Genomic DNA, 284,273 nt, shown 5'->3' on the forward strand with positions numbered 1-284,273 from the left:
CCTCGCTTTCTCTGGATTCCCAGCTCCATTTCCTCAATTCAGGGAGATTGCTGGGCTTTGCCTGAGTTACCCCCCTAGAACTGAAGCCTGGAAACACAATCCAGGAAGTAACATGGGGCAACAAGAGTGCTTACCTTGTTTCCTGTATTCAAGAATCACAGGCCCTGGCCAGGTGGCTCCGTGATAGAGTGTCAGCCTGGCATGTGGATGTCCCAGGTTCGGTTCTCAGTCAAGGCACAAGGAAGAAGCAACCATCTGCTTCTCCACCCCCACCTGTCCCCATCTCTTCCCCCCTCTCTCTCTCCCCACTCCCACAGCCATGGCTCGATTGGTTCAAGAGCATCAGCCCAGGCACTCTGCCCCAGGGGCTAAAAAAATAGCTCAGTGGTGAGCATGGCCACAGATGGGCAGAGAGCATCAAGCCAGAAGGGGGTTGTCATGTGGATCCTGGTTGGGGTGCAAGAGAGAATCTGTCTATCTCCCCTCCTCTCACTTAGAAAAGAAGAAAAAATAAATAAACCACAGTCCTTTAGTACCCGACATGTAATGTCTTAAAAGCCCTTCCTTCTTGCATTTGGTCTGTTTTTACTTTATTTCATGTGGATGCGTAAATCTCGTTTTTGATACCACATCTTGGCTGGGAAGCACAATTTCCCTCACGCTTCCTTTTGAAATGTAATAAAATGAAGAGTTTCTGAGTAAAAGGGAGAGAACCTTTCCAACGAAAGGTGTGCTAGTGGAGAGCTGTCTGGCTTTCGGTTGCAGGCTGAGTTCAGATGCTAAGGCCAAACACGAGAAGAGACGGAGAGACGCACTCCTGCCCTGAGCGCTGACTGGCTTGCAGCGGATCCGCAAACCTCCAAAATGACGCGAAGACTGTATGTGTAGAATGTGTGTGTTTCTTAGACGCCCGAAGATCACCTTAGAACTCAAAGACTTGGATAACGCAGAAATGATTATTCATCTCTTTGCTAAGAAAACCAAATTTCAAATCATATAGGGATTTAAATTAACATTTCCTTTGGAGTTTATGACTTAGAAAGAAAAAAAAAAAAAGAAAAACATCTATGTTTAGTGCAGTTTGGGGATTGAGCAAAATTTGTTACATGCCATCTGCCATCCTCTCTTGGAAGTTGTGTGCGGATATACGCGTAGCTGCCTCTTTTGTGTCCTTCCTGCTTCAACTTAAATAACTGTCACCTCTTCCGAGAGGCCTTCCCTGCCCACTCAACTGAAATGAGGCTCCCATCGTCATAACACTTATCGCGACGTGGTATTTTCTGATTTGTGGACTTCTGCCCCGATAGAGTGTAAGCTCCATGAGAACAGGGGCCCCTGTCCGTGCGCTGTCTCCAGTTTCTAGAACAGGACCTGGTAAACGGAGGAAGCTCCCTACCTGGGCTCAGAGATAATACTGGGAGTAGCAAACGAGCTTCCATCCCTCTGTGTGATGTACCCCGGGGGGGAAAAAAGAGAGAGAGAGAGAGACTGCCACTCGTCAAGGAGCAGGGCGTAGACAGAAACAAGACAGCCTGTGTGTAAGGCACACGAGTGTGAGCAGGAAGAGCTGTCGCTAAGGGCAGGGGCCAAGCTGCGGGAATCTATCAAGAGCTGTGTTTAAAAACCGCCTCTCCGACTCCGAGTCCAGAGAGGAAAACCCAGGTCATCCTGGGTTTTCGCTGAGTCTCTATGATGAGCTAGCTGGGTTGACGACGCTAAGGGAGACACCCCAGGCAAAGGTGGGCACAAAGAAGGGGGGACAGGGAGAGCAGCTGACACGCTGCTGTCTCGGCCTCTTCTTTATTACCCGAGGAGAGGAGGGCAGAACGGGGAACAGACCCCGGGGAGCTGCGGGGAGCAGGGAACGCAGCGGGAAGCCCCCCGTCTGCCGTGTATCACATCAGGAGTGGAAGCTGCTCCCCCATTTTACGCACCAGGAATCTTTATCATCAGCCAGGGCCGTGTCCGGTGCCGGTTATATCCGCGGAGCTACTGAATATTGTGTGACCTTTATTTTGTTAAGAAAAAGGAAGGGGGCAAGGTGTTTATTGTGACAAATGTAGCTGACACAAACGATGAAAAAGTTATCTTCCTCTCCAGTTAGTGTCATCTTCCAGTTCAGATGATATTTTCCCCTTTTCTTCCATAAAAAAAAAAAAAAAAAAAAAAAAGGTAATATGTTTACATTAGGTCAAAATGCAAAAGTCACAAAGGGGAATGGAGTGAAAGGTGCTCTTGGATCCACGGCTCTTCTCCGCCTCCGAGGTCTCTTTGGAGATGACCAGTGTAAACAGATCCTCCTATCCTTTCAGAAATATTCTCTGGGACACAATGAGATGGAACCGGAAGTACCAGAAGCCCAGGCAGAGAGACCTTTCCTCCAAGTGAGCCAAGGCTGAGGGCTACTCTTCATTTTCACCCGGAGAGAAACAGCAGTAATAGGAACCAGCCAGGATGGGGGAGGGAGGGATCCCCTCTGGGTTCACTGGCAGATCGCTTTGTGGGAGGAGGAAGGGATCGGATGTGGCTTGCCAGGTGTCAGGTCCTTTAATCCTGGACAAAGCTAGTCTAGCTTTAAAGAGCGATGGTTCAAGACACAAGACATACAGCAAAAGAAGTCATGCCTGTCCTGTGTGCTAAAGAATACAGTTTCAAGGCGGCGAATAAAGGCCTTTTCTGAAGAGGTGGTTGTGTGGGTGTAAGTTTGGGAGAAGAAAGCTGTTTTACATACACCTTGCGGGGTGTATGTTTGTGTGTTTATTAACGAAATGTGACCCTCCCAATCAAAGAAAGAACAAAACTAGAGAGCTAGATGGTTCCCAGGTGGCCAGTCAGGAGATGGACAAGAGCATGGGGCCCAGGTCTGGGAATTACGCTAGAAAGGATCTGACTTCTCATTGGGGGTGGGATGGGGGGCCCAATTCTGAAGGTGAAAGACTTCAATGAAGTAGGGGGAAGGAGCTGGCCAATCAGAAAGCTCCCCCAAACAGAAGATCCAGATGAACCTATTTGGCAAGGGGGCAGTCTCCAAATAGAATCTGGGAGAGGCGGAAGGGAAGCGGCTCAGTCCCGGTTGCAACACTTAGCAGGGTGACCCTGGGCAAGTGAAACTTGTGCTGGTGAGTCCGTTTCCTGATAGACATCATAATAATCTCTCATGGGGTGCTGTGTGATCAACTGAGTCCCTCTTCAAAGAGGGTTTAGAACAATGCCTGGCACCCAGCTAACACAATGCTTTTCAGCCATTACTACTTGTCATCAAGGCCTGTTCAGGCCTGTCTGGCTGGCACAGGAGGACTTGGTGATGAATCTGGAAAAGCAGAATCATAGACGGATGTCAGGTAGGGGTGGGGTAGGTGGGGGGAGGGAGTGAACAATAGCACAGCAAGAACACACCAGGAAGGACGAGGGAAAGGGTTCAGGGTGGGGCGATTTCAGGGAAAATAGCCTCCTCGCTGGTCTACCTGTTCAAAAAGCTAGACCGTGTAAGGGAAAGACTCTCAGAAAGTAAATGAGGAAAGTTTAATTTCAGTTAAAGAAGCATTTGTGTGTGCGTGTGCGCGCGCCCATTTAGAGCTCAAATTATATTGCTAAGGAGGGTGGCTAGGCTACATCGAAGGAACCAAGTTGGGAGAGTTGGGTTCTAGTCCTAGCTTTGCCCTAAGTAGCTGATGCCATGTTGAGCCAAGTCAATGAACAACTGTCCTTTTAAAAAGACGGGGCCAGAACTAGTTCCTAGGCCCTCCGATTATTCAATATCCTTTGATTCTAACAAAGGCGCAAGGTCTCAAGAGAAGCCATTTCACCTGTCTCAAGACCCCCACCCCTTTAAGAAAAAAATCTGTTCAAGAGGGTTCCTTTCCTTTTCCCCAGGTCCCCTGCCAAATGGAGCAAAGATTTCCAACACGCTGGCAATCGGAGAGGGCCACCTCTTTCTCTTTTCCTGCTCAATTCAGGAAAGCTTAGCTTTTTCTTCATTCCTGTGGTCTGCCTAGTTGATGCTTCCAGATTCAAGTAAGAAGTAATGCAAAAAAGGGAAATTTGCTTAAAGGACACAAAAGTGTTTTTGCCTGATTCCCTGCGAGGAGATTGGGCAGACTGTGATAGTTCAGGTTCAAACTAGCCTTTTAGCAATTGCTGCCCTAGAGGGTGGAATCGGGCCCAACCACGATGAAGAAAGAGATCCTGATTCATTTAAGGACTGAGGACAGGGGACAGACTGACTGATAGGCTGTTTCGTATCAACGGGAGACAAGAAGCTCACGAACCCTCACAGATGCTTTTGGGTTAAGGGCATGCACTGGTTGTAAAACCACTGGCTCTGACTCGGGGTGTGGATAAGAAAAAAACTTGAACCCTACAGCTGAGAAGATATGGCTGCTCTTCCCTAGGACTGTTAAACCTGCGTCCTGTGTTTGCTCGTCATCCTGTCAGTCACTTTCCTTAAAAAAAAACAAAACACAAAACCCCCCAAAAACCTGCAAAGGACCTGAATTCAGAAGCACCACATCCCGAGTTTTTTCCAGAGGCGAGGCCCTTATCTGGAGGGTACTATATTAGTCATTCCGGCCTGGACGCTAGGCTAGGACCCCCTCGATGAGCCCCGAGGAGTCCGCACTGCGGGGCGCAAAGCCACAGCTTCAAACCAAAGGTTTCATCACCAGCCAATCGCTGGCCTGGGCCCCTCAGGATAAACCAGAAACCTCTACGGGAAGTGAATGACACTAAGACAAGCCTATTGGCGCTGAGAAGATGAGAACGAACCAATTGTATCGAAGAAGTTGTTGTTAGGAGGAAAGGAGACGCCAGCGAGCGTGCGTGGGGCCGCTCCGGGGAGGGCGTGGCAGGAAGCATTCCGAGCCAATGGCCGCCGTGGGCGGGTGGCGGCGCGCGTGCGCGCTGGGACCTGGGGCTGCGGGCGGGAGGCGGGAGGGTGGAGGAGGGGATCGGGCAGGGACGCGGCGGAGCTGTTGCCGCCGCCGCAGCCGCCGCCGCAGCGAAGAGGCCATGTTGTGTGGTGTGTGGGGCGGGGGGGAGGAGGAGGAGGGAGTAGAGCGGAGAGAGGAGACGGGAGAGAGACACCACACACACACGGCACAAGATGGCCGGAGAGGCAGCAGCAGCCCGAGCTGTCAGGCGCTCCGCCGCGGTCGCGGGGCCCCGCGGGCTGCTGAGGAGCTGCGCCCGGGCGGCCCGCCGGCCCGCGGGAGCGAAGCGGTCGCGGCCGAGACGAGATCGGCCGCGCGCCGGGGTTGGATCCCGCGGCAGAGGAGCCCGGGAGCGGCCCGGCCCGCGACACCGAAAGCGCCGCTGCGGCAGCGGCCGCGGAGGCTCCCTGGGGCCCGGCGGCTCGGCCCGCCCGGCTCGGCGCTGGCGGGCGGGCGGGCGGCCCGGCGCCGGCACAGTGTGCGGGAGCCCTTGGGGGGCCGGCAGCCGCGCTCGGACTCGGTGAGTGGCTCCCCGGCCCCCTTTATTGTCCTTTGTCCTTGGGAGGGAAAGCGGAATGTCCTTGAGGGCGCGAGCAGGAGGGGGTGGCGGCTGGGCCTCGCCGGCCCTGGCTCTGGAACCCCGCCGGCGTCGGGAGCGGGCTGCCTGGGCTGGAGGCGCCGCGGGGCCTCGGGGCCCGGGGCCGGGGACTCCGGGGGACCCTGCGGCGGGCGGGCGGGGGGCGCCTCTCGGCCGGGACAGGGGCGGCGGCGGCGGGGACCGCGCGGCCGGAGCCCCTTGCTGTCCGGGTGAGCTGTTCTGATATTGAAGGTAACAGCAAAGAAAGCCCTTTCGGGGTCACCAGCGGGGAGCTTTGTAGCCTCTTTCCGGTAAGGTGGGAACCCATCGTGATGGTCGTTTGTACAAGAACAATGGAGCCCTGGCTACGTTGAAAGAAAAATAAAACTTGTGTTTCTTTTTTTTTTTTTTTTCCTCCTTCTTTTGGGTGTTGGCTCTTAACTCTTTCAAAGCCGATTTTGCAAAGGGCTGCAGTGTTCACAGAGGAGAAGGGACTTGCAGCTTATTAAAAAACCTTGATGACGTTGAGGTTGTCTTTTAAAATGCAAGTTGGGAGGAGTGCGTCCGGTATTTGAAAAATTAGGAAGAGAAATGAACTCTAATGTCAGGGCCGTCTAATGGGAGTAAATTTTGATTATGGTGCTAGACGATGACGTTTGATTAATATAGGTTATTGCTACCGAGTGTATTTGGCATTCTGGTGTTTGAATAACGATGAGATATACTGTGTTGGTACTTTTTAAAGGGTCATAAGGAGCCGTTATCTGTAACTTACCATACCCGAATGTTAGAACGTACTTGGGTCAGTTCCTAGACTTTTAAAAGTTTAAGTTAATCATTTTGTTATTTTTAAAAATATAATCTGTATTATCAGGAGCCATGATCGACAAAACTTTTAGGTAGGTATATTTTGATACCACATGCCTTTGTGAAGTTACTTTCTCGCAGTGTAAATATTAAAGTAGGATTGCTCTCGGTAATGGACGAAGAAGAGAAGCCATATTTGTTGCATTTGTTGCATACATGAAAATCTAGATATTCTTAAAACGGAATACTGTTTTCATTATATAGATCAGTTTCAAAAAAAAAATCTTCAGAATCCTCTGGGTGAATTTGAAGATTTGTTTGGGAGGGAATTGAATGGTTTGAACAAACCACAAATGCAAAAAAACCTTTGTGTATTTGGTATTTGTCTTCATTCTGCGGTAGCTCCTGTGTTGGAAAGGTGCAGATTTATGTAAAAATAGTGTTGGGCAAATTTACGTAGTAATTATGAGATCAAAGGTACTGCTCTAATTGATCGACCATATTTCTGAGGGTGTTTCTGTCAGTAAAATTGTTTTATTTCTGAATAGCATTCATATAGTGCTACATGTTACATCAGTTGCGCATATCTTGATTTTTCCAGGATCTGTTGTTTAAGTACCACTTTTGTTTTTTCAAATTAACATTTTTGAAATTTTTGAATACTTCAAAGTGGTTTAAAATTAATATTCTGGTTCTGGAATTTCAGAATCCTTTTTGATTAGTGAAATGCAAAATAATTGCTGGCAATTTAACCTACGATCTTTTTTACATGAGTAATGGGGGAAGGGGGAGACTGACGAAAATGTTGAAGACCCTGGTTTGAAATTGAATAAAGGTCATAGATAGATACTGCATGTATTAGACTTGCTTAAAAGACAAAGCTAATATCCCACTTGGTGAGATCAAATAACTTGTAGTTTAAAAATTTAAAGTAACCAGTGGCCATTTTAACTTCACTAATTTCTCCTTGAAGAGTTAATTCTGAATTACTCATTTTAAAAGGTATTTCTAGATGGTAAGGGAAATGTTAAGATTTCAGTCTTTGAAAATGGTAAACTTGATTTATTTTTATGTTATTTGCCGTCAAAAGAAGAAAAATAAAAACAAGGTCATAATCTTAAATCTGTCCAAAGATGTAATCTTACGTATTTTTTTTTTAATTTCAACGCCTTAATCACAAGTGTTGATATATGCAACTAAGTGATGAGAAAACAAAGACTGATAGATGTTAAGATAAGAAATAGCTACAACCTAAAATGTACAGGTAGTGGAGGATGGGTTGTCCCTTAAATTTATCTGTAGATCATGCCTGTGAAATCTATTTTCTTCATTGTTTCATCACACTGAAATTTAGGCAAAGAAATGTTTAAAAAGACATTGATATCATCTTCCTTTTTTTTTTTAAGGTAACTTGCAACATTTAAATTTGGTTGATCATGGTTCTGAACAAATACAGCTCTTTTATTTGAGGTAAGACTGGGTAAATTTTTATTACTTTGATATAAAAATGAGCTTATTAGGTTTAGTTTTCGTTCTTTGGTTATTTATATTTCCAGTAAGTAGTGATTGTGAGCATGAATAAATATTTGAAGTAATTTTACAAAGTCTTTAAACCTTGTCATTGGATGGAGAAAGAATACGTACATAGCCATTGTAACTTACTGTGCCTTTTGGATAGTTTAAAATACTGAAGGTCCTTTATTCCTTTGTTTGAATTTGGGAACAAGACTGATGATATTTTGAAGAAAACCATGAACCTAAGATACACTTTTTCTTTTTTGTTCTCTAATATATTGGGCAAACAGATTTAATCTTCTAAATATGTAAGTAAATAAATTTTTTGGAATATTTGAGCTAGTTAGTATTCCTACTCATAGATTTTAGGAAAGAACATTTTAAAAATCAGGTTTTGTGAGGATAGATTTTAGTTTTTGATTCTTTCATATGATAAAAAGTTTTAAAATACTTAACCCTACTTGCTGTTGGTTGTTTGATCAATAAATTGTTGAGAATATTTTTTTTCCCCCAAAAGAAACCATTTTGAAGACTGAGACCGTGGAGTTTTATCTTTGAGGATAAAGGAAATCTTTGAGAAAGTCTGTATCTTACATAGCAAGTAAGTAAATGTTTTTGTCCCACATCTGAAATTTGATAGCTACCACTATTTGAGTAGGAAAATACCTGTAAACTTTGTCAACATAAACTGTAGACTGTGTATCTGTCTTGAAAAAGGGATGAGAAAAAACCCATCAAATTCCATTTCCTTACATGAAAGCACTTTGTATTAATATTGAAACAGTTCATACATGAAGTTTCTACGAGAACAGTAAGACGTTTAAGTACTTTGCAAGAAAATGGTGCTTCAGGATTATGGTTAAATCAGTAGTTGAGTCATCAAAAGATCTTTATGATCTAAAGTGTACATTCTTTTTGATGATACTGATCACATTAGAAATGACCTAGATTTTGTATTTGCAGATCTTAGGACTCTTAAAAGAACTACATTTCAGAAACTAAATGGACAGTTTTACAGTCTGATTGCTATTTAATGGATTTTAAATAGTTATTTTACTAATTTTTATAAGTTGGTTTTCAAACATATAAAAATAAGTTATTTTATAGGAAACTAGAATAATGCATCCAAAGAGACCTCCATAGCTTAGTAATTATTTTTAAGTCATGAAAAGGAGGAAGTACTATTCAGTATGCATACAATAATTTTACATCTTAAAACTAGATATGTGAGTGAAAAAAGTAGGTTCACTGATAATTTTCAGAAAATATTCTGAGTACTGAATGAAAATTAATGTCAAGCTGATACTAGTAAGGATTTATCAAAGAAAATATATAATAGTATATACATTAAGGAATTGAAGAATAGCCAAGTAACTATTAATTAGTATAAGAGCAAGTTCACCTTTGTTTTTGGGAATTTATATGCAAAATCTTTTATCTGTTAGTGGTTGCTTATTGTATTGATTTAAATAGGTGACACGGGCAATATTTTTGCCTTTGTTTTAGTCTAATATTTCTTATCCAGTCCTTTGCACTTTGATCAGATTTGTTTTTATGGTGTGTGTGCAAAAGAAAACACACGTTAGACCTTTAACTATAGTGTCTTAAAGATATAACACACAAAAAATTCCAAACATCTTTTATCCCAAGCTTCTTAACAATGTCAGTGATAGCATTTCCTCTGTGTTTGGATATGAGATTGTCATTGAGATGTGGTTGGGCACTTACAAAAATTGAGAATTGGGTCTCTAAAGACACAAAGGTATGAGAAGTGTAACGAAAGACTATAAATGGCAGTAATTGATAATGACCTACGAAAGGTGCAGTTTAACCCATAGAATAAAAAAAAGGACAGTTGAAGATTAGAAATGTTAGATGAAGATTTTTATCTATTTTAGTGTCAATAATTACAGAAGAATCTAAATGACGTAACTTCTAAATTCATTCCCAATCTAATGGAACACAACTTCTATCACCAGCAAGATGAAGGATTGTAATAGATTACATTTTAAAAAGGTCTTCATGTACTTTATTTCATGACAGTGCTTTTATTGAGTGTTTTGATGTTTGCTGCTTCCACGCGTGTACAGTGGGCAGTGATAGTTTTGATGGGCATAAGAAATGATGGGCATAAGAAATGAAAGCAAAGATAAATGTAGATACTATTATTTTAAATTACTGTAATTCACAAGAAAAGTAAATTATTTAGTTTACTACTATTTTTCTGCTTCGAGTATCAACGTAGGAAATGCTTTTAAATGTTTACTTTTAATGTAGCATTTTGGACTAATTCTCGAATCATAAGAGTCTCTCAGTTACTTTGGTGATTAGGTTGGATTGCGTTTGTTACGGATAGCTGTTTAAACTACCTGCACTTCTACAGACATGAAAGCCATACTTATACTGAATCACAAGGTTTTCCTGAGCCATGACTTGACACTTAGAGGTTAGATTATGGAAATAGGTACTTTTGAATATAAAATTTTTTTCAAGTTTAGGTTACCGTTATTCAGTGTCTTGATTATTAAAGCGCTGGACAACCAATTATTTACTTTTCTCTCAGATTTAATTCTTTGTTGAGAGGAGTAACGGGAAAAAGGTAATTTGAGGCCATCTCCATCTTCTGCATTAATGAGAGGTAGAGGGGTGTGATGGAAAATATAACTGAGGCCCTGGCCGGTTGGCTCAGTGGTAGAGTGTCGGCCTGGTGTGCAGCAGTCCTGCGTTCGATTCCTGGCCAGGGCACAAGCGCCCATCTGCTTCTCCACCCCTCCCCCTCTCCTTCCTTTCTGTCTCTCTCTTCCCCTCCCGCAGCCAAGGCTCCATTGGAGCAGAGATGGCCCGGGCGCTGAGGATGGCTCTGTGGCCTCTGCTTCCGGAGCTAGAGTGGCTCTGGTTGCAACAGAGCAACGCCCCAGAGGGGCAGAGCATCGCCCCCTGGTGGGCAAGCCGGGTGGATCCCGGTCGGGTGCATGTGGGAGTCTGTCTGACTGCCTCCCCGTTTCCAACTTCAGAAAAATACAAAAAGAAAAGAAAAGAAAAGAAAATATAACTGAATTCCGCAGTCATGGTTTCCAACTTCAGGAAAATACAAAAAAAAAAAAAAGAAAAGAAAAGAAAATATAACTGAATTCCGCAGTCATGAGACCCAATCTCTAATGTAAATTAGCCTTGTGATCTTGACATCTTATTCACTGTATACCTTAGTCTCCTAGTTAGTATGAAGTACTTGGAGTTCCTAATCTCTTAAGATATCTTTTAGTTCTTAAATTCTGATATCTTAAATTCCGTGATAAAAATAATAAAGAGAGCCTAATTCTCTTACAAATCCTGGAGAATAGTTTTTGTAATTTTTGCCTTACAAATCATGTATTTTTTTTGTGGAACTATTTCAAGAATAAGAGACTTGGGCAATAGTGTGCCTGACTTTCCCTTTCTTTTTCTTTTCTTTTCTTTTCTTTTCTTTTTTTTGCAGAGACAGAGTCAGAGAGAGGGACAGACAGGAAGGGAGAGAGATGAGAAACATCAATTTTTCGTTGCGGCTTCTTAGTTGTTCATTGATTGATTTCTCATGTACCTTGACCAGGGGGCTATAGCAGACCGAGTAACCCCTTGCTCGAGCCAGTGACTTTGGGCTCAAGCTGGTGAGCCTTGCTCAAACCAGATGAGTCTGAGCTCAAGCTGGCGTCCTTGGGGTCTCGAACCTGGGTCCTCCACATCCTAATTCGACGCTCTTATCCACTGTGCCACCACCTGGTCAGGTGTACCCAACTCTCTTAATTTTAGGCATTCCAAAGTATTAATAAATACTGTAAATGAAGACATGTTGGGAAATTGATCTTAAAAAGCAGTTAAGACGCTCCTGGCCTGTGGTGGCGCAGTGGATAAAGTGTCGACCTGGAATCCTGAGGTTGCTGGTTCGAATCCCTGGTCTTGCCGGGTCAAGGCACATACAAGAAGTGACCACTGTGGGTGATGCTTCTCGCTCCTCCCTTCTCCATTTCAGTCAGTCTCTCTCTCTCTCTCTCTCTCTCTCTCTATTCCTCCCTCCCTCCCCCCAAAAAATAAAAATTAAAAAAGGCAGTTAAGATGTGAAATTGTCTTGAATCAATTAAGACTTAAAATGATATGAAAGCATTATTTAGAATTTTAATAGTAATTATTTGACAACTGTTTAAAGTTTAGTTTAATGAAGCATTTGCAGCTGACTGTTGGGATTACAAATGAGGATTTATAGTTTATGTGCCTGACATAATCAATCTCCTTTAAGAAATCTCTGTACACGAAAGATACCCTTGTTTTCCCGACTGCCTTTCCGTTGCAGATTGAGTGGCTTAATTCAGACTTAATTTTCAATTTGGCTATTATTTCTAGGTGTGATTAATCATTACAGTTTAAATTCAAGAATATTATCAACTTTTTAAAAAACTGACTTGATTTTTTTATATAGCATTCTTCCTACAGTAATTTGATAGTTTTGATTTAAACATTGTATAAAGCTAGTTTTGTGTTTGGAAAAAAATTTGCTTTTGAAGTTAAATCATTTATTTGAAATAGAATAGTCCCCAAAGAATTACCATATTTCCCCATATATAAGATGCTCCCATGTATAAGACGCTCCTCAATTTTGGGGCCCAAAATTTGAAAAAAAAAATTACATAAAGTTACTGAACTCAAGTTTTATTCATCATAAAATTCATACAACTCATTACTGTCAGAACTCCTGTCCATTAGCTCGTCTTCATCTGTCTGATGACGAATCACTGTGTTTAACAATGAGCGCAGAAACAAACACGAAAAAGTGGGAAATGCAGTTAAAAACCCCCCAACAACCACTGTATAAGACGCACCCAGTACTACTGAGATCCTAAATTTCCAAAAAGTGCGTCTTATACATGGAGAAATATGGTATTACTACATAGTAATCGTAAGTTTAATTTAGATATTATCATAGACATTTCACATAACTTGAATGAATGGTTTGTGAGTTGTGGCAAAGTTGTCTAATGACTTTATTACTACCTTATTTTTGTGGAAGATATTTTTAATTTCATAATGCTCTGCTTTTATTCTTGATTTAAATGTTAAAAATTGTTTTAAGATGATTGAATCAAATACAAGAAAAGCACAAATGGACTCATGATAATATGAAACGACTAAATCTTTGTCTTTCTTTTAAAGAAAGAGAAGGGACAGGAAGTGAGAGAGATGAGAAGCATCAACTTCTGGTTGCAGCACTTTAGTTATTCTTTCATTGCTTCTCATATGTGCCTTGACGAGCTGGCTCCAGCTGAGCCAGTGACCCCTTGCTCAAGCCAGCGACCTTGGATCATGCTGGTGATCTTGGGGTTTAGAACCTGAGACCTCAGCGTTTTAGGGCCACGCTCTATCCACTGCAACAGCATTGGTCAGGCTGTCTTTGCCTTTTATTATAAAAGGCCCAGCAATCAAAATGGTTATTTATATAACACCTATGATTTCATATTAAATGAGAATCTATATATCTGCAAAATATTGAAGATAGGAATATGAGCAAAATAATCAACTCTCTTAGTCTGCACAAGCCAGTCTCGGCTTCCCTCTCTGAAGGAAGGCAAAGGGCTGCGAAGGGTTTGGAAAGGAGCCAGTATGGTAGTGTACCTCGGTGTCAGTGATTTTTGTGGTAGACAGAGTGAGATCCTAGTCTTTTTCTGTTTCTGGTGGAGGGTGGACCCAGAGGTACATACTTATTTTGGAAGGTAACTTTTTTATAAACACATTATCAGAAAAATTGGCTTTTCTTTTACCAATATTCCTTAAATCAGTTCCATTCTTCTCTTAGGGGTTATATCAGTTTGTTTTAGTTGGTTGATTTAGGATTCTTCTTTGTTTAGAAAATCCTCTCTTCCTTATAAGGTCTGATTAAATCAGAAGCTTGAAAATAAATTGCTGTTCCTTGTATATTGCTTTGTTACCTGTTATGTTAGCACTTTGCTCTTAGAGGTAATTTTGAAGCAGGTTTTTGCTGTACTGACTATGATTATACAAGACGACTCGGTATTTAGATTCCGTAAGGCTATCAGGAACTTGCTTTATAACTTAAAAATCTGAAACCTCACCATGGAAAAGCACTTGAATAGCTTAATTTTAATTTAAATCGTAAACTATTCCTTTCTAAAAATTATTCAATTACTAGACTGTAATACTGAACTTTTAAACAGCTTTTTTGGTAGTTCTACATATCATGATTATTATAATCATACTGAGGGCAGGAGTGAGTGAAAGCAGTATAGCCTTACATTCGGAAGGTAGTTGAGATATGGGAAACGAATCTTTCACATTTAGTTTTTGAGGTATTTCAGTCTTAACTAGTAAAAAGTATGACATTTTTGTTATCAAGTACATTTTTCAGAAAGGGTAGTGTTTGAATTGAGTAGGTCAGTATAAAGAGTTTTAAATCCTGCCTAAGGATTTCTTTCTAACTCTTTATTTTAGAAACTAGCACATGATAATGTGATAAGTACATGGTAATGGAACATGCTGTGATAAATATAAAGTGAGCAACATGGCCTTGCAGGTAGGTAGGGAATGGAAGTTTTCCTTTAGAGGTTTTAGTGGCGGATTAGATGACAGACCAGAAGGTAAAATAATTCTGTACTATAAAGGAGTGATGTCTCTGTTAAACATGTAGGTCCTTTGTTGGGAGTTCTTGGGGACTGAGAATTAGAATTATTTATGTGTTTTTATAGTAACTGATTCTACAGACGAGCCTCCTGCACAGACAAATTTAAGAGTCTCTGGGGTAACACTTCTCATCATCTGCTTGGTCTTTATTGTTCCTAACTCCATACATGTCTTGGTCTTCTGGCAAGTGATCCTGACGTTTCTGAATAAATCATGGCATGTTAATGATCTAGTTTTGTTTTTGTTTTTTCTTTGCATAAGATTATATTCTTTGTGTTTTCTGCAGAAATGTGAATCCTGAGACTGAATCTCTAAGGGACCTGTCCAACATAATAGATCTTTGTGGAAGCATTTAGTAAGTTTTATTCAATTTACATGTTTCTTTTCTCTAAATCTTTTAAATTTTAAATGTGACTTTGGAAATTTTGAGTAACGGAGTCAAAATTATAAAAATGTAGAGAGATTTAGTAAAGCTCAAAGCGGCAAAAAATGTAAAACCAATATGGTTAAATGTGTGTGAAGTTTATTGATTAAATTTTTCTTACTAATTTATTTGAACCTATTATTATTTTCTACTTTCTTCACTTAGACAGAGGTACAAGGTACAATGCAGAGAAGCTGACCTTTGAGCATGTTTCTAACATCACCTTCGTTCTGGGTGATGGTAAACTCCCATATTTTTGTATATTAAGTTTTATTGGAATAGCTATACATTGTTGGTCTGGTTTCATACTACAGTACATCTGCAGAGTTGAGAATAGTTGTAGCCAATGGCCACAAACCTTAAATATTTACTGTCTTGTAAGGAAAGGATGGACCTTCTTTTGTCCTAGTTCCATCTCTGTTGACAACCTTACCTACCTATATAGACACACAAGCCCTTGGGTTCTCTTTTGGTAATAGAAGATACTTTTTAGTGGGTTTCAGGGTGGTATTCTAATCAATTAAGTAATTCTGAACTTCTCTTCCCTTAAACTTGAAAGCCCAACAAAAACTTCTCTCACACTGGAGTTGTGCTCTGATATTTGAAGACTTGATTACAAAAAGAAAAATATGACTTGGTCACAGTTACTATTGAATAGTTTTTCTACCTCCCAACCTGAGACATAGTGGGAAAAGAGTTAGTGGTAAGGAATTTGGATGAATTCTCAAAAGGATTTATTTATTTTTGACAAAAAATTTTATGTATGACAATTACCTATTAGCTATTTTGTAAGCATACTTATTTTTGAATCCCATTTTGGGAGTCTAGATTCTAGATAATAATTTTTGCTTCTAATTACTACTTCAAATTCTGTTGTATAAATGGCTATTAAGGCCTGCAAAATAGTAAAGTTTTTATTTTTGGTTTTTGATGGTCCCAGATGAGAACTTTCATTGACCTTGTCTTACCATATCTTAAAGAGATTAATTGCCTGGCATAAAGTAGATGTTCAGTAAGTACTTGTTGATTTATCATGTATAGTTTTTATTACACATTACCAACTAGTGTTTTGGGTCTAATAAAAGTGAAATTCATTATGAAACAAGTTTTTTTTTTAAACATAATTTTTTACTGCTTTAAATATTAATTTTTTGGTATGCCTGAAAGCTAAAACTTTGACTCACTGAAAATTAAAACTGACAAATGTTTTAAGCAGGTATAGTCATGTTTTGAACTAATAGAGGGAATTAATAGTTGGCTGGTCTTTTTCATATCATTTTGTAGTTAGTTTTTATGCTGACTTTATTAGGACCCAGATTTTTTCATATATTGTAATCCTATAGAGGATTTGAGTTCTTTCTGGGTAGTAAGACGAAAGATGTGAATTTTCTACTCAATGTTTTCTTTTCTTTTTTTTTTTTTTTTTTCATTTTTCTGAAGCTGGAAACGGGGAGAGACAGTCAGACAGACTCCCGCATGCGCCCGACCGGGATCCACCCGGCACGCCCACCAGGGGGCGACGCTCTGCCCACCAGGGGGCGATGCTCTGCCCATCCTGGGCGTCGCCATGTTGCGACCAGAGCCACTCTAGCGCCTGAGGCAGAGGCCAAGGAGCCATCCCCAGTGCCCGGGCCATCTTTGCTCCAATGGAGCCTTGGCTGCGGGAGGGGAAGAGAGAGACAGAGAGGAAAGCACGGCGGAGGGGTGGAGAAGCAAATGGGCGCTTCTCCTGTGTGCCCTGGCCGGGAATCGAACCCGGGTCCTCCGCACGCTAGGCCGTCAATGTTTTCAAATTCAAGACCAGTACAAAGAATTTTGAAATCCAAACCATCTGCACCAAGAACCTTACTAACATGATAGGAAGGGTCAATTTCTGCTCCGATTATAATTTTATATCCATCTGTCCCTTTGGTTTTGTAGTAAGTATTCACTGTTTACCATGATTTAATGAATTGTGGCATTATTAGAGCCCCTTGTTTGTAAAATCAAGAATAATTAATCATGTCTTTGTCCTTGTATTTTACCCTGTCCCCCACATTTTTGTTGCTATTAGAAATTGAGGGTTTGTTGGGAAATAGAGGTAAGGAGATTGCTTCTTTTGGGGGAGCAGTTTTTCAGGCCAACCCAGCCGTGAGCCGCGTGCTTGCGTTTCACCTCACCGAGTTTTTATTTTACATTGTCTCTGATTTTGGAAGAAATTTACTTAATTTAGTTAGAATTTAAAGAAAAGAAGTCCTTGCTCAAAAAAATTTGTTTATTTCTAAATATATAACATCTTGTAATTTCAAGAGTTATTTTCTATCTTCTTACCATGGTAGATTTTTTTACCTTAGAATAAGCAATTTTCCATGAAAAGAAGGCATAAACCAGTGAACTTTATAGTGAAGTCTTAACTTTGCATAGTATGAGTTTGAGCTTAGCTTGTGTGTGAAATACACGGCAGATGTGGTTCTGAGGATGGAATTCTACATGAAACCATCCTCCCATCAGTCTGTCTGTAGTACCACACAAGTTACTGGAGAGACATGGAGTCCTAGGGCTTGGGTATCTCAGCCCTATCCCCTACTCAAGTTTTTTTTACTGATGTTATTTCGGTGCAAGACTAAATTCTCTTTATAAGGATAATGTATTTTGTCTTTAAATGATTGACTCCACAATCCAGTGGATTCTTCAGATATTTCATTACTGTTGGAATAAAAATCATTTGAACTTACTGAATATAGTAAGGTTAGTGTGTAGGCCTCTGAGCACTGTGGTTATTGTTATATATTAGAGTAATGGCTCACATTTATTGTGGTCTTTGTGTACCAGGTAATGCAAATGCTATACACGTACTATCTCATTTAAGCCTCACACGAAGTAGGTACTCTGTTTTACAGATGAAGAACTGGATTTTGTTCTTCAAGAATATTTCTAGGATTACAGAACTCAACGTCTGCTCTTTTAAATTTTTTAACATGACTTTGCTTGTTAAACCATTTCAGGTTTTGTAATAATTTGGAATTCCACAAAAATGAATGGCTCACTCCTAAATCCCTCGCTCTCCCTGTAGGTGCTTTGATGCTTGACTGAGCGTTTTTACTTGGTAACAAGATTTCTCACTTTTGGCTTTTGATTGGCTTTGCCGGGAGTGCCGATGGATGATTCTTCTCCTGGCACTCCTTTTTTCCTCCTCCCCTGTTATCATTGTAAATAGGTGACATATGTCATAACATGACCAATATGGTATTTTCTAATCTCTTTTTATTACACAAACTAGTGATTTCATTAATTTTGGAATTAAAAAAAAGAAGAATGGTATTTAAAAGGAAATTTTATGTAAAGCCCTGGATAAATTTTACCTCTTGTTCTGTGGCAAAAGAATGTAGAGCATTATTGACTTATCATTTCATGAACTAAATTGAATAAATTACACCTATAACCACTGAAATGATTGTAACTTGCTATCAATGCTTTAGTTTCATTGTTCATAATATTTTACATCCCCAACTTCATTTAGAGCTCAATTTTGCATCAAAGCAATAGAGATTGGAGGAAAATTGGTTTATAATTGCAAGAGGAATGATGATATTTTTATTTTTACAGTTCTCTATAGAAGTGTATGTCCCTTAATTTAAAGTAATGAACAATTCAAGTGGAAGATATTTTAATGGTGTGGGGAACCAAAGGAGTTATTTAGTTCTCCTTTTCGGTTGGAGAGAAATCGGCAAAATATATTAAGGAGAAATATCTTTTGTTTATTACTGATGTCATGATACTCATTCTCAGTGCTTTATTTGTTTGTTTTGTGGGTGATAGTGTTTCTTGGTTAACCAAATACTAGATTTTTCTATTGTATATAGTAGGCAACGAATCCTAATTATAGTTGAGGATATAAGGTGTTAACTACCTAATAAGCAGGAATGCCCTTATATTTACTAACCGCTTAGTTACTCAGACTATTTCTCTAAATTTAGTTTCAGAGCTGCAAAATCTAATAAGTTTAAATTTATTTTTGTGATTATGATGATCTTGATGAGTCAGGATCAATTAATGGCAATATCTCCTGGTCTCTCACTTGTCCGTTTAATTCAAATTATTTAAATAATGGATTTGTTGTTTTATGAGGAACATTTGCTATTTTGGCAGTGGGACTATTTTGTTATTTAATTTGAAATCTGATGACATTTTATGGCAAATATCAAATAAGCCAGGGCGATATTTTGCCTTTTTTAATCAGTTTTTCTACCGACTACGTATTTCCTGCAATTTTAGCTATACACCTAAAGATGGTGGCATCTTTATTATCTGTGATATCTAAATAAAATTAACATCTATTGGACTGGGAAACTATGCTATGATCCACTGCTTTGTTGTTTTTATTTTATCCTTTAAGATTCTTTTACATAATTAGTTTTAATTGAAGAAGCTTGGAAACTTTTCTGCATTGAGATTTAAAATCTCAATATTGCTGTAATTTAGCTTTCCAGGATTTTCGAATTTGAATTTTTGTCTTCTCCCAGTGTGACAATATCACATTTAACTATAAAAATTTATCTTTTTACTGCTACATGTATCTGTGATAGTAAAAGAACTTTGTTACTATCTACCATAGTCTTTGACAAGTTGTATGTGTAGTACATACAACTTTAAAACAGTTTCATAGTCAAAGCTGTTAACACAATGAAAGCTTTGTGTATTATAAGAGTATCTTCAAGGTGGATGGATGTTCTCTGTTTGAAGGAATAAGATGATTGGTATTCCAACAGCGTTTTTTTCTTTTAATGTTTTCATCAAGCACCCAGTCAGCTTGAAGAGTCTCAAATGGACCCTACCACTGAGAAATCAAGATGGCAGTCCACTATGGGGAATAGAGGAAAATGGATTAATGCAAGAATGCTGTGATAAAGTACAACCAAGACAGGGTTCTTTTAACATGGATTTCATGAAATAAATGAAGACAATAGGTTTCTTATCCAACACAAGTGGACAGTGGATTTGACTTTCTAAAGGCTTTTTGTATCATTTTTGACATTTGAAGATGAAAGATGGCACCTGAACAGAGATGATAGTTTGTATGCCTGAAATTTTTTCAGTTTGATTTGTATGAATATGACCTTGTGGAATGTTAACTTTAATAAAATTTCTAACACTTTAAAATTTCCAAGTTTGGCCTTTTTTTTTCTTCTGAGCTTAAGATTGATTAAATTAAATGTTTGGTTATCGCCGTAAATAACACTTTGGCTTTTACAATTGTCCAACTGTAAAGTGCACAGAATAAAGCTAGTAGAATGGCAGTGGTGTGCTGGGAAGTATTTTACTTGGTTGATTAAGATTTCTCTCCACAACGTTATGGAAATTTATCTGTGCTTTTAGAGATGGTCATTTGGTTGAAATGCTGTTTTATGGTTTGTTAAAAGATCTTGCAAAATAACTGACCAATGGGTAATAATAGACTCTTGACCTTGCCACGTGATTTTAAGGAACTTTGAAAGCAGAATATGTTTTGTCTTAAGATTCTGGAAGATTGATAACAGCATTTTGGAGTTATTTTGTGTTGATAAAATGATCTTTTTAACCTATGCTTCTTGACATGGGAAATAAAACTGTCTTGCAATAGGATATTAGTCTGAACATTTAAATCAAATGGATGCCTCCTATTTCCTTAGTCACTGTTAGGGGAAGAAGTGTTGGATTTATTAGGGAAATATTCTTTAGGGTATTCATAAAAGACCTGAAAATTTGGTGGCAATATTGTCAATAATGTAAATATAAAATATGGGTATTCTGCATTTTTCTTACACTGTAAAATTAGGAATTTAAAATAAATGAATGACACCATATTACAGATTACTTCTATTTGATTTTCAGGTGAATATTGGCATTTTAATTATTGATAATCAACTGATCTCAATTTATAAATGTGTAGTAGGCTTTATTTTGCTAGATCAAATTAGTTGTTGATAATATTTTGCCATTACACAGGAATAGTTTTAGATTGATTGCTTTTTTGATGAGAAAAAGTTAACCATACTTTGGTTTGTGATCATTGTCAAGTGCTATATAGCACACATCAGGACATGTGCAGTATGTGTTCTCATAAACTGATTCGAAGTGGTTGGTTTGTATAAATCAAAATGGAATTTTGTATTTTGATTTTGATACAAAATTATCCTTTGTAGAAAGAATGGGCTTGAAACTGGGTTTTGATTATGGATTTTACAATTACCTAGATGCAACTTGTTGCTTTTGTTGGGTAGTCTTTGAAAATGGATATCCTCAGTGAGGAAAGGACATTATTCTGGAAGATTATAATGTTGAATAGGGGAAGTTTGATTCTTTTTTAGATGTGTTGTTTTCTTGGGTGCTTTCTGAGAGAATGGGTATTGAATAATTTGTTCTTGGCATTAGTATTAATTTTGTTCCATTGCGGTTTTGAAATTTAAGAGAATTTGCCCTGTGACATTACTTTGATAACTTGCTGTCAGATTTTACCCATTGTTATTAACCATTTTTGAAATGTGTATATACTTAATTGATTTGAAATACAAGGGAAGAGTGGGGATATATGTGTTGTCTTGGTTTTGGAGGTGGACTTTCTTGGATTTATTTGAAGGTGACTGTAGTAGTTCCATACTCTTGAATTTAATGACTTTGTTTTGCCTGAATCAATGTGGGAAGTAAATTTATTGTTATGAGAGTTTTTGGGGGGTAAAGTTTGCAAGGTTGAATAATAAGTTGAAGAATTTTGTGGAAGTGCAAAGAAAAATTGAGATTCTCCAATAAAAACTAGTTTTATTAATTTTTGCTCTAATGCAACTGAACACTAGGGAGGCGCTCTTGAGTTGTGCCCTTTTCTTCCAGTTGGGTTGGAAAATTCCCCCTAAAATTTGTCTATATTTAATTTTTATGCTTCATAAAGAAGGCAAAACTTGAACTTAATTTATGAGATTAAGATTTTGCTTTTTAGACACCATTTTACCCAGGGGGGTTTAATTTTTTTAAAAGATTAGTATTAAGATGACCTTATAATTCTCTAAGAATTATCCCTTTTTCAAAATGGCTTTGTAAAACACCACTTCCTGTCCAGAGAGGAAGTTATTTTAGCTCAAGGACTGAAATATTTAGCAGATCTTTAGACAAAAGGAACAAATTACATTTCTCTCTGGCTTAAAAAGGGTGCTTGAGCCAGAGGGGGTTAAGAAACCCTCCCCCCTCCCCTTGATGGGGTGGTCTGGAGGGGCAGGGAGGTGTGGGGGTGGGGGTCCTTAGGCTCCCAGGGATGGAAGATCTTTTTTTTTCTTCTTTTTTTCTTTTTTTTTTTTTTGGTGGAGATGAAGGGGTGGGTCTATGGTACATCACCTGAGTTGTGGGGTAAATGTAGAGAGTGTCAATCAAAGGCAGAGCTCAGAGCTGGGAAGGAGGCTCTAGATGGCGGCTGTGCCTTAGAGAGAGCGCGCTCTGCTCCCTGCCTTCGCCTCACTTTACGCAACTTTCCCTAACTTTCGGGCAGCCTCAGGGGGCCCCCGCAGCCCCCTGCCTTTCCTAGTGACTTACTGGGGTCGATTGGAACCTTTTTTAGGGAGGAAAGCAGCTTTTGGGAGCTTGCTTTTCGTGCCTTGTTGCAAAGAAGCAGCCGTACTGAGAGCTCAGGTCGTTGTTTTCCAGCTTAGAAGCCATGGCGCACCTCCATTTTTGTGCGCTCTCCTAATGAGGTTTTTTCCCTTCCGCACCCGTTTTAATTTTAATTGTTGCTTCATTTTTGGGGACCAGTTAACCTACTGGAGGCTTATTTTATTTATTTTTCGGTTTTTATCGGAAAATTGTTTTTATTTTTAATTATTTGCGATCTGATATTTTTCTACTACTAGATAGGACTCTTGCTTTGGACCTACTACATGGATCAGGTAAGTTCATGATCATTAGTGATAATTTTAAAGATTTATATGTTAAAGTTTGCTTTATTTTCTATAAATACGAGAAATTCCTGGATGACGCAATAAGATTCAGAGATTGTTATTTGTATCCAGGGTGTTACTTTGAGAAACTTTCCTTATTGATAGAGATGATTTCCCCTGTTCGGTTTATCCTGTATCTTTTTTTTTTTTTTAATGGTAAAAATAGAAATACTTTGGTTTTCGGTGCTTACCGCTGTTGTATTACAATAATATCGTTACATGGTCAGGACTTTGTTCCTGATAATAAAGCCATCGATAGAAGCCGGGACCTTACCTTTCTTTCAACTTTTGACAGTAAATACCTGGGCACAGGACTTCAAAGCAAACACAGATTCCCCCTCCCCCTTAATTTTAAGAATTAAAAGATGATGAGAAATAAGGACAAAAGCCAAGAGGACAGTTCGCCACACAGCAATGCATCGAGGTATGAACTATCAACTTTCTTCCTTATTTCTTTTTTTTGGGAAACCTTAGCTTACATTGTTTACCTTGACAGACATGGAGAGCTGTCTGTGTTTTTTTAAGTATTATACTAATTTGGATTCGTTTTTTAAAGCATGACCTTGAGATTGCTAATATGCCACACCCTAATTTTTTGGTAGCAATTTATGAAAGTTGAGTTGACTAAGGCCTCTTACAGCAGTCTAAAGGTAAGGTACCTTTATTCAAGGGGGCCTTTTTGATAAAACTACAGTTTCTCTGTCCATAATTTTTAGTTTTAGGTTTTTGTGCTGTGGGAAAATGACCTTGTCGGTTTAGCCATTGCTGCATTGCACCATTTTACATACAAGGCAGATTTTTTCTTTGAAGAAGCTGGGGTACCCAAACTTGGAACTGAAGGCCATAGAGGAGCCTTGTGGTAGTAAATTATAGTAAATAGACATTTGAGAAAGTTAGATGAATGAAAAAATGTGCATTTTAAAGGGAAGTTGCTAAAAGGACTCTTTGACTGATGCCTCTCACTTTATATTTTTATTTGATTCTCTATTTCTTTTGATACCTTTGACATTTTAAGGAATTTTGATATAATTTATCAAAACCTTTAGTCGATGGTTACAGTTCCTGCATTTAGGAAATTAAATCTGATCCCAGAAATCCTGTCAGTGTACTTTTGCTTTGTGTTTGTTACTGTGATTAAAATTGTATATTTTTTATTTAAAATATTTTGAGGTTACATTTATATACTTTTGTATACTTATATTCAGACAATGCTTTCTGGTTGGTAGATGTAGTATATTATCCTGGCACTTTAGTTGTAGCTGCTTTACACTTATTGATTTATTTCGACAGTGTCTTCTGGAATTTTTTACCTTCTGAAGCTTACAAATGTACTGTTCAAAACAGGATTTGTTTCCTGTTAATTGGAGAACCTTATTAGTGACTAAGTAATAAAGTCTTAGATGTTTTGTTATATGGTCTGCACATTAATTTTTAAAAGCACATGTTATTTCTTGGGTGTTCTTATAAATTGTTATGTTAAGAATTTTTAATCTAGTTAACAAGGATGTGATGTGATATTTTTTTTTTCCTCTTCCCACTTCTGCCTTTATGTTTATAATTTTATATAAATAATATACTTTATTGGGTTAGTAAATATGAAAGTTTTTAACGTGGTTTATTACAGATGTTGAATTTCATTCCTTTCCTCAGACTACAAATATTTTGACTAGATTTCAAAAGTACCTTTCCACATTCTTTTGCTAATTGAGTTGTCACATAGTTTGGTCTGCTGTCCTTTGATCTTACATGCCCTCCTAATCACCTAGGTTAGGTTTAGGACAGAAGACTTCTCTACTAATCCTAAACTGATTACCCTGGAAAGTAACAGTGATTTGAGGAAATAGGAATTCTCACATACCTTTGACAAATTACTAAAGGGTCAGTACCTAAAATTGTTACTCCCTTGAGTATGATTTGCATAGTCTCACCTGGGTTTTGGCTTTCTTATGCAAGGTTGGTGGTTAACTCTGCTTTCTAATTTAAAAATCAAGCAGTGTTGTTGTTCTTTTAATAACTTACTGCACCTGGAAAACTACTTTGAAGTTGTCATGTGTTTGTCTACAGGCACAGTGGGGTTACAGCCTAACAAGAAGCATGCTCTGTACTTTCAGATCATTTTGTCCAGTATATTTTGATTTGTGTACCTGATGAATGTCCAAAAACATTTTGAAGTTTCTTAAATTTTTAATTTAAGTTTTAAATTTCCTTGAATTATGGTTAAATTGAATACCTTAAGCATGTACATAATCATGACATCTCTTCCTTTAAAAATTGTAAAGCTAAAGGATAATGATGTTTCATTGTAGTGATGTTACTTTATTTTTAGGGAGCTAAAATACAAGACTGTCCTGAACTAGTACTGTACTTGGTTCCTTGATCCATCAGACTTTTTCCTTTAAGGACCTGTTTCTGTGTCACAAAGTCCTGTGTTCAGGAAGCATTACAAAAACCACTTTTGCTGGAGAGCAAGGGAGAAGTTTGCAGATCAAGTAAACTTTGGTCTGAGAATTAATTTTAAGATCTGAAGAGATTGAATGCAGGCTTCCTCTGTTTTTGGAAATCATGCAGTATTTACCAGTGATTATGTAAGTTACTCCTGTATTCTTTTGCAGTTAATATTTAAGTATAATGTTACACTTTGCATAGCATCATTTTCGTGGAGTAAAATTTACTTTTAAAAGTAAGATGATAAACTTACTGGATACCTGTAATGTTTCTAAATATTTAAAACAAAGTCTCAGAGATAGACCTGCAAGCGAAATGTATACCACACACTTACCTAACTACTTTACATGTCGGGCTAACTTCAGTAATATCAGAGGGGAACCAGGAGAGAAGGGAACAGGATGGAAGTGTCTGGGCACACGGAGTTCTGTGTTCTAGGGCTAGGACTCCTCCGCCTTTGCAATTTATCCTAAGAACTGAAACTTTTTATTACATTGATTTCCAAATCGTCTGCCTTGGAACCAGATTTATTTTGATAACCTGGGGTGTGGTGAAAATCATCTGCTTCTTAATCAGCTTTTTAGCAGTTATTCCAAAACCCTGGGGGTGTTTAGAAACGGCAAATGCAGTTGCTTGTGGACTCTAAAAGTCAGTTTTTTGTGTGGCAGCCATTTTATGACACTGATAATTCTTACGGATCGGGAGTTTTGAGAAGACTTGAAAATAAAGCTAATCGAAACGTGAAATACCAAAATCTCATCTTCTCCCCCCTGTCCTTTTTGGGTCCTCTGGTGCTTAAAATAAAGGGCACCTCGGTATTTAGCGCTGGAAGCAGCTCTGGGAGCCCCTGGCATCTTGGTGCAGGTCCAGCTCAGTCACAAAATGGCTGTTCCTTTGTGCCGCAGCGCTGACAGACATACTGCATTGCACTGTGTACTCGCCAAACAGCAGGAAGTTGCCGTGCCGAGTTCAAAGGCCGGCCGGCGCCGGCGCCGAGAGCTGATTGGCTGAGCGCACGCCCGGTAACAGCAGGTCAACAGCGTCGGCCCCGCCCCGTGACGTCAGCCGCCTCGCCGTCGAGACGAGTGGACGCAGTGACGTTGCGCTGCGTGCGCAGCTCGGGTGCTTCCTGTTCTCCGCCCAGCCAGCCGTGGCCAGGAAGGGGGGAGGGGAGCGCCAGCTGGGACTTTCCGGTGGGCGGTCGCTTCCCTGAACCAGCTCGCTCCCGGCGGTTCTCCGCCCTGTCGGGCCGTCCACACCCTGCAGCACGAATTCCTTTGCCGAAGTCTGGGGATGGTTTTCTTTTTAGCAGCAGCTGCTGCTTTTTTTTTTTCTTTCCCAATTGTATTTATTTGGTTGACATTGGTTCGCAAAACCATTCGAGTCTCTACTTTTGGAGTAAGTAAAAGACAGTCGTTGGAAACCTTCACATCGAAAACCTGCCAGTTTCTACATTTTTCGCTATCTTTTCTAGCGAACCTTTCTTTTCCTCCCCTTTTCTGTTCAATGTGTTTAGTGAGTTTAATTTTGTTATCCTTGATCCAAGCCATTTCATTGTCAGAGGAGACATTTTTATTTAAATTGAAACGTTTTAGCAGGTGTTAGAGCTGTTGTTATATACATGGCTCATAAACAAAGACTATTATGTGAACTTGTCTGCATTTTTACTTGGTACCACACATTTTCTGAATTGGCGTGTGACGGAGAGAAACAGGTCAGAAGCTCAGGTCAGTATGTGCAAAGTGACCTGCTTTTAATTTTAAGATCAACAGGGATAGTTAAGTAGCAATATCTTAAAGACTTTGTTTAGTAAGTGCAAATATTTGGTTAACCTAAAAGGATAGAATACAGCATTAGACACCCATTTCTATGCAAATTATGTTAGGTAAAAACACTTTTAAAATATTACTAGCATGTGGTAAAGAAAAGTGACTCCCAAAAGTTAGCTGATAGTGGAATCACATGGAAAAATCTTGGAAAACTTCTCAGAGTCCCCATTTTAATTCAGTTCAGATAAACTAGGAAAAATACTATGGTGACATACGTGGTCTACGTTTGGAAACCCTTGCAAGGATTTCTGGTTTAAAAAAAAAATCATAGTTTACCAATGATGACATACAGGTTCAACTAATGAGTTTAAGCATGAAGGCAGGGCTATATTAATGTTTTTCTATTGTACCCAACAAGTTTATTTCTACGTTGTGGAGTATTTTTTTAAGCAGGAACAGAAGTGAAATTTTGGCCATAGGTCAGGCATTTTTTGAGTAAAATAACACTTTGAAAGATGTGACCCTTCTTAGTACAGGTAGAAGTGTTCACCTGAGCATATGTTAAATTTCTGAATAAAGTTTGTATAAAGTAAAATTCATTATAATTGGTTTTTGTAGATTCTCATCATTTTGTTACTTTTCAGATATTTTATGAATACTTCCGGTAAAACTGAATTTTCAGGCGTTTTCTAGACTTTCTCATTAGAGGTTCCGTATGTGATGTTCTTCACAATTTTATGGTCAAATAAATTATAACACATTTAACAGCCTTACAGACAAATACTCTAGAATTTTATCTTTAACCGGTATTTCCACCTCAAAGTGCATGTGAAGCAAGAAGAACAAAGTTTCCTTGTTTATTGAGAGTAGATTACTGTATTGACACTTTTATATTTGCTGAATTCATGCTTGTCATTTTTTAACTCCTAAAGGTGAGATAGAATTAATTAGCATCGTAGTCATGTGCCAGGATCTAAACTGCTCTGCTGAAGATGGTTTACCTAAAATAGAGATCATTAATATTTGAGTTAAAATACATCTGATATCACAGTAATTTATTTGTGAATTGCTGGCATGCCACTTGAGCCAATTACCTTTTTAAAGAACCAGAATTAAGTCCGTTCATTAATTCCATCTCTGTTTTCCTCTGTGTGCACAGTGGAAAAGTGATTAATTTCTTGTCTCTCTTTTGGATTCTTGTTTTGAAAATCAGTTTCCAGTTGATATTTGGCTCTTTGGAGGTTAACATCGTATGTAAAGATTTAAGTCATCACAGGAAGATGTGCAAACTAATAGGGAATTAAAGTTGTAAAAGTTTTAGCAGGTTATTGCTTGAAAGGTGAACCGGGAAGTGTAATTGCATTATACTTCAAGGTATATCTGAAACTCACAATTTTTTTTTTTTTCTTTCATTTTTCTGAAGCTGGAAACAGGGAGAGACAGTCAGACAGACTCCCGCATGCGCCCGACCGGGATCCACCCGGCACGCCCACCAGGGGCGACGCTCTGCCCACCAGGGGGCGATGCTCTGCCCATCCTGGGCGTCGCCATGTTGCGACCAGAGCCACTCTAGCGCCTGAGGCAGAGGCCACAGAGCCATTCCCAGCGCCCGGGCCATCTTTGCTCCAATGGAGCCTCGGCTGCGGGAGGGGAAGAGAGAGACAGAGAGGAAAGTGCGGCGGAGGGGTAGAGAGCAAATGGGCGCTTCTCCTGTGTGCCCTGGCCGGGAATCGAACCCGGGTCCTCCGCACGCTAGGCCGACGCTCTACCGCTGAGCCAACCGGCCAGGGCTGAAACTCACAATTTAACAATTAAGTCTCCCCACCTCCACAGCAATCCCCCGTTTATGCTACATCCTGAGGCCACCTGTGATTTCCAAACTCCAGTTATTTTCCCCATAAAATGTTGTATAGAAAACTTGTTCCTCAGCCTAGCGTGCGGAGGACCCGGGTTCGATTCCCGGCCAGGGCACACAGGAGAGGCGCCCATTTGCTTCTCCACCTCCCGCCCCTCCTTCCTCTCTGTCTCTCTCTTCCCCTCCCGCAGCCAAGGCTCCATTGGAGCAAAGATGGCCCGGGCGCTGGGGATGGCTCCTTGGCTTCTGCCCCAGGCGCTAGAGTGGCTCTGGTTGCAACATGGCGACGCCCAGGATGGGCAGAGCGTCGCCCCCTGGTGGGCGTGCCGGGTGGATCCCGGTCGGGCGCATGTGGGAGTCTGTCTGACTGTCTCTCCCTATTTCCAGCTTCAGAAAAATGAAAAAAAAAAAAAAAAAAAAGAAAACTTGTTCCTGACAAAAATTGACTGCTGGGTGACACAGTAATTTTTACCTTTTTTCTGAAGACCTTAAGAAGTCATTTGGCTTTCTTGATGGGGTGGGGGTCACTTTAGCAAAGTAAAGTGTTATTTCTTTGTTGTTAAATCTCTGGGTTTTATTAACTAGCCACAGGCCACCTAGGTGAGTTAACAGTTTAATTATCTGCGTTATTTAGTTTTATTTTTTAAAAGATTTCATTTATTCATTTTAGAGAGGAGAGAGAGAGAGAGAGAGAGAGAGAGAAGGGAGAGGAGGGAGAGGAGGGAAAAGGGGGAGGAGCAGGAAGCATCAACTCCCATATGTGCCCTGACCAGGCAAGCCCAGGGCTTCTAACCGGTGACCTCAACCTTCCAGGTTGACGCTTTATCCACTGGGCCACCAAGGGCCAGGCTCATCTATGTTATTTTGTATACAAATAAAAATAACGGTTGGCTGACTTTCTCTGGGTGCTTTGTAGAGCTGAGACTGCATCCTAACCTTCCTGGGAATTGAAGTCAAATTTATACTTCTGCAGAGTAACTCTTCAAATGCCAGGGTTGGGACACATTGTTTATGAGTCTCTTAGGACCTTTGCCCCTATTCAGTCTAAACTTGAATTGATAGGGCAAGTGACAGCTCCCCTGCACTGTCTGGAGTGCAGTTTACGTGGTGGGGGACAGACAGGGCATGCCTTTATGAAATAAACCATGGACAACCACAATGTATGGAAGCAGTCCATGCTACATTTCTGAACAGTTCCAGTTTAGCTTTTTATTGTTAACATGTTTGGTTAAGGGTCACCTTTTCTGATATTTCACTGATATTCCTAGATTTTATTTCAAACTGGAAAGTATGAAGTTCTTTTTCCTGGGAAGCCCCCATTGTTGGCACCCTGGAATTCAGGAGTGAATGTTGTAGAAGAACCCCCCGGCTGGTTAAGGCATCATGCTAAGGATAGTTCTGATTTTATACTTTGGATTCAAGTCTAGTGAGTTGTGTTGTACTTGGGATGTGTTGAACTGTTTCTTCTGTGCTGGTAAGAGCTGTGTATGTAATAGGCTAGGCACCAGTGTAGTGCACACTTTAATACTGAAAACTATGCTCCCAATTTAGCCAGTGAGATACTCATCGCTGGACTTGCAGTTGACTCTTTTTAACAGTGTGGATGATAGCGTTTACTAGGTTATGATGATGCAATAACACCCTGCTCTACAGTGCTTAACAAAGAGCTTGGTACTTTGAAAGCACTCCGTAAATGTAAGCTATTAGTAATGTTATTTTATTTTGAATACCTGGTTATCTTACATTCTTACCCTTTTCTTATCCTTTTGCACTTTCTGAGCCTCTTAAGAGCCAGGTTGTCCCTGAGGGCCACGGTTGGTGTCTGGCTCTCCCACAAGTATCTGTCTAGGTTAAGATGATTTTAGGAGGCAACTACCCTTCTAGCTAACTGAAACTTTGCATGTGCTTTGCAGTCAGTCCTCTCCTAGGACTTTTTTCTGTGAACGCCAGCCTTTTGAAGGGAGCCTCTTACTTTTTCTGGACTAGAGCAGCCTTTTTTTTTTTTTTTTTAAGATTTTATTTATTCATTATAGAGAGGGGAGAGAGAGAGAGAGAGAAGGGGGAAGAGCAAGAAACATCAACTCCCATATGTGCCTTGACCAGGCAAGCCCAGGGTTTTGAACCGGCAACCTCAGCGTTTCCAGGGTGACGCTTTATCCACTGCGCCACCACAGGTCAGGCCAAGAGCAGCCTTTTATTTGAGTCCGTCCTGTGGGGTGTAGCTCTGAACAAATGCCCCTCCCCCTCTGGAGCTAGCAGCTCCTGTCCTGCCTTCTCTGCCCATTTCCCCTCTGAGGCTGTGTAGAGCGAGTTGTTGAATGCCAAGGCGCAGTGCTATTCGGTTGTAAATGTAACAGCAATAATATTTACAACCATTCATGTTGGCTGGCCGTAGCATGGTTTTAGGAATCTTGATGTCTTCCCCTTAGCACTGTGCATTTGGTTTCGTGTAATACCTCCAGTCTCTGGTGTATTATGTTAGAACTGGCTAGTCTAGCTATTTGTGTATTTGGTTTCCTGTACTTAATTTCCTTTCCTTTATGGTTAATGCACCAGTTGTGTTTAAAGAAAGAATCAAAAAAAGAAAGAGAGACACACCAGGCCCCAAACAGGGTCACTTGTGTGAAATGTCACACCAGCAAATCAAGACCTAATCTCTAACCGATTACACTTTTTTTTTTTTTTTTTTTGTATTTTTGTATTTTTCTGAAGTTGGAAATGGGGAGGCAGTCGGACAGACTCTGGCATGCGCCCAACCGGGATCCACCCGGCATGCCCACCAGGGGGCGATGCTCTGCCCATCTGGGGCGTCGCTCTGCCGCAATCAGAGCCATTCTAGCGCCTGAGGCAGAGGCCATAGAGCCATCCTCAGCGCCCGGGCCAACTTTGCTGCAGTGGAAGAGAAGGGAAGGGAAGAGAGAGACAGAGAGGAAGGAGAGGGGGAGGGGTGGAGAAGCAGATGGGCGCTTCTCCTGTGTGCCCTGGCTGGGAATCGAACCCAGGACTCCTGCACGCCAGGCCAACGCTATACCACTGAGCCAACCGGCCAGGGCCACACCTTCTTTTTTTTAAAGATTTTTAATTTCTTGACTTTTTAGAGAGAGAGAGAGGGAGAGAGAAAAAGGGGGGGGAGGAGCAGGAAGCATCATCTCCCATATGCGCTTTGACCAGGCAAGCCCAGAGTTTCGAACCGGCAACCTCAGCATTGCAGGTAAATGCTCTATACTGCGCCACCACAGGCCAGATTCTACTTAAACTTTCAAACTTCCCCAGGAATGTGACTTTACACCTACCAACCTGGAATTTCCTGGTCAGCAGGAAGAGACAATCTGCTCATCACTTCCCCTTTGGATGGGGGCCTAACCTGAAACAATGGATTCCCTATTCCTTGCCCCCCTGAGCCTTTAAAAACCTTGCACTTTGTGGAGCCTTTCTGGGCTCCTCTGCACTTGCTAGGATTGATGCCCAATTCCTGAATTGTTCTTTACGTTTTACTTGGTTGAATTTTGACCTCACAATTAAGTTATTTATTTATTTATTTATTTTTTCATTTTTCTGAAGCTGGAAACGGGGAGAGACAGTCAGACAGACTCCCGCATGCGCCCGACCGGGATCCACCCGGCACGCCCAACATGGGGCGACGCTCTGCCCACCAGGGGTGATGCTCTGCCCATCCTGGGCTTCGCCATGTTGCGACCAGAGCCACTCTAGCGCCTGAGGCAGAGGCCACAGAGCCATCCCCAGCGCCCGGGCCATCTTTGCTCCAATGGAGCCTTGGCTGCGGGAGGGGGAAGAGAGAGACAGAGAGGAAAGCGCGGCGGAGGGGTGGAGAAGCAAATGGGCGCTTCTCCTGTGTGCCCTGGCCGGGAATCGAACCCGGGTCCTCCGCACGCTAGGCCGACGCTCTACCGCTGAGCCAACCGGCCAGGGCTATTTATTTTTTAATATCAGACCTTGGAGAGCTTCTAAAAATAACAATGGCCAACTCAACCCCTGGGATTGAGTTAACCTAAAAGCTGTCCCTGTGGTTCAAATTTGCATGTGTTTCCCTATGTGTGCATGTCTCTCCATGTGTCTCAAGACTGCTGACCGAGCACCTCTTGTCCTATTGTTTTCTGACCCTTGGTCTTGCCCCTGCTTCTCCTATTTTCTCAGTTCCCTTTTTAGGGCAGTTTTAACAGCAGCTGGAGTTTGGAATCCGGAACCAAAGGCTAAGGAGTGGGGTGTGTTTCTGTTGGAAGAGGAAGTTTCTGCACCATGTTCTGCATGTCTGTCTGCAGCGTGCCTTTAAATCATGCGTGCTGACAGGCCGCCCTCATCTCAGGTTGATTTAAGTTCTCGTGCTAGCTCTTCCTTTTTAGTTGCCTCCTCAAGCTTGGATTCCAGAATTAGCTTGGGATTCAGTTCCAGTCCTCCTAGAACTCCCTTTCCCTCTAGCTGCTGCAGGTGCAGTCTAAAAGCAGAGACTGTATTGGTGAGTGGCCACCGCTACCCTGAGGAGCAGTTAGAGTGATGTTTGCAAGAGAAGAAGATAAGTAGATGAGCCACAGGGTTGTGCATCTGGCATTATTTCTTTAGACCAGCAGTGCCGGTAATGCCTGTGATCTTTATTTTGGAGGGACAGGAGAATGTGGTGAACAGTTTATAGAAAAATACCAGAGTTAGATTTACATTTTAATGGAGTGCTTGACTATGTCAGGCATGTTTTAAGGGCTTTTTTGATGTCGATTTTATTTAATGTGGGGGTTAGTGTAGCAGAATTGCTTAGCAACCCCTTTAGGCTGGAACCAGCTCTCCCCAATGAACTGTCATTGACGCTCTTCCTCTGTGGGTCTGTGGGTGGTCCCCCCCTTACCCCCACAGAACATCTGCCTGTTCTCTCCCTTCAGGTGACTTAGATACTTCAGAAGAATTTGTAGCTACTTACCACATTTGTTTATGCTGATTGTGCTTGTATTTGTGCATTTCAATGAAATGTCCATCCAACACATGAGATGATGAATGTGAGATTTTTCAGTGAAAACTAAGTTGACTGCTCTGGGAAGAGTTCAGTGGTAGCTGTTACTACAGTACTACTGTGCATGAGCCTGGGGTCCGTTCTGAGCCCTTGATATTTGTTCACTTGACTCATCCTCATAGTCTGTGGGGGATGATCAGTGTTTCTGTTTGTACATGAGAAAACCAAGGCCCGGGGTAGAAGAAATGATAGAATTGGAGTCAGACTTGGCAGTTGGGCTCCACTTAAACATCTTGTCCAAACTTACTGTCAGATCACGAGTAAGGGGAAACTAGAAGGTTGTGCTGCATAGTGAAAGTCTAGAATAGTTCTGTACTCTGCCTGTCTTACCTCTCGTTTTAAAGAAACCAGAAGCTCGGAATCACTGCGTCATAGGTGCGACCAGTGCCAGGAAACTGTTGTTCAAAGGCCATAATTTTACAGCAGATGGTTAAAATGACAATGTAGCTGCTGGCCTGGCCCTCCTGGGTTGCTTGGGAAGCAACATGGGCGTGGCCTGAGAAGTTGGGTGGGCTGGGGAGGTGTCCTAGAGACCTTTGTCCTTGTGCAGTTTGACTTCCCTTTGTGAATATTGGCCTTGGCTTCGGATTTGTTTTTCAGTCCTAAACTTACATAGTTTGTTTGCATGCGAGTCACTTAGAAAAATCGGCCATCACCTGATTATATTTTAATGTTAGCGCTTTAGTAGTTAGGTCAGTCTGAAGCTGTCCAGGTGGGCTTGCTGCTTAGCCAGTGTTGGGATTCAATGTGTCCTCTTAGTTCTTAAATGTATAATATGTGTCAGAGTTAAAGTGATGCTTCGGAAGCAGTGATTTTTGACTAGGGACATCCCCTGTCCTCCTGCCCCCAGCCCTGTGACTTTTGGCAGTGTTGGGAGATATTTGTGGTTGGGGCTGGGGTGCAAATGTCACCTAGTGGGTGAGAGGCCGGGGTGCGGCTAAGCACCCTACAACGCACAGGACAGCCCCACAACAAAGGATTGCCTGGCCCCAAACCCCAGTAACGCTGTGCTTGAGTGTCCGGTCTAAAGCACTCAGTGAATGGCCCGCCACAGCAAAAGTTGGTTGTTACTCCGAAAGTGGTGAACCCTTGCCTCTTCTGTGTCTTGTCTGTGGCATGATCCCGGAAGCCCACTACTTCCTACGACACTGGGGGCCTAGTGCTGCTCACTGCTGTGGAGGTTAGCAGCCACACCTTTGAAATCCCCTTTGAACTTCGCAGTTGCTGTGCTATAAAACCTCTAAAGATTATAGCGTAAGAGTTAATGAAGACAAGACTCAGTGGGCTGAAAGGAGTTCCTGGCCAAACTAGTCCCTCTCCCCTCAGGGTTCTAAGCGGATGTGAATCCACCACTTGAGATCTGGCGGATTAAAGGGAAGACACTCCCCTCAATGCTTTGAAATTGCTTGGTGGGGTGCAGAGTCTTACCTGCCCTTACAGAGGTACCCTGGTTCCCCGAAAAGAAGACGGTGTCTTATATTCATTTTTGCTCCTAAAGACGCGCTAGGTCTTATTTTCAGGGGAGGCCTTATATTTCTAAGCTTGAAAAAAATTGCAGTAGATCTTATTTTCGGGGGATATCTTAATTTGGGGGAAACTGGGCAGAAAGCTTGTCTTGTCCTTTGTATAATCCTTAATGCATTGCCAGGCCTGGACTGGGTGGGTGTTTGTGACATGGTTGTCCAGCTGTACCACATGAAGGCTTTGTCCTGTAATTCATTTTCCCCTAATGATATGTGTGCCTGGGTGCCATCTTTGATGTGCCCTAAATAGCATGATAAATGATGAGGCCCTCTGTCTAGTGCTGGCTGGGAATTTTAGAAACATATTCATTAAAAAGATAGATTCCCCTGCTACCTCCACTTTGTGTTTATTACTGGATTTCTCTATCTTAGAGGTGCTGATGGGGCATGCCCCCCCCCTTTTTTAAATGAGGGGAAGGGAGGCAGAAAGACGGTCTCGTGCGTGCGCCCCAACCAGGATCCACCCGTCAAGCCCCATCTTACTGGGGATGATCTGCCCATCTAGGGTTGTTGCTTGTCAACAGAGCTGTTTTTAGCACCTGAGTTAGAGACGAACTCAATTGGAGTCATCCTCAGTGCCTAGGGCCAACTCTTTTCAACCAATTGAGCCATAACTGTGGTTGGGAGGGAGGGGGGGGGGAGAGAGAGAGAGAGAGAGAGAGAGAGAGAGAGAGAGAGAGAAGAGGAATAAGGGTAGAGAAGCAGATGGTCGCTTCTCCTATGTGCCCAGAACAACAATTGAACTTGGGACATTCACATGCCAAGCCAGTGCTCACTGAGCCAGCTGGCCAGGGCAAGACCTGGCTTTTATCCCTTGAAACTCTAAGCAGCAGTTTTGTTATACATGTGCCTTTTTCTGGAAAGAGGATCCATAGTGTTACTAATGTAAGGGCAACTTCCAGAAGAACTGTCGAATCCTAGGAAATTCTGCTCCTGAATACTGATCAATTCTGTAATGTTAGTCGACTTTTTTTTTGAGAAATTCAGAAAAGTGCCAAGAATACAATTAAACTTTTAAGCAAGTTAGATAAATGTAGTTTACCTCTTTTCCCTTAGGCACTTTCGTGAACTTGGCATATAAAACATTGAAATATACACGGTTTACATAATATATTTTGTGCTTAAGAACAGTAGTTTTAGGCCCTGGCCGGTTGGCTCAGTGGTAGAGCGTCGGCCTGGTGTGCAGGAGTCCCGGGTTCGATTCCAGGCCAGGGCACACAGGAGAAGCGCCCATCTGCTTCTCCACCCCTCACCCTCTCCTTCCTCTCTGTCTCCCTCTTCCCCTCCCGCAGCCGAGGGAGCAAAGATGGCCCGGGCGCTGGGGATGGCTCCTTGGCCTCTGCCCCAGGCACTAAAGTGGCTCTGGTCGCAGAGCGATGCCCTGGAGGGGCAGAGCATCGCCCCCTGGTGGGTGTGCCAGATGGATCCTGGTCGGGCGCATGCAGGAGTCTGTCTGACTGTCTCTCCCCGTTTCTAGCTTCAGAAAAATACAAAAACAAAAAACAAAAAACAAAAAAACCCAGTAGTTTTGAAATTGTCATGTTGCTATTTATAGATACCACCCATCCCTAGTCCGCCATCATACATTACATAGTATGAATAGTTCGTGTTTTACTTTTACTTTTCATACATGGAAGTTGATATTTTCTTTTGTCAAACTTGAGAGCAGAGCGCTGAACAGTTTCATACGTCCCACCTCTGGCATACGTGTGACAGTGGGACAGGAGGTTATATGCTCATAGGGTCAGTTGCACGATTTACGTGGGTGTTTTTTTTTTTTTTTTTCTTTTCTGAAGCTGGAAACGGGGAGAGACAGACAGACTCCCGCATGCGCCCGACCGGGATCCACCCAGCACTCCCACCAGGGGCGATGCTCTGCCCACCAGGGGGCGATGCTCTGCCCCTCTGGGGCGTTGCTCTGCCGCGACCAGAGCCACTCCAGCGCCTGGGGCAGAGGCCAAGGAGCCATCCCCAGCAACCGGGCCATCTTTGCTCCGATGGAGCCTCGGCTGCGGGAGGGGAAGAGAGAGACAGAGAGGAAGGAGGGGGGGGTGGAGAAGCAGATGGGCGCTTCTCCTGTGTGCCGTGGCCGGGAATCGAACCCGGGACCTCTGCACGCCAGGCCGACGCTCCACTGCTGAGCCAACCGGCCAGGGCCTACGTGGGTGTTTTGAGGTTTACTGGGTATGTATGTCACAGTGCTTTCCAAAGTGTCTCCTGAGTGCTTTTTCAATAATGGTACACAAGGACTATTTTTCCTACTGTTTCACCATCATTTGATATTATCAAACTATTCTTCTGCAAGGCAAATGAGTATAAAAGTAATCTGTTGTAATATACACATTCCAAATTACTGGTGAGGTTTATTTTTTGTAAATTTATTGCCATTTTAGGTTTTTTATTATTTTATTTTTTTTAAGTTGAGAGGAGGGGAGATAGACTCCCATATGTACCCCGGCTGTGGTCCTCCTGGTAACCCCCGCATGGGGCTGGTGGCTAGAGAATCACCTGAACTATCTGTCCTTAGCGCCGCCCACCCGGGGCTGATGCTTGAACCAGTCAAGCCACTGGCTGCGGGAGGGCAGGGGTGGAGGGAATGGGAGAGGCAGATGGTCGCTCTCCCGTGGGTGTGCTGGCCCTCTACACTGAGCCGCCAGCGAGGGTCCGTTTCAGTTCTTTTCAGTAGTTGCGTGTCCATTTTCTTTGTCCAGTTTTCTGTTTTTTTCTTTGACATGTAATTCTTCATGGTTTGTATATAATTTTTTTGTTGTGTATACATTGAAATTTCTCTTACCCTTGTCCTTTAACCGTGTTTATAATGCATGTGGCTTAGTCTTCAGAATCCTCAGTTTTGAGCTAGAGGTGGAGGATGGAGGAGGTCCTAAAGATCTTTGATGTTAGTTACTAGAAGGAATTGTTTTACATCAGCTTTGGGTGGCTTAATAATTTTTGAACTAGCAAATGTATGAATGACTTGGTGGGAGCCACTTAGAGGTCAGGTAGTGTGGATTCTGCAATCCATTAAGAGGGTGGGGGTGATGACATCGTACACACACTTGGGCTAAGTGCCTTCTGTAAAAGAGAATATTTATCGTCTTTGTTGTAACGGGTAAAGGAGAACTTTCGCATATGTTTGATACGCTAAGTGCTCCATGAAGCATCCACCGGGTATAATAAAAAAAAAACAAATGTCGGAGACTTACAGAGGTAGGTATAGATGTAACTTTATTGGCCAGTTTCACCTGTGCAGGGGCGAATTCCCTGGTGTCCGGAGACACCCTACTCAAGTAGGAGCTGCAAATGGGAACCGCCCCGGGCGCTTACAGCTAGTTCCTTATATATCCTAAGTAAGCAAGCATAATACAGAAGCAAAAATGGCGATTTCCTATTCGCTAAGGGAGTTGCACATAGCATAGCAACAGGGGCTGGGTCTAACTCATTGGCGAACTTCAAACATAAACTTCTGATAAGGGTCTCTAACCAATGGAATGCAAATGTTTGTCTTCCTTTGTTCCTAGCCCTACAAGGTCCCTATCACTACCTCCCTGTCTCTGCTTCCACACTCTGGCAATCCCAGCACACTTTCCTGAATTTAACAATTTGATCTTTTCTTGATCCTTCCACTCCAAAAATGTTAGCTGTTCTGTCATTGATAAGAACTTAGTCTGGAAGTAAGTTTTATGGAATTCCAATGTAGATTGCTTAGTGTTTCTGCCAGATTTTGGTTTCACCAGCATCACCAGCAACAGACTTGCTCTGCCAAGCTAGCTGTTCAGCCATTTTGTTAAGTTTAGGAAAACAAACACTATCCATGTGCTGAAATGGCAGCTCTGGGGCTGAGAACCCACAGGCCTGTTCTTCTGAGTGAAGTCTTGCTGTGCTGCCCTCTTGTGGCCACATGGGAAATGGCAGTTGAAAATTTAGAAATGGACACAGTAGCTATTACCGGTGCTTGCTTTCAAACTCCATTTGTAAGAAATAATCCTTTTTTTGCAAGCCTAGGAAAGGATTTTGAAAAGATACCAGATTTTTTCCGCCCACATGTGAAACCCATGTTAAACTTTTTTCACAAGCATTCATTTTTCTGTTGGAACCTAAAGTCCCAGTTTTGACTTGTGGCCCTTTCAGTGATGTTTGTGTTGTATTTCTCTGGTGTTGATTGTTCAATCAAAAATTATGAAAATTGTTTCCAGTTTAGATTTTGAGTAATTTTCAGATCCTTGTTTTCTTTTTCTGATTTTGTTTTTCAGGTAACAGTTTACATCCAATATTATTTTATGTTAGTTTCAGGTTCAGATACTTATTTTTTGTGAAGATTCTGTATGCATGCTGGATAATTCCTGAAAGTTCGGTTTTTAATTGCACTGGAAATCAGGTAATTTTACTACTTGATCGTTGAGGGGAAAGCTTAGACGATTTCTCACCAGGTGACTTGGTGGGACCCTTTCTGTCGGAGTCGGATGGACTTTCACATTCACTCGGAATCCCCAGTGAGAACTACCACTTAGCATGGCTGGTATTTGGTATTCTAATTATTTAGGCACTAATAGAACATCTGGATCATATTTCAAGAAATATCCTGCCCTTTGAGGGACTAATTAGATCATCAGTGCCCTAAATGTGGAGATATTTATAGTTTTGTTTTTTTTTTAATATTTTCTGTTCCGAGGTGTGTGAGGAAGAGAGAGGCTTCGGACCCTCAGGGACAAGGCCAGATTGAAACCAGGCGGCCGTCCTCAGGTCCCGGGGTGGCTGCTGGTGAGGCCGAGGTGCGGGGCCGGAGTGCCGTGGGAGCCCCTCCCAGCACCGAGTTTAGGGGTGGAGCGCGGAGGGTGTTTTCCTAGGGAAGGCAGCGCTTGAGACCGGAAGAATCGGAGAGACCTAGCGTGATGCACAAGCGAAGATTGGGGTGAGGAGCGCCAGGGCTTGCTTGCTCTGTGCTCCGCAAGTGGTTCAGTCTGGCTGCAGGGAGGGGAGGGCAGGAAGGCTTAAGTGATGAGTCATGAGACATCAGCTGTTTTTTGTTTGTTTTTAGTGAGGGATAGACAGACAGGAAGGGAGAGAGATGAGAAGCATCAACTTGTAGTTGCGGCTCCTTAGTTGTTCATTGATTGCTCTCTCATGTGTGCCTTAGGGGGAGGGGGCTCCAGCCAAGCCAGTGACCCCTTACTTGAGCCAGTGACCTTGGGTTTCAAGCCAGCAACCTGGGACTCAAGCCAGTGACCTTGGGATCATGTCAGTGATCCCACACTCAAACCAGCGACCTTGGGCTTCAAGCCAGCTAGCTACCTTGGGATCATGTTAGTGATCCCACGCTCAAGCCAGTGACCCCACACTCAAGCTGGTGACCTTGGGGTTTTGAATCTGGGACCCTCAGCGTCCTAGGTTGACGCTCTATTGACTGCCACCACCCATCAGTGAGATCAGCTAGGTTTTATAGGGCGGTCTGAGACCGGATGTTGTCAGTGACCATGCCCAAGGTGGTGGGAGGAAGGGTGGGCCCCACTTTCAGGCCTCTCCAGATCCTCGGCTGTTTGATGATCGGCTACATGCAACACCCCTTTCTAAATCCCTTACGAGGAGATTTCTGGAGCTGCCTCTTTCTATGAGCAGCTGGTGGAAGCCTAACTTTTTTTTTTAAAGACTCAAACTATCAAAGAAAATCTATTTAGACAGTCACAGAAGAAATGGGCTTTAGGAGATAAGCTTCTGAGGCAAAAGGAGAAGGTCCTTGGAGCTTAGATGCCCCTGGAGCGAGGGGGAGGGGCGAGGAAGGGGGAGGCCTGCCTCCGGAGGGAGCCTGCCATGCCCGGCCTTCTGGGACTTCTAGAACATTCCAACCATGCCACAAAGTGTGTGGCGGCGACTCCCCACGGTGCTGGTGGGGAAGAACTTGGTGTCAGAAGGGGACTGAGCTCGGAGGAGAAATTCTAAAGTTCCTAGTGTTTTTGGGTAAGGTTTTGGCACTGATGTTTACATAGTGCTGCTTTTATCGCTGTCGTTTGATGATGCTTGTGACCCTGTAGATCAGTGGTTCTCAACCTTTCTAATGCCATGACCCTGCGATACAGTTCCTCATGTGGCGGTGACCCCAAACCAAAAAATAATTTTGGTGGCTACTTCATAACTGTAATTTTGCTACAGTTATGATTTGGAATGTAAATACCTGATATGCATTATGTGTTTTCCGATGGCTTTAGGCGACCCCGCCAGGGTCTCGACCCACAGGTTGAGAACCGCTGCTGTAGATAATGTCCCAGAGGACGGCACAGGTTAAAAATGGCATAGGTCTAGGATGGGCTGGGACTGAAACCCAAGTCATGGATGCCAGAGTCCTCACTTTCTTAACTGTGCCTGGTGACCACCCCCTCACTGGTCACCTGTGGAGGATGTGTGACTGAAGATGTCGGAGAATGAGTGACGAGTCCGCTTCTGCCGTGTACGGACAGGGCGTCAGGGAGCATTAGGAGGCCATGGCCATGCTGAGGCACCGGTGCATCGGAGATGCTGGACTGGCTTGCCATGGGCATAGGCATAGCAGGGGTACAGCTTACCATATTTCCCCGGGTATAATACGCACATTAATTTTGGGGCCTGAAATTTGAAAAAAAAATTACATAAAGTTAGTTATATTGAAGTCAAATTTTCATAAAATTCATACAACTCAATAGGCACGAAAGTGGGAAATGCAAGTAAAAATATCTACAACCACTGTATAAGATGCACCCAGTTTTTAGACCCCAAATTTTTCAAAAAAGGTGAGTCTTAGACATGGGGAAATACGGTATTTTCTGAGTCCAGAAGGTTTTGTCACCCCTGTAGTAAAACAGAATGTGCTCTTTAGAGCTGGACTTCGGGTGGTCCTTGCTCGACCCCCCACCCCCCCCCACTTTTGAGTTATGTGTTCAACCACGTTACTTAAAACATCTCAGTGTTTTGTTCCTTCATGTGGGGATCATGCCTTACAGGTTTTTTTCTGGGGAATAAACAGAGTAATATATAAAGCACTTGGAGCCTTGCCCAGCACCTGTTAGAACAGGGGTCCCCAAACTTTTTACACAGGGGGCCAGTTCACTGTCCCTCAGACCGTTGGAGGGCCGGACTATAAAAAAACCTATGAACAAATCCCTATGCACACTGCACATATCTTATTTTAAAGTAAAAAATCAAAACGGGAACAAATACAATATTTAAAATAAAAGAACAAGTAAATTTCAGTCAACAAACTGATCAGTATTTCAATGGTAACTATGCTCCTCTCACTGACCACCAAGGAAAGAGGTGCCCCTTCCGGAAGTGCGGCGGGGGCCGGATAAATGGCCTCAGCGGGGCTGTAGTTTGGGGACCCCTGGAGAGGGTCATGCGACCAGTTCTTGGATTTCCTCTTCTCCCTTTCCTGACAGAGGACCCTGTCCCCGTTCCCTGTCCTTGGCTTCCCCTGTGAACAGAGTGGCCCGCACTGTGTAGTGCTTACTGTGGCCACACGGTCTCTGGGTCAGTCCTGGGTGGCCTCCATGCTGACTTTGTGGGGTTGCCTGCACATGTCTTTCATCCCTGGCTGCTAACCTTGAGGGCCTTTCTGGTAATGTTATGCTGCTTCTGTCCCATCTCTGCTCCTTCTCTCCTAAAGAAAAGTTGTGTTTTTTAAAAAATTTATTTGGGGGGGGGGGGAGAGAGAGATTGGGAGGGGGGAGGGAGGGAGGTGAGGAGCAGGAAGCATCAACTCCCATATGTGCTCTGACCAGGCAAGCCCAGCGTTTTGAACTGGTGACCTCAGCATTTCAGGTCGATCTTTATCCAGGTCGCCACCACAGGTCAGGCCGAGAAAAAGTTTCCAAGCAGCCGAGTTAAGGGGGCTGCCCTCTCTCTCTGTCGAGGCTGTCACCTTTCCATCCTCCCTAAAGTGCACCTCTGCCAGCGTGCGTCTCCCCTGGTCGTCCGGCCACCACCAGCTGGAGAGCTGGGGAGGGTGTGTTGCCTTCTGCACCTCCAGGCTGAGTGTTGTCCTAGGCCTTCTGTGCTGTGCGGAGGCTTCTCCTTCAGCCGCCTGCCGTCGCCTCCCGATGTTTGGACAGGGAAGGGTGGATGTGCGCCCTGGGCTAGGCCTCTGCTAGAATCAGGCGTCCTCTTTGGTGTGTTTGGTTCTGTTCGGCCGCCCGGGTCTGGGACTTCCTCCCTACAGGTAGATCCCCAGGCAGGCTCTCTGGTTTGAGGCCCATGTGTGGGGTTTTGTGAGCTGCCCCCCGTTGAGGGCACTGAGTGGGAAGTGACAGCCAGATCTCAGTCTTACTTTTTGTTTGGGTAACCCTGAGCGGTTTGGTTTTGTTCTCTGTTGGCTTTTGTTTGCTTTGCTTTTGTCTTGAGGAGGAAAGGGCAGTACAGTTGGTGGGTCCAGCCAGAGACCTGGTTTCAGGTACCGCCTCTGGCACCTGGGAGTCTTCAGTACTTCTGGGTGTCAGACTGTTTTGACTTTTTGTAGAAGAGCTAATCTATATAAATCAGCCGGTATGTGGTATCATAAACACCCAATTGTGGCAGCTTGACAGGGTTGCTGAGAACGATAGAAATATTGTTTATAATATAAGAATTTAAAAGTAAATTTGGTGATTTTGATCTTGTATTACCAAAATTACTATCCACTCGCATTTTACCACTACAGTTTTTTTTTTTAAACAGATTTCTGTGGCAGTCCTTAAAGTCTTTAAAAAATTTTTTTTTTTTAACGAAGCCATTCAGCATCTGAAGAAGCCTCAGGTTCGGACTCAGGCAGCCAGTCGGAGAGCGAGCCGGGCAGCGAGGCGGGCAGCGGGCCGGGCAGCGGGCATGGCAGCGAGACCAACAGCAGCTCCGAGTCGTCCGAGAGCCCGTCGGAGTCGGAGAGCGAGTCGGCCGGCTCCAAGTCGCAGCCGGTCCTTCCCGAAGCCAAGGAGAAGCCGGCCTCTAAGAAGGAGCGGATAGCCGACGTGAAGAAGGTACACTCTCTGCGGCCCTGCACGGATTGGCCGCCTCACTGCCCAGGAACACCTGTGGGGCCCCTCTAGCCTCCTTGTCTAATAGACGCCGTCTCCGGATAGAGACGGGGCCGCCTGCTGCTCTGCTGGTTGGTCATAGGCTATAAAGGAAACAGTCACAAACTGTCAAATGATAGGGCTGAAGGACACATTTCTGTCGTTTGGGTTTTTGACATTGTTAGAAGGTGGTTAATTTTATATACACACACACACATATAAACACACACTACTGAAAAATGCCAGAGAATTATTGACAGGTGATGGTGACATGCACTTGGAAAGCGTAGTGACAGGTAACCACAACCCAAGAATAAGGGCAGTTTCTGTTAACTCAAGAATGGAGGAGAGCCTGACCTGTGGTGGCGCAGTGGATAAAGCGTCGACCTGGAAACGCTGAGGTCGCCGGTTCAAAACCCTGGGCTTGCCTGGTCAAGGCACTTATGGGAGTTAATGCTTCCAGCTCCTCTCTCCCCCTTCTCTCTCTCACTCTCTCTTCTCTAAAAATTTAAAAAAAAAGAAAAAAAAAAGAATGGAGGAGAAATACTTCTGATAGAGGAGAAATGTTCCGTCTCAGGGCAGTGAGCGGAGTATTCTCTGCTTCACAGAGGCGGGTCTTCCAGCAACAAGTGTAAAAAGGCAAAAATTGAGTTCATCACATTTTCTCTTTGATGCCCAAACTGTGGGACACATTCCTTTTGGGGAAAGTGTAACGACTTGGCCTAACGAATCGTAAAAATGCAGCTGGTACTTTAAAATTCCTTTTTGAGAGAATTAGGTGATTTCAGTGACGCACTCATAAGAATATTCCTTTTAGAAATTTAAAAATAAAATGTCTTACTGAGCACTGGCCAGGTAGCTCAGTTGGTTAGACCAGTGGTCCCCAACCTTTTTTGGCCCACGGACCGGTTTAATGTCAGAAAATATTTTCACAGACCGGCCTTTAGGGTGGGACGGATAAATGTATCACGTGACCGAGACAAGCATCAAGAGTGAGTCTTAGATGGATGTAACAGGGAATCTGGTCTTTTTTTTTTTTTTAACAGAGACAGAGAGAGAGTCAGAGAGAGGGATAGATAGGGACAGACAGACCGGAACGGAGGGAGATGAGAAGCATCAATCATCAGTTTCTCCTTGCGAGACCTTAGTTGTTCATTGATTGCTTTCTCATATGTGCCTTGACCGTGGGCCTTCAGCAGACCGAGTGACCCCTTGCTCGAGCCAGCGACCTTGGGTCCAAGCTGGTGAGCTTTGCTCAAACCAGATGAGCCCGCGCTCAAGCGCTCAAGCTGGCAACCTCGGGGCCTCGAACCTGGGTCCTCGGCATCCCAGTCCAACGCTCTATCCACTGCACCACTGCCTGGTCAGGCCTGGTCATTTTTTTTTTTTGTGGCAGAGACGGAGAGTCAGAGAGAGGGATAGGTAGGGACAGACAGGAACGGAGAGATATGAGAAGCATCAATCATCAGTTTTTTGTTGCGACACCTTAGTTGTTCATTGACTGCTTTTTCATATATGCCTTGACTGTGGGCCCTCAGCAGACCGAGTAACCCCTTGCTCAAGCCAGCAACCTTGGGCTCAAGCTGGTGAGCTTTGCTCAAACCAGATGAGCCCACGCTCAAGGTGGCGACCTCGGGGTCTCAAACCTGGGTCCTCCGCATCCCAGTCTGATGCTCTATCCACTGTGCCACCGCCTGGTCAGGCAGGCCTGGTCATATTTTAAAAATAAAACATCATTCAGACTTAAATATAAATAAAACAGAAATAATGTAATTAATTTATTCTTTCTCTGCGGACCGGTACCAAATGGCCCACGGCCCGGGGGTTGGGGACCACTGGGTTAGACCATTGGCCCGATGTGCGGAGGTTGCCAGTTTGATCCCTGGTCACGGCACATTCAAGAACAAATTGATGTTTCTGTCTCTCTCAATCAGTAAATTTTTTAAAAAACTTAAAAATATCTTAATGAAATCAAAAGCTTTATGCTAAACCAGTTTTATTCTTCTAAGATACAAAGGTTTGTGGTCTCAGATTTTCATAGCAGTGCACGTGATTTTACCCACAAGCTCTGCAGATTAGCTCCAATAACATAAAATTAAAGAAACAAAACAAAACTGCTTTGAACTCGAGAGGCAGAACTAACTGTGGGATTAACTATATTATTTCAGCTCTTCTGTCCCTAGCGTGGCCGTTGATTGCTTAGTGGGCGTGACCCTCAGGAGAGGGTGGGAGGTTGGGAGATGCTGGTGGCAGTACTGGGGCCAGGACAGTGAAGGTTATCCTCGCTACTTAGCTCACCACCAGAGACGCGCCCTCCAGCGCCTCCAGCCCACGCCTCGTCTGCCCACGTGGTGTTGGGTGGAACTCTCACAGGACACTAATCAGTGTCATTCACAAAGACCGTGCATGTGGAGGAACCCCTGAGGAATCTTGCTCTGAGTGTCACTGAACTGAGAAACTTTCACCGCCCAGGCATGTAGCAGAGGGCCTCACTTGGCCATCAGAACCCGGTGCTCTCTCCCAAGGACCACGACACGTGTTTGCATGAAGCGTAAGCGTCACCTGTCTGCACAGTGCAGTGTTCTTTGTAAAGATGAATTAGCCCCGGGCACCGTAGCTTGCCAAGTGCGTTTGAAACTCGTCTGAAATGGTGTGGACTGTCTGGCATTCACAACGGTTAGCTGTAAGACCTTACGTGTTGAACTTCATTTTAAAAAAGATAAGAGGGAACTAAGAAAGAAGGGAAGTCATTACTAAGAGTGAATTCTAAGATAGAAGCACAGATTCTATTGACAGAAATATTAAAATATACTTTTAACATTAAGGTGATCAGTTCTAAAAAAGATAGACCAGCTAGTTAGATTAGGTTGTGACTGGTGGTTATTCTAAAAGAGCTTCTAAAGAAGGGTCTTGGCTTTCTTTATGCGTATCCCTTTCCCACGGTAGCTTTTTCATCGAGCAGTTAAATTAGGCATTGTTAGCCCTCACAAGGGTCCAGATCAGGGGTCCTCAAACTTTTTACACAGGGGGCCAGTTCACTGTCTCTCAGACCGTTGGAGGGCCGGACTATAAAAAAAACTATGAACAAATTCCTATGCACACTGCACATATCTTATTTTAAAGTAAAAAAACAAAACAGGAACAAATACAATATTTAAAATAAAGAACAAGTAAATTTAAATCAACAAACTGACCAATATTTCAATGGGAACTATGCTCCTCTCACCACCAATGAAAGAGGTGCCCCTTCCGGAAGTGCGGCGGGGGCCGGATAAATGGCCTCAGGGGGCCGCGTGTGGCCCGCAGACCGTAGTTTGGGGACCCCTGGTCCAGATGATTGTAGGCTGTGTGCAGTATAATATATACTGTACTATACAAATCCCAACAGTTGAGCCTGAATGCCTAATATTTCTAGATGATGAAACCAGTTGATGTAGTGACACTAAATAATTTAGCTACCACCCCATTAATAAAAATTAGTAAAATAAGTTAAAGTGAGTTAAGATCACGTGCACTGCACGGAGTAGTTTTGCAGTTCTAGGAGAGGTGCGAGTAGGGCTGGGGCGGGCAGGCAGGACTAGAGAAAGCTCTGCACTTCCTCGCGGCCATCCTGGTTCCAATCCTGCAGGAGCTGCCTCTCTGGCCTGGGCCGCCTGCCTCTGGGTCCTCCCCAACTCCTTCTGCCTCTGAGAGTCTCAGAGGACAGGTTTTTACCTTCATAAACTGAAGACACTGCCTTCCATGATTATATCAGATTCTAGTTATAGAATGGCTATTCGTGAAACATTTTCTTTTTTGGAGGCCATGCTTTTCTATAACTTACTCAGCTTTTTTTTTTTTCCTGAAGCTGGAAAGGGGGAGAGACAGTCAGACAGACTCCCGCATGCGCCCGACCGGGATCCACCCGGCACGCCCACCAGGGGCGATGCTCTGCCCACCAGGGGCGATGCTCTGCCCACCAGGGGGCGATGCTCTGCCCATCCTGGGCATCGCTATGTTGCGACCAGAGCCACTCTAGTGCCTGGGGCAGAGGCCGAGGAGCCATCCCCAGCACCCGGGCCATCTTTGCTCCAATGGAGCCTCGGCTGCGGGAGGGGAAGAGAGAGACAGAGAGGAAGGAGAGGGGGAGGTGGAGAAGCAGATGGGCGCCTCTCCTGTGTGCCCTGGCTGGGAATCGAACCCGGGACTTCTGCACGCCAGGCTGACGCTCTACCACTGAGCCAACCGGCCAGGGCCAGCTTTTTTTTTTTTGAAAGTCACTGTTGAGGATGTCCTCCCATGGCTTGGTGATGTCATTTTTCATCAAGTTTGTCCCTTTGGGGATCCACCTGACACTTCCTTCGCGAGTCTCAGCCAGGGGCGTTCTCTCTCCCCTTGCCTCCCTTTCCCCATATTTTCATGACATCAGCTGTCACCGTGTTGAATGGCGGAGCCCATTTCTAATCTTGGCCTCATGCGGCTCCTTTTGCAGATATAATTCCAGTTAAACGTTTCTGCGCAGTGTTGGGATTCATTCTGTCTGCATGGGATTGACCTTGATGGAAAGAGCACAGCACACTGAACAGCACTTACCTTCCCTGTGGGATGGAGAGGGTGATTCTGGGCTGGGCTCCAATCATCAGAGGTGGAGGAAGGCGGGGCCTTGTGTACTTTTTCCTGTACATTTGTTGGTCTGAGTGTTTTTATGAGATGGTGCTGAAATATATCGTGAAAAAAATTTTCAGCTAATCCCTCCTTTACACTTTATATGTTTATTTATTTTTTGTTCAGTTTTGAGGATTGTTACTAAAAGTAGTTCTTAAAAGCAGAGGTCTGCTTGCTGCTAAGGGAGTAAGATGAGCAGTCTGGGGAAGAGGTGGGGTCTCCCTCTGAGGCTTTCTAATTGAGTCTTAGAACACCCGATCTGTGTGTATCTGGCGTGTTTCACTTCCAAAATACGCATGTGCTGGCATTGGTATTGAAGGAGATTGGGGGGGGGGGTGCCCTGCTTGTTTGTTGTTTCTCAGATGGGCCAACATGCAGTCAAAGCTGAAATAGAAAACAGTAGGGACTTAAAATGCATCAGTAACTACTTTGTTAGTGGAGGCAAGTGTTCTCTTGCCATATTTTTCAACTGTGAGTTTGTATTTTAATGATGGGTAAGCAGTGTGCCCATGGTTTAACAGCTGTTAGTAATGAAGAGGCGTTGTTAAACTTGAATGTACTGTAGGATAATATGCTTTTTTCTGTTTAAAGATGGCAGTTTATTCGCTCAAAACCAAAACTAGCAAAACAGCCCTTTGGACATTTAGTTACTTGGGCATTCTTAAACGAAATGAAGGGCTCCAGAAAAAAAGATTCATGCATGGTCTGTTAATTTTACAGATGTGGGAAGAATATCCTGATGTTTATGGAGTTAGGCGGTCAAACAGAAGCAGACAAGAACCATCACGATTTAACATTAAGGAAGAGGTAAGAAAAAGAAATGTTTTAAGGCAGTGGTCCCCAACCCCTGGGCACGGACTGGTACCGGTCCGCAGAGAAAGAATAAATAACTTACATTATTTCCGTTTTATTTATATTTAAGTCTGAACGATGTTTGATTTTAAAAAAATGACCAGATTCCCTCTGTTACATCCGTCTAAGACTCACTCTTGACGCTTGTCTTGGTCACGCAATACATTTATCCGTCCCACCCTAAAGGCCGGTCCATGAAAATATTTTCTGACATTAAACCGGTCTGTGGCCCAGAAAAGGTTGGGGACCACTGTTTTAAGGGGTTCTATTGAAACTCCTCTCCTTACCTTGCCTCGTTCTTGCTGACTCCGGTATGTATACCATAAACATGACGGCGTCACGATGGGACTTAAGTGACTCTAATGTGAGCTTTTTTAACCTAGGACAGCAAGAAAAGCCACGTGTTTTTTTTTTGTTTTTTTTTTAAAAAGAAACCAGAAAGAACACTCACACTGAGTGCTTCAGGAGAGTGTTAAGAAGATTATATATACAAAACTGGCCTTAAATTTTTTATTTATTTTTTATTTTTTTACGTTTCTCATAGTAAAATTGATTGTAGCAAGATGTTTACTGTTTAAAATACCTAATTTCTAAACCTCTTAGATCTTTGTTAATGAATAATTTGTCTGGTAAGCAAATAGAACAATGGAAGTTGTTTCAGGTTCATTTCTGTGAAAGGAAAGAGAGTTTGCTCGACATAAAGTAATGTATTTTATCTTAATGTATTTAATTACTTTAGATTTGGTTTCCTAGCTCATTTTTAGTGCGCAATATAAAATGTTCCACACGTATTGGTGATTTTTACAATTAGTAGCATGTGCTGGGTTCTGTAGTTCCTGTAGAATCAGACTTTCTTCATTTTGTGTGATATTTTTTGGATTCTTACCTCTGTATTAGGTTTGCAGATAACATTCTGAAGAGGTACTTTTTTTTTTTATCTCTCTGCTCTTAACTATACTGCTCACAAAAATTAGGGGATACTTCAAAATGAATATGAAGTGATAAAATATCTCCTAGTTTTTGGTAAGCAGTGTATATAACTTCCTTCTGCTGAAAGCTAAATACAAATAGGTAAAGGTTAAGGAGCAGTGGGTTTTAGTAAACTTACTTTAAAAATCGAATTGACCATAATGTCCACGTTGTATGTACAGCGTTTTATTTTGTGTGGCCTCCGAGCTGGTTTGCCTGAGCTATCTTTTCCCATAGTGCCTGGGACTGGGCAGCGGAGCCATGGTTCTTATAACCAGTCACACAGTTGTGCACATCTTTTCTTTGTTGTTTGCATGTAAACTACCACATTCTCTGTAGAGCACAAGACTTAAGAACAATAGGGGCAGTTTGCCATTTTGCCTAATTTTGGCGGGCCACGGTGTTCTCTGTGGACGGCGTGGATACAGAGCGTGACCTTTGTCCCGGGAGATGGTCCTCTGCTGCGATCTTGTTGGGTGTCACGCTGGGAGATGTTTCCCGGCCTTAGTGACGACGCAGCGATGCCACACACATTAATTTGAAAAGTAGAAGAAGAGTGCGCACCACAGAGAGATGCTGAGGTGTCTTTCTGTCTGAAAGCTCATACTGCACGATGTCCAGCTGAGTAGATTGTTGAGCCAGGGGGTGGTGTCGACCCTGAGAACCGTGAATTAAATTCTGGAATCATTTTCCCCCTCACATGCTGAAGGCGAGTAGCGGGTCTGAGAGCGGGAGCCCCAAGCGAAGAGGCCAGAGGCAGCTGAAGAAACCGTAAGTCTTCTCTGGGGGGAGTGACCTCCCCTTCTAGGTGGGGACATGTCTGCGTTTCTCAGGCTGCCTGCGTTGTGTCTTCAGTCAGCCCAGTCCCTGAGTCCACTTCTGTGTCCCACTGTCTTGGGGCACTGTCAGCATTCGAAGCCCAGGACTCTCAGTTTCCCACACTGGAGTATGTATTCGCAGGGGCCTGGGCTCCTCCCTGGGACACACCCCACCCTATTCCATCTGGTGAGCCCAGTTAACCCAGTCATTTTTCTTCTAAAAAGTGGGCACAGATACTGAACACAGAGGTATTTGGTATTCTAGTCAAGCATGAGCAAATTTATATTTGCCTTTCTTCATTTTCACTTTTTCTTTGTGTTGGCATGGCAAGATTATGTTGGTTGGACACCCATTTTAGTATGAAATTTCACATGGTTGTTTGCATATCATTTAAATGTTACCGTACATAAGCCGGAACATTTTAATACTTGGGCTTACTGTGCCAATTCCTTTATAATGTAGATTATATAAGGTCTACCAGAAAGTTCTGTCCGTTTTTGGAATAAAACAAAATACAGATTATTCTTACTGTCAATAAACTTTATTAAGTAATATAATTGCCATTATTATTAATGATTTCTTGCCAGTGTGAGGGCAATTTGTATATCCCGTTTTTGAAAAATGTTTTATCTTTTGATCCGAAAAATTGAACCAGTGCTTGGTTGATATCTTCTTCATTTTTGAATTTTTTGCCCTTCAAAAAATTTTGTAAGGACAAAAACAAGTGATAGTCGGAGGGTGCTAAGTCTGGGGAATATGGTGGATGCGACAGACATGCTTCTGTAGCATTTCTTCCTTGTTGAAATTCGTAAAAATTACAGTGGCGTAAATGAACTTTATCAGTAGCCATGGGTACACTATCGCTTCACACATAAGACTAACGTGAATCAACTTTGTTTTAGTTAATTTGCTTCAGTATGTATACATTAAGTGATAAAAATAGAGAGGCACACATGCGCCAAATAAACATGTGCTTACGTGTCGAAACTTGTTGTGATAGAAACGGACAGAACTTTCCGATAGACCTTACATATTCATTATTTTAAAATTTATTGTAATAATTCTACTTAGGGTGAAAATATATTTTGTTTTCTTTTTTTTCTTTGAGAAATAGTTAAAAAAAATTTTTTTTGGAAGGGGGTGCAGATCTCTTTGATAGTGTAGAATTTATAGCCCGTCTCCTCAGAAGAATGTATAGCAGCATTGCAAAAAACAAAAGAGAGAGAGAGAGAGAAATGTAGGTACTCAGACCTTTGCACACGGATTTAAGGGTTTCTCATGGTAAACAGTTGTGTGTGGCTCCTATTAAGAGCTGCAGTGAGATATTCTCTGTTCCAAAATATTAATAATTCAGTGACTATTTGGCGTAAGGCAGAGTGATTTGAGTTTTCAAATTCCATTTCCTCATTTGCAAGATAGCATAATGCCTGTGCTGCTGACTGAACAGTTGTTAGAAAGGTTGCTGTGTCAGGGGTTTAACACTGACCTGCCCAGAGCACACACAGTTTTCTTTGGTGTTCTAAATACTCAGAGGTGCAGAAGTAACTGGAGGCAACAGCACTGGTGTCTGAGAAGGTGTTGGTTCTGCCTCAGTCCCGGGGCTGTTGGGAGACCGTGTTTGTTCTCAGCTTCCCAGCTTCCCGGTCCAGGTGGCCTTGAGGGGCCTTGGAGAAATGAGAGTCTGTGCTCTCCTTCACCGCCCGCTGAATCCTGCAGGCCGCCGGCCTGGGAGCGACCGCACTGTGCTGGCAGACCTCCCCTGCCCGTGCCAGTGGCCTGGGCCGGCGGGCAGGAGCCCCCATTGGTACAGCCACTGAACGACTCCTTGGCCTTCGTCTCCTAACCGGCTTCCGTACTTCTTTCCCTCTCCTGTCAGTGCTACAGCCTTGCACAGTTGGCAGCTTTCAGACACCTTGAAGGACCTCCCCTTCCCCGCCCCCCTCCCCTTAGAGCCTCTTAGTTCTTGTGGGAGCTGGGATGTGTGGGCCCGGGGGTAGCCTCGCCTCCCGCCCTCCTCTGGGCAGCTGGCTGGGCTGAGCCCTCCTGCGGGGGTTGGTCTGGTTAGATTACTTGGGGCAGGTCCTAAGGCCCAGTGCTGAAGGCGCGCTCTGGGGTCAGAGCTGGTGTGACCAGGCCCAGCGGTTGGGCACAAGGGTGTCCCAGGTGAGAGAGGCTCCCTGGAGGGAGGGGACATGCAGAAACACCTGCATAGAGAGGTGCTGTTCTGAAACCCTGCAGTTTGTGCCACAGATTTACAAGAGCAGCTCTTTAAAAAAATTTTTTTTCCAATTAATTTCAAACTTTAGAAAAGTTGTGAGATTAAAAGCACCAGGAATGTAAGCCTCTGTAATTCACCCAGGATTACGATTTTTACCCCATTTCCTTTGCTGTCATGGCTGTTTTTATACACACACAGAATATTTTTTTCTGAGTTTTTGAAGACATACGTTTATACATCATAGTCATTTACCTTTAAATATCTAAGTGTATTTTCTAAGAATAATACTCTTTCGTAAGCAGAGTTCAGTTGTGACAGAAATAGATTTGGCATTGCTGAACCACTTCTGTCCAGGTCGCAGTCCCCGTTTTGTCAGCTGGCCCAGGAGCAATACCTTTTCTAACACTTCCCGCTTCCCCTCCGAGTTCCAGCCTAGGACTAGAGGCTGCATTCACTGTCAGGTGTACTTAATCAGGAGCGTTGTCACACACAGGCTTTTAGTGCTTTTATGACATAGACATTTTTGAGGAATGTGGCTTTAACAAGGGACTGACTCCTCAGAGTCAGAGTGGGAATTAGCATTTAAAAACGTAGAAGTGTCACAGCATTCTGTCCCTGCAGGGTACATCTGCAGGGTTGGGAAGTCATCTGGTAACTAACAGGCCACTCTTTTCACCTTACATAAAAAGTGACTGAATAGCGCTGTCCTAACTTACTTCCCCCACCCCTGCCACTCTGTTCTTGAAAATTGAAATTTAAAACAATCCAGCATCGTCAGAGAGACACACACACACACACACACTCACTCTCTCTCTCTCTTAGGCCTCCGCTCGTTCGGATCCTCCCAGAATGTGCCCGCCTGGCTGTGATTTGTCCTGACCCTTGGGCATCAGGGTTGAGAGTCGCAGAGCTGGGTGTTTGACAGGGTCGCCAAACAACTTGTTTTTAGGGGCCTCCAGTTTCCTTCTCTAGGAGGAGGCCTGGGGACCAGCTGATGAGCTAAGTTCTTCTGTACCTTCTCATACTGGAAGATTCCTCCCGGTTGTCTGGAAGTCTGTCCATCTGCAGTCTAACGGGAAAATGCCCGCTTGGTGTCCGTTCTCCCAGGGTTCACTGCCGTATCGCCTCTTAAAATTCGCAGTGCCTGGTGGGGTGTGTACTTTACAGCTGACACTTGCCTGAGGGTCTTTCTCAGATAATCTGTCCCTTAGGTCTTTTATTTTATTTTTTGGTAAGGGAAAGTTTATTTTAGAGACTTGAAGAGGTAGTAGAAGGGTCCCTGGAGCTTAGGAGGAAGAGGGAGAGCAGTCCACACCTGGAGGGATGGAGAGGGCAGAGAGGTGCGGGCGTGCTCCGGGAGCGAGCGAGCACCCGCCCTCAGGTCTCACTTGTTCCTGTTCTTTCACACCCGCGTCCTGTGAGACCACTTCTCCGCAGTCTGACTGTGCGAGCACCCGCCCTCAGGTCTCACTTGTTCCTGTTCTTTCACACCCGCGTCCTGTGAGACCACTTCTCCGCAGTCTGACTGTGCGAGCACCCGTCCTCAGGTCTCACTTGTTCGTGTTCTTTCACACCCGCGTCCTGTGACACCGCTTCTCCGCAGTCTGACTGTGCGAGCACCCGCCCTCAGGTCTCACTTGTTCGTGTTCTTTCACACCCGCGTCCTGTGACACCGCTTCTCCGCAGTCTGACTGTGCGCGCCCCTCCGGGAGGCCCAGCTGCTTTGCCCGGGTCCTGGGGGCTCTGCGGCCCTGGGGGCAGTCTCCCAGGTCTAGAGACATCGTCCTGTCTTCCCTGCCCACCCTGCCCACCGTCACTCCTCTTCCTCAGTGCTTAGCGGACACATGCTGTCTAGGCTCTGGGGCAGGAGAGGAAGTCAGGTGCTGAGTGCAGTTTGGCATTGGGGGTCTTTGTTTTAAAGAGAGACTGGAGGACTAGCAATGCTAATAGCAGTGCTGAGTGTCGTAACTCAGGGCGCTTCCAAAGCACCTCCCTGTTTGACTCACACACCGACCTGGCTCATTCTTCCTGACTGACCGCCTTGCTTAGCAAAGCAGTGTCTCGCCTTTGAGCCGAGCTCTGGTGCAAAGATGAACAGGTGTGGCCCTGCCCCAGGAACTCTGCCACAGTTAGGGGAAAGGATATGAAACAGTCCCCGGAGCCTACCACTGCCTTTTCGTGGAAGGCTTGAAAACAACGCTTCTCCCCTCCAGTCTGTAGAAACCCAAGTGGAGGGTGTGCCTCCTGCGCCTCTCAGGAGGGGTCTCGGGAACATCTGCCGCATCTTTACCACAGGCCCCGCCATGGCTTGGACACTTTCTCTGGTGAAGAAGATCAATTTGACTTAGCAGTTTTGCTGCCATTGTCATTAGCATGACCCCATTTTCTGTACAGAGACTGATACAAAATTGCAGAGAAACCTCAGGTACTTTCCTATGTTTTTTTTCCCCTTAGACATTTCATGCCAGTAGCTATTATGTGTTCCTTCTTCCCTACAGATGAGAAATGAGCTAGGTACCTGTGATACCTTGTTTGGTTTCCAGGTAATCTACAAACACGGGGGGGGGGGGGGGGGGTAGGGTATGGCTCTTTGATGCCAAGATCTCAGGGAGCAAGGAAACATCTTCCATGTCTAATAACTATTGAGAGCTACATCTTTGGCCGGACAGATAATTTAGTAGGTGGTAGGTTTATCATTGAAAAATAGTTTTAGGAACTGTTTCCTTAAAGGTAGTCTAATGATAAGATATCTAGTATGAGAATTCTTAAAGACATCTCTAAGTGCTGTCTCTAACTGCTGTCAGCGTCATCAGTGAATTTGTTAAAATTAAAAATTTAAGCCCCGGCCGGATAGCTCGGTTGGTTTAGACCAGGAGTTGGGAACCTTTTTGGTTGAGAGAACCATGAACTCCACATACTTTAAAATGAATTCCATGAGAGCCATACAGCAACCCGTGTACATTACGCATTATCCAATAAAAATTTGTTGTCCCGGAGGGCAGCTGTGATTGGCTCCAGCCACCCGCAACCATGAGCGGTAGGAAATGAATGGATTGTAATACATGAGAATGTTTTATATTTTTAATGTTATTATTTTTTTATTAAAGATTTGTCTGCGAGCCAGATGAAGCCATCAAAAGAGCCATATCTGGCTCGCGAGCCATAGGTTTCTGACCCCTGGTTAACCTCTAGGTTGGCAAACTCATTAGTCAACAGAGTCAAATATCAACAGTACAACTATTGAAATTTCTTTTGAGAGCCAAATTTTTTAAACTTAAACTATATATATAGGTAGGTACATTCCTTATCGAGATAGTGCCCACATGTAGTATTTTGTGAAAGAGCCACACTCAAGGGGCCAAAAGAGCCCCATATAGCTCACGAGCTGCAGTTTGCCGACCAGGGGTTTTGACCATCATCCTGAAGCGCAAAGGTTGCCTGTTTGATCCCCGATTGGGGCACATACAGGAACAGATCTGTGTTCTTCTCTCTTTCTCTCTCCTTTCTCTCTAAAGTCAATAAACTAAAAAATACTAAATGAAAAAGTCAGCCTCACATTAGACCTGCTGCATCGGAAACTGGCTGTGGCCCAGAAGCCTGTTTTAACAAGCTCTTTAGGTAGCTTGATCGATGCTGACATTTCTGATTGAGTGTATACACTGCTCATAGAAATGAAGAGGAATCGGGACGTACAGACACTCCAGTACTTTCAGCCTTCTGTGTAGTACATCTTCACCAGTGAAATAAAAGTTGGTTTTGCATCTCATTTGCATAATCAAACAACTTTCTTTGACTTGTTTGCTTTTTGTTTAATAAAAAAAATCAAATGCTGCTTTTTTTAATCGCTTCATTCATTTTGAAATATCCTCTAATTTTTGTGAGCAGTGTATTATGGCTTCAATCTGCTCATGATAGCAGTCAAAGCAAAATAGAATGTGAGTGATATTTCCAGAACAAGTCATTTAAAAAAAATACAGCCTTAGATTCCATTTTCATTTATTGTGTTACAAGAGATAAAATAGGAACATGTATTCCACAGACCCGGGAAGAACATAAACGACTTTTACATGGAGCTAAAAGAAACCTCTAGCACAGGGGTTTCAAACTCAACTCAGCATGTGGGCCGCAGAGCAAGATCACAGCCGTTCGGTGGGCCGCACTAGGTCTACAAAAGGCAACTGTTACGCAACACTTTTCTCACTGCAGTTGAAAACAAAAAAAAATCAGTACAACAAGCACAATCGTACATGCAGTTTACTCAGTGTCACAAAACGACCAGAAACTGTAGTTCGCATCACAACTGCTGTAAACTAAGCTAATATCTAGCTAGGATGCTAGAGAAATGAAAAATACAAGTAGGCCCCTAGGCTTACTTAATTTTATCCAAAATATTTTGAACTTCATGGATTAGTCTGCAGGACGCACAAAATTGTTCGGCGGGCCGTGAGTTTGAGATCCCTGCTCTAGCATCATAGATAAGATAAATGTGTTCTGCCTGACCAGGCGGTGGCGCAGTGCATAGAGCATTGGACTGGGATGCCGAGGACCCAGGTTCGAGACCCCGAGGTCACCACCTTGAGTGACCAATGAGCGGGCTCATTTGACTTGAGCAAAAAAAAAAAGCTCACCAGCTTGAACCCAAGGTCGCTGGCTCGAGTGAGGGGTTACTCGGTCTGCTGAAGGCCCGCGGTCAAGGCACATATGAGAAAGCAGTCAATGAACTAAGGTGTCGCAACGAAAAACTGATGATTGATGCTTCTCATCTCTCTCCGTTCCTGCTGTCTGTCCCTATCTATCCCTCTCTCTAACTCTCTTCCCTCTAACTCTCTCTCTGTCCTTTAAAAAAAAACAAAAAAAACAACAACCATGTTCTGCCTTTTGGATAACTAGATCCAAATTGGTGGTGTCAAATTGTTTAAGTTCAACAATTGGGAGAATTCCTTCAGAAAAAAAATCAATTCTGCTTTGCTTTTGATCACAGAGAAAAATGGAAGCGGGAGCCCTCAGAAGATGAACAGGAGCAAGGCACCAGTGCAGAGAGTGAACCAGAGCAAAAAAAAGGGAAAGCCAGGAGGCCCGTCCCCCGAAGGTGCAGTGTGCGCGCGAACATCTCTGCTTCCGGCTGGCTGACGGTGCTTAGGCGGAGATGCTGCTGCGCTTAGAAAGGGGGCCCTGGTTGGCGGGACATGGGACGCGCTGTGTGATGACCCTGGGTCTGGAAGGCCCATGGTGCCCTCCTGCCGGCCTGCATCGTTAGCAATGATTGGACGATGGGGCTGCTTATACCGATTGTGGGTGTTTGCATGGTATCTGGCTCAGAGTGACTCTTACTGTTGCTTACTCCACGGCGATTAGTTAGGGGGAAGAATGTGTCTTCTCTTTAAAAAAGCTCCTTGTGTATTTGACTACTGCATAAGATCTTTTTTCAAGTGAGGGGAGAGGAGAGACACAGACTCCTGTATGCACTCAGCAGTCCTCATCTGGGGCCGATGCTCTGCCCATCTGGGGCCATGCCTGTAACTGAGCTATTATCCTATTAGCACCTGAGGTGGAGGCTCCACAGAGCCATCCTCTGCCTAGGGCCGATGGGCTTAGGTTTGTTGAGCCATGGCTGCCGGAGGAGAAGAGTTAGAGAAAGTAGGGAAGAGTGAGGGCGAGAGAAGCAGATGGTTGCTTCTCCTGTGTGCCCTGACCAGGAATTGAACCCAGGACTTCCACATGCTGGGTCAATGCTCCACCACTGAGCCAACTGGCTAGGGGGCCTGAAGGATCTAATTCTTAAGTTTGGAACACTGATTGCCTGGTTGAAAGCATACTTTACTGTTTATTACCTTGTTCGTATAATCTATACAACACTGAACAGAGAATCTAATCGTACAGGAAAGGAGGTGGCTGGAGATTGGTAATGTTTGACCCGACGAATGGCAACAGGAGGCCCTGGTACTGGGGAAGGGAGGTCCCAGGAAAATTGACCTCCTCTAAGGTCAGTGTAGGATGGGGCTGGGTTTCACCGCCTCGTTTTGTCCGGCCTGCCAGCTAAGTATCGCTTTAGAGATGAACATTTATAGTTAGATGATAGGGAACACCAAATTTTAATTCTAACAGTTGTTCTTCTCATTCGTAGGTATCACAAAAAATACCACTTGATGATGATTATTTTATTTTGAATTTGTCACTAAAAATTATGGGAAAGTTTATTTTCTTTTGCTGTTTTAAGTTCCTGTGCAGTCGCTTCAGTTTTGCCTCTTGTCTGGGAAAGCCAAAACTACCCTCTGGTTATGGACAGCAAATGCTGGCCTGCACCTAGCGTAGGACACTGTTCCTGTCCCGGCCCACAGGGAGGGTCATCGGCTGCATCTGTCTCCTTTCAGCTGAGTTTCAGCTCACAGCACAGTTCTGTTTTCTACATTCTCCTCATCATTTATCACAGTGGTCCCCAACCTTTTTTGGGCCACGGACCAGTTTAATGTCAGAAAATATTTTCACGGACCGGCCTTTAGGGTGGGACGGATAAATGTATCACGTGACCGAGACAAGTGTCAAGAGTGAGTCTTAGACGGATGTAACAGAGGGAATCTGGTCATTTTTTAAAAATAAAACATCGTTCAGACTTAAATATAAATAAAATGGAAACAGTGTTAAGTTATTTATTCTTTCTCTGTGGACCGGTACTGGTCCGCGGCCCGGGGGTTGGGGACCACTGATTTATTAGACCCTTGATCTTGCATCCGCTGTGGTAGTGTTAGGCATGGTAGGTCCAAGAGAGACAGACGGATGTGATAGCTTCCATCTCCTGTTTCTCTCTCACCCTTGTACCACGGAGAGCGTGGTAATTTTGGGGTTTCCTTGTGTGAGCTTCTAGATTACGGCCCTCAGTCCAGGCTGTGTGTGGGAGTCCCCTGGGGCTGTGGCCGCCGACTGCTCCGTTGGTCTGAGGTGGGGCCGCCTCTCTGGCGGTTCCTGGTGCCCTTGACACACATGTACGAAATGTATGTGTACAGGTATTTCTGGTCCTCTTCTCTTTCTGTGCAGACTATACATTCCATGCATCTTGTGTATTTTTTTTCATGATCTTGGAAATGTTTAATTTACATCTGTACACGAAAAACTCCCTCCGCCCCCTTTAAAAAAAATGGCTCCACAGTATTCTGTTTATTGAACTAGTTCCCAGTTGATGAACACTTAAGAGTTTTTCTAATCTTTTGTTACTGCAAATAATAATCAGTGAACACCCTAATATGCCTGTTTGGTGTGTATCTGTAGAATCAGTTCTAGAAGTAAAGTTGTTACACTGGTACGTTTGAGAGCTGTCCCCAAACTGCCCTGCACAGAGAAGCCACCGTGCTGTGCTGTGTGTGTGTGTGTCAGGGGTCCTGAGGACAGTTGAGGTCCCCAGCCTCGGGACCGCCCTGTCTCCTGGATTTGACTTCGTTTAGCATTGGGGACCCTTCCACGGTGAAAAGGCAGATCTCTAGTGAATGAGAATGGCACCCGGGAACAGACATTTCCAGTGTTCCCCTGGTTAATAATACGGATTCGAAGTAAACATCGAATGATAGAGTAAACGTTGCCGTTTCTGCTCTTCTCATTTTAGAGCAGTGCCCAAATCCCGTGTCAGAAAGCAACCTAAGCCTCCGCGTGGGAAGAAAAAAAAGCCAGAGTCTTCTGAGGACGACGACGAAGACGACGAAGCTCCCAAAAGGCAGACTCGGCGCCGGGCGGCTAAGAATGTTAGGTAGGCCCGGGCCCGAGGTGTTCTCTAGGTCCCGAGGTGTTCTCTAGCGGGAGGGGGACGGGGCGGCTAAGAATGTTAGGTAGGCCCCGTCCCGAGGTGTTCTCTAGCGGGAGGGGGACGGGGCGGCTAAGAATGTTAGGTAGGCCCGGCCCGAGGTGTTCTCTAGCGGGAGGGGGACGGGGCGGCTAAGAATGTTAGGTAGGCCCGGCCCGAGGTGTTCTCTAGCGGGAGGGGGACGGGGCGGCTAAGAATGTTAGGTAGGCCCGGGCCCGAGGTGTTCTCTAGCGGGAGGGGGACAGGGCGGCTAAGAATGTTAGGTAGGCCCGGGCCCGAGGTGTTCTCTAGCGGGAGGGGGACAGGGCGGCTAAGAATGTTAGGTAGGCCCGGGCCCGAGGTGTTCTCTAGCGGGAGGGGGACGGGGCGGCTAAGAATGTTAGGTAGGCCCGGGCCCGAGGTGTTCTCTAGCGGGAGGGGGACATAGCATCAGTGATGGCTGTGGGCCTGGTTCGAAGCCCAGCAGGACGCATGCGGGAGGCAGAAGTAATGACCGCTGTCGCGTGGAGGTGTTTGAAGATCCGGTCTGTGTTCCGGCAGAAAAGAGTCATGTTGGCCAGTGGCAACACGGAACAAGTTAACAATAGCTGACTTCAAGCCCTTGTTCCTGTAGAGAGAGCTGCTTCAGGTTCAAGGCCTGTCAAGGCTGCTTAGTGATGTTACCTTTGTTTCATAACATCCTTTTTTAGGAAAGATGTTTGGGTTGTGTTCTTGCTTCCGAAATTGCTCTTTGAATCAGACAAAATTTTTTGAACATAGCTTATATATTGATATTTGGGGAATAATAATTTTATCAGCCTTAATAGGCTCTGTGCATAAACATAATGAAATAAGGGAATGCATACATGCAAAAATATTTTATTTTTGCCTGACCTGTGGTGGCGCAGTGGAGTGGTGGCGCAGTGGATAAAGTGTCGACCTGGAAATGCTGAGGTCGCCGGTTCGAAACCCTGGGCTTGCCTGGTCAAGGCACATATGGGAGTTGATGCTTCCAGCTCCTCCCCCCCTTCTCTTCTCTTTCCCCTCCCTCTCTCTCTCTCTCTCTCTCTCTCTCTCTCTCTCTGTCTCTCCCTCTCCTCTCTAAAATGAATAAATAAAAAAATAAAATAAAAGAAATATTTTATTTTATGTGAATCGAAGGGCATTTAATTTTTTTTAAAGGGCATGCAAATATTTTGGTCTACTTAAGAGATGTTGATCCTCGGGTCTGGAGATATTTATAACCTGTCCAATGTAGCCAATTAATTGTTCCAAAGCTGGGACTAGGCTTCAGATTTGCTGATGTAGAGCTTTTCCCTCCCACTTGTATCCATGGTTATTTTTTCCTCTGTGTAACTCCCAAACCACTTGTTAATATACAGCTCACAAAAATTAGGGGATATTTTATCGCTTCATATTCATTTTGAAATGTCCCCGAATTATATGTGATGGAAGACACATTTGAATATTCTGTTACTAAGAAGTATGTTTATTGACGTTCTCAGAAGCTTGAAAAAACTTAAATTTCATATTCTTGTCACTGGGAAATAAAATACAGGGTTGAGACATTTCACCTTAGAAATGTTGCTTGTCTTTTGCCTACCAGCATGTATTCCTGTTCATTATACATTTTCTGTGTTGTTGTTCCTATTTTGTAATAACACAGTAATGATCTCACTAAAAAAATGAACACATAGGCCTGTCATTGTAGTTTTCCCAACATTGCTAACACAGATCACTGTAAATACAGTCTGTTTTTATTTTGAAATGAGTTAGCCTCCTGAGGTTGTCTATAAGCACACGTTAGTACAGTAAATAGGAAAAGAAAGAACTTGGAGCCCACCGTCAGTGGCTGGTCTGTAAAAGCACACACTGGAGCCAGCGTGGTGTGGTTCTTTGGTCCCGTGATGTTCTGTGTGGCAGTGTTAGGTTCTGAGAAGGTAGTGTCTCATTTATTCAGCACTGTCCCTTCTGCAGTTATAAAGAAGATGATGACTTTGAGACCGACTCGGACGATCTCATTGAGATGACTGGGGAAGGAATTGATGACCAGCAGGATAATAGTGAAACCATCGAGAAGGTCCTGGACTCGAGGCTGGGGAAGAAAGGAGGTATGTGTCCTTGGGAAAGTGAGTTACTTTTCCTATCCGCTCAGTGAGGCCCCAGTTTTACATAGTTCAGCTCTGAAATGTGTTTTGGTCCATGTCCATGTTTATTGTGAAATGTGGACATTTTTCTGACCCATCATGTTTCAGAGCTGAAAATAGAGGGCTGCATTTAATAGTTTCTGAGATGTTAAAAGCGAAGCTAGTCTAGATGTGTTAATACCTTCAAGAGCAGTGATGTGGCAGAGGTTCCTGCTCATCCACCTGAAAACAGGTGCCTTTTGTTGTTACTGACTCTGCTTGTGAAATGAATGAAACTAGGTCAGTGCGTGGTTTGGATGGTAGTGAAGATTTTTTTTATATTGAAATTGATACATCTCCCAACCTAGTTTCTTAAAAGTAATCTTTCCATGTAGGAATAATCAAGGTAATACTGAATTTATTTTTCTCTTTTATTCTTTTCATCTTCAAAAGGTTAAGAAAGTTAAAAGGGAATTGATGGGAGAGATTTTTATTTTCTTTTCAGTGAGAGGAGGGAAGGCAGAGACAGACTCCTGCATGCACCCCGATTGGGATCCACTTGGCAAGCCCACAGGGGGTGATGCTCCACCCATTCTGGGGCCCCTGCTGCGTTGCAACCAGAGCCATTTTTTTTAGCGCAGAGGCAGAGGCCATGGTGCCATCCTCAGCGCCCGGGCCAACTTGCTCAGGTGGAGCCCTGGCTGCAGGAGGGGAGGAGAAGAGAGAGAGAAGTAAGAGGGGAGGGGTGGAGAAGCAGAGGGTCTCCTTTCCTGTGTGCCCTGGCCGGGAATCAAACCCGGGACATCCACATGCCCAGGCCGACGCTCTACCACTGAGGCAACCATCCAGGGCTTGAGATTTTTTTTTTTTTTACCTTATTCTTAATGTTACTGGAGGGATGGATTTGCTTTCCGAGTTAGGCACCAAAACGAAAGGATGTTGCCATTGTGTTTGGACACCACGATTTCATTGATTTCACCAGCAGAATCTGGGAATACGTTTTAAAGTGTAAAAATGGGGTTTGCATTTTGAAAGCATTTGCGATCATTGATCTAGTTGATCCTGTATTGTTTGTAAATTTCAGCTTCTTTTAAGTCAGAGGATTTCAGTGCGTTGTCCAAACAGGAGACTTTTTAGACCAGCGGTTCTCAACCTGTGGGTCGCGACCCTGGCGTTTTGGTCATTCGACCCCCGCCGGGGTCGCGAACCGCTGCCCTAGACAGTTGCATACTTGGGAAGCATTTCAGTGTCAGGTTTCCCATACTTTCTAAAGCGTGTTAAAAACTGGCTCCTTTCCCAGCCACTGGAGCAGCTACGACTGTGTACGCCGTCGAGGCTAACGGGGACCCGAGCGGCGACTTTGACCCGGAGCAGGATGAAGGCGAAGTCCAATACCTCATCAAGTGGAAGGGCTGGTCGCACATCCACAGCACGTGGGAGAGCGAGGAGTCCTTACACCAGCAGAAGGTCAAGGGCCTGAAGAAGCTCGAGAACTTCAAGAAGAAAGAGGATGAGATCAAGCAGTGGTGCGTTTCACGTCGCGGATTGAAGGGTGCCCGTGCGGCCTGAGGGACGGGAAGGTTTAGTAGCCCTGGACCACACACCTGTCTGTGTGACGCAGATTGTTATTGTGTGTGAGGAATAGGGACAGATGAGTCCTAATTTCTGTTTCATTGCTAGGCAAAATATACTATGGGTGGTCTTCAGGTTACGATAGTCTCGACGTTGGATGTTTTGCATTTACGATGCTCACTTCCATAAAAACTTAAAACATTGAGACGTGTTTCAGCTTACGCCGTTAGCATCATGCTTGTGGACTATGTAGGCAAACTAGTTTGGTTGCGCAGCGGAAGAATATGCAATAGAGGGTACAGAATAGTATATTATGTCCTTTTCCTTTTTCTGTGTCTTAGTTGTGTGTTTATGTTCTAGATTATGATTTTACAACTGTTTTAGGGCAGGTGAGTGACTTAGGTGAGGGTGTATTTCGACTTACACCAAAGTTTGGGTTATATCACTGTTGTAGGAATGGAACTGTGTCGTAACCTGAGGACTCCCTGTATTTTACCACATTACATGTTTTCCCTGAGTCAAAAATAAAAAGGCGCATACCTAAGGTAGGAGTAGTTTATAAAGCATAGACTTTTAAAATTCTCAGTACAGTAGTAATCTAACGTCAGGTGACTGCGGTTGTCCTTTTAAAGAGCTTTGGTGCTAAGAATAACTGGTTTCCCCCAAAGAGTCACCTTTAATCAGTTCTGAAGCCCATTATATAGTAAAAAAGGCACGTTATCTTTTAAATCTGGTAATATTTCTGGGATGCGTTTAGATATAGGCATTATCCCATGAAATGACACTAATGTGTCGCAAAATAGTCATTTTTAGGTTTCTTTGTCAAGAGGCCCTATCAGAGAGGAGTCGTCTGGGGTGATCACTGTTTTCTGGGAGTGTTCGCTTTTGTAAAATCGCTGGGCTGGCTGCTAGATGAAGGGGGCGGAAGGAGGTCACGGCTTAGCTCCTGTTCTGCTACCTCTGACTTGGCTCTGACCGATGTTACGGATGGCTCCCCCAGATTGAAAGGGTGTGTGTTCTTTTTCTGTCTGTCCAGGTTGGGGAAAGTTTCTCCTGAAGACGTGGAATATTTCAACTGCCAACAAGAGCTGGCCTCGGAGCTGAACAAGCAGTACCAGATAGTGGAGAGAGTCATAGGTGCGAGCTGGGAGCCGGGGACGGGAGCCGGGGACGGCCCTGGGCTGAGCCCCGGGGGGCGGGGCGGGGCGGGGCGGGGATCCAACGGTGCTCTTCTCTAGGTTTCCTGTTTGAGACGACTCCAGATAGTGGAGAGAGTCATAGGTGCGAGCTGGGAGCCGGGGACGGCCCTCGGCTGAGCTCCGGGGGGCGGGGCGGGGCGGGGATCCAACGGTGCTCTTCTCTAGGTTTCCTGTTTGAGACGACTCCGCGAGATGTGCGGGTAAACCTGGAGGTGGGGGAATGAGAGGAAGAGGTACAGGGACGGTGCCAAGATCTTTTTTTTTTAATGAAGTGAGAGCAGGAGAGGCAGAGAGACTCCTGCATGCACCCCAACCGGGATCCACCCGGCAGGCCCCCTACAGAGGGATGCTCTGCCCATCGGGGTTGCTGCTTTGTTGCTTGGCAGCTAATTTTAGCACGTGAGGGGGGTCATAGGGCCATTCTCAGTGCCCGGGCCCAACTCGCTTAAGCCAATCGAGTCATTGTTGTGGGGCGGGGGGAGAGAGAGAGAGAGGAAAGAAGAAAGAAGTGGAGAAGCAGATGGGCGCTTCTGTGTGTCCTGACTGGGAATCAAATGACGGACATCCATGGGCCGGGCTGACACTCTACCATGGAGCCCACTGGTCAGGGCCAATGCCAAGATCTTGACCTGGGAATAGGGGTACCGCTTCCGGAAGCGGGCAGACTGAAGGAAGAGCTGGGTCTGATGCACTTCTCAGTCGTCGAAGTGGAGAGTAGTGCGAAGGCTGCAGCACGTGTGGGCCTGAGGTTGAGAACTCAGTTTGGACTGGCGTTTTTGACTTGAGAATTGATAGATAAGGTAGTATTTAAAGCCTACGATGGCCTGACTGGGTGGTGGCGCAGTGGATAGAGCATCGGACTGGGATGCGGAAGACCTAGGTTTGAGACCCCGAGGTCGCCAGCTTGGGCATGGGCTCATCTGGCTTGAGCAAAAGCTCTCCAGCTTGGACCCAAGATTGCTGGCTCAAGCAAGGGGTCACTCGGTCTGCTGTAGCCCCAGGGTCAAGGCACATATGAGAAGGCAATCAATGAACAACTAAGGTGTCGCAATGTGCACCGAAAAACTAATGATTGATGCTTCTCATCTCTCCGTTCCTGTCTGTCTGTCCCTGTCTGTCCCTCTCTCTGACTCTCTCTCTGTCGTCTCTGTAAAAAAAAAAAAAAAAAAAAAAAAAAGCCTACGATGGAGTGAGGTTATCAGCACTAGTGTCTGGGGAGAGGGGAGAGTGAGAGCATTGCTGCCTTTGGAAGTGGGAGGAGCCAGCGGAGGAGACTGAGGGAGGGGTAGCTGGTGAACCAGGCGGAGGGGTCGGGGGGAGAGCTGCACTGAGAGCAGGTGGGCCCCACAGCTCAGGAGGAGGGCCTGCCCCCGGGCCGTTGGCGCTGTCAGTGCCGGGCCGTGCCGTGCTGGGCCGTGAGCACCGGGCCTGGTCCTTGAACCCGGCGGCTGGTGTGGCACTGGAGAAGTGGGTGTGTGCGGTGGGGGGGTGCAGCCTGACTGAGGTGGCCTCCAGAGAGTGAGGGGAGAGTGGGGACAGGGAGGAAGAGTAGCGGTCCCCGGGAGTTCTGCCGAAAGGGACAGAGGACCGGGGTGAGAGCTAGACGGGGCCGTGAGAACACGACCGCGTTTTTCTGTGTGAGATGCCAGTCAGTCTGTCTTCACTGCTTCTCAGAGGACTTAAAAATGTCATTCCCTCCTTGATTATAGTGATCACTCTTCTCTCCTTTCTTCCATTTGTTTAGCTGTGAAGACGAGCAAATCTACACTGGGTCAAACAGATTTCCCAGGTAAGCAAGAGATCTTGTTCATAAATACTGTTCAGCGTTTACACGCAGTATATAGTGTTGACAGTTTTGCCCCATGACGTTTTTCACTGGTTATGTGTAAAACAGAATGTCACTCCCCCCCTTTGATGGACAGTGGCTGACCTGTACGTGTTTGTACATGAACTAGCTCACAGTCGGAAGCCGGCACCTTCCAACGAACCCGAGTATCTGTGCAAGTGGATGGGGCTGCCCTACTCGGAGTGCAGCTGGGAGGACGAGGCGCTGATCGGGAAGAAGTTCCAGGGCTGCATCGACGGCTTTCACAGTCGGAACAGCTCCAAGACCATCCCGACCAGGGAGTGCAAGGTGGGCTTTCCGGGGGCAGGGGGAGTGGTCAGGGCTGCTCGCTCTGGTCCTGGGGAGAGTGCAAGGTGGGCTTTCCGGGGGCCAGGGGGTGGTCAGGGCTGCTCGCTCTGGAACTGGGGAGAGTGCAAGGTGGGCTTTCCGGGGGCGGGGGAGTGGTCAGGGCTGCTCGCTCTGGTCCTGGGGAGAGTGCAGGTGGGCTTTCCGGGGGCGGGGGAGTGGTCAGGGCTGCTCGCTCTGGTCCTGGGGAGAGTGCAAGGTGGGCTTTCCGGGGGCGGGGGAGTGGTCAGGGCTGCTCGCTCTGGTCCTGGGGAGAGTGCAAGGTGGGCTTTCCGGGGGCAGGGGGAGTGGTCAGGGCTGCTCGCTCTGGTCCTGGGGAGAGTGCAAGGTGGGCTTTCCGGGGGCGGGGGAGTGGTCAGGGCTGCTCGCTCTGGTCCTGGGGAGAGTGCAAGGTGGGCTTTCCGGGGGCAGGGGGAGTGGTCAGGGCTGCTCGCTCTGGAACTGGGGAGAGTGCAAGGTGGGCTTTCCGGGGGCAGGGGGAGTGGTCAGGGCTGCTCGCTCTGGTCCTGGGGAGAGTGCAAGGTGGGCTTTCCGGGGGCAGGGGGAGTGGTCAGGGCTGCTCGCTCTGGTCCTGGGGAGAGTGCAAGGTGGGCTTTCCAGGGGCAGGGGGAGTGGTCAGGGCTGCTCACTCTGGAACTGGGGAGAGTGCAAGGTGGGCATCCGGGGGCAGGGGGAGTGGTCAGGGCTGCTCACTCTGGTCCTGGGGAGAGTGCAAGGTGGGCTTTCCGGGGGCCGGGGGAGTGGTCAGGGCTGCTCGCTCTGGAGCTGGGGAGAGTGCAAGGTGGGCTTTCCGGGGGCGGGGGGAGTGGTCAGGGCTGCTCGCTCTGGAACTGGGGAGAGTGCAAGGTGGGCTTTCCGGGGGCGGGGGGAGTGGTCAGGGCTGCTCGCTCTGGTCCTGGGGAGAGTGCAAGGTGGGCTTTCTGGGGGCAGGGGAGTGGTCAGGGCTGCTCGCTCTGGTCCTGGGGAGAGTGCAAGGTGGGCTTTCCGGGGGCCGGGGGAGTGGTCAGGGCTGCTCGCTCTGGACCTGGGGAGAGTGCAAGGTGGGCTTTCCGGGGGCAGGAGGAGTGGTCAGGGCTGCTCGCTCTGGTCCTGGGGAGAGTGCAAGGTGGGCTTTCCGGGGGCAGGGGGAGTGGTCAGGGCTGCTCGCTCTGGTCCTGGGGAGAGTGCAAGGTGGGCTTTCCGGGGGCGGGGGAGTGGTCAGGGCTGCTCGCTCTGGTCCTGGGGAGAGTGCAAGGTGGGCTTTCCGGGGGCAGGGGGAGTGGTCAGGGCTGCTCGCTCTGGAACTGGGGAGAGTGCAAGGTGGGCTTTCCGGGGGCGGGGGGAGTGGTCAGGGCTGCTCGCTCTGGTCCTGGGGAGAGTGCAAGGTGGGCTTTCTGGGGGCAGGGGAGTGGTCAGGGCTGCTCGCTCTGGTCCTGGGGAGAGTGCAAGGTGGGCTTTCCGGGGGCCGGGGGAGTGGTCAGGGCTGCTCGCTCTGGAACTGGGGAGAGTGCAAGGTGGGCTTTCCGGGGGCAGGAGGAGTGGTCAGGGCTGCTCGCTCTGGTCCTGGGGAGAGTGCAAGGTGGGCTTTCCGGGGGCAGGGGGAGTGGTCAGGGCTGCTCGCTCTGGTCCTGGGGAGAGTGCAAGGTGGGCTTTCCGGGGGCGGGGGAGTGGTCAGGGCTGCTCGCTCTGGTCCTGGGGAGAGTGCAAGGTGGGCTTTCCGGGGGCAGGGGGAGTGGTCAGGGCTGCTCGCTCTGGTACCGGGGAGAGTGCAAGGTGGGCTTTCCGGGGGCAGGGGGAGTGGTCAGGGCTGCTCGCTCTGGTCCTGGGGAGAGTGCAAGGTGGGCTTTCCGGGGGCAGGGGGAGTGGTCAGGGCTGCTCGCTCTGGTCCTGGGGAGAGTGCAAGGTGGGCTTTCCAGGGGCAGGGGGAGTGGTCAGGGCTGCTCACTCTGGAACTGGGGAGAGTGCAAGGTGGGCATCCGGGGGCAGGGGGAGTGGTCAGGGCTGCTCACTCTGGTCCTGGGGAGAGTGCAAGGTGGGCTTTCCGGGGGCCGGGGGAGTGGTCAGGGCTGCTCGCTCTGGAGCTGGGGAGAGTGCAAGGTGGGCTTTCCGGGGGCGGGGGGAGTGGTCAGGGCTGCTCGCTCTGGAACTGGGGAGAGTGCAAGGTGGGCTTTCCGGGGGCGGGGGGAGTGGTCAGGGCTGCTCGCTCTGGTCCTGGGGAGAGTGCAAGGTGGGCTTTCCGGGGGCAGGGGAGTGGTCAGGGCTGCTCGCTCTGGTCCTGGGGAGAGTGCAAGGTGGGCTTTCCGGGGGCCGGGGGAGTGGTCAGGGCTGCTCGCTCTGGAACTGGGGAGAGTGCAAGGTGGGCTTTCCGGGGGCAGGAGGAGTGGTCAGGGCTGCTCGCTCTGGTCCTGGGGAGAGTGCAAGGTGGGCTTTCCGGGGGCAGGGGGAGTGGTCAGGGCTGCTCGCTCTGGTCCTGGGGAGAGTGCAAGGTGGGCTTTCCGGGGGCCGGGGAGTGGTCAGGGCTGCTCGCTCTGGTCCTGGGGAGAGTGCAAGGTGGGCTTTCCGGGGGCCGGGGAGTGGTCAGGGCTGCTCGCTCTGGAACTGGGGAGAGTGCAAGGTGGGCTTTCCGGGGGCAGGGGGAGTGGTCAGGGCTGCTCGCTCTGGAACTGGGGACAGTGCAAGGTGGGCTTTCCGGGGGCAGGGGGAGTGGTCAGGGCTGCTCGCTCTGGAACTGGGGACAGTGCAAGGTGGGCTTTCCGGGGGCAGGGGGAGTGGTCAGGGGTTGCTCGCTCTGGTCCTGGGGAGAGTGCAAGGTGGGCTTTCCGGGGGCAGGGGGAGTGGTCAGGGCTGCTCGCTCTGGAACTGGGGACAGTGCAAGGTGGGCTTTCCAGGGGGCAGGGGGAGTGGTCAGGGCTGCTCACTCTGGAACTGGGGACAGTGCAAGGTGGGCTTTCTGGGGGCGGGGGAGTGGTCAGGGCTGCTCGCTCTGGTCCTGGGGAGAGTGCAAGGTGGGCTCTCCGGGGGCAGGGGGAGTGGTCAGGGCTGCTCGCTCTGGTCCTGGGGAGAGTGCAAGGTGGGCTTTCCAGGGGCAGGGGGAGTGGTCAGGGCTGCTCGCTCTGGAACTGGGGAGAGTGCAAGGTGGGCTTTCCGGGGGCAGGGGGAGTGGTCAGGGCTGCTCGCTCTGGTCCTGGGGAGAGAAACTATTACTAAAGTAAACGATAATTCCCATTTTTGAAACGAGAGGGGTGAGTTAACCTTGACACCGAAGAAAAAGCATTAAAAGGAGAGGATAGGATGAGTTGTTAGCGGCTTTGCTGACTTCTTTCATCTTATAATTTGTAGAAGGAGATGTGTCTAATTAGGGCTGTTGTGGAGAACACTTGAATGAAGTTAAGTACTTTAAAGAAGAATGATAGGAAGAGGAGCATCTCTTGATTTCTGTTTAGTAACTAAATGTACTGTATTGGCTGGGTTGGGTGTACACATCCTTCTCCTCTGCTGTGTGTAGAGCGATGTCCTTGAGTCTTCAGTAATAAAAGTATATGTAAGACGAGGGCTCAGTCTCCAAGAAGGTGACACTCAAGTTCATGACATGAAACCTCTATCTTGAGAACCTCTATCTGTCATTGAGGATCAGTGAGTGATAAAAGCGGTGAAGAGAAGCCCAGTCAGAGGAGCACAGAGGTGGAACTCGCTGAGCCCCAGTCATTATTGGAGGGTTTCTAAAGAGGAAGTGGTGGCCCTCGAACCGGGTCCCTGTTTGTAGGATAGACCGATGCTGGGTAGATGGAGAGATGGGCCCAGGGTATTGCCTTGTCCTGAAAGACTCCAAGATGAAGAGATCCTCCTAGTGCAGCAGAAGGAATAGCAAGGTTGGAAAGGAGGAAGGTGATGTTGACAAGCACCCTGAGGTCACAGTGTGGAGGTCTTGAATAGCTTGAAGGGTATCTTGACTTTATCTTATGGGTATTGATACGCCTCCTCCACTGAGCAGAGCAGCAGAACGAACACTATTTTATTTAAAGAGCTATGTGTGAGGGCAGTCGTTCATTAAAGCCCGGTGTTCAGAGGTTGGGGCACGCGCCTCAACCAGGATCCACCCAGGGATCCTGAGAGAGAGAAGAGGGGGCGAAGCAGAGGATACAGAAGTCCCTGGGAGGACCAGTGTGAGGACAAGGGACGTAGCTGTGGCCAAGTAACTTTGGGAAGTATTCCTGAATTTCTCCTGTCAATTCATAAGAGACACAGGCATGTGAGACTCTGAAAAAGTTGTAATGAAATTTATATAACTTAATTCATTGTTTCCCAAACTGAATTGGCCACAGAATCCATGTTCTCTGTAAACCGTGGAGGTAGGGCCTTCCTAGACTGCTCTCCCTCACCCGTCTGGAGCCGAAAACATCACCTTCACCCGCTGCCGTCCAGCGGAGAAGGCATACAACAGGGGCCACTCGGTGATGGTCACAGACTCGCCTCCGGGAAGGAGCAAGGTCCTGAGCGAGTGCCTCGGGACGCACTCTGGTCTCGGACACATGGGCCATGGTGGAAGGAGGAGGGGGTGGTGATTTGGGTGTGAAATTTGAAGATTTATGCTTTGGCGCGTACAGCATGTACGTCGTGGCAAACATTTTCACGCAGGGTCAGGAAGAAAGTGTTTTTCAGACCCGGGCTCTGCTCACTGGGCTCTGTTCACTGTCGTTTCTCAGGCCCTTAAGCAGAGACCACGATTCGTGGCTTTAAAGAAACAGCCGGCGTATCTGGGAGGGGAGAGCTTGGAGCTCCGTGACTATCAGCTCGAAGGTCTCAACTGGCTCGCTCACTCCTGGTGCAAGTAGGTGGAAAAGCTGACGGGTTCTTCCCTGTTTCTGGCTTCTTTGTTGTTAGTTGTGAAAAATTGCTTTTTTTCTGCTGGGTATTTGTAGAGATAAAAAAATTGTGTGATTGAGAGAAGTCCCTCCTGGGTGTTCTTTTATGTGTCTGTAATACCATTGTACTCTGAAGTCAAGAAGAGTACAGCCAGCCTTTTGAATCCACAGGTTCAGCCAATTTTCTTTTTTTTTCCCCAAGTGTGAGGAGGATAGACAGACTTGATCCTCCAGAGATTAGAGGATCTCTCCAGAGGTTGGGGCATGCGTCTCAACCAGGATCCACCCAGCCAGCTCCGTCTGGGGCCGACGCTCTGTCCATCTGGGGCCATGCTCATAACGGAGCTATTTCTAGTTTCTGAGGTGGCGGCTCCACAGAACCATCCTCAGTGCCCAGGGCTGATGTGCTCAAAACAGTTGAGCCATGGCTGCAAGAGGGGAAGAGAGAGAGAGAGAGAGAAGAGGGGAAGAAGCAGACAGTTGCTTCTTCTGTATATACCCTGACCAGGAATCAAACCTGAGACATCCACATGCCTGGCCGATGCTCTACAACTGAGCCAACCGCCCAGGGCCAGGTTCAACCAATTTTTTTTTGGACAGAGTCAGAGATAGGGACAGATAGACAAGAAGGGAGAGAGATGAGAAGCATCAATTTTTCGTTGTGGCACTTTAGATTTCATTGATTGCTTTCTCGTATGTGCCTTGACCATGGGGCTAAAGCAGACTGAGTAACCCCTTGCTCAGGCTAACGACCTTGGGTCCAAGCTGGTGAGCCTTGCTCAAACCAGATGAACCCGCGCTCAGGCCGGCTACCTCTGGGTCTCGAACCTGGGTCCTCCACATCCCAGTCCGACGCTCTATCCACTGCGCCACCGTCCGGTCGGGCTCAACCAATTTTGGATCGAAAATATTCTGGGAAAAAAGCTTGTTAGGGAGAGGAGATAGGTAAGACCTGTGGTGGCACAGTGGATAAAGCATTGACCCGGGAGAGGAGATATTGGTGGACGTTGACCCTGTTTCCTTCTAGTAGGGTGGATAGGTGAGAGAGCTGTGATGGGAAGTGACTCAGGAATAGGCTGTATCTGAACAGCACATAAAATAAGTGTGAGATTTATGGAGGAATGACCTCATCATTCTCCTCAAGTATATTTTGCTTTGATTTTTTTGTGTGTGCGTCTGTGTCTTTTCTCTAAATTAAAAATCTGATCTCTTTTTGGTGAATGAAGCACCTCGTTTTTCAAATCAAGTTGTGTTGAACCCGTACATCCCTTTCGGTGCTCTCTGGTTCCCTGGTTAAGTGTGTATTATATACGTGTAAACCTGCAGTGGCCTGATTTCAAAACACTTAATGTTTTCAACCTGTCATATGTGTATTTCTAAATTCCTGCCCCATGAGTGGGTATTTCCTACTTCCTGAATGTGATTTTCCTAACTCTGGCCATTTCATCCAGTTTTTTCTTCTTATATCTACACATTTTTTTTCCTGTTGGTATCCTGTTGAAATCTAGCCCCTCTGCTAAAGCACTGTTCCCAAAGTGTGGTCCCAGGCACACACCTGCATCAGAATGTGCAGAAGTGCTGTTAAAAGTGCGATTCCTGAGCCCTTTTCCAGATGCTCTGACTCAGCAGCATAGGGTGGGATTCCGAGTTGTCAGCCCTCCACGCCTGTAGATGGCGCTGTATTTACAGCAGGCTTTGTGCACGGCAGCGTGTGTGTCTAGGGAGCAGTGTGTGTGGCATTGAGCAATCCAGTGGGTGGTGGTGGATTAAGGGGATTTGAGCCAAGGCACCTGTCAGGCTGTGGGGTTCCCCAGCAGTGGGGCTAGCCAGTCAGCCCAGCTTTCTGTCTGGGAAGCCACGGCCATGCATCTGTGCACACCTGCCTTCTCTGTTACAGGGGTAGGTGTACAGGCCACAGTGCAAGGCCAACAGTGTAGTTTGGCCAGGCTCTTGAAGTAAAGGAATCCAAATCTTGATCATGCTGAATTCACGTCACTCTGCTCTTTATAACTTCTACTTTCTTATGTAGCAGATTTCATTGCACGTGAGAGGAAATACATTTGATGCTCACCACAAAATGTCTTGGTCGGTGACATCGGGGGGCATTGGTGTCCTACTGGTTTTGTGTGTGTGTGCGCGCACACAGGACATTGGTGTCCTCACTGGTTTTGTGTGTGTGTGCGTGCGTGCGCACTAACGATTTCTTTTTTTTCTTTCTGCAGAAGCAACAGTGTAATCCTTGCTGATGAAATGGGCCTAGGAAAGACCATCCAGACAATATCATTCCTCTCCTACCTGTTCCACCAACACCAGCTGTATGGCCCCTTTCTTATAGTCGTCCCTTTATCCACCCTCACCTCATGGCAGAGGGAGTTTGAGATCTGGGCACCAGAGATTAACGTAGTGGTTTACATAGGTGACCTGATGAGCAGAAATACGGTGTGTAAACAAAAAGAATGGGGATAGCATCTGTGTTATAAATGTCTTTTTGGAAATTGACCTTATAGCCATTATAGTGTTTAGTAAAAGTATGATTCTGGCACCTTGCCGTGCCCCCGATACTGGGAGCTGTATGTTTCATAAAAATACAACTGCAACGTGCTTGCTTACTGCTTGAAGAAAATTCATGAAAGGGCGTCTCTTAGTCGGATTGCAATGTTGTCTCTCTTCCCTCTGTCCTCTGTATTTCCAAGACGGCTTTATTTTTGAAGGATGATAAGGAGTTAATACCTTGAATAACGTCGGCATGATTTTTGCTGTTTGAGTAGAGAGGTATTGCTGATCATAATTGGGTTCTCAGAATGCGGTTCCTAACCTTTCAAAATGGTGAGGTTGCAACTAGAAATGAACAATTTTAAATTAAGAAAAAGTAATTAAAATGGTGCGGATGTAGAACGTACAAGAAAGGAGTCAGGGGAGAGGACAGCGAGCCTCTCCAAGGCAGCCGACCTGAGCTTTGCCTGTGATTGAGCTTAAGCAGCAGAAATGAAGAACACTGGGACTTGTGTATCTTCGTTTAGCAAGCAGATCTGTTCTTGATAACGACTTTTTTTTGAAAGCACCCATTCATTATGTGCCAGGCTCTGAGACAGGTACCTTACGTAGATTACCTGTAATACTCATGGTGGGCTACAAAGTAGATCACAGTCTTGCCAACCAGCTGATGACGGCACTGACTCAGCATTTAACCCTTGTCCCCGGCCAGCTAGAATGTGGGGTGCGGACAGTGTGTCTGGTCCCGTACCGTTTGCTTTGTCCCCCCCTTCTGTAAGACTGGACTGTTTCTGGGGGACTGCTGGTAATAAGAGCAGGCTGTCAGGAATCTGCAGACCTCTGAGAGATGTTACAATCATGTGTTATCATGCTAATTCAAACTTATTTGCATCAAATATTTTCATTGTCTCACCTAAACCCTGGGAGACTTCATGGCCCTCATTTTGAGTTTCTAAGAAGGGAGCAGTTTTTAGCTTTGTTAATTCATTTTTTTAAAACCATGGCAAACAAAGGATTAAAAAAAGAAACTTCGTAGATTGTGCAAAATGTAAGCACAGCATTCAAGGGTGAGGACAAGGAGTGCTCTGAAAAATCCAGTATTCCTTTATATATATACACACATTTATCTCTACCCCTGTGGAGGCAGTCAGTCTCTACCCCTGTGGAGGCAGTCAGCCTCTACCCCTGTGGAGGCAGTCAGCCTCTACCCCTGTGGAGGCGGTCAGCCGCACGTTCCTTTATATATATACACACATTTATCTCTCCCCTGTGGAGGCAGTCAGCCTCTACCCCTGTGGAGGCAGTCAGCCTCTACCCCTGTGGAGGCAGTCAGCCTCTTCCCCTGTGGAGGCAGTCAGTCTCTACCCCTGTGGAGGCAGTCAGTCTCTTCCCCTGTGGAGGCAGTCAGCCTCTACCCCTGTGGAGGCAGTCAGCCTCTTCCCCTGTGGAGGCAGTCAGCCTCTTCCCCTGTGGAGGCAGTCAGTCTCTACCCCTGTGGAGGCAGTCAGTCTCTTCCCCTGTGGAGGCAGTCAGCCTCTTCCCCTGTGGAGGCAGTCAGCCTCTTCCCCTGTGGAGGCAGTCAGCCTCTACCCCTGTGGAGGCAGTCAGCCTCTTCCCCTGTGGAGGCAGTCAGCCTCTTCCCCTGTGGAGGCAGTCAGCCTCTTCCCCTGTGGAGGCAGTCAGTCTCTACCCCTGTGGAGGCAGTCAGTCTCTACCCCTGTGGAGGCAGTCAGCCTCTTCCCCTGTGGAGGCAGTCAGCCTCTACCCCTGTGGAGGCAGTCAGTCTCTACCCCTGTGGAGGCAGTCAGTCTCTACCCCTGTGGAGGCAGTCAGTCTCTACCCCTGTGGAGGCAGTCAGTCTCTTCCCCTGTGGAGGCAGTCAGTCTCTACCCCTGTGGAGGCAGTCAGCCTCTACCCCTGTGGAGGCAGTCAGTCTCTACCCCTGTGGAGGCAGTCAGTCTCTACCCCTGTGGAGGCAGTCAGCCTCTACCCCTGTGGAGGCAGTCAGTCTCTACCCCTGTGGAGGCAGTCAGTCTCTACCCCTGTGGGGGCAGTCAGTCTCTACCCCTGTGGAGGCAGTCAGTCTCTACCCCTGTGGGGGCAGTCAGTCTCTACCCCTGTGGAGGCAGTCAGCCTCTACCCCTGTGGAGGCAGTCAGTCTCTACCCCTGTGGAGGCAGTCAGCCTCTACCCCTGTGGAGGCAGTCAGTCTCTACCCCTGTGGAGGCAGTCAGTCTCTACCCCTGTGGAGGCAGTCAGTCTCTACCCCTGTGGAGGCAGTCAGTCTCTACCCCTGTGGAGGCAGTCAGCCTCTACCCCTGTGGAGGCAGTCAGTCTCTACCCCTGTGGAGGCAGTCAGTCTCTACCCCTGTGGGGGCAGTCAGCCTCTACCCCTGTGGAGGCAGTCAGCCTCTACCCCTGTGGAGGCAGTCAGTCTCTACCCCTGTGGAGGCAGTCAGTCTCTACCCCTGTGGGGGCAGTCAGCCTCTACCCCTGTGGAGGCAGTCAGTCTCTACCCCTGTGGAGGCAGTCAGTCTCTACCCCTGTGGAGGCAGTCAGTCTCTACCCCTGTGGAGGCAGTCAGTCTCTACCCCTGTGGGGGCAGTCAGCCTCTACCCCTGTGGAGGCAGTCAGTCTCTACCCCTGTGGAGGCAGTCAGCCTCTACCCCTGTGGAGGCAGTCAGTCTCTACCCCTGTGGAGGCAGTCAGTCTCTACCCCTGTGGGGGCAGTCAGCCTCTACCCCTGTGGAGGCAGTCAGTCTCTACCCCTGTGGAGGCAGTCAGCCTCTACCCCTGTGGAGGCAGTCAGTCTCTACCCCTGTGGGGGCAGTCAGTCTCTACCCCTGTGGAGGCAGTCAGCTGCACGTTCTCCTGTCTTCTGATTGTTTTCTGACTTGACACCTAAACTCGGGAGCCTTGTCCCGGGCCCTGTGTTGTTCGGGTGCCCGTGACCAGCTATCCCTCTGTGGGCACGGGCTGGCTTTTGCGTCCCTTCACGTTGATGTTATTTTCATTTGTGTTGAGTTATATTTTCAGCTGTTAAGCTTCCCTTTTCCTTTTTTTTGGGGGGGGGCCCACATCTTTCTGCTCTATGATAGTGAACTTGCTGACCTACTTAGTGGTTGGAATTTGTTTTACCTGTTGATTAAAAGTATTTGCCCTGCCCAGAGAATAATCAAATTATATTTTCTTGAGTAAATTTTGATTTGGGGGTTCAACTGCTGATGAAATGCATATTTTGGGGGTCAGTTGTGTTGAGGGCGGAGGGGCAGAGGGAAATGACAGTTTTGTTTACGTTAGGGCAGTAAAGGTTGCTGCTCCATAACTGAGCTCTTCTAAGTCTTACTGCTCTGTACTTGGCTTAGTGAGGTCGTTTTAGAATATGTAAGATATGTATTAAATTCTAATATTTTTTATTGGGCATGTTTCTATTGCATAAGACTTGAAGGGGTCTAAAAAGGTCAAAGTAGAAATTGTGTCTTACTTACCGTTTTCTTTTATAGATACGGGAATATGAATGGATTCATTCTCAGACCAAAAGACTCAAGTTCAATGCACTTATAACGACATACGAGATCCTCTTAAAAGATAAGGTGTGTAATCGGCGGCTCAGCTGCTGAACCTTCTAGTGTGACTTGTCCAGGTGGTGAGGTCGGCACCACCCACCTGCCATGTTGTTTTTCTTTATTTCTTTAAAAAAGCAAAGAAATGGGAAACATCCATAAAGAATCTTAAGGTTATAAATAGAAAACAGAACCTTCCGTTGAAGGGAGGACCTCAGGTCACCTCATCCACCCAAATTCAACAGGTTGAAGGGGGATCTAGGCCTGTCACTTTGCTGAGGTCCTAGTTAGTCATTGGAAACTGGGCCCGAGTCATTGCTAAGGAGCTTTTCCAGAACAGATGATGGGGCGGGTCTCTGAGAAGGACAGGACGATGAAGCTCTTTAAACTGGTTCCTTCTTGCAGTTACTAAGAAATGCACGTGGCAGGTGATCCCATTGGTGACGATAAGTGTAAATAAGTTCAATTTGGTGGCTCTTGATGTTTCTGCGCTTTGGGTTTGGGCTGGAGAACAGGGCGAGAAGAACTTTTATGAAGGAGAGATGGCAAGATCATGTCTTTGTTGTTGTTTTTTGGGTTTTTTGCCCAGCATAGCGATTTTTGTGTCTTTCCTGTGGGCATGCAGCAATACCTGGCATGAGAGAGCCCCCGTCCCTTTTAGAGAAGGACGCGCTCTGTTTGCGTCGTCACCCGGGCAACCAACAGAATGAACAGAACCATCCTCATCCACGTGAAGTCCATGAAGAATAAATGTTTCTGTGTATATCTTTGTGATGGCATTTGTAGAGATAATTAACACGTGAAAGTACTTTTGGGTTCTCTTCTGACCTGGTGGCTCGTTCTGTTTTGTTTTTTACTTCAGACTGTGCTGGGCAGTATTAACTGGGCCTTTCTGGGAGTGGACGAAGCCCATCGGTTGAAGAATGATGACTCTTTATTATATAAAACTCTGATTGATTTCAAGTCCAACCATAGGCTCCTGATTACGGGGACCCCTCTTCAGAATTCTCTCAAAGAGCTCTGGTCCTTGCTGCACTTTATTATGCCGGAGAAGTAAGCTCCCTTCCTGTGTATTTCAAAACATGCTAGAGTGTCTGAAATGCCAATGCTTTTTATAACTTTTTTTTAGTAGACCTTAGGGACAATGGATGGCATGTTTTGGGGAAAGCAAAGCGTTAACTGAGGCAGGGACAATATTAAAATGTTCCGTAATAAATGAGAGAAGGCACAGAAGTCAGCCTGTTGAGGAAGAAATTAGATTGCATACCAAACACGTTGAATCAGTTACTGCTTTGGGGAAATAATGAGTAAATAAGAAATGTTAGACCTTCTCACTGTTATAAGGTGGTTAGCACAATTCAGGTGAAGTCTCCAGGTACACAGTGTGATGAGGCCTAAAAATACTTCAGATCCAAACCTCTGCAAACAGAAGCGTCAGCTTCAGGTCTTGGTCAGATCTTATTAAAGATCTGTGGGGTGTCTGTTTTGAGAGGATTTTCATGGCAGAGATGGTATGCACATTCCAGAAAAGACAGAATTACCCAGTGGTGTTGGATGACCTTACAATGAAATGTACTCTTGCTGCTCTAGTTTGAGGGACCTGCTCAGTCTGCCCCTTGACAGTCTGACTCCCGTTGGCCCGCGACCTGCTCAGTCTGCCCCTTGACAGTCTGACTCCCGTTGGCCCGCGACCTGCTCAGTCTGCCCCTTGACAGTCTGACTCCCGTTGGCCCGCTGTCTCTGCCTTTGCTCTGCTTCAGCCGTCTGGCCCCCCTTCCCCCTGTAGCATGCCACGCCATTGCCTTGCTGCTTGCAGTCTGGAATGTTCTTGTCACATAGGCAGTCACTTCTTAAGGTTTCTGCCTCAGGTGATGTGACCACCTCCCTTTGGAGGTCTTCTCAGACCACCTTACCTTCAAGTAACCTCATAACCACGCTATTGTCCCGACCTGGTTCTGTTTTCTGTGTGGCACCTCTTTTTTCTATTTTCTTTTTTCACTTATTTTCTCTTCTGTCACTAAATTATGAGTTCAGATGTAATGGGGATCTTTTTTTTTACTTTTTTGATGGCCCACGTTGCCTACAATAGGGCCTGGCGCTCAGTAAACAGTTCAGTTAAGAGTTGTCAAGGTAAATGCCCCGTCTTGTTTAAAATTCTGAAAAGATGTGAGTGCCTGCTGTGTGTCAGAAGTGGATCGACACGTTCTGGATAGTCTAATGACCAGCATAGAAATGGTCCCTTCCCCTCATAAGGTGTTAATTTCTAAACCAACTTGTTGAGGCATAATTGACATGTCCTTAAGTGTACCACTGTAAATATATGATTCATTATTTTTTCCCTAAATCTTTAGAGTTGTGTTGCCATCACCATAATCTAGTTTTAGAATATTTTTTCATCCAAAAACCCTCTCGCCTGTTCGTAGCTAATCTCTTTCGGCTTGAGGCTGTCACGACTCAGCTTTTATCCCTAGTGATACACCTTTTCTGGAAATTCCATGTAGATGGAATCCTAGTAATCAGGCTTCTGTTATTGGCTCCTTTCACGTAGCACAATATTTTTGAGATTCACCTTTGTCATAGTTGATCAGGAGCAATTCTCTTATTACGGACTAATGTTCCATTGTGTGCCTGTCCATTTTCCTGTTAATGGACATTTGGGCTGCTTTAGTTTTGGGCTGTTGTGTCCTTGTGTGGCCTATGTTTTATCTTGGTTAGAGGCTCAGGAGTGGGGTTTATATTGTTAAAAAACTACCAGGCTATTTTCCAAAGAGACTGGGCTATTTTACATTCCTATTAGAAAACTGTTTGAATTTGTTGGTTTCTCTGTCATCACCAGTACAAGGTGTGCTGTCAGTCTCCTGTCGTGCTGTCTCATGGTTGTTTGGACTCGCATTTCTAGGATGGCTAATAATGTCAAACATCTGTTTACGTGTTCATTAGTCACTTGTGTATCTTTGGTAAAATGTCTCCTCACATCTTTTGCCCATTATAAAATTGGATCGGCTTGTCTTTCGAGTTGAACAGGTTTCTAATTTTTTTCTTTTTAGTGTTCTGGATGCAAATACTTTATTAGTATTTGATTTGCAAATACTGTAATTGTCCCAGTCTGTGGCTTATCTTTTCATGTTCTTAGAATTGCCTTTTGCAGAGCAAAAAATTTTCAATTTGGTGAAGTTTAATTTAGCATTTTAAAAAATAGATTCCACTTGAATGTCATAAAAGAAAATTGTTTGCCTAACCTAAGGTTACAAAGGCTTTCTTTTTTATTTTCTTCTGGAAGTTTTAATTTAATTTTTACAGTTAGGTCTGTGCTCTATTTTGAATTTTTTTTTTTTTTTTGTATTTTTCTGAAGTTGGAAATGGGGAGGCAGTCAGTTAAGAGTCCCGCATGTGCCCGACCGGGATCCACTCGGCACACCCACCAGGGGGCGTTGCTCTGCCCATCTGGGGTGCTGCTCTGTTGTGACCAGAGCCATTCTAGTGCCTGAGGCAGAGGCCACAGAGCCATCTTCAGCGCCCGGGCCATCTTTGCTCCAATGGAGCCTTGGCTGCGGGAGAGGAAGGAGAGGGGGAAGAGTGGAGAAGCAGATGGGCGCTTCTCCTATGTGCCCTGCCCGGGAATCGAACCTGGGACTCCTGCACGCCAGGCCGATGCTCTACCACTGAGCCAACCAGCCAGGGCGAATTACTTTTTGTTCAAAGTGTTAAGTGTGAAGGCCTAAGTTCAATCTTGTTTGCTGAGGGATTTTGGAAATTGTCCCACTGCCATTAGTTGAAAATGGTATCCTTCATTAAATTGCCTGGTACCTTAACTGAAAATCAGCTGCGACTCTAAATGTAATGGTCTGTTTCTGAAATGTCCATTCTGTCCCACTGATACATGTATCTGTTCTTATGCTGCTGTATTGATTACTAGCTTTTTTCCAGCTGAGTTTTGTAGGGTGATCTTGGATCCTGTGAACTTGCAAAGCTTTTTCCCACAGTTTCTTGTTGGTGTTTATTTCTCAGTATTTTTTAGATACAGGGTCACATCTTCTGGTAAAGGTGGTTGTATTTTCTTTCCTCAGTGTGGATAGGATGTCTTATTTCTTGCCTTTTTGTTGTACTGGCTAGATCCTCCATAATGGATAGAATTGGTAGGGGTCGAATGGGACCAATAGGATTTTTTTTTTCTTTTTTTCTTTTTTCTTTTTGTATTTTTCTGAAGTTGGAAACAGGGAGGCAGTCAGATAGACTCCCGCATGCGCCCGACTTGGATCCACCTGGCACGCCCACCAGGGGGCGATGCTCTGCCCATCTGGGGCATTGCTCTGTTGCAACCAGAGCCATTCTAGTGCCTGAGGCAGAGGCCACAGAGCCATCCTCAGCGCCCGGGCCAACTTTGCTCCAATGGAGCCTCGGCTGCGGGAGGGGAAGAGAGAGACAGAGAGGAAGGAGAGGGGGAGGGGTGGAGAAGCAGATGGGTGCTTCTTCTGTGTGCCCTGGCCGGGAATCGAACCCGGGACTCCTGCACGCCAGGCCGACACTCTACCACTGAGCCAACCGGCCAGGGCCCAATGGGATTTTTGTAGGTACTGTTTGTTGGGCCGAGGACGTTTTCTTCTATCCATGGTTTTTGAGAGTGTTTATAAGAAATAAACGTTGGATTTTGTCACGGGCTATCTTTCTGTGTATGTATATTGAGATGGCCCTGTGGTGTTCTTCATTCTATCAGTGTGGTATTAATAGTTCCGTTTTAGATGTTAATCTGGGTAAGTCCACCCTGATCCTGACGTTGAATGCTTTCTGTATTGTTGCATTCAGTTTGTTAATATTTTGTTAAGGATATTTGCATCTGTGTTTTTGACGGATATTAGTCTCTCGGTTTTCTATTTTGTTTTGATGTCTGCCTGACTTTAGTATCAGGGTCATAGAATGAATTGGGGAATGTTCCCTCCTCTCTTGTTTTCTGAAAGAACTCATCAAGATGGTGTAGTTTCTTTTTAATATTTGATAGGCTTCACCAATATAGCCATGTAGGCCTTAGGTTTCCTTTGTGAGAAATTTTTTAATGACTGACTCAGTTTTCAGTTATAGGTCTAGTCAGGTGTTTTTTTCTTGACTTAGTGTTGTTAATTTGTGGCTAAGAATTTATCTGTTTCATCTAACTTGTTCCATTTATTGCCATAAAGTCACAGGATATCCTCACAATCTTTTTACTCTTTGAAGGATCAGCAGTGATCTACATAATTTTTTGATGACAGTTACCTGTGTCTTGTCCCTTTTTCTTGGTCATTTTTAGGTAAAAGTTAAGCAGTTTTGGGGACATTTCTGAGGCTCCTGTGGACCCCCCTGACAGTGCACGGTGTGGTCCTTGGCTGGGCCTGAGTTTAGAAATGGCTGCAGACGCTGGTGCGGGCGTTGTGCTGGGTGGCAGGGCTGGCATTTGCCGTGTCTGTCTGTCTCATCAGAGAGCGTATGCCTTGACTGTTCCATCGCCCCGGATCACCTTGAGGCCCTGGATTTCGTTGTTCTGGGACCTGAAGGCCTCAGCAGGCAGGGCCGCCTGGTGTCGGAGCGGCCGCAGGGCAGTGCCCCGTGGCCCGCTGATGGCACACTCCCCCCTCCTGAACTGTCTGCTCACAGAACAGCTAGTTGCTCCAAGCAGGCCTTCCAGTGGCAAGACAGCACGTTTCCCTAATCCACATAAATTGTCTTCACTTTCTTTTATTTTTTGAAGGAAGTTGGATCTTAATGTCTCTTTCCCGATTTCTGCTGCAAATCTTCCAGTAAACCACAGTTGACTGAGTTAACAAGTTAAGCTTAAGGCACTAGTATCTAGTGTTCTGGCAGAACTGTTTATTATGGGTGGCAACTTTTAAAATTCCTAACTAGAATTTATGTCACTCATATTAAACATATCATTTGGGTTCTTTCGGTCTGAGGGCTGTCATCTTGTTTATGATTGTTCTAATGCAGTGACTTTTCAGTGTTTGAACAATGAAGGTTGTTAATAGAAGTGATAGAGCTTTTACCTTTGAGTGGTGGCCACTCTTAATACTGCCACTAATGATTCTTTTACCTCTGAATTTTATTTTCCCAAGGAACTGTAGCGTATTGAAAGATAGTTATGGTTATTTTTCCTGCATAATAGCTCACACAATAACTTACTGCGTTTGTGTAGATACTAACTGCATGAGATACTGACGTTTTGCAAACTCGAGATTCAGTCTCAAAATTGGAGACCTGTTATCCAGGGCACACTGATGAAATGAATGCGCTTGCATTTTCCCCTCTTATGTTCAAGAGCTAGTGACTGAGAAAGTTTATCTTTCCTTATAGGAAAGAAACTTTTTTTTTCTTTTTAAAAGATTTTGTTTTCATTTAGTCCTTTTGAGAAAACGTTTGTTGGAAAGATGCCTTTTACTGCTGTGTGACTAAGCACCATTGCACTGTTTGACCTCCAGGTTTGAGTTCTGGGAAGACTTCGAGGAAGACCACGGGAAAGGGCGGGAGAACGGCTACCAGAGTCTGCACAAGGTGCTGGAGCCATTCCTGCTGCGGAGAGTCAAGAAGGACGTGGAGAAGTCGCTCCCCGCCAAAGTGGAGCAGATCCTCCGCGTGGAGATGTCGGCCCTGCAGAAGCAGTATTACAAGTAAGCTGCCGGCTGCGCTGCGCAGGCGCTGAGTCGTAATGGGTGTGCCTGAAGCGAACACAATGGTATATAGCAGTTATACCTCAATCAAAAAGGATCAAACACAACATCAATATTGTTATGCCAAAAAAAAAATCAGTGATTATTTTAATATTTTTAAAACGTCCAGTGAGTGTCTACGTTTTCTTGTTTGTCATGAATGTGCGCTCACACGCAAACACTGACACACCATTGGGGTCTAAGTAAGCCCATACCTTGTGGCTGGTTGGCATGTCCCTTAAGTCTGTTTTACCCCACTTTCCCCCGTGTCCTTGTAAACGCTGTGAGTGAGGAAAAGGAGTCTGCGTTGTATAGGTTTTCCTCACCGCCTGGCCTGGGCCGACCCCAGCTCTGTGCGTTCTTTAGCATTTGTGCTGGGTGGTTCGCTTCCTGTGCACTCCCAGACCAGCACAGAGGAGAGACTGGACTCCAGTTTGTCATCAGCGTTTCAGAGCGTCCCCGTCTCTCTTTGTTTGAATCTGACATCATCACCACCATGATTTGCAGGTGGATCCTGACCAGGAATTACAAGGCTCTTGCCAAAGGGACGAGAGGCAGCACCTCCGGTTTCCTGAATATTGTGATGGAGCTGAAAAAATGCTGCAACCACTGCTACCTGATCAAAGCCCCGGAGGAAAACGAGAGGGAGAACGGACAGGAGGTTCTGCAGGTGCGCGCGCCCTCGGTGCACGGTGACTTCCTCAGAGAGAGTGTAGATTCTGTAGGGAGAATGGACAGGAGGTTCTGCAGGTGCGCGCGCCCTCGGTGCACGGTGACTTCCTCAGAGAGAGTGTAGATTCTGTAGGGAGAATGGACAGGAGGTTCTGCATGTGCGCGCCCTCTGTGCACGGTGACTTCCTCAGAGAGAGTGTAGATTCTGTAGGGAGAATGGACAGGAGGTTCTGCATGTGCGCGCCCTCTGTGCACGGTGACTTCCTCAGAGAGAGTGTAGATTCTGTAGGGAGAATGGACAGGAGGTTCTGCAGGTGCGCGCGCCCTCGGTGCACGGTGACTTCCTCAGAGAGAGTGTAGATTCTGTAGTGAGAATGGACAGGAGGTTCTGCATGTGCGCGCCCTCTGTGCACGGTGACTTCCTCAGAGAGAGTGTAGATTCTGTAGGGAGAATGGACAGGAGGTTCTGGAGGTGCGCACGCCCTCTGTGCACGGTGACTTCCTCAGAGAGAGTGTAGATTCTGTAGGGAGAATGGACAGGAGGTTCTGCATGTGCGCGCCCTCGGTGCACGGTGACTTCCTCAGAGAGAGTGTAGATTCTGTAGTGAGAATGGACAGGAGGTTCTGCATGTGCTCGCCCTCTGTGCACGGTGACTTCCTCAGAGAGAGTGTAGATTCTGTAGGGAGAATGGACAGGAGGTTCTGCAGGTGCGCGCGCCCTCTGTGCACGGTGACTTCCTCAGAGAGAGTGTAGATTCTGTAGTGAGAATGGACAGGAGGTTCTGCATGTGCGCGCCCTCTGTGCACGGTGACTTCCTCAGAGAGAGTGTAGATTCTGTAGGGAGAATGGACAGGAGGTTCTGCAGGTGCGCGCCCTCTGTGCACGGTGACTTCCTCAGAGAGAGTGTAGATTCTGTAGGGAGAACGGACAGGAGGTTCTGCAGGTGCGCGCCCTCGGTGCACGGTGACTTCCTCAGAGAGAGTGTAGATTCTGTAGGGAGAACGGACAGGAGGTTCTGCAGGTGCGCGCGCCCTCTGTGCACGGTGACTTCCTCAGAGAGAGTGTAGATTCTGTAGGGAGAACGGACAGGAGGTTCTGCAGGTGCGCGCGCCCTCTGTGCACGGTGACTTCCTCAGAGAGAGTGTAGATTCTGTAGGGAGAATGGACAGGAGGTTCTGCATGTGCTCGCCCTCTGTGCACGGTGACTTCCTCAGAGAGAGTGTAGATTCTGTAGGGAGAACGGACAGGAGGTTCTGGAGGTGTGCGCGCCCTCGGTGCACGGTGACTTCCTCAGAGAGAGTGTAGATTCTGTAGGGAGAATGGACAGGAGGTTCTGCAGGTGCGCGCGCCCTCTGTGCACGGTGACTTCCTCAGAGAGAGTGTAGATTCTGTAGGGAGAATGGACAGGAGGTTCTGCAGGTGCGCGCGCCCTCGGTGCACGGTGACTTCCTCAGAGAGAGTGTAGATTCTGTAGGGAGAACGGACAGGAGGTTCTGCATGTGCTCGCCCTCTGTGCACGGTGACTTCCTCAGAGAGAGTGTAGATTCTGTAGGGAGAACGGACAGGAGGTTCTGCAGGTGCGCGCGCCCTCTGTGCACGGTGACTTCCTCAGAGAGAGTGTAGATTCTGTAGGGAGAATGGACAGGAGGTTCTGCAGGTGCGCGCGCCCTCTGTGCACGACGACTTCCTCAGAGAGAGTGTAGATTCTGTAGGTACTTTTTATCAGAATATCAGAACGACTAAAGCTCCAGAAGAGGCTTTCAACACAGGTGTGAGCCAGCCCTGGCCCGTTAGTTCAGTGGTAGAGTGTCAGCTCAGCATTTGGATGTTCTGGGTTTGATTCCTTGTTAGGACACACAGGAGAAGTGACCATTTGTTTCTCCACCCCTCCCCCTCTCACTTCTTTCTCTCTCTTCTCCTGCCATGGCCATGGCTCTATTGGAGTGAGTTGGCCCCAGGTGCTGAGGATGCCTCCATGGCCTCTACCTTGGGCACTAAGTAGAGTTCAGTTACTAAGCAACAAAGCAACACCCCAGATAGGCAGAGCATCACACCCTAGTGGAGTTGCTGGGTGGATCCTGGTCAGGGCACATGTCTCTCTGCCTCCCCTCTCACTGAATTAAAAAACAAACAAACAAAAGAAAACAGGTGTGAATTGTTACATAGCTAGGAAAAATGTTGAAAGTATTGTCACCGTTAACAGGTGCAGAACGGTCAGCCAGGCTGCAGAAGGCCTCAAAAAGCTTACATATGACTTTAAAAATATGAGCTCCTAGAGATTGAGGGCCGATGGAAGTATTCTGAACGCTGGAATCTTTTCAATCCTCAGTCCCTGATCAGGAGCAGTGGGAAGCTGATCCTCTTGGACAAACTGTTGACGAGGCTCCGGGATAGGGGGAACCGCGTCCTCATCTTCTCCCAGATGGTGAGGATGTTGGACATCCTGGCTGAGTACCTGACTATTAAGCACTACCCATTCCAGGTAAGGTGCCCGGTGATTGGACTCTTCCCTCTTCCCTCTCCTCCTCTGGGCTTTTTCAGTTTTCCAAAAGTAGAAAACAAGTGTTTTCTTGCTGGAAACAAATCAAGATGAAGGTTCCTGGAGGGCCTCGAGTTTTACTTCCAGGCCTTTAGGCTAACCCTGTAATGACAATGGTCATGTGAAGATCATTTTTCCTTCTCTTTTTTAAATGTTTATTTTACTGATTTTAGAGTCAGGAGAGCACGAGAGACAGGAATATCTGTTCCTGTACGTGCCCTGACCGGAGATCAAACAGGCAACGTCAGTGCTTCAGGACGATGCTCTAACAGAGCTATTTGGCCAGGGCCAAGATCATTTTTCTTTCTTGGGGGGCGGGGAGTTGGAGAATAGAGTAAGGACAACTGAGGGAAGAAGGAATTCTGTTATGTTAGATCAGAGGTCCCCAAACTTTTTACACAGGGGGCCAGTTCACTGTCCCTCAGACCGTTGGAGGGCCGCCACATACAATGCTCCTCTCACTGACCACCAGTGAAAGAGGTGCCCCTTCCGGAAGTGTGGTGGGGGCCGGATAAAAGGCCTCAGGGGGCCGCGGTTTGGGGATGCCTGTGTTAGATCCTCCTCATACCATGTCAGGGTGGTTAACTGTTCAACAGCCCAGCGTGGTATTTCTGGCAGACTGGCAGCTGAAACCCATATCTTAGATCAGGGGTAGTCAACCTTTTTATACCTACCACCCACTTCTGTATCTCTGTTAGTAGTCAAATTTTCTAACCGCCCACCAGTTCCATAGTAATGGTGATTTATAAAGTAGGGAAGTAACTTTACTTTATAAAATTTATAAAGCAGAGTTAAAGCAAGTTAAAGCATATAATAATAATTACTTACCAAGTACTTTATGTCGGATTTTCACTACGTTTGGCAGAATAAATCTTTATAAAACAACTTACTGTAGTTAAATCTATTATTTTATTTATACTTTGGTTGCTCCGCTACCACCCACTATGAAAGCTGGAGCGTTCCCTAGAGGGCGGTAGGGACCAGGTTGACTACCACTAGGGGGCAGTAGGGACCAGGTTGACCGCCGCTGTCTTTGATTGATTGTGTCTTACATCTCTGAATCTGTGGTATAAATAGGAATGAAGTGTGACACTGATTACAGACACGAAAATACTAGAAAATGAGAGGTGACAGACAGCATTGAGCATTCACCCCAAAGGGGGTTGACCTTGGCTGTGAGGCTGGGATCTGGCGGAATAGTGTACTTGCAGAGTTATTGGTCCCTGAGGCGAGTGTGATGGCCCCCTTTTTCTCTGCAATGCTGTTAGTGCAGATTTCCATCTTTATTCATCCCCTTTGTGATAAGAAAAATAAGATATACAAAAAGTTTCTTTAGCATAAAAGTATTTTTCTGGGCCCTGGCTGGTTGGCGCAGCAGTAGAGTGTCGGCCCAGCACGTGAAAGTCCCGGGTTTGATTCCCGGCCAGGGCACACAGAAATGCCCATCTGCTTCTCTACCCCTCCCCTTCTCCTTCCTCTCTCTCTCTCTCTTCCCCTCCCGCAGCCGAGGCTCCATTGGAGCAAAGTTGGCCCGGGCACTGAGGATGGCTCTGTGGTCTCTGCCCCAGGCCCTAGAATGGCTCTGGTCACAACAGAGCGACGCCCCGGATGGGCAGAGCATCGCCCCCTGGTGGGCGTGCCGCGTGGATCCCGGTCAGGCGCATGCGGGAGTCTGTCTGACTGCCTCCCTGCTTCTAACTTCGGAAAAATACAAAAAAAAGAAAAAAAAAATTTTTTTCCTGGGTATTAGATTCTGGAATATTTATCTTTGAAGTATTTATAGACATGTCTGTGATTTTCCTTGACTTGACTTTTGGCATAAAATATATAAATATATTTTAAAGTAATGACACTTTTATTTGGTAAGCCCACAACTTAATAAAAGCAACATAATAATTTTACAGCTTTGATTTTTAAGACTCATTAAATTTTTTTTTCTTTAACTTTGAATGGGTGGACTGGTCTACCCACTGATGCGGTTAATGCTGGTATTGAAGACCGAGAGTCAGTGATTCTCTCCTGAGAAATCTAAGCTTTCAGACTCATTAATTCTGAAAGACATTTCAGAATACCCGAGAAGGCATTGCTCTGTCTAGAATACCTTGCGTGGTTTTCAGTGACTGTCACGGAATACAATTTAGTGCTGTAGTTATTATCAAAATGTATTACAGTACACTTGTGCATTAGGCTCCTGTGAGCTTGCAGGTCTAGTAATTATTTGATATCAAGTGAATAAGAAGGGGTTAAGTTTCTCTCTAGGGGACAAGTAGCTGTAGTCCATGTAGCTTTATCATGTCTGATGTCTTCTATTCGTGGGATAGTAAGTGGGGGCCAGCTGTGTTTTCTGATTTCCAATATAGGCAGTGAACCTGCCATTTAAACTTACTGTCGGTTAAGGCTTTTCATCAGAAAGAAGGAAGGGGTTTTCACGTGGGATTCCACTGGGGTTCACACGGTCGTGGGCTGCCGGGCAGAGCTGTGAGCAGGGGCCAGCAGGTGCTGCCGCAGACCGCCCTGACTCCTCACTCCTCCCTGGCCAGCGGGCACCATCTCTCCAGTCAGTTGTGCCTTCTGTAAAATGAGGAGTGTTGTTTATTTTCAGTGGTGATTGTGAGGCGAAGAAATACGAAAACGATTTTAAAGAGAGAGAAGTGCTTTCTTTATATGTACAAGAGATCATTCATTTTCACTTTTTGTTTTACATAGTTTCTCTAGATGACACTTTTTTTTTAACTTAAATTGACATATACTGTAATAAAAGCATTATATGTACTGGTGAATGCCAGATGCTTCCTCTCTCTCTCTGTCTCTCTCTCTTTTTTTAGTGAGAAAGAAAGAGGAAGAGAGATGAGAACCATCAACTTGTAGTTGCAGCACCTTAGTTGTTGATTGATTGCTTTCTCATATGTGCCTTGACCAGGGGGCTCCAGCTGAGTCAGTGACCCCTTGCTCAAGCCAGCGACCTTGGACTCAAGCCAGTGACCTTGGGCTTCAAGCCAGCGACCTTGGGCTCAAGCTAGTGACCTTGGGCTTCAAGCCAGTGACCTTGGGCTGAAGCTAGCGACCGTGGGGTCATGTCTATGATCCCATGCTCAAGCCAGCAACCCTATGATTAAGCTGGTGCGCCTGCGTTCAAGCCGGCAACCTTGTGGATTCAAACCTGAGTTTTCAGAAGCGCAGGCCAACACTCTATCCACTGTGCCGCTGCCTGGTCAGGCAGTCAGAGGCTCTCTGACAGACGTATTTTGTCTACTTGAACTTTCCTCTGATTTTAGAGTGAAATTTTTGGAAAAGCTAGGATATATGATCAACTTAATTTTAAAGATTTTCAATGTTATGGCAAAATATCTTCCAAACAAAACGATGAAAGAAGTTTTTTGGTTTGTGTAGCACTTAACTGGGCAGCTTTTGTCTACTGTAGCCAAAAAGCACTGTTTTCCTGCAGGAGCTAGTTAGGAGGCGACCGGGGCAGGATTTCCTTGCCTGTCGGCACCTGCAGGTGCAGGCGCAGGTGCAGAAGCCGACCACGCCTGGAGCACAGCTGGGGTTGCGGCCTCCTCCTTTCGGGTGCTGGCGGCCATTCTGAATGCTGAGTGAACCCACATAGGCCTTGGATTCGGAAGCTCCTGACCTTGGGTTTGTAAGCAGAGAGCTCAGGGCAGGTGGAGCATGGTGCTTGGTGCCCAGGCCCAGGCCCCGACAGCACGTGGCCAGTGCATTCCAGCTATTTTTACCCGGCGGTGTCGCACTGGTAAAGGTTGCAAGCCTGGTGTTCTATTCTGAGCATCGCTGATCTTTCTGCCTTATGATTTCCTTGTGGTTTATTTTTACAGCGGCTGGATGGTTCCATCAAAGGAGAAATTCGAAAGCAGGCACTGGACCACTTCAATGCAGATGGTTCTGAGGTACACCACCCATGCATGGCTCTGTCGGGGGCAGCGCGGGGTCTGTGTCGAGGGCAAAGCCTTTCTGTCTGAACGTGTTCTGTGTTAGAGACCATTCACCATGCAGTCTCCCCTGTTACATGAAGGGAACGAAAAACCACTAAGTAAAAGGTGCCTCTTAATTTTGTTAGCACCCCAAAAAAGCATACGCATGCTCATTTGCCTCCCCTGGTGTGGATCAAGGACAGGGTAGTTCTGATATCAATGGAGTTGTCTCTGTGACTTCCTGATGGCAGTTTTCCGGGCCGGGGAGAACAGCCAGGCAGAGGTGGGGAGTGGCTGGCCAGTAGGGTTTTTGACTCGTCTGTTCATATCAGAAAGTTCTAGCTATACTTTTTGGAGATTCTGAGTCCTGAGAAGTTTATTTGCTGTGTCTCAGTCAGATTTGTTGGCCCCTGGTACAGTGCGGTTACTGCTCTTTCTTTCACTAACAGCAACATTTAGTTCAGTGCCCAACCTGAACGCGGCATTCTAAGACTGCACTTTGAAGGTGTGTAGAAGGGCCACGTAGCACAGGTTGGGAACTCCGGTGACGCTGTCATTTGTGCACATTGAACGGTGGAGTGCTGTGAGATCGGAGAGGAATGGGGAGAAGGCGCTGAGGGCAGACAGACAGACAGGACGTTGCGGAGAGACTCAGGGTCGACTTAGCGTCTGGAGGAAAAGACAGCACTGCTGCCGCCTGGCCTTTGTTTTACAAAAAGTCAGTAGAACACACTGGACTTCCTGCTTCCGAAGAGCTCTGTACACTGTCGGTCCCTCATCCGGAGTGGCCTGCCCCGCGCCCGCCTCCAGACTGCACGTAACCCTCGTGAGCTGTGGGTCTGTCGGTCCCTTACCCGGAGTGGCCTGCCCCGCGCCCGCCTCCAGACTGCACGTAACCCTCGTGAGCTGTGGGTCTGTCGGTCCCTTATCCGGAGTGGCCTGCCCCGCGCCCGCCTCCAGACGGCACGTAACCCTCGTGAGCTGTGGGTCTGTCGGTCCCTTATCCGGAGTGGCCTGCCCCGCGCCCGCCTCCAGACTGCACGCCGCCCTCGCGAGCTGTGGGTCTGTCGGTCCCTTATCCGGAGTGGCCTGCCCCGCGCCCGCCTCCAGACTGCACGTAACCCTAGTGAGCTGTGGGTCTGTCGGTCCCTTATCCGGAGTGGCCTGCCCCGCGCCCGCCTCCAGACTGCACGTAACCCTAGTGAGCTGTGGGTCTGTCGGTCCCTTATCCGGAGTGGCCTGCCCCGCGCCCGCCTCCAGACTGCACGTAACCCTAGTGAGCTGTGGGTCTGTCGGTCCCTTATCCGGAGTGGCCTGCCCCGCGCCCGCCTCCAGACTGCACGCCGCCCTCGCGAGCTGTGGGTCTGTCGGTCCCTTATCCGGAGTGGCCTGCCCCGCGCCCGCCTCCAGACTGCACGTAACCCTCGTGAGCTGTGGGTCTGTTGGTTCCTTATCCGGAGTGGCCTGCCCCGCGCCCGCCTCCAGACTGCACGTAACCCTCGTGAGCTGTGGGTCTGTCGGTCCCTTATCCGGAGTGGCCTGCCCCGCGCCCGCCTCCAGACTGCACGTAACCCTCGTGAGCTGTCGGGCTTGGCTTGCTTCTCCAGCCTGGACTTCCAGTTCTCCGTGGGGAGCTCTGGGCTCTGATCTCTTCGGAACCCCAGCTCTGAGTAGTAGCAGAGATGAGGCATGAAGAACTGACAGCACTGCTCACGTCTCATTCCCGTTCCTCCCTGTTTTCTCCGCTTGTAGCTGTGGTCGTTCAGGCAGTTTCCACTTCTGCTTTATGACGCCGCTATGAGAGTCACTGGACACAGTCAGCCCACAGCCCTGAGCGCGTTGCCTGGCACTGGAAGCGCCCAGGACACGCTGGCTGTGTTGTTAGTATTTGCTGAAATTGGTTCTGTGTTCTCTGCTCTAAGTTTAACAGACAGTCTGAGTCAGATGTTTCCTACTGCCCGTTCTCAGAAGAAAGCTACAATCACTTTGTAAATAGTTCTGGGTAGAGCCCTCTGCCCCATGGCTACATATAGATTATAGGTGCTCTATGGCTTTTGTGCAAATTTGAGTCTTTTTAAGTTAATTTAAAAAAATAGTCATTGGGAGAAAATATTGTATGCACATTTAGAAAATTTAGAAGATGGCAAAGAATGCAAAATAAAAAACGGCATAAAAGTCACACCCTGGCCTGACCTGTGTGGTGGTGCAGTGGCTAAAGCGTCGACCTGGAATGCTAAGGCTGCCGGTTTGAAACCCTGGGCTTGCCTGGTCAGGGCACATGCAGGAAGCACCTACTATGAGTTGATGCTTCCTGCTTCTCTCTCTCTCTCTCTCCCCCCCCTCCCCCTTCCCCTCTTCTTTCTCTAAAAATCAATAAATAAAATAAAAACAAACAAAGAAAACCCCCAAAAACCTCACCTCAGAGACAGTTTGCTGCTCATTTATAGCATTTGGGTGTATATCCATTTATAATTTGTGAAACTGTTTCTTTCTTTCTATGTTGACCTGCTTTGGGACCATGTTGCCACCTTTCCTTCAAAATTATGCTCTGAGCCTTTTCCCAGTGTCGTTCAAGATTTTAAAAATTTCAAGTTTCAAATATTTTCTCATGCCGGTGCCGTTATATACAGTGTGTCCATAAAGTCATGGTGCACTTTTGACCGGTCACCGGAAAGCAACAAAAGTCGATAGAAATGTGAAGTCTGCACCAAATAAAAGGAAAACTCTCCCAGTTTCATACCTATTCAGTGCAGTTCGATGTGGGCTCACGCACAGATTTTTTAGGGCTCCTTAGGTAGCTATCCCATATAGCCTCTACAGACTCGTCACTGACTGATGGCCTACCAGAACGGGGTTTCTCCACCAAACTGCCGGTTTCCATCAACTGCTTATCCCACTGAGTAATGTTATTCCTATGTGGTGGCGCTTCGTTATAAACGCACCGATATTCACATTGCACTTTGGTCACGGATTTGAATTTAGCGAGTCACAGAACACACTGAACTTTCCTCTGTACCGTCCACATCTCGACTGGCATGGCCGTGGGCTGCTCCGCTGTATACAGTGTTACATCATCATCTGCGCATGCGCACATGCTGCCACATCATCCTACAGAAACTGGGAGGGTTTTCCTTTTATTTGGTGCAGATTTCACATTTCTTTCGACTTTTGTTGCTTTCCTGTGACCAGTCAAAAGTGCACCATGACTTTACGGACACACTGTATTTAAACACTTTGTTGTTGGGTGTTCGGTAAGAGGATGTGAGCATTTAAAAATTTCGGTTACATACAGTTGATATTTATACTGTTTATGTACACATATTTTCATTTTTGCCTCATGCTTAGCATCATTAAATTTCATGACTTTTAACCTTTGCCGCTTAATAACACACGCAAATAACATTGTGTAATTTATGTTCTCTTTGGTAAAGAGCAGCATTGAAAAGGGCTGACGTGAGCAGTTAGGTCCCAGATTGTTAAGTGTTAGCTGTCTCCTTCCGAGTGTCCCGTTCCCCTGCAGGCCTCTTCAGGGTATGATCGCGCGGCATTTGTACCTGGGATCTCGGCATGCATCAGCACACCTGTTAATCAGTTCTTTATTGGACTCATTTGATGATCTGTGGGACAGCTGTCTAGATTTTTATTTGTGTCTTAGTATTGGCCAACGGACTATTCATTAGAATGTGAGGACCTTGTTATCCATGTCTGTGTGTTGAATGTACCCATTTATCAAAACAAGCAGAACTACCAGTTTTTTTGAGGTCCACTTCCTTTCCACAAAGATGCCCGCCTTTGACGTATGTGGTTCAACTCCCTGACAATGGAAATCTGACCTCTTTTTCTCTGGCTCAGATAAGTTATCCTGTGCCTCCTGCCCATGCTTCTGTGAGCACTCAGGCTCAGGCAGGTGTGCTGCGCCTGCCTGTTCCCTGTTGTCATTGCTGTGGAACGTGGAGTGTGTCCTGTCAGTGTGGGGTCCCCCCCCCCCCCCCCCGCTCCCAGCGCACCTGCTCTGGCCATCTCCGTGCATGTTCGGGGACATGGAGCTCACTGGGCTTCTCTCCAGTGCCCTCACGTGGTCTCAGCAGCGTTTTCTTGTCCCCAGCCTAACAAGCAGAGGGACAGTTACAGAATATAGTGTCCTTGTCTGTTCTATCGGCCTTAATGGCATGGTCCACCTTTCCCCAGAAAGTCAGCACCGAGAGCACTTGCTGGAATGAGCCCCGGATACTTAGTTTGTCTGGTTTTGTGACGGCCTGTCTGCTGGTTCTAGCCGGGTGGGAACATGTGTCCTTTTGCTGTTGTTGCCTCACAGACCTTACCTTATTCCTCGGTTCATTGCACCAACTCTTACCTCTTAATCAAATGAAATTTCGCTCTGCTGTCAAGCCCCTGACATTCTTTTAGCCTCCATAAACTTTGTCCATCATATCTCACTTTTCTTCACACCTGCAGGGGTTTCCAGGTGTCAGGGCTAATTGGACTGTGAAACTGTTTCTGAGAAGGCCACTGCATAAAGTAGTGTATTGCATTGTGTACAGGACTTCTGTTTCCTGCTCTCGACAAGGGCTGGTGGCCTGGGGATCAATTTGGCTTCCGCGGACACAGTCGTCATCTTTGACTCTGACTGGAACCCCCAGAACGACTTGCAGGCACAAGCCCGAGCCCATAGAATTGGTCAGAAGAAGCAGGTCAGTGGGCACAGGCTTCTGGCTCTGGCTTGGGTGGGGGTTATTCAGGCCTTTTAAGATGTTTTATAAAAGGCTTTTTTCCTGTTCAGCTTCATTTCCAAAGGGGAGCTGTCTGTTAATTAGTGCACATGAATCTGTTATGGAGCTGTTCACCTCTACTTTTTTTTTAAGTGAAAAGAGGGGAGATAGTGAGACAGACTCCCGCATGCACCCTGACTGGATCCACCCAGCAACACCCCCCTACCCCTCACTATCTGGGGCTGATGCTTGGATCAGCCAAGCTATTTTTAGCTCCTGAGGCTGACACTCAGACCAACAAGCTATCCATAGCTCCCTTAGCACCCAGGGCCGATGCTTGAACCAGTCAAGCCACTGGCTGCAGGAAGGGAAGAGGGAGAGAAAGGGGCAGGGTTGGAGAAGCAGATGGTTGCTTCTCCTGTGTGCCCTGACCCGGGTATCAAGCCTGGGACGTCCATACGTTGGGCTGATGTTCTATCCACTGAGCCACTGGCCAGGGCACACTTTTACTGTTTAGAAAGTACATTACCAGTGACTTCTGGTTTACTCTAAGAAAGATAGACAATGCCTAGTCCTAGAACTGAAAATTTCTCTTTATTTTAACACAGAAAAGTTGTTAAATATTCTAACATTGTTCAAGATGGTCTGTTTTTATTATACATGACCAATCTCAACTCTGAGGTATGTTGGAACAAATACGTGCTTACTTCCTTTGAATATGAATCTCAAAGTTGGCTCCTACTATTGGGTAACTCATGAGTTTCATACTTGGCCAAAGATTCAGTTTTGGTGAAATGGATTATTATTTGGCAAGACTGTTATTATTAGGGAACAAGACTATTAAAATTTTCCTAAGGACAGTTTCATGTAAAAGTGTAACCTGCTGCAGATAGTAAAACTGCTGCATGTTCCTGAGCTGCCTGCTGGAGTGGATGGCTCGCAGTCCTTGATGGCACTAGAGACAGAATTTTTATTTCCCCTCTTGGTTTTAGACCGAGTTAACGATCTGTGTGTGTGGTCAGGTCCAAGCGTCACATTTCCTTTCCCTGCAGGTGAATATTTACCGCTTAGTTACAAAGGGGACCGTAGAGGAAGAGATCATAGAACGGGCCAAGAAGAAGATGGTATTGGACCATCTGGTGATCCAGCGCATGGACACCACTGGCCGGACAGTCCTGGAGAACAACTCGGGGAGGTCCAAGTAAGTAGTACCGTGTGCGGGAGGCGGCGCTCCAGGCGTCCCCAAACTACGGCCCGCGGGCCGCAATGCGGCCCCCTGAGGCCATTTATCCAGCCTCCACTGCACTTCTGGAAGGGGCACCTCTTTCATTGGTGGTCAGTGAGAGGCCACTGTATTTGGCAGCCCTCCAATGGTCTGAGGAACAGTGAACTGGCCCCCTGTGTAAAAAGTTTGGAGACCCCTGGCTCCGACAGACGCGGTGTCAGCGTCGGCATTGTCCCTCTGCTGAGAGGGTTCTGTGCAGCAGACCTTAGGCCTGACGTGCTTGGGAAAGGCCGAGCTAAGTCTGCAAGAGGGATAGCATTTCCATTTTATTTGGTTTTCCCTATTCTTTTTTGTTTCTGCTGATCAGCCCTCTGCTGTGTGTGTGTGCACTTGCTCTTTCTCTCCCCCTTTTTCTCTCTCTCCCTCTCCCTCTTCCTTTTGTCTCTCCCTCTCCTTTTTCTCCCTCTCCCCTTTTTCTCTCCCTCTCCCTCTCCCTTTTCTCTCTCCCTCTCCCCTTTCTCTTTCCCTCTCTTTTCACTCCCTCTCCCTTTTCTCTCTCTCCCTCTCCCTTTTCTCTCTCCCTCTCTTTTCACTCCCTCTCCCTTTTCTCTCTCTCCCTCTCCCTTTTCTCTCTCTCTCCCTTTTCTCTCCCTCTCCCTTTTCTCTCTCTCCCTCTCCCTCTCCCTCTCCGTCTCTCTCTCTTTCTCTGTTTCTCTCTGTCGCCCCTCTCTTGCCTTGTGCGTTTGGCTGTGCATGTGACCTATGACACAGCAGCAGCAGCTGTGTGCTGCCTGTTAGCCTTGAACTTTCAGCAGCGAGACTCCACCAGATTGAATTGGCAGTTGTCATACTGTGGTAAAAATGATATTTTTTATATTGAGACAGAGGGAAGGTAGTCAAGTTTAGATTGGCTTTACTTGTAGCACAACTGTTTCTCTTAAAGAATTTACATTTTGACCAAATTGTTTTTTTTTTTTTTTATTTTATTTTTTTTTTTACAGAGACAGAGAGAGAGAGGGATAGATAGGGACAGACAGACAGGAATGGAGAGAGATGAGAAGCATCAGTCATCAGTTTTTCATTGCAACGCCTTAGTTGTTCATTGATTGCTTTCTCATATGTGCCTTGATTGTGGCCTTCAGCAGACCAAGTAACCCCTTGCTCGAGCCAGTGACCCTGGGTTCAAGCTGGTGAGTTTTGCTCAAACCAGATGAGCCCGTGCTCAAGCTGGTGACCTCAAGGTCTCGAACTTGGGTCCTCCGCATCCCTGTCCAACGCGGTATCCACTGCGCCACCGCCTGGTCAGGCGGGTTTTTTTTTTAATTTTTATTTCTTAATTGGTTAATTTTAGAGAGAGAGAGAAACATTGCTCTCTCTTAAAATTTGATGTTCTACTTATTTATGCATTCATTGGTTGATTTTTGTACGTGCCCTGACCAGGGATTGAACCTGCAGATAGAATCAGATAATAAAGAGAGTTAAAAGGCATAAAAACAGAAGGTGATAGTCTAAACCACTGAGCAAACCGGCCAGGGCCAGGGCCCTTAACAAATTGTTGGGTGTGTCTTGTGGTGGTCTTGTAGCTTTGTTACAGGTGAGAGCCAGCGAGCTCTTTCTGTGTAGAATATTTCCCGGTGGTCTCATAGCTTTGTTACAGGTGAGATCCAGTGAGCTCTCTGTGTAGAATATTTCCCGGTGGTCTCATAGCTTTGTTACAGGTGAGATCCAGTGAGCTCTCTGCGTAGAATATTTCCCGGTGGTCTCATAGCTTTGTTACAGGTGAGATCCAGTGATCTCTCTACGTAGAATATTTCCCAGTGGTCTCATAGCTTTGTTACAGGTGAGATCCAGTGATCTCTCTACGTAGAATATTTCCCTGTGGTCTCATAGCTTTGTTACAGGTGAGATCCAGTGAGCTCTCTGCGTAGAATATTTCCCGGTGGTCTCATAGCTTTGTTACAGGTGAGATCCAGCGAGCTCTCTGTGTAGAATATTTCCCGGTGGTCTCATAGCTTTGTTACAGGTGAGATCCAGTGATCTCTCTGTGTAGAATATTTCCCGGTGGTCTCATAGCTTTGTTACAGGTGAGAGCCAGTGATCTCTCTGCATAGAATATTTCCCTGTGGTCTCATAGCTTTGTTACAGGTGAGATCCAGTGAGCTCTCTGTGTAGAATATTTCCCAGTGGTCTCATAGCTTTGTTACAGGTGAGATCCAGTGAGCTCTCTGCGTAGAATATTTCCCGGTGGTCTCATAGCTTTGTTACAGGTGAGATCCAGTGAGCTCTCTGCATAGAATATTTCCCGGTGGTCTCATAGCTTTGTTACAGGTGAGATCCAGTGATCTCTCTACGTAGAATATTTCCCTGTGGTCTCATAGCTTTGTTACAGGTGAGATCCAGTGATCTCTCTGCATAGAATATTTCCCGGTGGTCTCATAGCTTTGTTACAGGTGAGATCCAGCGAGCTCTCTGCGTAGAATATTTCCCGGTGGTCTCATAGCTTTGTTACAGGTGAGATCCAGCGATCTCTCTGCGTAGAATATTTCCCGGTGGTCTCATAGCTTTGTTACAGGTGAGATCCAGTGATCTCTCTACGTAGAATATTTCCCGGTGGTCTCATAGCTTTGTTACAGGTGAGATCCAGTGATCTCTCTACGTAGAATATTTCCCGGTGGTCTCATAGCTTTGTTACAGGTGAGATCCAGCGAGCTCTCTGTGTAGAATATTTCCCGGTGGTCTCATAGCTTTGTTACAGGTGAGATCCAGTGATCTCTCTACGTAGAATATTTCCCGGTGGTCTCATAGCTTTGTTACAGGTGAGAGCCAGTGATCTCTCTGCGTAGAATATTTCCCGGTGGTCTCATAGCTTTGTTACAGGTGAGATCCAGTGATCTCTCTACGTAGAATATTTCCCGGTGGTCTCATAGCTTTGAGAGCCAGTGAGCTCTCTGCGTAGAATATTTCTCGGTGGTCTCATAGCTTTGTTACAGGTGAGATCCAGTGATCTCTCTACGTAGAATATTTCCCGGTGGTCTCATAGCTTTGTTACAGGTGAGATCCAGTGATCTCTCTACGTAGAATATTTCCCGGTGGTCTCATAGCTTTGTTACAGGTGAGAACCAGTGAGCTCTCTGCGTAGAATATTTCCCGGTGGTCTCATAGCTTTGTTATAGGTGAGATCCAGTGATCTCTCTGCGTAGAATATTTCCCGGTGGTCTCATAGCTTTGTTACAGGTGAGATCCAGTGATCTCTCTACGTAGAATATTTCCCTGTGGTCTCATAGCTTTGTTACAGGTGAGATCCAGTGATCTCTCTGTGTAGAATATTTCCCGGTGGTCTCATAGCTTTGTTACAGGTGAGATCCAGTGAGCTCTCTGTGTAGAATATTTCCCGGTGGTCTCATAGCTTTGTTACAGGTGAGATCCAGCGATCTCTCTGCGTAGAATATTTCCCGGTGGTCTCATAGCTTTGTTACAGGTGAGATCCAGTGATCTCTCTGCATAGAATATTTCCTGGTGGTCTCATAGCTTTGTTACAGGTGAGATCCAGCGAGCTCTCTGCGTAGAATATTTCCGGGTAATTTTCTATTGTAGGAGAAGTTTGGTTCTTTTATTTTAGATCAGAGGTAAGGAGGTTGCAAATTCTTGGCAAGTGCTAACTTTTGGGGTCAAGAGTACAAAGAGAGAACCTCCTCCTTCCAGTGCTAACTACCTGTCATGCTTAAACCATGTAATAGACGAGCCAACAGAAAAATAATGGGTCTCTTAGTTTTCTGTTAGCTTAGGTTTACCACCGCAGTCCCAACCTGTGGGTAAAAAAAATGAAATAGTTGAGCGATCATTTTTCTTAGAGCAGAATTTATATTTTCACCAGTTAATTTGAGCCCTTAATGAAGGACACATGTAGGAGAACTCCATAGAGCTTACCTGACATTCCCGAGAGAGATGACAGCTACGTTTTCCTTTTTCAGTTCAAATCCTTTTAATAAAGAAGAGCTGACAGCTATTCTGAAATTTGGAGCAGAGGATCTTTTCAAAGAACTTGAAGGGGAGGAGTCAGAGCCTCAGGTAATTAACAACGAGGAAAGTGTTTTTGAGATCAGTTATTTTCGAAGCGGATTTGGAGTCTGCGTTACAGGCTTCTAATAGCAGCAGTCACTACTTAAAAGACATAGGTGTGGCTTATTTTGGGTTTGTCTTTTTCTAGTAAAGCTCAAATCTCTTACTCACTTGAATAGGAAACAGTGAGAAAAGCATTTGAGGGTTCTGTCTTTGGTCTTTTTTATTCCAGTTTTATTTTTTGGAATTTCTGAAGTTTCGCCTTATTTATTTGTATAAATAACTGTTTGGAACATCACATATGAACAATTTAACGTTGAGGCTGTAGAAAGAACTTAAAACTGGAACGTCAGGACAAGAGCTGGTTTCTTTGCGCCCTTGTCAGCGTGTGCCTTTTCCCTGAGCTGGGTTACTGTTCTTCTCTAGGAAATGGATATAGATGAGATCCTGCGCTTGGCCGAAACCAGAGAGAACGAAGTGTCGACAAGTGCCACGGACGAGCTCCTGTCCCAGTTTAAGGTGGGAGACCCCGTGCGGGATCCAGCCCTTGGCGTTGATTCCGCCCCAGCGAGAACCGAGGCCTGTGCGTGCCCTCTGGGTGGAAGGCGCCCTGTTCTACCCCGTACAGAACCACTGCCTGTTCTCAGTGTCATTCTCTAGAGTTTCCGGGATGCTCTGAGTGGAGAGTTGTTGGTCCTCCCTGGGCAGGTAACCACCGAGATGGTCCGTCTGCCCAGGGCCAGTGGGGGCAGGAAAAGAGGTCTGTGGAGAGGGCTGAGGACCTGATGTCAGGGGGATAGGCTAGGTGGTGACCCAGGTGGTGTGGAGCTCTGGGGGCCGTGGGGACTTGTGCGAGAGACATGAACAGAATCAGGTGACAAAGAGGGGTCAAGAGTATAAAAACGGAAGGTGATAGGAAGCTTTTGATGACTCAGACGGGTTTGGTTTTTAAGGGTGACTACAGGGTAGTCAGTGGTATCTGGTGTGACCGAATTAAGTGAGATCAGGACCAAGTGCAGAAGCGGGGCCAGCACTGAGCTGGGAAGAAGCTAGAGGAGTGGGGCAGAGGGACTGTGGTTAGAGGGCCAAGCAAGCAAGGGATGGCTTTCTCTCTCTCCCTCCCCCTCCCCCCCTCCCTCCCTCCCTCCCTCCCCCCCTCCCTCCCTCCCTCCCTCCCTCCCTCCCTCCCTCCCTCCCTCCCTCTCCTCTTTTTTTCTTCCTTTCCTTTCGTTTCCTTTCCTTCTTCCCTCCATCCCTTCCTCCCTCCTCTTTTTCCAAGTGAGAGGAGGGGAGATAGACTCTCACAGCAACCCCTATCTGGGGCCATGCTCAGAACCGAGCTATTTTAGCACCTGAGGCAGAGGTTCCACGGAGCCATCCTCAGGGCTGGGCTGACTGCTTAACCCGCCAGCCTCTGGCTGTGGGAGGGGGAGAGAGAGGGGAGGGGTGGAGGGGTGGAGAAGCAGATGGTTACTTTTCTTGTGTGCCTTGACTGGGAATCGAACCCGGGACATCCACACACCAGTCCAGTGCTCTACCACTGAGCCAGCTGGCCAGGGCCAAGGTTTTTCTTTAACATTGTTACTGTGTTTCTAGGTTGAGGAAGGAATTTAAGAAAAGGGAGATATGGAAGGTTCTGAGAAGAGAAGGCACATTGACTCAGAGGGGACTAGAAGGGATGTAATTAAGAGCACAGACAGAGGAGTTGAGTTGGCTTTTGAAAGAAAAGGGAGGTACAGTTAAGGGAGAGGAGATGTGGCAGTTCCTGTTGGTGACCTTCATCACCAGCAGAGTAGTGGGGCGTTTGCTGAGATGTGGCTCAGATCTGGGACAGGCGTGGCTGTGGCCATGGCCAGGGTTGCGGGGAGGAACTTGATAGGGGTTAGAACCGAATTTAGAAAATAGGGCTTCCCATTGGAGCTGGTCAACAGGGTCATGTGAGTCTCTAGCAATCCTTGAGGTCAGAGAAGTCGAATCAGTTGGTACTCCCAGGGTGGGAGGCTGGTTTGCAGGCATGGGGGAGGCAGCGTGGCCAAGGCCTTCTGGTGGTTTCGAGTGAGAACATGGTGGAAGGATTGCCGTGGGCCGGCTCTTGCAGGTCACCCTGGTGGCTGAGTGAGGGGAAACGCGAGGGTTGAGGGGGAAGTGGGTGGAGTGTTTGGGAGGAAGCTGTGTGGGAGGAGGCCAGGGCTGGCACACGGTAAGCCATCTTGGGGGAAGAACAGGAAAGGAGTTGAATGGATGGAAGAGCTCGAGGGTCCGAGTCCCTGTGTCTGAGGACGGAGAGGGATTATTAGTGTTGCACCTGGACCCCACTCCTGTGACCGCTGCTCCTTAAACAGAAGTGATCTCCATGCTGTGTTGGTCAGAGTATCATGAGTTTTTAGATATAAAAATAGAACTGAGTGGAACAGCAAGTTGATGCTTCTCTCTCTCTCCTCCTTACCCCCCTCCTCCTCTTCTCTCCCTCTCTCTCAAATCAATGGGAAAAAAAAAGTTTAGTTAACAAAATGGAATTTTATGTGTGTGTGTGACAGAGAGAGACAGAAGGCTGGCGGGTTAAGCAGTCAGCCCAGCCCTGAGGATGGCTCCGTGGAACCTCTGCCTCAGGTGCTAAAATAGCTCGGTTCTGAGCATGGCCCCAGATAGGGGTTGCTGTGAGAGTCTATCTCCCCTCCTCTCACTTGGAAAAAGAGGAGGGAGGAAGGGATGGAGGGAAGAAGGAAAGGAAACGAAAGGAAAGGAAGAAAAAAAGAGGAGAGGGAGGGAGGGTGGGAGGGAGGGGGAGAGAGGGGGGGGAGAGAGAGTGGGGAGAAAGAGAGAGAGAGAGAGAGAAAAAGCCATCCCTTGTTTGCTTGGCCCTTAGGTCAGAAGTCAGTCTGCTGCTGGTGACTTGCATTTCTTTTGTCTTTTTTTTTTTATTTAAATTAAGTGAGAGGCAGGGAGGCAGAGAGACAGACTCCTGCATGCACCCTGACTGGGATCCACCCACCAAAACTCCTACTGGGTGATGCTCTGACCATCTGGGACTGTTTCTCCGGTGCTCGTCAACCAAGCTATTTTAGTTCCTGAGGCAGAGGCCACAGAGCCATCCTCAGCACCCAGGGTCAACTTGTTTAAACCATTCAAGCCATGGCTGTGGGAGGGGAAGAGAGAGAGAAGGGGGAGTGAGGGTGGAGCAGATGGGTGCTTCTCCTGTGTGCTCTGACTAGGAATCGAACACGGGACTTCCCACATGCTGGGCCAGTGCTCTACCACTGAGCCAACTGGCCAGGGCCAACTCTTACATTTCTAAGGCCCGTTGGGCAAATGTGTTTCAGCACTTGGTCAAACGATTGGACAGATGTAGGTGTCTGCTTACTGTTCCTTTTCTGGAGTTCTTCACTGAACTGATTTCATTTTTCCCCAGTCTTTGTTTTGTTACCCTATTGTAACATGTTGCAAACACCAAACTTTTTTTTTCCCATTGATTTGAGAGAGAGGGAGAGAAGAGGAGGAGGGGGGTAAGGAGGAGAGAGAGAGAAGCATCAACTTGCTGCTCCACTCAGTTCTGTTTAATTGTGCACTCATTGGTTGCTTCTCACATGTGCCCTGACTGGGGATTGAACCTGAGACCTTGGCACGCCAGGACAGTGCTCTATCCACTGAGCCGCAAGGACAGGGCTAGCGAACATTTTTTAAGATATTTAAGATTTCCATTTTCTGCCTGACCAGGTTGTGGCACAGTGAATAGAGCATCGGACTGGGACACATGACCCAGGTTTGAAACCTCGAGGTCTCTAGCTTGAGCGCAGGCTCACCTGGTTTGAGCACAGCTCACCAACTTGAGCCCATGGTCTCCAGCTTGAGCAAGGGGCCACTCGGTTTGCTGTAGCCCCCCCATCAAGGCGCATGTGAGAAAACAATCACTGAACAACTAAGGTGCCACAACGAAGAATTGATGCTTCTCATCTCTCTCCCTTTGTCCCTATCTGTCCCTCTTTCTGTCTCTCTCTGTCACACACACACATAAAATTCCATTTTGTTAAATAAGGATAAGCAACACTTATAGAACTCTTTCTCTACTTTAAGTGCTGTTTTAAATGCCTCGCATATATTAACTCTTTTGGTCCTTACAACAGTGGCTGTGTTGTCTTCATTTACAGATAAGGAATGTAAGGCACAGGGGCCAAGTAGGTTTCCTAAGGTCACACGCACAGCACATGCAGTTGAGATGACATCCTAGGCAAGTGGTCTGACCTACAGAGTCTGGCCCTTAACCCCTGCGGCACCCTGGGGACAGTTCCATTCCCAGCTGCGTGAACCACTAACATGCATGTATGCAATATTGGTACATATTTATAACAATTGATGTCATTTTCATTGGGCCATTTTAAGAGTCAGATCTAAAGAATTCCAGACAGTGCTTAACTTAAAGACATAGGTCAGACGATTCCTTCTACAGTATATATAAAACAGAGAAAGGCCACATTTTTAATCTCAGAAATTACATCTGTTTGTCTTGGGATTTTAAAAATCTGATTGTGACGATCGTAGTATCTATGTTGGAAGTTAGAGTTAAATTCTGCCAGAAGTCATCAAGTTCTGACTTCACAGTCAGCTCCAAGTGGTTTTGGGGAATGGAACACCCCAAAGCTCTTCTGTATTTTTGTTACAGTCTCTGCTGTAGCTGCCAGGTGGAGGTGGGAAGGGGGAGAGAGTGCGGCCGGGGCTGGTGGACGTTTCTGTGTGGCCAGGGTCCGAGTGTGTGGTGCACACACGGGGGTGGTTTTCCGTCTGGGACACATGTTGTTTTCAGTACAGATAGATAGCAGATACTAAATATTTGCTGCAGAGTAAAGACTCACCTAGCTTTGTTTGAATTTTTTGCATTTTATGTTCTCATTTTCAGTCCTAAGACTGACGTGGACTTGTGAGCGTATGAATTATTATATACCTTTAGCTTCTGTACTTTTGATAAAAGGAGTAAGGGAACTAGTTGGCTAAATAAAGGCTAGTGCTTTGAGTTATGCATTGTTTCAAGTGAACTCTATTTAGCAGCAATTTATTATCTATAGAACTGTAAACTCATAGTGGATTAGCATTAGGTGTTGGGGATTTGTAATCCGACTAAATCTAAAATTTTTAGTTGGCATTCTGTTATTAGAAAATGCGTAGAATTTATTAGGGTGACATTGATCACGTTATACAGGTTTCAGGTGTACAGTTCTAGAATACATCATCTGTATTAACATATTTTAGTAAAACTTATAAGACAATTTACATATTTATATCTGTTCCCCTGCTTTTCAGTCAAGTTTCGGATGCACTGGGGGATAGGGAGCGATCAGTAGAAAACCGATCGCTGTTTGATTATGTCCTGTCACAGGACGGCCTGCGTCACTCACAGTGCCTCACCTGGATGAAGCCGCTGTGGGAGTCGGCGGGATTAGGGAAACAGGACTCCTCAGCTGTCCCTCTGTGCTCAGGTGGCCAACTTTGCGACCATGGAGGACGAGGAGGAGCTGGAGGAGCGTCCGCACAGGGACTGGGACGAGATCATCCCCGAGGAGCAGAGGAAGAGGGTCGAGGAGGAGGAGCGGCAGAAGGAGCTGGAAGAAATCTACATGTTGCCTCGAATTCGGAGTTCCACCAAAAAGGTGAGGCGACCGAGGGAGATGAGAGACGGGGACCTCCCTCCCTGGCTCTGCCGGTGCAGAAGTGCCAGTTGTTCAAGGGATGGGCCTGGCTCTGCCGGTGCAGAAGTGCCAGTTGTTCAAGGAATGGGCCTGGCTTTGCCGCCCCGACCTGGAGGCTCCGAGGCAGAGTCCTGGGGCCCCGGGCAGGGGAGCAGGGGCCACCCCGGGGCTCACGAACGCACTGGGAGGTGTTCCCGCTCTGCGCGCGGCTCTGTGTCAGGGGGCGGGCGGGGGCTGGAGTCGGACTGGCCTTCGCGTTTTGCCGTTGCAGTTAGAACCAGTAACCCTGGTGGTTTGATTCCAACTGCCAAACCTCATTTCGCCTTTTGTGCCCGTTTGTGTCGCTCGTTGCAAATACTTGTAAGAGGTTGTAGAGCTGTACTTCTCAGCTTACGAAGCTATCGGATTGGATTTTTGCAACATCATGGGAGTAGATGGGTTGCTCTCCAGGTTGTTGGCTACAGCAGACTTGAGTTTGCCCAAGATCTTAGTAAATCAGCATTAGCTAAAAATAGTAGCTTCTGTTTACTGAGCATGCACTGTGTACCAGGCATAAGCTAGTGCATTTACACTTATCGATTCACTAATCCTTAAGGAAACCCTGATCACAGGTGCCGTTATCTCCATTTTACAAATAGCAAACAAGGAACTTGTCCAAAGGAGCCCACGTCAACCACAGTCCGAACACTTCCATTCCTGTCTGCTTCTGAGGTTACAGTTACAGACGTCACACCTCTCTGGAAACGGGACTGTCCCCCTCAGGGCTTCTATAGACGTCACACCTCTCTGGGACTGGGACTGTCCCCCTCAGGGCTTCTATAGACGTCACACCTCTCTGGGACTGGGACTGTCCCCCTCAGGCTTCTATAGACGTCACACCTCTCTGGACACAGACTGTCCCCCTCAGGGCTTCTATAGACGTCACACCTCTCTGGAAACAGGACTGTCCCCCTCAGGGCTTCTATAGACGTCACACCTCTCTGGGACTGGGACTGTCCCCCTCAGGGCTTCTATAGACGTCACACCTCTCTGGGAACAGACTGTCCCCCTCAGGGCTTCTATAGACGTCACACCTCTCTGGAAACAGGACTGTCCCCCTCAGGGCTTCTGTAGACGTCACACCTCTCTGGGACCGGGACTGTCCCCCTCAGGGCTTCTATAGACGTCACACCTCTCTGGGACCGGGACTGTCCCCCTCAGGGCTTCTATAGACGTCACACCTCTCTGGACACAGACTGTCCGCCTCAGGGCTTCTATAGACGTCACACCTCTCTGGGAACAGACTGTCCCCCTCAGGACTTCTATAGACGTCACACCTCTCTGGAAATGGGACTGTCCCCCTCAGGGCTTCTATAGATGTCACACCTCTCTGGAAATGGGACTGTCCCCCTCAGGGCTTCTATAGACGTCACACCTCTCTGGGAACAGACTGTCCCCCTCAGGACTTCTATAGACTTCACACCTCTCTGGACACAGACTGTCCCCCTCAGGGCTTCTATAGACGTCACACCTCTCTGGAAACGGGACTGTCCCCCTCAGGGCTGCTATAGACGTCACACCTCTCTGGGACCGGGACTGTCTCTGGACACAGACTGTCCGCCTCAGGGCTTCTATAGACGTCACACCTCTCTGGACACAGACTGTCCCCCTCAGGGCTTCTATAGACGTCACACCTCTCTGGGAACAGACTGTCCCCCTCAGGACTTCTATAGACGTCACACCTCTCTGGAAATGGGACTGTCCCCCTCAGGGCTTCTATAGATGTCACACCTCTCTGGAAATGGGACTGTCCCCCTCAGGGCTTCTATAGACGTCACACCTCTCTGGGAACAGACTGTCCCCCTCAGGACTTCTATAGACTTCACACCTCTCTGGGACCGGGACTGTCCCCCTTGGGGCTTCTATAGACGTCACACCTCTCTGGGACCGGGACTGTCCCCCTCAGGGCTTCTATAGACGTCACACCTCTCTGGAAACGGGACTGTCCCCCTCAGGGCTGCTATAGACATCACACCTCTCTGGGACCGGGACTGTCCCCCTCAGGGCCTCTATAGACGTCACACCTCTCTGGAAACGGGACTGTCCCCCTCAGGACTTCTATAGACGTCACACCTCTCTGGAAACGGGACTGTCCTCCTCAGGGCTTCTATAGACATCACACCTCTCTGGGAACAGACTGTCCCCCTCAGGACTTCTATAGACGTCACACCTCTCTGGGACCGGGACTGTCCCCCTCAGGGCTTCTGTAGACATCACACCTCTCTGGAAACAGACTGTCCCCCTCAGGGCTTCTATAGACGTCACACCTCTCTGGAAACAGACTGTCCCCCTCAGGACTTCTATAGACGTCACACCTCTCTGGAAACAGACTGTCCCCCTCAGGGCTTCTATAGACGTCACACCTCTCTGGAAACAGACTGTCCCCCTCAGGACTTCTATAGACGTCACACCTCTCTGGAAACTGGACTGTCCCCCTCAGGGCTTCTATAGACGTCACACCTCTCTGGAAACAGACTGTCCTCCTCGGGGCTTCTATAGACGTCACACCTGTCTGGGACCGGGACTGTCCCCCTCAGGGCTTCTATAGACGTCACACCTCTCTGGGACCGGGACTGTCCTCCTCAGGGCTTCTATAGACGTCACACCTCTCTGGAAACTGGACTGTCCCCCTCAGGGCTGCTATAGACGTCACACCTCTCTGGGACCGGGACTGTCCCCCTCAGGGCTTCTATAGACATCACACCTCTCTGGAAACAGACTGTCCCCCTCAGGGCTTCTATAGACGTCACACCTCTCTGGAAACAGACTGTCCCCCTCAGGACTTCTATAGACGTCACACCTCTCTGGAAACAGACTGTCCCCCTCAGGGCTTCTATAGACGTCACACCTCTCTGGAAACAGACTGTCCCCCTCAGGACTTCTATAGACGTCACACCTCTCTGGAAACTGGACTGTCCCCCTCAGGGCTTCTATAGACGTCACACCTCTCTGGAAACAGACTGTCCTCCTCGGGGCTTCTATAGACGTCACACCTGTCTGGGAACAGACTGTCCCCCTCAGGGCTTCTATAGACGTCACACCTCTCTGGAAACGGGACTGTCCCCCTCGGGGCTTCTATAGACGTCACACCTCTCTGGACACAGACTGTCCCCCTCAGGGCTTCTATAGACGTCACACCTCTCTGGGAACAGACTGTCCCCCTCAGGACTTCTATAGACATCACACCTCTCTGGGACCGGGACTGTCCCCCTCAGGGCTTCTATAGACGTCACACCTCTCTGGAAACAGACTGTCCTCCTCGGGGCTTCTATAGACGTCACACCTGTCTGGGACCGGGACTGTCCTCCTCAGGGCTTCTATAGACGTCACACCTCTCTGGAAACAGACTGTCCCCCTCAGGGCTTCTATAGACGTCACACCTCTCTGGAAATGGGACTGTCCCCCTCAGGGCTTCTATAGACGTCACACCTCTCTGGGACCGGGACTGTCCCCCTCAGGGCTTCTATAGACGTCACACCTCTCTGGGACTGGGACTGTCCCCCTCAGGGCTTCTATAGACGTCACACCTCTCTGGGACCGGGACTGTCCCCCTCAGGGCTTCTATAGACGTCACACCTCTCTGGAAACAGACTGTCCTCCTCGGGGCTTCTATAGACGTCACACCTGTCTGGGAACAGACTGTCCCCCTCAGGGCTTCTATAGACGTCACACCTCTCTGGGAACAGACTGTCCCCCTCAGGGCTTCTATAGACGTCACACCTCTCTGGGAACGGGACTGTCCCCCTCAGGGCTTCTATAGACGTCACACCTCTCTGGGACCGGGACTGTCCCCCTCAGGGCTTCTATAGACGTCACACCTCTCTGGGACCGGGACTGTCCCCCTCAGGGCTTCTATAGACGTCACACCTCTCTGGGACCGGGACTGTCCCCCTCAGGGCTTCTATAGACGTCACACCTCTCTGGAAACAGACTGTCCTCCTCGGGGCTTCTATAGACGTCACACCTGTCTGGGAACAGACTGTCCCCCTCAGGGCTTCTATAGACGTCACACCTCTCTGGGAACAGACTGTCCCCCTCAGGGCTTCTATAGACGTCACACCTCTCTGGAAACGGGACTGTCCCCCTCAGGGCTTCTATAGACGTCACACCTCTCTGGGACCGGGACTGTCCCCCTCAGGGCTTCTATAGACGTCACACCTCTCTGGGACCGGGACTGTCCCCCTCAGGGCTTCTATAGACGTCACACCTCTCTGGGACCGGGACTGTCCCCCTCAGGGCTTCTATAGACGTCACACCTCTCTGGGACCGGGACTGTCCCCCTCAGGGCTTCTATAGACGTCACACCTCTCTGGAAACAGACTGTCCTCCTCGGGGCTTCTATAGACGTCACACCTCTCTGGGACCGGGACTGTCCTCCTCAGGGTTTCTATAGACGTCACACCTCTCTGGGAACAGACTGTCCCCCTCACGGCTTCTATAGACGTCACACCTCTCTGGAAACTGGACTGTCCCCCTCAGGGCTGCTTTAGACGTCACACCTCTCTGGGACCGGGACTGTCCCCCTCAGGGCTTCTATAGACGTCACACCTCTCTGGAAACAGACTGTCCCCCTCAGGACTTCTATAGACGTCACACCTCTCTGGACACAGACTGTCCCCCTCAGGACTTCTATAGACGTCACACCTCTCTGGAAACAGACTGTCCTCCTCGGGGCTTCTATAGACGTCACACCTGTCTGGACACAGACTGTCCCCCTCAGGACTTCTATAGACGTCACACCTCTCTGGACACAGACTGTCCCCCTCAGGGCTTCTATAGACGTCACACCTCTCTGGAAACTGGACTGTCCCCCTCAGGGCTGCTATAGACGTCACACCTCTCTGGGACCGGGACTGTCCCCCTCAGGGCTTCTATAGACGTCACACCTCTCTGGAAACAGACTGTCCCCCTCAGGACTTCTATAGACTTCACACCTCTCTGGGACCGGGACTGTCCCCCTCAGGGCTTCTATAGACGTCACACCTCTCTGGACACAGACTGTCCCCCTCAGGGCTTCTATAGACGTCACACCTCTCTGGAAACAGACTGTCCCCCTCAGGGCTTCTATAGACGTCACACCTCTCTGGGACCGGGACTGTCCCCCTCAGGGCTTCTATAGACGTCACACCTCTCTGGGACCGGGACTGTCCCCCTCAGGGCTTCTATAGACGTCACACCTCTCTGGGACCGGGACTGTCCCCCTCAGGGCTTCTATAGACGTCACACCTCTCTGGAAACAGACTGTCCCCCTCAGGACTTCTATAGACGTCACACCTCTCTGGGACCGGGACTGTCCCCCTCAGGGCTTCTATAGACGTCACACCTCTCTGGAAACAGACTGTCCCCCTCAGGGCTTCTATAGACGTCACACCTCTCTGGGACTGGGACTGTCCCCCTCAGGGCTTCTATAGACGTCACACCTCTCTGGGACCGGGACTGTCCCCCTCAGGGCTTCTATAGACGTCACACCTCTCTGGAAACAGACTGTCCCCCTCAGGGCTTCTATAGACGTCACACCTCTCTGGAAACGGGACTGTCCCCCTCAGGGCTTCTATAGACGTCACACCTCTCTGGGACCGGGACTGTCCCCCTCAGGGCTTCTATAGACGTCACACCTCTCTGGGACCGGGACTGTCCCCCCCTCAGGGCTTCTATAGACGTCACACCTCTCTGGGACCAGGACTGTCCCCCTCAGGGCTTCTATAGACGTCACACCTCTCTGGGACCGGGACTGTCCCCCCCTCAGGGCTTCTATAGACGTCACACCTCTCTGGGACCGGGACTGTCCCCCTCAGGGCTTCTATAGACGTCACACCTCTCTGGGACCGGGACTGTCCCCCTCAGGGCTTCTATAGACGTCACACCTCTCTGGGACTGGGACTGTCCCCCTCAGGGCTTCTATAGACGTCACACCTCTCTGGAAACAGACTGTCCCCCTCAGGACTTCTATAGACGTCACACCTCTCTGGAAACGGGACTGTCCCCCTCAGGGCTTCTATAGACGTCACACCTCTCTGGGACCGGGACTGTCCTCCTCAGGGCTTCCTTTGTTCCTTGACGGCCGCCCCCTTGTTTTTCAAAGGAAAATGGACTCGTCTGATGTGCAGGCAGCTCTGAGTCCCAGAGAACCCAGAGGGGCTGGTCTTGGTCCTTAGACCCTGGGCCAGCACTCGCTAAAGGGTGGTTCTGCTGTTTCAGGCTCAGACAAATGACAGTGACTCTGACACCGAGTCTAAGAGGCAGGCCCAGCGGTCGTCGGCCTCCGAGAGCGAGACAGACGACTCCGACGATGACAAGAAGCCCAAGCGGAGAGGGCGCCCCCGGAGCGTGCGCAAGGACCTCGTGGAGGGTTTCACGGATGCCGAGATCCGCAGGTCGGTGGGGGCGCCCGTGCGTGGCCTTGTCGCATGAGCGTGCTGTCCGCCTGGGAGGGCAGGGGAGACGGAGTCGTGCACGTGCCAGAACTGCTGCTCCGTCCCGATTCCATTGTGAAGGAAATCCCCAAAGCCATCATTTCAGGTGTAAATGCCTCGCTGTACATCAGGGAGGAAATGCAGCGTGGAGTAACCCCCAGGCCCCCTTCCTCACGTGGCACCATCCCGATCATCGTGCCCCCACCACTGCTTGCAGGTTCCTTCTCAGCGGCTGTCCCATCCATGCCCCTTTTCTCCAGTCCCCGTGCCCTCCCTGTTCAGCTTTCCTCCTGTCCTGTCTCTTCCTACACTGTGACCTGTCAGCTCATCCTAGTGATTGGCTTGTCATGTCACAGTGAGGCCCTTGCTGTATTGTGACCTCTTGCGTCCGCCTGACAGTGTCGTGGTTAGCAGCAGGGAGGGAGCAGGTGTTTCACTGACTGGCAGGCTGTGTGGTTTAGGGTGGCGACTTGCAGGAGAAGGGTAGGTTGGGTTTTTGGTTGGAGATACGGTTGGGCAGGAGTCAGCCCAGTTTCCAAAATAGTTTTACCTAAGAAGCTTTAAATCATATATTTATTTTACATTGTCTCATTCCCAAAATATATATTTGAGGCAGCCCTAAAAATCATATGGTTGTATTATTGACCAGAAAATAATGAAAAATATAATAGTATGGAATTGAAAGTAATGTCGTAGACTGGGTGGACCAGTTGTCTACTTGGGGATTTCTTTCTTCAGAGTGGCAGGGATGTGACTGAGTCGTGTCTTGCATAAACTTGCCCCTTTGACACTGGGTAACATTGGGGTTAAGTCCCTGCTGTCATGGACGTTCCTGAGCGGTTTCATGATCAGAGAGTAAAGGGGAGCTTCAGTTTGACTAGATTTCCAGCACTTAGTATTGTGGTTGGCCATTTGCGGAAGCGTTCAGCGTCCGTTCCTTCAGTGCCAGTTGAACAGACTGGGCCCAGTCTGTGTTACCCAGTTGCAGGGCTCACATTTAATGCAGGACGCATTTGCATTCCCGTCGGTAAAGTCAGTGTTTCTTAATGCGTTTCATTAATCTTTTTCTTAGGTTCATCAAAGCGTATAAGAAGTTTGGCCTCCCCCTTGAACGGTAAGCGTGGTAACAGTTCCTTAGCTGCCTCTCTTTTCCTTTTATTGTGTAGCAGTTTCTTTTTTTATTTTCTTTTTTCTTTTGTTTGGTACTGTTGCCATTTAAGGTCTGGCACCTTATGAGAAGCCTGAGTTTTAGACGTTAATGTGTTCCCACGCTCTTTAAGACTTCGAGGTCGGCAGAGCGCGTAGAAGTCACTGGACGTTGCCTGTGGGAATGTGTGTTGAGGGAAAAGTGGCTGGAGAAGGAAGCCCAGGGGGCGGAAGAGGCAGCGCGGTGCCGTGCTGGCGCTGGGCCCTCGCCTGCTCCTGTTCTCAGCCCGTTGAGTTAACCGACTGCTGGACTATTGCCTTTTTTTCTTTTTTTTTCTTTTTAAATTCAGTGAGCGGAGGGGAGGCAGAGACAGACTCCCGCCTGCACCCCAACCAGGATCCACCTGGCAAGCCACTAGGGGGCTGGGGCAGTGCTCTGTTGCTTAGCAACTGAACTGTTTCTCAATGTCTGAGGTAGAGCCATCCTCAGTGCCTGGGGCCAGCTTGCTACAATGGAGCCATGGCTGCAGGAGGCGAAGAGAGAGAGAGACAGAGAGAGAGAAGGAAGAAGGGGAGGGGTGGAGAAGCAGATGAGCGCTTCTCCTATGTGTCCTGGCCGGGCATCGAACCCAGGACATCCACACTTCGGGCTGATTGATGCTCTACCACTGAGCCAACTGCCTGGGGCCTGAACCCTTGCCTTTTGAAATGCCTTTATGGACTCTTCTAAGGCACAGTTCTCTATGATAGAAAGTGAGTAATTTAGCCCTCAGTGTCGCAGGGATCTTGTCAGTTAAGGAATGTCGAGAACAGTGTCCCTGCAGGAGCAAGCTCTTAGGAGAGCAGCGGTACTTCAGGTGACAACAGAAGAGTGGGCTCAGGGCCCTGACGTGTCCCCACTTTGGTCTGCCCTCAGGCTGGAGTGCATCGCGCGCGATGCCGAGCTGGTGGACAAGTCCGTGGCGGACCTGAAGCGCCTGGGCGAACTGATCCACAACAGCTGCGTGTCCGCGATGCAGGAGTACGAGGAGCAGCTCAAGGAGAATGCCAGCGAGGGTAAGTCCCGAGCGGACCCGGCACCGGCACCGGGCTGTGCCTGCTGCTGTTCGACTGCTCACAGGAGAGGGGACTCGTCTCCCATGCCTGCCTGTTCCCGTGAGGTGCATTGTCTTCTGCCTTTTGCGAGGTCAGTGTTGTGAGATTTCCAAAGCTTTCTCACAGACGAAGTCAATTTGCAGAAGATGCAGAGTGATGGATAGGACGAGTGGTTTCTTTGTGTTGTTGTGAGAAGACTAAATTGGTTCGATGTCAAGACCTGAAAGGGCAAAGCTGAGCAGGCGCGTCTGTTGTGGCTGTAATGAGGACGTCACAGGCTCAGGGATTATCTTGGACATACATATGTATCTATAATTCTGTTGTTGTGAAGAACTTAAAGGGGTTAGAGAGTTAAGTAGAGTAAAATACTGGATGAACGTTGTGACCATTATTGTTACAAAGATTGTCACAGCACTGAATTCAGTGTAACTGGGTTTGACCTATAGTCTTTTCTTACCAGAAAGTGTCTCTGCCTGTCCTCTCGGAGCGGGTGTGGGGGGCGTTGTGATGGGACGGCCCCCTCCCTTACCGTGAAGGGACGCTCGCGCGGGGGAACCTCGGACAGAGACAGGGTGCCGCTGTTTCCGGTTCACTGAGCTGTGGTGTATTTGTTCTGGTTCCCCTGTCTTCCATGGCCTGTCCCTCCTCACCAGAGGCCGTGTGGCTGGGGTCGGTGCCCCGGCCCTGGAGGCAGCCTGTTTGCCTGGAGTCCCGCTTCTAGCGTTTCCCGGCTGCAGGACCTGGGACAGGGCAGCCCTCAATGGTCCCAGCGGGGCAGGGGCAGGAGAAGCTGCCTCACGGGGCTGGGCTGTTACTCGAGGAATTCCACGAGGAATTCCACGCTTGTCAGTGCTCAGCTTGGGGTCGGGCCTGCGGTGCTCGCCGTTTCCATTCAATAAAGAAGTGTTTGTGTTCTGGGATTTTTTTTCCCAAGGGTATGAGTGAAGTAATAAAAAATTTAAATATAGTAAAAGTTTTAAGATGTAACTTTTTATTTTATGGAAAACAAATGTCAGTAACTTGAACAGGTTTGGACAGTGATCCAAATGGGTTCTTTTATCACACACAGAATACGTCCTAGAAGTAACCCTTACGGTCACAGTGTTTTTCTCTGTTCCCAGGGCATGAGGGAATTCACTGTTATTCCCCCCCCCCCCCCATCATACCTCTGTGATTTCATTTACTGCTGATACACTTGGGGTTTTTCCTAGTATATCCAGTTTTATTTTTTTTCTGTGTGGCTGCCTATAAGTCTCAGCACCATTCATGGAAAATGGTTCATTTTGGCCAGTTGGCTCAGTGGATAGAGCGTTGGCCGTGTGTGCAGAAGGCCTAGGTTTGATCTCTGGTCAGGGCACATAGGAGAAGCAACCATTTGCCTATCTTTCCTCTCTCATCCTCTTCTCTCTCTCTCTCTTTCTCTCTCTCTCTCTCTCTCTCTCTCTCTCACTTTCTCTCCCTTCCCCCCATCCACTCCTGCAGCCAGTGCCTCAGTTGGTCCAAGCATGGGCCTCAGGCACTGAGGATAGCTCAGTTGATTTGAGCATCAGTCTCCGAGGGGGGTTGCCAGGTAGATTTTGGTTGGGGTGCATGTGGGAGTTTGTCTCTCTCCCCTCCCCTTTCTCCTTTCCTACCCCGCTTCATAATCCATATGGACGTGTAATGTTCGTGTCCTACGAATGGACATTCAGCATTCCAAATTCTTGCTTTACTGTCTTGTGCTGAAGAATCGTGTTGTATGTATCCCATTTTGCACCATTCCCTCCCACGTGATTGAATGAAAGTCTGTTCTTAGTCTTCATTAATACAATATTTTCTAAATTTTTTCCCCAACCTGATAGGGTAAAAATGGCATGCGTATATATTCAATTGCATTTCTGTTATGACAAGTGAGGCTGAATGTTTTTCATATGTTTAGGAACCTCTTAAATTTCCTTTTTTGCAAATTGGATCTTTATCCTTCGTCTATTTTTTTATTGTCTTCCAGGAAACAGACCCAGCGAGGATAATGGCTGAAAGTGAGAAGGAAGAAGGATAGTTTGTGCAGATTTGGGAATAAATCCCAGATTTCTCATTTTCAGAGCAGGGCCTGTTCCATTTTACTGACTTCTGTTCTTCTCCCATCAGTGTCGTTGGGAGTAGCACTTGCAGGTGAACTTCTAGTGGATTCCAGGAGAATCCCTAAGTAAACATCTATAATTGTAGAGCCATTTCATCTACTTACACATTTTTATAAAATGAGATCTTTTCTCACACTCTGAGCTATCTTTCTTCTCAGACAAGCGACGTTCTCATGGATTTAAATGTGGACTCTGGTTCCAGTTGATGGGTTTTTACTTTTTCTTATAGGATGTTTTAGTTGGAAACGAAGGTTAGGGTAACCTTTCCATAACATCTTTTGTTCATTTCAAATGCATTAGGTTTTGACTTGATCTTGTGCATTTTTTAAAGATTACCTTTATTTTTTTTAAAAAATTTTATTTAATTAATTGTGTTTACATAGATTCTAGGGTCACCCCGAATGCATCCCCCCTCCCCCCAATTCCCCTCAACATCTACCTTGCCCCCCTCCCTACAGCGCCCTCCCCCCTTCCCATCAGGTGTATCCCATCCTATCATCCCCTTTCCCTCTGTCCTCTTTTCCTCTGGTCCCTGTGATCCCTCCTCTGTCTCAGTTCCGTTCCTCAGTTCTCATTATTCCTTGGATTCCTCAAATGAGTGAGGTCATATGACATTTTTCTTTCTCTGCCTGGCTTATTTCACTCAACATAATAGTTTCCAGGTTCCTCCATATTGTTGCAAAAGTTACTATTTCCTTCTTTTTCATGGCCCCACAGTATTCCTTAGTATATATATGTACCACTGCTTTTTAATCCACTCGTCCACTGACGGACACTTGGGCTGTTTCCAGATCTTCGCTATTGTGAACAATGCTGCCATAAACATGGGGGTGCATTTCTTTTTTTCAGTCGGTGATATGGTGTCCTTGGGGTATATTCCTATAAGTGGAATGGCTGGGTCAAAGGGCAGTTCCATTTCTAATTTCTTGAGGAATCTCCATACTGTTTTCCACAGTGGCTGCACCAGTCTGCATTCCCACCAGCAGTGCAGGAGGGTTCCCCTTCCTCCACATCCTCACCAGCACCTGTCGTGTGTTGTTTTGTCAATGAGCGCCATTCTGACTGGTGTGAGGTGGTATCTCATTGTGGTTTTAATTGCATTTCTCTAAAGATTAGTGATGTTGAACATTTTTTCATTTGTCTATTGGCCATCTGTATGTCCTCTTTGGAGAAGTGTCTATTCATTTCTTGTGCCCATTATTTGATTGGAATGTTTGTCTTCCTGGTGTTGAGTTTTACAAGTTCTTTTTTTTTTTTTTGTATTTTTCCGAAGCTGGAAATGGGGATGCAGTCAGACAGACTCCTGCATGCGCCCGACCGGGATCCACCCGGCATGCCCACCAGGGGGCGATGCTCTGCCCATCTTGGGGCGTTGCTCTGCAGCAATCAGAGCCATTCCAGCGCTTGAGGCAGAGGCCACAGAGCCAACCTCAGTGCCCGGGCAAACTTTGCTCCAGTGGAGCCTTGGCTGCGGGAAGGGAAAACAAGAGACAGAGAGGAAGGAGAGGATGAGAGGTGGAGAAGCAGATGGTCATTTCTCCTGTGTGCCCTGGCCGGAAATCGAACCTGGGACTCCCGCACACCAGGCCGATGCTCTACCACTGAGCCAACTGGCCAGGGCTACAAGTTCTTTATAAATTTTGGTTATTAATCCCTTATCAGATGTATTGTCGAATATGTTCTCCCATTGTGTGGTTTGTCTTTTTATTCTGTTCATATTGTCTTTAGCTGTGCAAAAGCTTTTTAGTTTGATATAGTTTTATTTGTTTATCCTGTCTTTTATTTCATTTGCCTGTGGAGATAAATCAGCAAATATATTGCTGCGATAGATGTCGGTGAGCTTACTGCCTAAGTTTTCTTCTACGATACTTATGGTTTCATGATTTACATTTAAGTCCTTTAACCATTTTGAGTTTAATTTTGTGCATGGTGTAAGTTGGTGGTCTAGTTTCATTTTTTTGCAGGTAGCTGTCCAGTTTTCCCAATACCATTTGTTAAAGAGACTATCTTTACTCCACTGTATGTTCTTACCTCCTTTGTCAAATATCAATTGTCCATAAAGATGGTGGGTTTATTTCTGGGTTCTCTGTTCTGTTCCATTGATCTATATGTCTGTTCTTATGCCAGTACCAAGCTGTTTTGAGTACAATGGCCTCGTAGTATAACTTGATATCAGGAAGTGTGATACCTCCCACTTTATTCTTTTTCAAGATTGCTGAGGCTATTCGTGTTCTTTTTTGATTCCATATAAACTTTTAGAATATGTGTTCTATATCTTTGAAGTATGTCATTGGTATTTTAATTGGTATTGCATTGAATTTATAAATTGTTTTGAATAATATAGACATTTTAATTGTTTATTCTTCCTAACCATGAGCACGGTATATGCTTCCAGTTGTTTGTGTCTTCCTTGATTTCTTTTATCAATGTTTTATAATTTTCTGAGTACAAGTCTGGAACCTCCTTGGTTAAATTTATTCCTAGGTACTTTATTTTTTTGGTTGCGATAGTGAAGGGGATTGTTTCCTTAATTTCTCTTTCTGACAGTTCATTGTTCGTGTATAAAAATGCCTGATTTCTGTGTATTAATTTTATATCCTGCCACCTTGCTGAATTCGTTTATTAGGTCTAGTAGTTTTTTTGACTGAGACTTTCGGGTTTTCTATATACAGTATCATATCATCTGCAAATAATGATAGTTTTACTTCTTCTTTTCCAATTTGGATGTCTTTTATTTCTTCTTGTCTGATTGCTGTAGCTAGGACTTCCAGTACTATGTTGAATAAGAGTGGTGAAAGGGGGCACCCCTACCTTGTTCCTGATTTTAGGGGAATTGCTTTTAATTTTTGTCCATTAATTATAATGTTGGCTGTGGGTTTGTCATAAATGGCCTTTATCATGTTGAGGTATGTTCTGTGTATTCCCACTTTGCTAACAGTTTTGATCTTAAGTGGGTGCTGGATTTTATCAAATGCTTTTTCTGCATCTATTGAAATTATCATGTGGTTTTTCTCCTTCCTTTTGTTTATGTGGTGAATCACATTAATTGATTTACGAATGTTGTACCATCCTTGCCTCCCCAGAATAAATCCCACTTCATCATAATGTATGATTTTTTTCATGTATTGCTGGATCTGGTTTGCTAATATTTTGTTGAGGATTTTATCATCTAAATTCATCAGATATATTGGCCTATGATTTTCTTTCTTTGTGTTGTCTTTGCCTGGTTTTGGAATCAGAATTATTCTCGCCTCATAAAAGGAACTTGAAAGTGTTCCTTCCTCCTGAATTTTTTGACATAGCTTGAGAAGGATAGGAGTTAGTTGTTCTTTGAATATGTGGTAGAATTCACCAGTGAAACCATCGGGCCCAGGAGTTTTGTTTTTTGGGAGCTTTTTTTTTTATAAGTTGTTTATTCATTCATTCATTTTAGAGAGAGAGAGAGAGAGAGAGAGAGGAGAGACAGAGAGAGATGGGGGGGAGGAGCTGGAAGCATCAACTCCCATATGTACCTTGACCAGGCAAGCCCAGGGTTTCGAACCAGTGACCTCAGCATTTCCAGGTCGACGCTTTATCCACTGCGCCACCACAGGTCAGGCCTTGGGAGCTTTTTGATAACTGTTTTGATCTCTTTTGTGGTAATCGGTCTGTTTAGGTTTTCTGATTCTTCCAGATTGATTTTTGGAAGATTATATGTTTCAAGGAATTTGTCCATTTCACCTAGGTTGTTTAATTTTTTGGCATACAGTTCTTCATAGTATTTTCTTAAAATATTTTGTATTTCTGTTGTGTCGGTTGTTATTTCTCCACTCTCATATCTAATTTTATTTGAGTCCTCTCTCTCCTTTTCTTGGTGAGTCTTGTTAAAGGTTCATCAATTTCGTTTACCCCTTCAAAGAACCAGCTCTTGGTTTCATTGATCCTCTGTATTGTTTCTTTAGCTTCTAATGTCATTTATTTCCGCTCTGATCTTTGTTATTTCTTTCCTTCTACTACCTCAGGGCCTCACTTGCTGTTCTTTTTCTAGTTCTTTTAGATAAAGGGTTAGGTTGTTTATTTGAGCTTTTTCCAACTTCTTAAGGAATGCCTGTAGTGCTGTGAACTTCCCTCTCAGGACTGCTTTTGCTGTGTCCCATAAATTTTGAGTTGTTGTTTGCTCATTATCATTTGTTCCTAGGAATTTTTCTATTTCCTCTTTGATCTCATTGTTAACCCATTCGTTATTTAATAACATGCTATTTAGTTTCCATGTGTTTGAGTATTTTTCAGTTTTTCTGTTGTGGTTGATTTCTAGTTTCATGCCATTGTGATCTGAGAAAATGCTTTCAATCTTCTTAAATTTGTTGAGACCACTTTTGTGCCCTAACATGTGGTCTATCTTAGAGAATGTACCATGAGCACTTGAAAAGAGTGTATATTCTGCTGCCTTAGGGTGAAAGGTTCTAAAGATATCTATTAAATCAAGTTGATCTAGTGTGTCCTTTAAGTCTGCTGTTTCTTTGTTAATTTTCTTTCTTGAGGATCTATCTAGTGATGTTAGTGGGGTATTGAAATCTCCTACTATTATAGTATTGCTGTTGATCTTGCCTTTTATATTCATCAAAGTCTGCTTTATATATTTAGGTGCTCCTATATTAGGTGTGTAGATATTTATGATGGTTATATCTTCCTGTTGGATTACTCCCTTTATCATTATGTAGTGACCTTCTTTATCTCTTACTATAGTCTTTGTTTTAAAGTCCATTTTGTCTGATATAAGTATTGCTACCCCAGCTTTTTTTTCATTTCCATTTGCATGAAATATTTTTTTCCATCCTTTTACCTTCAGTCTATGTGCATCTTTTGTTTTAAGGTGTGTCTCTTGTAGACAGCATATGTACGGGTCCTGTTTTCTCATCTAAGCAGCTACCCTATGTCTTTTGATTGGATCATTTAATCCATTTACATTTAAGGTTATTATTGATATGTAGTTGTTTATTGCCATTTTATTCTTTAAAGCTGTATTCCTCTTTTGCTATATTCTTTTCCCACTTTGATCTGTTTACAACAGGCCCCTTAACATTTCCTGCAGCATTGGTTTGGTTGTAATGAATTCCTTGAGGGTTTTTTTTATCTGGAAATCTTTTTATTTCTTCTTCAATTTTAAACGATAGCCTTTCTGGATAAAGTAGTCTTGGTTGTAGGCTCTTGTTCTGCATTACTTTGAATATTTCTTGCCATTCCCTTCTGGCCTCAAGTCTGTTGAGAAGTCGGATGTCATCCTTATGGAGGCTTCTTTGTAGGTGATAGCCTTCTTTTCTCTAGCAGCTTTTAATATTTTCTCTTTTATCGCTTAGCTTTGGTATTTTAATTATGATGTGTCTTGGTGTAGGTCTTTTTGGGTTTCTCTTTAATGGAGTTCTCTGTGCTTCTTGAACTTGTGAGACCCTTCCTTGCATCAATTTAGGGAAGTTTTTCAGCTATGATTTGACTGAATAAAGTTTCTATCCCTTGTTCTTTTCTTCTTCAGGAAACTCTATAATGCGGATGTTATTTCTCTTCATGTTGTCACAGCTCTTGCAGAGTTTCCTCAGACTTTTTGAGTCTCTTCTTTTTTCTGCTCTCCTTTCATGCCTTTGTTCATCTTGTCCTCCAACTCACTGATTTGATCCTCAGCTTCATCCATCCTGCTTTTAATTCCTTCCGTTGTGGTCTTCATTTCTTATATTTGTCACCTCCAACTGATTCTTTTTTAATATTTCAATGTCCTTTTTTATACTTGCTGTCTCTTTAGGTGTTCGTAATGACCATCCATTGTTGTTCTAAGATCCCTAAGCATACTAACAATCATTATTCTAAACCAGGGGTCTCAAACTCGGGCCCGCGGGCCACATGTGGCCCGCCCACCAATTTTGTGCGGCCTGCAGACTAATCAAACTTCGTGGATTAATCTGCGGGCCAGTCTGCGGCCGCACAAAATTGGTGGGCGGGCCGCAAGTTTGAGACCCCTGTTCTAAACTCTGCATCCAGCAGTTAGGTTTTTTCCATATCACTCAGTTCCTTTTGTGGAGATTTCTCCTGTGGTTTCATTTGGATTGCAATTCTCTATCTTCTCATTATGTCTGTATGTTTGGGTGTGTTTGTAGGGCTGGTTGAGTCTAGGTTTGGTGTTGTCTGCCTCCACTTTTCACTTGTGTTATTTCTAGGTGTTCTTGGGTTGGCATCAGCTGTTATTTGTAATCCACTTTTGGATTTGGGCTGCTTTGAAGTCTTGATTTGTTTGTTTTCTTCTCAGTTGTAGTCTTGTTTACTGATCTCAGCAGGGGGCTTATTTGAAACTGTATCCAGGAATGGGGTGGGTGTAACCTGAGACTCTGAAGGCCTGATCTGCCAGTTACTCTCTCTGGGGGTGGGGTGCTTTCTCTGCTTCAGTAGGGGGAGGTGTATCTCAGATCTCCATGGAGACCTCAGTTACTACCCCTCCTCCCCACTTACTGTTTTCAGCTATCTTGTGCTGATTGGAGCTGGAGAGATGTCTGATTCAGAAGCACTTTAGTCTTGTGTTATGTGGAAGGATCAACCCCTCCCCCAATTATGGCTGCCTCCGGCACTGGATGAGTCAGCTTCTCAGGTCCTCCCATGCATTCCTGCCAGTCACTGTCTGTCTCTCTCTCCCCTCTTTCCTTTTGGAAGACAAGCTGGCCCTTTCAACACACCTCGTTCCCAGGTCCCCAGGCAAGTGGCTGTGAGTGATATTTACTACTCTTTTCCTTGGAATGAGAGCCCTTCTGGGCTCTCAGCCCCATACCCCCTTTGTTCCTGTAAGCAGGGTAGACTCACCACTCCTCGGTGCTCCCTACCAGGTTTGTTGTGGCTTCTTCTTTGCTCCTTGGTTTCTGAGAGCTGGTCTTGTAGTCCAGAGTTGGTTTTTCACACTGATTGTTCCTAAATTAATTTGTAATCCAGTTTGGTGGTGTGAGCTGGGAGTCTGTGCATCTGCCGACTCCGCTGCCATCTTCAGGTCTCCCCTATTTATTAATTTTAAAAGGAGGGGAGAGAGGGAGAGCAAGAAGGAGAGAAAGGGAAAGGAGTGAGATAGATATTATCTCTAAAACACTTAAAAAAACACCAAAACCTCTGTTAATGGACTAGTTAGAAATCAATAGAAAGATCTTCTGCACTAATTGTTTTTGAATCTTTTTATGTTAATTTTATTAATTTTAGAACCAAAGTATAAAACTCAGAATTAAAATACAATGATGATACTAATGAAAAAAAAAAAACTTTGGCTCTGGCCAGTTGGCTCAGTGGTAGACCTTCGTCTTGGCATATGGATGTCCCTGGTTTGATTCCTGGTCAGGGCACACAGGAGAAGTGAGCATCTGCTTTTCTACACCTCCCCCACCCCCCTCTGCCAGTGGCTTGATTGATCCAAGCTTCAGCCCTGGACGCTGAGGATAGCTTGGTTATTCTGAGCATTGGCCTCAGGCACTAAAGATATAAATAGTTTGATTGATTTGAGCATTGGGCTCAGATGGGGCTTGCCAGGTGGATTCGGATTGGGGCACATGCGGGAGTTTCTGTCTGACTGTCTCCCCTCCTCTCTTAAAAAAGAAGTAAAAAAATCTAAATCTTAGAAAGCTGAATTGTTTAGGGATTATTTTATAAACGTCAGTTGAGAATTTTTTTTGCCTTGTAGGTTGTATCTTTGATTAACAAATAAGACAGAGATAGAGTGTGTGGGAATAAGCATTTCAGGGCTTGATCCATGTTTTCTGTGAGATTTCAGGTAGTTCTTATTTAAGTAATGTGAAATTGGTCTTCCTTAGGGAAAGGTCCTGGAAAAAAGAGAGGCCCCACAATCAAGATATCAGGAGTTCAGGTGAATGTGAAGTCTATTATCCAGCATGAAGAAGAGTTTGAGATGCTGCACAAGTCAATCCCTGTGGACCCTGAAGAGAAAAAAAAGTGAGTGTGTTGCATGCCCACGCGCAGTAGATGTGCCACAGAAGGTGCCTGAAGTCACAGTTATGTGTAGTGTTCATTGTAGTTTGCTTTGTTGTTCTTTTGTGTGTGTGTGTGGTGAGAGTTGGTGACATACGAGGCAGATTCACGCATGTGCCCTGATCAGGATCCACCTGGAACCCCGTCTGGGACTGATGCTCGAATACTGAGTTATTTTTAGTGCCCGAGGCTGTTGTGCTCCAATGGAGCTACCCTCATTGCCCAGGGCCACACTCAAACCAATTGAGCCACTGGCTATGGGAGGGGAAGAGAGAGGGGAAGTGGGGGAGAGAAGCAGATGGGTGCTTCTCTTGTGTGCCCTCCCTGGGAATCGGATCTAGGACATCCACATGCTGGGCTGATGCTCTGTTCACTGAGCCACTGGCCAGGGTCATTGTTGTTTCTTTAATACATCAGAATATTATGTTCATGTTTGTTTGTGTTCATTTCCAAGTCAGAAAGGGCCCTCCTCTGATGTCCTCTTTCTGAATTCCTGTAGGTACTGCTTAACCTGCCGAGTCAAAGCTGCCCACTTCGATGTGGAGTGGGGGGTGGAGGACGACTCCCGCCTCCTTCTGGGGATCTATGAACATGGCTACGGGAACTGGGAGCTGATCAAAACGGACCCAGAGCTTAAGTTAACAGACAAAGTAAGCAACTCTGTGCTGCTGGAGAGTTCTAAAAGATTTGTTGCATAATATTTTTATATCACGTATGTTTAAGTATTTTCTTGGCGGGGGGGGGGGTAGGGATCAGCTTGGAAATTAGTACAATAGCATGTTCCTGGGATTTCTTTATCCTCGGAATCATTACCATTTTAGTGGACTCTGGGACACTGTGTCGTAGGGGAAGGTGACAGCCAAGTAAAATTTTTGGGAAATAATAGGAGAAATCTTAAAACTCGGATTTTTATCATAGTTCAATCTCATTGCAACAAATACCAGGGTAGGAGCATTCGTAACTGAAGCATCCCTCAGCAGGCCTTGCTGGCCCTCGGTACTCACTGTACTGGGAACAACTGTATTTCAGTTCTCCGCACAAAGAGTGAGCCACCCTGGTGTTTTCTGCAATGGAATTAAACACTGGCCATGCTTCTCCCACAAAATCGAGCCTCCCACCCGGCCCCCTGAGAGCAGGCTCCAGGTAGTCAGTCAGGCTGTGGTCAGAGCGATAGCCGGGAGCGCCAGCCGGCTCACATGTCGGCAGGCCGTGCCTCGTGCAGGGCTCCTGGCACCTCACACAATGCTCATCCCACACGCCACGTCCTCAGAGGGTGACAGCACCCTGCCATAAGCACTGAGACCAAAGCCGTTCTGGCCCGAGAGGTCCAGCTACGGGCGCAGGTGCAGAACCTGTCCCGGCATAGCTCGGTGCTCTCCGGCAATGCTCTAAGAAGCATTTTCAATCTAAAACGAAGCTTTAACCTAGCTCCAGGGATTCCCTGCTCCTGGAAGGAGGAAATCCACGACGGCTGGGATGTTCTAGCAGATGAAGCCAACAAGCCCCTCCTACCTGAGTTGTTCTACCCTGTTAACAGCACAGGTAGGAGCCAGTGGGAGAGCTGGATTTCTCCATCCCATTTTGTAACACGAGAACGGCTCATGAGGGATTTGCAGTGACTGGGAGCCATGGACATGAGATAGGATCTGAGGCTGCGTCTGTGTTCGGGCGGGCGGGCGGGGAAGGACTGCTCAGCTCTGCGTGGCCACTGTGGATCCTGATGCACTAACCGGGACGTGGGCGGTGGCGGGTGCTTCTCTTCCTTTCCTGTTGAAGATTCTACCCGTGGAGACGGATAAGAAGCCGCAGGGGAAGCAGCTGCAGACCCGAGCCGACTACTTGCTCAAGCTGCTCAGGAAGAGTCTGGAGAAGAAGGGCGCCGGGTCCGGCGGGGAGGAGGTGAGCGCGCTGTCGCTGGGCGGCGTCCTGCGGCTTGGGGACAGTGGAGAGCCACCGCGGTGCGGCCCCAGTCATCTGTCTCAGAGTCAGGTGCTGCCTCTCAGTTCCAAGTAGCCATGGTGGTTAGTGGGAATAGAAGTGTTCGTTTCATTACTGACCTGAACATCTGGGCAACTTTCTTACACTACCGCCTCGGAATAGTCCTCATGGCTCTCAGCGCCGCTTGGTCCAAACGTACTGCTGCCGTTTCTTTATGCTGCATCCTGAATTTTCGGACATAGTTCCAGCAGCTGTCTGAATACCACTGGGTCTTCCTGTTGGTAGAACTCACTCTGGGCCACTCGTAATAGTGGGTCTGTGGATAAAATGGGTAGTTGGAACCCACAGTGAATTCAGAAGTGGGACTTCAGTTAAGATTACAAGGGGCCCTTGGGTTACGACAGTCTCAACATAGGATGTTTTACATTTACGATGCTCATTCCCATAAAAACTTAAGAACACTGAGACGTGAGTGTTTTGGCTTACGCCGTTAGCGTTGTACTTACGGACTCTGGGTAAACTAGTTTGGTTGTGCGTGGTGGAAGAACACGCAATAATGGTGCGTGTGAGGGAGGGAGTTGGTGGCCCCCAGTACACTTACCTACGCCATTTCGGATTGTTAAAAGTGCAAGTGTTTTTCTGTTACTGTAGTACAGTAACAGTGCTTTTATCTCTTCTTTCCCCGTGGCTTAGTTGTGTTTTTATGTTTTAGATTATGATTTTACAACTGAGTTAGGATAGGTAAGTGACTTAGTCTAAGGTGTGTTTCGACTTACACCAAAATTCTGGTTACATCACTGTCGTAGGAACGGAACTGTGTCGTAACCCAAGGACCCCCAGTACTTTACTTGCTCAGTGAAAAATACCAAGTGAGTTGCTAATGAAGTCATCTGAGCTGTGTCTCCTTTTATTTTTCCAACTTTTCATTTCAAGCCAGGTTTAGAAAGGTGGCGGTCACAGTCCAGAGGATGTTACATCCGGTAGTAACCGCCTTTGTGTGTTGATGTCGCTATGTGCTCCGAGAGCTATGCCCATTCGTATTGCTTCCTGTATCATAAACAAAACAATTAGGGAAAAAACTTCTCCTAATCCTGTATCTTTTCCTTTTTCATGGAATAACATCACATAAATAGTATCCTTTTCCAGATATAAGTCATACTCCAGAGATATTAGACCATGTTTATAGTCACATTAGATTTGATTAAGTAGATAATTACTTTTTCCTTATTTTTAAATATAGCGTGCTTATGTTTTTTTTAATGTTGTTATTGTTTTTTACACATTATCTTTATATGTATCTTTGTACATGAGAGTTTTCCCTTTGTTTGAATTATATCATTAAGATGACTTCCAGAACATGGGATTAGTAGGTTCAGGACTTGGGTGTTTGCAGGTGGCGTAGGCCTGCAGCCCCTCCCGCGACGGTGGCGGCACACCTTAGAGCAGGGGTCCCCAAACTACGGCCCGCGGGCCACATGCGGCCCCCTGAGGCCATTTATCCGCCCCCGCCGCACTTCTGGAAGGGGCACCTCTTTCATTGGTGGTCAATGAGAGGAGCATAGTTCCCATTGAAATATCGGTCAGTTTGTTAATTTAAATTTACTTGTTCTTTATTTTAAATATTGCATTTGTTCCCGTTATGTTTTTTTACTTTAAAATAAGATATGTGCAGTGTGCATAGGAATTTGTTCATAGTTTTTTTTATAGTCCGGCCCTCCAACGGTCTGAGGGACAGTGAACTGGCCCCCTGTGTAAAAAGTTTGGGGACCCCTGCCTTAGAGTCTCTGTGTGAACTGCCTGTCTGCTGCTGGCTCAGAGAGTTACGCTGTTTGGCCGTGCTTTTGAGGGACTTGATTGGCAGTGTCAGCATCCTTTTCTTGCCCTCTCAGGCCCCATTAAAGAAGCGGAAGCCTCGAGTGAAGAAAGAGAACAAAGCCCCGAGGCTGAAGGAGGAGCCCGGGCTGGACCTCTCCTCCCCGCGGCACTCGGACAACCCGTCGGAGGAGGGGGAGGTGAAGGTAGGAGGCGGGCTGAGTGGAGGGCTGTTTTCTGAGCGACACTTCCCGTGCCAGTCAGTAGGAAACCGTTCAGAGCATGATTGGTGTGCATGCAGAGTAGATGAAGTGGAATCTGTGTGTGGTGGCTTCACCGGAGGGAAGTGTAGCTGTTCATTTAGGTCGGCGATAGCACAGTCACAGGTAGTGGAAGGACAGGGAGAACAAGGCAGGTGTCCGTCCTGAATGGCAGTGGACACTCAGCCTCATTGTTAGGGACGGTAGGGAGCGGTGGGACCATGAGCAGGGACCCCATGTGGGGCAGCTGCTATGCAGGTCAGTGGTCGTTGTGCCCAGTGGAGCACCTCTGTGGGTCGGGCGTGGCCCAGGGTGGCCAGTGCGTGTCCTCTGGTCTAAGCAGAGTGGAAGGTAACCAGCATCCTTCATGTGTTGTTGCGTGAGTGAGCCCTTGATGGGGTTGGGTTCTGTTGCTCTTGGAGTGTAACTGCTTCCAGATGAGCTCCCAGAGGGTCAGCCGTGGGTATGAGAGTCGCGGAGGTTTGAGTCGGGCAAACAGGAATTGAGATGCTAACGATCTTAGCAGTGACTAGCTGACAGCTGTGTAATCTCTGGGCCTCAGTTTTTTCTGTCCGTGAAATGGGAACAATAATGCCTCTGTTGAAGGGTTGCTGTGAGAATTAAAAAGAAGCTACAGTGAAGCCTCTGCTGGCTCAGCTGGTATTGCCAGAGAGTTAGAATTATGTATGTCAGCTGTCTGCTCTGAAACCCGTGTCCAGGTGTAGGCTCGGGTCGGCCACTGGGGGGCAGTGCTTCCTTCTGAAGGTGGCGGCATCGGCAGTCTAGCCTGGCTCACAGCCCTCTGTGTCTTCTAGGATGACGGCTTAGAAAAAAGTCCAATGAAGAAGAAACAGAAGAAGAAAGAGAACAAGGAGAACAAGGAGAAACAAACAAGTTCCAGGAAAGACAGAGATGGGGACAAGGAGAGGAAGAAGTCAAAGGAGAAGAAGGAGAAGGTACCTGTGTCATTCTGCTTACCAAGGTGCCCGTGGCCTCCGAGGTTGGGATTTAGAAATAGAGTGGGGGTCAAGGGCACTGAAGTCATCTGTTTATGGGTCTCTCCAAGAAGGAAGGGGGGCTGTCATCGTGAGGCCTGCCCTCTCCCACAGGGAGAAGGGAGTGGGAACGTTTGGGCTGTTCTTTCATGTAAAAGACCTTTACTTGCACTTTTTTTTTTACATATTTCAGAGGGGATGTTTGAGGGAGGTAGACCAGGTGAGGGAAATCTGTGTTGTCAGGTGACTGCTTGAGATACATTCTCAGATTCCTGATAGAAGAGCACAGTCCACAGAGGAATTTGAATATTTAACGCCTTCAGGAGTCAAACCAAGTACCATCGAGAGTTAAGCTTTTGGAATAGACTTGGGTGAAAAGCCCTGTTACTATATTACCTTCCCTTTGGGGGTTTTATGAAGGTGGTTCTGAACCGTTAAATTCTGGTACAGTGTTGATGTATGCTTGCTGACTTCCAATGAAATCACTTTGCAATTAGTCCCTAATTATCATTACAATGTACAAGTAACTGTTATAATTCTATCATATCTCTAGTAGATTTCTTGCTCAGTCCCGTGGGAACTTTTGTCCTGTGCATATAAGAACAAGTATACAATAAGTATCAGACTGGACTGTGTGAGAAGCCTCCTCTCCCCGCTTAGCAATACATCACAGGCAGCTTTCAAGTGAATCAAGATGTGTACGAATCATTTTTTTTAATAGCTGAGGAAGATTCTGTTTGGTTATAACAGCTTGGTTGGAAGCAGTGTGTATATTCCCAATCAAAATTGCTTACACATTTCTAATGTTACAAACCATCCTGTGACAGAATCTGTGCATGTTTGCTTCCACAGAGATACCCTATTTGTTTGTTTGTTTTAGAGGAGGGAAGGCAGAGAGACAGATTTCCGCAAGCACCCCAGCCAGGATCTACCTGGCAAAGCCCACTACGGGGCAATGCTCTGCCCTTTGGGGCCCTTGCCCCATTGTTGAGGAATGGAGCCATTTATTTTGTGCCTTAGGCACAGGCCATGGAGCCATTCTTAGTGGCCAACTTTGCTTGAACCAATTGAACCATGGCTTCGAGAGGGCAAGAATGAGAGAGAGAGGAGGAGGAGGAGAAGGGGTAGAGAAGCAGATGGTCATTTCTCCTATGTGCACTGACCAGGAATCAAACCTGGGACAGCCACACGCTTGGCTGACGCTCTATCACTGAGCCAATTGGCCAGGGCAAGAAGTACCCTTTTTAAAAGTGAAAGATTTAAAAAATAAAAGAACAATTTAATAAATATTCATGTATCCATCACCCAGATATTATAGCTTCTCTTACTACATACTATGTAATCACAAAACATAGTATTATTTTAAGGTTTCAAATGTTTATACATAAAGTCATTTTATATATATACACACATATATTTATATTGATATATATATATATATGGGTTTTTTTTGTTGTTTTTTTTATAGAGACAGAGTCAGAGAGAGGGATAGACAGGGACAGACAGACAGGAACGGAGAGAGATGAGAAGCATCAATCATCAGTTTTTCATTGCGACATCTTAGTTGTTCATTGATTGCTTTCTCATATGTGCCTTGACTGTGGGCCTTCAGCAGACTGAGTAACCCCTTGCTCGAGCCAGCGACCTTGGGTCCAAGCTGGTGAGCTTTGCTCAAACCAGATGAGCCAGCGCTCAAGCTGGCGACCTCGGGGTCTCGAACCTGGGTCCTCGGCATCCCAGTCAGATGCTCTATCCACTGCGCCACCGCCTGGTCAGGCTATATTTGTATTTCTAATGTTTATGTCTGCACAATATTTATCTTTTTGGATTTATGCAGATTTCTGTCAGTTCCAATATCTTCATTAATAAAAAGCCCTAGGTCAAAGTGTATATATATTTATAGGCTATTAGTAAAAGTTGCTACATGATACTGTGTTATATCTCCACCAATTTACACTCTTCATTCTTATTGACTTTTTCGTACATTTTATGAATGGAGGACCAGACGCCAAAACACACTGATGAATCTAGAGTGAAAGTTGAGCACGCTGAGATGGAAGGAGGACTGATGTGTGATTGAGCCATTACTCATGTGGGTTTGGCTTCATGATGTCCCAGAGAACTTGATTTTTCCCTCATAAACTGAGGCCGCCACATATACCTGCTCTAGTGATGCGACCTAAATAGGAAGTCCACATGGCAAGGCGCGACTGCACAAGTGACAATGACTCTTTGTCACTCTTTTTTAAAAGCCCAAAAGTGGTGATGCCAAATCTTCGAGTAAGTCCAAGCACTCTCAGGGTCCCGTCCATATCACGGCAGGAAGTGAGCCTGTCCCCATCGGCGAGGATGAGGACGACGATCTGGACCAGGAGACATTCAGCATAGTAAGTCCCGGCGTTGAGGGCCGCCCGCGCCTGCCGCCCTGGTGCTGGCTGTGGCCCTGCCGGCGTGGTTCCCGGCACACGGCCTCTTTGGTCTCAGCCTCAGTGCATTACTCTGGAAACACTTGCGCTCTGCAGCAGGCTGGCAGGAAGAGGTCTTCACGCTGACCTCTAGTGGGAATGAGGTTTGTGCCTGCTGCTTCTAGTCCGAAAGGGTGGCCGGGGCCCTAAATAGCATCTGCAAACAGAAGTGCTCACTGAGCTAGCACGTGGGGAGTACTGTCTGATGAGTGGTTTCTGTCGCTGCAGCCCGTGTGTGTGAGTAGGGAGGGGAGTGAGGTCGTTTACGAACCGCGTTTGCGCCCCTGTGAAGGGCGGTGGAGGAGCGTCCTGGGAGACGGACTGGACCCACTTGGGTATCAGGAAGGCGGGTTGAAGGAAGTGATGTTTGAGTTGGGGTCTGGAGGAAGAGGAAGAGGGAACAGGAGAAAAGGGAGGACCGTGCCCAAGCGAGGCCATGGCACGCACAGAGGCTGCGGTGGTCAGAGTGGTGAGAGAAGGGACAGCACGACGGGACGAGGCTGGTAAAGGTGGCGTGTCCCACGTGCTTCCTGTGGTGATCGGAGCTGAGACATGGCCTGGGATGGGGTCCTTCTCCCCATGGGCTGGGGGAGGTGACGGGGAAGGTGTGTGGGGTCGGCCTCGCTGAAACTAGAAACGAGCCCGGTGACCACGGCTCCTGTTTCCTTCCTGGGGCTGCCTGTGTGCACTCAGCGACGCCCTCCCCACCACTCTCTGGTCTCTCTCTGTTCTTCCGTGAAGCACTTCGAACAGTTAATTTCGTGTCGAGGACAGAGGGATTTTTCGACTCTCCAGACTATTCCTGCCCTGTGGCAGGCGAGGGTGGACTTGGCCCTCATCCTTGCAAGGCGGTCGCCTCACTCGCTGCCCCTTTTTCTGTTTCCTCAATCCTGTAGCAAATGGATATACACATATAAATGTATATTCTTACCTTATTTTTCTTTTTTTTTTTTTTAATTTTTTTTCTTTTTTTTTTTTTATATCTTTCTGAAGCTGGAAACGGGGAGAGACAGTCAGACAGACTCCCACATGCGCCCGACTGGGATCCACCTGGCACGCCCACCAGGGGTGACGCTCTGCCCACCAGGGGGCGATGCTCTGTCCCTCCGGGGCGTCGCTCTGCCGCGACCAGAGCCACTCTAGCACCTGGGGCAGAGGCCAAGGAGCCATCCCCAGCGCCCGGGCCATCCCCGCTCCAATGGAGCCCTGGCTGCGGGAGGGGAAGAGAGAGACAGAGAGGAAGGAGGGGGTGGGGAGTGGAGAAGCAAATGGGTGCCTCTCCCATGTGCCCTGGCCGGGAATCGAACCCGGGTCCCCCGCACGCCAGGCCGACGCTCCACCGCTGAGCCAACTGGCCAGGGCCTCTTACCTTATTTTTCTTAATTCTTCTCTCTCCAGTCTTTGAGCTCTCTCAGGGAAGGTACTGGGTCTTTCTTTACATGTAGATGCTACAAGAGTATCAATAAATGAATAAATTCATTACCCAACCAGCTCCCTGGTCTACTTCCCGGTTCTTCCTTAGCCCAGTATTTATAAGGGAAAATCATAACTAATGCTTCTATGGCACCGCCCTATTTTAAAAAATGCTTTTGCATAATGGCTCATTTACTCCCATTATGAAATCTTTAAAAAGAGAAGTTTCAGGAATGGGATAGACATTGATACGGTGCATGAAGCTTTATCAAATGTGCATTTTTTAAATGTATTTTTCTGAAGTGAGAAGCAGGGAGGCAGAGAGACTGACTCCCACAGTGCCCAGCCAGGATCCACCCAGCACGTCCACCAGGAGGCGATGCTTTGCCCATCTGGGGTGTTGCTCTGTTGCAGCTGGAGCCATTTTAGCGCCTGAGGCGGAGGCCACGGAGCCATCCTCAGCACCTGGGCCAACTTTGCTCCAGTGGAGCCTTGGCTGCAGGAGGGGGAGATAGAGAAAGAGAGAAAGGAGAGGGGAAAGGGTGGAGAAGCAGATGGGCGCTTCTCCTGTGTGCCCTGGCCAGGAATTGAACCCAGGACTTTTCACATGCCGGGCTGACGCTCTACCATTGAGCCAACCGGCCAGGGCTTCAAATGTGCATTTTTAAACTTTAGACTATAGAGTTGAAGCTTCCTCACCCCAAACCCATGCTTTTCCTTTGTTACCTCCCCAGAAGTGACTCTGATTCTGAATTCAATTAACATCCTCATGGATGATGTTAGAGTTTTAGTATTTATGTCTCTGAAGACACACTAATAGCTCCATAAACAACCAGGCATTGTTAGTGTGCTTCATGTGTATTTTCCCCAGAATAATTCTCTGACGTAGGTATTACCTACCTTTTACATATTAAACGATAAAATGAAGAAGGTTCAAGAGGTCCTCTGTGCACAGTTAAGAGGCAGAGCAGAGATCTGACCCAGGCAATTTGTCACATACCACACAGCAGCATGTAAGATTGCCTTTTTTTTTCTTTAATTCAGAGAGACGTGGGGAGGCAGAGATAGACTCTCACATGTGCCTGGACCAGGATCCCTAGGGGTTGGTGCTCTGCCTGTCTGGCCCATTGCTCAGCATCCGAGCTCTTCTTAACACCTGAGGCAGAGGCCTTGGAGCCATTCTCAGTGCCTGGGGCCAGCTCACTCCAATGGAGTCATGGCTGCAGGAGGGGAAAAGAGAAAGAGAGAGAGAGAGAGAGAGAGAGAGATGGGTAGAGAAGCAGATGGACAATTCTTCAATTCTTCTGTGTACCCTAACCAGGGATTGAACCCAGGACTTCCACATGATAGGCCGATGCTCGACCACTGAGCCAACCAGTCAGGGCCAAGATTGCTTTCCATGTTTAAAAGTTTTATATAAATGCCTCACTGTATGTATTCTGTAACTTGCTTTTTCAGCCATTGGTCCCTTACAACTTGCACAATTTAATTTTTTCTCCTGACAGACATTGGTTTTCTCAGGTTTTTGCCATTGCACATAGGCTGCGGTGAAATTGTAAATATTTCCTTGTGCACATGTGCACGAACTTCTCTAGAGCACACAGCTTGAGCATAGCGCTGGGTGTTTCGTTGGGCATGCCCGTCTGCCACTTACTAAATGGGGTAGGGTTCCTCTTCACAGTCATGGTAGGGGTTTGCACTCCTAGTGGGAATGTGAGTTCAGATTGCTTTCCCTGTCTTGGAAATACTTGGTAATTTCTGACTTCTTAATTTTTGCCACTCTGAGGGGTACGAAATACTATTGAAGGTGTAGTTAAAATTATTTTCATATTTATTGGGCGTTCATCATGTTTTCAATTTAATGCTTATTCCTATTCTTTGCCTGTTTTGGGTAATTTTGTCTTTTCTTATCTTTTTGGTAGGAATTCTTTATACATTCATACTAACCTTTTATCGGTTAGTCCTTAACACCCGTCTTCCAGTTTGTGATAATTTTTAAAATATGTTCTTTTTTCTCAATTGAATTACAACACAGAAAAAGAAAGAGGTTGAAAGTGTATACGTAGGTGTGGAATCACCACAGAGCCATGGAGGATTGTGGGAGTTACAGTGTTCCCAAGTGTCAGCGATCCTGTCAGGTGCCTTACTCATTATACCAGATACTCTGTGGCTGAAACTGTGCCCTACAGGTCTGAGAATTTTTTTCAAATTATTCTGTGATAATTTATCTCCTGAATTCTTAGTTTTATCTTTGTGGAACTTCTTGTTTTTGGATATTAGAGTCTGGAAGTGGTCCCTCATGTTATCCCCCCCCCCCCTTTTCCGCTTTATAAACTACTTTCTGGGAGATCCCGTCAGCTTTATCTCCAGTCTTGAGACTTTTGTTTCTCTTGTCATGGTTTCTTTCCAGCATCTCTCCCCCGTCATGCTGTGGTTCTCATGTAGTTCTGAATGTTTTCATCATTTCTGTTAGATACTGTCTCAGATGGCGTGGTAATTCTTAGTTGTCTCTCTGATGTATTTCCTGTTGTCCTGCTAGACACTTGCTCAGATGGCTCCGTAGTCCTAGGTCATCTGCTCATATTTAAGAGCAGGGACTGACACTCTGATTGGCAGTTCTGAGCATGTGGACGGGGCTGGATGGACACCTAGCAGGGGTCCCCAAACTTTTTACACAGGGGGTCAGTTCACTGTCTCTCAGACCGTTGGAGGGCCGCCACATACAGTGCTCCTCTCACTGACCACCAATGAAAGAGGTGCCCCTTCCGGAAGTGCGGCGGGGGCGGATAAATGGCCTCAGGGGGCTGCAGTTTGGGGACGCCTGAGAGTGTTGCTGTGGACTGGTCTGGCTGGGCTCTTCCCTGAGGGGCTTCCAGTGGCTGCTCAGCAGGGTTTGTTCTTCCTCTCGGGCAGTCAGAGTTTATGGAGAAACATCTCCAGTCTCCTGACTGGAGAGTGGAGGCCTGGCTTCCCCCCTAGAGTCTGGGGGTGGAAGCCTGGCTGTGGCTCGTGCAGGGCACGTGTGTGCATGGGATTCTGTGCTCCGGGCAGCAGCCTGCCTGCCCCTCAGCTCTGCTCGCGTGGCCCGTCCAGAGACCTTTCTTTTATTCTCTCAGATAATAGTCTTCCCTGTTTCTGGGAGGTGTCCGAGATCAGGGTGTCTGTTATGAGTCTGAGTGTCTGTATTCTTAGTCCTTATCTTGAAGCCCTCACTGCTTCTTCTAGAAACACATGGCCAGCCTTAGGGGGAGTTTGCGATTTCAGTTTCCTTACTGCCAATATTTTGTTGCTGTTTTCTTCCTCATTTTTAAATTTTTTACTTTGTGGTTTTGTTTTTTTTTTTAGTTTTTTATTTATTTTTCTTGGGAGAGACACACAGGAAGGGAGATAGGTGCGAAGTATTCATAGTTGCATCATTTTTAGTTCAATGATTGCTTCTCATACATGCCGTGACTGGGGGGCTCCAGCCAAGCCAGTGACCCCTTGCTCACATCAGCGACCTTGGGTTTCAAGCCAGCGACCATGGGGTCATGTCTGTGGTCCCACGCTCAGGCTGGCGAGCCCATGCTCAAGTTGGTGACCTCGGGGCTTTGACACTGCCTGGTTGGAGTCTCATTTTGAAGGCAGTCTCTTTGTTGTTTTCGAGAAGTTGGGGAGGGGGAGAGAAAGATTCCTGGGTCAGCTCACAGTCTCTGTCCGGCAGCCCCTCCCTTAGTGTCTGTCAGCCTCGAGGATTTTGTCCTGCAGTGTTCCTGGTCTTCATGGGAGCTTTCGGGCGAGGCCTGTAACTGTGCTGCTGGTGTGGTCTTCCTCGTGGCCTCACAGGGTGGTCAGAGTAAGGGTCCCAGGTCGTTGCTCTGAGTGGCGCTGCGGGGGGACTTGCAGCTCAGAGGTCGTTGCTCTGAGTGGCGGTGCGGGGGGACTTGCATCTCAGAGGTCGTTGCTCTGAGTGGCGCTGCGGGGGGACTTGCAGCTCAGAGGTCGTTGCTCTGAGTGGCGCTGCGGGGGGACTTGCAGCTCAGAGGTCGTTGCTCTGAGTGGCGGTGCGGGGGGACTTGCAGCTCAGAGGTCGTTGCTCTGAGTGGCACTGCGGGGGGACTTGCAGCTCAGAGGTCGTTGCTCTGAGTGGCGCTGCGGGGGGACTTGCAGCTCAGAGGTCGTTGCTCTGAGTGGCGCTGCGGGGGGACTTGCAGCTCAGAGGTCGTTGCTCTGAGTGGCGCTGCGGGGGGACTTGCAGCTCAGCTGTTTCTGACTCTGATCCTGACCCTCATTCCCCCGGCTTGACCCGCCTCTCCTTGGCCGGTGACGGGGCCTGGGGGTGGGCCGTGTGCGCCGGGGATTCGGGGCGCGGGAAGCAAAGGGGGCGACGAGCTGTCTCACGTTTCCACCCTCTCGGCCTGTTTCAGTGTAAGGAGAGGATGAGGCCTGTGAAGAAGGCACTCAAACAGCTGGACAAGCCCGACAAAGGGCTCAGCGTGCAGGAGCAGCTGGAGCACACGCGGACCTGCCTGCTGAAGATCGGGGACCGCATCGCTGAGTGCCTTAGAGCCTACTCCGACCAGGAGCACGTCAAGCTGTGGCGGAGGTAGCGCCCGGCCTGGCGCCGCTGGATTGGACCCGGGCGGGGGGGGGGGGGGGTAAGACAGAAGGACACACGGAGGAGGGAGAGCGAGGGAAGGGGGAGTCTGTGTGTGTGTGTCTTGTGAGAGGTGGCCTATCCACCTGATGAAACATTTTTTTCCCAACAAAAGCTGTCTTTTGGCAACAAACCTGCAGGCTAAAATAGGCCATTCCACTGAGACCAGTGTTTGGAATGGGTTGGGTGATGTCATTAATTTATAAGAGGACAGTGAGACAGGATTTGCAGTCCTGACTCAGAATAAAGACTCAGCTCTTAAGTAAAGGCTTAGAAACTGTCTAGTTTTACTGCTTTACTCATCTGCGGTTGATGTTCAGATATAATAACTAATGGGTTAGCTTTCTGCTAACACGGGAGGGGAACAGGTCAATGTCACCAAACTCTAGTGATTAAATAACTCCAGCTGTCCTTTGGATGAATGCAGAAAATGCAGAACTTCAGTTTGTAAGGCATCATGAACTAATTTTTGGTATTTTAAGAACACAGAATGAATTTCTAAAGGACAATTTGTAACATTATTCTCTTTTTATGATCCAAAGTTACTTTGCTCTCATATATTTCATAGTGAACATAATCAATTACCTTTGTGTAATATGCCCAATATCAGTGGATTGGCTTTGGAGGGAGAAATGGTTTCAGTGAAGCCTTCTGTCATGATGCTATTCATAGCATGCTTCACACTAAAAAGTTACTTACCCTATCACCCTTTACATTGTCACCAATCTCCTGTCCCTAGCTACCTGGCTTTCTTTTAAATGGACTTAATCGCTATTGGAGGATAAGTAAAGGGCAGCTTCGCACATAGACCCCTGAGCTGGGCTTCCTGCTGTCGCCAGGGCCTGTTGGCCAAGGCGCTCCGGGCTCTGTGTCCCGGCTGGCCGGAGCTCACAGGATGGTCCTTGCTCCCTGCTGAGAAGCTGTCCATTGTGAGGCGGTAACTGCAGGACCGTGTGCAGGACCACATGCAGGACCGTGTGCAGGACCACATGCAGGACTGTGTGCAGGACCACATGCAGGACCGTGTGCAGGACCACACGTGGCAGGGGTTCCTAGAGGGAGGGAAGCACCTGCAGAGAGGAGCTGGGGGGGGGGGGTCCTCTGGAGGCAGCAGGTGCACGGGGACTGCCCGTGGAAGAGCCGAGTGGACCTCGACCAGGACGCTCGGGCTTCAGCCGAGGCATAGAGTGGGCCGTCGGGGGCTGGGAGGGTGTTAGGAAGAAAACTGAATGGCTTTCTAGCTGGTGCAGCAGGTGTGCGAGGTAGGGAGTCCGTGCCGTGTTCTCTGATGGCAGAGTGTGGCGGGAGGACTGCTCCGTAGAAAGAGTGTGAGGAGGTCTGACTCCTCCCCCGGCTGGGTGCCGGAGCCTCGCGGCTCTGGGTGTGAGGTCAGCCCCTCCCTTGCGCACAGAAGTGCCGCGCTAGGCTGAGCCGTGGAATCGGAGGGCAGGGGTCCCTCAGAGTCTTGAGGAAGACTGGGAGGGACGAGGGGCAGCCATGCCGAGCTGCCCGGCCGTGTGGGCCCCCACCTGGAAGATGGTGGAGACGGGCCGCGCGGCCGGGTTCTGGGACGCAGAGTCTGGAGCAGAGGGCTTCTCGGCAGAGTCTGGGGCGCAGGGATCGTAGGTGTGAGACAGCACCTGGTCTCTGTACCCTCAGGCAGTATAGACAGCAGCACAGGAGGACGTGTTTCTGCGCTCTGCACTTAGGGTTCCACAGCCAAGTTCAGTAGCTTGCCATCCATCAAAAGAGAATCAAAAGTTACTTCTTAAAATCTGTAATTTACCAGAACTGTGTTCTTTTTTTAAAGGAACCTATGGATTTTTGTTTCCAAGTTTACAGAATTTGATGCTCAAAAATTGCATAAGTTATACAAAATGGCTCATAAGAAGAGATCTCAAGAAGAGGAGGTAAAATACACATTTCATCCCAATTTTCCAGGAAGATTCTTTCCTTACTGTTTTCTCTGGGGAGGGGGTCGTAGCACCCGGGGGTGTCTGTGTGAGGGGGTCGCCAGTCTCTGCCCTCACTGCGCGGACGGGGCGTGGGGCGGGGCTGGGACAGGAGCCCCCTGCGGCCGCCCTGCCTCTCTGGGCGCCCGCCCTTCGTGCCAGCTGTGCCGTTCCTCAGCACGCTGCACCAGTGGTCAGTGTAACAGTGCCCGAGCAGCCGATGGCCGGTGCACTCACTGGATGCTTCAGACATGGGGAATTGCGTGTCCCCCTCTGTCGTTCTGTTCTGGAATCACTTTCCCCAGGCCTTCTGTAAGCACAGTTCTTTTTGTATTTTTCTGAAGCTGGAAATGGGGAGAGACAGTCAGACAGACTCCCGCATGCGCCCCACCGGGATCCACCCAGCACGCCCACCAGGGGGCGACGCTCTGCCCACCAGGGGGCAATGCTCTGCCCCTCCAGGGCGTCGCTCTGCCGCGACCAGAGCCACTCTAGCGCCTGGGGCAGAGGCCAAGGAGCCATCCCCAGCGCCCGGGCCATCTTTGCTCCAATGGAGCCTTGGCTGCGGGAGGGGAAGAGAGAGACAGAGAGGAAAGAGGGGGGGGGGGGTGGAGAAGCAAATGGGCGCTTCTCCTATGTGCCCTGGCCGGGAATCGAACCCGGGTCCCCCGCACGCCAGGCCGACGCTCTACCACTGAGCCAACCGGCCAGGGCCAAGCACAGTTCTTACTGTGGCTTACATACATGGCTTCTGGTAGGTGACAGGGTTGTCAGAAAATACTTTTTCTGTTATGTTTTGGGCCACATGAACTTGGAGTCCGTCTAGCATCTGTCCGTAGGGTCCCAGCTGCTCACATAAAGCAGCAAATGTGAGAGGGTACCCAGAAGGTGCCTCCCCTGTGGGGCGGGCACAGCAGTGACCTTGCCGGTGCTGCAGGGGCCGTGTTCCCGTGCAGACGGGTCCGGTTGCAGGTCGGCCAACAAGTATGCGGACCGTGCCCCCGTTAGCCATTCCAGGCAGTCTGGGACATTACTGCCTCCTCTGCTGACATGCCGGCTTCGTGAGCTCAGGGTGTGTGTCTCTCATCCTCGGCGGTAGCCTTGGCACCCGGCGCTGTATTGAGCTGTGTGGGGGCGGTGCCCTGGCATAACTAATAACCTGATTTACACGGAAGAATATGACACGGCAGTAAATGCAGCAGTGCCATGCTAACATTGCTGAATGTTAGTGCAGAGTGTAAGCAGTATAAGAAGTCTTTGGAAGAATAGTCAGGAAAGGCCCTGGGAAGGAATGAAATAGTTGGGAAAGAGGGAAAGCTGGGATGAGTGTTCAGAGTTGTACACATGATGTAAAGGGCTTCATTAGTGTAGGTGTCGGGAGTTAGTGTAAGTTGTGTAACAGCAGTGACCCGATCCGTGGGGGTGCGCATTATCACAACCTTTTGGAGAATAATTCTTCAATATTTGTCAAAGACTAAAACAGACAATCTTTCTTCTAAGAATTTAGTTGAAGGAGCTAATTAAGAATTTATTTTTATTTTTTAAATTGTTTTCGATGAGAGGAGGGGAGGCGTAGACAGACTCCAGCATGCACCCCGACTGGGACCCACCGGGCAAGCCCATTAGGGGACGATTCTCTGCCCATCTGGGGTGTTGCTCCGTTGCTCAGCAACTGAGCTCGTAGTGCTTTGAGGCAGAGGCCATAGAGCCATCCTCAGCACCAGGGGCCAACTCGCTCCAATCGAGCCATGCCTGCAGGAGGGGGGGGGGAGAGAGAGGCGAGAGGGGGTGGGGCAGGGAGGCAGATGGTCACTTCTCCTATGAGCCCTGATGGGAATCTAACCCAGGACTTCCACACCAGGCTGATGCTTTACCACTGAGCCAACCGGCCAGGGCCTAATTAAGAATTTAAACATGCTTGTAATAGAAATGACTTGAACATTCAACAGTAAGAAATAGATTGAATAAATCATGTTATATCCATGTTGGGAATATTACTCAACCATAATTATATTGTGGAGATAAGTATTTACTTGAGCTTTTCACAATATATTAAGTGAAAAAATAATACCAAATTATTTTTAATATACATATATATTTAAAAAACACACAAAATGGCTTCAAAAGACATTGAAGTTATTTACGATTTCCTTGTTAGTGAGACTTTAAGTCACTTTACATTTCTTTTTTCTTACTGTGTTTTCAGTGTTTTTATGTGAAATTTTTTTTTGTGTGGTCAAGTGGTATTACTCAGACATTTAACTGTTTAGCTTAGTGACTTCGGAATAGGAACTGGTTTCCACTGGACTGGTCAGGGGCGGTCTGTTCTGGTTAGCCTAAGAAAGTTGGTGGCCCTGGTTTCCACGGAAGCAGCATCTTTGAGGACGCTGGCAACCCGGGCACCTGTTCCTGGCGTGTAGTGACCTCTAGCTGTCCAGTCCGCCTGCTTGCTCTTACGGGAGAGCTTGTCCGTGGAGGGGCCCCATGGGTCAGCAGGAGACGGAGCTCTGTGACTGTCACGCTGTGAGCTCAGTGGAATTGGCAAGCTGGTTCGGACAGAAGTCAGTAAATGGCTGGTCTGAAGCCACGAGGAGCAGAGGGGACTGTTGGGGGGGGGGTCTCTGTGCTGTGGTGTCCTCTGGGAGCTGAGGGTCTCTGGTTTCCTCTCTCTCCACAGGAGCAGAAGAAGAAGGAGGATGCGATGGGTGGTAAGAAGCCATTTCGCTCGGAGGCTTCGGGCTCCGGCCGGGACTCCCTGATGTCCCACTCCCACGGCCCACACGGCCTCCACCCTCAGAAGTCCCACGTGCCTGTGTCCCATGGCCCGCCGATGCATGGGCACCCCAGAGATAACTACAGTTACCCCAACAAGAGACACTTTAGTAACGCAGGTGAGTCACAGGGGGCTTGTTACACAAGGTGACAGGAGGTGTTTTCTTTTCCGGAGACGGCGGCTGGACCTCTGTGCTTCTGTCCCAGCTGTCACTTGATTGTCCTCTTTTTACCCTGAGGGAAGTACAGCACGAATAGAGAGCCCAAAGGATGTGCTTCCCACTTGGAGAACCTTGGCCCCTGAACCAGGGCACATGATAGACTGAGGGAAACAGTTTACATTATACGGGACAGCAAAATGATTGAAGCTGTTTCATTGGAACCGCCCTTGTATTGATAAGGGGACAACCAAATAGAAAAATGGAGTCATTTCATTTTTTTAAAGTATTTGTAGTAGTAAAAGCTATGAATGCATTCATGGTAATAGATTTCTAGGATGTTCTCTGGTTGTGCACAAATGCTGACAACTTATAAGAAGGTCTGACCGTTGTTTAAATAGGTCATGTTCACCTGAAGTTTAAAAAAGAAAGCTTGAAAAAAAGGTAAAAAGCAAACCTGTGAACTGGGTCTTTATTATTTGCATATAAAAAGAAAGAAAAATGGGCAAAGGTTACGAATAGGGAATTCATACAGAAGAGGAAATTCAAATGGCCAGTACAATGCCCTGGCCAGGTTGCTCAGTGGATAGAACGTTGTGTTGGAGTACCGCAGCCGCATGTCTGATCCCTGGTACGTAGGAAAAGCAACTCTTGCGTGCTTAGCTAAGTGGAGCAACTAAGTAGGAGGAGTTGATGCTCCTCTCTCTCTCCCTTCTCTACCCCTTCAAATCAATGGCAAAAGAATGTTTTTAAATGGCCAATATGACAAGATGACGAACAACATTGTTACTAGGGAAATGTGAATTAAAGCAACAACAAGCTAACAGATTTCTTTTGCCTCTTCAGATCAGCAGAAGTTAAAATGTGCCACCCACACAAATTGTTGAGTGTAAATTGCTACAGTCTTTCCAGAGACTAATCTGAACTATCTAAATATGCAGGCTCTGTTTCTGGTAGTCTGTCTTGTCGTAATAAGAGCACCTGGGTCTGAGGCCTCTTCCAGCCTAATAATAGCAAAAATCTGCAAATAACTTGAATATCCATTAATAGGAGAAAGGTTAAGTGAATAATAGGACATTTGCACTCTATTATTATCAGTTAAAAAGAATGAATTGGTCCTGGCTGGTTTGCTCAGTGATAGAATGTCAACCTGGTGTGTGGATGTCCCAGCTTCGATTCCTAGTCAGGGCCCATCTGCTTCTCCATCCCTCCCTCTCTCACTTCTCTCTCATTCTTCCCCTCCTGCAGCCCAGGCATTGAGGATGGCTCCTGTCTCAGGCACTAAGAAGAGCTTGGTTGCTGAGCAACGGAGCATGGCTTCAGATGGGCAGAGCATTGCCCCCTAGTGGGCTTGCCGGGTGAATCTCGGTCAGGGCATATGCAGGAGTCTGTTTTCTGCTTCCCATCCTCTCACTGAATTAAAAAAAAAACAAAGAATGAATTACCTTTACAAATTTTTAAAAAATGGAAAAATTAATAGCAACAACAAAATTTGTGTTTATATTTATTAAGGAGACGTTTACATAACATAAACATAACCATATTATATAAATGACCAATTTAGTGTAGTGTTTGGTACATTTGTAATGTTGTACAACCACCACTTTATTCTAGTTCTGAAACTCTTCCAACTCCTCAAATGGGTAGAGAAGCAGATGATCACTTTTGTGTGCCCTAACTGGGAATCGAACCCGGGACATCCACACGCCAGGCTGACGCTCTACCGCTGAGCCAACTGGCTAGGGCCCAAACTGTTATCTAGTAAGTTTCTGAATAATGTATCTAGTTAGCATGGAGAAGGGAGTGCAGGTATGAACACAGTAGTTGTTTCTCAGCCAGCATCTCTTTCTCCAGCAGGGGGCCCTGTAGGGTAGTGGTCCCCAACCCCTGGGCCGTGGACCAGTACCGGTCCTTGGGCCATTTGGTACCGGTCCGCAGAGAAAGAATAAATAACTTACATTATTTCCGTTTTATTTATATTTAAGTCTGAACGATGTTTTATTTTTAAAAAATGACCAGATTCCCTCTGTTGCATCCGTCTAAGACTCACTCTTGACGCTTGTCTCAGTCACGTGATACATTTATCTGTCCCACCCTAAAGGCCAGTCCGTGAAAATATTTTCTGACATTAAACTGGTCCGTGGCCCAAAAAAGGTTGGGGCCACTGCCGTTGGGGACAAGCCTGAAGATAGCTTCTGCAGGAGCTCCGAGTGACACATCTCCCCAGAGGCTGCAGTCGGCCTCTCCCTCTGGGAGGTTTTTCTGCTCCTTGGAATCTTGCTCCTTCTAGTCCTGATTGCTTTGGCTGCTCTCTGCTGTCTCTAAACAGGTTCCTTTTTGTTTATCTACCCTTTCTTCGTGTTCCTGGCAGCATGTAACTTCTGTTCCAAGCTACTCTAAACTACTTGGAAGCAGAAATTCGGTGTCTTGTAATCTGAAAAACCTAAATAGTTCCAAATGAGTTGATCACCGTTTTATTGAGGGAGAAAAAAAGTAACGCCCGCCCAAGGTGGTTGGGAAATGTTACCATGTGCTTAGATCTGGTTGTGTTCACTGTGCTGACATTTTCCTGGGATTAGGCTGGTTTTGTGTTATTCCTTGTGATGTCATGGACTGTATACTCTGATCCTTTGAAAGGCCTCTTCTTATTAAGCTGACTGTAGTCTTTTATTAAGATCCTGGATTCCTCGCCCAGCCCCGTAATAGTTCAGTGCTTCTGACCAGCGACCCGCCTCACAGAGGGTTCAGGGAGAAAGGAGGGCTCAGGGAGAAAGGAGGGCTCGGGGAGAAAGGAGGGCTCGGGGAGGAAGGAGGGCTCGGGGAGGAAGGAGGGCTCGGGGAGGAAGGAGGGCCCGGGGAGAAAGGAGGGCCCGGGGAGAAAGGAGGGCCCGGGGAGAAAGGAGGGCCCGGGGAGAAAGGAGGGCTCGGGGAGAAAGGAGGGCTCAGGGAGAAAGGAGGGTTCGGGGAGAAAGGAGGGCTCGGGGAGGAAGGAGCGCTGTGTGGTTTCCTTGGAAACAGTGCAACCTGGCCTGGCTTCCAGCATCCGCACTTCGTCGTGGGCATCGGAACCCTGTTTGGAATCCTGCTTTCCATCTGGTCTGAAGCCATCTCCAAGTGACCCTTCCCATTGTGAACGTGTCTCCTTTTGTTGTTAATTGTTAGAAGAATCAAAAGTGTTTTACTTCTTCCTCCTCTGGCGTGGTCCTCCCTGGGCCAGCACCGAGTTCAAGCCCCGGGCTGACCATTATTTTGATGCACAGATGTCTAAGCTGCACAGTTTCCGTGATGCTGTTAATCCTGGGCTCTGCACAGAAATGCTAGAGGACCAGCAGAAGGAGTACAGACGTCTATTGGGAGGCATGGCTTTGGTCTTAACAGAGTGTAGACAGAAGATTGGATTTCTCACGAGGCACGCACAGTAGTTCCTCTGGCTGAGTCTCCACGCTGGTTTCCCAGGGTTGCCGTAACAAAGTACCACAGACTGGTGGCTTCAACAGAAACTGGTTCTCTCCCAGTGCTGGTGCCAGACTGTGAAAGCCGCTGTCAGCAGAGTGGGCTCCCTCCGAAGGCTCTGAGGGAGCCCCTGTCCCGGCCTCTCCCCTGGCTCTGGAGGCTGCCGGCACCCCGGGGTTCCGTGTGGCTGCCCCACCCCAATGTCCCCCGTCCCCAGCTGGCCTGCCTCCGGATGTCTCTGTCTCAGGCCGCCCTCTGCCTTTCTCTCAAAAGGATGTCGGTCGCTGTATTTAGGGTGCGACCCAAATTCAAGACGATCTCATCTCGACATCCTTAGTTACAGCTGCAAAGACCCTGTTTCCAAGTCAGGTCACACTCACAAGGCCCACGCGCATGTCCTACAGTAGCCTCCATTCCTAGACTTCTGTGTTGTCGCCGTCTTTGACTTACATAAGCGTGGTTCTCTTCTGCAGGGAAAGTGGAGGCTTCAGAAGCTAGAACAGATTGTAAGCCCTATCTTTGAGAGTTGAGTGCTGAGCCAACTTCGTAATCAGAGGTCCTTTTAATAGGAGGAGGCCCCCCGCCCTTTTTTTGGTGTGGGCAGGGGAAGAATGGTAGAACCAGTAAGTCTACTTTGGAATGAGCTTCAGAGACCAGCACAGCTTCCAGCAGGAGCAGGTATCTGCCCTGTAGACGTGTAAACGGGCAGCACCTTGCAGCTGTGAGACTCACTAGTGCTATTTTCTGAATTACCATTTGGTTTGTTGAGTGACAGCTCATTTTAATGGTCTGCCCTGTTAAGATTGGAGGGTAAACAGGTGGAAAACAAAAGCACTAGTTCTTAAGATTTCAGAAGGAGAGAAGCAGTGAATTTTCTTTGGCCTTAAAATTTTGGCAAAACAGTGTTAGGACTCATTACTGGTCGTGTTATCAGCCGCAGAAAGGCCGAGGAGGGGGGACTTGAATGTCAGTTATCCGCACGTGTCGGCCTTTCAGTGTGATCTTTAGTGGATGTGACAGTCAGCCCTCCCCAGCAGTCATGAACCCCTTCCTGCTTTCTCTGCAGATCGCGGAGACTGGCAGAGGGAGAGGAAGTTCAACTATGGTGGCGGCAACCCGCCGTGGGGCGGTGACAGGCACCATCAGTATGAGCAGCACTGGTATAAGGACCACCATTACGGGGACCGGCGACACATGGACAGCCACCGTTCTGGGAGCTACAGACCCAACAACCTGTCCAGAAAGAGACCCTATGACCAGTACAGCAGTGACCGAGACCACCGGGGACACAGAGATTACTATGACAGGTACGCAGAGGGCCGGGGACACTGGGAGCTGGCTTATAGGGGGAGAGATAGGCGGCGGATGCGTTAATGTCGTGATCAGCCGCATTGAGCTGATGATGTATTTATTTCGTCATGTGTTAGAATGTGGTCCCCAGTTCGGTCAAACGTTTGTGCCGTTACACATCTTTGCAGTGTTGTGGGGGGGGGGGGGGGTCGTGATGTAGGCAGCGGACACTGCTGATAGGATGGCCAATAGGAGGGCCTTGGAGGGCGGGGGGAGAGCTGAGGCTGGCGATTGGGTCGTGATGTAGGCAGCGGACACTGTGCTGATAGGATGGCCAATAGGAGGGCCTTGGAGGGCGGGGGGAGAGCTGAGGCTGGCGATTGGGTCGTGATGTAGGCAGCGGACACTGCTGATAGGATGGCCAATAGGAGGGCCTTGGAGGGCGGGGGGAGAGCTGAGGCTGGCGATTGGGTCGTGATGTAGGCAGCGGACACTGTGCTGATAGGATGGCCAATAGGAGGGCCTTGGAGGGCGGGGGGAGAGCTGAGGCTGGCGATTGGGTCGTGATGTAGGCAGCGGACACTGTGCTGATAGGATGGCCAATAGGAGGGCCTTGGAGGGCGGGGGGAGAGCTGAGGCTGGCGGTTCTTGTGGCCCCTGAAGAGTCAGCTCAGCAGGGAGCTGGGTGGGCATCACCGGCCAGGGCCAAGGGCGGGTACCTTGGAAAGGCGGCCCGGAGGATGAGCAGACTGGATAGTCAGGAGGCCTTGAGTGCCACCTTGCAGGTGTTGATTTTTATTCTCCAGGGCATACGACGCCCTTCGGTTCTCTCCCTGGCCTCGGCCTGGTTTCCTCACTGTACGCAGCTGCTTTCTGTGTGCAGAGCTCGCACCTCCAGCTGCCTGGGTTCTATTGGTGCCCAGGCCCTCTCCTCGGGAAGCCTGCCAGAGCCTCTGGGTTGCCCCGCCCTGGGCTGAGGCCGGAGATGCTCTGCCGGTGGACAGGCAAGGTTACAGGCTGGTCTTCTGTTTTCCCCTCAGGAACCACTGTTGCTTGTTGCCTTATACCTGATATGATGTCTTGAAAACCTTCGTTGCACACTTTGCGTGTCTTCCTGGTTGTTGCAGGCAGGGTGTGTGTGTGTGTGTGTGTGTGTGTGTGTGTGTAAGTCTAGTCCTGGTTTCTCCGTGTTGACCAGAACCTGAAGCCACCCTCCTCCATCCATCTCTTTATCTTTCTCTTCTATTATTGAGGTGACAGTCACATAGCATACATGGACTATTTTTAAATGAATGGTTCAGTGATGTTGAGTACATTCATGGTGTTGCAGAAGCATCACCTCTTACCAACTTCCTAAACACCTTCACCAGCCTGGGACCACGCTGTCGCCATTGAGCACCCACTTTCCGCCTCCTCCCCGGCTCCTTGCAGTTACCCGTGTGTGTGCTATTTCTGTGGATTTACGACTTCTGGATATTTTGCACAATGGAATCATACAAAACGTGGCCTCCTGTGACCACCTCCTTTGGACACTTAGCGTTGTGTTTTGGAGGCTCCTCCATACTGTAGCATGCATCAGACTGTGGTTCTCTTTACAGCCGAGTAGTATTCTGCTGTACACATGTGCCACATTCTGCTCATCCCTCCATCTGTTGATAGACCTCTGAGTGGTTCCTCCCTCTCAGCTGCTGTGAATGGTGCCACTGTCAACCGAGGAGGGACCGTTTGCCATGTGGGGCTGTGTTTATTTTTAGGGACCACCTAACTTTTCTCCACGGGGCCAAACCATTTCACATTCCTACTACCAAAGTAGAGAGCTGCAGGGTCCCTTCCTCTGTGCCGATACCACTTTCCTGGAGCTTTGGAAAGAGCCACCCCTAGCATGTGTGAGGAGGTGTCTCACTGGTTTTGATTGGCGTTTCTCTAATGACTGATGTTCATTAAGGGTGTTGAGCATCTTGTCATGTGCTTAGCGGCCAATTTTTTATGTATGCTCTTTGGAGAGAGGTTTACTGAACACTTTCGCCCATTTATGAATTGGATCTTTTTTGTTGTTGTCTTGTACTGATTCTATTTTGCTAGGATAACAAGCAGTTTATCGTGGCCCTAAGTAAAAAATAATTTAATATTCTTTGCATTGAGCCTTTTTTTCTCTAATTTTTCTGAAGTGAGAAGTGGGGAGGCATCGAGACTCACGCATGCGCTCGACCGGGATCCACCCGGCATGCCCACCAGGCAGCGATGTTCTGCCCATCTGGGGCCACTGCTCCTTTGCAACTGGAACCATTCTAGCACCTGAGGTAGAGGCCATGGAGCCATCCTCAGCACCCGGGCCAACTTTGCTCCAATGGAGCCTTGGCTGTGGGAGGGGAAGAGAGAGGTAGAGAGAAAGGAGAGGGGTGAAGGGTGGAGAAGCAGACAGATGCTTCTCCTGTGTGCCCTGGCGGGAATCGAACCCAGGACTTGCACATGCTGGGCCGACTGGGCCAACACTCTACCACCGAGCCAATCGGCCAGGGCCTCATTAAACCTATTTTTAAAATAATGAACCCTTCCCCTGTTGTTGACTAGTTAGGTTGATTGTGGTTTTTGCTATTGCTAGTGAATTACAGAACAGTTTCTGTGGCTCTGTCCCTCCCGAGCTGGGCTGGCGACTGGGACCGTGTGTGCAGACTGGCCAGTGCTCCTGCAGGGGGTGTGAGTCCTGGGCCGTCGGGGGTTCAAGCAGACTGGCCAGTGCTCCTGCAGGGTCTGAGTCCTGGGCCGTCGGGGGTTCAAGCAGACCTGGCCAGTGCTCCTGCAGGGGGTGTGAGTCCTGGGCCGTCAGGGGTTCAAGCAGACTGGCCAGTGCTCCTGCAGGGTCTGAGTCCTGGGCCGTCGGGGGTTCAAGCAGACCTGGCCAGTGCTCCTGCAGGGTCTGAGTCCTGGGCCGTCGGGGGTTCAAGCAGACTGGCCAGTGCTCCTGCAGGGTCTGAGTCCTGGGCCGTCGGGGGTTCAAGCAGACTGGCCAGTGCTCCTGCAGGGTCTGAGTCCTGGGCCGTCGGGGGTTCAAGCAGACTGGCCAGTGCTCCTGCAGGGGGTCTGAGTCCTGGGCCGTCGGGGGTTCAAGCAGACTGGCCAGTGCTCCTGCAGGGGGTGTGAGTCCTGGGCCGTCGGGGGTTCAAGCAGACTGGCCAGTGCTCCTGCAGGGGATGTGAGTCCTGGGCCATCGGGGGTTCAAGCAGACTGGCCAGTGCTCCTGCAGGGGGTGTGAGTCCTGGGCCGTCGGGGGTTCAAGCAGACTGGCCAGTGCTCCTGCAGGGGGTCTGAGTCCTGGGCCGTCGGGGGTTCAAGCGGACTGGCCAGTGCTCCTGCAGGGGGTCTGAGTCCTGGGCCGTCGGGGGTTCAAGCAGACTGGCCAGTGCTCCTGCAGGGGGTGTGAGTCCTGGGCCGTCGGGGGTTCAAGCAGACTGGCCAGTGCCCCTGCAGGGGGTCTGAGTCCTGGGCCGTCGGGGGTTCAAGCAGACTGGCCAGTGCTCCTGCAGGGGGTGTGAGTCCTGGGCCGTCGGGGGTTCAAGCAGACTGGCCAGTGCTCCTGCAGGGGGTCTGAGTCCTGGGCCGTCGGGGGTTCAAGCAGACTGGCCAGTGCTCCTGCAGGGGGTGTGAGTCCTGGGCCGTCGGGGGTTCAAGCAGACTGGCCAGTGCCCCTGCAGGGTCTGAGTCCTGGGCCGTCGGGGGTTCAAGCAGACTGGCCAGTGCTCCTGCAGGGGGTCTGAGTCCTGGGCCGTCGGGGGTTCAAGCAGACTGGCCAGTGCTCCTGCAGGGGGTGTGAGTCCTGGGCCGTCGGGGGTTCAAGCAGACTGGCCAGTGCTCCTGCAGGGGGTCTGAGTCCTGGGCCGTCGGGGGTTCAAGCAGACTGGCCAGTGCTCCTGCAGGGGGTCTGAGTCCTGGGCCGTCGGGGGTTCAAGCAGACTGGCCAGTGCTCCTGCAGGGGGTGTGAGTCCTGGGCCGTCGGGGGTTCAAGCAGACTGGCCAGTGCTCCTGCAGGGGGTGTGAGTCCTGGGCCGTCGGGGGTTCAAGCAGACTGGCCAGTGCCCCTGCAGGGGGTCTGAGTCCTGGGCCGTCGGGGGTTCAAGCAGACTGGCCAGTGCTCCTGCAGGGGGTCTGAGTCCTGGGCCGTTGGGGGTTCAAGCAGACTGGCCAGTGCTCCTGCAGGGGGTCTGAGTCCTGGGCCGTCGGGGGTTCAAGCAGACTGGCCAGTGCTCCTGCAGGGGGTGTGAGTCCTGGGCCGTCGGGGGTTCAAGCAGACTGGCCAGTGCTCCTGCAGGGGGTCTGAGTCCTGGGCCGTTGGGGGTTCAAGCAGACTGGCCAGTGCTCCTGCAGGGGGTGTGAGTCCTGGGCCGTCGGGGGGTCAAGCAGACTGGCCAGTGCTCCTGCAGGGGGTCTGAGTCCTGGGCCGTCGGGGGTTCAAGCAGACTGGCCAGTGCTCCTGCAGGGTCTGAGTCCTGGGCCGTCAGGGGTTCAAGCAGACTGGCCAGTGCTCCTGCAGGGGGTGTGAGTCCTGGGCCGTCGGGGGTTCAAGCAGACTGGCCAGTGCTCCTGCAGGGGGTGTGAGTCCTGGGCCGTCGGGGGTTCAAGCAGACTGGCCAGTGCTCCTGCAGGGGGTGTGAGTCCTGGGCCGTCGGGGGTTCAAGCAGACTGGCCAGTGCTCCTGCAGGGGGTCTGAGTCCTGGGCCGTCGGGGGTTCAAGCAGACTGGCCAGTGCTCCTGCAGGGGGTGTGAGTCCTGGGCCGTCGGGGGTTCAAGCAGACTGGCCAGTGCTCCTGCAGGGGGTGTGAGTCCTGGGCCGTCGGGGGTTCAAGCAGACTGGCCAGTGCTCCTGCAGGGTCTGAGTCCTGGGCCGTCGGGGGTTCAAGCAGACTGGCCAGTGCTCCTGCAGGGGGTCTGAGTCCTGGGCCGTCGGGGGTTCAAGCAGACTGGCCAGTGCTCCTGCAGGGGGTGTGAGTCCTGGGCCGTCGGGGGTTCAAGCAGACTGGCCAGTGCTCCTGCAGGGGGTCTGAGTCCTGGGCCGTCGGGGGTTCAAGCAGACTGGCCAGTGCTCCTGCAGGGGGTGTGAGTCCTGGGCCGTCGGGGGTTCAAGCAGACTGGCCAGTGCCCCTGCAGGGTGTGAGTCCTGGGCCGTCGGGGGTTCAAGCAGACTGGCCAGTGCCCCTGCAGGGTCTGAGTCCTGGGCCGTCGGGGGATCAAGCAGACCTGGCCAGTGCTCCTGCAGGGGGTCTGAGTCCTGGGCCGTCGGGGGTTCAAGCAGACTGGCCAGTGCTCCTGCAGGGGGTCTGAGTCCTGGGCCGTCGGGGGTTCAAGCAGACTGGCCAGTGCTCCTGCAGGGTCTGAGTCCTGGGCCGTCGGGGGTTCAAGCAGACTGGCCAGTGCTCCTGCAGGGGGTGTGAGTCCTGGGCCGTCGGGGGTTCAAGCAGACTGGCCAGTGCTCCTGCAGGGTCTGAGTCCTGGGCCGTCGGGGGTTCAAGCAGACTGGCCAGTGCTCCTGCAGGGGGTGTGAGTCCTGGGCCGTCGGGGGTTCAAGCAGACTGGCCAGTGCTCCTGCAGGGTCTGAGTCCTGGGCCGTCGGGGGTTCAAGCAGACTGGCCAGTGCTCCTGCAGGGGGTGTGAGTCCTGGGCCGTCGGGGGTTCAAGCAGACTGGCCAGTGCTCCTGCAGGGGGTCTGAGTCCTGGGCCGTCGGGGGTTCAAGCAGACTGGCCAGTGCTCCTGCAGGGGGTGTGAGTCCTGGGCCGTCGGGGGTTCAAGCAGACTGGCCAGTGCTCCTGCAGGGTGTGAGTCCTGGGCCGTCGGGGGTTCAAGCAGACTGGCCAGTGCCCCTGCAGGGTCTGAGTCCTGGGCCGTCGGGGGATCAAGCAGACCTGGCCAGTGCTCCTGCAGGGGGTCTGAGTCCTGGGCCGTCGGGGGTTCAAGCAGACTGGCCAGTGCTCCTGCAGGGGGTCTGAGTCCTGGGCCGTCGGGGGTTCAAGCAGACTGGCCAGTGCTCCTGCAGGGTCTGAGTCCTGGGCCGTCGGGGGTTCAAGCAGACTGGCCAGTGCTCCTGCAGGGGGTGTGAGTCCTGGGCCATCGGGGGTTCAAGCAGACTGGCCAGTGCTCCTGCAGGGGGTGTGAGTCCTGGGCCGTCGGGGGTTCAAGCAGACTGGCCAGTGCTCCTGCAGGGGGTGTGAGTCCTGGGCCGTCGGGGGTTCAAGAGTGGACTTGCTGCCGCTTTGATGGGGCTTATGTCATTGCAAAGGGTGTGTTTTGCCATTAGGAGTAAAATAGCCCTTTGTGATTGCTCTTTTTGGTTTGTTTTTGGCCCCTAGTAATGTCAGCACTTGCTGCTTGGGAAGCGTCCGCGGATCCGAGCTGACACTGTGGGAAGGACAGGGCGTCTGGCCGTGGTCTCCTCACTAACCCCTGCGTCTCTGTTTCAGGCACCACCACGAGTCCAAGCGCAGGAGATCGGATGAGTTCCGGCCTCAGAATTACCACCAGCAGGATTTCCGGCGGATGTCCGACCACCGCCCCCCGGTGGGCTACCACGGCCAGGGCCCCTCAGACCACTACCGCTCCTTCCACGCAGACAAGCTGGGGGAGTGCAGACCGCCCCTGCCCCCGCTGCACCCCGCGGTCTCAGACCCTCGCTCGCCCCCGTCTCAGAAGTCTCCCCACGACTCCAGGTCGCCCCTGGACCCTCGGTCTCCCTTGGAGAGGTCCCTGGAACAGAAAAACAACCCCGATTATAACTGGAACATTCGGAAGACCTAGAGGCCCGCGGAGACCGGGCGAGCACGCGCGGGAGGCACTGGGTGTTTCTGGTCTGACCCAACAGGAGCCGGTTGCCTAGACCAGTGAGTGGAGTTTCTGGACACGCTGCCGCCCGCCCGCCGGCTGAGGGGCGGTCCAGAGCGCCGGGGCCTGGGTGCGGTCGCCACTCCTGCCACCCTGTCCCCAGCCCGGCTCTGGCCCCCGCAGTGACGGGCGCCCGGAGGACACGGTGACTTGTGTGCCAGCCTCACAGGCATCTCCCTGGCGGAGGAGGAAGGGGTCTTGGTCGGGAACGAGTTCTCGCCAGGTCGCCGGACCCGGGACCCTGCGTGGGGGTCAGGGCGGGGTGTGTCTGAAGGCTGCTGGGACGGCTGGACAGGGCGTGGTGCTGCTGCTTGTGGGAGCGGGACGCGGGGGCGCGGGGGGATCTCGCACCAGAGGACTCGAGGGAGCAGGCGCACCCTCAGGGGCGTTCTTGGGAGAAGCGGTGCCCTTGGGCCTTACTGTGTGACAGCTACATGGTGTGGGGTGGGGGGACAGAGGGTAATAGCTCCACAGTGGCCCCTTCCCTACAAACACTAAATTTTCCCACACTGTCTGTACATTTCAAAGGGGGGTCCCCCTGAGGGGGCCAGGCAGAGGTGGGTCCGTGAGCTGGCTCTGAGTGCGGTGCGGCAGGCTGGGGCAACTGGGACGGACTTGGGTGGGAGTGGGCGGTGGGGGTGGGCGGGGCTTGTGGTTGGAAACGGGAGTCCCTGGTGGGTTTCTGATTCCTGTGACAGGAAGTTAACCTCTGGGGCCTGGAGTGGGGGGACGCGTTGCGCAGGCCTGCTGACCTGTGAGGTGCTGGCCAGAGCCCAGCTGGGGTGCTTGTGCAGGTGGTGAGCAGGCTTCCGGGGTGGGGCAGTGCCCGCAGGTGGGGGCGGAGCTTTCAGTGTTGTATTGGGTCAGCACGTGCCAGTTGCATCTCAGTTCCCTTTGCACGGACTTCAAGAAGCAGATGACAGTCCTGTCTCCTGACACTGGGGAGGGGGGGCGCAGGTGGAGAGGAAGCTGTTGCCTGTGGTGAATGGGCTTCCACGGTTACCATTAGCACAGAACTCGGCTTCTGTTAGAATGTCGGCTAAAGCAGAGGCCCGGGTTAAATTGTCTCCATGCTAAGAAGCGTCCAAGGACAGGGTGACAGCTGCAGACGGAGTCACGCTCAGGTTGCACGGAGTCTGGGCTGGGAAACGGTCACGCAGTTATGCAGGCTCCCCCCAAATCCCCATCCTGGGGCCTTCCTTTCATTTGTTCTAAACAGAGCTTGTCAGTATTGTGGGTGCATCAGGAGGCTGTTCTGGGTGGGGACAGAACAAGGGGCTCAAACACACAGTGTTTCTGTGCGCGTCCAGGCTCGGACCGGGTGACGCCTTTCTGTCGGGCACGGGCAGCGTCCACCGCCCGGAACTGTCCCTGCAGGGACTTCACAGTCGTGATCACTTACGTGCTGGCACCCTGGGCAGCACCGCCGACTCTAACACCCCCTAGGGAGGCACATGTGGCTTTGGTGGCCGTGGCTCCCTGCTGCACAGAGCGGCTCAGGGCTGCCCAGGACGGGATCCGGAGAGGCCGGGTCCTCACAGCTCATGCTGGGGGCCCGTGTGCGGGCCCGCCACCCCCTTCGTTACCCCCTTCGGGTACATGGGGTTCTTCACCGCAGCCGTGTACCATGCACATCCTGAGGCAAAGCCCAAGGGGGACTGCACAGGAGGCCCAGGCTGCAGTCACCCCTGGGGACATGCTGCGACTGCTCCACAGGAGAAGGTGGGGTCAGCACTCCGCTTTGGCCACAAATTCAGCCTCTTGCCAATGTGCTAACACTACTTCATGGTTGTGTCGCCCAGGGCAAAGGAAGGCGAGGCTGGTTTGCCAGGTCCTTGCATGGTGGGGTAGGGTGCCCAGGGGGATGGCCCGGTGTCTTCCCCTGCAGGACATCAGGCAGGTCATGTCTGATGCAGGAGGCCCTGCATTTCAGTGCCCAAGGCGGAGAGGAGATGTCAGTTATTCCCAAAGATGTCACTTCGTGAGGAGAAAGGAACTTCCTTTTGTTCGTGTTCCGGACTCCGAGTGCCATATGACACAGCGGAAGGGCAGTATCAGCCAGTCAGTGTTAGTGATTATAAGCCTGCAGTGTCCCCCGCTGAGCTGTTTTAGGTGCAGAAACGTGTTTGAAGAGCGTTTTGGGAGAACAGAGGCATTGCCCCAAGTCAGTATGAATGCTGTGTGCTTAGATTAAAAGTCTGGAGTTTGCACAGGTAGAAATTCTCTGTGGGTGGGAGAAGCTGCTGTGAGAATGGTCTTCTGTGGAGCCTGGCTTTGCAAGGTGTGATCAAGGGAGAAATAGCAGGACTTGAGGAAGAGGGGGGTTAGCCTCGCCTGAAACCCATGCATACACAAGGATCAGCACGGTCTCCTGTCGCCCCGGAGAAGGACATGTGGCCCTCCACCCCACCCACCCTGGCCCCGTCGCCGTCCTTCAGAGTGGGCTGGAGAGAAACAGCCAGGCTCTCCACAGAGCCCACCTGATGTCCCCTCCCCTCTCCCGGTCATTCCCCGAGCCCTTCCTGGGAAAGCAGAACACTTGTCACGTTGTGCTGCAGACATTCTAGCCTGGTGTCTGAACGGTGCGCTGGACGCGCGGTGCAGACGCGGTCCAGTGACGGATCGACACGGTCACAGATCCTACAGACCAAAAGCCACTCGTCAGCAGGAGCGGTGGTCCAGGGCCCAGCCCGGGGGTCTTCCGGCTTGTCCGGGGGGCTGCCGTGTTGGCGAGGAGAGCCAGGGCGAAGGTCCGGGCTGCTTTAGTCCGTCTGTGCCCCCCTCGTTTGGGGAGACGGTTTTTTCTTTATTGTAAAATTGTGGACTTTTAAAAACCTGTTGACTAAACAGTAACTAATTTATATTTGTGAAAAATGCCACTGTCCTAGTGATTTCTGATGTAAATAATGTTGTTTATATAGTATGTATTAAATTTTCCTACATTGTAAAACTGCTGTACTTTTGATTCTTGTATATTAAAAAGCGTTGCTAAGGATCTGTAGGTCCGGGCAAGCACGTTGCTGGGCATGGGCATGGGCAGAGGCCCGACGCTCCCTCAGTCGCTGGGTCATTCAGGTGGTTTGACAGCTTGCGAAAGGGTGTCTGAAAGCTGTGGGTTTTTTTTTTTTTTTCCTGCGGCGTGTCCAGGACCTTAGACCACAGGTTTCTAAGCTTTTCCCTGAGTAGCCATTGTTGAGGCTGATCGCCCCCTGCAGCAGGTCTAGTTCGTAACCTCTGTCCCTGTGCCTGGTGACAAGACCTGAGGAGCCGCAGGTGACCCAGAAGGTGCCTTTGAAAACGTGCCCATCCACACTGAGGTCCTACATCCCCCTCTGGCCGTAGGAAATAAAAACACTATGCCTGCCAGCCCGTGGCCCAGAAGGTAATTTAACAGTTGGGTTATATATTCTTGAAGGGGGGAAAAAGCATTTTATAATGGAAACACTGACACACACATTAACCCGAGCAGCTTGGCACAGGGGCAGGCGCTGCTCCTGCGTGGCCCAGACGGAGGAAGGGTGGCACAGGCCGCGGGCAGAGATCCCGTCCAGGTAGCAGCCAACATCTGCCCGGCCCGGGGGGTTTCTCGGAGACTTCAGTGGCTGAAACCAAACTGATCGTTGGGAAGCTCTCAATTCTTGGTGAGTCCAGGGAATGGGGCTGCAGGGGCCCTGTCCGGTTTGGCCCGCGTCCGAATGAGAGCCTGGGGTCTCCATGTAGTTCTTGGGTCAGACTCCCAAGAGTAGAGGGTTCTTCCTGCCGATGATGATAAACTCGTAACCATGTTGCAATTCACAAGTCAGCAGGAGGGACTTCGGGAAACTTAAGAACAAGTGCGGCAACAATCAGCCTATTATGATTTACAATAGCAGTGAGGCTTCTGGTCGGCTCCTGCCAGGACGCCTGCCTCTTACTGGAAGCCGCAGCCCCGAGCCCCTCCCACCTCCCTGGCAGGGACTTTCACTGTCTGGCACGGAGGCAAGTCCTCCGTTGGTGCCAGCAGAAAGGTCACTTATGGAAACGCAGGGCCCTGCAGTTTGCCAGAGCGGCCTGGGCCCTGGACTCCGACCCGTGGTTCTTAAAGGAGCAGGGCCAGCTTGGTCCCGACAGAGGCCGTGGGCCCTGGTGGACCCTACCCTGGGGTGGATGTGGGCATTTCCTGTGCAGGTCTGTGGCCGTGGTGACCTGGCTTTGTTGGGGAACATGGACAGGTCTGTGTCCCTAGGGGCGTTTCATCTTGTCAGTTCTTTCGTGACCTAAGAGGGAACCGTGGCTGAGTTCAGTTCTCACTGACCACATGCACTGGGGTGGCCTTCTGCGGCTGAACCGGTCTGAAGGGGGCGGGGGGGGGGAGCCATCACTTGTCCCTGTTGGGTCCTTCCCTTTGTGTGATTGGGCAGATGGCCCCATCATTTGCAAACGGAGGCAGCTTTTAGGGTTAATGTGGGTTTTATTTTTTTTATCATTTATTTATTATTAAAGTTTTTTTTTTTAAGATTTTATTGATTTTTAGAGAGAGAGAGAGAAAGGGGGGAGAAGCTATAAGTAACTCATAGTTGCTTCTTGTATGTGCCTTGACCGGGCAAGCCCAGGGCCTTGAATGGGGACTTCAGTGTTTCAAGTCGACACTTTATCCACTGCACCACCATAGGTCAGGCTTATCTTTTATTTTTAATGAGACAGCGAGAGAGATGAGAAGCCTCAATTTGTAATTGCTTCACTTTAGTTGTTCATCAATTGCTTTCTCATATGTACCTTGACCAGGAGGCTCCAGCTGAGCAGTGACCCCTTGCTCAAGCCAGCGACCTTGGGCTCAGGTCAGTGATCCCCCGTTCAAGCTGGTGACCTCAGGTTTCGAACCTGGAACCTCACCATTCCACGTTGATGCTCTAGCCACTGAGCCACCACCAGTCAGGCAGGATTAATGTGGGTTTTAAGTGAAGGCTGGAACATGAAAACATTTCCAAACCCCAAGGGCCACCAGGAGGGTGACTGTTCTTCAGCCGTGGGCTGAGGGGGGGTGGGAACTGGACTTCCTGGCTTGGAGGATGGGCTGCTTAGCATTGTGCCCCAGCTGCCGTCACCCCAGAGCCAGAACCCGGGAGCTGCCCTCTGCAAGCCCAGCTTCTCGGAGGGGCGCAGGAGGCTGGTCCGGAGCGGAATAGATCCCAGGGCTGGGGCGGCCATCCTGCACCTTCGAGGAACTCACAGGTCGGGGGAGGTGCAGCTAGGACCCAATAGGGCAGCAAAAGTCTTTCCTGTGACCAAAATCTTGACCTCTGCAGGGGGCCGGGCCCTGTTCAAGTAGCCAGGGACACATGCTGACCAGGACCAGGGCCTTCCCTCTGAGCCGAGGGGTGTGGAGGTAGACCCAAGACAAGCAGACAGGGACAAGTGTCAGGGGAGGTAGTGCCACGGAGAAGGCGCAGGAGCTGGTGGAGGGTGGGGTGCTGAGGTCCGGAGGGGGGACTGTGGGCGGGGCCGCCCTGGAGGTGGGGAGGCCCCCAGGGGAACCAGCTGGCCTGCAACCTCTCCCTCTACATTTTACTGGCAGCCCCTTGCCAAGCTGTGGTCGGGTGAGGGAGGTCGCTGAGGTGACACAATGGGCTTGGTATCACGTCATCGTTGGAGGACAGTGTTAGCGTATCCTGACGCCTCCAGGTGGGGCCTGAGCTGTGTTTGGGGGTCAGTGGCTCTGAGTGAATGTGTTTCCAGAACTGTACAGCAGAGGGCAGCAGACGCCCACAAACGGCCCATCTGGCTGCCAACACGGAGCTGGGGAAGGCAGCCCTCAGTCCCTTGCGGCTGCAGAGCCTACCAATGAAGTCCCTGGAGAAGGTGGGACACGACAGGGTACCGGAGGCGGGGAGAGGCTGAGCTGGGCTCTGTGTCCCCCTGGGCTGAATGGCAGCCCTGCTTCCTGGTCACCCCCAGCCAGGGATGACTGGGCTTTTGCTCTTTGGGGTCCAGCATCGCTTCCCTCCACTCATGTGGCAGCCAGAGGGCCCCTCCTGAGCCACAAGGCCCAGACATCACTGCTACTCTCCACGACTTGCCTTAACTCTGTGAGCCGCCCCTGCTGGCCCCTCTGAACATGTCTGTCTCCCGAGCATCCTGACCGCGCCCACCCGGCCCTCTCCCCGGGCATCCTGACCACGCCCACCCTGCCCTCTCCCCGGGCATCCTGACCGCGCCCACCCGGCCCTCTCCCCGGGCATCCTGACCGCGCCCACCCGGCCCTATCCCCGGCATCCTGACCGCGCCCCTCTCCCTGGGCATCCTGACCACGCCCACCCGGCCCTCTCCCCGGGCATCCTGACCGCGCCCACCCGGCCCTCTCCCCGGGCATCCTGACCACGCCCCTCTCCCCGGGCATCCTGACCGCGCCCACCCGGCCCTCTCCCCGGGCATCCTGACTGCGCCCACCCGGCCCTCTCCCCGGGCATCCTGACCGCGCCCACCCGGCCCTCTCCCCGGGCATCCTGACCGCGCCCACCCGGCCCTCTCCCCGGGCATCCTGACCACGCCCCTCTCCCTGGGCATCCTGACCACGCCCACCCGGCCCTCTCCCCGGGCATCCTGACCGCGCCCACCCGGCCCTATCCCCGGCATCCTGACCGCGCCCACCCTGCCCTATCCCCGGGCATTCTGACTGCAGACCACCCAGCTGCTCTTGCGACCTCAGGTTCCTGAGCCAGAGCTCTGCCCACTGGGCTGCCTCTCTCTCCTCCTCTGTCACCTCCAGCCTCCTGCTCAATCTTGTTCGTTCTCATGATTCAATTCAAGCTTAGCTTTTCTGAGCAGCTGCCTTGGACCCTGCTGTTCCAGTTCCCATTCCTGTCCCTTCCTTGCGCTTACGGAGGCCATCAGAGCCCCTGGCACACTCTGCTAACCCCACGTTGTCCCAGCCGCCTCCCAGCAGACCGGGGCACCCCCTGTTGTTTCCTGCACCGTCTCCCCGAGCACCCCTGCAGTGCAACAGCCACCTCCTCTCAGCCCCTTCTCAGCTTCCCCCACTCCCCAAACCCTGTCTGCACCATCTGCCTTTTAAACCTGAGGCCACCAGGCGTGTCATCCCCAGCATGGTCACTGCCACCCCACTTCTGACTGGCTTTGTGTTGCGGCCCCTGACTTCCTCTTCGTCTCCTGGTGGTGCTGCTCTGAGCTTCTACAGCCACCGCTGGACCAAGTCCTTGAAAACCCAGGTCATGGAGGGCCTGGCCAGTTGGCACAGTGGTAGAGCGTCGGCCTGGCATGTGGATGCCCTGGGTTTGGTTCCGCCAGGGCACACAGGAGAAGCGACCATCCGCTTCTCCTCCACTCCCCCTTATTTCTCTCTCTTCCCCTTCCAGAGCCAGGGCTCAACTGGTTGGGGTGCTCATAGAGCCTCCGCCTTGGTTGCTAAAAATAGCTTGGTTGTGTGCATGGCCCCAGATGGGCAGAGCATCGGCTCCAGATAGGGGTTGCCAGGTGGATCCTGGTCGGGTTGCATGTGGGAGTCTGCCTCTGTATGTCCTCTCCTCTCAGTTGGAAAAGAAGAAGGAAAAAAACAACCACCACCACCACCCAAGTCAGGCACATTGCTCCTACACTCAGAGCCTGTGAATGGCTTCTTCCGGCAGTAGGAATGAAATGCCCTGTTGTGCCCCGGCTGCTGAGGCTGCAGGTTCTGGCCTCTCTGGGGCCTCACCATTGCCTCTGGTGGGTCTGCTCACTGCCACCAGTCCCATCACTGGGTGCTGCCGCTGCGCCAGGCCCCGGGAACTCGCTCCTCTCTGTGTAGAATGCTGTCCCCAGATCTTTGCATGTCTGGCTCCCCAAATCCATGCAGGTGAGTCAGAGGGCCCCCCTGACCCCAGCAGAGACGGAAGCTTCTCCCACCCTCCTTCCCCCAATCCAGGTGCACCTCTCAGCGCCTTTGACTTGTCTGCCTCTCCTTGTCTCCATGGGGCGTTGGATGAAAACCATGTGTTTGTGGACCTGTCTCTGCAAGGAGAATGTGGGGTTGTCAGCGTGGGTCTTTGCTGCACACCGCAGCACACGTTGTCACAAGGGCCATCGGCTGAAGAAACGCACACACGCGGCCGCAGAGGGCGGAGACCGCGGTTCTTGGAGGCCTCTCGGTGCTACACCAGCGCCCAGGTGCCAGGCAGTTTATGAGCATTAGCTCATTGGATTTCTAGAATGACCTTGGGAGGTAGGTGCTCATAATTCCATTTTACAAATAAGGAATCTCAGGCTCAAAATCCCACGGCAGACCACACAGCTAGTGACCGGGCCGGGCCAGTTTGGACGCCAAGTCCTCCCGCTGCTGAAGACCACCCCCCCCCTCCATGCTGCGCCACGCCCATGAGCTCGTCCTGCCGCAACCTTATGCTAATTCTTTTCACCCCAGAGTTTGTCCCCTTTCTTAGAAAGGACCCTCATTCGCTTTTTTTTTTTTTTTTTTTCCGGTCCTTTCTCTCCCGTCTTCTCCTTATAAATCCTGGTTCACCAACCAGATTCCTGCCACACACCAGTGAGTGGGGAGGGAGCTGGGCTGGCACCTCCGTCTGCAAATGCCCTTACCAAGAGGCAGACTGGCCGCAAGTAAGCTGGCATGGAGGCCCGCTCCCACCCAGCCCGCCTTGCGAGACGCAGCCGCTTCTCGGGAACCGTTTAGCTGAAGACTCCGTGTTCCGTACTCACATGACACGTGAATTTCCATGTTCATGAGGGCAGCTGGTAGCAAGGTACTTGGAAAAGAATTGCAGCCTAAAGGGAGGTCTTGAACAAATTCCAGACCGAGAATATTTCTGGCAAGTTATGTGGCAGTTTCATCTGCTGGTGAACAAGGTGTGTTTTTTTTTTTTTTTTTTTTTTTTTTTTTTTTTTTTTTTAAATCCTGTGTGCCGTTGCTTCTCGAAATATTCTTCTGTGCTGGCCAAGTGCCCACGACTGCCACCCTGTGGCGCCGCCCTGTGAGTGACTCCCGGCGGGCAGAGGCCCATTGGTACTGACAGTCTGGGGAAACTGAGGAAGACTGTGTGAGTCTGTTCTGGCCTGGTTTGGTCCCTTCCAGACTCCCACGTTCTCTCCGGAAGTGGAAGAAAGACTTGGGTTCTAGAAGGTTCTAGAAAGCTCTCCGTACTTTTATAGTTTTTCTTTTCCCAAAGCCCAGACTCCCACGTTCTCTCCGGAAGTGGAAGAAAGACTTGGGTTCTAGAAGGTTCTAGAAGGTTCTAGAAAGCTCTCCGTACTTTTATAGTCTTTCCTTTCAGGTTGGGACCGGTGTGCATGCTCACTCCGCATCCTCCCCGCCTGGCTGGCCGTTCAGGGCATGTCCCTCCCAAGCTGCCAGGTCCTGTGTGGCCGCTCCCCTCACACCCCACCCCGCCAGGTTACTCAACCCCTCTTGCTTTGGAAGAATGTCACCAACACAGGACACGATACTGTGAGTCTGGCCATGGCCCAAGCACCGCACGGGAATTAAAAGTCACTGAACCTCCAAGAATCCTGGGTGATACGCACCCCTCATTTTACAGAGGTGGGAATGGAGGCTCAGAGAGGTGAAGCAACTTGCCCAAGGACACACAGTTAGGAACGTGGAGGTGCCGGAAGGTGGCCTGGCTTAACGTTGTGGCTACTCTGCCCCATGGTTTTTGGTGCTGTGGGCAGGAACGGACCTAGTTGTACTTCCTGGCCCTTCCCTTGCTAAGGAGTCCCTGGCAAGTCAAGTCACATTGAGTCTCCATTTCTTCATCTGTAAAATGGGCGTGAGTTTCTTTCTGGCCCATTGGGTAGTTTTACACAGGATGAAATGTAGTGCCAGCCAGCAGTGAACCTGGCCCCCAGCCAGCCTTGGTTCTTTTCACCTGACGTTCCCACCCCAGCCCCTGGAGCTTGCACTGCTCCAGCAGGCTGCCTGTGACCAGCAGGACTCCGAGGGAGCAGAGCAGTGAGTCCCAGGACGGAGGGACGACCACCGGGATAGAGTCGTCCTGGGTGTCAGTCCAGCACGCCCAGCCTCCCCTGAGGGCACCTTACGTCCTCCCGCAATGTGCCCGTAAGTCCTTGAGATGCGGTTCCAGGCCCTCCAGAGCCGGGGAACCCGGACCCCCCCCCAGCCCCCAAAGCAGTTCAGCATCAGGATAGAAAGCATTCTCAGAGAAGCAGGGGTTTCGGTTGTTGAATTGCTACATCCTCTGCACACATTTACCACACACACACCACACACACACACACACCACACACACACTACACACACCACACACACACACCACACACACACCACACGCACACACACATCACACACACACACTACACACACCCACACACCACACACACACTACACACACCCACACACCACACACACACCATACGCACACACCACACACACTACACACCCACACACACCACACACACACATGCGCACACACACACCACACGCACACACACACACCACACACACACACACACACACACCTGCTGTCAGGACACGGCAACGGGACACCCACCCACTATCCGTCCATTCTCCACCCCACCCCCCAAAGGGACCAGTACTCTGTTCAGAAAACAAACTCCAATACACAGTCCAAAGGAAAATAACAAAACAAAAACCCAAACTTTACTTGCATTTAGCCGTTAATAAATAATTTACAGTATGTACACAGCGGGGACACTCCACACACAGGTCAGACACAAGGACGCAGTGAGGGGTCCCACTTCCAAGCAGAACGCGAGCAAACACAACCAAAATAAAGTGCTTCACTTTTTCCTTCCGACGTGGGGGCTGTCTACCAGCCAGCCGGGGCCTTGCCTCCCCTCTGCGGGGTCTGGCAGAGAGAGGGGACCTCTTGGAGGGGGAGGTGGGGACATGTCCACAGCCTCCCGGGCCAGTGTATGAGAGGTCCCTGGGGCACAGCAGAGGGGCCGTGTGGATGCCCTGGGAGGGTGGGCAGGGACAGGGAGGCAGCTGCAGGGCCTCTGAGGTGGCCTTCTGGGGCCTGGCAGCCCCTCGGAGCGGAGCCCAGCCCGTGGTGGTCCCTGGCGTTCTCTGGAGCAGCAGCGGGGGTGGGGCTGGCCCAGGGCTCCTTGGAGTGGCAGGCTGGGGCCCCGCAGTGAGTGAGTGGGTCTTCCTGCTGTGGGACCTGGGCTTACAGGGCGGGATCAGACGCAGGAGACCCTGCCGGGGTTGCCCTGGGCTGCGAGGCCAGCTCAAGCCTGCTCCTCCCCGGATGCAGACCTGGGTGGACAGGGTGGGGTGGGGCGGGGCCCTGGGGCCGCGGTGGCGGGGGCAGAGCAGAGGATCCGGGCAGGCCAGCTGGCCCCATCCACCGGTCTCCTGCCTGCGCTCTGCGGCCCAGCCCCCTGCCCAGGGCCCCTGCCACCACCCCAGAGAGGAAGGAACAGGACTCAAAGGGTAGTTCTCTGTTCAGACATTTAGAAACAACTCGACTTCCTAAGCACAGGGGGGCCGAGGGGGCTGTGGGGGAGGGGCTGGAGAAGGGCAGAGGGCATCCGAGCCCGGGGGCCCTCGAGTGGCGTCGCTTAGAGCATGCGCCAACACGCGCCGTCCCGGGACTGGGGGCCCGAAGGCCCCGGAGGAAGGGAGGCCCCGTGGGGGTCCAGCCTCGAGGGGGCCTCAGCCCCGCCGGCGTGGTGTGTGCGAGTGTGCACGTGTGAGTGTGCGCGGGCTGACGGACGGACGGACGGATGGCAGGTGGGCGCGTGCAGCAGTCGCCGGGCGTTCAGTGCATTGCAGGGGCTGGGGGGCGGACTCGGGGCGTCCCCAGTGTCTGTGGCAGGGCAGGGGCCCCCTCCAGCCTGAGGGGCTCGGTTTTGCACATTCACACTGCGGGGCGGGCGGAGGGGGGCAGTGCCCCCACACTCATCTCCACTGTCACAGATGTCACAGCACCAGTCAGTCAGTCACACCACAACCTTGTCCAGGGCCCCGGGGGAGCGGAGGGGCCGCACCGCGCCCCCAGACCCAGGCCCTGGCCAGCAGACAGCCCAGGGCAGCTCTGAGGTAACCGGGGCGGCCACTGCAGAGACCGGGGGGCCACCAGGAAGCCACCAGCCCTTCCTTCTGCAGCCGCCGGCCGGCTCGGTGACAGGCAGGCAGCGTGCCTCCCCAGCCTACGCCGCCGCCGGGGCCCCCGGGAGCACGGGGAGCAGGGCGAGGAGCAGGAGGCCGCCCAGGAGCAGCGGGCGCACCGGGGACAGCCCTGAGCCGGCTGCCCGGCCCGGCGGCTCCCGCGTCCTCTCGTACAGGTGCAGCTTGTCCTTGTTGGAATGGAGCATCTTGACGTCCTCGAGGGCGTAGTAGGCGGCCAGCGTGAAGTTCAGGTCGCCCGTGGTGAGCAGGTCGAAGACACAGGCCTGGTAGTAGAGGTCCTCCACGGGCAGCCTCTCCTTGCACCGGGCCACGGCCGTCTCGTAGGGGAAGGTGTCCGGGGCCGCGGGGGTGGGGCCGGCCGCCTGGGGCCGCTGGGCGCCCTCCGGGGCCCGGAAGGTCCGGAAGTTGATCTGCTGGCTGAGGGGGCAGCCCCGCAGGCAGAGGTAGAGGCCCTGGCTGTCCCGGTCCTCCACGGCGTTGACCACCTCCTCCGGCATGCGCACCGCGAACGTCAGGTAGCGGCCCACCTGGCGGACCACGATGGTGGTGCCGATGTACTTGGCCTGGATCTCGATGTGCTGGCCCGACACCTTCTCGGTGATCCTCAGGCTGTTGGCCCCGTGTTTGTCCCCGCCGTTCTTGGAGCCGTCGGCAAAGGCGGCCGGCAGCTCGTCCATCTCGGCCTGGTACACCTTCTGGTCCACGCATTCCTGGAAGTTTTTGAAGATGATGGTGAGCTGCGGGAGGCAGGCGGAGAGCGGAGTTAGGCGGAGCAGCGACAACAGGGCCCGGAGGCCCGGCCCGCGCTTACGGGGCTCTAGGAGGCTCGAGAGAAGACCTAGGATGCCCCAGACTGTCCCGTTCCCGGGTGGCCCTGGGTCAGTGCCACCTGTAGTGTTAGGCACTTACTTTATGTTTTACTTTAAAAAGCTGATTTAGAATGGGAACTTTAGATCATGACCATAGATAGAAAACCAGCTCATTCACTATATTGAAAGGTAAACCATAAAAAGAAAAGCATAGCTAATGAAAAATAAAGTCACTATCCACTGTCATAGGTTGAATAATAGCCCCCCCAAGATATTGGCTCCCATCCCTGGAACCTGCGAGTGTGACCTTATACGGCCAACTGCTTTGCAGAGGGTAGATTAGGTGAAGGATTCTGGGTGGAGAAAGGCTATGTTTCCATGGAGACAAAGCCTCGAGTGATGTAGCCACAAGCAGAGGCGTGCTGGCAGCCACCAGAGGCTGGAAGAGGCAATGAATGCGTTGTGCCCCGGAACCTTCAGAAGGACTCCCCCTGCCGACACCTCGGTAGCCCTGTGAGACTTGTCTCAAACGTCTCACCTCCGAAACCACCAGAGAACAAACGTCTGTCTACTGTGTGAACCACTCAGTTCCTGGTACCTGTCACAGCAGCAACGGCAAACTGACCAGCATGCTGCAGAACCACCTGACGCTGTTTCTCATGCTGCCGGGGGCCCTCCAGCAGAACGCCTGACAAGGGACCGCAAGCCACAGACTCGACATAACAGCAGGGGGAACAGAAGAGACGGACGCTCAGAGTAAGAACGAGGGGGCCGAGTCCATGCGGGCAGGAAGAGGCCACCCAGCCAGACCTTGAAGGGAGCAGGAGGAAGGTGCCGGTTGGCGAAAAAGAAGACGGCCTCTCCAGGCTGAATGCGAGACACCGGCCAGGGCCAGAGCCGGAAGGCCCACTTCCGCCAGGGTCTGCAGCCGGGGGCAGGGCTGGGCTGAGCCTGTGATCAGCTCCGTTAGTCACGATCCTCCTGAGAACCAAGGACACACACAGGCACACTCGCTCGCTGCATCAGTGTCCTGGACACCATGTTTATTACTCCTAGTCCTGTGTGGTACTGCGGGGGAGGGTGACATTACCTCCGATTTATAGACGAGGACACTTGGGCTCAGAGAGGTAAAGCAACTTGCCCAAGGTCACACAGCCAGCAAGCAGCAGAGCTGGGACTTTGGGCCACAGCCCCACAGGGCAGGAGGCCTGGGAGAAGGACGGGAGACACACAGCCTGGGGGGTGAGAGTGAGGCCCCCTGCCCATCAATCATCCTGGCAGAGCGGTCTGGCTGCTCTTTCCACTGTAGTCCTGACTGGGAGGGAGGGGTGTGTGGGCTGGAGACACGAGCGAGCGGACCGGGGAGAGAAATAACCACAGCCCCTCCGCCCTTGCTCCCAGGGTCAGCTGGCGCCTCTAACTGCCCCCACCCACCCCCGTCCTGGCCCTGTTGCCTGGACCCAGGGCACTCGGAACCCGCGTGAGGACAAGCAGGTGCTCTGCAGCGTGCTGTGAAATGCTGAAAGGTGGCGGCGGCCCCTCCCTCCCTCACTCGAGCCCTCAGCTTCGAGCTGCAGGAGACTAACTGCCTCTGCTCCGCCAGCCCCGGCCTGTGAAAGATGGCGAGGCCTTCGCCGGTTCCATCTCCCGTGGCTCCCTTCTCCCCATCCACGGCTCCTGCCCCAACGCGGGGGCCGCCTGCAGGGGGCCGCAAGGTAGGCCAGCCAGGGTGGTCTGGGCAGTGGGTGGTCCTGTCATTGGAGGAGGGGGCGCGGGGATGAGGGACTCTGGTGTCCCTGCTTGGTGAGCAGGGCCACACAGGCACTCTGGGGGGGCGGGGGGCTGCCTTCCAAGTGCCGTCTCCCTGGAACAGGAAAGGCTGGTTTTGCTCTAACTGCCATCTCTTGTGGAGACAGTCTCCTGGAAGGCTGACAGGCGGCTTGACTCCTCTTGGCACCGGTGCCAGGGACTCAACCACAAGTAACAGCACGAAGGGGGCCTGTCGAAAGCTGGGCGGCTGGCTGCCAACAGAGCCCTGGGTGGGGCTGCCGCTCCCATCCCCGCCCCCTTCCCTCCCAGAGTGGCCTGGGCACAGGGCACAGGGCACGGCCTAGGCTTCATCCACTGCTGTTTATGGCGCGCACAGACACCGGGGTGGCCCCCTGTCCTCATGGAGCTCCTGTTCGAGGGTGTCACAGCCCAAGCGGATAAATTATGCAGGGTGACAGAGTCGTACATGCAACGGGAACTGGCGAGGGGGAGAGGGGATGGGAGGCAGAGCCCCGAGTACCTCTGCTCCCCAGGCCTCGGTTTCCTCATCTGTAAAATGGGGTGCTACCAGCACAGCTGGAAGGAGACGGGCACGGGAGGCAGTCCCGTGGGGGCGGGAAGTTGGTGAAAACGTCAGCCCGGAGCTTGATCATCCACCGGAGCAGGATGGGCGGGGCCGGGGGGTGGGCAAATGGCAGTGTGCGAGGCACCACGCTGCTGCGGGCGGGCGGCCTGGGCGGGAGCCGGGTCAAAAAAGCCCCGGACCCCCATCACCTGGAGATGAAAGGCCTCTGGCTTCTCTTCCTTCCCTGGGGGTTCCAGCTGCACCCACACTCGGCCGGGCTCTGCTGCTGCCCGCTCCCGTCCTGGGGGCAAGCCCAGGGCGAGGACTTGAGGAGGCCTTCCCTCAAGCTCCGGGCACAGCCCTGGGCACCCTCCACCCCGTCCGCTGGTCTCTGCTCTCCGCTATTAGCCCGGGAGCTGTGGGAGGGAGGCCGCGTCCCGCGGGGGCTGCCACCACAGAGGTGTTGGGCAGATGTGTGCTGAAGCAACAAGCGGACAGACACACACGCCCGAGCGCTGGAGGCCCGTGAGAATGGGCAGGGGCGGGCCCCGGGCGCTGGGACCTGGCTGCGACGCCGCCTCTTACCCGGGCACCGTCAGGCCCCGGTCTGCCCTGACACCAGGACTGGCGTGGCACAGACCCTGACCCCGTCACCGCTGGGCCTCCAGCAGGGTTGTGTGCTGCTGCCTTCTGGCTAATGAGGACACAGCTCTCAGCCTGCTGCCAAGATCAGAGGGGCCCTGCGTCACGGCAGAAAGGGGCTCGAGGGGTCCGGCTCTGCTTCAGGGCCACGCGTCCTTCTGCACACCCATACAGGAAGGGAGCGGCGCCCACCCTTGCTGGGGCAGGTCTGCAGCCCCGTGCTCAGCGGAGAGCCTGCAACAGAGCTGGAAAAACGCATTGGGAGAAACGCAGCCAAGTGAATGAGCGGAGCATGAGAAGGAATGATTAATCCACTTGGCTTCTGGACAGCACTGCTGGGCTCAGGGCCCCAGCACACATCGGCAGGGAGCTGAGGGTGGTACTCGGGGGGTTCTAAGCTCAGGCCCACGGCCCTGCCTGCAGGCTCCAGTCCTAGGTTGCCTAGTGGCCCTTGCTCCGCCTGTGTCACCCCCCCCCCCCCCCCACCAGCCTGGCTGGTCACTAATCACGATTCCTCCCTTGGCTCTGTTATCACCCTGGGTTGGGAGGGGCAGGTCCCTCCCTGTGAGCCCCTGCCAGGATGGGACATGGTGGCGGGTCCCCTCCCAGAGTGTGTATGCTGCCGGATTTAGAAGCTGCAGCCAAGGCTCCTAGCATTCATTTGTCTTGGCTCTAGGGCGGGAGGTGCGTTGGTGCAGGGGCTGTGGAGAAGGCAGAGGGGGTCCTTGATGTGGGCCCCCCACATCTGTGGAGGGCTGGGAGGGGGGACAGAGAAAACGCCGGCCACCATTCTGCCGCCAGTAGACTCCAAGGCTTGGTGCTGAGGGCCTGTGGCTAAGACCCGCTTGTTTCCTACCCAGGAGCTGGTCTCAGAAAGACCTTCTGTGGGCATGCAGTGGCGACCGGCACAGAGGGAAGTGGCAGGACTTTTCCCGGCTGCCAGGTCATCTCATTCACCGTCCTCTGGGACATGGAGGGACGGGAAGGAACCGAAACACCCTATGGGCCAGCCTGGTGCCTAGCAACATGCTCTTCCTAGGAAAACAGACCCACCGCCCACCTGGAAGCACCAGGGGCTCCGGTGGGCCCAGCCCCGTGGTGGCAGAGCTGTTCCCATCATCTGGACTTTGAGAGCCCACCAGCCTCCTTCTGGCTGAGTCTGAATGAGAGGTCATGGGAGACCTCGCTGAAGTGAGCGCAGGAGGCAGACAGGGCTGTCCCATCGCCTGGGCCAAAGGTGTGCACACGTGTGCATACCTATAGGTGATTTGTGCACACACACGTACAACAGAAGCCAGCTTTCCTCGAACGCTGACCCTCACCGTGCGCAGCGCATTTGCAAGCTGCCCTCAATACACGCAGGCTCCGCGTTCCCTGCCCAATGAAACAAACGATATACGGGGTCTTTGGGTTACGACCGTCTCAACTTACGACATGTGGAGTTTACGACGCTCACTCCCATAAAAACTTTCAAAAATTGAGACGTCAGTGTTAAGACAGATTTTGGAAGAGAAGAAGTCGTCAACTTTCCAGACTAGCCTGGAACAACTCTGTAAGCAGGTAGACAGGCCTGCAGCAGATCCTGTACCCTCTACATCAGCTGCTTCTCGAGATGAAACACCTGTCGTACAGGTAGAATCATCTCTGGTCTCCTGCATGGTCCTTAGGCAATCCGGAGTCACCTGACCCAGTCTCTCCAGCACCTTCTGCAGATTCTCCTGCCTCTCCAGCTTCCTCCTCCCAATGGGCCCCTCTCTCCCACCTTGCAATGCCCCTTCCAGTGTGCAAGCCCACCAGGAATGAAGGTAAGGAATTTTTTCTATGTTCATTTTTTTGGTCATGTTTTCTGTTCTTACAGTACAGTTTATTTATGTCTTTTTCGTTTTTCTATGGCTTAGTTGTTTTTATGTTCTAGATTATGACTTTACAACTGGGTTAGGATAGGTAAGGGACTTAGGCTAGGGTGTGTTTCAACTTACACCAAAATTCAAATTACATCACTGGTGTAGAAACGAAACTGTGTCATCATAACCCGAAGACCCCCTATATATACATACACTTGTTTATGATGGTTTCTGACCCCAGAAAGCTGATTTTACAACCCCCTAGTGGGGCTGTCCAACAGTTTGAGAAACACCACACTCTAGACAACATTCCTTTCTAAAGAACCTGGTCATTTCCTGAAAATAATACCTGCAGGAGGCATCCGGGTCAGTAGGGGGCTCAGTCTGGGCCTTGTGACAGCAGGGTCTCCAAGGGACCCCGCAGGGCCACCCCAGCCCCAGCCTGGCCCTTACCTTGCTGGTGGCCGTGGCGGCCGAGCCCGGCAGCACAGGTGTGTTGGTGACCTGGACGTTCAGGTAATTGTTGTCGATGAGCGGCCAGGCGCCCTGCACCTTGCAGGTCTGGAAGCGGTCTGTGAAAGTCCTGAGGTGCGGGTCCCCGAAGAGGCCACAGTGCGTGTAATTGGGGACCGCCGAGTGCTTGTGGAAGCTCTTCTCATAGTGGCAGATCTCGGGGCTGTCGGAGCGCTCCTGGCTGTCCCCCGGCGGCGGGAGGGTGCGCAGGCGCGGCTGGGACGTGGGGCCATCCTTGGAGCAGTTGTGCTGGCTCATGAGGTCCTCTATGCCATGGACGGCCGAGTGGTAGGCCAGGTCGCCCCGGCAGGTGCGGGCCGTGCGCCGCGTGCACAGCGCATAGGTGCGCAGGGCGGCGCAGAACTCGGGCACGTCGTCCGAGGCCGGGGAGTGGCCGCCCGCCGTGGCGCTCCAGAACTCAGAGTTGCATTTGAGGATCTTGCACGGGGAGGTGGCTGTGGAGGAAGGAAGGGACACGCCATCAGGGTGCGCCCACGCACAAAGACACCCCATCTGGGACGGTCCCGCCCACACTGCGCATGCGCACACAGATGGTGAAACCAAATAACCCACTGGTGCTTCCCGGCCGTCTAAATTCTTCCGCGTGTTGTAATAACCCCAAGTGGCCGCAGACCCCCAAGCTAGCTGCAAGGGCTGATGGCAGTCCCTCCCACAGCTTCCAGGCTGCGGAGAGGAATGGTCAGTGTTCCGGGGCAGCCACCAGTGGGCCTTTGACATCTGTTAACAATTTTATAGCCATCCCCCACGAATTTGGCAAAAACGACAGAAATCTTGCACGGATTTAAGCTCCACTGTTCCATGTGTGTCCCTAGCTCTGCCATTGTGTGGCCTTGTGCGTATCAGTGCTCTGTGCCTCATTATACTCATCTGGAAAAGGGGTAATAGTATGGAACATGTGAGGTTGCCAAAAGCAATCAAGGAGTTAGAAAGGCAACAGCATTTAGCGGAAGCTCAGTGAATGTTGGTTACTATGATTACAACAGTATCAGCCCTGGTCACGGCGCCTGATTCCGATCACCCCATCTGTGTAGCTCCCTCCATCCCTCTCTATCCTGCTCTGGGTTTGCCTCAATGTGTGGTTTTCGTGTAAAAAAAAAAAAAAAAAAAGTCATAAGCTTTGAGAGCTCCGTGATTGCTACAAACGGCCATGCCCGAGAACCATGGCTTTGACACACCTGATTGCTCGCGTGTGCCCTGCTGCCTTCAAACCCTTGGCCCTTGCACATTTCCTGGGAGCGTAAGAGAAAGCCCAAGCCCCATTCCAGACTAGAAGCTATAGACAGGGCGGGGGAGCAGCTCGCAAGAGGCCGCTGAGAGTGACAAGCTGGGACTGGAATGGTTGGCTCCTGTCCCCCTCTGCCACCTCTCCAGGCCGTGACACAGCTCTTCAGGGCCCGTCTGCCTTGAATGGGCTGTCACTTCCTAGGGGTCTTGGGGAGGGGCGTCAGGGATGCCAGGGTGGGTGGGGTAGTCCCCAATGTGGGGAGATGAGGGGCCCCCTGACCCCCAGGGAGTCCTCCTGCTACCTACCCCCTGTCCACTCTACTAAATCACAGGCTCAGGGCCTCCTCGGGTCGGGGACCGGAATGTAACCTGGCACGGCATCAAAAGAAAACGCTCTCAGCTGCGGCGTCACCTGCCAAAGGGACCCTAGAGGTGCTGATTTTTATATTCAATATCTTTAATAAAAGAGCAGGAGACCCGAATTCCAGGCAGTAAACCTCGGCCTGTTCTCATGTGAGCGTCCAGGAAGCAAGGAGCAGCAAGTCTGAGAGTCTGAAAGGGATTGCACGGCAGCTGTGCGAGCAGGAAGAGGAGGCCGGCCTTGCGCGCTGGTGGGGGGGGGGGCGTGCCCGGCGGTGCCGCCCCCCCCCCCCCCCCCCCCGCACAGCCGGCAGCCAGATGTCTCGCTGCTCCCCATTCCTGCGCGGCAGTGTGGCTCCCTCAGCCCTCAGGCCGCCTCTGATGGATCCAAGACAGCCAAGGGGGTCAGAGCCGGGGAGTGAAAGACTCTGATTGGAAAGGAGAGGCTCTCCCGAGCGTCCATGGCCTTCTTGGCCACTGTGTCCTCACGCTGCCATGGCTCTCGGGCCCTCGGCGAAGTCTTGTGCCCAGGGCTGCACACCAGATGCCCAGGAAGGTGCAAAGGCACCGGCAGAGACTTGGGCTCCCTCGAAGCCCATTATTCACGTTCTGCTTCGACCCAGGGATCCTGAGTCGGGATTGAGGAGTGAACCCTGGGCAGCCACCAGACCCATCTGCTTCTGACTTGTGCAGTGAGGGTCAGAGCTCCTCCTCCCTCTACCGATCACGCTGTGACCAACCGCTGTGTTGGCTTAGGATGCGCCACGGAGTTTTAGAACCCGGGTCCAGAGGGACACCGGAGGTCACTGCTTTCTACCTGCAGCCCTGCCTGCTGGACATCTGGCCTCCACTGCTGCTGAACTCGGCCAGGGCAGGGCCGGTCCCTTCTGCTCCGAAGTGCTCCAACTGTGGGCCCACTCCCGCCTCCCAGGGCCTCCCGCGGCCTCGACCCTGCTGTAGAGCTGCACAGAAAGGCTCAGATGTTGCCACCTTTATATACCGAGGACACTCAGCTTCCCCGTGTCCTCCTCCTTGGCCTCACCCTCCGGCTGCTCTGCCTGTGTCATCCATGACACCCCAGCTTGGGTGCCACCTCCCGTCCTCGAGTCCCCTGAGGGCAGGGGACCCTCATTTTTTGTCCTGAAATCCTTGGCTCCCCACCCTCTTCATTCTCCTTCTTGGGCACCTTGCATATGTAACATTTCACACTGGGCGGAGGTGGGCTCCAGACTGGCCCCCTCCTGGACTGAGACACAGCAGGGGAGAGGTCACTGCCACACAGCGTGCCTGGCTTCCTGGTGTCCTTTACGGCAGCCCAGGCGCCTCTCAGAAACAGAGAGGGAGGCAGGGATCTTGGGAGCCCCAGCTGTACCAACCCGGGCAGCAGGGAAGTATTTATGCACCGAGTGGCATTAGCTGCTTTCGGAGACCTCCTTTGAACTGTTAATCAAGGCCAATCTCTCGGAATAATAGCTCGATTATTACCACCTTGTTTGCATGACAAAGAAGCCCAATAAAACTTATTTTGCTGTGTGCTGAGGGGGTGTGAGGGACGGGCCCTGAGAAAGGAGTCTTAGGAATGTGGTGAGCCGCTCCACAGCCTGAACCCGGGAATAAAGACAATGCAATTTGCCACCAAGAAAAGCCCAATAGACCAATAAATTACTTGCTTGCGAAGGGATTAGATCGGGTTTCAGTTGCCGAGCAGGAGGGGTGGGGTGAACCAGGAAACAGAGAAACCTGCCTCTTCTTAAAGGGGTAAGGCGCAGTTTGCACACAAGCCCCGTGGCCAAGCTGGTGGCGTCCAGCTCCGCGGCTTGCGTGGTCACCTGCATGACTTGCTGGAACGCTCCACGGAGCTCTGCGCCAGGCCCTGTGCCTCACGCGGTTCCTGGAACCTGCCCCAGTAAGCTCCTGTGTTCAGGTAGAGTGAGCCATGGAAACTTCCAGAATGCAGAGCAAACACGTTTCGTCTGAATACTGAAACGCCACAAAGATGGAAGACTGGAGGCTCGAGAGGGTTATCAGGGAAGTAGTGTCTCTGTGAGGTCTGGAAGGGGAGTGGGATTTGGCGGGAGATGCCCAGAGAAGGTCCCAGAAACACAAGGTTGGTGAGCACACAGCCAGGAGTGTGGGGCCGGGCACCAGAGCCTTGAGTGCCAGCTGTGCCCAGCTGTGCCCCTTACAAAGCAGATGTTGCTGCTTCACTCTGCAAAAGCCTTGTTTCCTGTCACCAGGCTCCTTGTTAGGTCCCACCACAAGGGGGCGCAAGAGGGAGGAGCGAAGGCTGGACGTGCCCACTGGTTTATCTTCTATCAACTGTTTCTGTCACCAACCACCACTGGATAGTCGTCGTCGTCCCCCCCCCCCCCGGCAGGGGCCCCTCCTCTGCCACCTGGGCCCCCAGGCTCTTCCCTTTGCCACCCCAGCACCTCTGTGTGCCTCAGTGGTCCCTGGCAGCGTTCCCACACCCCACACCCATTTACTGTCCCCTGTGTTTAGATCCCTCTGCGGACATGCCCCATGCGGTTTTTGTTCTCCTGACTGGACCCTGATACATGCCAGCCTCAGGACTTCACACTAGACCCAGTGGATCATGGGGGCCCCCAGATAATTTTCAGTAAGTACGGGCCATGATCGGAACACTATTTTAGGGGGCGGTGTAACCTCAGAGGCAGTGGGTCCCATTGGGATAGAAGCGGGCACTGCTTGGAAGAAGCAGTCACTGCACAGCCTCTGTGGAAAGGCCACGCTGAATGAAGCCAGTCCTCCATGTCACCAGTCCTCACCGTGCACCCTCCCTGGGCAGCGTGGATGCTGAGCCTTATCTCTTAGCAACAAGCTGCGGAGCGGGTCCTGAAGGAGCTGGGGAAAGAGCACCAATCAGGGCTGACCTGCCTCACCCCGTGTGAGACCCAGCAGCAGGGGCCACAGGCCATTCTCCAGCCTCTCTGGTCCCTGAATCTAGGTGGGGACCGATCTAGGGCCAGGATTTGGTAAACCGTGGCCTGGGCAGTATTCTAGCTTCTCCTTGCTCAACAGACACCAGAGGCTGCCCGTCTCTGTCACCCTCGAAGGAATTTCACTCCATCATCCTGGCGTAATCGTGCAAGTGTTTGGCATCTGACACCGAAAGGAACACACCCAGGCGATGGGCTGGATTTTCCGCCAGGTACAGCGAGACACTACTTTACTTAACCTACAAGCGGACAGAATTGATCACTTTTCTGAAAAGGTATCTTCTTCCTCAGTCCGGCCTAAGAATATCCCGGGAAATGGTCCTAGCTTACAACTCCATGCGTCTCCCAGCCCTTGAGGAGGGCACTGGGGACTTTCTGGGGTCTCCTCCAAGAACGAGTCTAAAGAAGACGGAGCGAGACAAGAGGAATTTTCTAGCCAGAGTCTCAAGTGAGCTAGGCAGGGGGGGAGGGTGGGTTGGGGAGCTGGGGGTTAACTCCCTGCCAAGTGTAGGCAGAGGTGGCCGAATGCCACTCCGCGAGCTGAGGCAGTAGGCAGTGCCCCCTGGCCACACCCAGCCAGCGCTGGCTGCTCTGGCCCCGGCCTCCACGCGTGCCAAGTTGTTGCAAGAAACCACGCCGAGTGCCAAGAGAAGAGGGCACAACTCAGCCTGCAAGCTGGAACTCTCCCCCAGCTCCCACCGGGGCCACACGGGGCCAGATCAACGGCAAACAGGACTGCCAGGCAGGCAGGCGAGGGCTTCTCCGGCTGGGAGGACTCACGGTGGGCAAGGGCCGGGCACAGGATTCCATTTCTGTGTCGTCCTGGCTGAGGGCACAGAACTAAGCTAGCTAGCTACCAGGGTTCCCCAAGGAGGGTGGTTACGGGCAAAGAGACACATCACTTTTCAGATGTAATTGAAGCTTGCAGGTGAGCACTTTCTGCTTTGAGATGGGGCACATCCCCTCCACCCCCCCAGTCGAGGGCGAGCTCCACAGATGCTAATTTTCCACCCTGGCTCAGCCTCCAGCAACTCTGGGCTCATCTGCTTGGCCGCTCCAGGTCAACATTCATTTGAAGTGGCTTTTCTCCCTCACCACCATCCGCAAGCTGGCCTTCCTCCTCCACCTTCCTCCTGCAGTGGGAGGGCCACTGCAGGCCAGCTGGTCATGTGCCCAGGGCACGCGCACACCAATAAATCACACACACACACACACACACACACGCACACACACGCAGGCGAGCCTGTGATCCCGGGACATTCTGTCGCATGGGGAGCAATAATGGGCTCCTTTCTGCAGGGACCTGGGCGCAGAGGGACGGACGACTTTAATAGGTGTCTCGGTTTCTGACTGCTCGTGTGAAATGGTGCATGAAATGAATAAATAAGCAAAACCCAAAAGACATAATCTGACTTAGGAAAATTTGCCCAGGAACAGCCTGCCGCCTGGTCTTCCTAACTATGGCGAGGTGACATCTTGGGAATGCTAAGCCAGGGACGGAAAGGGAGCACAGGAGAGCTTTGGGAGCAGACAAGAATGCTAGATCCATAGGAAATGGGCTCACTGCTCATTCTGCTGCCTAATCCTGTCTCCAAAGTTTGTTTCTTATTTTTCTCCCTGCTTTAAAGACTAATATGGTCACAGTACAAAGTCTAATATGCTACAGAGCAAATTTAATGAGTGGGTTGATACAAAATCAGCTGTATGGAAAAAGACAGGGGTCTGGGTTCTACCTCTGGTTCTGTTGCTAATTAGCTGTGTAACATCAGGTAACCTCTCTGACCTTCTGTCTCTTCCTCTGTACTGTGGGAACGATGAGGCTCGTGAGGAAGGTGTGATGATCTGGTGCAGTGATGTATTTAAATAGAACTTAGCAGAGCACCTGGTATACTGCGGCCACTCAGTAAATGGAAGAGCTTTAAAAATTACTGTTATCTTTCAAACAATCCTACTTTGGAGAGAACAAGTTGAAGGTGTGATGTCTTAAAGGACACTCATGAATGTTCATTAGTGATGGTGGCCTGTGAAGGGGCAGAATTTGGGCTGTTTACCTTTTCTTATCATTTTCGATCTTTAGTTTTGAAAACGAGTATTGTTTTTATAACCAGAAAAAAATACTTTGGAAAAAATATTGCAATTCATTTGGAGACTTGGTGGGGGCAGGGGTACAGGAAAGCAGGTCCCAGGGCTGGGAGGTGACAATGAGAAAAGGCAGGAAAGAGTGGAGGAGGTGGCCTGGCCTCAGGTGGCTGGATTGAAGGGAGACTCACTTCACATGGTTCTGGGCAGAAAAATCCTGGGTGAACTCAGATGGGTCGGTCCCCCTAGAAGACACGGTGCCTTCAATTTGAGGCAGGTTGAATTTAGCCAAGCATGAAAACAGGCTGGTACATCACCATTCAACCAAAACATAAAGTCGGGGTCTCTGCCCAGTTCTGGGGGGGGGGTGGTGCGCTTTTCACCAGAGAGAGGATTTTTAGCAAAAGCCACAAGCCCCTCCCCCAACATGTAAACCAGTCCTGCTCCACCCCTCCCATCTCCACAGGCCCAGGACACCCCTCTCTCTCCCATCTCATGGAATGTTCCTGGACCCCTTCTCCCTAATTCTTTTGGGGTGATTGCTAGTAACTCCCTAACCTTGCAGAGAGGGTCCCCAGAAGACCAGACAGCCTCTCCTTGTTCCCCTCTGCACCCTCAGGGCCCAAGCGGCCGTCTGTGTATAGGATTTCACATCCTGTTCTCCCTGGGAGGCAAGGCTCTGTCTGCCCTGCGGACCCTCTGCCGTGCCACCCACCAGCCGGCGAGCCGGAATGCTGCCATGTGGCTCCTGCGACTGACATGATTTCCTTCTCGCCCGCCCTTTAGGCCACAAAGTCCGACGGGAGGGCCGTAGCGTGGCAGGCAGGCTGAGCGAGCTGCTGACAAACTTCTGAAGAACGCTCGCTCAGGACACATGTGTGCGTCTCAAATGACACACACAGACACACACACTGCCGGGGGCTAGGTCTCCCTCAGCCTTAGTTTCCCCACTGAGGACGGACATTTTGAAAACAGCTGCAGTTTCAAAGTAAAGGGGGAAAAAAAATGAAGAAAAAGCAGAAAGGCTTCAGGGCAGTAATTCTTACAACAGTGGTCCTCACACTTGGGCGAGTGTCCAGACTGCAGGCCCCGCCCCAGGGTAGCTGCTGCAGCAGGTGTGGGGTGGGCCCACAGCTTGTCTTTCTTAACAAGTTCCTGGGGAGACAGGGGGCTGGTCCCAGGACCACACTTTGAGAACCACCAGGCCGGCATATAGCATCCATATGTAGTCGTAGGAAGCGTGCCAACATGCCGGCAGCATATGGTTTGAATGGGGTTCTCTCAGCAATCTGCTTTAAGAAGTCCCAACGGGATTCAAACTTTTCAAAGTATCTATTAATTGTGTTTGGAAGAGGATACTATTTGCGGAGGGCTGTTCTAAGAAGACTTTTCTGCCCTGGAACTCCCCCCAGCTAGACGTGGCTACTCTCTGTATCCACTGACAGCATCGGCCGGCCAAGCAGACATGCGCACAGCCCACGGACACCGCTGAGCGCCCCCACCCCACCTGCGGGCAGATGCCAGCCTTGCTCAGACGAGGGCCCCCGGTAGGTGTGCCACAGACGTGGAAGGACTACATGTAAACACTCTCCAATGACACAAGCCCTCTCAGTCCAGCAGAACTTAAGGCATCTTTCTCCACATAACTAGGTCCAATTTAATTTGCACTCCCCCCTGGGCTTTACTCCTGGCAGTCGTTCAAGCTAGCATCGAACAGACCTACGCTTTCACGCGGCCGCTGGAGCCACCGTTCACCTGTTTTCAGTGGGAGAGGCCGTGGCACAAGGGTCCCTGACTGTCCCCCAGGCCCCGCCCTTGCCAGAGCTTGCTTTCTTCCCCAACACCCACTCTGCTCCCCCGCCTCCATCACGACCTGCAGGTTGTCTGACTTGACCCCGAGGCAGCCCCTCTGCTAGTGCATCAGAGAATGTGGCAGCCCGTCTCTCTGCCACGGAAACAGCCCATTTCATCCCTTCCTTAAGACACTGTTTTCTCTCGAGCACCCATGCACGTGCGCGCGCGCACACGCACACGCACACACGCACAACTTTTCGGAGCCCCCGGCTTATTGCGTTTGCGGGTCTTGAAAGCTCGGCTTTCAGTGAGGTGGGCAATTCTGACTAAATGCAGCTGTTAAGGCCTCAAATTAGAAGAAACATTAGCCAGTTGGCATGACAGTGCCACAGCTATCTGTTCTATCTGCCGGGTTTGAGTTACCAGCCTGGAAGCCAAAAAGAAATGCGCTTCTTGGAAACAAAAGTGATGGAATTCGGGCTGTGAATTACATAAGCAGCCAGCTTTCTCCAGACCATGGAGGGATACTGGAACGTTTCAAAGACGGAGAAATGAAATTAACAACAACAAAAAACACCACCAGTAGCCCTGGCGGCTCCCTCTAGCCTCTGAGCACCTCTGTCAGCCCTTCCCTTCCTCCCTCCCTGGCCCAAGAAGTTAACAAGCGCTGCCACTTTAAGAGCAGGAAGGTGTTGTTTCAAGGGCCTCTAAGCCCCCCTTCTCAATTTCAGCTTGGAGCTGAGATCACATCCCCCACAGCAGCCCAGGGACAAAAGCCATTTATCAACCCATCTGATAAAACTTCCAATGGGCTGGATCTTTATCTAGACCAAACTTGGATGCGCACACGCATTGCAAACTCCTGCTCTCCTTCTCAAGGGGAAACTTCTTTTTTAAAGAAGAGGGTCATTTAAAATTTTATTAAAAAAAAAATTCTTGGTAGGAAACCAAATGGCCCTTTCAGCCAGACCCCTCTGTAGATGGAGAAACTGACTTATAAAAGGGGATGGGGGGTGGGGGGTGGGACACTCTGCTGCTTGACGCACTGTGGAGGTTTTAGTATTCCCGGGTGAGGGCACGCCAGGTCCAAGGGCTCACCGGGCACTGACAGCAGCGCCCCTTCCCGGCCTCGTTCTTGTCCTGGGCCTACCCTGTGGACTCCAGGGCTGGGAGCAGGTTAGGGCTCTCCGGGGCCCAGTGGGAATGCAGCTGCTGTAAACTGGGTGCGCTGGACCCAGAGGTTGCCGGGGACACCCGAGGCAGGGCTAAGGCGGGAAGGTAAACTGATCCCTGGGCCCCTAACGCTGCCTGCACGGTCCGCCTGCCAGGAGCCTCAACTCGCAGCCTGGATGGCCCAGTTCTGCCAGTTCCTGAAACCCAGTTGGCTGAGGAGGAAAACAAAACAATCCAATCCCAAGTCTAACTCAAGTCCTTTCTTGCAAAGCGCGGTGGTGCGCCGGGACTGCGCATCCGCGTTGGGCTGCGGAGCGAAAACAAACTCGCATTCTTTTTGCAAGAAGACACCTGGAACCTCCGCAACACAATGGCAACAGCCGGGAGATTCCTCCTTGCAACGGGGACGCTTTAGCCCGTGACACTGGGTTTATTTGTATTTTTAGCAAGAGAAAAACAGGTATGAAGGGTTTAACTGGCGTTTCCCAACTGTGAGTAGCATATGGCAAAAATGAAATAAAGTTTTATGAAACATTATAAAGAAAACAGAGCAGGGATTTAAGTTTCGTGCCTTCTCCCCTCCCCCCGAAAGGAAAAAAAAAAAAAAAAGTCAAGAAACTGGAGCGTTTGGGAACGAACAAATGCTTCTCTGTGGAGTTGGTCTCCCTTCCCCCAACAAAAACAAGAGGTCCGGGCTCGGAGGAATTTGAAAGCAGCAATCTGCCAAAAACATTGTGAAAAACTATGGGGGATTCATTGGAAACAGATGGGCTTTTTCAGCTTTAATTCTGAAATTCTCTCCCTTTCTGACACAATAAAAACAAACAGGGGGCGACGCGGGATGTTATCAAACAGGAATACGGGCTCGTTTGCGCCGAGTCCTTGGGCTCCCCGCGTGGGGCCGGGACCGGGTCCTACATGAGGGGGCATCGGGGACTTGGCTAGGCCCTCAGCGGCGCCCCCGGGCCCACACCTGGGTGCCCGGCAGGTTTGCAAACCGGTAAGTGAGGAGCCGGGGAAAGCGCCCCCTGCTCTGAGACAGTGCCGCCTCTGCACCCCCCTCCAGGGTCCCTAGGGGCGCGTCCCTGGTCCCCCCCCCCTTTCTTGGGAGGAAGGGGGCGCCTCTGGCCCGAACGACCTCCCCGTCCGGCCCCTTTCAATGCAGTCGGAGTAGGGTCCCCGCCCTGGTCTCCACTGGCACCCACCGCGCCTTCAGCGGGGCACGGGAGAAACAAAGACCCGTGGAAATGAGAGGCAGGATCCCCCAGGGAGGCGCCACCGAACTTCAGCTCCGACTCACTGGCAGCCGTGGCCCAGGGCTCCGAGGAGGCCCGGGCAGCCGGCTGCCCCGCGTCCGGGGCAATGCCTTACCTGCCGGGAAGCTGCAGAGAAGGAAGGCGAGGGTCGGCCAGAATCCCAGGGCTGATCGTCCTGCCCCTCTCCCCATACCCATCCATCCAGCTCGGCCTGTTACCACTAGCCTCTCCCTGGAAGAAGAGTTTAGAAGAAAAGCAGAAAATCAATCAAACTGCAAAGAAAGGGCAGCCTCGCTCCGCCGGCGGGAGCAGCGAGCCGGGCGGCTCGGTACCCCTCTGCCACGGGCGCCCGGCGCGCCCCCTCCCCGCGCGCCCCGCCCTCGCCATCCATCACCCGGTCCCCTCCAATGTCGGCTCGGCCCTCCGCCTCCGCCGCCCGCCCCCTTGCGCTCAGGTTTCAACACCGCCTGCGAGGGGTGGGGAAGTTGGGAGGGGACCGAGGCGCTCCGGCGCTGGCCGCGGGGACCCCGGGGACCCCGGGATGTAGCCGCGCCGCGGCTCCCCACGCGGAAAGGGCCCAGTCCCCGGGCCCGCCAGCTCTGCAGATTGCCAAGGCGGCAGCCTCCTAATTTTCCCCATAAATATCCAACCCAAGTAGAGACTGCTTGGAGACACACCCCAGGTCCCCCTTCCAACTGGACTAACGTCCCAAAGCCGCTCCTTTCTCTCGCTCAGAAGTGTCCTCCGGTGTAAAAGGCTGCAAATCTGCTTCCTGATTGTCCGGGGTTAGGTGGGGCGGCCTTTTAGACCTCAGCCTCGAGCGCACCTCGAAGCCCGGCCGCCGTGGCCCCGGGCCACCCACCCCGCCTGGGCTCGGGTGCCTTCAGCACCCCCTCCAAGCACCGCGCTGCTTCCCGACCACTTGCCCTGGCTGCGCTCCCGAGCTGGGGGCCGTGGAACCCGTCAGAGGCAGGACCAATGCCACCCCATTGGCGGGCTGGATACAGCGGTCCCCGTGGTGCTCAGGGCCCTGCCACCAAGGCTGCTCTTGGGAAGGCATCAGCGTGATGACTTCTCTTAACTTGGTCGCTTACTTTTCTAAGCGAGAACTGTCTCCTCCCCAAGGTTCCCCAAGTCTGCCAGCTCTTGTGCTGCTGCTCTTGGGATATTTAAGAGACTGGCAGCTTCCCCTGAGAAACATCTTTTGGACGGAATACAAATACGCCGGAGCAAGTGTTTTTAGTCAAACCAATTCCTCCTTGGCCCCCTCACCTCACTTTCAAGCCGACTCATCTGGTTCTTTGGAAAAGAATTCTGTGTTTTTATCCAATTGAGATGTTTCTCTTAAGCACTATCACAGCCCTCACTTGCTGGAGGCCACACAGGCTGCAGGGCTCCCTGCCCGCCAGGAGGGGAGCCTCGCTCTGCAGGAACAAGCTCCGGGCAAGGGAAGAAAGCCCTGAGTCTGTGAAGACACAACCCAAGGCACCAACACTTCTGAACCCGGCTTCTGCCAAACAGGTGAGAGAGGCAGGAGGGCTCAGCTCAGGCTGCTCTGCGTCTGAGCGAAAGGACGCTGCTGTTCCCTTTGGACTAAAGGTCTTGGTGGCAGGGGCTCACCTGCCTTCACAGCTGGGGTGTCACCACATTTCCCTCTAATGTCGAGGTCTCTGTCGAACAGGTTCTAATGATCACTCCCCTAAAGGGCGCTTCATTTGAAGCCCGGGTTTGCAAAATGCTCCAGGTTTGCCCACTGAAGTCTAGGTTTTTTTTGTTGTTTGTTTGTTTGTTTTTAATTTTTATTTTTTTCTGAAGCTGGAAACGGGGAGAGACAGTCAGACAGACTCCCGCATGCGCCCGACCGGGATCCACCCGGCACGCCCACCAGGGGGCGACGCTCTGCCCACCAGGGGGCGATAATCTGCCCATCCTGGGCGTCGCCATGTTGCGACCAGAGCCACTCTAGCGCCTGAGGCAGAGGCCACAGAGCCATCCCCAGCGCCCCGGCCATCTTTGCTCCAATGGAGCCTTGGCTGCGGGAGGGGAAGAGAGAGACAGAGAGGAAAGCGCGGCGGAGGGGTGGAGAAGCAAATGGGCGCTTCTCCTGTGTGCCCTGGCCGGGAATCGAACCCGGGTCCTCCGCACGCCAGGCCGACGCTCTACCGCTGAGCCAACCGGCCAGGGCCTGAAGTCTAGGTTTTGAACGGCATTCCTCTCAAGGTTGGCCCGGCCTTGGGCCAGACCCAACAGTGCGTTCTCCAGAACCCCAGGACGGCCCTGGCACACCCACCCAGGCAGGCCCAGAGCCGAATGGCACTGACTCTGCCTTTCACAAGTTAGTCTAACGCCTCCCACCAATGAGAGAAAAGGGAGCCATTAGTATTTCCACCAGGTAGTGGCCCCTTCCAGCCCTGCCCTGGCCCACGAGTGGACCTTTGACAGCAAGCAATTCTTCTGGTCTCTACACCTTAATTCCTTCCTAAGGGGCACAGGGCCACGGGAGCTGCCCGGCATTCCTGCTAGGAGACTGACTGGCTGTCATTTGGAGAAGAGAAACAATTCTTATGGCAGAAGCAAATAATCTGGGCAAGGTAATGCCAAGGGCTTTTCTCTCACCGGGAGAAATGTGTGAGGTGGAATGTGGACCTCACGAAAACAGAGAAACCCAGCCCCGTCAGAGCGGGATGATGGGCTTGGGCTGACCTGGGGGCACCTGCCCACCTTGGCCAAACCCACCAGCTTGCTGACAACTCCCCAATAAGAAATTCTTGAAAGGTTGGGCTTTTGGAACTCAGCACTTCATCTGCCAAAGAAACTCCTGTAACTCAAACTGTAGTTACTTTAGACAAACAGCTCCTGGTAACTCTGACTACTGACGCTCTCTCCCTAGGCAGCTGCCTGGGCCTCCTGGTATATAACTTCTGAACACTTGAACCTGCATGGCCTTTAGCAAAGAAACATTTTGCAGGGATTCCTTGCCTCTCCCAGGATCCCTTGTGTGGCTGTAAACAGACAAAACAGAGTCCATTTTTTTGTAATTTGGATTATGTTCTCCTAAATGCCTTAAGTGAGGCTGGCCCCCTGCAAAAGCTTAGCATGCATTTCCTTGCTAATGCCTAAGCTTGTCCCGCGGTCCAACACCATTTGCTTGCCATCTCTCCGCGGAGCCTCCGTTTCATCCACAGGCTTGGAACCAGCTGAGTGTTCTCTCCTTTGGACAAAGTAGGAACCCGGAAAACTAAGTCTGGGAGCCCCAATGAACCCTGGGGATCCCGTGGTTTATAATTCTTCATCCAGGCCCTGGCCGGTTGGCTCAGTGGTAGAGCTTCGACCTGGCGTGCAGAAGTCCCGGGTTCGATTCCTGGCCAGGGCACATAGGAGAAGCGCCCATCTGCTTCTCCACCCCTCCCCCTCTCCTTCCTCTCTGTCTCTCTTCCCCTCCCGCAGCCGAGGCTCCATTGGAGCAAAGATGGCCCAGGCGCTGGGGATGGCTCCTTGGCCTCTGCCCCAGGCGCTAGAGTGGCTCTGGTCGCAGCAGAGTGACACCCCGGAGGGGCAGAGCATCGCCCCCTGGTGGGCAGAGTGTCGCCCCTGGTGGGCATGCTGGGTGGATCCCAGTCGGGCGCATGCGGGAGTCTGTCTGACTGTCTCTCCCCGTTTCCAGCTTCAGAAAAAAAAAAAAAAATATATATATATATATACATATTATATTATTATAATATAATATATTATATATATATAATTCTTCATCCAGAAAAGTACCTGTTTAGGCTATTTTGTTTGTTTCCTGTCTCTAAGGACAATTCCAATCCGTGGCGATTGGAATTGCACTCCACACTCTGGAACGACTTATTTTCATCATAAATGAGCTTGGGAGTGGAACTTGGTTGGGAGGAACTTCGGAAGTTTAAACAGAATCCATCCTTGGGTTTCTCTCGTGTCTCCGGCCCTGTTCCTGCCTCTGCAGAGAATGCTAACCAGGCCGGTGTCTTTTCAGAAAGCGCGCTGTGCTTTGTCCAGTTAATTGGGACTTTAAGAAGCGCTTGGTGGTATTACTTTTTAGGATACATTCCACCAAAGTGACTATTAAAAGAGACCCTTCCTAGATGGGTGGGCTCCCTTTGTGGGCAGGGGTCCTGGTGTGTCTGCCTCTGGGCACAGGTCTGGTGTGGGCACGGACAGTTGCTCATCTTGGCCACTAGGCATCACTGGCCATCTTTAATTACCACTGGTCCCTTCTCTCCAGATGGTCCCAGGATAGACAGAAGCATATATAAAGTCAACCCAACAATTAACCAAACTATCTAGTTCCCTGTCATTTTACCAAAAACCATTAGCAACCTCCTGCCTGCTTCCTCCCCAGTGGGTATTTCCTATTTTTCATTCTTTCTCAGTTAAACAGTCCCATGAACCTTTCCATCATGGCCAGACCTAAGCAGTCAGCGAAGAACTGAGTTCACCAGCCCAAGGGGATGTACAGATGAAGTTAAATGTCAAATAGTCCGTATGAGGGATGCCACCTGCCTTCACACAGCTACATCCTCTCTGGGACCTCAGTTCCCATTTAACAATGTTAATCCTGTCCCTTCTCATTGGGAAGTCAGATAGCTCACACTTACAGCAAATTGCATTGCAGAAGGCAAGTGACCTACCAGGAGTCACCCGGCTGACTTGGTAGCAGGTCTGGGTGACTCTCAGCTGTCACGCCACCTCTAAGGAGCTCACCAGCTCCTTCCTAGGCATGAGCAGACTTGGTCTTCTCCCTGCCTCTATTAGCCCCACTCCATGCACGTGTTCTGAAGGGGAAGCAAGGAGCCTCTATTGTCCCCCAGCCTCAGGCCAGGCTGGGTTGGAGCCCCCCCCATGACCTGTAACAGTTTCTGGGGTCGCATTCCCCTGGCATTTGGATTTAAGCCCTGCCCCCACCCTTCCATCTTTTCACACTTCTTTTTCATGAACTTAGAGCTCCTCAGTAGCTCCCAGAATGGCCACATTTTCTCTTTTGATACTTCTCCCATTTCTCCCTACCGGGACTGTAAACCAGTGTTTAACTGGAGTGTCATACCTGAAAAGTGTCCCTTTCCTTGCTCTCCCTTGAGCCTCTTGTCTGAGACTCCAGAGCACTCCTTACAACAGGGGTCCCCAAACTTTTTACACAGGGGGCCAGTTCACTGTCCCTCAGACCGTTGGAGGGCCGGACTATAAAAAAAACTATGAACAAATCCCTATGCACACTGCACATATCTTATTTTAAAGTAAAAAAACAAAATGGGAACAAATACAATATTTAAAATAAAGAACAAGTAAATTTAAATCAACAAACTGACCAGTATTTCAATGGGAACTATGCTCCTCTCGCTGACCACCAACGAAAGAGGTGCCCCTTCCGGAAGTGCGGTGGGGGCCAGATAAACGGCCTTAGGGGGCCGCATTTTGGGGACCCCTGCCTTACAATCTGGTCTACGAGCTTGCAAGTTCTTCTGCCTACAAAGCCACGCATGAAAACAACAGCGTTCTGAATTGTTTAGCACTGAGATTGAGGCTTCTGGACATTGCAGTAGATACAAAGAAAGAGACGTGGGATATGGGGTGACTCAACCTCTAGCTTTGTGGCCCGAGTGTCCTGTCCTGTCTCTGCATGCTCAGCTTCTCAATCTTACAGAGTCATGGCCCGGCTGCCGGGGGTGGGGGGTGGCCTTCTAGCCCTTGGGGTCGCATGTCTCTGGGGAGCCTGTATAACTAACTGGCTGTGCTCACTCCTGACTCTGAGGAGCCTCATCTGTGACATTTCTGAATTCGCCAAGTGAACATGTTGCTGAACAAGTGGGAAATGTTATTGGGGGAGAGTGACATTTTGTGCTTTGGTGTCAGCATGAAATGCTTCAGTCTTAATCCCCGGCGACACTTCTGTCTACCTGAGAAACCACACCTTACAAAACACTTAGTAACCTCTTGTCCCAAAGCAGCTTTTGGGTACCCACATCAAGAAGTAACAGGTTCCTGTCACGGAGAACAGAAAACCCAGTGTTTACTTCTCCCCATTCCAGTAAGTTCTTGGGAGAGGAACCAGCTTGGAACCATTTAGACACCAAAAGGCAAGTGTGTTTGAACCGACAGTGAGTCTGTGTGTCTCTCCCAACCGGCGGACGGCTGGAGGATTTGGATTAATGAACCATTTGGTGCCAAGCACAAATACCATAGACATTTAGCAATAGGAACAGATAACCAAGTTATTCATCAAATTCAAAATTGTTTAGAATGGCTTATGCAGAGCTGAAGGAAGGGAAGATCCCAGCTGATGGGAGGTAGGGAAGAGTGCCAGTCCAGAAAGAAGGACAAATGTGTCCAATTTATGTGACGTTCCCCCTCTGCCTCCATGGTTCTGTCAAAATCTGCTGGGGGCTGACGTGACTCCTCCCCTTTCACATGGAGAGGCAACGCAGCCTGAACAGACTCTGGGATGGTGAAACGGGGATGAACTTCAGCTTCCTGGGGGGGGGGGGATCTTGTGTGGATTAAGTGAGTTAATACACTAATAGGCCACTTAGTACAGATGCTTGGTATAGAGGAAGTGTTGATAAGTAGTTGCCAATATTAGTTTTATATCATGGATAAGAACCATTGTTTGGATAACATGAGAGTGTCTACCAGGCTGGATTCTGCAAGAGCTTTGGATGTGTGGGAACCAGGGGGGGAAGTACGCAGAATTCCCCGAGGACCCCTAGATGAACTTGCCTTCTGGTGGGCTCTCAGCGCATTAGCGGTCAGACTCAAAGTTCTGGTGAGCTCCCACCAAGAGACAAAGCCTCCCACATAAGTGTAGAGTTGTCTCTACGACGTGATGGGCACAGACATCTCTGTTTCATAAACAAGGAGACTGAGATACAGGGAGGTTAAGTGACTTATCCGAAGTCACCGAGAGTATAAATGGCAGAGAGAGGCTCAAACTCAGGGTCTGGTGATGCCTAGTTTAGTGGTTTTCCCACCCAACCATGGCTGTTCCTCATCTTCACGCTGGGCTTTTTTCTTGTTATTGTTTGTCAAGTAATATGCCTTGTCTGTGTCACGATGGATAACGCATTAGAAATGGGAATGTGTTCAGAGATATACTGTTTTCCAGAAACAAACAAAAACACGCACACGTGTTTAGAAATGTGAACAATCTCCCTCATCCGCCTAAAAACTTAGCAAGTTGAAACAGTTATAAAATTCTTTTTCTTTTTTCTTTTTTTGGATGCTAAATGGCATTTTTAGGTCAAGTTTTCACATAGTTACTTACCTGGACTTAATAAGCTCTGAGTGACAGGTAAGTACTTACGCAACAAGATGTCCAGGTAAACCTACCTAGCGTTTCAGTTCCTTGCAGTCCCTTCAGACCACAAGCCGTTCAGAGCACGTTTCAAATTCAAGGCTAGAGATTGGCCATTGACCCTGAAAGGGAGGGCCTGGGCACCATCTTGGCTTGGGTTTGCTTTGCCCTCACTGACTCTTTGCCAGGCTTAGAGGAGTATTACATTCTCTATCAGCTCCAAAGTCGGTAGGCTGCCAATAGCATCCATATACTCACGAAGAAATCAGACGCTGGGAGTTTACTGATTTCCTTTCTCAAAATGCTATCAACAGAGACATAAAACCAATGTAAAACCCTCACAGCATGGAAGAGACTGGCATCTAGCTTGCTGTGTGTGTGTGTGTGTGTGTGTGTGTGTGTGTGTGTGTGAGAGTGAGAGAGAGAGAGAGAGAGAGAGAGAGAGAGAGAGGAGGGGAGCTAGTGAGGCAGACTCCTCCTGCATGTACCCTGACCAGGATCCACCTGGCAACCCAGTCTGAGGCTGATGCTTGAGTACGGAGCTATTTTTAGTGACTGAGGCTGGCACTCAGACCTACCGAGCTATCCTCAGTGCCGGGGGCCACGCTCAAACCAATCAAGCCACTGGCTATGGGAGGGGAAGAAGGAGAGAAGGGGGAGGGTGTCAGAGGGGGAGAAGCAGATGGTCGCTTCTCCTGTGTGTCCTGACCAGGAATCCAACCCGAGATACCCATACACTGGGCTGACGTCCTATCCACTGAGCCACCTGCCAGGGCCTGGCTTTTCCTTCCTGTATGATCTTGAGATACCCAAGATACAAAACTAGGTGTGCTTCAGGATGGTAAGAGAAGCATTTTGAAATCAGTATGTTGAAATCTAAGTATCAGATTATTTTAGCTGCACTGATGGATGTAAGACAAGATGAACTCCCATGAATCCCCTGTTCTGGGGACAACATGACCAGTCCAATTTAGCAGTGAGGGGTGAAGAGCAGGTGTGGACCTGAGAGGGGTGCCATCTGGAGCCTCAGAATGTCTACAGGTGAGTCTGACAGGGTATGCACCCTGGGGTGAGGCAGCCTATTTTTTCCCACTGCCCTGTTCATTGCTAAAGGAAGGGAGGCCTGCATCAAGCTGTTGTTTGTTCAAAATAAGAAAAAGAAGTGCCTGTCATTTGCATGGGGCTGGATACCAGACAGGTGGGAAAGCCTGGTCCTCCCTTCTTCAGGTTAAACTTATTTATGTTCGGTTTGTTGAATGAATAAACAATGATGTTTGAAAAGCAAAGCTGGCCAGACCCCTGGTGGTACAGTGGATAAACCACTGACCCAGAAGACTGAGGCCACCAGTTCGAAACCCCAGGCTTGCCTGGTCAAGGCACATACAAGAAGCAACTACAAGGTGATGCTTCCCGCTCCTCTCCCCTGCCTTCCTCTCTCTCTCTCTCTCTCTCTCTCTCCCCCTCTCCTCTCTTTAAAAATTAATAAAATAAAAAAATGAAAGGAAAAGAAAAGCTATCCCCTAATAAGCCACAGGAATACCACAGACACCAATAAGTTACTTGACCTTCCCTTTGGGATTATAAGTCAAGTTCTAGAACAATGATCTTTAAAGAGTAGGAGCTTTGCACTTGACAGACATACAGATTCCAATGAGCCCGCACTGGTTTCTGATAATACATTTGTTTATGCACAGTTTCACTTGGGAATATCCCTTCCCTTCCCCCGGATGGCAGACTTCTGGAGAGATGGCGGTCATACCTCCTCAGGCATAGCCGAATTTGAGGACCACATGTGGTCAAGGCAAGTGCTCGAGTTGAATTCATTTGGTAGCAAGGCTGTAGGGGAAAGAGCACACTGATTGTGCAGACCCTGGACGGCACCCCTTCACCTCTCTGGGCATCGGGCTCTTCTGAGAAACGAAAATACCAACACAATACAGAAACCTCCCGTGTGATGGTTCGGGATGCTCAGTACCTGTTCGTTTCATTTTGCACCTCCTCACCCTAAGAACTCCTGTGTTGGATCCCACACTGGGCAGCTGGAAGCCGTACTACAGGGTCCTATTAAATAGGAGCTTCTCATACCTCCATTCTGTATGATTACACAGACTAGGAGACAAAGCAAGACAGAGGTTTCTTAGCAAAGGTCAGAGAATCCCTCCTTGTGTGTGTGTGTGGGGGGGGAGCCAGGTTACTGCCAGACTCCCCCGGCCTTTTTTTGGTCACAAATCTGGTTATTAGATAAACACCTGCATGTGGAGAGACAGTTTGAGACAGCATGTGGGGTGGGGAGACAATTCTACATGTCTATTCAGAGAGTAAGCACCTGTCACCGGAGAAGAAATGATGGACAGGAACCCAACCGGTGAGAAAAGGAGACTGGGACTTGCCTTCCCACCAGCGCAGCTGGGGCGGGGTCTTCACCACAAGCAGAACGTGACACTAATCTACGAGGAACCAATGTCCCTGTCACAACAGGCAGAACCCAGCTCACTGCTAATACCCTCTGGCCTGGAAGGTGGCAGCAAACTTCAGCCACAGAGAATGTGGAGCTACGTGGATGTGTGGGCGCCCCACCCAAGGGCTTCCTCCGCTCTGCCTGCCATTGGGCCAGATCTGCCCCCATTGTTAATGGGACATCATGCCCCTTATAAAGGGGGCTTGCCTGCCACCTGCTTTGGTGGGACAGTAGGAAACCTCTTTGTAGATGTGAAAATGCCATTTCTGTCAAACCACACAGTTCCTGTACAGGCCGGTAAGAGACCCTTTCCAAGGTCTCCTTCAGTTGTCCTTCAAAGCACAGCCAACCTCCTTTCCAGGGGTCATGGCTCAGGCTTCACCTCAAAAGTCACTCTTCTGTGATGCACGGGAGAGGAGCAAGGCTCTTGCATAGGGTTTCCCGATTTCTGCCACAGACGCCTGAAGAACAGGCATCCTCTTACCAGCAGGTATCGTTTTCTGTTGTATTTCTGTGGAGGATCCTAAAACCAGGTGAAGAATGTGATGGATCTCCTTGAGGTGACAGCCTGCCACTCAGCACGACCTGCAACCGCCTCGTCAGCTCGGATACTCGGGCTCAGGGGGACTAAACACAGGGCATTACTCTTCCGTGGAGGCTAGTTCCCGCCTCCCCACCTGGCTCAGGAGACACCGATTGTACAGAACACTCAACTTTGCAGCCTAGAAGGAACTCGAAGCTCAGCATTTCCTCTAGATGGCGCGATTTCCCCTAATTTGTCCGCAAGACACCCTATTTATAAAATAAATACAATCCAACGCCTTCCGAAACCAAACTACATAATAGCAGCTCGAAAGCCCCCATTAAAATCTCAATTTAGGGGAATTGGTTCTACCTCCGAGCAAATCCAATGCAATTACATGAACAGGTTGCAATCAAGAATTGTTTCCCAGCGTCACCACCTCGGCCCTTCCCCTGAATACACCTGTCCCGCTGCCGCAGCTGGTTCCCGGGGATGAGCCAGGGCGGGAGCTGGGCGCGGAGTCGTCTCTGTGCCCGGCCCGCAGGGCCAAACCATCCACTTAGGGACGCCCAGGCCACTTGGGAATCCCATCTCTTAGCACTCAAGCCAAGTCTTGCATTTTCCGGCGCACCTGCGCCCCCAGGCAAAGGACAGCTGGGACCCGAGCCCAGGCCACGCGCTGAGCTGATGCCCTCGGGCGCACGCGCTTGTCCCGCGGCGGTGCAGCTGGCTTAGGAAGCCTGGCTCGGGGCAGGAGGAGGGAGCCCGGCGAGTCCGGCCAGTTAGGGGTCCTTGGCGGGACAGCCCGGTGGCCGGCTCCGTCCCAGGCTACCGGGAGGAGGTGGTCAGGCAGGAGAAAGGAAGCTTCCAGCTCGCACACAGTGGAGACGGTCGCCGGGGCCACCCAGCCTCGCGTGCTGCCGGCTGCCTGGGGAGAGGCTTTTAGGAAAAAAGAGCAAACACCAAGCCACAAAAACTTTACTGCTGCCAAGAGCTAAAAAGACCGCTGCGCAGCGAAGCTCCAATCTGGGCAAGACGAGAGCAAAATGAGACGCGCGGTTAGGAAGGACTCGACCAGGGCAGCGGTCCCGGCAAGCGTCGGCGGCGCCGCGGCGAGGTCGGAGCCGGGTCCACCCCGCTCCCGGCCCGCGCTTACCTTGGCGGCTGCATGAGCCCCTGCGGCCCGCGGGGGGTGGCGTGGCGGGGCTGCGGGCAAACACGGGGCGCCGGGGAGCCGCTCGTCGGCCCCGGGGCACAGAGGGAGGGGCTCGGCAGGCGTTGGTCCCGCCGCCCCGGCCGGCTCAGCGGCGGCCCGGGACGCGCCGCCTGTTCCTGGGCTGCATGCTTGCGAGTGCCTGGAGAAGCCGGCCCGGGAGCGAACGGCTAGTGCGTCCCCAGCCCAGCTGCTCGGGCGGCACAGCCCGCGCTCGGGAGACAACTGCGGAGTCGGGTGGCTCGGGCCGCCCCCTCCCTCGCCCGCCCCCTCCTGCCGCCGCCAAGCGCGGCGTCGCGAGGTTCGTTTGCACGCAGAGGGGAGGGGGCGGGCCGGCGCCCGGGGCGCGGGCGGGGGTCGAGCGGGGCGGGAGAAGGGACCGGGTACGCGTGCGATCGCCCCGCCCCGTCGCAGCCGCACCCTCCCGCATCAGCAGCCGCTGGGGGGCTGGGGAGGGGGGCTGGGGGGGGGGCTGCTCCCAGTGAAAAGTCAAGACTTGGCTGAGCGCACGGGTTGGGAGGCGTGGCCAGTGCGGCGATCCCCGAGCTGCCCCCAACTTCCCAAATCCCCCGCCGGGATGCCCTGGAAAGCACGTTTTCCACCTAAGTTCCGTGCTGTGAGGTCTCTGCGGTAGCCAGTCACTGCCGTGAGAAACACCGCAGCTTTCTGCCGAGACGCACCTTTGTTCTACTGAGATGTTATTTTGTTTTAAAAAATCTTATTTAAAAAAAATGTATATGTTCTGTATGAAATGTGCAACGCACGAATACGTTCTTGCGCACAGTTTAACACAACTCAGGCTTATCTCGGGTAAAAAAGGAGACCACAGTCCTTCCTCTCCCTCTTGCAGCCTATCCCCAGAGGTAACCTCGGGTCAGGGAGTGTGTGCTCCGCTGCGGCTCTTTCCAGTCCTTGCTCGGTACTTTTGCACGCACACGTACAGAAAGCAAGTGGATTCTCACGGGCTTTGCAAAAGGGTGTTTTAGCATGCAGTGCATGCACGTACTGGCGAGAGCACAGCCATGCTCCCTTAGCTGCGGTAAATCCCGGGGGGGGGGGCTTCCGGAATCCGAGGAAAGACCCTCTCCGGGAGACAGCAAACCCCCTGTGCACACGTGAAACCCCAGCTGGGGCACGAAGTCAGCCTGAACACACAGCTCACGCACGCCCAGATTAGCATCGCACTGGGAGGGGGGCGGGGGTAGAGGGATTCGCTCGTGCGTTTCAGACAGGAGTATGACCTTCTGTTCTTACAGAAAACAAACTGTGTTGGGTTTTGATATGATGGCAACTCTTTGGATTTGCAAAATGAAATGGCATCATCTGCAGTAAAGCAAGCTCGCTATTGCTGCTTGTGGTCTCGAGGGAAGTGGTTTTAACACAATAGCCTGCGCCTTATTGGCCAAGTGTATTGAGAGAATCTATAGCTGGGATATAAATAAAATTGTGGGATTTAGCAGGAAGGGACTGGGCATTGGGATGGCTGCTTTCTGTAACTAGTTCTGACCTTGTGCAAGATATTGAGCAAACAGACATTGCTGGGCCTGAGTGTCCTCAACTGTAAAAAGAGGAGTTGTACTACATGGGGTGTGTGTGTGTGTGTGTGTGTGTGTGTGTGTGTGTGTGTTCCAGCTCCAATATTTGGTGATTTCTTCCCTTAATCACCTTTCAACTTGGCTCCACGATCTCCCTGTTGAGGAATGGCTTTCCTAACATCCCATACTTTGCCTTCCTAACACTGATCTATCTCACTGTACAATTATGCACACATTAGGGTAACCCTTCCATGATTGTGGGCCTCTCTTACCAAACTGTAAGCAACCAGGAGGGCAGGATGAGGACAGCTGGGGCACATCTGTGCATCCCTGGCATTTAGCTCATGCCTGCTGGCGCATACTAGGCACTCTACAAGAATTCTGGAATGACTATCACCCAGATAATAGGTTTCTCACTGCTCTTCCAAGCCAGTTGACATTTTCTGAAAATTTGTAAGTGGAAACATCTCGTTGTAGAGCGGTAGTCCCCAACCTTTTTTGGGCCACGGACCGGTTTAATGTCAGAAAATATTTTCACGGACCAGCCTTTAGGGTGGGACGGCTAAATGTATCACGTGACCGGGACAAGCCTCAAGAGTGAATCTTAGACGAATGTAACAGAGGGAATCTGGTCATTTTTAAAAAACAAAACATCTTTCAGACTTAAATATAAATAAAACGGAAATAATGTAAGTTATTCTTTCTCTGCGGACCGGTACCAAATGGCCCACGGACCGGTGCCGGTCCGCAGCCCGGGGGCTGGGGACCACTGTTGTAGAGCAAGGCCTTTGGAAGCACCCAGGAAGGTTTCCCCATCTTGGGGGACAAACAGCCCACTGTCTAGATGAGAACAGGCAATTCTCAGCTCAGCCACAGGCTGCACAGGCGACAGGCCGGCAGCCATTTACCTCCATGAACTGTAAGCTCCTGTGGAGAAGACAACGAATATTAATGCTACTCATTAAGTACTTGATTAAGTTGGAACCATGCATAGGCAGTTGTAGTACACAGATGAGCACTCTGAGTTTAACGAGGCCATGGGGTGTGTTCAGGGTGCAAATGAACAAACGTGCGTGCTTGCAGCCAACAATCCAGACACATTCCTAATGGAAAGTGCCAGGGAAGGAGGGGACACAGGTCTTTTTTACTGCAAGGGGCCGGAATTCCTTAAAAATATGAACAGAAAATTCGATTCCCGGCCAGGGCACACAGGAGAAGCGCCCATTTGCTTCTCCACCCCTCCGCCGCGCCTTCCTCTCTGTCTCTCTCTTCCCCTCCCGCAGCCAAGGCTCCATTGGAGCAAAGATGGCCCAGGCGCTGAGGATGGCTCCTTGGCCTCTGCCCCAGGCGCTGGAGTGGCTCTGGTCGCAACATGGCGATGCCCAGGATGGGCAGAGCATCGCCCCCTGGTGGGCAGAGCTTCGCCCCATGGTGGGCGTGCCGGGTGGATCCCGGTCGGGCGCATGCGGGAGTCTGTCTGACTATCTCTCCCTGTTTCCAGCTTCAGAAAAATGCAAAAAAAAAAAAAAAAAGAACAGAAAATATGCTAACTGGGGTTCAAGAGTTAAAAGAGCGAGGCCATTAAGAAACAAGTGGTGGTGGGGGCTAGATGTCTAATGCAGAACAAGACTAATATCTCTGTTAGTTTTTCTCTCGTCCCAAGTGCAGTGTGGCCGAGGGAGAGGTTAAAATGTGGCCCCCCTTTTGTAGAAGAAGAGCTGGGCCCTCCCCTTCTTGGCCATTCCTTTCTTTTCTTTTTTTCGGGAGGGACGCCCCTCCATGCCCCGTGGAAGCCTTTAATTTGCGGGGAGGGCCTGGGCCTGCAGAGCAGGACGCTGTGCTGGTGGGCCTGACTGGGCTCCAGCCAGGGGAGGAAGGCTCTGTGCCCAGCCCAGGGCGAGCTGGTGCCACGAGGGCTTAAAGCAACCCGCTGTCTCTGTTTCCAACGAGGGGTGGCGCCTGCTGGGTCGGAGGGCACCCTCCCAAAGAGGCCTCCTGACAAAACAGTGAGCAGGGAGCTGGAACGACCCTTCTCTCGAGGCGGGCGCCCGGGACTGTCTTTGAATCGGGTGCCACCCTACTACATTCTTGTGGGTAAAGTCAGGTTCGGAAGTAGAGGGCAGCGTAAGGAGAAGCAGGTCTGGAGCGTTCACGGGAGCCTGTTAAAGAAGGGGCTGACTGTCCCGGCCTCGGCTTCAGGGAGGCCCCGGAGGGCAGGGGCGCTGGGGACAGCATTGCTTTTGCACAGACCAGAAGGAGCTGTGGAGGCAGGAGGCCTCCCGGGGACTCCGTCTGCTAGAAAACCCAGCAGGAGAGAAACGAGAGCAAAGAGGCCGAAATGGCTGGGGTGGGGTGAGGCGTGGGCCGTGCACCATCCTCCTCCATCTCATCAGCCTCGTCCTCGTAAAAGTCTGGTGAAATGTGTGTGTGTGTGTGTGTGTGTGTGTGTGTGTGCATTTGCTTGTGCAAATGTAGCTTCAGGGTTCATTCCCAGCCTTCCCTTCCCACTGGGCTATGGCTCAGAATCCCCCATAGACATGGTGGAGTTGACACTTAAAGATAGAGGGGAACATCCGTCAGTGGACGAGTGGATTAAAAAGCTTTGGTACAGGTCCTGGCCAGTTGGCTCAGTGGTAGAGCATCGGCCTGGCGTGCAGGAGTCCCGGGTTCGATTCCCAGCCAGGGCACACAGGAGAAGCGCCCATCTGCTTCTCCACCCATCCTCCACTCCTTCCTCTCTGTCTCTGTCTTCCCCTCCCGCAGCCGAGGCTCCATTGGAGCAAAGTTGGCCCCGGGCTCTGAGGATGGCTCTGTGGCCTCTCCCTCAGGTGCTAGAGTGGCTCTGGTTGCAACAGAGCGACTCCCCAGATGGGCAGAGCATCGCCCCCTGGTGGGCATGCCAGGTGGATCCCGGTCAGGCGCATGCGGGAGTCAGTCTGACTGCCTCCCCATTTCCAACTTCAGAAAAAAAAAGACAAAAAAAAAAAAAGCTTTGGTACATATATACTATAGAATACTTACTACTCAGCCATAAGAAATGATGACATTGGATCATTTACAACAACATAGATGGACCTTGATAACATTATACTGAGTGAAATAAGTAAATCAGAAAAAACTAAGAACTATATGATTCCACACATAGGTGGGACATAAAAATGAGACTCAGAGACATGGACAAGAGTGTGGGGGTTATGGGGTGGGGGGGAGGAGAGGGGCACAAAGAAAACCAGTTAGAAGGTGACAGAAGACAATTGGACTTTGGGTGATGAGAATGCAGCATAATCAAATGTCAATATAACCTAGAGATGTTTTCTCTGAACATATGTACCCTGATTTATCAATGTCATCCCATTAAAATTAATAAAAAAAAGAAAAAAAAGATAGAGGGGAACAAGGGACAGAGGAAAATGCAAATACCATGTCAAGGGATTTAAGGGACACACCGATGCTTGGCTAGTTGGAAGGACTGGGGAAGTCTTTGTGGAAGAGGCACCAGCGCAGATGGTCTCCTGGTGGGTGGATCTGACTCTAGTGTGGGTCACAGGGAAGGAGAGAGAGCATTCCAGGCAGGGGACTCACATGAAGGAAGCGTGGGGGTGGCGAGAGGTGGGCAAGTTCGATAAGGAGGAATGATGTCTAGTTGGAATGTGCGTGCTGGAGAAGACATCAGGGATGGAGAAAGGAGGGTGGGGCCACGTTGTGGAGATCCGTGGAGGGTGGGGCCATGTTGTGGAGAGCCGTGGGTGCGGAATGAGCGACGGGGAGTCACTGAAGGTTACAGAGCAGAGGAATGAAGTGAGTGTAGCTGCACTTTCTGCGGGCCACTGGAAGATGGCTTGGAGAGACAGGCTGTAGAAGACCAGTTAGAAGATTCTGTTAGTCTTGTCACCTCATTATTGATAGCAGGACCCAGGGTGCTGAGAGCATACTGGGAAGGATGGGGCTGATGGAAGACCTGAATGCTTTGTAGGAGTAGGAGGGGGAGGAATAGCAAAGGGTCCGAGGTGGTCAGAGACCAGGAAGTCAGGAGGAGAAGTTTGGAAGCGATTGGACCCATCATCATGGTCTTAGCATGGGAGGGAGTCCCAAAACCACACTGAGAAAATCGCCTGGTTTTCCACGTTTGATATAAAGTACATGTGTTTAAGCTAAAAGTTCAGTGCCTCTGCCCATTAGAAACAAACAAACAAACCCTAATTAATTCATTGTTTCTCTTTAATTTTCTTTCTCATGGGCTAGTCATTTGCTGTTTAATGGTAAGAACTGTAATCAAGGCGAAATGAAGATATATGTATTTATATGTATTGGTTAAACAAGAAAACTATCAGTGTCAGAAATAGGAAGCAAGGAAGACCCCCCCCCCCCCCCCCCCCATGAATCTGGGTAACAGAACAGGGTGACGGGAAAGCGGATATTCTGTGAGGCTTTGCTGGCTGGTTTGGCCATAAGAACAGCTGGGCTGTGGTCAGTGAGCACAGCCACCTGCCCACGTGAGCACCCCACCCCTGAAGCCTGTCCTTGACAGTTTAGAAACCCTGGGGCGGACGGGCTGGCATGCTGCCTTCCTTCACGGTGAGTTGGCAAGCTTGACTTTTTTTTTTTTTTTTGGTCTGGAGGCAAGATCGGTGTGGGTTTTGTTTTGCTATCATTTACTGAGCCTCAACCCTGCTAGGACATTCTATAGATGTCATAGATGTTTCCTCAGTCCTCATAACGCTCTACGAGGTAAGTGTAAGTACTGCCACTTCAGCGGGAGCTGGGGTTCTAAAGTGTGAAGTGACTTGATGAACACACAGACAGTAGGGTCAGGACTCCAATCCACATCCACCCGGTTCCAAACCAGTGCATTTCCCACTAAGCACTGGCCTGTTTTCCTTCCTCTCTTTCCCCTCCCTCTCCTGCTGAGCCAGAGCACAGACACCTGGCACGTGGGGAGCAAGTTCGTGTCCTACTTTCTGCAGCACTGGCCAAGCTGGTGGAGGAAGAACGGAGTGCTGTCACCTCCTGCCACGTGTATCCAGTGTCCACAGGGCAAGCTCTGCTGATGGGTTGTGTTTCCAATGGGCTTTGGAGGGCTTTGTCTGTCTTTGAACTGTGGGTAAGCTTAGAGAGACATTTGGTTCCTTGAAGTATTCAGGTGAGCTTCCTTCCTTCCTTCCTTCCTTCCTTCCTTCCTTCCTTCCTTCCTTCCTTCCTTCCTTCCTTCCTTCCTTCCTTCCTTCCTTCCTTCCTTCCTTCCTTCCTTCCTTCCTTCCTTTTTTCCTTTCCTTTCCTTTCCTTTCCTTTCCTCTTTCTCACTTCCTTCTTTCCTTCCTTCCTTCCTTCCTTCCTTCCTTCCTTCCTTCCTTCCTTCCTTCCTTCTTTCTTTCTTTCTTTCTTTCTTTCTTTCTTTCTTTCTTTCTTTCTTTCTTTCTTTCTTTCTTTCTTTCTTTCTTTCTTTCTTTCTTTCTTTCTTTCTTGTCTGTTTCTAAAGATCTTACCCTGGTTCAAATTTGGACCCTTCGGTAAGGCGCTCATTGGCTGATATTAATCCATTCTCATTGATTCACTATGGTCTCCCCTCTATTGATCATGCTCCCTAAGTAACCCACCAATATCTCTGAAAACTCAAATGATTTATTAACATATAAAGGCCAGATCCCATGATCACTCAAAATCTGGCCCTGGAATAAACCCAATTCAATAATAATAATAATAATAATAATAAAAATCTATTCCTTTTCTAGGTTGGGTTGATTTGCTTGTATGACCTTCTTGCAAAGCGTGGCTGGGGCATGGGGCTTACGGGGTAAAACCTTCAGTAAATTTTCCTTTCTAGTCTTCGATTTATTTTACATAAAACTGTAGTCTCCAAATCGAGATCCTTTGTAGTTCTAAACTCCTATGATTAAGTGGAAATAAAATATGCATAATTTTATTACTCGCTAGAGTGAATATTCAGCAAAGCTCAATAACTCCAAATCTCATCCTGATTTTTGGATTTTTGCTCTTGACTCTGATTCCTCACATATTTTAGGTCAGCAAGCAGGATATAAATAGTAACAACATCCCAGTGCTAGACTTTGGGATAATAAATTCATGGTAATCTTATTATTAACAATTGTTCATCTCTACCACTCTTATTTTTTATCTCCCTTTGGTTGTAATCACAGTATCTTGTATTTTTATAAATCACCAGATTTCAGAGGTGTGTGCTTGTGACAGTTAATTTAATGTGTCAACTTGACTAGGTTATTGTGCTCAGTTTGGTCAAATATTAGTCTAGATGTTGCTGTGATGGTATTTTTCAGATACAATTAACATTTACAATCAGTGGACTTTAAATGAAGTAGATCAGCTTCCGGAATGTGACTGGCCGCATCTAATCAGTTCAAGGCCTTAAGAACAAAGATGGAGGTTTTCTCAAAAAGAAGGAATTCTTCCTTGACAGTGAGACACAGAAGCCATGTCTGACCTTCCAGCCTGCTGTCCTGTGACAATTCCTTTTGTCAGCCCTCACAGTCATGTGAGCCAGTTCCTGAAAATAAACCTTTCTCTGTATGTATACGGGTTCCGTTTCTTTGTAGATCCCTGATACAGTATTCACCAGGCCCACTCAAGACCTAGAGGTCGGCATTCGTGCAGTCACTCCTTCATCTAAGTCAGCGGTTCTCAACCTGTGGGTCGCGACCCTGGCCAGGAGGTCGTTCGACCCCCGCCGGGGTCGCGACCCACAGGTTGAGAACCGCTGATCTAAGTTGTAACAATTCATGGGGATGAACATGCACATAGCCCCGTGGAGGGCCCTGGACATGATTTGTAAAATATCACAGGAAGTGTGATGGACAAATACTGTGGTTTCCTGAAAATGCCCAGAAGAATCTTACAAAGCAAGCACGTAGCAAGCATTGAAGAAACTCAGAGATGTACAGTAGGTTTGGGTAGATGTTAAAGGAGCGCAGAGACATAGACAGGGGGTCCTCGAGTTACGACAGTCTCACCATACGATGTTTCGCGTTTACGATGCTCACTCCCATAAAAATTTTAAAAAATTGAGACGTGTCTGGCTTACGCCGTTAGTGTCGTGTTTGTGGACTAAGTGGGCGGACTAGTTTGGTTGCGCACGGTGGAAGAATACGCAGTAACGTGATATGAGAGAAGGAGCTGGCATCTCGCCCATGCTTGCCTACGCCATTTTGAACTGTTAAAAGTGCCAGTGTTCCGTTTGTGTTAGCTAGGGTGTGTTTTGAGTTTCGCTAAAATTTGGGTTACGTCACTGTCGTAGGCATGGAACTGTGTCGTAAGCTGAGGACCCCTGTAGTGGGTTTGGTTAGACAGTGGCCCCCTTTTTTTGGGGAACTCCAGAGTCTTAAACTCTAATGGCTAGAAGATGAAAAGTTTAGCAGAATGTGTTAAAAAAAACGAGAACTTTCTTTTTCTTCTGGGTGCTTTTCTTCTTGGGTGCCCATCTTCAAGTGCTATGATTTTAAATCTCTTTAATCTGTGAAATGTTTGGATCGGGGGCATTATGACCTTGAGGGCCACTTGGAGCTGGAGGCGTGAGGAAGCCAAGTGAGGAGAAGATATGCGCTGTCAGGTCAGGTGGATCTGGTCTCTAACCTCAGCTCTGGCCTTAGCTGAGGGACCACGAGCAGATCAAATAACTGACTCTCATGTTCATGTTTTAAAGTGGAAAGATCATTCCTCAAAGGGTTGGTGAGGACTCCATGAGCTAATCACACAAAACGCCAAGAACAGGGTCTTGAATCGGGCCGTGGAGCACAGCAAAAGGCAGCCAGGCTTTCTAGGTCTCCTTCCATCTCCTTTGCACCTTTACATTAAAGACGAAGCAGACCTATTGTCTCAAAGCCACACACGAGCCATACTCACCATTTCCAGGCTGTGGACGACGCGCTTCCATAAGTGAAGAAACGGCTACTCCTGACCGACGCTGCCTCTCACACTCTGGCCGCAGCCCTCTCTTTTTGTCCCTATCTCTTGGCATTGATGTTGCCCTGTGTCACCCGGCAACGCTGCCATAGGCTTAGGCGAGTCAGAGCAGTTGAGTCCGCAGCAAGGTTTTCAGAGGCAGAGAAATGAGCTTGAGTGCTTGTGTCTCAGCCCGCTTCCCCGTTGTGGACAGGGAAATCAGACACTGTTCAGACTGCTGGAGACGACACAAAGTGGAAGCTGCTTCTACTTCCCTCATCAGGAATTACACAGAAACGCATCTGATTACAAAGGAACTAAAAAGAGGACTCACTGGGATTAGTGCAATTTATTCCAGCGTCTATAGTTTTTTTGTTCCCCAACTTGGTCTGGCCTTTCGAATCAGCTGGGGTTCTTGATCAAAGTACAGGATCCCAGCACTCAGTCAGAGCTAGTGAAATAAAAAATCTCACAAGGGAAGACTTGGGGATATGTATTTTTTTTTTTTTAAAAAGCTACATGGTTTCAACAGATATTTGCACACCCATGTTTGTAGCAGCATTATTCACATTAGCCAAAAGGCGGAAGCAACCCAAGTGTTCGTGGATGGATGAGTGGAAAAGCAAAATGTGGTACACTCATATAATGGAATATTACTCAGCCTTGAAAAGGACTGACACATGCTACAACATAGATGGACCTTGAGGACATTATACTAAGTGAAATAAGTCGGTCACAAAAAGACATCTATTGTATGATTCCATATACATGAAGTACCTAGAGCAGTCAAATTCTCAGAGACAGAAGAAAGAATGGTGGTTGCCAAGGGTCGAGGCAGTGGAGAATGGGGCCTCAGTGTTTAATGGGAACAGACTTTCAGTTTAGGATGATGAGAAAGTTCTAGGGATGGATGACAGTGATGGTTGCACAAAACTGTGAATGCATTCAATGCCACTGAACTGTATGCTTTAAACTGATTCAAATGGTAAATTTTATGTGATGTGTATTTTATCACACACACAAAACTTCATAGGCCTTTCCAGCACAGTCAGTCTGGAAACTTAAAATTGAGACGACTTCATCATCCCAAATGCTTATTTTCTGTTCCTTTACCCCTAGCTTATCCTGCACGCTTTTCTTCCCCGTCTCTGGGGATCCATTTAGACAGGGGTGTGGCAAGACCTGGGAAGGACCCATTGTGCCCTGAGGGTGGCACAGTCCAAGGTAGCAGGGCTGGGAGGCAGAAGGTTCAGCTAGAAGCTCTGGTAGAGAGGTTTCCTTCCAAGTCATAAGACGCCCCTCTCTCCTGCCTTTTCATCCTCTGCACTAGCCAGTGTCACCTTAGAGCAGGGGTCTCAAACTCAACTCAGCATGTGGGCCGCAGAGCAAGATCACAGCCGTTCAGCGGGCCGCACTAGGTCTACAAAAGGCAACTGTTACGCAACACTTTTCTCACTGCAGTTGAAAACAAAAAAAAATCAATACAACAAGCACAATCGTACATGCAGTTTACTCGGTGTCACAAAACGACCAGAAACTGTAGTTCGCATCACAACTGCTGTTAACTAAGCTAATATCTAGCTAGGATGCTAGAGAAATGAAAAATACAAGTAGGCCCCTAGGCTTACTTAATTTTATCCAAAATATTTTGAACTTCGTGGATTAGTCTGCGGGCCGCACAAAATTGTTCGGCGGGCCACGAGTTTGAGACCCCTGCCTTAGAGTGTAAGGACAGTGGCACGCTCTTGGGGAGGTGACACCATTAGTAGTGATGTGGCCCAGACTTCTCTCCATCATAGAGCTGCCACCTCTGACATCAAGCTGCCAGGACAACCAACCCCCTAGGGCATCTCATTCTCACCTCCTTGAAGAGTTAGGGAAAACTGGAACCTGCAGCTTTCTTCCTGGAGGGCAATAAGGCGCCCTGGAGTTCAAAGGTCATGAAGGAAAGGAGGGCAGATTCTCAGGGACCTGGTGCTCTCCCACAGTCATCTGCTGCCTGCTGGGGTCACAGCCATGACCACCTCCCCTTGCTGCAGGCTTCTCACTTCTCCCAACTAGAAATACTGCCCTTGAATTAAGAAAGTGGTTAAATACTCCTAAATAATTAACCATTCTTTTGCATCGGTGTTCTCTGCTTGCTTATCCTTTTCTGCTTGCTTTTGCTCATCTTTTTCCCTTTTTAATTCAAAAGTGGTATTAATAATTTATGAGCACCCAAGTTGCCGCACAGACCCATGGTCACACAGGGAGAGGAATCCCTCCTTCATTCTCCAAGTTAAAATCACTATCAAGGAAGTTAGAGCTTCCACCATCGAGCTGTCTCTCTCCTGCTCTTTTTCGAACAGAAACAAAGGCCAAATCTATGTCTAGAGGTCTGGCCTGAATCAAGCTCAAGAGCTTTTTATTTTGTGCAACATCTTTGACAGGTGCTGGGTCCCAGCAGACTTTAAATATAGAGCAATAATCCATTATGCGACCCGAGAGCGCGGAGGGAGAGAAATGAGGAAATGGAAAATGGAATGCTACTTTTTATTTGGCCGTGATTCAAAAGAGGGGAGACAAGAGACAGAGCTGGTGGAGGAGAAGAACCTGAAACACTTGGGAGTCCTTAGAAAAGTAGCTGACCCCAGAAAAGTGGGAAGCGAAGCAGGGCAGGACCAGGCATAGGGGGGTCACTGGAGAATGTTCGAGGGGGGCAGATAAAGGACATGCTAAAGAAAATAAACACCGGCCCTGGCCGGTTGGCTCAGTGGTAGAGCGTCGGCCTAGCGTGAGGAGGACCCGGGTTCGATTCCCGGCCAGGGCACACAGGAGAAGCGCCCATTTGCTTCTCCACCCCTCCGCCACGCTTTCCTCTTTGTCTCTCTCTTCCCCTCCCGCAGCCAAGGCTCCATTGGAGCAAAGATGGCCCGGGCGCTGGGGATGGCTCTGTGGCCTCTGCCTCAGGCGCTAGAGTGGCTCTGGTCGCAACATGGCGACGCCCAGGATGGGCAGAGCATCGCCCCCTGGTGGGCAGAGCGTCGCCCCATGGTGGGCGTGCCGGGTGGATCCCGGTCGGGCGCATGTGGGAGTCTGTCTGACTATCTCTCCCCGTTTCCAGCTTCAGAAAAATACAAAAAAAAAAAAGTAGAAAATAAACACCCACACATAGAATGCCCCCTTTTTACAAGATGTCTGGGGGTGGGGATGGTGATGGGATTGTTCTGAGAAGGGCGCAGGTATCAGGGACAGGGTAGGTAGGAGATTCGCTTTCCTATGTTTCAGAATCTTCAAAATTTCTGCCACGTGCGTGTGTTCCTCTTTAAAGAAAACCAACCAACCAACCAACCAACCAACCAGGAAACAAATAAATGCGTGCGTACACAACACGGGGGCAGACCGAAGAAGGCTCGTTTGTGGCGGAGGGAGAGAAATGGGCCGTGCAGAAATTGAGGAAGGGCCTTTGCATCTCTGCTTCATCAATATTTTTATGTCAGAATCACAGAAAACCTGGTTCAATGAGGCTGCACCGTACAAAATGACATCATTTACCAGGTGGTAGAATATCAACAATTGTACACGGTTTAACCCAGGTGACTACAGTGGTCCCCCTTGTCCTGGGGGATACTCTGTGACCCCCGTGGATGCAGGAAACCCCGAGAGCACTGACGCCTCCATATACTGTTTTTTTTCTATACCTACTGTTTCATTAAAAAGAGCGTGCGCACCTTCTCTTCGGCTTATCCGAAAGGCCAGAGCTTTGAGGCCATAATGAAGTAAAATAAGAACCACGTGGACACAGGCGGGCAGCGTCCGCAGCAGCAGCTGCGCTCGGTTAAAGGAACGTCCCGTCCCCGCGGGCAGGTTGCAGATCACGGGAGATTTCGGCACGCCGTTGGAAGTGGCGCTGTTTGAGACGGAGGCCTTGGTCCTGCCTGGGGTTTTTTCCAGTTGCTGTTTTCAGACTGGCGCTGACCGTGGGTGAGTGAGACCACGGAGGAGGGGGGCACCCCTGGACTGACATTGCTGTGATTCCTGGTTGTCTCGCGGGGACTACTGTGCGAGTTGTAGGGCATCTCATGCATCCCTGGCCTCTGCCCATGAAGCCGAAGCCAAAGCACCACCCGCCCCGCGCCCCCCTCCACCGTGGTCACAACCTTTGATGTTTTCTGTGCCCCCTGCACACCTGTCAACATATAATAATTGGGAGAGGGGCAGTGCAAAATAAAAATATGGGAATTATTAAGAATTTTACGACAGTGACAGCAGACTATCAAATCAGTTGTGGGGCTGGGGCCCTTCTAAGGGTGGTTCCCTGTTCCTCCCTGCAACTCACACACCTGTGAAGCTGACCCTGGTCTCCAGATGTCGCCAGGTGGGAGAACCGCTGGTTCAATCTGATATACGTAGGACTGCATGTACACATGCTCAGAGTCATCAAGAGAGGCCTTGTTGGGTTTTTTTTTTTTAGCTTTAAATTGCACGAAGTCTTAAAAAATGCCATAGCAGAACAACAAGGCCTGATACCTGCTTTTTTTTTTTTTTTTTGTCTTAATTGCGTTCATTGTTTGATGCTGGTTAACAAAATTATACAGGTTTTGGGTGCGCAATTTTACAACACGTGTTTTGTACCCCGTATTGTGTGTTCACCCTCCCAAGGCAAGTCTCCATCTATCACAGTCTTGTCCCCAGTCTATCCCCCTCTCCCCCATTACCACGCTGTTGTTCATGTCCATGAGTTTGTTTTTTTTTTGTTTTTTGTTTTGTATTTTTCTGAAGCTGGAAACGGGAGGCAGTCAGACAGACTCCTGCATGCGCCGGATCGGGATCCACCCAGCACGCCCACCAGGGGGCGATGCTCTGCCCATCTGGGGCGTCGCTCTGTCGCGACCAGAGCCACTCTAGCGCCTGGGGCAGAGGCCAAGGAGCCATCCCCAGCGCCCGGGCAAACGCTGCTCCAATGGAGCCTCGGCTGCGGGAGGGGAAGAGAGAGACAGAGAGGAAGGAGAGGGGGAGGGGTGGAGAAGCAGATGGGCACTTCTCCTATGTGCCCTGGCCGGGAATCGAACCCCGGACTCCTGCACGCTAGGCCGACGCTCTACCACTGAGCCAACTGTCCAGGGCCGAGTTTGTTTTTGTAAATGAAGTTTTATTGGAACAGAGCCATGCTCACATTTGTTGATCTATTTGCGACAGTTTCCTTTACGGCAGCGGAGTCGTGAAGTTGCAACAGAGACCCGTCTGGCCTGCAAAACCTCCTAAACTATTTACTATTTGGTGTCTCACAAAAAAAAGTTTGCTGACCCTGTTGTAGATGATTGAGTTTTCAACCTGTGGTGGCTGTGGAACAGACAGCATTAGGGAGAACACCTTGGGTGTATAATCCTAGACCCTGTGATTTAGATCATTTAGGGTTTTTTGTTGGGAGGCAATACATTACTCTGGCATATTTAAACAGGGGAGAATTTATAGATAAGAATATTGGGGTACTCAGAATCAATGAGTGGCCTAATGAATGAGTGAAGTGTGTGGAGTGCACAAGAGATCATGCGTTGGTTTCTTCTGGGGTTTAGCTTCGGAGCTCTCTGGTACTCAGATTGCATGAGGGAGAAAATGATCGGAATGGAAGCTATTTGAGTATTAAAAAGAATTGCAGGTGAAACAAAGGTAGCGTTTAGGTTAGTTTTTTTTTTAATCCAAACATATTCTTTTCATTTCTAATATTATTTTGCATTTGTTACTTTCTCTACATTTAAAAAAATTACGTTTTTTTTTTTGGGGGGGAGAAGTGTTTGGTGAAAACAGTTGAGAGGAAGGCGGTCTGATGGAAACTCAAGTAGCTTTGCATGAGTAGTAATAATTATTATGATGATAGGTTTCCTGCCTAAGCCTTCTCGGTGGGTAGTATTTGCAAATTAAACACACTATAAAATATTCAGCCCCTTGCCCGTCGTTGTTGCTTTGCATAATCCCCTTGCACGAGCTCTCAGGCGAGCTATTTCCTAATTAATTATTAAATTCCCATCTGTGGAGTGTGCACAGGATAATGAAATTACAGCAGGCCTCAAGATAAGCCGGACATGGCCTTCTGGAGAAAGCTCCCGGCTTTCCTGGGCTTGGGTTCTCCTTCGAGCCAAGGGTCCCTTCCTGGACGTCTTCCCCCCAAGGACTCGCTGAAGATTGGGTCAGTGACAGAAGCTGTTCTGACCTTCTATAACCCAGGATTCCATGGTTCTGGTCTCAGCCCCATACCACCCACAGTTCGGTCACCAAGGAACCGCCATGTGGCTTTATAAGGAAGTTCTCAAACCCATCATTAGGCTTGCTTTATGGATGGCCCTAAGGTTCATTATTATTCCCCTGGTACTTCATTTTTGGGTGCATTTTTTTCCATGGAGCAAGAAGATAATTTTTTTTTTTCTCCTCCGGTCGTTCAGCAAGGCATTGTTTTGAAAGCCATGGCACCCTCCCTGTATCTCTGAAAAACAGACCCAGAGCACATGTCAGGGTGGGTGGGCATCTTGGGTGAAGAGGCAAAGTCGCCAAGGCAGATGACACTGATGGCTGGAAACCGGGGGGAGCTGAGGACGTAAGTGTAATTTGGGTACCACTGTGAGCTTTCTGAGACACTTCACTGTGGTCCCCTCCAGTCTGATCTTGTTGGGAGCAGTGTCTCTGGGTAGAATTTTTATATTTAAAAACCAAATACGCGTTAGCCAACGTTGTCCTTAGATACACAGAAGAGAATTGCTCATAAAATGGCCGATGGTTGAGATTTCTTGGGGGTCAGATCAGTGCATCTTATGGTTTGCCCTCCACATAAATCACCTGATAGTTTTGTTAACATGCAGATTCCAATTTAGTGAGTCTGGGGTGGGGCCCGAGATCCCACATTTCTGGGAAACTCCCAGATGTTGTTGATGCTGCTCGTCCCTGGACCACACATTGAGCGAGTCGAGAGCGCCTGGGAGACAAGAGCAAACCTGTAAATAGAGGAGAAATCAGACTTACAAATAAAAGGGAAGAGCCAACATGCTAAGCTCATGTGTACTTTTTAATTTTTTTGCTTTTTAATTAAAGACATGATTAGCAGGGATTAGAGCAAAGCCAGTGCTGAACTTTTTTCTTATGCTTATTAAAATCATTTTTTAATTTCAACTCAGCCTGTGTTACAACTGAGAAGTGGATTTAGAACTGGGCCTATTGTTGACCTGATGTCATGGTGAGTCTGCGGTTTTTTACCAGCTGGGTGTGACTTTTAGGACATTTTACGATCTCTCTGACCTTTTCCTCCATCTGTACAATGGGAATTAGAATAGGTCCCGTGAAGTTTGTACAGCTGGTATCATTGGGTGTGAACCTTAGAATTGCTTTGATTTGGGTTCAAATCCCAACTTCGCTATTTGAGTGGGTGTTGTTTTTTTAAACCTTCTCTGAACATTGTTCTTCTCGTCTGTGGTATATAGGATCAAACTAGGACCTGTCGTATAGGATTGTTGTGGGGAGTCAATGGGCTCTGGTGCATGGCTGGTGCTCATAATGATAGGAACAGCAGGGACAGACCAGCCTGTGGAAACCTAGTCTTTCAGCTGGTCTAAGATGAAAATACCAGCTGGTGGGTTGAAAGTTTGGAGTCCTCTTCTGTTTCATATTTGTGAAATGTTCACTGTTGTACAAATATCATCTGAGACTCCGTGTGTGTGTGTGTGTGGTGGGGGCTCAAACAGCAATCTGAAAGGGATCCTATAAGAAAGTAGTTGAAAGTCTGATGAAACAAAATAAATGCCAAATCAGACACAAAGTAAAAAGAAAACAAGGCTCCCTCTGGGAGGCTGGCTGAGCTGGATGACCCATTGGTTAATCAAAATCATGAGGTTATCCTACTGTGAGTTGTGAGGCTAAGGGTATTCTGAAGGAGCAAACAGTTAAGTCTAAGTGGCTGTCTTAATTGCTGAAGGCTGAATCCTGTGACATTCCAGCCCATTTTCTACATGGCAAGATGGTGTCATGTAAGTGGGCAGGGGCGTTAGGTTAATTTGCACATTTTGATCAGACGTCCAGGGAGCTGGCCTGCAACGGAGCTTGCAAACTGGAAAGCCATATTCAGCTCACAGATGTATTTGTTTGGCCTTATGTATGTTTTTTTTTTTTTAAACTTTGGATTAGCTGACAACATTAACATATTAGAGATTTTATATGAAAGTCTGGATTTCCAAGTACAGAAATAAAATTGGTAGTTCTGGGTCTCTGCATCTGGGGTTAGCAATCTGTTGGCTCTGAATAAAAAGATGGGCCCCTTTAGACGGATACACCTTCTCAGGTGGGTCAGTCCCTGCCTGGACTGCTTCAGCCGTCCACAGCCCCTGCTGGCCTCTGGAGAGCTCTAGGACAGCGGTTCTCAACCTGTGGGTCGCGACCCCGGCGGGGTCGCCTAAAGCCATCGGAAAATACATAATGCATATCAGGTATTTACATTCCGAATCATAACTGTAGCAAAATTACAGTTATGAAGTAGCCACCAAAATTATTTTTTGGTTTGGGGTCACCGCCACATGAGGAACTGTATTGCGGGGTCACGGCTTTAGAAAGGTTGAGAAGCACTGGTCTAGGGGATCACAGGAGGGGAGAATGGAAATGCTGTCCCTCCAGACTGGCGAAGGAGGTAGAATTGATATAGACAGTTCTATAAAATCATATACTCGGGGCAGAGACTTGTTTCAGTCTTAAGGTGTGAGGCAGTCAGACAGGCTTCATGGAGGAGGTGGCCAAGTTTTGAAGGAATATTTGGCTTTGCCAGCATGACCAGATAATCTAATGCTTCTAATAACTAAAATGCACAGGCTCTCTGGGAGGGTATGTTAGGAAGTGAGTTCAGAGCCATCGATTGCCCAATGGGTGTGGGGAAAGAGGGTTCCGGCCGGCCTGCTGGACACCCCTCAAGTGTCCTGGTGGGAGCTGACCAGCTGAAGCTGGAGTGCCAATTTCACACTGACAGACCGACATCTTTCCCACCGAACCTCCATAGTTGTTGGTGAGAGAGAAAATGAACATTTGTTGCCCTGGCTGGATAGTTGGGTTGGTTGAAGCATTGTCCCAAAGTGCAGAGGTTGCCAGTTGGACCCCCGGTCCGAGCACATACAGGAACAGATCAATGTTCCTGTTTCTCTCTCCCTTCCTCTCTCCCTAAAACAAGTCAGTCAATTAATCAATCAATGTGGGGAAGAGGCCCTTTATGAGAAACCTCGGGTAGCCGGTATGCGAGTCAGGACAGAGTTAAAACCAGGGGTTTGGCCCTTTGCATCTGGAACCATCACGGCACATTGATGACTGGAGAAACTAATGCAATCTGATTGTTCTGTTGGGTCATTTCTGGGAACATGAAGACATGTTTCCAAAACTGGAAGTTCGTGCACTGGGAGAGCATCTCTGTGCTTTGTCCTGTGTCCTTCCCCGGCCTCCCTTCCCCGGCCCCCTCCCTGTCCACAGCAGACACCAGGTCCCCCTGAAACGCGACTTCCTTAGACGTGGTCCAGTTTGCCTCCCCGTTAGAGCCGTACGCGGGTTGAAGATGCACTTGGTCGCTCAGGAAAGCCCCGGCCTGCTTCCCCTCACTGCGCTGCTTTTGGCAAAGGTCTTCCGCTGAAAGAATGCTGAGAATTTCCCTGTTCATCATGTCAGATTATCTGGCTTGGTCTAGCCTTTCCCCAGGAGCCCAGCAGCCACAGCTGGAGCAGGGCGGGGTCCTGGGCGGATTGCTTGAAGGCCACAGTGGAACAGGGCTGACCACGACCAGTATGTCCCGTGGGGTGGGGGCACGGCGCCCAGCCTGATGTGCAAGTGAAATGCAGTCGGGCACAGAGGGGTCTGAGTCTCTGATCAGAGCTGTAATCCTGAGGGTGTGACCCGTGGACTTCCCTGCGGCACCTGACACGTGACTAGAGAAGCTCTCTAAGGTACAGGTGTCATTTCTGCAGGGGTGCCTCAGTTTTGGGTTGGCCAGAGTCCTTAGGATTTTTGGAGCCCTCTTGGAGAAGACAACATTATAAATATAGAATGAAGGACGGGGCCTTCGAAGGGATCCCTGCAAGAGAGGGGTCTGGACACCTATGGCTATGTTGTGAATGGCGAATCTGCCGTATCGGATGCTGTTCTAACGGGGACAGAATGCAGACGTGAAGGCTGGGAGGACACGTGGGACTGGGCTTTGTTAACTTACGAACCTGCTATTACTGGGCCCCCTGATAGTCAGGGGGGGTCCTGTCTGTCCAATGTCAGCAGACAAGATCAACCAGAATGCTGAGTGGCAAGACGTAATTCAGAGAGGTTCAACTTTTATTTGATAAATTTGCACGATCACTTAGTGATCAGGCGTTATCATATCAGAGCCTCACAGATCTAGATTGAAACAGAGGCCAAACTGCCTCTTTTTGTCCCAGGGGTCGGGAACCTCTTCTGGCTGAGAGAGCCATGAACGCCACATATTTTTTTTTTTTTTTCATTTTTCTGAAGCTGGAAACAGGGAGAGACAGTCAGACAGACTCCCGCATGCGCCCGACAGGGATCCACCCGGCACGCCCACCAGGGGGCGACGCTCTGCGCACCAGGGGGCGATGCTCTGCCCATCCTGGGCGTCGCCATGTTGCGACCAGAGCCACTCTAGCGCCTGGGGCAGAGGCCACAGAGCCATCCCCAGCGCCCGGGCCATCTTTTGCTCCAATGGAGCCTTGGCTGCGGGAGGGGAAGAGAGAGACAGAGAGGAAGGCGCGGCGGAGGGGTGGAGAAGCAAATGGGCACTTCTCCTATGTGCCCTGGCCGGGAATCAAACCCGGGTCCTCCGCACGCTAGGCCGACGCTCTACCGCTGAGCCAACCAGCCAGGGCCACATATTTTAAAATGTAATTCCATGAGAGCCATACAACGACCGTGTACATTACACATTATCTAATAAAAATTTGGTCTTGTTCCGGAGGACAGCTGTGATTGGCTCCAGCCACCCACAACCATGAGCATGAGCGGTAGGAAATGAATGGATTATAATACATAAGAATGTTTTATATTTTTAATGTTATTATTTTTTTTATTAAAGATTTGTCTGCGAGCCAGATGCATCCATCAAAAGAGCCACATCTGGCTCATAAGCCATAGGTTCCCGACCCCTGGGCTAGATTCTTTCTTCAGTTGAGGGTACTTCCAGAAGCAGACAATTTCCAACCCTGAGTTTGTCCCCTCCCAGCTTTGAGCCTCACATTTCCTTCTCTGTAAGACTCCTATGATAAGAGTTTTTGAAAAGTTGTGATGCTCAAAGTACCTGATACAGGTAAAGTGTTATTACTGTAAGTTTAGACATAATTCTTCAGAAATGAGATAACATAGACACTAATTAGTACGTCTGCTTGATCTAATAGACACAGAAAACCCCCATAAACAGAGACATTGCACACTATTCAGGCCCATGTGGAACATTCCATAAGTTGACCACATTCTGGGTCTCCAAAAAGCCTCAAGTCCTAAGACTATATATGATAGAGACTCCATGTATTCATGGGGTAAGCCCAGCTACATCGCTGAGTTCAGCTATTGTTCCACACTCTCGATACTCACAGTTCTTGAAAACTTTCTGTCAAAACAAAACATGAAGCTGCATAATCTAAATGTAATGTGAGACCAAATATGTAAAATTTAAGATACAATATTATTTTTTTTTATGGATAGATACTTAGATTAGTAAAAGCATAGAGACAGGGAAGGAAGAACTTACCCAACTAGAAGGGAGTGTTTCAGAAGTCACTGAAATGATATCAGAAGTGTGTTTAAAAAAATAAAAAAGGTCTGAAGTCCATGTGGCAAATCTATATGTTAAATTTAGTCTGTGTTTACTTAGAAGACTGTCCTAGCCCTAACTTCACATTCCTTGGTACTTGAGATTATTAGAATTTTTTTTTTTTTTTCAACAAGGGCGTAGTGTTCAGACATCATTGGTATTCAGCAAATGTTAAGTTTTGTCCAGACAGGGTTTTAATAGAGCATTTAATGAGCTAACGTGAGTGGAATATCTTTGGACAGGTTCTCTCCTTCCCCACGTTCGTATTCCGGTCCAGCCCCTTAGCTTTAAGGCAGGGGTCCCCAAACTACGGCCTGAGGGCCACATGCGGCCCCCTGAGGCCATTTATCCGGCCCCCCGCTGCACTTCCGGAAGGGGCACCTCTTTCATTGGTGGTCAGTGAGAGGAGCATAGTTCCCATTGAAATATTGGTCAGTTTGTTGATTTAAATTTACTTGTTCTTTATTTTAAATATTGTATTCTCTTTTTGTTTTTTTTTACTTTAAAATAAGATATGTGCAGTGTGCATAGGGATTTGTTCATAGTTTTTTTTATAGTCTGGCCCTCCAATGGTCTGAGGGACAGTGAACTGGCCCCCTGTGTAAAAAGTTTGGGGACCCCTGCTGTAAGGTGTGTGCCGCAGGATCACGCTGACCTCGGGAGTCAGTGCGGCAGCAGGACAGCCTGCTCCTGGGAGTCTGCTCCCTGATGACCTGGGAGGCTCCCCGGGTGCTGGAGCCATCAGAGAGGCGGCACAGAAGCTGGAGAAATGTCCCTGGTCCTCATTTTTCCCTCCATCCAGCGGGACAGCAAGACTCCTTGCTGCCCAGCCCTGCATCTCACACTTGCTCAGCAGGTCAGGGACAAACAAACGGACACTCTTAGCTGCTTCGTTCATCCATGTTCATGCTATATGACTCATTAATGCCCACCCTGATGTCCCCTGAGGCTGTGAACTTTCTTACCTTTTTAGTATAATTAGCAAACCTATTACACAAGACAAACACGGCTTGGTTTCCATGGCGAATTGCATGTTTTGTCTAATGATGCTTTCTAAGGAGCCTGTCTCTATCCTCAGCCCTGCCACAGCTAGTCTCTGCCATATCTCATTACAGGGAAAGTTCCCTTTAGAAAATACTGTTTCCTAATGCTCCTTCTACTGGGGCGAATTTCCCAAAGTGTAGCATGGTGACCACAGTTAACAATATTGTGTTGTATACTTGAAATTGGCAAATAGAGTAGATCTTGAACGTTCTTCACACACACACACACACACACACACACACACACACACACACACACACAGTGGTAACTATGCGATCTGATGAATGTGTTAACTGATGTTATTGTGGTAATATTTTTACAGTGCATGCTGTGCAATTTGAATTTAAACAATTTTATTCATCAATTCCAACTCTGTAAAGCTGGTGGGAAATTTGCATTTTGAAAACAAAGGCTTCTTGCGTTCGAATTCATTAATTTGCCTGTAATTGAGAGTCACTTGTTTGTAATCCTGTTTTATTATCATCAGGGGATACTAGGCAAGAAGCTTCAAGACACCTGGGGCGTGTGTGTGGTCACTCTGTGGATACGGGCAGCGAAACCTTGACGAGACATGCGGAGACCTGTGAGAAATACACAGGAGGTTTTGGTGTCCTCAGACTCACAGTCTGCAGATGGGCCTGCACAGAGAAGTATCAGGTTGGTTGGAACAAATCATTTGGAGGAGACCCCGTGGGAGACATGCAGTGTGGATGGCCTCTTAATGGATATGGACTTGCACCGTCCAGCTGTGCCTGCCTGTTCCTTCTGCGGTAATGCAAGGGAATTTATGACGGGGTAACTGGACGGATCACAGTCAGTAAACAAGAAGCCTCGAGTCCAGTCTAGACTGCACGCGGGTCCAGCCGGTCCTCCCAGGGCAGATCGACTTCTCTCCCTTAATGCTTTCTGCCCTGCTTTCTGCCCCTGGGACATCTCAAGAACAGCCTTCTTTTTTTTAGAGAGAGAGAGAGAGAGAGAGAGAGAGACAGGAAAGAAGGGAGAGAGATGAGAAGCATCAGTTCTTTGTTATGGCACCTTAGTTGTTCATTGATTACTTTCTCATATGAACCTTGACGGGGGGTGGAAGGGGGGGAGGCTCCAGCCGAACCAGTGACCCCTTGTTCAAGCCAGCAATCTTTGGGCTTAAAGTCACCGACCATAGAGTTATGTCTATGATCCTACGCTCAAGCCAGTGACCTCAGGGTTCGATCCTGGGTCCTCAGCATCCTAGGCTGATGCTCTCTAGCCACTGTGCCACCACCTGGTCAGGCTTAAGAACTGTCTTAAGAATCGCCCGTTGAAACATCCTCAGCACGATTGGACCCAGCACAGGCACGCACTTGGCAGGCGCCTTTCGCTGTGGCTGCTCCAAGTGTGGTCCCCAGAAGGGCTGCTCCTGTGTCCGCATCAGCATCATCTGGCCCTTACTAGAAATACAGATCCCCAGCCCCCATCCCAGACCTGCTCATTCAGAAACTCTGGGGCGGGGCCCCGTAAGCTGTGTTCCAGCAAGCCCTCCAGATAATCCTGAGGCACGCACAATATTGAGACCCGCTGGACGCGGGTGAGACCAAGTGTTACCATGACAACAGAGAGTGTAAGTAGAACCCAGTCTTAGCTCCGATCATGCTTGCTAGATCGTAGCCCACGGGAATTATGAGTTGCAAGTGATATGTCTTCTCGATCCCCATGCCCAGCCCCCCCCCTCTCGCCCCACCCCATTCCTCCCAGCATCTTCCCCACCATAGCTTGCCACATCCCTCCCACGGGGCCCCACAGTGCCTGCAACATCGCCTGCACCTCACACCCGGCGGGGAGAGTTCTGTTTCCGCACAGACTGCAAGTGCCAGAATGGACGGAAGTGACATTTATTCTAGAACATGTATTTTATTTGATCACATCTGCCAAACAACCAATACGACGCTCCTTCCAACCCGCCAGGGAACCGAGGACTAGCACGCGCTCGGCAAGTCGAGCCAGAGCGGCGTTTCTTGATTAGCCTGCGCTCGTGAGACGGAGGAGTGGCTCTTACTTCCATAATCGAATTAACAGCATTTAGAACTAATCAGTATTTATAACCATCTCTCTCCAGTACGACAAGCACAAGGGCCTTGGTGCACTTAAAAAATGATATCTATATCAGCTTTTGTGAGATGTCATTTACATACAATACAATTTAGCCACTTGGAATATATAGGTCAATGGTTTGTGCGTGTGTGTGTGTGTGTGCGTGTGTGTGTGTGTATTCCCAAAGTTTTATTTTGTTGTATTTAGTCACAATGAACTTTAGTACATTTTCACTCCCAGAACACACCCTGGACCCTGAGCTATCGCCTACCAACTCCTGCTTTCCCTCCCAGCCCTGGGCGACTGTGAATCCCCTTCCTGTCTCTATGGAGTCATCTATTCTAGACACTTCAGTTCTTCTCTGTAGGTGGACTTACACGACACACGGTCTGTGACCGGCTGGCGTGGTGTCCTCGTGCTGCAGCACGGGTCAGCACTGCATTTCTTCCCACGGCCAGGTCTCAGCAGTTTACTTCCCTACGTCTTGTTGTCACCTGGTCACTTCTTGAGTTGGATTTTAGTTCTAGACTGCATGTGTGTATATTTTATTTATTTATTTATTTATTTATTTATTTATTTATTTATTTATTTATTTTTGTATTTTTCTGAAATTGGAAACGGGGAGGCAGTCAGAAAGACTCCCACATGCGCCCGACCAGGATCCACCTGGCACGCCCACCAGGGGGCGATGCTCTGCCCATCCGGGGCGTCGCTCTGTCGTAATCAGAGCCATTCTAGCGCCTGAGGCAGAGGCCACAGAGCCATCCTCAGCACCCGGGCCAACTTTGCTCCAATGGAGCCTTGGCTGCGGGAGGGGAAGAGAGAGACAGAGAGGAAGGAGAGGGGGACGGGTGGAGAAGCAGATGGACGCTTCTCCTGTGTGCCCTGGCCGGGAATCAAACCCGGAACTCCTACACGCCAGGCCGACGCTCTACCACTGAGCCAACCGGCCAATCAATAGTTATTTAGACCCTTTCCCTTTTTCCTTCCTCCCCTAGCCTCATCCAACATGGTGGAAACCAGATTCTTATACTGAATGATTGCTGAATAGTTTGAATCTCATTGGCAGGCTCTGAGCTTAAGGAACAAGGACTTATCAGGCAATTATCCTTTTTTTTTTTTAAAGTGAGAAGAAAGGAGATAGATTCCCATATGTGCCCTGACCAGGATTCCCATATGTGCCTCTGTCTGGGGATGACACCCGAATTAGTCAAGCTATTTTTAGCATCTAAGGCCAATGCTCAGACCAACCAAGCTATCCTCAGTGCCTGGGACTGAGCCATGGCTGTGGGAGAGGAAGAGAGAGAGAGAGAGAGAGAGAGAAGGGGGAGAGAGAGGGGAAGAGAAGAAGATGATGGTTGCTTCACCTGTGCCCTGACCAGGAATCGAACCCAAGATGTCTATATGCTGGGCTGATGCTCTATCCACTGAGCAAACCGGCCAGGGCCAGGCAATTTCCTTACACACTCCTCCCTTAGAGGCTGTGGCAGCCTTGCCCACAGCACAGATTGTGGCGCACACAGTGATCAGTGGCTCTCAGCTGCCTCCATCACACGGAGATGGGTTTCCTTCCTTCCCTCAGAGAGAAGTGTTTGCCCATCATCAGAACAGAGTGGGTCTACAGCTCTCCTAGGTGGGGACTGACAGAGAGATGGCTTCATTCGCAACAAATCAGTAGTTCATTCAGTGACTCAGGACCTTGGGAGTAGTGACTGGCTTCTCTCACTGCATGGGAAGGGGCCTGAGGCAGGGACCATTTCAGTCCTTGTGACCACTGGCCCCAGACCCAGCACAGTACCCGTCCGAGGGGTTGTCTCTGAGGGTGGTGTGGAAGAGACAGACGCAGCTGTCGCCCAGTTAAACTCTCACGTCACAGGTGGGGACTCAGATGCTGAAACAGGGGCAGGGACTTGTCTGAGGCCACAGGGAGTGTTGGCAGGGCCAGGGGCAGGGTCAGACTGTCCTGGTGGGTGCCTGGTCCTCCTCCCAGTGCTGAGCTGCCTTCCGGGCTGGGGCTTGGGGCTTGAGGGCCACGCCCTGGTGTGTGCCAGGCTGAGCGTTACTTTGTTACTTCTAGGGCAGGGGTCTCAAACTCAACTCAGCATGTGGGCCGCAGAGCAAGATCACAGCCCTTCGGCGGGCCGCACTAGGTCTACAAAAGGCAACTGTTACGCAACACTTTTCAGTGTCACAAAACGACCAGAAACTGTAGTTCGCATCACAACTGCTGTTAACTAAGCTAATATCTAGCTAGGATGCTAGAGAAATGAAAAATACAAGTAGGCCCCTAGGCTTACTTAATTTTATCCAAAATATTTTGAACTTCGTGGGTTAGTCTGCGGGCCGCACAAAATTGTTCAGCGGGCCGCATGCGGCCTGCGGGCCGTGAGTTTGAGACCCCTGTTCTAGGCAGTACCTTACTTCCTTCCAGCTGAGGATTACTTCTCCTGAAAAGGCACTCCGGGAATGGAGGTGATCTTCACTGTAGAGAGCTGCTCACATTTCTGCATCTGAGAAGAGCAAGCATGAAACCATAAAATGTCCCCAGCTAGAGGAACAGAAGGCCTGTGAGACCAGCATAAATACCACTCATAAATACCAGGCTGGGTTCCTAGGTGACGGGAGAAAATGTGTGGGGACCGAGAGAGCTTTCTGGAGGGGCACTGGTCTGGCTGGGGGTAGGCAAGGGGTTGGCACCTCTTTCCCTCCCTCCCCCCCCCCCACCAAAGGCAGGCTTCTCTGCTGCAAACTTTTGGGGGCGCCTTCCTTCAGCTCATCCATCTGAATCACCCCGTGGTTTCTGGTCCACAGCGGTCTGGACACCAAAACACTGAGGTGGGCGAGGGCCAGCCTGGGAAAAAGGGAGACGATGATGAGGCAGAAGCTCTTCTTCCAGTCCTGAGTCAGAGGGCCGTCTGAGTGCGGCTTGCACGCCGGGGATTCCGCTGGGGGTGAATCACGGAGTCCGCGTTCTCAGTGAGCGAGACCGACCCAGCAGTGAGGGACTACGAGGCAAAGGCGGAGTGCAGAGTTAGGGGGTTGGAGGGAGGGGCACAGGGGGACTGGATGACCAACTCGGAGGGTGGGCAGGGGAGGAGGCACGGGGAAGCTCCCAGGAGGGCTTCCTGGAGGCAGCGGCCTCAGTGAAAACATCTGGGGGCCTGTGTGTGGGCAGGCCCGTCGGGCGGGAGCATTGGGGTTAGAGGCAGAGTTATAGCCCCGAAGGTCAGCTCTGGGCCAGTCAGGGGTGGGCTGCTGGGTTTTTAAAGAAGATCGATCTGGCGACAGGGTGAAAGCCCGCTGGAGAGAAAATGAGGACTCTGGGAGAAGGGTGTTTCCCAGCCCCGCCGGGGTTGCCGTGGGGCAGAGAGGAGACAGCAAGCATTCAGGGTCAGCAGGCTTTGGCGTGGTTATGGGAGGAGTTGAGCAGGGGTCCCCAAACTTTTTACACGGGGCCAGTTCACTGTCCCTCAGACCATTGGAGGGCTGGACTATAAAAAAAACTATGAACAAATCCCTATGCACACTGCACATATCTTATTTTAAAGTAAAAAAACAAAACAGGAACAATATTTAAAATAAAGAACAAGTAAATTTAAATCAACAAACTGACCAGTATTTCAATGGGAACTATGGGCCTGCTTTTGGCTAATGAGATGGTCAATGTGCTCCTCTCACTGACCACCAATGAAAGAGGTGCCCCTTCCGGAAGTGCGGCGGGGGCCGGATAAATGGCCTCAGGGGGCCGCATGCGGCCCGCGGGCCGTAGTTTGGGGACCCCTGGAGTTGAGAATGCTTCTGTGAATGTGGCTTGAGAATACGATGCCGTTAGTTGATCAGGTTTGAGGGGAACGTACCCTGTTTGGCTTCGCACATATTGAGATAGCGGTGTCAGCAGGCCCTGAAGGTAAGGAGGGAGGTCCAGTCCGGGGCTCAAGGACATGGTCACATTGTGCGCGGGTTCAGACCGGGAGACCATCAGCTTCTGGGCCAACACGGATTCCTCAGTGGATGAGCTTGCCCAGGGGAGGGCAGGTGCCCAGGGGGAGGGCAGGTGCCCAGGGGGAGGGCAGGTGCCCGGGGGGAGGGCAGGTGCCCAGGGGGAGGGCAGGTAGATGGCCACCGGGCCTGATACGTCAACAGCGTGTGCATTTGAAATGTCTCGGATCCAGCGTCCTAGTGACCTCCAGATCGGTGGCTGTGACCCTGGTAACCAGGTGCGGAACTTTCACCATCAGGGCCCCTTGGACCTGCGTGGGAACCTGGCGTGTCAGGGTCAGCGGAACCCAGTTTCTTGGTCAAGGGAAGGAGGTTCAGATGCAGTCTATTGAGGATCATCGTGGGTGTTTGGGAGGTGAGTCAACATCTAATCAATACAGGCCAGTGGAACTCAGATGACTCGCAACAGAGGAAATCTGTTCTGTGTGTCGGGTAGCGAGCTCTCCTCTCTTCCCTGAGGTCGGAGCGGCCCCGGTTCTGTCTGGGATAGAGAGAAGGCGGGCGGTTAAACACTCAGAGGAGGTATCGATGAGCCACTGATATCCGAAATCCAAGGAGCCAGCAGCGTGTCAACAGTCAATAGCTTTTTGTCACCAGTTTATTTATTTATTTATTTATTTATTTATTTATTTATTTATTGATACAGGGACAGAGAGAGAGTCAGAGAGAGGGATAGATAGGGACAGACAGGAACAAAGAGAGACGAGAAGCATCAATTATCAGTTTTTCATTGCAACACCTTAGTTGTTCATTGATTGCTTTCTCATATGTGCCTTGAACGTGGGCCTTCAGCAGACCGAGTAACCCCTTGCTGGAGCCAGCGACCTTGGGTCCAGCCTGTGAGCTTTTCTTTTGTTGTTGTTGCTCAAGCCAGATGAGCCCGCGCTCAAGCTGGCACCTCGGGGTCTCGAACCTGGGTCCTTCCACATCCCAGTCTGATGCTCTATCCACTGCACCACCGCCTGGTCAGGCTTTTGTCACCAGTTTAAATGTCCCTGTTGGCTCTGCCCCCCAAGTGTTCTTGGCGGTGACAGAGGTGCCCTGCCAACAGGGCTGTGCTCCGGGCCCTGAAGAGAAATGAGTCTAAAGAATGCTGCTGTTTGCTTTCCAGTGCAGTGTTTCATTTTCCTCTCCATCATCAGAGGCCAAGGGCGTGGAGTTCAGGGGTCAAAGAGGTGGTGTTGAGTGTAAGGGGAGTGTGTGGGCAGAGGACAGGGGCCCTGGAGGGTAAGGGGCAGAGGATGTCCCGGTGGGCGCTGGGGACCCGGTGCTGAAGTCGCCTGGGAGAGACCATCAGTAGTCCGCCCTGGACTCCGCCTTCTGCTCAGTGGCTCATGGCGACTCCTTCCCGTCCTGCCGGGGCTGTCCCCTGGTCGTCTCCTCCACTTCTGGGTCCTGCTGCCTCTGGGGTCACTCCCGGCCCAGGCCTCCGCCTCCTGACTCGACAGCAGGATTTTTTCAGCCCCGTCTGTCTGTCTTCTGCCTGCCTGTCCCAGGCCCCAGGCACCAGGCACATCACTGCTACCCTAGTGGAGAGGGCTCAAAAGCAGCGATTCAGGAATGCTGTGAGAAACATGCACTGAAAATGGCGGACGGGTGGGAGAAGCGGCTTTGGTGGGTAAAGAAGGGCAGTGAGGTGGGACAGAGGTGGCAGCAAAAGTCCGAGCCAAGAGCTCTCTCAAAGCAAGTGGGCCTCCACCATGCGGACCATGGGGTTACCATCCCCGTGGCCACGGGGCTACAAGCCTTGGCATGACTGTCCTCCCTTCCCCTCCATGGATCCGCTCATTATCAAAGCGGATAATGAGGGGTGTTGTTCCCTTCCCCTCCTTTCCCCAACCACGCAAACCTCAATGGATTCCTGGGACACGGTGTGCTTTAGAGCAGGGGTCTCAAACTCAACTCAGCATGTGGGCCGCAGAGCAAGATCACAGCCGTTCGGCGGGCCGCACTAGGTCTACAAAAGGCAACTGTTACGCAACACTTTTCTCACTGCAGTTGAAAACAAAAAAAAATCAGTACAACAAGCACAATCGTACATGCAGTTTACTCAGTGTCACAAAACGACCAGAAACTGTAGTTTGCATCACAACTGCTGTTAACTAAGCTAATATCTAGCTAGGATGCTAGAGAAATGAAAAATACAAGTAGGCCCCTAGGCTTACTTAATTTTATCCAAAATATTTTGAACTTCGTGGATTAGTCTGCGGGCCACACAAAATTGTTCGGCGGGCCGCATGCGGCCCGCAGGCCGCGAGTTTGAGACCCCTGCTTTAGAGAGTCACGGAAGACAGAGCGAGCGGCCAGGGTTACAGGCACTGCCAGACCCGGTCACTTCGGCTGCAGAGCCTTGTTGCGTGGCTTTAAAAATGGGAACCGGCCCGTGGAGGCCAGTTGAGTCTCCTGACTTGCTCCCCCCACCCCCATCAGTCCGCTTGCTCTAAATGTTCAGCCACAACTGCATGGGAGCCCTGGGAGGGAAGGCGGCGTTGTTCTCGTTAGCAGATCAAGAATCTGGAGCTCAAAGCGGATAATGAGCGGTGGTGTTCCCTTTGCTCGGAAGGTGTCTTTGAATTATTTTGAGGTAGGGAGAGAAGGGGCGGTGGTCGTCTGTGCTTCCCCCAGCCTCTGGGGCTTGGTGAGGCAAGTTCTCAGGGCCGAGGGATTGCAGGGTGCCCCGAGCACAGCTGCTTGGAAACAGAGCTTGTGTGCAGAATTTAATGAGCAAGTTCTCCAGAGCCGGCTGCACAGACCTTTCAAGAGATCTGGAAAGTGTGGGAAGGGAGGTTTTATTTCCCTGGGTGGTTCAAGGTGCATTTTCACCCACAGGCCCCAGAGGGATGACTAGAGTGAACTTCTTTTTTTTCTTTTTTCTTTCTTTTTTTTTTTTGTCTTGACTGATTGTGAAATTGAGAATGGTTTTAGCAGATTTCAAAACTTTGGAGACAAATCCCGTTACTCAGTGCCATGCTCCTGCTCGCAGCGGGCACTCAATAAACCTTTGTTGAATGTTGCTGAAATGTTTCTCATTGGCACAGACGCTCCTTGGGTGAACGCGCCCATGAGGGGATGTGATGAAGATGTCAGCCCGCCTGGCCGTAAAAAGTGATCTTTACGATGTCATAAAAAGGAACACGGACAATAGCTAGAATGTCAGTGGTGAGCATCATAAATATCCCCCCCGAGTTCCTTTGCCCATCATGGAGCTCTGTCCCCTGCACTTTGGAAACCAGTGGCCTGTCTCAACTTTAGGTCAAATGCCAGCTTTTTATGGGAACTGATTGGGTTTGCAATTAACCAAGGTGCACAGGAACCACGCAAACCTCAATGGATTCCTGGGACACAGGGTGTGCTTTAGAGAGTCACGGAAGACAGAGCGAGCGGCCAGGGTTACAGGCACTGCCAGACCCGGTCACTTCGGCTGCAGAGCCTTGTTGCGTGGCTTTAAAAATGGGAACGTTTCTACGGTGGCGTGGCTGCTTTATTCAGCCAGCCAGCCAGCCAGTGCTGGCCGCGTGCCCACTGTGTGCCAGGCGTGCGAGGGATGTAGGGCTGAGAAGACAGATCCTCCCCCCCCAGGGACTCCCAGCCTGGATAGAGGCAGCCAGTGACAGGGAGGTGTCATCAGGGTTGTGCCAGAGGCATGCCCGGGTTACCCAGAGAGGACAGGGAGGGATCAGCAAAATGTGAGTTGGGTGGGCAAGAAAAGTTGAGGGTATTTTGGAGGGGTGATGCTGAAGGCAGGGCGAGGGGCTTCAGGGACCAAAAGCATGGACTCGATGGAGGACAAGGAGTGTCGGGGCTGAGGCTGGACAGGTCCCCAGGGGCTGGCGCACAGTTTCCATGCCCGTCGGGCCTTCGTGGTACCTTAACTCCTCCTCTCTGGGAAATCGAGCTGAAGCTCTAACTCGGAGACTGGTGGTTCGAGTCTTTGTAGCACTGTCCACAATACTTCCCTTACTGCTGCTTCCATTACTGCAGTGCCGCCTGAGCTGTTGCGAACCCAGGGAGTGAACGCAGAGGGTGTGCTACGGCGTGCCAGCAAAGCCAGGCTCCGTTGTCGCTCACACACCTGCTGTTTCTGTGCCACTGTGAAGCCTGACCTCCCCCAGCCTGTTTCAGGAATGGTCTCACCTCTCTGTTCTGCCGTCAAGGACAGAGGGAGAGAAGATCCTGCCTCTTCTCCCTGTGTTTTCTTTTTTTTTTGTATTTTTCTGAAGTTGGAAACGGGGAGGCAGTCAGACAGACTCCTGCATGCGCCCGACCGGGATCCACCCGGCACGCCCACCAGGGGGCGATGCTCTGCCCCTCTGGGGTGTTGCTCTGTTGCAACCAGAGCCATTCTAGTGCCTGAGGCAGAGGCCACAGAGCCATCCTCAGCACCCGGGCCAACTTTGCTCCAATGGAGCCTTGGCTGCAGGAGGGGAAGAGAGAGACAGAGAGGAAGGAGAGGGGGAGGGGTGGAGAAGCAGATAGGTGCTTCTCCTGTGTGCCCTGGCCGAGAATTGAACCCGGGACTCCTGCACGCCAGGCCGATGCTCTACCACTGAGCCAACCGGCCAGGGCCTCTCCCCGTGTTCTTGACGATCAAGCGTCCCCTGGGCAGATGGGACCACTGGTGAGGGAACTGCTTGGAGAAGTTGGAAAGTTGAAACCCTGAGGAGACGGTGCTTGGGGGTCAGGTGGCCTTCGTGTGTTTGGGTTTACACAGGTCCGCAGTACTTACCGACGAGACTGGCTGTGGCCTGGCCCCGCTGGCTGGGTTGAGCAGTAAGCAGCGGGCTCCAGGTCAGCCCCCGTTGGCAGGCATCCTGGGTGCTGGCGTTGGGTGGGCTCCTGAGGGTCTTCAGCAGTTGACAGTGCAGCTTAGTGTGAGAGACGGACAAATACCCGCTCCACGCTGGGCTACCCCAGTGGACAGAAAGGCTAGCCTCAAGCAGAACTGAAGTCTGCCTCCCTGAGGTTGGCGTCCCTCAATCCCTTGTCCTGGCGTCTGTGAGATCACAGACCAGAATAAATCTATCTGTTCTGCAAATATCGCTTAAGGCTCACATTTTTTAACGGAGTTGATGGTTCCAAAGGACACCTCTCTAAATATGTGAGAAGTGCCTACTACAACCCTCTCTAGTGAAATGTCACAAGCCTCCCTCAAATATCCCTTAAATGGCAAACTTTTTTCTTTCCATGAAATTCGCAGTCTCGGTTTCAATCTGAATTTTGTTTATAAAAATAAATATCTGCTTAGCATAGAAAATCTTAAAAAAGACAATCGAAGCAGAAGAACAGAGGCAGTTTTTTGGGGGGCTTCTTTCGTTGCCTCCCCTGCTGGACCTCCCGGAGTGCGGGTCCTGCAGAGCCCGGGGACACTGAGTTCTGGCCCCCAGCCTGGGTTTATCCTGCCTCCTCGCCTCCCTCCCCGCAGGCATGCCGGGAGCTCTGGCCCTCACTCTTGTTCCTCTCACCTTCCCTTTGAGGACTTTGGGACGGGGAACAGGGAAGGAAGGTGACCTCCCACTCCTCACCTCTCACTGTTGCCTCCTTTTCGAACCGGCAGTGGGGGAGTCCTCTGTGGTAGGCATGGGAATGTCGGTCATCTTGTGGGGCTCACCCAGGCTGATTTGGGGGGGGGGATTGTGCGGCTCCCCACGGCACTGTTCCCAGATGTAGGAGACCCCAAGTTCTTTTTACACCCTCCATCAACTCTCCTACAAGAGGGCTCTCCTTTTGCAGGGGTGGGAGAGGGTAAGTCAGGGGGTTCCTTGCTCAGAGGGTGGCCCTCGTGGGTGAAGCACAGGTTCCCCTGGCACGTGTCATTCAGCCACAGGACACGCATGCATCCGTGCTCTGGCAAGTGGCAGGAGTGTGTGCATTCTCGTGTGTCGCCCTGGAAACTGTCATTGTCTTCTGCCTGTACTGTTGAATTCAACGTGCTAATATTTGATTAGGGTTTAACTTTGTATCTTTATTGATTGTGAAGTTAATTTATTCACTTCTGTCCTTTTTGTAAGTTTTGGTCTTAGTGCTCTGCTAGATTTAGAAAATAAGTTGCATCTTTTTCTGCACTTTAGAACAGTTTACATAACGTGAGTGAGCATCATCCGTTCCTTGAACGTTTGAAAGAACAGGCCGTGTCACCAGTCTGACCTCGAAGCCTTGTTTTGGGGAGGCAGTTCTTTGAAACTGCTTTGCTTTCATCTGTGCTCGTTGGTTATTGCAAATTTTATTTTACTTCTCTTTGAGGTGAATTTACTAATTTGTGTGTTCCCAGGAAACAATCCATTTTATTGAAACTTTCAAATATATTAGCATAAGGTTGTACCACCATATTTTACAGTTAAAAAAAAAACCTATCTGTTCTTATATGTCCACTTGGGTAGACTGCAGTTGCCAGCAAGTCAGACGTTAAGCAAGGGGTGGCTATGAAGGTATTCTGGAGATGTGATTCAAGTACATAGCCAGTTGACTTTATCTATCTATCATCTATCTATCTATCTATCTATCTATCTATCTATCTATCTATCTATCTATCTAGAGCAGGGGAGGCTGGGAGACAGACTCCTGCATGCGCCCTGACTGGGATCCACCTGGCAGGGCCCCTTTGGATGTGACGCTCTGCCCATTTGGGGCATTGCTCTGTTAATTGGCAACTGAGCTCTTTTTAGTGCCTGAGGCAGAGGCCACGGGAGCCATCCTCAGTGCCTGGGGCCAACTTGCTTGAATCAATGGAGCCATGGCTGCAGGAGGGGGAGGGGGAGAGGTGGAGAAGCAGATGGTTGCTTCTCCTGTGTGCCCTGACTGGGAATTGAACCTGGGACATCCACAGGCCAGGCTGATGCTCTGAGCCAACTGGTCAGGGCCACCAGTTGACTTTAAATAAGGAAGATCATCCTAGGTAATCTGGGTGAGCCTGGTTTGCCCAGTGGAAAGGCCTTAAGAGCAGAGCTGAGGCTCCCTGAGGGTAGAGAAACCCCGCCTCTGAGTGGTAGCCTCAACCCGAAAGGTCAGCCCAACACTTCGGACGGCCTGTCCTGTGGACTTCAGACTCATCTTGGCAGCTGAGACAGTTCTTCACAATAAACCTCTCCTACCTTTAACTGAAACAAATAATTCTCAGTCCCGCCATCCCTGAGTCAGTTCTTTACAATAAATCTTTCCCACCTTTAACTGAAACAAATAATTCTCAGTCCTTACTTCTGTTGATAATGAACTTCTATTCTGTGTTGTGGACCGTAAATGGCAAAAAGCCATTGTTAGATTCGAGGTTTAGCAAAAGGCTAAGTTCTCCCCCCTCTATCTCCATATTTGGCTATGATGCTGAGTATTTGCACCCACTCTACTTGCTTCCTTGGGTTGCTGGAAGCAATATACATGCCCTTCCTGTGACTTTTTGTTTGTGTCAGATGTTGGTAGATTTCACTAATGTATCCTGTCTTAGCTTTGGATGTGCAACTTTGTATCAAGGTCCTTGATTTGCATATGGCTATATAATAAAGCAAACTGGGGCTATGGGACACTCAGATACTGCCAGGCATGTTGACGAGTCCTCCCGGTCCCATCGTTTTTGTTTTGATAAGTGTGTTTCCTTAATTCCGCACTGTTATTAGGAGCTGCGCTGGTCCGCGGCAAGTGGCTCCTGAACAGGCACTTAAGTATGAGTACGAGGAAACAAAAAGTCAGAGGAAGGGCATGTATATTGCTTCCAGCAACCCAAGGAAGCAAGTAGAGTGGGTGCAAATACTCAACATCATAGCCAAATATGGAGATGGAGGGGGGAGAACTTAGCCTTTTGCTAAGCCTCGAGTCTAACAATGGCTTTTTGCCATGTACTGTCCACAACAATTCCGTACATTCGGTGCCTGTCCAGCACTCAGAATCAGTTTTATACCTTATGGAAGGCTCATATGTTGGGGTTTGAAAATGTAAACAATGATAGTGAAATTTCCCACACACTTCCTCATCCCCTCCCCCAAAGCCCCCCCCACACTGGGAGGTCTGGGTATGAGAAAAGACACCGTTCTAGAAGGAATTCTTGAGGGAAAAGGCACCCTCAAGACTATACCTAGTGGTCCTGCCCACATAGCAGGAGCAAGGCTCTGCAGGGCCACCTCTGGGGGAATGTGGGTGCCACCCCCAGGGGAGCGGAGGGGTGCCAGGGTTGGTGACCCCGGGGTTCCCCGAGACACACAGAGAAAGGTGAACGCACTGACAGGCTGTTCTGGAGGCTGCGGCACAGTGGGACCAGGCTGTCCTCGGAGGTGGAGGACAAGCCAAGAAAACCCTTGGCAGGACCCCAGGTGGAGACAGCCCCACGGAGCTACAGGATGAGGGTCTGGCAGTGGGAACAGTGTGGCTTTTGGTGGCAGGCTTCCCATAGAGATAGTAACTCAAAAGGACCTCGCCTGCCGGTACATTAAATTAACTGCACACACACAGAGAATGAGTGGGAAAAGCAGTCTGAGGGTTTGGGCTTATCCTGGTTCCCTCTGAACCAGTCGTGTTTTGAGAGAAAGAGACCTGTAGAGACGAAGAGTATGGCTTCTCTGTCGGCTGTCTCTTCTGCGGGTCCCCTTTCCTGCGTCTTTTTTTTTTTTTTTTTTTAACAGAGACATAGAGGGAGTCAGAGAGGGACAGGAAGGGAGAGAGATTAGAGACATCAATTCTTTGTTGCAGCACCTTAGTTGTTCATTGATTGCTTTCTCATATGTGCCTTGACTGGGGGGCTACAGCAGACCAAGTAACCCCTTGCTCAAGCCAGCAACCTTGGGCTCAAGCTGGTGAGCCTTGCTCAAACCAGATGAGCCCTTGTCCTGTGTTCTTTTCTAAATGAACAGGTTACAGGGGGGCCTCGGGTTATGACAGTCTTGACATACGACGTTTCAAGTTTAGGATTCTCACTCCCTTTAAAACTTTAAAAAATTGAGACATGAGTATTTTTTTATTTTTATTTTTTTATTATTATTATTTTTTTACAGAGACAGAGAGTCAGAGAGAGGGATAGATAGGGACAGACAGACAGGAATGGAGAGAGATGAGAAGCATCAATCATCAGTTTTTCGTTGCAACACCTTGGTTGTTCATTGATTGCTTTCTCATATGTGCCTTGACCGGGGGGCTACAGCAGACCGAGTAACCCCTTGCTTGAGCCAGTGACCTTGGGTCCAAGCTGGCGAGCTTTGCTCAAACCAGATGAGCCCGCGCTCAAGCTGGCGACCTTGAGGCCTCGAATCTGGGTCCTTCGCATCCCAGTCCGACGCTCTATCCACTGCGCCACTGCCTGGTCAGGCGAGACATGAGTATTTTGGCTTACGCTGTTAGCGTCATACTTACAGACTACGTAGGTGAACTAATTTGGTTGCGTGTGGCGGAAGAATATGGCAGTATTTTTCTGTGGCTTAGTTGTGTTTTTATGTTCTTGATCATAATTTTACAACTGTGTAAGGATAGGTAAGTGACTTAGGCTAGGGTGTGTTTCAACTTACACCAAAATTTGGGTTACGTCGTTGTCATAGGAATGGAACTGTGTCGTAACCCAAGGACCCCCTGTGCTCATGATTTCCAAGCCAAAGAGACTTGTAAGGAAGGAGGAGTATGTGACATCACGAATAAACCAAGAAGTCCAAAGTTGTTAACATGTATAACAGGAGATAGTCGTGAGTGGGACCTTCTTGAAATCGTGTGTGTCTTCCTTACGGAGCAATTTATTCTGTAAGCATCGGTGAGCCAGACAGCATGCGAGACTGACTAAGCTGAGCCTCTGACCAGCCCCAGAGGAGATGACGGGGGTGGGGTCACGGCGGTGAGCGAGGGTCTGAGGGGTGCAGCTCCTGCTCCAGTGCAGAGGTGGGCAGGAGGAGGAGGGTGTGTGATGCAGTGAGCACCTTCTGCAGCTCAGCCCTGGGGACTCAACAGCAAGCAGGCAGAGAAGGAGCTCAGCACCCAGGTGGGGACACCAGTCACCCCGAAACCGGAAACTGCCCTTGCCATGGTCACCCTCAGCCGGGAGGTCACGCTTCACGGTGAGTGCGTGCCACTGTGCCAAGTTCAGGGGTCTCGTGGAATCCTGTTCTGGAGGGGCCTCCTGGTGCTGCCTGGCCAGTGACCCAGTTTGGATGTCATCCGAGGAAGTGACATTCCCCAAGTCATGTCGCTTGGTTTAGAGCAGGAGTCCCCAAACTATGGCCCACGGGCCGCATGCGGCCCCCTGAGGCCATTTATCTGGCCCCCACTGCACTTCCGGAAGGGGCACCTCTTTCATTGGTGGTCGGTGAGAGGAGCATAGTTCCCATTGAAATACTGGTCAGTTTGTTGATTTAAATTTACTTGTTCTTTATTTTAAATATTGTATTTGTTCCTGTTTTGGGTTTTTTTGTTTGTTTTTACTTTAAACTAAGATATGTGCAGTATGCATAGAGATTTGTTCATAGTTTTTTTTTATAGTCCGGCCCTCCAACGGTCTGAGGGACAGTGAACTGGCCCCCTGTGTAAAAAGTTTGGGGACCCCTGGTTTAGAGTAATCCCTCAGGTTCTGGCTGACGGTTAACGAGGTTGGTGTGATCGTTTCTGGTGTCAGGAGCACTGTGGCGATTCCCCTTTTTTTTTGGCCCTCCAAAGCGCTTTCTTGGCCCATTGCATCTGAATCCTTGTTCGTTTTGTTTCTCCTTCTCCTGCCCCCTCGTTGTCCTATTTATAACTTTCAGCTGTTGGCAGGCCTGCAGTGCGGGCCTTCGGGGAGACAGACGCAGAGCAAGATGCCCCTGGGTCGTCTGGGAACCCGGGCTGGCGTGGCCGGGACGCTTAGCTGGCTCTTGCTCTCGGAGTTCGTGGCGGACACTTGGATCTCGAGAGCTGGGGGTCTGTGACGGACGGCAGTCCCGTGTGGGTAACGGAGGTGGGGACGGCGCATTCCACTCAGGCCGGAATTGGCGGAAACCGGCTTTTGGACTCAGAAATCAGTCAATAACTTTCTAGCAAAATTAGAAATTGTGGTTTCGGTTACAAGCTGCCTTAGCTAATGTAACTGAAACACACACACACACACGCAAAGTGGGATATTTGGGGCAAAATTTAAATAAAGGTTGTAGGCAGAGGGTGTTTTCTGGACAGAAGGTACACTGAAGTTCAGTCATGAAATGGGTTTGGTGACGAGTGGGCCCGGAGGTCAGTGGAGGTGGAGACGAGTGGATGTGTCTAAATCATCCACGCGGGGCCCACCCTAATAAGTGTACATAATTCCAGCGTGACCTCCGCATTGTTCCCAGACCTTCAAAAAGCAGCACTCCCCAAACACTCTTCCTGCTCGTTGTCAAGGCCTGAAATAAACCCCATTTAGAAAGTTGCCTCCAAAGTTGGATTTTCCTCATCGGCAAAGCCGTTGGTGAAGTCCTTTTTTAAGAAGTTTTTTTTAGAACTTCATACGCCATCCTAGCTAGCAGCTCAGTTTGGGGGCGGCTTTCCCTTCGGCCCCCTGAATGCAAAGATCTGGCTGTGGCTTCATCATCCTCACATTTCTGGGCTTGCCCCCCCCCCCAGACATCCCCACCCCCATTCCTGGGACTCAGGCCTTTACTTCATGGTGGCTCAGATGAAAAAAATGTGTTTCTGATGCTCAGTATCTCGGCCTGTGATGAGCCCTCGGGGAGGCCCTCCTCCGCTAAATTTGTCTCAGGCTTCAGTGTGTCAACGCCGGTTTCAGTCAAAGTCTGCAGTCTGGGGCAGTGGGTGGGGAGCGCTGACTCATCTGCCTGATGAGCTTGTGTACCGGGCCGTCCGGTCCGGGGACGAACCCAGGCAAAGTGCCCCAGAGTCAGAATATTGTATCCCAAAGCCCTGTCGACATGTATCTGTGTTAACTGGAAGGGGAGACGGGGTCAACATTTGTCAGTGATTTTTTTTGGGGGGGGGTTTGTTTTTTTCTTTTTTAGACAGAGAGTCAGAGAGAGGGATAGACAAGGACAGACAGACAGGAATGGAGAGAGATGAGAAGCATCAATCATTAGTTTTCTGTTGCGACACCCTAGTTGTTTATTGATCGCGCTCCCATATGTGCCTTGACCATGGGGCCACAGCAGACCGAGCAACCCCCCCGCTCAAGCCAGCGACCTTGGGTCCAAGCCGGTGAGCCTTTGCTCAAACCAGATGAGCCCGCACTCAAGCTGGTGACCTCAGAATCTCGAACCTGGGTCCTTCCGCATCCCAGTGCAACGCTCTATCCACTGCGCCACCACCCAGTCAGGCTGTCAGTGATCTTGTCGAGTCCATGATGCGAACAAGACGGGCACTGGTAGCCCCCTCCTTGGCGCCCTTTGCTCATGAGACTCGTTGTCAGGCCGAAGGGTCACCATTGGTTGTGCATGGGTTTCTCCCGTGGCTGGCTTGTAGTGGTGTCAGAGGGCAGGGTCTGTGTTTTAGGTTAGTTCTCAGTCTTCAGGCTGATGAGTGACACATTGTTGGCATTGACATGTGGTGGCTGTTGAATGACTGAGTGTATAATGGTTACCTTCATTAACTTGACCAGGCTAAGAGTTGTCCAGATTGCTGGTAAATCATTCTTTCTGGGCGTTTCTGTGAGGGTGTTTCCAGAAAAGGCTACTGTTAGAATAGGTAGACTGAGTCAGGAAGCCCAGGCTCACCTGTGCAGGTGGGCCTCATCTAGTTGTTGAGCATCTAAATAGGACAAAGACGGGTGGGAAAGGGTGCATCTGCTCTCCCTACTCGGGCTGGGCCATCCACCTTCTCCTGTCTATAGACATGGGCGCTCCTGGTTCCCCAGCCTTGGGACTTGGACCAGGACTTACCCCGTCGGCCCCCTGATTCTTGCACTGTTGGACTCTTAACTGAATCACCCCCACTAACTTTCCTGGCTCTCCAGCTTGCAGAGAGCAGCTCATGGGGCTTCTAGCTTCTACAGTGTATTCATTTATATATCAATGTATGTATCTATCCATCCATCTATCTGTCTATCTATCTATCTATCTATCTATCTATTCTTTTTTTTCTTTTTAAAAATAGAAGTTGTTTTGGGAAACAAATGAGGTGAGAGAGACAGCAAGAAAGTAGTGGTTCCCAAAGTGTCTGAGCTGAAAGATGAGTTTTCGCACTTTCCATACTTGGCAGACAGCTCTGTGGCCCCTGTGCGCGTGACGAGTCACAGCCCGGGCCACGTGCTCCTGCCCGGGAGCTCAACGGTACCCAGACTGGCCTCCACCCTGGTCGCCCAGCCAGGTCCCTTGATCTCGTGCTTGGATATCATGGCAGTTCCAAATTGCAACACAAGGTCCTGAATGCTCTTTCTCCATTTGTGGCCCGGTCAGAACAGGTCTCAGAGAAGTACCGGCCCACGAATCACACTTAAAGCAATATTGCACTTAGAGGGGACTTCTGGAGGGTCAGTATCCTGTGGTTTTCTTTTTAGTTCTCTTTGTTACACAGAGATTCCTTTCTCCCAGAGAAGTCCCAAGTGCCTGAGTCACCCCCCGGGCTCAGCTGTGGTCTCCGAGTTTCCCAGCAGAGCTGAGATGCCGTCGTAGGGAAATCTCGAATCCTGCTGACAGGTGGCTCAGGCCTGGAGCTGGCATGTCGCCAGGGCCTGCTCCTTGTCTGTGGGGCCAGGCCCTCCTCCCTAGCCACACATGGCCTCAGCTCCGGTTTCCTGGTCTCTGTGGCTCTCACGGGTTCTCAGACACTCAACAGTCCGGGGGCTGGGGGGGGGGGCTGGGGGAGGGAGCAGGCTGGGAGCTTGCAGGCTCTGGGGCAGTTAGTTGTTAAAGCAAGTGCCGCGGTTCGGCGAAGACGGTTACCGAACACAAAACCGTAATAATAGCCGAGCCCTGAAAAACCTTTATTGAGATGTAGCAGTCAAACCACATAGTTGTTAAACAACCATAACTATGTCTTAAATAATCAGTTCAGCTGGTCTCTATTTAACATAATAGCTGCCTATTAAACCTAAATTAAGTACAGAGTTAAATGTCTCTAGGACACAGAAACCCCAAAATGACTGCCAAACCCAGAATGAAACCAATGGCTGGAGCGAGCCAGGGGCGTGCCTGCCCGGTCTGGGTGCGCTCCGGTCCGATGACCAGGAGTTCCAGCCCACTGCCCAGCTGCCCGTGCTTGGAGAGGAGGGCTAGGGGGGTGGGGGGGGGCGGAGGGCAGGCTCTGCAACACAGTTCCGTCCTGATTATGTCTCATAAAGGTTTTAGTTTTGTAGACATTCTGGAATGTGCTAGACATATAGGAATGCCTCCAAGAAGCACTGTGAGGTCTCTGTGGCCTCGAATATGCCAGAATGATGGTTAGCTCTGTTTCTCCCCATTCCCTCACTAGGGACCGGTCCTTACTCCATGCTGGGCCACCGTGAGAGCCTCCCAGCTCTCAGCCTCCTTCCAAAGCACCCTCTACCCTTCCGCTATTCACCAATTCATTCATTCCTTCCTTCATCCACCCATCGTTTATTTGTCCATTCACTTGAAAAGCACTCACTCCACCTATTCTGTGCTCAACGCTGAAGCAGACAGAGATCCCTGGGCTTATGATGTCTTGGTGGGAGTGGCAGCCATTGATCAAAGTGCTCTTTCTTTTCTTTCTTTTTTCTTCTTCTTTTCCAAGTGAGAGGAGAGGAGACAGACCACTCCCGCATGTGCCCCAACCAGGATCCACATGGCGATTCCCCGTCTGGGGCCAATGCCCTGTCCATCTGGGGTCATGCTTGTAACCTAGCTATTTTTAGTGCCTGAGGCAGAGGCTACACAGAGCCATCCTCAGAGCCAGGGGTCGATGCACTTGAACCAATTGAGCCATGGCTGTGGGAGGAAAAGAGAGAGAGAAGGGGGAGGGGAGGGGAGGGGAGGGAAGGAAAAGCAGATGGTCGTTTCTCCTTTGTGCCCTGACTGGGAATCAAACTCGGGACATCTACATGCTGGGCTGACACTCTGCCACTGAGCCAACCAACCAGGATGATCAAAGTGCTCTTTCTTTTTCTTTTTTTTCTAATTCTATTTAGAAAATTAAATTTAACAGGCTGACATTGATCATTAAGAGTACATCGATTTCAGGTAAACATTTCTATAGCATTTGAACTGTTGATGATGTCAAGTGCTCTTTTGAAGAAGCCATCGAAGCCCTGACTCTTTGGATTCTTTCTCCCCTGCTCTCTTAGCTCCAAGAATAAGAGGTCCTGTTTCTCTACAGTCTCACTTCCTGCATCTGCCTCCTTCCTCCCGGAGGCCAGCCAAGTGTGCCCACTCAGCCGTGTTTCTCAGCGCGCCATCTAAGGACCGTCTGCTTAAGAATGACCTGAGATGATAGCTAAAAATGCATATTCCCCGGCCCCTCCCAGATCTGTTGGCAGAGATTGGCAGAGTCAAGTATCCTTCAAAGTTTAGGACTAACAATGAGTTTCATTACTTTTTTTCTAAAGAGATAGTTCATTCAGTATGGTAGGATACCACTCTTGGGGGCTGGCTTCAGCCACTGAGGCATGATGGCTTGGACCAATTGTTCCACGCTTGGTATTTTCCTGTGGGTGGGATGGGAGCTTTTCTCTTACTATGAGCCAGAGCACTCTCTCTGAGAGTGTAGGCATTGCTGTGTCATGTGGGTGACCAACCTGCTAGGAAGTGGCCAGTGCCGCTGTTATAATCAATTTAACTTGTCACATTTAAAAATTATTACTTTTTATTATTAATTTTAATGAGGTGACATTAATAAATCAGGGTACATATGTTCAGAGAAAACATCTCCAGGTTATTTTGACATTTAATTATGTTGCATACCCATCTCCCAAAGTCAAATTGTCTTCTGTCACCTTCTATCTGGTTTTCTTTGTGCCCCTCCCCCCCCCTCCTCCCCCCACCCCCGATAACCACCACACTCTTGTCCATGTCTCTTAGTCTCATTTTTATGTCCCACCTATGTATGGAGTCATACGGTTCTTATTTTTTTCTGATTTACTTATTTCACTCCGTATAATGTTATCAAGATCCATCCATGTTGTAAATGATCCGATGTCATCATTTCTTATGGCTGAGTAGTATTCCATAGTGTATATGTGCCACATCTTCTTTATCCAGTCATCTATTGAAGGGCTTTTTGGTTGTTTCCATGTCTTGGCCACTGTGAACAATGCTGCAATTAACATGGGGCTGCATGTGTCTTTACGTACCAATGTTTTTGAGTTTTGGGAGTGTATACCCAGTAGAGGGATTGCTGGGTCATATGGTAGTTCTATTTTTAGTTTTTTGAAGAACCACCATACTTTCTTCCATAATGGTTATACTACTTTACATTCTCACCAACAGTGAATGAGTGTTCCTTTTTCTCCACAGCCTTTCCAACACTTGTTACCTGTCTTGTTGATAATACCTAATCTAACAGGCGTGAGGTGGTATCTCATTGTAGTTTTGACTTGCATTTCTCTAATAGCTAATGAAGATGAGCATCTTTTCATATATCTGTTGGCCATTTGTATTTCTTCCTGAGAAAAATGTCTGTTCATGTCCTCTTCCCATTTTTTAATTGGATTGTTTGTTTGTTTGTTGTTGAGTTTTAGGAGTTCTTTGTATATTTTGGATATTAGGTCCTTATCTGAGCTGTTGTTTGAAAATATCATCTCCCATTTAGTTGGCTGGCTGTTTATTTTGTTGTCAGTTTCTCTTGCTGAGCAAAAACTTCTTAGTCTGATGTAGTCCCATTCATTTATCTTTGCCTTCACTTCCCTTGCCTTTGGAGTCAAATTCATAAAGTGCTCTTTATAACCAAGGTCCATGAGTTTAGTACCTATGTTTTCTTCAATGTACTTTATTGTTTCAGGTCTTATATTTAGGTCTTTGATCCATTTTGAATTAATTTTAGTACAAGGGGACAAACTGTAGTCAAGTTTCATTCTTTTGCAAGTGGCTTTCCAGTTTTCCCAGCACCATTTGTTGAAGAGGCTTTCTTTTCTCCATTGTGTGTTGTTGGCCCCTTTATCAAAAATTATTTGACCATATATATGTGGTTTTATTTCTGGGCTTTCTATTCTGTTCATTAGACTCTCATTGGTATGAGTGTCTATTTTTCTGCCAATACCATGCTGTTTTGATTGTCGTGGCTCTATAATATAATTTGAAGTCAGGTATTGTAATGCCCCCAGCTTCGTTCTTTTTCCTTAGGATTGCTTTGGCTATTTGGGGTTTTTTATAGTTCCATATAAATCTGATGATTTCTTGTTCCATTTCTTTAAAAAATATCATTGAAATTTTGATGGAAATTGCATTGAATTTGTATATTGCTTTGGGTAGTATGGTCATTTTGATTATATTTATTCTTTCTATCCAAGAACAAGGAATATTTTTCCATTTCATTGTATCTCTTTCGATTTCCCTTAACAATGCTTTGTAGTTTTCATTATATAAGTCCTTTACAATCTTTGTTATGTTTATTCCTAGGTGTTTTATTTTTTGTTGTTGCAACCATGGAGGGGATTATTTTTTTGAGTTCGTTTTCTGATGTTTCATTGTTGGCATATAGGAAGGCAATGGACTTTTGTATATTAATTTTGTATCCTGAGACTTACTGTATTGGTTTATTGTTTCCAGTAATATTTTTGTGGAGTCTTTGGGGTTTTCGATGTATAGGATCATATCATCTGCAAAAAAGTGAAACCTTTACTTCTTCTTTTTTTTTTTTTTGTATTTTTCTGAAGCTGGAAACGGGGAGAGACAGTCAGACAGACTCCCGCATGCGCCCGACCGGGATCCACCTGGCACGATGCTCTGCCCCTCCGGGGCGTCGCTCTACCGTGACCAGAGCTACTCTAGCGCCTGGGGCAGAGGCCAAGGAGCCATCCCCAGCGCCCGGGCCATCTTTGCTCCAATGGAGCCTTGGCTGCGGAGGGGAAGAGAGAGACAGAGAGGAAGGAGGGGGCGGGGGTGGAGAAACAAATGGGCGCCTCTCCTATGTGCCCTGGCCGGGAATCGAACCTGGGTCCCCTGCACGCCAGGCCGACGCTCTGCCGCTGAGCCAACCGGCCAGGGCCCCTTTACTTCTTCTTTTCCAATATGAATGCCTTTTATTTCTTGTCTGATTGCTCTGGCTAGAACTTTCAGCACCACATTAAATAAGAGTGGAGAGAGTGGACAACCCTGTCTTGTTCCTGATTTAAGGGAAAAAGTCCTCAGTTTTATGCCATTTATTATGATGTTGGCTGATGGTTTATTATAAATGGCCTTTATTATGTTGAGATATTTTCCTTCTATACCCATTTTGTTGAGTGTTTTAAACATAAAATTGTGTTGTATTTTATCAAATGCCTTTTCTGCATCTATTGATAATATCATGTGGTTTTTGTTCGTTTTGTTGATATGGTGTATTACGTTAACTGTTTTACATATGTTGAACCATCCTTGTGATTCTGGGATGAGTCCCACTTGATCATGATGTATTATTTTTTTAATATGTTGTTGTGTTCAATTTGCTAGTATTTTGTTTAGTATTTTAGCATCTGTATTCATTAGAGATATTGGTTTGTAGTTTTCTTTTTTTGTGCCGTCTTTGCCAGGTTGTGGTATGAGGGTTATGTTGGCCTCATAAAATGTGTTTGGAAGTATTACTTCTTCTTCAATTTTTTGGAAGACTTTGAGTAGACTAGGTACCAAGTCTTTGAATGTTTGATAGAATTCACTAGTATAGCCATCTGGCCCTGGACTTTTATTTTTGGGGACGTTTTTAATAGTTTTTTCTATTTCCTCCCTGCTTATGGGTCTGTTTATGCTTTCTGTTTCTTCATGACTTAGTTAGGAAGATTGTATTGTTCTAGGAATTTATCCATTTCTTCTAGATTGTTAAATTTGGTGGCATATAGTTTCTCATAGTATTCTACAATAATTCTTTGTATATCTATGATGTCTGTGGTGATTTCTCCTCTTTCATTTTGGATTTTGTTTATATGAGTCCTTTCTCTTTTTTCCTTGGTGAGTCTTGCCAAGGGTTTGTCAATTTTGTTGATATTTTCAAAGAACCAGCTCCTTGTTTTATTAATTTTTTTCTATAGTTTCTGTTCTCTATTTCATTTATTTCTACTCTGATTTTTATTATTTCCTTTCTTCTGCTGGTTTTGGGTTGTCTTTGTTCTTCTTTTTTCTAGTTCCTTAAGATGTGAAGTTAAGTGGTTTACTTGGGCTCTCTCTTGTTTGTTCATATAGGCCGGTAGTGATATAAACTTCCCTCATATCACTGCCTTTGCTGCATCCCAGAGATTCTGATATGTTGTATTGTTATTTTCATTTGTCTGTATGTATCTTTTGATCTCTGCACTTATTTCTTCTTTGACCCACTCATTCCCACTCATTTTTTAAAAGTATGTTGTTTAGTTTCCACATTTTTGTGGGGTTTCTTTTACCTTTTTTTTGCAGTTGAATTCTAGTTTCAAGGCTTTATGATCAGAAAATATGCTTGGTATAATTTCAATTTTTCTGAATTTGCTGATGTTATTTTTGTGGCCCAACATATGGTCAATTCTTGAGAATGTTCCATATACACTAGAGAAAAACATATACTCTGGCACTTTGGGATGAAATGTCCTGTAAATGTCTATTATATCCAATTGTTCTAGTGTTTCATTTAAGGCCAAGATTTCTTTATTGATTTTCTGTTTGGATGAACAATCTAGAGCCATCATGGTGTATTGATGTCTCCAAGTATGATTGTATTTTTGTCAGTTTTTGTTTTTAGGTCAGTCAGTAGCTGTCTTATATATTTTGGTGTTCCTTGATTTGGTGTATATATATTAAGAAGTGTTATGTCTTCTTGATTCAGTGTCCTCTTAATCATTGTGAAATGACCATTTTTTTTTTGTCTCTGATTACCTTTGCTGTCTTGTAGTCAGCATTGTTAGATATGAGTATTGCTATACCTGCTTTTTAGGGATGTTATTTGCTTGGAGTATTGTTTTCCAGCCTTTCACTTTGAATTTGTTTTTATCCTTGTAGCTTAGATGTGTTTCTTGTAGGCAGCATACAGTTGGATTTTCTTTTTTAATTCATTCTGCTACTCTGTGTCTTTTTATTGGTGAGTTCAATCCATTTACATTTAGTGTAATTATTGACACTCGAGGGTTTCCTATTGCCATTTTATATATTTCTTTCTGTTAGTTTTGTATCTTGTTTGATTCTTCTCTTTTGTTTTTTTTTTTCATTTGTTTTTGTTTGGTTGTAATCCATACTTCTTTTCTCTGTTACTTCTTTTTTCAAATTGTGCTTCTGTGGTGGTTTTTCAGGGGTGGTTACCATTAAGTAATGGAAAGGGTACCTATCATGTTCATTGTAGTACACTATCTCATGAGTGTTCTGCACTCCATCCTCCTTTGCTACTGTTAATCTTCATCCTCTCCCCTTATTTGTTTTTATTGTCACAGTTTAAATTTGATTTTATTATGTTCTTGGTGGAGCTTTTACTTGTGGTTTTGTTTTGTTTTGTTCTTTGTATCTGGTCAGAAAATCCCCTTTAATATTTCCTGAAGTGGGGGTTTTCTGGTGAAATTTCCTCATCATTTCTGTATCAGTGAATGTTTTTATTTCTTCTTCGTATTTGAAGGATAGCTTTGATGGGTATAGTATTCTTGGCTGGAATTAACTCTCTTTCAAAACTTTAAATATTGTGGTCCACTTGTAGAGTTTCTGCTGAGAAATCTGATGATAATCTAATAGGCCTTCCTTTATATGTTGTATTCTTCTTTTCCCTGGCTGCCTTGAGAATTTTTTCTTTGTCATTGGTTTGTGCCAATTTCATTATGATGTGCCTTGGAGTAGGTTTGTTGGGGTTAAGATAACTCAATGTTCTGTTTGCTTCTTTAGTTCTTTCCATAGTCTTAGGAAGTTCTTGTCTATTATTTGTTTGAATATGTTCTCCATTCCATTTTTCTCTCTCTTCTCCTTCTGATATACCTATTATTCTTATGTTATTCTTTTTGATGAAGTCAGACAATTCCTGTAGGGCTTTCTCATTTTTTTTTAAATCTGTGAGTCTCTCTCCTCTTCTCTCTGTTGTGCCTCTAGTTGCCTGTCTTCTATGTCACTAATTCTCTCTTCTATCTGGCCTGTTCTATTAGCTAAGCTTGTTACCTCGTTTTTCAGTTCATGAATTGAGTTTTTCATCTCTGTTTGATTCGTTTTCATAGTTTCAATTTCCTTGGTAATATATTCTTTCTTGAGTTGTTTTTTGAGCTCCCTAAATTGCCTTTCTGTTCTTTCTTGTATATCTCTGAGTATTTTTAGGATTTCTATTTTAAATTCTCTGTCATTTAACTTCAAGGTTTCCAATTTATTAAAATTTTTTCTATAGTTTTTTTCTCATCTATCTGTGCTACATCTCTGTCTTTTGTATCCATGATATTTGATTTTCTCTTCCTTAATGGCATCTGAGGTTGGTTTTGTTAATAACACTAGTAAGAATTGATAAAGAATAAAAAAAAATTTTTTTAATTATTTCTTTTTTATGGAGAAAATACCATGAAAAATTGAGAATTATATTGTCCTAAATGGGACAAAAACTACCTAGAATGGAGGGCCTGAGTTGGGGAGAAGTGACAAAGGGGAAAAAACGAGGTAAGGACCCACAAAATGCTACAAGGAAAAAATTTGGATCAAGAATAAAGTAATTTGCTTGTAAATGATGGTCAAATGAGAGATATAGTGAAAGAGATAAGAAAAAATAAGAAAAAGAAAAAAAATACTATTGTATTAAGTGGAACAAAAATTACATAGACTGGAGAGAGAGACAAGATGGCGCTGGAGTAGGCGGATGTACCAGCATCTACCTCCCAGAACCAATGTGGATTGCAAACTAATTTTATGAACTATCAGCTGGAAAAACCAACTTTGGATTAAACTAAAAGGACTCTTCAACCAAGGAACGCTGAAGAAGCCACACAGAGACTGGTAGGAAAAGCGGAAACGCGGAAACGCGGAGAGGGCTGCCCAGCTTCTCGGAGCAAACGGCAGTAGGGAGAGACTCGCGTGGCGGGAAGTGAGTTTAGCAGAGGGGAAAGGGTCCTGAGCCCCAGGAACAAAGCCCCAGTCTGCAGCCCCAGAGCCCAGAAAAAAACTACATAGAATGGAGAGCCAGGATTGGGGGGGAATGCTAATGAGTTAAAAAGTGAAGTAAAAAGCACAAATGCCACAAAGAAAAAATTTGAATTCAAAATAAAATAATTTGTTTGTGAATGAGGATCGACTGAGAGGAAAAGTGAAAGAGAAAAGAAGAAACCAAGAGAGAGGGAGAAAAAAGAAAAAATAAAAAGGGAGAGAGTTAAGGTTTTTGGAATGTAACCCTCATAGAGAGAAAGAAAAAAGAAAAAAAAAAGAATGGGAAATGTAACACCTATAGGTAATGAAGTTCAAGATGAAGAGAAAAGAATAAGACAAAACAGAGGATAAAAGGACCAAGGTGGAAGAAAAAAAAATAAAAATAAAAAAATTTTAAAAAAAGTGGAAAAAGTTATAAAGACAGCAGATTATTCTTGATTTTGAGAGGTTATCTTCTTTCTTTTTCCTTCCCTCTCTTTTTGGTCCGTGGCACTGTACCCCAGGCTCTGCCCCTGTGGCGCGCTTAGGTAGAGATTTGCAGTTGATGTGTCGCTATGGCGATGACGTATACTAGGCCTCAGTCTCGTTGGTAGTCGGGGCTTGTTAGCATTTTCAGGCTCCAACAATGGGGAAGTCCGTTTTCCCGGAGCCTCTCTCCAAGTCTCTCCTTCCTGAACCAGCAGCCTGGTGACCCAGCTGTGAAGTTGCGCCCCTGCCACTCAACGCAGGACTCTGGGTGAGGCTTTGCCAGACAGAGCCGCCAGCATAATCAGGCAGGTCTTGGAGCCAGTTGCTCTCAAGGTGTCTTTCTATGAGCCTCCAGGCGTGTCCAGTATGCCTCAGCACTCTGCGGGACCACTCTCCCAGGCTTTTTGCATCTTGTAACCTGTATTGGCTGGCAGGAAGATGCCCTAGTCACTGCCTGCATAACAGGAGGTCTTAAAAGCTGCCAAGTCCCTCCTCCAGGTCCTTTTAAAGCATAGCCCTGAGTATGAAACTCTGCCGACCAGAGCCACCAACTTGAGCAGGTGTGTGTGGGGGGGGCGAGTTGACTTCTGTTCAGGCTCCTTTCTAAGGTTCCCAGGGTATATCTAGTTAAATTTGCCTTAGTGTTCCGTGGGATTGCTCTCTGCAGGCTTCTCCCTTGTTAAGAAGCCTATAGCCTAGCCTTCCCAACTTCTGTAGTGTTCTCGTAGGTCTGTTCCATAGGAATATGTTTTTTACCCTGTATGGCTGGGCAGGAAGTTGCCCCAGCTACTGCGTGCAGAGCAAGAGGCCCTAAAAACTATCATGTCTCTCCATTGGGTTCTCTTAGATCGCTGACCTGAGAAAGAAGACCTTGTCAGCCAGAGCTGCTGCCAGCGTTAGCCAGCCGGGCAGTGAGCAGACTGCGGGTTAAGCTAATTTCAGCGATTGGATCCGCGGATCTGCTCCAGAGACTGTCTGCAAGCTGCCTGTGTGCCCCTCCCCCAGCACTTCCGTATTTTTTCTTCCCAGGAATGTACTTTGTTAGCCTGTATGGCTGGTGGAGGTGCCCCGCCCAGAGAAGTCTGGGTGTAGGGAAGTCGGCTTTTGTGCACTCCCCGCGTGCTGTTGATCGGGGAGCAGGGATTACACTGAGAGTCTGGTCGCAGCCCTCGCAGAAGGCTACTGCTGACAGTCTCCAACCCTGCCCCTCTGTCCGGCAACGCAGGTGCCCACGCCCAGGGCGCTGGGAGGAACCACTCGTACACTGTCCGTGCTCGCCGACCAGGGTATCGGGAGTAAACAAGGCAACTGCTCGCCCACCTCTGTCGGGGTCTGCCGCTGGCATTAGCTCGTGTGGGCTGAGCTGTGGGGACACTCTCTCCTCGGCTTGAACGTCTCTGCCCTAGCCCAGCTTTTTCCACGCTCCTGGTCCTCACTTTCTCTCAGTTCCAAGTGAAAGCAGCCCTTGCTCAGGTCAGTGAGGAAGGCGGAGTGCTCCGTTCTCCGTCTTATTTCCTTCAGAGTCGATTATATATTTAGCTACAGTTTCGCCCAATCGTACCTTTGTTTGGTGTATGTGTATTTCAGATGCTGCTGGGATTATTTTTTTTGTCTCTAGTTGAATTTGTTGAAATTTTGGGGAGAGGTATCGGGAGCATTCCTTACGGCACCATTTCTCTGACGTCACTCTAACTTTTCACATTTTAATAGCGAATTCATCGGCTCTGTATAATAGCCTGGACACATGTTTTGTTTCTGTTCCTCCATTTCCTCAGGGGTCTGGTAAGATCTGCTTTGGGGATTCACTTCTGCTTTATTGAGAAGACAATGTCATCCGTAATGAGAAATTGTCCGTCTTCGTGCTTGTGCTGAGGAGAGCACGAGGCCCTCGACCTTGGTTCTGTCCCGGGTCTGGAGAGCTGCAGGGAGCAGGGGTCACAGCCCTGAGCTCACCTGTGTGACCCAACACCCCGGGACCCTCTCGGCACTGTAACTGCAGAGCCGAGAGACAGTTTTCAGCCCTGAGTTCACTTTAGCTGGAGGTCCAAGTAACAGTTCTTGTCCTCAGACCACATGGTTTCAAATCTAGTTATGCCTCTTGCTAGCTGTGCCTTCATGAGCAAGTTACCCTCTTTCCTGTGGTTTCCTCAAGCAGAAATGGGGGCATTAACCTCCTCATTGGTGTCACTGTGAGTATGAAACTGATGGTGTGTGTTGTACGCCTTTCAGCACAAGGTCTCATCCTTGGTGTCTCCTCGTCTTTTTCTTTCTTTCTTTTTTTTTTTTTGACAAGGCTAGCTACGTTTTCCTCACGCTTGTTCCTTCTGGCCCTTTCTTGGAATTCTGCCTCAGTATGCCGCTCAAACACAGGCTTTCCTGAGCGTTGTATCCATGACCTGTTGGTTCCACTCCACATGTTTTTGGGGTGATTTAATTTAGTCCTGTCGTATCAGCTCTCTCCTCCTCCCATTAGGACCCTCAGATCTGGGTCTGCAGCCAAGCCGCTTCACGGCAGAGCTCCGAGAGCTCAGAGCCCATGGCCAAAGGCCGGTGGGGCGTCGGCATGTGGAAGGCACATGGGCACCGCCACGGGCTAGCTCAGCCCGCTCTCCAGCCCCTTCTCTTCAACACCACCGGTCCTGTCTCCTCCTCCTCCCTCGGTGTCTAGTTTCTAGTTTCTTAACTCCCTGGACATTATCTTTGGACATGCATCAGTAAATCCCTGTCTGTTAATAATAATGATAATGTTACTAAATGGCGTTTAATAATTAAAAAAAATAAATCGCATGGTAAAACTCTCACACCTGACGTGTAAATGGACACAAAGCTCTTCGCTGTGGCCTGCCCCATGGTCTTTACCTCTCTCCCTCCATTGGCTGAGGGTTGATAGACTCTGTTCTTTTTGATCCATCCCAAGTAAAATACTCCCCAGGGGCAGGAACAAAGTCTTTTCTCCAAGAACAATGCCTTTCTGCCCAAAGCAGATTTTTGAAATAGTTTGCAACTTAGTACAGGACAAGAAATCACTGGCCATCCAAATCAAGGTTCATTTTGAAAATGGACAGAGAAGGGGAAAAGTGGAACCACGGATACTGCCAGCACCTCTCATGCTTGACGTTTGTGAATCGGGGAGGGGGGACTCACCAAATTTTATCTCATTGCTCTGGCCCCTGACTGAGAGCTCAAGAGTCTAAGTTTCATCTTGGCTTTTTCTCTTCGAACCTTATTTTACCCATCTTTATAATGGGTACGATTGGAATATATCACTGATGCTCTAGGAAATATTTTGGAAGTTTATGGGGACATTTTTTATCGTCACAGAGATGGGACAGGGTTATACTGGCATTTAGTGGGTGAGAATCAGGGAGTGATGGCATCAGTGTGGCTCAAGCACCTGAAGTCAGGTCCCTTCACCTTTTCTCTTCTTTGAAAGGAGTTTTTTGTTATCACCTGGACTCTGTTTTACACATAAAAATCAAACCATTGGCCTGACCAGGCAGTGGCGCAGTGGATAGAGTGTCGGACTGGGATGCGGAAGGACCCAGGTTCGAGACCCCAGGGTTGCCAGCTTGAGCGTGGGCTCATCTGGCTTGAGCAAAAAGCTCACTAGCATGGACCCAAGGTCACTGGCTCGAGCGGGGGGTTACTCAGTCTGCTGAAAGCTCGCGGTCAAGGCACATATGAGAAAGCAATCAATGAACAACTATGGTGTCGCAATGAAAAACTGATGATTGATGCTTCTCATCTCTTTCTCCGTTCCTGTCTGTCTGTCCCTATCTATCCCTCTCTCTGACTCTCTCTCTGTCCCTGTAAAAAAATTAAAAAAAAATCAAACCATTGTTTTATGGTGATTTTGTTTGTTTGTTGGTTGGTTTTTGAGAGAGAGAGAGGAAGTGAGAGAGAGAGGAAGTGAGAGAAAGAGAGAAATCAATTTGTTGTCCCACTTATTTACGCATTTATTGGCTGGTTCTTTTATGTGCCCTGCAACCTTGGCATATCAAGAGGATGCTCTAACCAACCGAGCTAGCCAGCCAGGGCCTATTTTATGGTTTTAATACACTGAATTTTCTAGATAGGCAGGTACCATGTAAATGGAAGAAAGCATGTCCTTTGTCCTGTTTATAGCTCCACCAAGAGCTGGTCACCACTTTGAAAGGTCCCTTCACTGATGATGTCATTCTGGCATCTGAGGTGGCAGTGGGGCATTCTCTCACTCTGCACTCACAGGCATTAAATTCTTGGTTATTTTATACCTGTTGTTAATGTACTTACTTACCTCTTATTTAAAAATGTCATCTAGAATGAACAAATCCGGATAATAACATCAAAACTAGATATAAACATCTGATTCATTTGTTAGTCTTCTAAGTATATTTGTGTATAAGCATTTGCATTTTGAAATTTACCTTATAAATTACTTTATTATTTATATTATAGGACGTTATACTTATTTTTAAAATTATGCACTTTGGTAGATTATACATCTATACTTTCATTTTAAGGATAGCAAAGGGGGATATTGCAAAATACTTGCTGCAAAAATGAGATATTGGGTCTCATAGTAAGATTAGGAACCTTTGGACTGGATACTTTTGAGTTCTGATGTTTTAGGAAAATGAAATGACATCAAATGAAACAAAGAGGTCAGCCAGACCTCTTAACTGAAGAGCTAACCTCTGCCCTCCACAGTGGCAAGCCCACCGCCCACCTCATTCAAACAAATGCCAATTATATCGCCCTCCATGTCTTCATCTCTTCCGGGGGGCCGAGTCTGTCCTGTCCTCATAATCTTCCCTGGCAACTGTTGCTAGGCAGACGCTGCTTCTTGAGCTGACCTTCCGAAGTCTTGAGATCACAGCCAGCTGTGTTCTGGCTAATGAGGGTATCAAGTTTGCCCAGCCAGAGTGAGGGGAAAACGCGCAGAGGACAGTGGGCAATGACACGCACAGGATGCCAGGGACACAGCACATCTCTGGGGTGGCTGTCAGCAGCGGTTTGATTACTGGCTTCCTTCCTGGAGGCTTGGGAGAAAAACCGGATCCTTACAAATCTATCCGTGAACTTCCTTTTTTTTTTTTTTAACAGCGATGGGAGCGCCTCGAGGGAACCTGCTAATTCGGCCCCTTTCCTTAAGCCCGTCGGCACTGTCCAAACCTCACGACTTCGACATCGGCTGGCTCGATCTTTTGCGATAGCTGAATAGTGATCATGATTATGATCCGTGTGTTCCTGGCTTTGTCCTAAGTGTTTTCTGGGCGTCGCCTCATTTAATCTCCACGGCAACCCTGTGAGGGGGCTATCACAGGGTTCCCTGTTGTACTGAGGAAGGCAGTGAGCAAAGAGAATTAAGTCGCTGTCCAGCCCCGCTTAGCCAATGGGCAGTGGCCCTGCACGGACTTGGTCCTATTTAATGTTCTCTGCCGTATCCGCCCAGCTTGATCGTTTGCTTTTGGTCTGACACACACACAGGTGATCGTGCGAGTGGTGAGATTCCCTCATTCCTTCTTCACCAGGTGTGACCCAGACCGGCTGCCAAGTTCAGGGGGAGCTTTGGGTAAGTGCGGTCCACACTCTTCCCTGAGAGCTGGGAGGCCGGCTCTGTGCAGAAATAATGAGCTCTCGCTGCGGACTCTGCCCAGCGGTGATTCCGGCTGCCCTGGCCTCTGAGGGGTGCGGCGGGGGGCAGTGCCTGCCACCCTTCGCAGACTGCGGCAGGGAGTTTGGCCACTCGGGTGCTCATAAAATGGTGGTCGAGTGCTTTAACCTCCCATCCCAGGACACAAACCTTAGGATCAGGGGGCGGAATAAAATCCGCATTGATGAAAGTCAGCAGCTAGCGTTTGCCTGGTGCTACTCGGGGGTCAGGCATCATGCTTCCTCTCAATCTGCAAGGTGACGTAGACTCCGCAGTGTAGACTTTGAGTGCGTGACTCAGGAAGACAGTCACTGGATGAAAGGGAAGGCCTGGCGGGAGCACCTGTTGTCACCTCTTCACACTCCACCTGGGCTCAACTAGGCATTCAACACAGCTGCCAAATCTGCCGTGAGATTCAGTTTCTTTTTCCTGACTGCCGTGTGCTTCCGTTCAAGAGGGTCTGGGTCTCAAAGACAGGGTAGAGTACTGCACCCCCTGTGTTCTTGGAGAGTTCCCAGGAATAGACTCCCCGGCCCAGGAAGACGCACGTAGATAAAGTTACCCTGCAGAATGTTTGCTGCCTCCCTAAGCTCGGTGCACAGAGACTTCCGTTACTAACATTCACCGCAGAGCACAATCCACTGCGGTGTGCGGGCCTGTTCTGCCCCTCTGTCAACGGAGTCCACCCCTGGCCCCACTACCACTTAGCTGTTCAGGGCGGAGCTCGAAGACAATGAGGTGGGATCAGGGACATTGTCCTGGGACAGCCGGGAGCCACAGCCCTGGCCTGACCGTTGAAAGTGTGATGATTCTATAATGCTGTTCAAGTGATTAAAAAGAATAAAAAGAGTTTGTCTCTGTAGAGCCCTTCCCTGTTTCAAAACCAGCCCCTGCGCACACAGGGAGGCCAGTTTCACACCTTTCCCCGGGATGCAGATGTGGAAATGGAGGCTCAGGGGGACTGAGTTGATTCAGGGTTAGGACCTGCGCCCAGGGCTCTGTTCCTGGGTTGAATACATCCCTTCCCTTATATCATACTTTCTGAAATCTCCGAAGACAACATGTTTTCTGTAAAACTTGATGGGACAGCTTTGTCTGTTTCTCGAGAAACCTTCAGCTGACATAAGGGTAAAATGAACTCTGGGTCAATATTATCTTTTAAAATTTGCCGCTCAATCCCTGGCGCTTTCGGTTCTAAGTCTGATTTGGTTCGGCAGCAGTGGGGCTCACCTTGGTTTTTAGAGCTTGTTCTCTGAATGTTGAGGAATTTCCATCTTGTAACTTGGGCGCAAGGCAGGAGGAAGTCTGCCCCGGCCACCACCCCCATTTACTGGACCCTTGTCACAAGCCTGGCGCCATGCCAAAGGCTTCCTCCTGCTCTCCTCCTCACAGCACTCTCTCACGATAGGAATGATTACTTCTTTTACAGTGGAGAGAACTGAGGCTCAGAGAAGTTAAGTCATTTGCTCAGGACCACACAGCAGAACGCTGTAGAAGCAGAATGTGAGTCAGGCCTGCGTGTTCTCCAGACGGGGCACGGTGGTTTGCAGGCATGAGGTGCAGGCTGGGGCTGGCTTTGTTAACACCAGCCCAGGAGTCTTTTTTTTTTTTTTTCATTTTTCCGAAGCTGGAAACGGGAAGGCAGTCAGACAGACTCCCACATGCACCCGACCGGGATCCACCCGGCATGCTCACCAGGGGGCGATGCTCTGCCCACCAGGGGGCGATGCTCTGCCCATCTGGGGCGTCGCTCTGTTGCAACCAGAGCCATTCTAGCGCCTGAGGCAGAGGCCACAGAGCCATCCCCAGCGCCCGGGCCATTCTTGCTCCAATGGAGCCTCGGCTGTGGGAGGGGAAGAGAGAGACAGAGAGGAAGGAGAGGGGGAGGGGTGGAGAAGCAGATGGGCGCTTCTCCTGTGTGCCCTGGCCGGGAATCGAACCTGGGACTCCTGCACGCCAGGCCGACGCTCTACCGCTGAGCCAACCGGCCAGGGCCTGTCCAAGAGTCTTCAGGTGGGTGTGACCAGGCCTGACAATCAGTTCTTCCTTCTTGTGACCGCCTTGCACACATTCTGGATCATACAGCTTTTCTGGTCAGACAAACAGAAGTTTTATGTCCCCTCTCTTCGGGGCTTGGGATGTGAACTGTTTGCACACAGTTCCAGAAGCACATGGAGCCGGATGGAAATCTCAGAGGGTGACTTGGACCCAGAGGCTCTGTGAGCACACACGTGTAGTGTGAACGCCTCTGAGCAGGCGTGAGACAGAGAGGGAGACAGAGGGAAGGGGGGACAGAGACACAGAGAGAGAGAGAAGTGGAGAGAGAAAAGGATAGACACACAGAGGAAACAGAAGGAAATGGAGAGAGAAGGATAGACAGAAGGAAACAAAGACAGAGAGAGAGAGAGAGAAATGAAGAGAGAGAAGGATAGAGAGACAGACACACAGAAGGAAACAAAGAGAGAGAGAAATGAAGAGAGAGAGGATAGAGAGACAGACACACAGAAGGAAACAAAGACAGAGAGAGAGAGAGAAATGAAGAGAAAGAAGGATAGAGAGACAGACACACAGAAGGAAACAAAGACAGAGAGAGAGAAATGAAGAGAGAGAAGGATAGAGAGACAGACAGAAGGAAACAGACAAAAAATTATATATAAAATAAATTTAAAAAAATTATATATATATATAGAGAGAGAGAGGGTGGGGGGAGGGAGAAGGAGAGACGGCAGACAGAGAGCATCAGATGGTACCATTCACAGTTTATACTTCCAGGTTGCGCTGTGCCAGGATCACCCCTGGGCCCGGAAGTCCCCGAGCCGATGAAGTCTCCATAGTCTCAGTTCCTCGCAGCTGAAAGGACGTGATGACGATGTGTGAGCCCCTTAGCTGAGCCTCTGACATCGACCAGGTGCACACAGGGTAGCTGTTCTTTCCACAAACAAGAGCATCTCTTTCCTCATCACCACCTCTAGTAAGTCTGCACTCTGATTGGCAAATTGATCTATCTAGATTTCTTGTCACAAAGAGGATCTCGGTGTTCAGTAAAAAGCGTAGCAATGCGGTTTTTTTTTTGTTACAGAACAGAAATCCAGGACGTAGAGGTTGATGTGGAATGACGTGGGGCCTTTGTTCCTGGGTCCTGGGAGTGGCAGGTCCCGGGTGAGCCTGAGAGATGGTGTCCCTGGCACCTTCTCTTGGGGTGATTCCGCCCTGAGGGGCGGCATGGGGAGATGGCTGGCGTTAGGGAGGGCCCCCACCCACCCGACATCGGGCCTTTCCACGGGCTCTGCCACCTCCACCAGCCTGAAGGGGAGGCTGTCCTGTCCCCACCTCCCTTGTGCAGGGTCCCTCTTTCCAGAGGAGGAAGGGTAGGGGAAGCTAACAGGAGCAGCGCAGGATTTGAACCCAGGACCCTCTGGGCTCAAAATCACTTTGATGCTTTCATACCACCTTGTGTCCCTTGGCAAGGCAGGAGCCCCAGACAGAAGAGAGAGTTTTTTTCCGAAATAAAAATAGCAAGAAACGAGGAGAGAGCTGCCACCCAAACACACAGCCACGAAGACACACAGAGGTCCTTTGACCACGCTCCAGGCCTGTTCCGCGCCCGCTGGGACAGGGCGCTGCAGGTATCTGTCTGTGGCCGGAGCGGCCACGGCCCAGACGAGACAGGACGCATGCCTGTGGTCCGGGACCTCCCTCATCCCCCAGGAGATGCCATTTACAGATGGGGAAGATGGAACGAATGTGAGAGGACAGGAAGGAGACAAGTCAACAGACACGGCAGGCATCCTGGGAGGCAGGGTCACAGCCTGGGGAGACGGGGCCATGGGTCAGGGCGTAAACACAGAGACCGGGCCGATGGGCTGGGAGGAACCACACTGGGCCGGGTGGGGACACGGGGTTTCACCATGTGTGCGGTGGCTTCAGAGGAAGCCTGGCTGCTGGGAGGCCGGAATCCTGAGCGGAGGGAAAACAGGAGAGTGACCGTCCCCAGGGCTGGCCGAGCCTCTTTCTGCGCATGCGCAGCGGTCCCGCTGGTCCAGTCCCAGGGTGTGGAGCCTGCAGCGACCTGCCACATTGTCGGGACGAGTGCTCTGGCCAGGCGGGACCCGGGGAAGGGGTTCAAGGGTCCTGGCCAAAGCTTGGGAGTCTTTTTCCTTTCTGCCTTTTTCTAGTTCAAAACAATGCTCTTGATGTGCCGGCGCTTTGAGTGGCTTGTCTGGGTGAGGAGCCGGCTCCCAGCGCCTTCTCCCGCAGTCTCGGGACTGGCTGATTGTCCCCCACACAGCTAGCGCCTGTTCTGTTCAAAAAAGCAGCGACAGCGGAAAGCCAGGCCCCTCCGTTAGCCCGCTGTGTGGGGCGGGCCTTCGGCGACTGGCAGGTTGTCTCATGCAGACCCTGATTGGAGTCTCACCAGCCATTTATTTACACAGGGGTTAAGGCCAGGCTCATCGCAACCTCTGTGTTTTTTACTTGTCACTCGATTGGCCCAATCAATACGCACCCACTCACTCATTGACCGATTGATTCATCCATTCACCTCATAGATAGATATTTATTAGTGCCTTTTATGCCCTGGGCCTTGCAGCTGCGTGCTGGGCTTTGGGCCAACCGCGGTGCACAAGCTGGACTCAGCCCTTATCTCACGGGGCATTTGCCCTCAGTCTGCAGAGGCCTGCCCGCCTCCTGGCACGGGGCTTGGACTGGGCTGCCTCCCGGAGGCGGGGCTGAGGAGCGGGAAGTCTGTCCCACAGCGTAGGCATCACAGGCCCCGGCGCCATACCGCGGAGCGTAAGCTCACCGGAGAGTGAAGGTCGCTGTGGGCGCTGTGTGGGGGCTGCGAGAGGAGACCGTGTAAATGGAACGGCAAGTCTGGGATGGTTGCCGCTCGTAACACCCCGGCTTTAATCCTGCTCTGGTCTCACTGATGCTGTGACTGAGGTGGCACGGTACCCGCTGATCGTGTCCAGGGGAAGAAGCGTAGCGTATTATGGCCAGGCCTCTTGCGGGGAGCTGCAGAAGACCGATGCGTTGTAGTCTGCCGTGGCTGCGGAGCTCAGTGTGGCCCCTGATCGGGGTCAGCAGATACACAGCAAGGAGAGCCTCTCATTCCTGCTGCCGTGGCAGGCAGCACTAATCCACCTGCTGAGCTCATGATGTCTCAGGAAAGCCACCACCTGCTGGGATGAGCACAGGGACCAAGCCTCTTTATTACCTCCCCTGGGTCCTGTGTGTGTGTGTGTGGGTCTCGGTCTTTTGGGGGCTGCTGCAGTAAAATAGCACAGACCAGGCAGCTTTGTAAACAGTAGAAATTTATTTTTCATTGTTCTGGAGGCTGGGAAGTCTGAGCTCGGGGCACTAGCATGTTTGCGTTCTGGTGAGCAGTCTCTTCATGGGTCACAGCTGGTGCCTCCTCACTGGGTTCCCAGATGGAGGCAGGGGTTCGGGAGCTCTGAGGGTCTCTTTTATAAGGACACGAATCCCATTTGGGAGGGCTTCTCCCTCGTGATTTTAAATACCTCCCAAAACCCACACCTCCAAATCTCAGCATATGTGTTTGGGGGGACACACACATTTAGGCCTCAGGCTGGGTTTGTATGCTGACCTAAGGTCCCAGGGTGTCATTTCCCAGCTGGTGGTACCTGAGCCAAGTTCATCAGAACCCTAAGACCCCCCCAGCAGCTTGTTTAGAAGGTAGATTTCTGGGCGTAGCCCCCCTCCCCAGTTACAGAATGAGACTCTTTGAGGTTTGGAGCCTCAGAATTTTCATTTCAAAAAAGCTGCTCAGGCAAACTCTTCTACAGAAACTATTATCACTGCCCCGGGGACCAGGGCACATGTGAGTTGTTTCCTGTTGGCTGCACGCTGGAGGGAGGGTGTTGAGTCCTGTCAGAAGGTCTTCCCGAGGCTCCTGTGCAGGGTTCATTCTGGCAGAGGCTGTTGTTTTCAGGTAGAAGGTCTCATTCTTGCTGCTCATCCTGATCTGATCAATCGTTGGCTCTTAGTGGGTAGAAGTGGGCAAAATCAGGTCGGAGTTATGAGCTCTGGCTGCCTGCTGTCCAGGTTCAGATTTCAGCCCTGCCGCTCCCTAGTGGTGAAACCTGGGGGACAGTTTCTTTACTTCCTTTCGCCTCCGTCTCCTCATCTCTAAAACAGGAGTGCTCATAGTCCCTTTCTCATGGGCTGTTATGAGGATAACGGCTTAATATATGGTAAGAACTTGGAACAGTGCTGAGCCTAACCCAGTAGCTCAGTCAGATTTGGCTCTTTTTAAATTTATCTTTGAAAGGAAGGTCTTTACAGGCTGTCTTGTCAGCACTCGTGTCTTTTAGAAAGCCACCCCCCCCCAAAGTAAAGCAAACATGCCAAAGTTACTAGCTCACGTGGTGAGTACATTTGTGCTTTTTCTTCTAACCAAAATGACTGCTTAAAAAAATCCTCAGGGAGGTCCTGGCTGGTTGGATCAGCAGTAGAGCGTCAGCCTGGCATGTGGAAAACCCGGGTTCGATTCCCAGTCAGGGCACACAGGAGAAGTGCCCATCTGCTTCTCCGCCCTTCCCCCTCTCCTTCCTCTCTGTCTCTCTCTTCCCCTCCCACAGCCAAGGCTCCATTGGAGCAAAGTTGGCCTGGGTGCTGAAGATGGCTCCATGGCCTCCACCTCAGGCACTAGAATGGCTCTGGTTACAAAGGAGCAACACTCCAGATGGGCAGAGCATCGCCCCCTGGTGGGCATGCCGGGTGGATCCCGTTTGGGTGCGTGTGGGAGTCTGTTTGACTGTCTCCCCGCTTCTCACTTTGGAAAAAAAAATCCTCAGGGAAATGGAGAGCTGTGGGCACGAGATGTGGCATCAGCTTCCTGGGCCTCAGAGGTTTCAACCAGACATGATGTTGACCTCCTACCACCCCCCTGGGACGTTGGCAATGTCTGGAGATATTTTGGATTGTCACAGCTAGTGAGCCCTGGAGATGCTGCTGGCACCGAGTGGGTGGCGCCCAAAGACGCTGCTGAGCATCTCAAAGTGCACGGACAGCCCCAACAGAGCATCGTCTCATCCCAAATGTCAACAGTGCTGCAGCTGAGAAACGGCCACCTGAGCAGGTGACGGTCGTTAAAGTGGGAGAGACGTGAGTGTCAGAGTCTATGAGGCGCGGGTTCACCTTCGGCCTCCCCGTGTGTTCGCTGTGTGGCCTGGACAGAGTCCCTGAACCCCTGTGGACACTGCATCACCCGTACAAAAGCCTGGAGATTAATAAGGTCCACTTTGAAGGGTAAATGTAAGTTATTTCAGCTAATGCACAGAAGATGCCAAACACAGGGCCCAGCACATGGTAAATACTCAAGAAATACTAACTCTTCGCTCCTGCCTTCAACGGAAAATGGGTCTCACTCCCAGTCAGGGCACACAGGAGAGGTGACCATCTGCTTCTCCCCCTCTCTCCCCCTTCCCCTTTGCTCTCTCTCTCTCTCTTCCTCTCTCTCTCCCTCTCTCTTCCTCTATTCCTTTCTCACAGCCGTAGCTCAATTTGAACACATCGGCCCAGGCGCTGAGGATGGTTCTGTGGAGCCTCCATCTCAGGTGCTAAAAATAGCTTGGTTGCGAGCTATGGCCCCAGATGGGCAAAGCATTGGCCCCAGGCAGGGGTTGCTGGGTGGATTGTGGTTGGGGAGCATGTGGGAGTCTGTCTCTATATCTCTCCTACTCTCACTTAAAAGGACTCCAACTTCGCAAAGGTAAATTATCAAGTTGACAGTAAGAGCAATACGTCTTCCCAGAAGTATGTTGTAAAGCATAGAAAACATTGACCAAGGGGCTGACCACATTGTAAATGCTGCTGATGAAGAAGGTGATGATGACACAATTGCCTACTTAGAAATCTCTGCTCTGGTTATACATACATATATATGTGGGATTGCATACTCATAAAAAGCTAAAACACGTATATTTATGTGTATACATATACGAGTGTATGTACACGTGTCTGTGAATGTACATACATATTTAACTTTTCCTGCACATGCAGTTATGTCCTGGAGCTGCTTCTGTGCGTCTCTTCCCACCTCTGGGCTCCCTCGGTAGCTTGGCTGTAGTGGGAATATTTTCTAATGTGGAAAATGGCAAAAAAAAAAAAAAAAATCAAGGTTTTTCTCTCCTCCCTCAGAAAACCAATTTACCGGCATACCACCGTGTGTACATACCTTGCATCTGCAATTAGACTCCGAGTTCCTTGCGGGCTCAGGATGTGCTGTATCTCCCCCCCCCCCGCCCCTCCCAGGTCCCCACAGTGCCCGCGTGTGTCTTTTGTGCCGCAGACTTCAAAGGGTGAGGACCAGGGGCAGGCAGATGAAAGCACAGGAGAGAGGAGAGCAGGAAACAGGCTTAACAACAGGGAAAGGGAAAGTTGTTCCAGAAAAAACTGGTAGGTGAGTAGCTAGGAAGGGGCCGAGGGACCAGAGAGGGAGTGTTTGGCTGGATGAATGAATCTAGAAGAGATCTAGAAATAAAAAATCCAGAGAGAAAATGAAATTTAGGACGAGGGTGGATTCCACGTGATTTCAGCTGGTAGTTTCTTTTTTTGAGTTCCGTTCTTTTAGAGGAGCGGCATTTGTTCAAAATGTTGAGTATTAAGCAATTGTTTATAAAAACAAAAAAACAACAACCCTGGAATCAATCCAGGAGTAGGGGATTTGTGAAGTAAATAGGACACATTCATTTTACAGAATACTTTGAGGCCATAAAAAAATAATAGAAAGTTCCAATATAGTGCAGTCTGAGCGATGATAAGACGCAGGGAAAACAAGGATGATGCTATTCACAACATTAAGAGAGAAAAAGGCAGGTAGGAAACAGTACTATATTCATAGTTTTGTATAAGTACATATGTAGAGAGAAATGTCGCCCTGGCCCGTTGGCTCGGTGGTAGAGCGTCAGCCCAGCGTGTAGATGTCCCGGGTTTGATTCCTGGTCAGGGCACACAGGAGAAGTGACAGTCTGCTTCTCCAACCTTCCCCCTCTCTCTCCTCTCTTTCCTCTCTCTTTATATTTCTCTACTCCTCCTGCAGTCATGGCTCAGTTGGAGCAAGTTGGCCCCAGGCACTGAGGATGGCTCCATGGCCTCACCTCAGGTGCTAAATTAGCTCGGTTGCTGAGCAATGGAGCACCGGCCCCAGATGGGCAGAACATCATCCCTAGTGGGCTTGCCAAGTGGATCTGAGGTCAGGGTATGTGCAGGAGTCTGTCTCTCTGCTTCCCCACTTCTCACATAAGAAAAAAAAGAAGTGTCTGGAAGAGTATGCATGAAAACTGAAGGTAGTTACCTCTGGCAGGGTAATATTTTTCTCCTTTGTTTTGCTTATTGCATTTTCTTTTTGTTTTTTTTTTTCTATTTATAATACTTTAATTAAAAAATGGAAACATTTAAAAGCCTTTCTCTCTCTCTGTGTCTCTATATTTATATTTATAATACAGGGTGGGACAAAAATAGGTTTACAGTGGCTCGTATGTGAAACAGCGTTATCTATTATTAACTATTGTGTTATTTTCCATGTTGATCTCTTTCAGAGTGAGGCTCTGGGCTAAGTGGTCTCCGTGCACCATGCAGTCCATGTGTTACTCCTCGTATCAACCTGAGCTTGGAACCGTCATCCTCCCAATGTTATAAATGAGACACCGTAAAGTCATGGTGCACTTTTGACCGGTCACAGGAAAGCAACAAAAGACGATAGAAATGTGAAATCTGCACCAAATAAAAGGAAAACCCTCCCAGTTTCTGTAGCATGATGTGGCAGCATGTGTGCATGTGCAGATGATGACGTAACACCGTGTATACAGCGGAGCAGCCCACGGCCATGCCAGTCGAGATGTGGACGGTACAGAGGAAAGTTCAGTGTGTTCTGTGGCTCGCTAAATTCGAATCCGTGACCAAAGTGCAATGTGAATATCGGCGCGTTTATAACGAAGCACCACCACATAGGAATAACATTACTCGGTGGGATAAGCAGTTGAAGGAAACCGGCAGTTTGGTGGAGAAACCCCGTTCTGGTAGGCCATCAGTCAGTGACGAGTCTGTAGAGGCTATACGGGATAGCTACCTAAGGAGCCCTAAAAAATCTGTGTGTGAGCCCACATCGAACTGCACTGAATAGGTATGAAACTGAGAGAGTTTTCCTTTTATTTGGTGCAGATTTCACATTTCTATTGTCCATCTTTTGTTGCTTTCCTGTGACTGGTCAAAAGTGCACCATGACTTTACGGACACACTGTATTTAAGGATTACCAAAACTCGTGCCCGCGTCCACTTACCACCTACCTGGCACACATAATATTGTCCCATCCTGTATGATATGTATATACGTGTGTGTGTGTGTGTGTGTGTGTGTATATATATTTATTTATTTGTCATTACTGATTTTAGAGGTTGTGTTTTCTTAAGATTGTTAGCAAACTGGCTAAGCAGAAACCTATGGGCCATGAGAAGATCGTCTCTGTGAGTTTCTCTGTGCAGAAGGTCTTACATTGATTTAACTAAGCGCAGCCATAACTTTTAATTACTTAGCACACATCACTTTGATTGAGAGGAAAGTCAGCCTCACGAAATCAGGATCGTCCTGGAGAATGCTGGATCTGTGCCCGTTTTGGGGAGCAGGCATGTTGCATTGTTGAATGGTGACTCCCCAGAGCAGCTGGAAATGCTGGAAGGTTCCATCAGGGCAACAAGACAATTCCAAACATACCAGCCTCCCAGAAGTGCAGCACACTGGCGATCCGATGTCTCCAGAGCCCCAGACAGCTCCTGCGGATCCAGCGGCTAATGAATGGCAGGTGTGCGGATGTGCTGACTCCTGACTCCCAACGGAAGACGCCTTTCTGCCCTTGCGGAGCTAGTTTCGCAGGAGCTGGACGTGAGTTGAGATTTCCAGTACAGGGTGGTCAGAGTGTTCAGCGAGCGGACGCGGTGGAGAGAGCCGATAGGTCACTCAGCCCATTTTCTAGGACAACAGTGAAGGCACTGGGAAGTCCCCCTTGCACGAGAGGCTCTGTGGTGTAGCGGCACAGAGCCTGGGCCCGGAGCTGAAGGGGCAAGGGTTTAGGTTCTGGCTCTGTGTGCATATTGGGTAGATTACTTGACTACTCTGCACCTCCATTTACTAGTCTGTAAAATGGACTTAGTGTGCACCCCTGACTTGCAGGATTGTTGTGAGGGTCAGAGGAGGTGCACATCCCTCTCCCGGGAGGTGCTGTGGGAATGTTTGCCATGTTGTTATTCCTCCGCCCTCCCTCCTTTTCTCTCCTCCCCTTCCTCCCACCATTCTTTCCCCTCTCTCCCCCTCTCTCTCCCCCTCTCCGCCTCTCACATCTTTCCCACAATGTTGATTCCATAATCGGAGGGTTAATCCCTATGTTCAGAGAGAAAATGGACTCTGTCTCTGAGACTGCTTTCTTCAGGAGAGGTTTTTTTTTATTTATTTATTTTATTTTTTACAGAGACAGAGAGAGAGTCAGAGTGAGGGATAGACAGGGACAGACAGACAGGAACGGAGAGATGAGAAGCATCAATCATTAGTTTTTTGTTGCGCATTGCGACACCTTAGTTGTTCATTGAGTGCTTTCTCATATGTGCCTTGACCGTGGGCCTTCAGCAGACTGAATAACCCCTTGCTCAAGCCAGCGACCTTGAGTCCAAGCTGGCGAGCTTTTTGCTCAAGCCAGATGAGCCCGCGTTCAAACTGGCAACCTCGGGGTCTCGAACCTGGGTCTTCCGCATCCCAGTCTGAAGCTCTATCCACTGTGCCACCGCCTGGTCAGGCTTCAGGAGAGGTCTTTACCTTTTGATATTGGTGCTGGCAGAAACAGTTTGTTTCTTCACACAAACTACCAAGTGCATTAACTAAGCACATTCCGTACTTATTTGCTAAGTGGAGCACCTTCTATACTTTAGGCAAGAGACTGAGCATTTTCCTACATTATTTTATCTCATTGCACTATTTTCTCAATGTTGGAAAGGTTAAGTGACCCTGTCAAGGTCACCAGGTTTTAGTTCCTGCCATTTGCGGTCAGGGGGAGAGCTGGCATCACACCGATGACCTCTTTGCATGGCAATGTGGATCAAGCCCGAAGCTTTTCTCCTGAAGTGGCTCCGTGACGACACAGCTGTGGCCGTCCTGTCTTCCAGAGCTCACCAACATTGATTTGCTACAGCTCTTAAGAATTAACCCAGCCCTGGCCGGTTTGCTCAGTGGTAGAGTGTCGGGCCAGTGTGTGGAAGTCCCAGGTTTGATTCCCGGTTGGGGCACACAGGAGAAGCGACCATCTACTTTACCACCCTTCCCCATCATCCTTCTCTCTTCTCCTCCTGCAGCCATGGCTGGATTGGTTTGAGCACATCAGCCCTGGGCACTGAGGATGGCTCTGTGGAGCCTCTGCCTCAGGTGCTAAAAATAGCTTGGTTGCAAGCATAGCCTCAGTTGGGCAGAGCATCATCCCCAGGTGGTGGTTGCTGGGTGGATACTGGTCAGGGTGCATGCAGGAGTCTATTCTCTATCTCTCCTCCTCTCACTTGAAAAAGAATAATAATAATAAAAAAAGAATTAACCCACCTGTAAATTAAATTCATCAGGAGAGAAATCTTTCATCGTTTGTATACCAATCTACATATCATAGGAGTACTCTTGCCAATGGGAACTCCAACTTGGTCTTAAGATTATTACCTAAGTAATGAAGAATATTATGTGTGCCGAGTAGGTGGTAAGTGGATGCGGGCATGAGTTTTGATAACCCTTAAATAGGTGTCTCATTTATAACATTGGGAAAATGACGGTTCCAAGCTCAGGTTGCTGTGAGGAGTAAAACACGGACTGCATGGAGTGCAGAGACCACTTAGCCCAGTGCCTCACTCTGAAAGAGATCAACATGTTTGTTAGTGTATTATTTACTTCGCTGTACTCACCAGCCTATTTTAATTTGAATGCTCCTCTCTTCTATTGAGCATTTTTTCTCTGTGTTCTGGTTTTCCCTTTCTCCCCATTTTCTCTTTTTTCTCCTTCTCGTGAACAGAACTTGGACTTTTTGGGTAGATTTTTCAAACATCTTAACTTTTCTCTCATATTTAAATTTTTTTCTTTTTTTTTTTCTTTTTTATCTATTGGGAGATTTGATTTTGATCCTCACCCTTCACATGATTGCTTTTCCTTAAGTATCTAGGGCTCTCATTTGCTTGCGATAGCCCAGAAATTTCTTTCTTATTTCTAGTTACTGGATGGCTGGTCTGCCTTTTTGTTCTCTAGAGATTTTATGAATTCTAAAACCAATAATAACAAAGGCAATAAAGCGATTACTGTCTTAAGAGAAATGGCGAGTATGTAAGTAGTTAGTATCTTAAATCACCTTTTTGATCCTCCTTGATTCCCCTGCCAATAATACTTTGAAGATAAATTCTGCTTTCTTTTGTAGATTCCAAAATTCATGTTCTCTATAGAAACTTTGGAAGGTTAGAAGAAACACAAGAAAATAAACAATGGCATTAATTCCACCACCGTTCCAGAGATAATGTTAACATTTTTCTGGTTTATACTTCTAGTTTTCTTATGCACATGAAAAAGTGGAATACCACTATATATTTGTTTTTGTAACATGTTTTGCTTGTTTTACATATATTGTAAACATATTTACATATTACTAACCTTCTAAACATTTCTTAGTAAATGTACAATATTATGTGTACATACCAACATTTATTGACTCAGTCCCCTTGTTGTTGAATGTTTCTTTCTTTCTTTTGTTTTTTAAAGATTTTATTTATTGTCTGACCAGTGGTGCTGCAGTGGATAGAGCATTGATCTGGGATGCTGAGATCTCAGGTTTGAAACCCTGAGGTCACCGGCTTGAGTGTGGGTTCATCAAAATGACCCCATGGTCGTTGGCTTGAGCCCAAGGTCCCTGGCTTGACCAAGGGGGTCACTGGCTCGACTTGAGCCTCCTGACCCTGGTCAAGGCATGTATGAGAAGCAATCAATGAACAACTAAAAGTGCTGCAACCATGAGTTGATGCTTCTCATCACTCTTCCTCCCTGTCTCACTCTCTCTCAAAAAAAAAAAAAAAAAAAAGAAAGAAAAAAAGGATTTTATTTATTGATTTTTAGAGAGAGAGAGAAAGGGGGAAGAGGAGTGGGAAGCATCAAACTGTAGTTGCTTCCTGTATGTGCCATGACCAGGCGAGCCGGGGTTTCAAACTGGTGACCTCAGAGTTCCAGGTCGATGCTCCGTCCACTGCACCCTCACAGGTCAGGGGAACATTTCTGGTTTTCTATACTGCAGCATCGCACATTCTTTTAGATAAATACTTGCACAGTCTGTAGCCATTTTTTTAAAAAAAATTATTGATTGATTTTAATAAGAGAGGAAAGGGGAGGGAGAGACAGACAGGGACAGGAACATCAATCCGTCCCTCTATGTGCCCTGACTGGGGATCGAACTGGCAACCTTTGTGCTTCGGGATGAGGCTCCAACAAATGGAGCTATAATGGCCAGGGCTATTGTCATTTTTTAAAGAATCCATGAGTGCACAGTCTTTCAGAGACTCCACCCCTCCTGTAATCCCAAAAGGATGTCCAGAGAAAATCATATGAAATTATGATTCTACCAGCAACAAGGGCCGTGACTTTACGTAAGAATTTTTTAACTTTGGTGGTGGATTTGAAGAAGAAACACAACTTCAATGCAATGCTTTCCAAAGTTGGCCAGTCATCAGAATCACCTGGGGGTGCATATTTAAATTTAAGTCACAGAATCTTGCACCCATCCATGGACATTTTGATTCACCAGGTCTGGGGCTGGGCCAGGGAATCAGTCACTCTGTCTGTCTGTCTGTCTATATATATCTATCTTTAAATTTTTTTTCCCATTAATGAGAAAGAGAGAGGGAAGGAGGGAGTGGAAGGTAGAGGGAAGGGGAGAGAGAGAGACATCAACTCATCATTCCACTTAGTTGTTCCACATAGTTGTATAGTCATTGGTCGCCTGTCTAGTCCCCAGTGTTTGTGTAAACTGAAATGGTCAAACTCATCGGGGACTTTTCAAACTGTGGGAGCCCAAAGCCACAAATGGTGGAGTGGGTGGCTGAGTAGGTAGAAGTCCGGGCTTTGCCCAACCCACCATCCCCCAGGACCCCCAACTCTGTCGACTTTATATTGGGGTCGTATTTAAGATTTGTTTGGAAAAATATTTTCTGCTGCCAAACAGCCCTTGAAGATCTCCAGACCAGATGACCTTTCGGTTCTAAATGCCATGACATTTTGTGAGCGAAGGCCAGAAGCAGGAGGAACAGTACAGGCCGTGGGTTGACTGGACTAGCAGAACGACCCAGAACGGACCTCATTGGAATTGGAGGCCGCCCCTTCGGGCCGTGGCAGTCACTCCCAGTCTCCATCTCAGAGTCGGTGGATTGCCTGAGTCAACTCAGAGTGACCTCCGAGGAAACTTCTGGCTGCCTTCCCATCAGAGTCCTAGGCTACGCTCGCTGGGGCAAGTCCCTTAACTTTACTCCTCCTCCCCCGAAGTCCGGGGGAATCATCACGGGGGTTCCTCCGCTAATACTTGGTCATGTCTTGCTGGTTTAAAGTTTTCCAACAATGGAGCCTGTTTGACCTCCTTTCAAGCTGGGAATTGAAGGTGTTCTGTTGAGTGCTGAGCAAACAAAGCTCCAGCTAACTCTCGGCTTTGATCTCGGAGGACTCTGACTAGCAAGCAGGGCGGAGATGAGCCAGGGGCCCTGGAGGAATGAACTGGGAAGACCCGGCCAGGCCCTGCTGGATGGGGAAGCCGGGGCGGGTGTCGGTGTCTGGGGAACAGATGTGAACCGGACTTGATCTTCTGCAGCTGCAGACAGAGGTTTGCCAGAGGTGAACGCCAGTCCCCGCAGAGGCCCGAGGTCCTCTCGCTGCCGCCCACCAGTGGTCTCTCCTCCCACCGGAGCTGGACTCAGCGCAGAGGTTTGCGCGGTTTGATTCTGGTGACTATTAATGGGTTGGATGAAGAAAGCGGTTGTTTTGAGAAGCCCGGGAGTTGGTGGGTTTTTTTTTTTTTTCTTTCTGAAGCTGGAAACGGGGAGAGACAGTCCGACAGACTCCCGCATGCGCCCGACCGGGATCCACCCGGCACGCCCACCAGGGGCGACGCTCTGCCCACCAGGGGGCGATGCTCTGCCCCTCCGGGGCGTCGCTCTGCTGCGACCAGAGCCACTCTAGCGCCTGGGGCAGAGGCCAAGGAGCCATCCCCAGCGCCCGGGCCATGTTTGCTCCAATGGAGCCTTGGCTGCAGGAGGGGAAGAGAGAGACAGAGAGGAAGAAGGAGGTGGGGGTGGAGAAGCAAATGGGCGCTTCGAACCCGGGTCCCCTGCACGCCAGGCCGACGCTCTACCGCTGAGCCAACCGGCCAGGGCTGAGTTGGTGGGTTTTATCTCTGTGTTATTCTGTTCCTTTCTAAAAACATCCCGGAGAGGCAGTGGAGGGACAAAACCAGCCTTCCTCGGTGACCTTTTCCTGCTTTGTGAAATGATGGGCAGGGCAAGGTGGGGCTGGCAGCAAATGAGCTGTTTCCACCAGAGCGCAGTGTCCCTGACTTTGTTCCTGGGAATGTCCATTTGTTCAAGGGATGCTCTGGAACGTTCACGATCAAATAGGTTTGGGAGATTCTGTGTGCTGTGTTTCCCTCCAGAGACTCCAAGCGCACATTAGAGTCCTAAAGGCTCCGACATGTCCTGACTTTAGTGAGCCCCAAACCTCTCAAATTTAATTAACCAGAAAATCATAATCTTTTTTTTTTTTTTTTGGTGAATCTGTAATCTTTTTTTTTTTTTTTTTGCATTTTTTTTTTTTTTTTCATTTTTCTGAAGCTGGAAACAGGGAGAGACAGTCAGACAGACTCCCGCATGCGCCCGACCGGGATCCACCCGGCACGCCCACCAGGGGTGACGCTCTGCCCATCCTGGGGGTCGCCATGTTGCGACCAGAGTTACTCTAGCGCCTGGGGCAGAGGCCACAGAGCCATCCCCAGCGCCCGGGCCATCTTTGCTCCGATGGAGCCTTGGCTGCGGGAGGGGAAGAGAGAGACAGAGAGGAAGGCTCCGCGGAGGGGTGGAGAAGCAAATGGGCGCTTCTCCTGTGTGCCCTGGCCGGAATCGAACCTGGGTCCTCCGCACGCTAGGCCACGCTCTACCGCTGAGCCAACTGGCCAGGGCCGAATCTGTAATCTTTTTGGATTCACCTATTAATAAGTGAATCCCACTTGAGGAAGGCTGGTCTGGGGAGCAGGGAAAGCGAGGGTTCCCCGGGGTTCTCACTGAGTGGGGGCTCGTGGCGCCTCTCCTTGTGTCCCTCCTAGTAGCTAGCACCTGGCAGTTCTCTCTTAGGAACCCGCTGCTCTGGGTTATTCTAGATCGATTAGCTCTGCCTTCCATGTCATTTGGAGAAAAAAAAACAAACAAACTGAAAAGCTGAAACAAGGTCGAGTCAAATTTCTACATAGAGGAAAAAGTTTTACAACTTAGAATGAGGCCGTTTCTTATTCCTGGTTCTGTATTTCTCCCTATGGAAGGAGCCAGAAGTGGCCAGAATGTGGCATCCTTTGGGTCACAATGAATGTTTCAGGAATGGCTAGTTGACCCCTAAACCAATCGGATCCCCACAGAGTTCATCTCAGGACTTTGAGCTGAGCACCCTGGGAGGAAATACTGTTTCCCCCGTCTCACTTGGAGCTGTGAGGAGGGCAGTCCGAGGCACCCAGCCTGAGCTCAGAACCCAGGGCTGGTACCCTAAAGCAGTGGTCCCCAACATTTTTTTGGGCCACGGACTGGTTTAATGTCAGAAAATATTTTCATGGACCAGCCTTTAGGATGGGACGGATAAATGTATCACGTGACCGAGACAAGCATCAAGAATGAGTCTTAGACGGATGTAACAGAGGGAATCTGGTCATTTTTTAAAAATGAAACATCGTTCAAACTTAAATATAAATAAAACGGAAATAATGTAAGTTATTTATTCTTTCTCTGTGGACCGATACCAAATGACCCACGGACCGGTACTGGTCTGTGGCCTGGGAGGGGTTGGGGACCACTGCCCTAAAGCATGCTGGGAGCCCTTAGGACCTGAGTTCCCGTCATCTGTACCAAAAGCGGTCCCTGCAAGCTTCATTTGACCTAGTTCAGCTGACTTGGAAGTCTCTGAGAAGGCCCTTTGAGTTTGAAAAACTGGATGTCTCATTAATAATGGCTCCAGAAGGCTTAGTCCAGACCTGGGTTCCCCACGGGCGCTCCATGAGAACCTGCTGATGGATGTATTATGACACCCCATCACATTTAATTCTGTGTCCCGAAACAGCTTTGTTAGCGCCGTACAGAACCCTGTTCTCTGCCTTTGTTTTTATTGGAGTCCGGGAGTCAGACAATGATGGTGTTTGGTCCCCAGCATCCTAGAAAGGCAGCTCCCTTAGTGGATCTCACCAGCAGCACTCTAAGTGAGCCCAAGGCGAACAGCGCGGTGAGGGGGCATGCCCCCCCTTTTTATGCAGGTTTCCCTGGGGTTTAGTCACCACCAGGCTCTTGGCCAAGGTGTGCACTTTCACAGGTGTGGAAGGGAGCTGTGTGCCGAGTCTTCTGAGACTTCACTGGAGGCGGGGCAGAATTATAGTCTGTTCAAAGAGGCTCGCCATTCAGGGAGAGCCTCGTGCAGATCTCGGCTATATCTCCATCATAATTTCTCCCACACTGGCCGTGTCCTTCTTGATCACCCACCCAGTCATAAGATAATCATTTTCAATATTCCCTTTTAGAGAGGAAATAGCAATCCTGATTCAGTCTTTCTTTTAGTATAGTTGTGTCACTGACAGTTTAGAAGAGTTTCTTTTACTTCATTCTTTATTACTGGAAATGTCTCCTTTTCTAACATATGCATTCAATGTTGCGTTGCACAAGTTTTGATGAGTTGTATTTTCACTTGATGGCTGCTTTTATTAGGTCCTTTTATATATATATAAAATGAGAGGAGGGGAGATAAACAGACTTCTGCATGTGTTCTGGTTGGGATCCACCTGGTGACCCCCATCTAGGGCCGATGCTTGAATTAACGGAGCTATCCTCAGCACCTGGGGCCAGCGTTCCAACTAATCAAGCCACTGGCTACGAGAGGAGGAGAGAGAAGGGGGAGAGGGAGGGGAGGTGAGGCAGATGATCACTTCTCCTATGTGCCCTGACAGGGAATTGAACCTGGGATGTCCATATGCTGGGCTGATGCTCTATCCACTGAGAACTCGGCCAGGGCTAATAGGTCCTCTTTTCTTTTGGTTTTCTGGCATGCCGTTATGATTTGTTAAGGTTATTCTTCTTGAGATGTTGTAATTCTTGGGTCTGAAGCTTAATGACTTTCAACAAATCTGGAAAATTGCAAACCCATTATTTTCTCATGAAATATTACTTTTCCTCCATCTTCTCTGATGTTTCTTTCTGGTATCCTGGTTTAAATATTTGTTAAACTTCTTAGCTGTCTCGGCCATGTCTGTTAATGTTAGGTCTGCGTTTGTCAAACACGTTTCTAGCTGTTGCATTCTGGATCATTTATTTGTATCTTTCCATTCACTAATTTTCCATTCAGCTGTGTCTCCTTTTCTGTTGAGGTTTTGATTTCAATGGCCACAGTTTTCATTTCTAGAAGTTCTCTCTGGTTCCCTTTCACTTGTGCTTACTCATCTTAAAAGTCTTTTATTTGTGTTGGTATTTTAGTTTCTCTTTTGTTTCTTTAAATACAAAATGTACACTCTGTGCCTGATCATTTCAGTGTCTAAAATATCGGTCTGATTCAGCCCCTATTGTGTCTGCCGACATTCACGGGACGCTGAGCTCCACTCTGTCTTCTGTTATGTTTGGCTGCCCGTTGCTCATTTTCCTTGGAACGTACACATGTAATTTAAAATTTTTCTGGTAGCTGTGTTTAAAAAGTAAAAAGGAACAAGTGAAATTAATTTTGATAATGTATTTTAGTTAACCCACGATAGCAGAAATATTATTTTAACATGTAGTCTGTATAAAAATGATTAAGGAGATACGTACATTATTTTTTATGAGGTCTGTGAAATCTAATATACATTTTATAGTGCCAGAGTTTCTCAACTTTAGACATTAACTTTACCAGAAACACTTGATCTTGTTAGAGTTCAATGATGACGGTTGACAGAGTGGATTCATAGACCCCAAACTGTTTCAAACCTGAACTTATAGGTTTTCTAATTATTAAATTGTGTATCAGTCTTTAAATTTAGTCAGATAAAATAAAAAAATGTAGTTCCTCAGTAGCACTGGCTGTATTTCAGGTGCTTGAATGCTGCATATGGCTAGTGACTACTGTATGGACAGTGTAACCTTACACTGATTAGAATTTGCTTTTAACATGCCTGTTTTGACATGCTTTCTCGGGCCGTGGCTTTGGCCAGTATTGACGTATAGTTGTACAGATGAGAACTGTAGTTCTCAGATCTGGGGATCTGTTAAAAATTCCATGCTTGGGACCTCTTGGATTAGTGGAAATGAATTTCTGCAGGTGGGGTCTGGGTGTAGCTATTTTATTTTATTTTTAAAAAGATTTTATTCATTTTAGAGAGGGGGGGGGAGAGAGAGAGAGAGAGAGAGAGAGAGAGAGAGTGAGAGCGAAGAGGGGAGGAGCAGAGCAGGAAGCATCAACTCCCTAATGTGCCTTGACCGGGCAAGCCCGGGATTTCTAACTGGCGACCTCAGTGTTCCAGGTCGACGCCTCATGCACTGTGCCACCACACGCCAGACAGGGCATAGCTATTTTTTTAAAAAAAAATCTAGATGATTCTAATACCTCCCCTCCCCCAAATTGGATGGTCTGGAAGATGAATTTGGGGCTAACTCATTGCAATATGATACTTCCTACTGGCTGAGTAGCCTGTGGAAGCACGAACGGGAATAAATTGGGATAGAAGGCTCCTGGTACTTTTATTTTTAAGTCCTCTCTCAGAACTACAAATTTTTAAAACAGATTCTATTAGTATTCTTACCAACAATGAGAACCATATCAGTAGGTTTTTGGTTGCTCTATTATTTGAGAAATGCAAACTATTTAGCCTTTTAGTTAGCATTGAGTTGATGTGTTCTTATGTGGCTCTTCCTTTTGGTGCATGCTGTTGCTATTTTATTTATATTTATTTATGTTGCCATTTTATTTTACAAAAATGTTTAGAGAAGCTTTCAGTACTGTGGTCATGCGTTTATTTATACTTATTCATGAGCTATATGATCCTGTGGTGATGCTGTGTGCCAACATTAGCACAGCGGCTTCTTGCCAGCCTCTGTTGACATAATGGTCATCACTCTGTCCTGACTCACCAGAGTTGATCAGCCTAATTGGTTTGAGCAGCGTGTCTGACCAAGCTTCAGTGACATCACTGTGGCTGTGCTAATTTGGGTGAATTTCATGGAGATCTTTGGGTTCCGTGTCTGAGTTTGCCAATGGGTTGTTCATGTACCTGCCCTAGTTTTCAGGCATTTGTCTTGCCGTATTAATTTACTCTTCTTAAGTGACCATCTGCTTCTCCTCCCGTCCCCCTTCTCTCTTTCCCTCTCTGGCTCAATTGGTTTGAGCGCATCGGCCCTGAGGATGGCTCTATGGAGCATCTGCCTCAGGTGCTAGAAATAGCATAGTTGCAAGCATGGCTTCAGATGGGCAGAGCATTGGCCCCAGATGGAGGTTGCTGGGTGGATCCCAGTCGGGGCACATGCTGGAGTCTCTCTATCTCACCTCCTCTCACTAAAAATAATAATAATAATAAAGTAAAAAATTTACTCTTTTTATTTCCAGAAACCTAATAATATTTTTTATTTTGTTTATGAATAAACAAACATTTATGGTGCAGCTATCTGACACCAGGCACTGTGTTAACTTTGATTGGCAATTAGACTTGCGTGTCAAACAAACACTTTTCTGTACTTATAGTCCTTAACCCTTTGAGTAGTACGAACATTCATGTACGTTCTCACTCAAAGGGTTAACAGAAAACTCACTACTCAAAAGGTTAAAGTATTATTTTCTATAATTAAAAATAAAATTTATAAATATCATGTAATAAGAATAATAATGATAAAAGCTGCTTGTAGGATACTTCCAATATGGCAGATGCCATTCTAAGCCATTTTGTACATTATTTGCTTGAGCCCTGAAATATCTCTATTTTGAGCTATTATGGCCCCTTACAGAGGAGGATGCTGGGTCTCAGAGGCGAGGGATTTGGACTACTGTGGTCAGCTTGAAGACACTGGAGTTAGCTTTTGATTCCCCTCCATTTTCGGTGGCGGCTGGGGGTGGCTTGGTGGTGGTCTCTAATTGCTCAGGGGCTCCTCCCTTCAGCTCCAGGGAAACCTGGCTTACCGGGTCTCTCAGGGCAAACTCTCAGTGGTGACTTGACTCTGAGTCTGTGAAATTTCTGCCTCGTGGAGAATTGAGCATAGTGGTTCGGTCTAAGGAGGCCCAGAGACAACCCCTTTCTTTTTCTGGCCGGGAAGAAAGCAGCTAACCGTCAGTTGTATTGCTTGTGGACTGACTCATGTCAGAAGGCAGCATTCCTCGTGGGTTTGGGTGTAAGCTTTATCTTGATTTGAGCCAATTCCTTTTCCCATCCTGCGCATGGGGCCCCTAGCACGGTGGGAGGCTCAAAGGCTTTAGGACTGATGATACCGATGTGAGCTTAATTCTAGCTTATTGGAGCCTCTACAGCTGCATGCAGATGTGTTCATGATTGTCCTTCTGCATATCTATTTCAGAGGGTCCCAGAGGGACAGAAGATGATGAATGGGTGGACCTCGGGGTGCCATGTTGACCTCCCAATCTTGAGGTGCCTTGCCTAGACCGCCCAATCTATCCATTTCCTATTCCCTTGGCTCTGATATTTTTATTTACAGTCTCTCTTTTATGGTTCTCTTGTCACTACTTCAGTTTCTATGTGGAAAGGGCTGGGCACAAACGAGTAAACACCCCAAACAAACAAAAATAAATGGTGGTGATGGTTCCTTAGTCTGACAAAACTGCATCCATGTTTCTTTCCTAGCAGGGGAGGGGTGGGGAAGGGGGAGGAAGAGAAGGATAACGTTGTCACTGCTGCTCATGACAGCAGGAAGTCACGATCTTTGAGCCCACCCCCTCCTCAGTGTCTAGGTGTTAGTAAGAGCCAGGGCGACAAGACGTAAAAGCAGACGGAGCAGTTGAGTTTGCATTGCGTCCTGCTTTGCTGTCTTCTGCTGTGTTCTGGTGTGTGAACAGAGCCCCCGGTGACAGAGGCTTTAGCTGGTTCCCCTTATCTTTCTGATTACATTTTGTGGATATTGACTTAACAAGCCCAGAGTAATCAATGGTCATTCTTTGCGAATCAGCCCATGTGAATTCATCATCCTTCGTTGGGGACTGATCCCAGATGCTGAATACTTGGGTTCAGCTACACTGTGCACCACAGGGCTGCCCTCTTCTGCCTAAGTTTTGTTGTATGTATGTGCCTCCTGGGATGAGCTTTTGCCTGCTCCGACCCCTTGCTTCTCAAAACTGTTTATAAACCAACTGCCCTAGGCGATGGCTTGGCAGAAGAAGACAAGAGATGAGCCTACACTGTCCTAGGAAGGAGCGGGGGCACAGTGCAGAAGTCTCAAGTGTTGGCTGGACGAAGGGAAAGAATGCAGACTTCTCTCATAGCACCCAGATGTGTCAGCAGTCATAAAAAAAAATGACCGTTTCTGGGTAACTTTTAGGGTTTCTTTTCCAAGATGTAGGAGAAAGTCTCCAAAATGAAAAAAATAATTTAATCTTAGGTGATTTAGGTAGCTACTGACCTCTTTCTTATGGCAACGTGCAGGGCCCAAACATGAGAAGCACTGATCAGTCCAGGACAATGAGATGACTTGTGGATGTTAGACTAGTCGGAAGTAGTCACAGAGTGACAGTCCACTGCTCAGTATAGCTGTTCTCATTGTGTCTTCAGTTGTGTTCTTATAAGGCAATGGGGCAGAAATGAGGCAAGCCACTGATGACTTTGGTACTTACCACATCACTGGTGCCTGTTATTTTATTTATCTTTTTAGTCCTCTGGTCTTATTTTTTAAAAAAAGATTTTATTAATTTTAGAGAGGGGAGGGAGAGAGAGAGAGAGAGAGAGAAATAAGAGGGGAGGGAGCAGGAAGCAGCAATTCACCTATGCGCCTTGACCAGGGAAGCCCAGGGTTTTGAACCAGCAACCTCGGTGTTCCAGGTTGATGCTTTATCCACTGCGCCACCACAGGTCAGCTCCTCTGGTCTTATTCAAAAGCCCAAACTGTGTTCCTTCTCCCATTATGCTTTCTGCTCCTTCTCCCTCCCTTGTTTTCTGCTCTCTTACTTCCATCTAAGAAGACATTTAAAATCAGACTCCCAACGTCTTGGAGAAAGTTTATACTTGGCAAGTTGTTGCTTCGTATGTATGTCTAAGACAAAAGAAAAGGAGGCTTTCAAATGTCATAAAATGTCCGGGAAGGTTTCCTGGATGTCAAATAGCTGTTTTCTCACACCCTGTGAATGAGTTAAGTGTAGAAGAATCAGAAATAGCCAGATTAAATTTCACTTAAAACCCACATATGTCGGGAAAATATGCCCTGGGGGGGGGGCAGACCTGATGCGGATTCAGAAAAGAATCCAGCCTGTTGGGTGAAGATGGAAAAGTCCAGAGGCCACTGGGCGTCTGTGCCGATTGTTCAACAAGACTCTCGGGTGTGTTCTTTCCCGGGATGAGCAAAGCCAGACCCCGCTGCGGAAGGAAGTGTCCGGAAGCACAGGCCGAGAGGACTCGGAGACACCAGCCTGGCCCTGTGCTCCCGAGCGCTGTGCGAAGGAGAAAGAGCCCAGAGCCCGTGCCTGGGAACACGCTGGTCCCATTGGCAGGACGAGGACTAGCTCGAGAGCAGATGCATTCTTCCCAGTGGCCAACCTGGTGCCACGAAATAGCTGAGAATCAGAGCCAGTCCCATTGTTGTTAGTTTAGGATCTCAGAGTTTTTCTGGTGGAACCTGAGCCAGGAGCCTGGCGGTTGTCCTCTGCGCCTTCCTCTCCTCGTCCTGTTCCATCCCAGCAGCTATTGTTCAACTGGTTGTGCTTACTTAGCAAGGGGTCCCGGGAATCTTAGTCCCCCTCATGACGCTGTCTTCAGTACTCTTTTTTTTCTTCTTTTTTTATTTATTTTTTCTTAAGTGAGAAGCAGGGAGGCAGAGAGGTAGACTCCCACATGCACCCTGACCAGGATCCACTTGGCAAGCCCCCTATGGGGGGGGGGGTGTTCTGTCCATCTGGGACCGTTGCTCCAGTGCTTGGCAACTGAGTTATTTTAGCTCCTGAGGCGAGGCCATGGAGCCATCCTCAGTGCCTGAGGCCAACTTGCCCCAGTTGAGCCATGGCTGTGGGAGGAGAAGAGAGATAGAGGAGGGGGAGGAAGGGGAGAGTTGGAGAAGCAGATTGTTGCTTCTCCTGACCAGGAATTGAACCCAGGACATCCGCATGCTGGGCCGACGCTCTACCACTGAGCCACCCGACCAGGGCCTCAGTACATTTTCCACCAGATACATGGTGTGAGTTTTGCAGCACTCACGTCAGCTCCTGGCATCACCAGCTCGGCCCCCCTCCAGGGATTGCGTAGAGGTTTGTAGATGCCCAGCCTGATGTGGGAACCTGCCCTGGCCTCTGCCCGCTTCATGTCTCTGGGCAGCCTTGCCCCTCTCCCGCCTCGCCAGTCCGCTCCTGTCGTTCTGAACTACTTTTAGCCACTCAACTAGCTGGAGGAGTGTGGTGCCTCAGTCCTCTCATTCGTAATATGGGGCTAGTAGCAGCAGGTGGTTGAGGGCAATATAAATTAATATAGACACTATGTGTGCCGGTCTGAGCCAGCCACGGTATCTTGCCTCTCTGTAGACAGAGAATTTGTACCTTGGACTTATGCTGTCATTTTCTCTGTGAGTCCTCAGACCTGTGGGCTCTCAGCTAAACTGTCAGTCTCATGATGGCTATTTAACACCCTGAACCCCCATTCCCCCAGCTGGGCCAGGCTTCCCTTCTGTCTGCTTTCATAGCCTAGAGAGATCCCCACTTTGGAGGAAGGGCCACAGTTCATGTTGTGTCCACCATCATCCACATCCCGGTCTGTCTCGACGCTAGACTGGAGGCTCTGTGAAGTGCACGAAGGCAGGGGCGGTCTCTCAGGGGGCCTTGAAGCCCCTTGGTAAACAAATACTTGCTGGTAGAAGCAAAGAGCCAACCTGGCTTACAGGGAGAGGCGCGCTTGTAGATCCCGGGAGGTTGTGTTTCTTTTCACAAATGCATAATTGCCTATCGTCTCTGAATGAACCAAAGGAAAAGCAAATTTTCCAAGTCAGCAGTGGGCAAAAGCCGTTTCAACATCTGGAGACGTTCCTGGTTCTGGAGCGCGGCGTGGCTGGACACTTTGAGACGTCTTTGCGAGGCTGCTGGACAGACAGAGGCGGCCAGCTGCTCCGCTCTTGCCTGTTGCCCGACACCCTGCCCACTTCTTGCTCCAATTGGTGTTCCTCCAACACACGCCCGCTTCCGCCAGGCTGCCGCGGCCCCCGCTGTCCACGTCGCCCGGTTTCTCCTGGGCACTGAGCGCAGCTGGGAGAACACTCTCTGCCCTGAGGGCTCGTGTGGTTGTGACTGGACACAGGCTGGGGCCCCGGGGAGGGGGCAGCTTCTGCCGCCCTGGGCCAGCTGCGGCAGCACTCTTTTTTTTATATATATATATATTTTTTTCTGAAGCTGGAAACGGGGAGAGACAGACAGACTCCCGCATGCACCCGACCGGGATCCACCCGGCACGCCCACCAGGGGGCGATGCTCTGCCCACCAGGGGGCGATGCTCTGCCCCTCCGGGGCGTCGCTCTGTTGTGACCAGAGCCACTGTAGCGCCTGAGGCAGAGGCCACAGAGCCATCCCCAGCACCCGGGCCATCTTTGCTCCAATGGAGCCTCGGCTGCGGGAGGGGAAGAGAGAGACAGAGAGGAAGGAGAGGGGGAAGGGTGGAGAAGCAGATGGGCACTTCTCCTGTGTGCCCTGGCCGGGAATCGAACCCAGGACTCCTGCACGCCAGGCCAATGCTCTACCACTGAGCCAACCGGCCAGGGCCATGGCAGCACTCTTGGTGTGGCTGGAGGATTCCATCATTCCGGTTGGCCATAGCTCATTGGAATGTGTGGGCTTGCCGGTACTGAGATTTCCAAATCTCTGCTGCTCCTCGGACCGTGGAAACGGATTACGGTGGGTCTTTTCCAAGAGATCTGATTTGTCCACAATCACCTAAGTTGGAAAGGCGAGGAGAGTGTGGTGTGTACGGCAGGGAGATACTTCCCAAAAGATTTTACCTGCATCTTTCTTCTGGGATCATCCTATAGGGATTCAAAGAAAAAACTCATTTTTGTTATTTTTCCATGTTATAAAAATTGAATTTAAGAATTGTAAGGCTTTTTTTTTTTTTTTTTACCTAGTAAGTGATACATACAGTTTGATTTACTTTAAATTAATTATGCTAAGCCTTGGCAGGATAGCTCAGTTGGTTAGAGCATCGTCCCGAAGCACAGAGGTTGCCAGTTCAATCCCCAGTCAGGGCGCACACGGGAATAGATTGATGTTCCTATCTCTCTCTCTCTCCCTTCCTCTTTCTAAAGTCAGTTAAAAAAAATGTTAAACTATATATTTGTGAATGTCCTTGTGGACAAATCATGCTTTTCTAACATTTTTTAAAAATTTATCATAGTTGAGAGATACAGTTTTAAAATGCAGATGGAAATCTAATTATGTATTTAACATTGGAAATGGACAAGACTGCTTTTTGTGACCTCAGGTTTGGAATTCTGGCATTTTGACTTTAACACATCAACTGGTTAATTGGTGTGAATTTTGAGTTTTATTTCTGTTTTGACCTAAGAGAGGAAAACAGGCCCCTAGCCATTATTTCTGCACAGTGTCCCCTGCAGACGTGGAGAGCTGTCTTCCCGGTGAAGGGACAAGCAAGCCCGGCATCATTCTCATTATGGTTCCCTAGCTTTAACACTGGCTTCTGAAACGTTGAGGATAGCTTGACAAGCTAGTGAGACTTTTGACTAGATATAAGTGACCTTTAGAGGTCAGGCTCAGAAAAATCTAGGAGTGGATTGACAAAAAAATGGGATTTGAAATCTCTGTGTCTGAAAGGCAGCTTCCAAGATCGTTCCTTCCCCTTGAGTGTGAGCGGGACCTAGTGACTTACTTCTCATGGTGCGAGAGAGGAGATGTCACTTCTGAGATTGGGCTGTGACTTCTCTTTCACATGTGTTCTCTCTTCTTCTCTATTCTCACTCACGCTGATGAAGTTCCTCCTTGTTGTGAGGAAGCCTGCACACCCTCCCTGCAGGGCAGCTAAACCGCCCGCGTCCAGTGAGGAGCTGAGTGAGGCCCTCGCTCCAGCAGCCCAAGGAAAATATGAATCCTGTCAGTGACCACAGAGAGAGCTGAAAAGTGGACTCCTCCCCAGCGGAATCTTAAAAAACGACTGTAGCCTATGAGACATCTTGAGCCAGAGGATACAGCGAAGCAGATCCCTGACTCACAGCAATAATGGGAGATAGTAGGTGTTTTTGTTTTAACCCACCAAGATGTGGGGTAATTTGTTATGAGGCAACAGATAATTAATACACCTTGTTACTCCCTTGTTGAATTTCAACACCACTGTTTATGACGCTTCCTGTTGGTATCCATTAAGAGGTAGCTGGGTATAAAAGGCATAATATCAGAAATAGAACTTTATTCAGAGCCAACCCAGGCTGCTGGGCAGCGAATTACCTGCAGCTCTGAGTCATGGCTGTGCTCATCTGCCCCCTCCATCACACAGAGAGCCTGGTGCATGGCTGTGTTTGTTTTAAAGGGAAAACACATTTATTTCCTCGGTTGATTTTAAAAAGATGCCATCGCCGCTTTTCATGATGTGAACCCAGGTGATGACTGGGGTGGGGGGTCACCCGGCTGGCAGCCAGAAAGAGGACACGGAGGATCCTATGGGAGGCTTG

The 284,273-nt window shown here is 49.2% G+C and overlaps 2 protein-coding genes and 1 long non-coding RNA gene across 9 annotated transcripts; 2 read left to right on the top strand and 1 right to left on the bottom strand.

Annotated features, from left to right (window-relative positions):
• The first annotated feature begins 5,041 nt into the window (after window positions 1-5,041).
• Window positions 5,042-19,920, top strand: LOC136384545 (uncharacterized). 2 transcript variants are annotated; one of them, XR_010747612.1, is made up of 5 exons: window positions 5,042-5,448; window positions 7,719-7,782; window positions 8,345-8,428; window positions 14,777-14,845; window positions 19,692-19,920. It is a non-coding gene; the product is annotated as an uncharacterized lncRNA (long non-coding RNA). The 2 variants fall into 2 exon arrangements; XR_010747613.1 differs by lacking the exon at window positions 5,042-5,448 and adding an exon at window positions 5,548-5,757.
• Window positions 19,921-22,226: 2,306 nt separating this feature from the next.
• On the top strand, window positions 22,227-160,966 carry CHD2 (chromodomain helicase DNA binding protein 2). Of its 3 annotated transcripts, none has more exons than XM_066355656.1 (39): window positions 22,227-22,800; window positions 23,147-23,275; window positions 44,189-44,432; window positions 49,833-49,919; window positions 51,643-51,704; window positions 58,952-59,059; window positions 61,565-61,705; window positions 63,716-63,849; window positions 65,165-65,390; window positions 66,473-66,573; window positions 68,380-68,424; window positions 68,591-68,769; window positions 73,509-73,633; window positions 75,890-76,106; window positions 79,663-79,752; window positions 80,585-80,775; window positions 86,169-86,357; window positions 86,904-87,066; window positions 89,399-89,551; window positions 93,442-93,513; window positions 98,079-98,228; window positions 99,299-99,447; window positions 103,443-103,539; window positions 103,957-104,049; window positions 108,999-109,169; window positions 115,446-115,621; window positions 116,733-116,774; window positions 117,723-117,862; window positions 127,830-127,968; window positions 128,504-128,654; window positions 129,781-129,903; window positions 131,832-131,960; window positions 132,830-132,970; window positions 135,262-135,396; window positions 141,294-141,472; window positions 143,334-143,433; window positions 146,153-146,366; window positions 150,925-151,165; window positions 157,599-160,966. In XM_066355656.1, exons 2-39 carry the CDS (start codon window positions 23,217-23,219, stop codon window positions 157,930-157,932), a joined length of 5,490 nt encoding a protein of 1,829 aa, XP_066211753.1. In that variant the 5' UTR covers window positions 22,227-22,800; window positions 23,147-23,216; the 3' UTR covers window positions 157,933-160,966. The 3 variants fall into 3 exon arrangements, with proteins under 3 accessions (XP_066211753.1, XP_066211754.1, XP_066211755.1); XM_066355658.1 differs by lacking the exons at window positions 22,227-22,800; window positions 23,147-23,275 and adding exons at window positions 26,720-27,010; window positions 27,772-27,773; XM_066355657.1 differs by lacking the exon at window positions 58,952-59,059 and having other exon boundaries at window positions 22,228-22,800.
• Window positions 160,967-168,583: 7,617 nt separating this feature from the next.
• On the bottom strand, window positions 168,584-198,886 carry RGMA (repulsive guidance molecule BMP co-receptor a). Of its 4 annotated transcripts, none has more exons than XM_066355245.1 (4): window positions 198,573-198,886; window positions 187,242-187,357; window positions 176,200-176,714; window positions 168,584-170,853 (listed from the first exon to the last, which is right to left on the bottom strand). In XM_066355245.1, the coding sequence occupies exons 1-4, from the start codon at window positions 198,584-198,586 to the stop codon at window positions 170,137-170,139; spliced, it is 1,362 nt and encodes a 453-aa protein (XP_066211342.1). In that variant the 5' UTR covers window positions 198,587-198,886; the 3' UTR covers window positions 168,584-170,136. The 4 variants fall into 4 exon arrangements, with proteins under 4 accessions (XP_066211342.1, XP_066211345.1, XP_066211344.1 ...); XM_066355248.1 differs by lacking the exon at window positions 198,573-198,886 and adding an exon at window positions 187,989-188,007; XM_066355247.1 differs by lacking the exon at window positions 198,573-198,886 and adding an exon at window positions 187,832-187,929.
• Between the last annotated feature and the right edge of the window lie 85,387 nt (window positions 198,887-284,273).

This window comes from Saccopteryx leptura, chromosome 13 (genome assembly GCF_036850995.1).
Source record: "Saccopteryx leptura isolate mSacLep1 chromosome 13, mSacLep1_pri_phased_curated, whole genome shotgun sequence".
NCBI lineage: Eukaryota > Metazoa > Chordata > Mammalia > Chiroptera > Emballonuridae > Saccopteryx > Saccopteryx leptura.

Coding starts and splice junctions, on each gene's coding strand:
- CHD2 (XM_066355658.1), top strand. CDS start 26,918: ATGGCTCATAAACAAAGACTATTATGTGAACTTGTCTGCATTTTTACT. Junction 66,574..68,379: donor GATAGTGGAGAGAGTCATAG/GTGCGAGCTGGG, acceptor CCATTTGTTTAG/CTGTGAAGACGAGCAAATCT. Junction 98,229..99,298: donor GAATTGGTCAGAAGAAGCAG/GTCAGTGGGCAC, acceptor CTTTCCCTGCAG/GTGAATATTTACCGCTTAGT.
- RGMA (XM_066355245.1), bottom strand. Junction 176,715..187,241: donor TCTCTGCAGCTTCCCGGCAG/GTAAGGCATTGC, acceptor CTTCCTCCACAG/CCACCTCCCCGTGCAAGATC. Junction 170,854..176,199: donor CCGCCACGGCCACCAGCAAG/GTAAGGGCCAGG, acceptor TGCCTCCCGCAG/CTCACCATCATCTTCAAAAA.